The following is a 265,661-nucleotide window of genomic DNA, read 5'->3' as shown; positions in this document are numbered from 1 at the left end:
GTATTTTGGAAGATAAAAAATCTGTACACAGAATTAAACTGTGAGAATGGATTCCTTCTTGACTTATGAATAGATTAACCTGCCAGACTCCAAGTACAAATGGAAAGTATTTATTAATATACCTACTTTTAAAGAGATGACAGACAGCATTGCCACTGAATACTAAAATGACATCCTGTAACAGATTGTTCTAACAATGAGGATGAGTAAATTTAGACAGGAAGAATCCAATTCCGCCTCACTGTCAGATAATACAGTAATCGGCTATGTGCCATAAGATAAGTATACCTTTAAAAATTATGCATATTCTTCTGCATTAGAATGCTAATGGAATAGAGGAGACTATTTAAATATGCCATCACTGAATAGATCCCCAGGGATAAATATTATGTTACTGATCTACCTAGGCCATACAAAACTATTAGGTTTTCACCTTTTCTTAGGGACTATATTGATTCTTGCAGGGGCTTGAGAGAACCAATGAAGATGTATCTTCAGGACCTGAGATGTCTTTTTTCCCCAAAGCAACAAGCTATTCTACATTAATGGTTGTCCATTCTCTAGTGAAGTAGTCAGTATAGACGCTGAAGGCACAGGTGCTGCCTCACTAGTTTCCATACTTATCTAACCAGTTATCACGAACAAGAGATGTTGCATTTACTGTTTATAACTAAGCTGAACTTAAAACAACTAGAAATGCCTTACTACCTCTTTCCACAGCCAGATGACAACTTACTGGAGCCCAGTCCTGTAAACACTTAGGGCCAGATCCACAAAGGTATTATGTGTCTAACTGCTCCTTTAGGTGCCTAAATCAATCATTTATGCAATACTGACATTCTCAAAATCACTGCTCAGCTGCCACCTAACCCCAGAGATGCCCAAGTCCCATAGGTGTAAAAGTTTCGGCCAGTGGGCATGTGCAAAGCCATCTAAGTGCTGATACTGCCCCACATGTAACAAGGGCTTAGAAAGATGAAGATGAAGCCCCTGCCGTTCAAAGAGGGATTCTTAAACGAGGTGTTCCCTTGCCTCTCTCTCCAGTGGGGCCCAATCCGATAGGCATTCTCAAAGCCTACCTAAAATATTATATTTGTCACAAAACCGAGGTGGGGGCAATTGTGCGCATCTGGTGGCCTACTGGGTAAGGCACTCACCTGGGACGTATATATAGGTAACTACATGGAGAACAAATATTTAATAATGTGCTCTTCAATCTACCAGAGAAAGGTATAGCACGATCCACTGGCTGGAAGTTGAAGCTAGACAAATTCAGACTGGAAATAAGGTGTAAATTTTTAACCATGAGGATACTTAACGATTAGAACAATTTACCAAGGGTTGTGGTGGATTCTCCATCACTGACCATTTTAAAATCAAGACTGGACATTTTTCTAAAACATCTGCTCTAGTTCAAACAAGAATTATTTTGGGGAAGTCCTATGGCCTGTCTTATACAGGAGGTCAGAGCAGGAGATGACAATGGGCCCTTCTGTCCTTGTAATCTATGAATGTAGGTGGCCCAAATTCAAATCCCTGCTCTGCCTGATTTGGAGCAGGGACTTTTATTCACATCTTCGACCTCCCAGTCAGTGCCCTAGCCCACTAGACTATTGAGTGTTTTGGGGGTAGGTCTCTCTGTCTCTCCCACATCCCACCTGAATGCCCTAACCACTGGACTAGAGTCATTTTCTCTCTCTCTGGCCTAATGAATATTTAATTATTTATACGAAGTAGAACAGCTCCAACAGGAGAGAGTGACCGCCCACCCTACAATACCCAGTAGCCTGGTGGCTTGGACACTTACCTGGGTGGTGGTAGATGTGAATTCAAGTCTCTGCTCCAAAGCAGGCAGATCAAGGATTTGAAACCACATCTCCCACCCTTCAGGGGAGTGCCCTGGCCACCAGGGCCAGATTAACTTTTTGTGGGCCCGGCGCCAAACATATTTGTGGGCCCCCTGGGGAATGATTGTAAAAGGGGCTGGGGTCAAAAGCACAGTGGGGTGGCAGCTAGGGTTGATCCCTGGAGCAAGGGAGGGGCCAGGGGTAAACTGCAAGCACAGCAGGGCTGGGGAGGGGATAAACAGAATCCCCCCCCGCTTCTGCCCACATAGAGCAGGTACCTACCTGGTTCTAGCCCATTCTCTTTGTGTCTCTCTGCACTGAGCTGCCCCTCCTCCCACAGGGCCATATCTGCTGTACTGCCCAGGTAGGCTGGAGACTGTGGGGATCAGTCGACACAGTATCCCCAGCCCAGGTGATGTGACAGCCAGTGGTGGATTTAGAGTTAGTGGGGGCCCCCCATCCCTGTGCTCAGCTTCATTTTTGGGGCCTCTCCTTGGGACCCAGCCAAGAAAAAGAACATTTTCTCTTATCTCCCCCCGCCCCCGTTTTTCATTCTTTTTTTTTTTTCATTCTCCTCCTATAAGTAATAGCAAGTAAATGAAAATAAAATGAGGTACCTTGATTGTTTTTGTAATCTAACTTATTTTTCCACAGACTACTTGAAAATCGCAGATGGTCTCGACGGACCACGTAACGATCTTTCCAAATATTGTAAAAAAAACATTGCGGTGCAGGGTCTGGCCAGGAGCTAGGGTGAGGGAGGGGTCTCAGGAGGTTGGGGTGTGGATTGCTTACCTGGGGCAGCTCCTGTTTGGTGCGAGGGGTACAGGTGAGATGGGGGGGTGCAGGAGCTCCCGTTTGGTGCTCAGGATGGGGGTGGGGATGTGCGGGGGTGCAGGAGTCAGGACATAGGGAGGGCTGGTTATGTGTGGGGGGTTGCAGGAGTCAGGGCAGGGGGCTGGGGAGGTGTGAGGAGGTGCAAGGGTCAGGGTGGGCAGAGGGCTGGGGGTGTGGGCTGGGGTCATGGGGGTGCTCATGGAAGGGGGCTGGAGGGGGTATGCCCTGATTCCAGTCCCTTCCCCAAGGCCCCACCCCTGCCTCTTCTCCACCTCCTCCCTGGAGCAGCGAGCATGTTGAGGCTCCGCTCTTCCCCCTCGGCAAACAGCTGATCGGCAGCAGGGAGAGGAGGAGGGGAGGGAAGGTAGCACGCTGTGGGAAGAGGCAGAGGAGGAGCTTGGCTGCTGGCGGAGCCTGCCCTGCTCTGGCAAGCTTCTGCCCCCACAGGAGAGAGCGGGGGGCGGAGAAGAGTGGGCCATGCCCCCTTTGGACCTTGGACCTGGCACCATGGTAAATCCAGTACTGCTGACCACTGGATTATTGGCTATAATTGGGGCTTTCTCTAGCTTTTCATGAGAGCCCATGCCCTAGCAGGCCTCTATCTCAGCAGCTGACCTGGCTTTGGTGCCTAACTCTCAGCCATGAACCTTCTCCTGGAATTCTGAGCAGAGGGAAGTGCCTCCCTCTGGCATGTCAGTCAGGCGCCTAGAGGACCAGACCAGTGGGAGCTAGATGCCTAAATACATCCTGCCCCTTTTCTCTGTATTTCACTCCTGGCGAGGTTAGGCAGCTCCCTGCTCAGCTAACTGGCTTCTGAGGACCCTTCCTTAGGTGCCTAACTCCCCCCAAGCATCCTGGGTGCCTAATTCAGGGCTGTGGATTCTTCTTGGTGGCAGGGTGCCTGGGAGTTAGGTGTTACCTAAATAAATCTTTGTGCATCTAGCCCTTTCTGCTGAGTGCAGAATACACTATCATCTGACTGATATTCACTGCAGGCCTGCACAAGTCTTATGCTCCATTTAAATCCCAAACTGCATTCTAAGGCCTTAAGTGGAACTTAATTGGCTCATAAGCTTTGATGCTGATCCTCTGTTTAACGGCGATTTTTACCCTGTTGTAAGTAATTTCACTGAGTTCATGGTAACAAGAACTGTGTCCTGTATTAAGTATTTGTGAAAAGTGGTAGGAAATAATTCTATTTTGTGCCTTCATTTCTGTTACCAGATTTGCCCGTTACTTTCGGACACACATTTATTAGGGTTACTTTTTTGAGGGGGAGGAGGGTGTTCTGTAATTCTATCAATGTACTTCTTGTGTCACTTGTGTTCTCATACAACACTCTGCTTCTCCCAGTTCCCTCCCAATGGAGCTATCCTGCAAGACCTAGGTTCCCCAGGGCAGGGTTCTTCCAGCCTCAGAATCTCTCTCTGTCTCACTCACTCACTCACACAAAACCGGGTTAATCCGCACTCCCAAGCTGATCCGTATATGTCCTTGGACTCAGTAGGCTGGGTCGAGCAGCATTTCCAAGCTGCCACCCTCCTATGTCCCAGGTTCACCATGTCCCTATCCCCAATTTCACATTACAATTGTTCTGGTAGTAACCCACTTGATGAGCAAACCCTACAGGATTTTTGGGCACTGCAGGAATCTTTCACTTAGGTATGAGGAGCGTTGCTGCAGAGCGAATGAGGAAGCCAGAAAAGCCACTCACAAGGGAGAGAGAGAGAAGCAACCAGCTTAACCATAAAAGTTATTTATTGCCAGGTAATAACCATAGGGGAACCAACCAAACAAAACACTTATAATATTAAATCTAACTTAAATTTGATTATAAAAGTCAGGTTTAGAAAACTATAACTGATCAAACACGTCAGGGTCAGAAGGCTATATCTAGAGAGAGAGAGAGAGAGAGAGAGAGAGATGGGTTCTCACCACTCCGTGAAGCTTGAATCGATCTGGGTTCCCTTCTGGTGGTGGTAGCTGTGGGTCCGGAGTGCTGGAGACAGGCAGAACCCCCAGCACGATCAGTCAGGAGAAGATGAAGTCCCAATGGAACTGATACAGATTTTGGATCCAGCCATCAGAGCAGCACTTACTTGAGCATTGGTAGGGGTTTTTGTAGGGAAACAACAATGGTTCAAAGGAGAACACTAGACTTGTTTATGGGTAAACTGATGGCTCAAGGGAGTATACCAAAGTTGTTTGTTCAGGCTAGACAATAGGAACTGATCATTCCTGCCTATGGGTAGTGTTCCTTGGAGGGAGCCCACAATGCAATTAGGGAGCTCCACTATTTAGGATACTAATAAAGGATTTATTAGTAGAATTGGTCTGATAACTACTGAGCTGGGTGTGTGCAGGTGTGGGTTCATTAACATCTGAAGCAGAGATCCCCCATCATGCAGTGCTTCCCTGCTTTTCTGGTCCCAGAGTTCCATGCGGTTCTTGCCTTGGAATCTCTATTCTCCATTCTGTACGTTAATGGAGATGCCTCCCTGTCCCATCTTCGATGCAGATGAGGCTAGGGGAGTTTCCTTAATCCTGTCACCCTTATTCTAGGGGTTTAAGTGTGTCTCCCGCTGCCTTTTCATTGCTTTTTGTAAGTCTTTCTTCTGATCAGCTTTGGTTCGAGCAGAGGCAGGGAAGAAGGGGGAGGTCTTTTGCGAGTCAGACAGGCTGGGTACTGCACCCTGGTTCCCCAAGAACACAGAACTGATAGGTAACATTTCTGAAGTTAAGCTCTGAGGAAAAAGTTAATCAGTTATTTAAGAAGTTCAAGGCAGAATTAAAAATTAATCTGTTAACATCTTGGAAAATGCTGATGTTTGTCTTCTTTGTAACTGAACAGACATAACTGTTGGAAGAGAATTTTGTCCTGATAGCTTGCTGAATTTCCAAACGAAAAGGGAAGGAAACATCAGAGCATAGATCCTGATCTGTATTACACTATTGATCTAAAACTTCAAATAGACAAATCATTAATCACATGAAATATGTAATCCTGTGGAACTTAATTGAAAATCATGCGAACAACATGAAATACTGCTATTGCTACGGGCGTGCTCTTATAAAAGCATACCAATGCCAATTCCTAAAATATAGTTGGCAACTGCAATTGTTTCGCAGAAAGCTATTAAAGTTTATGTGGGCAAGTAATAGTCTGACTTTTATATTTTCTATATTTATATAAATTAATCTCTTTAACCTAAAATGAAGAGTTCAATAAAAACATACTATTGACTCTAAAATTTTTGCTGTAGTAATGTTTGCCAGGGTGGATTAAAACAATTTTCATGCAAAAATTCAGATAAAACTGACTACTCTGGTGATCATGTGTATACATGATCAAATCAACTTAACTATATTAGGATTGTTAAATGAGTATATTAAAAAAAACCCTATATAAACAGTTACTATTCCCTGGAGTATTACATTTTATCACATTATTCAAAGATATGTTTTATAAAAACTAAAAACAACCCACGTGCATTTTCCCACCATTTATTGGATACCAACGCTTTTATTGTTACTATCATATCTTTTTTGTTTGTGAAGTGCTCTGTAAATTTGTGGCACCAGATAAGAAGCAGCGTGCACAAGGTGGGGTAAGCAGGGGCATGACCCTCCACAAACGTTGGGGGCACAGAACTCCTCCCAGCCCCGGGAGCTGTGGGGCAGGGGAAGGACAAGCAACTTCCTGCTGGGCCAAGGTGGGGGGAAGGAAGAGCGACCTCCTGCCAGGATGGTGGGTGGGGGGAGCATGCTCTTCCACAAGGAGTCAAAATTAAATTACTGCACACACCCCTAATGATTATTAGTACCATACAATGTTCTGTGTGGCACAGATAATCAGACTGGTAAAGAACAAGCAAGTAATTTTATCTTGAGGGTTATCTTTAGGTTTATTTTTAACTATGCTTGTTCACATTAGTAAAAAAAGAACTTAAGAAATATCACCAGGCACACATGAAATGGGTCTAAGAACATACTGATTAAATCAACTCATTGTGCAAAAAAGGTGTCCATTGACTGGGCCAATCATGGAAACCATAAGTTATGATCACTTTTTAAATGCATACATATCTTCATTCTGCTTTGAATTTCTCTTTAGCTTGCATTCATACTCACATTCTTTTAAACACACAAATACAATAATCAAGGACCAAAGCAATCTCTCAGATAAGAGTGTTTAAATCAGGGATCGGCAACCTTTGGCCAGAGGCCCACCAGGGTAAGCCTCCTGGTGGGCTGGGCTGGTTTGTTTACCTGCCGCATCCGCAGGTTCGGCTGATCGCAGCTTCCACTGGCCACGGTTCACTGTTCCAGGCCAATGGGGGCTGTGGGAAGCGGCGGCCAGCACATCCCTAGGCCCGCGTCGCTCCCTGGTTTAAATACACTTGATGTCATGTGTAGCTGGACATACATGTTTCTTGACAGAATTTAACTTAATTTTTTATATCTATATAGGGTTTTTAAATACACCCAAATCATGCTCTGGGCACAAGCACACAAAAGTGCAACGTTATACAACCCATGTCTAAATAACTGAGACCTCTCAGATCTTCTGGAGGTCTCCAAAACCAGAACTCTCCTACCGATGCCCCTCCTCTTCTTTCCCCCACTTTTAGGAAAAGCCTGGGAAGACAATAACTGGACCTTGCAGCATAACATGAAATTCAACAAAATCAGGGTTGGACAAGGGAAAGCAGAAAATGTATTCCACTGAGAACCCCTCACTGAAAATGCTCTGTGTCCAGCTCCCTCAAGACCAGGAGTTGTTAGATCAAGGACTTCAGGTCCTCTTAATGGCTGTGGTTATGGTGCAGTGAGAAATGACTCTGAGGTGACCCAGGACTCAAACCATTTAAGTTTATAGTGTAGGATATAACCAACACCCTTAAATTGCCCCTGGAAATGAATCAGAAACCATTGCAGATTACAAAGTATAGGATTCATATGCTGTTTATGCAAAACACCCTGTAACAAATGGGCTGGCACATTCTGCATAAGAAAAGGTTGTGAGTAGAGGCAACAGCCCCATGCACAATGCATTGAAACAGCCTCATCTCAAAGTGACAAAGGCCAGGAGCACTGGGGCAAGGTCTGTATACAAAAGAAAAATCTGAAACTTTCTCAACGTGCAAATCGTGGCCACTGCTCCTATCTGAGCATACTGAAGCAGCTGTGGCTCCAACAGGATCTCCAGGTTGCAAAACCTTATAAACAGAAGGTGGTCAGACTCCCTCAATAGAAGGAGCTGACAACTCTGACTTTTCTTCCATTTGGTTCCCACAACCTACTAGCCTAATATGTCTCTTCTGGATTGAGTTGCAGCCAGTGCAGTTTTACCCAAATCCCAGTCCCTGCTCTTGATGACATTGAGCAGCTTAGCCATCCCATGGATGTAGTGTAATAGACACAGAGGCATAAGCAGTAACAATAGTGGGTATGGTGCAGCCCATGCCCCCTTACTATACCCAGTTGTGTCTCACACACTGATTGCCCTAAGGTCTCTGTAATATTGGTTTCTTTATTTACAATTAAGAAAGAAAAGGAGTACTTGTGGCACCTTAGAGACTAACCAATTTATTTGAGCATAAGCTTTCGTGAGCTACAGCGAAAGCTTATGCTCAAATAAATTGGTTAGTCTCTAAGGTGCCACAAGTACTCCTTTTCTTTTTGCGAATACAGACTAACATGGCTGTTACTCTGAAACCTGTAATTAAGAAAGAGTTACACCTCATGGATTTTCACTTCGCTAAACGGTTCTTTTTAGATGTAAGGCAGCAGCAAAACAGTGAGCATAACTCATCATTCTTCTGAACAGATTAAAGAGCTTATTTCTTTCTGTTCTTGCTACCAGGAATGATCCTTCCTTCAGTTCTGTATCCTCCTGGCACTGTCAGATCTGTGAGCCATCATTTGCTTTCTGGCATTGCCTGAACACTGTTAACAATCCTGATCTTCTGCTCCCTTGCATACAGTGCGGGCACCAAATCAGAGAGATCAGAAAGTGACTAAGTAAAAATATTTTCCAGATAGATTATTGTACAACCCTCTGGATAATGCTGCACTAAAGCCGTTATTATTTCGCACACACATTCCGGTATTCCTCTAATGTGGCTTTAAACTGATGTAGAGTGCGCACAGAAGGAAGAGGACTTTTAATTTACATAGCTATAACCAGATGTCACTATAATCTCCTTTTTCATATCCATAGAAGGTACAGTTCAAAAAAATCACAAATACGTAAGATATGCTCTTTGCAAAGAAGTAGTGTTTGGTCTGAACATCCTTTCTGGTACTTGTAATTGTTCCCATATACTTCAAGTCAATTAGTTCATTCTTAAAAGAAAATATTCTTCCCTGGCATATTCCCAGCTATTTGATTCATACTTCATGACTTATAATCTTCTTCAATTCCTAGTATATCTTAGATGCAATGGAAGTAGGACATGCATGTTTACAATGAAGGGTAGCTAGTGTGATAAATTAGTAACAATATTGAATTCTCACCTGCTCAGCTAAGTGCAATCTCCATCAGGAAAGGAGGAGGAACACATTGTTTGAAGTGTGGATTTGCTTTTCTTTCTTTCAGCCAAGTTACACATGTGCTCTGGGAATCTCTCTGTACATAGATCCAGATACATAAAATAATGTAGGTGTTGCAGCGCCAACCCCGCCATGTGCCCTGCTGCCTAGTGGAATTCTCAGTCCTGAGTTAGGTGCCCTGCTTCCCCATCCAATGCATGGGAAGAGTTAGATGCCTAAAAAAAGGATTCTCAGAAGCCAGCAAGCTGAGCAGAGAGATACCCAAGCTAGCCAGGAATAAAGTACAGATGAAAGGGATGGGGTTTAGGGCTCAAATCCTCAAAGTCATTTAGGTGCCTAACTTTCATTGGTTTGGAGCTTCGGAAGCTAACTGATGGGTCAGACATGCACACATTCCCAGCTATAAACCCCTCCTCTCAAGTTAGGCACCTAAGCCAGGTCAGCCCCTTCTTGTGAAAAATCCTGCTCTGCTTGTTTTGGAGCAGGGACTTGAACCCACATCCCAGCTGAGTGCCCTAACTACCAGGCTACTGGCTCTTCTGGGACACACTCCTGTCCCACCTTTGTATTTTGTGCAGGGCCCAATCCTTATGTGTGCTGTGAGAATGCCTACAGGATTGGGCCCCACTCGTGAGATAGGTGGGGGATATATAGTTTAAGAATCCTTCGTTGAGACTTTGGCTTGTGCTAGGGCTCCAAGCAGGTCATTAGCTCTGGGGTAACATCAGGACTTAGACAGCTTTGCGCATGCCCACCGCTGGGGACTTAGGTACCTGCTAGGTTGGGTGGCAGCTGAGGTTTTGAGAATGCAGTAGTGCCTAAATGGTGGACTTAAGTGCCTAAGTACTTTTGTGAATCTGGCTGATAGTCTATATTCTAACTTTGGGGATAGATCCTCGGCTAGTGTTGTCAGCTCCATTTAAGTCTTTGAAGCTATCTGGCTTTACTTTTCTCAAAGCTGCCATTTTTTAATTTTTTTCTTCTTCTTTGGGTTGTCTAGCGCAATATTACCTCCAGCTGATTGATGCTAGTGCTGTTTCTTTAGCACAGGTAGACAGATAAGAAATGCTCGAAAATTGTGCACATAAGAAACCACAGATGTAGTTTGACTTCTATATTTGGGGGAGCAGCTCCAGTCAGGCCAACAGGGCCAGACAAATTCCGTGCCTGCCCATGGGGGAACCATTTCAGATCTGGGGGAGAGGGGACTTTAACCATGATTCCAGTGGTTACTTAGGCAACTGAAAACTCTAGCGTTTTTGCAGATAACTTAGAAATATCTGACAGGAGCACTGCATCTAATTCCCATATCAAGAAAGAAAATGAAATAAATATTAGACGCACTCAGCTCTAATACTAACATGTTCTGACATCTTGTGGCAAGTCACTTGTGGGACACTGGTTAGCTTTAAAATTGTAATGTATATTCTTACTCAGACACTCTTACTACAGTCAGAAGTGATCATCGTGATCATCTAGTCTGACCTCCTGCACATTGCAGGCCACAGAACCTCACCCACTCACTCCTGTAATAGACCCATAACATCTGGCTGAGTTACTGAAGTCCTCATATCATGGTTTAAAGACTTCAGGTGACACAGAATTCACCACTAGTTTTAACCTGCAAGGGTTCCATGCTGCAGAAGAAGGTGAAAAATGTGGGAAAGAATTCTCTGTAGTAACTCAGAGCACTCCCCATCTAATGTCCCGTCTCCAGCCGTTGTGGATTTTTGCTGCAGGCAGTCGCTGATGGGCCACATGCCACTGAAGGCAGTCCTGTCATACCATCCCCTCCATAGAATGATCAAGCTCAGTCTTGAAGCCAGTTAGGTTTTTTTGCCCCCACTGCTCCCCTTGGGAGGCTGCTCTAGAACTTCATTCCTCTGATGGTTAGAAATCTTTGCCTAATTTCAAGCCTAAACTTGTTGATGGCCAGTTTATATGTGTTTGTTCTGGGGTCCACATTGATGCTTAACTTAAATAACCCCTCTCCCTCCATGGTATTTATCCCTCTGATGTATTTATACAGAGCACTCATATCTCCCCTCAGCCTTCTATTGGTTAGACTAAACAAGCCAAGGTCGTTGAGTCTCTTCTCATAAGACAGGTTTTCCATTCCTTGGATCATCCTAGTAGCCCTTCTCTGCACCTTTTCCAGTTTTAATTCATCTTTCTTAAACATGGGAGACCAGAACTGTACACAGTATTCCAGAAGAGGTCTCATCAGAGCCTTGTATAATGGTACTAGCACATCCCTGTCTCTTCTGGAAATATCTCGCCTGATGCACCCCAGGACCACATAAGCCTTTTCATGGCCACATCACATTGATGGCTCATAGTCATCCTGTGATCAACCAAAACCCCCAGCTCTTTCTCCTCCACTGTCACTTCTAACTGCTAAGTCCCCAGCTTATAGCAAAAATTCTTTTTGTTAGTCCCTAAATATATGACCTTGTACTTCGCACTATTAAATATCATCCCATTTCTATTACTCCAGTTTACAAGGTCATCCAGATCTTCTTGTATGATATTCCAGTCCTCCTCGGTATTGGCAATACCTCCCAGCTTTGTGTCCTCTGCATATTTTATTAGCACACTCCCACTTTTTGTGCCATGGTCAGTAATAAAAATGTTAAATAAGGTTGTCCCAAGACTGATTCATGAGGAATTCCACTAGTAACCTTCCTCTAGTCTAGCCTGAGAGATCACCTTTCAGTATGACCTTTTGTAGTCTTCCCTTTAACCAGTTCCTTATTCACCTTTCAGTTCTTGGATTAAATTCTTTTTTATTAAAACTAATGTTAAAAATTATATAATACACAGATTTAAAAAAGTGTCTGTACATCTGGGTGTAGTGCTTACCTTATCCAAAAGTGCAAAATCTGGTTAAAAAGTCATGAGATACTTACAGTACATAATCTGCAATAACCCAAATTGAGGTGAATAAATTTAATGGTACAGTTTAGATATTAAAATCTGAAAACTCGGGTACATCACTCATGAAAAACTATACCGATAGTTGGTTGTAAAAAGCAAATATGGGAATGAGTGTAGATTGTCCCTCAGTAATTGAGCATTTAGGATAAATTGTCCCTTAGTACATATAATCCATCAGAGAAATATTTCAGTTACTTTCTGATTTTGCTTCTCATCGGCACTCTGGCTCATCCCTCCTGGTATTGCCAATGCCCAGTGATGTGTTCTAGATAGATGTCCGTCGATCACCTGATGGCGTCCAACAATCCCCATCTTTTCCTATTTAACTAATAATTTCTCATGTGGATCTGTATCAAATGTCTTACTGACATCCAGGTAGATTAGCTCTATTGCATTTCGTTTGTCTGAAAAATCAGTTATCTTCTCAAAGAAAGATATTAGTAACTTTGTTAAAAGCTCTTGAATACAACAACTGAAACAACTGTAGAAAAATCTACAATTATTTTCTGTCATTTAGGCTACTTACTTTTTGCAGCTCACCAAGTTTGGAACAGATCATTGAACTTAAGTCTTCTTATCTTAATCAACTGTTAATCACTCTGTTTATAAACAAGATTCTGACTCCTTGCCTCAAGGGCACAAACTGGGAGCGGCACATCTTGTTTCCTCTGCGGAACTCATTGCATTGCACATTCAGGCTGCCTGCCCCTGAGGCTTGGAGTTTGGTGGAGGGAGGGACACCCTCCTTTGCCCCCCAAACCTCCGGACTCCACCTGTGTAAGAAAAGGTCTTTTAAAAAAGCTCTGGAATTCTTACCTTTGCTATGGAACACTATCTCCTGGGAATATTAAGATTAGGGTGTGATTATAAACAAGGATTTCCAAAAGTTTATCCTGATCCCATAACGTGCTGTGTACATTGAAGTCCTGCAAGAGCTGAGAGTGCTCAACATCTTTCATGATGAAATCCAATGTGAGAAAGAACTGCACAAGGTCTGATCCTGCAGTCAATTAAGTGGGAGTTCTGCAACTGACTGACTTCAGAGGGAGTCAAGCTCTGTCCATTGTGAGCTATTTCAAAGATTTTTGTCACCTGGGTGCCAGGTTTACTTCTGGGTATTTCCTATGGGATTAGATGGTGGACACTTATGTATTTTAACACAGAATAGTGTAGGGGCCTGTTAAAGTATGTTGAAAGGTTTTGCTATTTTTAGGTGAATTGAGTATGGATAGATAGGTCGCACATGAAAGAAGGAGACAGTCTAGAACAGTTTTAGTGGCTGGTGAGTGTTTTCGATATCTACATACAGGAAAAAAGTAAGTAAAAGGTTGAGATTGGTATGTTGGGATTTGAGGTGATTTTGTTAAATCTGACCTAATCTGGAGAAAATTGGCCTTGAAAAGGAATATTTGTCTATGTGCAATTTCAGAAGACTAAAGCAGAATTTATCTGAAGGTTTGGGACAATCAGAACTATTAGATAAAGGAATGGAGAAGAGACGAGTGCTCTGGCTTGAATTTGCATGGAAATTATTTTGTCTTGTAAAATTTTGTTTTGGCAGTGATCCTGGCTGAGCCACTGAAAGTTGTTCATTGAAATTCAGGCAATGCTGACAATCAATGTCCTGTAAATCTAACAGCTATTCCTAGTAAAATTATGGAAGAAATATTAAGAGAAATTTTTTTTAGGTCTGATCCTGAACAAATGGATGTGCTGATGCACTTGCAAGCATGTAGATAATCCCACTGACTGCTTAAAGGTCAGTGTATAAATCTTTGCAGGATCCAAGCTCCATGCAGAATTAAGTAGTGAAGGTTTATAAAGAATAAATCTTTCCCAACCAACAAGATTCCTTACTTTGCTAGAATCATAAAATGAGTGGATAAAAGAGAATAAAGTAAATGAAATACATTGACCTAGTGAAACATATTATAGTGTGTCCTATTAAATCCCACATCAAAAATAATTCATATTGTTTTGGACAGGAATACAGTCATGTGGAATAACAACTAGATAAAAAAAGGTCTAGTTCTACCTGACAGGTTTCAGAGTAACAGCCGTGTTAGTCTGTATTCGTAAAAAGAAAAAAGAAAAGGAGTACTTGTGGCACCTTAGAGACTAACCAGTTTATTTGAGCATGAGCTTTCGTGAGCTACAGCTCACTTCATCGGATGCATAGCATATCGTGGCCATTTCCGGCGCGGATCCGGGTTTTCTCGCCCTTCCCCCCCCCCACAGACACACTATTGCCAGCAGGAGAGTGAGTTTGTGTGTGTGGTTTTTGGAGGGGGGTGTGTGTGTGTGTGTGGGGGGGTGAGAACACCTGGATTAGTGCTGGAAATGACCCACCTTGATTATCATGCGCATTATAAAGAGAGGTTTCAAAGAGGGATGGGCTATTACCAGCAGGAGAGTGAGTTTGTATGTGTGTCTGGGGGGGGGGGGGGGAAGGGTGAGAAAACCTGGATTTGTGCTGGAAATGGCCCTACTTGAAGATCACTTTACCAGCAAGAGAGTGGGGTGGGAGGAAGTTTTGTTTCATGGTCTCTGTGTGTATATAATGTCTTCTGTAGTTTCCACGATATGCTATGCATCCGATGAAGTGAGCTGTAGCTCACGAAAGCTCATGCTCAAATAAACTGGTTAGTCTCTAAGGTGCCACAAGTACTCCTTTTCTTTTTTCTTTTTAGTTCTACCTGAGATCTTCATTAACTCTTCAAACCATTAAAGCAGAAAGCACATCACATCTGGTGAACTTCACATCTGGTTTGCCCTCCAGTTATAATCAACATCAGCTGCGGGGGGTCATCCTTTTTACACTCTATAATACTTGTTAGGATCTTTAGGACAATTTTTAGGACAAAGCGATAGTACATCTTTATAATTTTCACAAGACTGAAGCAATATCTCCTGCCACATGGTGCAGAGGCAACCTGTGCAGAGTTCAATTTCTGGATGCAGATTTGGGCTCTTTGTATTGTGGTAATGCTTCAATAACTTTGTACTCTTTATATTCCAAAAGGTGAGTATAGTGTGATCACATTGCTGGAACCACTTTTTCTCCTTAGGTCTTAGGAGAGTCATTGTCACTAGGCCAGTTTTACAAATTAAAAATTCCTGCATTGCTAAAGATGGGATCATCTGCAAAGCCTTTGGAACAGTTATTAATTAGATTCAAAGTCACAGCAGCTGCTTTCTTTGCTTCCAAAGAACAGCAGGTCTACCAGTTTCTTGAAAAGTTTGAATAGAATCCGAGCTTTAACCTTTCTCTGGAGAGAAGCTTAATTCTTTTGTACTTCAGTGTGCCATCCACCTCAGTTATATCAGTCTCCAGAAAGATCAAAAGCTCAAATCTTTTAAAACAGGGGTAGGCAACCTTTGGTACGCGTGCCGATTTTCAGTGGCACTCACACTGCCTGGGTCCTGGCCACGGGTCCGGAGGGCTCTGCATTGTAATTTCATTTTAAATGAAGCTTCTTAAACATTTTAAAAACCTTATTTACGTTACATACAACAATAGTTTAGTTATATATTATGGACTTATAGAAAGAGACCTTCTAAAAATGTTAATGTATTACTGACACGCAAAACCTTAAATTACAGTGAATACATAAAGACTCGGCACACCACTTCTGAAAGGTTGCCGACCCCTGTTCTAAAATGTTTAACTTCACCAAAATTGGAATATTACACTTGGAGCAGACTCGAACGTAATGTCTGGTTTTTGAAATGCCCCCCCTTGCAGTTTCGGTTGATACAATGTTAAATGCCTCTCCTAAACGGTTATGTAGTAGTACTGCCACCTATTTAAACAAACAAACAAACAGTAGTTTTTACCTCCCAGCAGGGGTGAAAGTAATTTAAAGGATTTACCGGTACACCGGAGTCCTGAGTGGGGGCGTGGCCTCAACAGGAAGAGGCGTGGCCTCAACTGGAAGAGGCAATTTAAAGGCTCCGGGGCTCTCGCTGGGAGCCCTGGGGCCTTTAAATCACCCTGCTGCAGAGGCGGCTGGGAGCCCCGGGGCTCAGGGGTGAATTAAAGGACCCAGGGCTCTGGCCGCCGCAGAGCTCCAAGCATTTTAAATCCCTGCTGGAGCCCGGCTGCCGGAGCCCTGGGGCTCCGGCAGCCGGGCTCAGGCGGGGATTTAAAGGGCTCGGTGCTCCAGCCACTGCAGGGAGCCCCCGCCCGAGCCCCGCTGCCAGAGCTCCGGTGGCGCTTCAAAGGGTCCGAGGCTCCCCGCAGTGGCAGGGGAGCCCCAGGCCCTTTAAAGCGCCACCCAAGCCCCGCTGCTGGAGCTCCGGAGGTGATTTAAAGGGCCTGGGGCTCCCCGCAGTGGCAGGAGCACTGGGTCCTTTAAATCACTGCCGGGGAAGCTGGTCCGGTCCGGTCTGGCACGGCGTACTGGCTCTTGCCGGTATGCTGGACCGGACCGGACCAGCTTACTTTCACTTTTGCCTCCCAGGTAGCATTTCAAATGAGAGATGAAGTGATCCTTAAGTATAACTTATATTTTTCACTGAAAAACTGTGGGTGTCATCAGTATTATCTTCTGGAGTAGTTGAAAACTCCTTCCAAAAACAGTATGTTGCAGTGACGTTATTGGAAAATGCATTAAAAGTGAAAGTGTAAAACAACAACAACTAGTAACGGCTAGTAGATATGAAATAAATATGCTACACTTAAGGGTGGGGAGAGTAACTTAATAGTACCTCAGTTCAGTGTATGGAGAAAATTATCTTGCAGTCACCTAAGATGGATGACAGCTAAGGTTCTGACCCTGCAAGCAATTACATGTGTGAATAGTGTTGGCAAGCATGGCCAGCTGCAATAGACATGACCCGGGGTGTCTGTAGCGAGGCGCACGCTGGGCCCCTCTGGTTTCAGGCCCTATTGCCCTCTCCAATCCGTCAGGAACGCCTCAGCTTGATGCAACACCAGTGTTCTTTATTTACAGTTGCCTTCCAGCCACCACTTTCCACCTATGTACAGGTTTCACAGCCAACTTTGCCAAGTGCAGGCCTAGCCAGCAACAGACCAGAAGACTCCCAGCTCCCTATGTGCCTGGCTTTTGTCTTCCTCCCTTCTTTCTGGCTTCCTCCTAGCTTTTATAGGCCTGGCTAATGACGCTGGGAGGTACTGCCCATTACCAGACAGACACAGGGTTATCCAACCAGCCCCAATCCATTCCCCTTGATTGGGGCTGGAGTGGCAGAGGCTGATTAAGTGCTTCTCATTCAGCACCCTGTCACAGTATCCAACATGGAGCCCCAGGGAACCAGGATCCCCAGAAAGGTTCCATGAGCATCACCGAAGCCTCAGTGAGGCAGGCTGGGTTGTGGCCACTAGTGGAGGTGCGCTAGATGAGCAGAAACGGGGCTACCGCAGATATGTTGGTATCAGGCCATTAGTCCTGGGGGACCAGATCCTACTCAGGCAGCAAAGGTGCTTCAAACTGGATGCAGCCTGGGGCCCTGAACTGCACATTGTCTGTGGGATCCTGTACCCCAGATGGCCATAATACAAGATACGAGCAGTGTTGGCAGATAGAACAGAGACGGTGGTCCACTGGAGCATGCTGTGGCCTTGCCACTTTGAGCCCAAGCCACGAAATGGGGAGGATCATGAGCCTAGTTCTAGAAGCCAGGAGACAGGCCAGAATGAGTCACTGGGCCCCCACTAGTGGGGTGGCTCACTGGAAGCAACTGACCCTAGTCCTGGCTCCAGGGGAGGCGAGGAGCAGAGAGGTAGGAGCAAGGAGGGAGGAAGCACTTAAGCCTGGCCCTACAGTAAGGGAACCACAGAGCAATGAGGCAGGAGCAGCCTGACAGTCTCAAAGCCCAAATAGAGGGGTTCCCCCTACCTGGCTCATACAGCTGTGCTGAGGATGGCCTAGATACCGGGCTTGAGCGCTACCTGGGGACAGGTATATTTAAGTGGTGAGGTGTGTGGGATTGGGTAGAGCCTCTCCCACCCTCCCCCTGATACTCTGTAATCCCATTTTGCAAAGATTGCAGACTTGCCCACAATAGAATCAAACCTGATTGGCTCGGGGTGGGGTGTGCTGAAACAAAATTGGCTACAGAGCTCCTGGGCGGGTTTGAGCCAATGAGCAGATTGGGGGAGAGAGAGAACAAAGCAGTAGCAATCCCACTGCTAGTGGCAGTGAGCAAGGGGCAGACTGACACCAAAGCACAGGGGTGTGGAGTTTGAAGGAGTAGTTGCTAGTGGGAAAGCCACCTGCTGCACTGGTGATTGCAAAGGGGACCCCTGCAGACACACAGCCTGGAGTCACCAGGACAGCTGAAATCATACAGCAACACACACCTTTCTGAGCTCACAGTGCATACCACTCATACATATCAGAATGTGCATACAGCTTAGACTGACCAAAAGGGGGTTGTGGGGCATACAGTCTGTGTCTGCCTAGCTAGCGTTGAGGGACTTGTGCTGTACAAGGGGCAAGGGAGTCTGTGTAAATCCTGCTAGATATCCTTCTCTGGGTTTACTCCTGGCTTTGCCTGAGTTAGATCAAGGTGTTGTTCCAATGTTAAATAAGGTACTTTTTCCAGGGTGTTAATGGTGACCTCCCTAGGAGTGAGGGCTGGTGTTTGTGAAGAGACATAGGGCTAGGACCTGGGAGTTGTCCCTTCCCAACCCTGGGAGTTGTCCACCTGCCAGTAACTTTTTGCCTGAGGTGGCCTATTGATTTCAGTGGGACTAACTGTATGCATAGTGGCCCAAATCCACGACAGGAAAGTTAGGCATTGTAACACCTAACTTTTAGTTGAGTAGAAAATCACTGGAACAACACAAAGCCTGAGTTAGGCATTTAGGTTCCCTATACAATGAATGGGAGGGACAGGCACTTTAGAATGCGATTCACAAAAGCCAGTACGCTAGGCAGCTTAAACCAGCCAATGGGAGATGCCGCCCAGAGGGGTGTGACTTAAGCCCCATCCCCTCACACAGATAAGTGCTTAAGTCTAGACTGCAGAGAGACACCTATGTCTAGTAGGGATCCATAGCCAGGAACCCCTCTCCTGGAGCCAGGCAGCTTAGGCACCTGAGTTGTTTCTTGTGAGAAAGATTGGGGCACCTGCCTCACTCCACACAAAATAGTGTAGGAGGAGGCACTGCCCACCTTTTAAGTTTTACCCCAGTGGTTAGAGCACTCACCTGGGATGTGGGAGACCCAGGTTCAATTCCCTTCTCTACATGATTGAAAGAAAGGATTTGAACAGAGTCTGCCATGCATGAGAAAACCTTTGCCAATCCAGAAGTAGGATGCTATGACCTTCTGGAAGCTGGCTACCCAGACTGCTGCAGATCCACTGCAAACCTGTTTGGTGTTAGAAAGTCAGCTGTGGTTAAAATGGTGGCAGAGGTTTCTGAGACAATCAGGCATGTGGTTTACCCCAAGGGGGTGGGCATAAAAGATATTCCTGAAGTAACTGCTGGCTTTGAGACAATGGGTCTTCCAGACTGCACTGGGGCCATTGATGGGACTCATGTGCCCATAGTTTCCCCTCCTCAAGGAACACAAGCCCATAAACTGCAAAGAGTGCTACTCCATTGCTATGCAGGCCCCCATGGACCACAGAGGGTGATTTTTTGGAATGTCAGCATGGATTGCACTGGGAAAGTTCATGATGCCAGGATTTTTCACTGATCAGGATTCTACAGTAATGGATAGTCTGGGACACTATTCCTACCAAGTAGTATTGTCATAAATGGAGTTGCTGTCCCCACCATTATTCTGGGGGACCCTCTAGACCCCCTTTTGCCTTGGCTTATAAAACCATACCCTGATTTCAGAAGCCCTGGCAAAAGACGGTTTAATTTCGCTGTCAGCAGGTGTGGAATGGTTGTTGAATGTGCTTTTGGCAGATGGAAATCCTGTTGCAGATGTCTACAGACCCAATGGATTCCAATGTCATCAATGCTGTCCACATTACTGTGGAGTGCTGTGCTCTTCACAATCTTTGTGAAGCCTGGGGTGAGCCATTTCCCCCTGAATGGACCTGTGACAGGGAGGGGCTGCTGAATCAGTACACTCAGCCAGAAAGTGCAGCTAACACATACAGCTGGAGCTGGATTCACCTGGGCAACAGAAATCAGGGATACTTTGTGCTCCCACACTATGTGCTTGCATGAAAGAAGGGGCCTGATGGAAGAAGGGGAAGAATGTCTTTATGAATATGCTTGTGGGGGTTGGGCTCATTGATTGTGGAGGGATTCAGTGCATGGGAGCAGTGGGGAGTTGATTGCCATGCAACATACTTATGAATGACATGACCACTTATGAAATGGGGCAGGGTGGGATACACAGTATGGCTTGATGTAGGAAATGACTGGAGTATGGATTTATGTAGCTAACTGTATGGAGGAATAGTGTTTACTTACTAATTCCTAATTGCCCCTGATCATGTGTTTATTATTTTGGGTACACATTGTATGATGTGATGCAGTGATAGTAATAAATGTTCTTGAAGAAATAAAAAGCTTTATTTATAAAAGTGTATTAGAAAAGTACAACATTCATCCGATGCTAGGCAGGCCAGCTGCCATTACCATGCCAACATACCAGTAACAACGGTACCTTGTGTAACCCACACACCTCCTAGGTGTGGTGTTCTGTCCCATCTAGTGGCACCAACACCATTTAGAGAGAGAAAAAAATGAGTCTGCTCTACAGCCTTCGCTAACACTCAGTCAGCTTTTAGCTCATGCGGTAGAGGCTCATGCACTAAGCTCAAGAGGTCCTAGGTTTGATCCTGCCTGCCTGCGACCAGTGTCTGTTGGCGTTACACTAGCAGAAAAAAAAATAGTGCATGAACAAGTACAATTAGTGAAACCATGTACAAGACAAACTCCTCATAAAACAGGCATGATATTAGCAAGTTGTGCAAGGTGAGGTTTTAGTCCCTGGTTTTTCAGTCTTGACCCACTTAATCCACTCGCTGCACTCCTCACTGTGCTGATAAATTTGCAACACTGCCAGCTTCTTTGCTAGTATGTGTGAACATTCCACAGCTGCCACCTTTCACCCTGTAAATAAGTACCCTGACTTTTACAACTGCCAAAAAATCAAGCTAATCCCATTTCAAAACAAGGCCAAAACAAGCCAATCCCTAAAAACCTCAACATTCTATGTGACTAGATCCTCCTGGCATGCAGTTTGGGACTGTGGTGGGCCTTCTGTTCACCCCGACTCTCTCTCCCCCCTTGCCCCTGCTTGTCCCTTGCCCCCCCCTTGGCCCTGCTTGCTGGGAGCTGATCAAAAAAAAAAAAAAAAGGGAAGAAGAAGCAACAAGCTACAAGCCAAAAACGAGCTAACCAACTCACAAGCCAATTAAGCCAAAAACAAGCCCAATTTCTGTGCTTTTTTCGTGGGTTTGGCATGTCTGGATCATTCCTGTTATTTTTACTAAAATCCACTGTTTTGATGGCCTTGCACTAGAGGTTTACCAAAACCTGGATGTGCTCCCATGACCACGAAGCAGAACGCTTTGCAAAAGACTTCTTCTGTTCCGTCTTCATTGCAAACACAGAAGGCTCTCTGCTGGTGTGTTTGCAGCTCGGCTGTCAGAAAACAATGGAAGAGTTAAACGCTGACTTGCTGAGCTGCTGCATTAAACAAAGGGGGGTTGCTTCTGTTTCCCTCAAGTTGATTAGAGATTGTTGGGATAAAGAGGACAAAAGAAGTTGGCCCATGGTATTGTGGGACACTTTTGGTGTACTCCCAGGACCTGAGTCAGTGTGTGTGTGTTCTGTGTCTACGCTGCAAAGCAACAGGGCTTGAACCCTGGGTCCTGGCTTGAGTTGAGCTTGACCCCTCCACCTCTCTAGAGTCTGACCTAGGGTACTAGGCCTGAGCCCAAAGTCTGAGAGATTTGTGTAGACAGAAGGGGGTTGGGCTCAAGTCAGAGTCTGAGATCGGGCTTACATTGCAATGCTTAGGGAACATTTACTCTGAATACCTAGGCATCTACAGGATTAGGTGGAAGCTGATCAGGGGTTTTGTGGATCGGATTCGCAGTGGTGACTAAAAAGGGGATTTAGGTGCCTAAATACCTTTGTGGATCTGGGCCAAAGTTCTCACACACGTGTTTGCAGATTCAAGGCCTAAATAATGTAAATAGCTAGGTTTCATAATCTAAATCAATATAATAATCTTAATTGCACTGCAACAAAACTAAATAAGAAGAGATGGGTTTGTTATGGACATATTTGTATCACAGATGCATAGTAAAAGAATGTACACTCAAATTCTGCAGTCCATACTCACGAGGGTCACTGAAGTAGATCTGAATGGACTATTTGCAGCAAACTATTTCATAAATTTATCAGCTTTTTCTGTTCAGGAATTATTTGCTAACAGACTTCAGTTTTACATATTTATCTGTGGCATGACCACATCTTAAGTGGTTTGTACAGAGAGCAGAATGTGGCCTCAATTCTCCTTTATACCTCTGGGAACTCCTGCAATATAATAATAGTAATGAAAAGTCAAAATTCTTTAACAAATGATTTGAGAATATTTTTTTCAGCCTATGGATTACTAGCAAACTATTTGCTGTAACAGTTGCTTTGAGTTATCACTAATTTGCATTTAGCTATTTGGACTCAGTGATTAGTCACATAATATTGATTCTACTTCCTGACTGGATTAGTCAAGCCCATAAAGAGCTTTCAAGATGGCTGTGGGAACACTTTTAGCAAGAGTATTGTGAATACATAGATCATATATATGTCTGTAGACACTGGTGAAATCCTAACCCTGTTGAAGTCAGGGGGAGATCTGCAATTGACTTCAGTGAGGCCAGAGTTTTATTACTGTGATGTTTGATTCAGACCACTGTACTGCCCATATGGCAGAACCTAGAACTATAGATTCTGGCATATGGAATGCAAAGAACTTTTCCAAGCCCATCCAGTCAGAGAGAGAGCCTACATCACTCTACAGTTTGCAGATGGCCCTGGTATGCTTGGACATCCATTGAAATGTTTATATTTTTTCACATGCCGTGTTGTTGTAGCCGTGTTGGTCCCAGGATATTAGAGAGACAAGGTGGGGAGGTAATTTATCTTTTATTACAGAAGCTGTTCCAATAAAAAATTATTACCTCACCTCCGTGGTCTCTATATTTTGTCACACTGAGGTACAGATTTTTGCTGATAGCAAGTTTAAGGCTATGCAAAATAGTATAAATTTACAACCAGTTTTCTTTAAACAAAAGACTTTTTCTTGATAAGAAAATGCCATATCATATAAAGAGACATGCAAGCAATTATTAATTAATTTGAATCAAAGTAAACACCTGATGTAAGAACACTCCCTACATTGACCTGAAATAGCCAATGTTGTATTGCCATCAAGTTCTTTTTTAAAACAAAACAAAAAGCTTACATAGCACAAAACTTACCAAACAGAAGTAAAAAAGCTATAAATCAAGGAGAAATTTTATATCCAATTAGATAACTAACAATTCTTACTCATTCATGATTGGGAGTTCAGCCTATACAAGGCAGGGAGGATATTATTGATCCTCTCTGGCCACTTACTTTATTTCCTCAGGTAGCATGTACATAATGGTCACCACTTGAAAAAAAATCCATATGTATTTATGGTTCCCACTTACTCATATCTGCAAAACCATCACTTATTTTCCTCTTCTATCTCAGTTGCCAACATGTAGATAAATGATTATTTTAACTGTTAGCACTGTTGTGCTCTGTCCTAAGTCCTCCTATACTTATCTAGACAATACCTACTTCATTTGCTTGTCTACCTCTAAAGTCCCTTCCTTTTCAGATCTCTCTGTCCTTTACCCTAGCTCCTTTTCCCTAAGGGTTACTCCCAATTTCCTTATACAAGAGTGGAGTCTAATGAGCCATACCTACCCTAAAAAGTTGGCCACAATTAACACTTGCGTGTAGGGTGAGGTAGTGAAAAAATCCTGCCATTCTGCTGCAGACTTCAGTAAGACCTAAATGACAGGTAACTTCTACAGTCCAGTATTAGTCCCTCAAGGTCAAGTCTGAAGCTCTTTGATAGAATAGTTTGGCAGAAAATTCACACTGCCAATCCTTCTTAAAACAGAAGATGTTGTGCTTAGAATTAGTCAAACCAATGTACCAAATTTGTATGCATTTAAAAAAAATGTGTTTATGTATTTAGTATTGTGACAAAGTTCCTCCTCTACCTTGGTGAGTCCTGTACTTATTGGTAGATTTTGCTCTCCTCAGAGATTCACAGTAGCTCTCCGTTTGGCCATTTTCATGGCTCAAATCTGCCATTCACTCAGATAACCTCATCACTGGCCAGCATAGGGAAAAGGAAGGAGAACAATCCCCACAATCTCTGCTGGTCCACCTAGTGGGTCGGAGGACAGGCCAGGGACTTTCCCCTCTGGTGGGACCCACAGGCCAAGTCAACTCCTACACTTGTGGAAGGATTCTTCTGTCAGTGTAGCCACCAGTGACAGTAGTTTTGTCAACAGAAATACTCTTTCGTCAATATCACTGCATCTAGGCATAGGTTAAGATACCTATGTCAATCTGGGGTGTGTTTTTTTCATATCCTAGACTGATGTAGCTATCTCAACCTAACTTTTAAGTGCAGACCAAGCCTTAGACTATGAGCTCTTCAAGGCAGTGACTATATCTACATATATATTTGTACAGTGCATAGCACTGATCCTAATGGGTGCCTCTGGGAACAACTGCTCTGTAGATATTAAATAATAAATCTTCAATGAATAGACCACTTTAGTTCTAAGAGTTGTAAATCCAGCTCCTTCCATGATCACTGTTGCAATAAAAAAGAAAAAAAATATTTTGATAACTGTGCTGATGTTATTGATGATGCCTTTTATACAAAGAAGGAAATGAACAAAGCAGAGCTCTGGTACCTGGTGCTTCATGAGAAACAGAGACACAAGAACTACACTGTGCCAAATGGAAAAAAGACAAACCCTTCAGGAAAAGAAAAGTTAAAAGTCTGGTGGTATTAGATGCTTCAGAGTAAAATATAAACATTAAAAAACTATGGAACAGTTCTTCACACGATCATCTTCGTTAAAAAAAATTCCTTTAAAGTACTCTAACATAAAAATCAAAGCTTTATGTTCTAGCAGTCGATCAGCAATGCAAATGAAATCATCAGCTGCTTAAGTGTACTGTGTAACAGAATGGTCTGCCTGTTTAAGGAGCAGCAGGGCTGGGGAACAGACAGCGCTCTTCTGGAGAGGAGCCCAGCAAGCAGGTGCTGGGAATCATCTGACCCAGCAGGACAGAATCTAGTGATTCGGTCTGATAATTCCCAGGTGGGCGATATACAGGACAGCCCCAGCTCCCTGATGGCTATTGTCTCATTTTCAATACAAATGTACAGAACAGCATTTGTCATCTATTTTGAAAACTGATTAGGCCAGATTTGCTCCTGTGAGCATAGAAGGGTTGTTTTTACAAATGCCACTCCCTGAATTTGTGAAAGAGCACTAATGGTGGGATTCATTGACTGAGGGAGAGTGAGTGGAACTACCATTCCCATTCTTCCAGGATTTCTGCTGGGGAAGCCAGCCAGGTTTCACTATAAGCCTCTTTGGCAAAGACTGCCTGGGAAATGGGTTGCATGAGGGCATCTCCTAGCTGGTTAGGCACATGTCATGGGCTGCACCAGCTGGCTGTGCGTCCCCAATGACAGCAAAGTTTGTGTGTGGCTTGAGATGCTGTGTTTTATTATTTTTGCAGACTTTCCACTTTTTGATGTTCTCTGTTGGGATATGGCTGTCCCACAAGGACTTTTTTGTTTTCCTTTTTTTCAAATTAATAAACTCTGAAATAAAAACCACAATGAGCAATACATTTACGTTAATATGACAATCAATATTAGCAGCATCAGGACAAGGGCCTGAAAACACATAATTGTATAGCTGTGTGCATCTAGCTATTCTTTTCCTTTTATATTTTGACACAAGCGAGGGCTAGTCATGATCATCATATCAGTGCATACAAATATAATATAAATATTTTAATAATGAGTTATATCACAATGGCATTAATGCATCCATGGCTATTTTTTCACTTAAGGCAGTGACAGGGTAGGGTATGTAAACTTCTATGACTTTGTAATAATATTGCCCCTTTTATATAGCATGACTAGTTATTTAAAGTATTAGCTAGTTCTCATGGAGGTAGAAACCTGCAGCACTTTGTGCCAGACCTGAACTCTCAGCAATCTGATCCATTCTCAATAATGCTAAGAGCTGTAGGGATGCCATAGTGTCCTATTCTACCTTTAGACTAACCTGGAGAGGTGGTATAACAAACAGAGAGGGTGACTTCTCTGATTACTATGAGCCTGGTAAGTTTTTGGGGGGGAGATACACAAAGAAGTTGTAGAAGGGGCGGCACATCAACTGTGTAGAAGTTTTGAAGCCAGGTGTGGTTCAAAATTCCAGTTTAGACACAGTGGCTCCAATACTAATCGACATGGAGGCAAACTGAACAAAGCAAGTGGGTGTAACAAGAAGTCAGTCTTGCTGAGTAAGAAATGGTTTAAACTGGCTTCCTGTATGATTGAGAGAGTCTACACAGCATTGTCCAGTTCACCCCCCCACAAGAGTTCCGACACAAAAGCTATTAAGGCTACAGGCTGCCTTCTCTGGGTGGGTCTTAAATCAGAGAATGACCTTCCTCTAAGGAAACATTAGGCTCTCAAGATTACTAAAGGAAAATCTCTTCAGAGAATTGAAAGACTGAATGACTCATTCAAAAGCCCATTGCTTGACATGCACAACAAAAGTCTGCAAGATGAAAATGTTCTTCCATATTTAGAAGTTTAATGCTCTTGAATATGAAAAAAAACTTATTTATAATGTTTGTTTACTAGCAAAAGAGGTAGTTAGGGTGATATTAAGCCTTGTCTTATAACCCACCATTTTCACATTCCCATAACTGTCAGAAAATTTCTTTTCAGCTGAAATATTCTATGCTTAGTCTCAGCTCAAAAGTGAAATTGTCTTTTGTTTGCTGTTTTTTGCAAAGTTTGAAATAAATACATTCATTGTTGATATGTGAAAGTGTGAGAACCTCCAGGCTGATGACACATGTTTTTCACACACAAATCTCAAAAATGGTTGTGCATTAACAAGCTGAAACCATCCAGACAGCTAGCTTCACTGTGTAAGGCCTTGATCCTGCAAACACATATGCACACATTCAACTGAAGGGTAGAGCTGGTAAAGGCACCTCTGCCCCTAAACCCTCACCTGCGGAATCCTCCAAGGATCAATTCTATCTCTAGTTTTATTCAACATTTACATGCAGCCAGTAGGTGAACCAGCACAATGACGTAAACCCAAGCACTAGCAATATGGAGATGACACATAGCTCTATCTATCCTTCACCACATATAACTATACCATTACCACCAAGACAGCCTTATAGTTGGACAAGGTCAGTTCATGGATGAAGAACAGCTGGTTGAAGCTGAACCCAAGCAAGACAGAAGTTATGCTAGTGGAGAGATGAAAGCAGTTTGAATAATGTAGCCATGATGTAGTCTCCTATGGTTGAAGGTACACACCCTCAATTAGTCTTTTCAGTCCTCAGTTTAGAAGTTCTCCTGGTTGCCTCATGCAGCAGCATCTGTGAATCTATTGGAAAGGGGTAGGATGGAGGACAAGGAGTTGAGCATGGGGTGGATAGGGAGACTGAGATTGGATGAGGAACCTAGGGAGGGATCCTGGGAGCTAATGGGGAGAGAGGGAAGAGACAGATTGGACGATGAGCCAGGAAGTGGGGGGAAGTGGGATTGGCTGGACAAGGAGACTGGGTGTGGGGAGAGATTGGGACTCAAATAATAAACTTGGAGGGTGAGACTAGGGTAATGAGATTGAGACTGGGATGAGAAGGAGTGGAGACTGGGACTGGATGGATAAGGAGAACTGACTGGGACAAGGAACTAGGAATGGGAAGAGACATGACTGGGATAGTTACAGATTGGAGGGGACAGGGAAGAAGAAGTCAAGTTGATACTGACTCTGAAACTTGTTCCTCCCCCGATCCAAAATAGCATGAATCTGGTGACCTTCTGGGCACTCTGCAAAAGGTGCCTGTTCAAAAGGGCTTTTTGAGAGGGCCAATGGTATGCTTCTCAAAATGATGGAAGGATGGTAAAGAACTTTCTGTAGGTGGCAAAGTTCCTTTCTGAATAATATTTTAATGCTGCTTGAGTTTTTTTGTAGTATTAATTATGTTAGGGCACTGAGAGCCTTGTATAAACATCTTTTTATTATATTTTAAAACAAAAGAAATAAAAGGCACTAGAGTTAGGAGAGAGAGCAAAACCTTGTGGTGCGGAACAAAACCTCGAGAGACTGAAAACAAAGAAGAAAGAGGGAGGAGGCATATGGATGAGTAATTTGTTGTGCTCACAGGAGCATGGGGTCAGAAAAGAGGTTGATATTATATGTTTTGCATCTTGGAATCTGGGTCTATGAGGGCTTTCCTTTTAGTTACTCAATGATCTCTGAGTATGGCGTGGGAAGGAAGAACAAATACTAGCTAAAGGATAGAAAAGAAACTTCTAAAGTTCTTTCAATGAGCATGAGATTCCCATAAGCAATGTGTCACACTGATGGTAAATAGAAGATTTCCCTTTGTGGCACCTTCTAAAAGAGCTAGGAGCTAGGATATATATATAAAGGAAACTTGACATCCTGCAGAGCCCCCAGGGCTGTGAGTCAGAAGAGGGAATTTATGCCTTCATATGCTATTGGACTAATTTATATTTGCAAAACCCCCAAACTTTTCTAAAACTATTTCAGTTCTAAATAATACAGGAAAAGCAAGCTCTGGATTTCTTAGTGAATAGTATGAAAACTTAAAACCTACTAAATCTCAAAAGAGGACGGATATGCCATCCACTTGGACTAACAGTTACTATTTACTGAGCATGGTGTGAAAAGTATGTCACCGATCCATCTCTCCCAAACAGGGCTCACATTCTGTGCCTATTGCCTATTTAAGAAAATGGCAGAATGTTGTAGCAGGGCCTTGGTGAATACTTACATACATAGTCTTCTGTCATTACCCAAAGATGCCTTTTCAAACACATCTTTAAACTGTCTCTGGATCACCCAGATATTCCTGGTCTGAAGTCCTAAACATGGTAGACAATCTGTCCAAAACTCTGCAAGAGCAACAGACAACCAATCTCTTATGAAATGACACTTAATTCGTTTCAGTCTATCCAATCAGATAAAGCTACAACTTATTCTAGAAGCAAATACACTGGGAAAGTTGGATATAGTCAGAATGCCTGAGTTTCCAGAAGAGAAAAGCTCCCAAGAAAATTAAAATACGGACAGGTGAACCCATCTATCCACATTCAGCAAAATAATTTTATAAGTAGATATACTTCACAGTAACTGATTTCACAGTGTCCAGTATTCAGTCAAGATTTGAATAGAGACTACAAAATTGTTTGAAATCTGGAAACTCTCAAACACTCCACATATAAGAGAAAAGCAAGTTCAAGATGTGATTTAGGTGTAAGGTTCTGATTTCAACCCTGACCGACGGATTACTCAGCTTCCTTTGTAAGCCATCTGCCAACCTATGGAAAGACTATTACTCAGTGGAATGACAATAAACTACTTCATGTGGTTTTTTTTTACAAATAAAAAAATGAAAGTCACTTTCTGATATTGCATTGTTGCAAAAGACTTCTGAATGACTGAAATTAATCAGAGAATTTTTTTTAATACCATACCCACAATAAGAAAAATGGTGTGACAACTGTAATTCACAAGCAACTAGATTTTTGCTATTTTGCCCCAGGAAAAGGATGGTTATGAATACAGGTTAAGATTAAAATTTACATATCACTTTTGGTGATCCCACTCTTTTCTTAGCCACATGAGCCTAATTCAAATAGCATTGAAGTCCATGGGAGTTATATTGGCCCCTATTATAGCATTAACTGTTCTATTAGTACATAGTTGGACAAATTTGATCCTCTGAAAGCAGTGGGTTGACCAATTTAATTGAGGGGCAGAATTTGCTTTGTATGTTTTGGGAGATGATCTAAATACTTCAGATCCTATAATATACATTTTTCTAAAAAGAAAAAAGAAAAGGAGTACTTGTGGCACCTTAGAGACTAACCAGTTTATTTGAGCATGAGCTTTCGTGAGCTACAGCTCACTTCATCGGATGCATAGCATATCGTGGAAACTGCAGAAGACATTATATACACACAGAGACCATGAAACAAAACTTCCTCCCACCCCACTCTCCTGCTGGTAACAGCTTATCTAAAGTGATCATCAAGGAGGGCCATTTCCAGCACAAATCCAGGTTTTCTCACCCTTCCCCCCCCTTCCCCCCCCCCCCCAGACACACATACAAACTCACTCTCCTGCTGGTAATAGCCCATCCCTCTTTGAAACCTCTCTTTATAATGCGCATGATAATCAAGGTGGGTCTCTAAGGTGCCACAAGTACTCCTTTTCTTTTTTCTTTTTACGAATACAGACTAACACGGCTGTTACTCTGAAACCATACATTTTTCTGAAATCTAAAATTAAAGTCCTTTCATTATTTCAGCCCTCCATAACCAACAAGTAAGAAGTATACTATTCCTCCCAAGATCCCAGGGGACAGACTGAGCTGGGACACAGCAGGACACTAAACTAGACCAGCACTTTGCTGGCAGTTCCATCAGTTTCTACTGAATGTGAGCTTATGTTTGGGGAAATGGGATTTATTAGCTTTACGGTTCTAAACCTTTCAAATGTGAATTTACGTAGTGTCTTCAATCTCCATAAAGACAGCCTGAACTGTCCTCTTTCATCTCAACAGTGTGGTATCTGGAAGCTATAATGATAGTTTAAATGGCAGCCCTACTAACTATTTCATTGCTGATCATCTAGCAGAAAAAGTCAGACATCATGGAATTGGAGGGCAGAACTTGCAGAGACTTCCATCTCAGTCTCCTTCCTCCTTCCCTGCAACAATCTAACTCCAGCTGAGCACTACAAAAATGTAGCGTAGGAAACAATCTCTGACTACTGAGGGGTGCACTATATGACCTAGCAAAGATAAGATCTGGGAAAAGCCCTATGCTTTATTTAGATTTATTTTTAAATCGATAAGTATTCTTATGATTCTTTTCAGACTCCTCTCCCATATTTGTATCAATTTAAAAAATGTAGTTTTCTAACAACTTCTCTCTTTGTATCTGTTAGTGTATCATACCTACTTTTCTCAGCAGCACCCATTCATGGCCGGCCACAATAACTCTCAAAGCATTAGATATACCTAAGCCCCTTCATTTTCAGTTTCAGCTGATTCTTACTGAAAAATTCCTGGGTATTTTAAAAAGTATTATTCAGTTTTTTTGGTTCACCATACTTTTGTATCATTCAAATATATAAAAAATAACTTGTTTTATTAGGAAAATACAATACATCGTATGAGATATATGTATTATGATAATACGTTAGTCTGAGTGTATATGCAAAGCTGCCTGTTGAAGTAAGGCTATGCATTAGTTTAGAAGATACACACAATAAACAAACAAGCACACATGCTCTGAAGTGCGTGCACATCTGAACGTACTGGTGAATCTCATGCCCACCACATACACATTTCAAACTGTTAGCAGATGACAGTTTAAAGATTTGACACACTAAAATGGGAAGAAAATGAAAATCTGTATTAGAATACATTTCAGAACACAAGAAAGTATTCAAAAGTTTTATTAAAACAAAAACAGGAGAAAAGGATGAAGTTGAATGTGTGTCTGCAAATGGTGTGGGGCAACTATTAAATATAAATACTTATAAGCTAATAGTCCTAAGTCTGCAACAATAAACTGTTTATTCAAATGAAAAGCTTTATTTGCGGATTAGAGATTTATTGTTTTCTTAAACTCAGAGGTGGCATTGTGTTTTGAGTTCTGTTTTAGTTCCACAGCAAACCACATTGATGAATACAATTCAGAGCATTAATCTACTAAAAACTTTTTTCCCCTTTCTGTCCACCAACGTTTACCCAGATGTTTACCCAGAAAATAGTTTTTTGCACGGATTTGCACCTGTTTTTGTTGTTGTGGCAATAAACACTGATAAATTCCTGGGAAAAATTAAATAAAATAAAAACTGAAAATGAAGGGCCCTAGAAATACCATATGTAAGTTATAAAAGCCACAATGAGGATGAGCTTAACTCATTCTTTACAGTTGTTTCAAGAAGTTCTGTTTGGCACAAGCTATTATTCTTCTTGATATATTGAACTAGACATTTTTGTTCTACCACCATGAAATCATTTACAAGGATTTGGAGCACTTTCACTTGCGGGACAATCAATTTTATTAATATCTAAGAACTCAAGACCGTGTTTTACTCATGCACATTCAGACTATAAAGTCTTCATTCATGTAGCAACCAAACCATGCAAAGTTTATCACAGCAATTAACTTGGGACTTGGAACTGAGATTTGGAAATAAAATGTTCTGATAATATCTTGAGGAAAGCTTGGATAAAATGTTTCAGAAGCATTAAGCAGTTATATTTGTCTTATTTCAAATTTTTAAAGTCTTGTGGATACTGTTAAGTTTAGGAGTGATGGTGCTTTCCTCCTGCAGCTGTCAACTGCAATCTAATTAGTGCTTATTTGTATTTCAGTAGTGCAAAAAGGGGTAAGCGCTGTACAAACATGTAGGAAAACTGCCTCTCTCCTAAAGAGCTGCCAATCTAAGGAAGTGGTTTCCAACCTGTGGTCCAGCAACCCCTGGGGGTCTGCAGACTATGTCTTAAGATTTCCAAAGGGGTCCACAGCTTCATTCAATATTTTTTAGGAGTTTGTAAATGAAAAAAGGTTGAAAAGCACTAATTTATGGTCTTGTTCCTGCAAGTTGCCCCATGGAGCTGGCCTCCTGCAGATTCCCACTGACTTTGCTAAGGCCCAAACCCTGAAAACAGTTAGGCGTCTCAGAAACCTTGTGTACCTGAGCAAACCAGCTGAAGCCAGTGCCAGGACTGGTGTGCATATGTGTTTGAAGGATGGGGGCTTAAACATCTATGGTGAAATCCTGCCCCCAGTGAAGGCCATGTCACAACTCCCCCCACGATCTCCAGGCTGACCGGCCATGGGACTCCTCATTTCTTGCAAAAAGAACAGGAGGACTTGTGGCACCTTAGAGACCAACAAATTTACTTGAGCACAAGCTTTCGTGCGCTAGAGCTCACTTCATTGGATGCATCCTTGAACAGGGGCAGCGAGGAGCACTTGTGCTGTGCGTGGGGACCCAGCCCGGGCGCTCACTAGCCCCGCGGGGCGGGCTCTGCCGCGGCGCCCGGCCGGGTGTCAGGTTTCCCGGAAGCGGCTCCGGCGCCAGCACGGTGCTGCTGAGCCGGGGAAGCCGCTGCTGCCCGGCAGCCCCACGCCTGTTGCACGCCGGCCACAGAGCGGCCGAGCTAGCGGCAGCAGCTGGTGACAGAGCAGCGGCTGGCGCGGCCGGGGCAGGGGGATGGAGGCGCCGCGGCGGGAGGAGAAGCCCAACCCCCTGCGGGCTGCCAACTTCTGCTCCCGTCTCTTCTTCTGGTGAGTCCCCGCCGCGCCGGCTCCGGCCGGGCTGGCGCCGGCGCCCCGCGGCGGGGCGGCCCCGTGCGGCAGGGCTGCTCCGGCCGCTGGCGCCCGGAGCCGGGCTGTGCAGAAAGGGGGTCGGAGCGAGCCGCGCGCAGGGAGCCTGGGGAGGAGAGCGCCCGCCCCGCCGCCAGGTTCAGCCCGGCGGCGCCTGCCCCGTCCCGCGCTTTCCCGCGGGGCTGAGGCTGGGTGTCAGTGCGCCCGGGAATGGCGCTAGCGGCCCCGGTCAGGGCCGGGCCCCCGCGAGCAGCAGCTGCCCCCCTCCCGAGGTGGCCGTGGGCCAAGTGTCATCGCTGACAGATCATGGAGGCGGCGACGGCGCTTTGCTCGCGGGGCGGGGCGGGGGGGTCTTTCGGTGCGAGCAGCCGGCTTCTCAAAGACTAGGTCTGGTCAGGGCAGATGAGACCCAGTCTCCTGAGGTGAAATAGTTCCGCCTGGCGCTGCCTGCCAGCCTGCTGCACCAGCTGGGCTGCTACGGCGGGTTCTTCAGCCAACCCTCTACTAACCTCTCGTAGTGAGCAGCTGGTTTGAGAAGACCCCCCTCCCCCCCGGAGCACACAGCCAGGGGCAGGCTGTAAAGTGGAGCTGCGGCGGAGTCAACCTCCCTTGCCTGCTTCTGTTACCCACAGGTAGTCAGGGGCCTTAGAGTAGTGCCCATTTTTAAGTATCCCCTGTGGCTTGCTACTGTGGAGAATATCCTTGTTTACCGCTGCTTCAAGCCCCGTTACACTGTTCCGTGTGTCATTTTGTTTTATGTAGCAATTGGGGAAAGGGGAACCTTCTTTTCTACTTGTGTCAACACTTACCATTGTCTGAGCCACCTGTGCTGAGACCAGTTCTGACGCAAGCTGACTGAAATCATGCTGTTTCTTACCTAATGGATCAGAGGCAAGCCATTCATTATTCATTCTAAAGAAATCTGCCCTATCTCTAGCAAACTCCTGTTTTCTTAAATGAGATCCCTCAAGCAGCAGGTGGCTCTCTGGGGAATCTCCCAAGGCAACAGCCATCCAGATTATTAGCTGACTGCTTCCTGCAGTATCATTCCTGACCATTGGTTGTATCCTTTTTGGGGTGGTAGAGTTTTTCACAGTGGGGTGGGATGGGGAGAAGAGCCCATACAAATTACTATGTACTTGGGACCAGATTCTCCACTGCATTTGCTCCTTTGCAAAGCTAATGTAAAATTTGACCATTCTGATTTGGTAGCATTTTACAGTTATTTCACACAGGTGTACATGATTACTCAAGGTGCAAGACAATGGAGAATCAGTCTATTGTTTGCTGCACACTTTTTTTTTTTTTTTTTTGAAAAGGGTGTCAGTCTATCCTCCCATCTGTCTTCTCTCACTTTGTGGATCAAGATTCCAGCAGAGCCGATATGGAAAGTTTCCCGCTAGGGTGACTAAAGGAGAAGGGAAGAGCAGCATTTCCCCCAATGCAGGCTTCACTTGCAGAGAAGGAGGGAGTGGTGAGGGGAGAAGTGCTGTATTCTTTGTTTGGAGCTCTTGGGAACGCAGGAAGAGTTTGAGTAATCAAACTTTGGCCTGATCATGCAAACAGTTCTGAGCAGGTACAGAAATCTTTTTTTGAGGATGGAGGGATGAGCAAACAAAAATGTACAAACCTGGTGTTACCAGATTTGCCTGTTACTTTGGGGTATGCTCATTTATTAGGGTTACTCTTCCCGCAGCCCCCATTGGCCTGGAGCAGCAAACCACAGCCAGTGGGAGCTGCAGTCGGCCGAACCTGCGGACGCGGCAGGTAAACAAACCATCCCAGCCTGCCAGAGGCTTTCCCTCAACAAGCGGCAGCCCTAGTTTGAGGATCACTGGTCTAGATGACATTACTATAAGGTAGATACATAACTGGCTGAAAGACCATACTTGAGGAGTAGTTATCAGTGGTTTACTCTCAAACTGGGAGTACATATCAAGTCAGGTCCTGCAGGTATTATTCATTATTTTCCATTAATGCCTTGGATGATGGAGTGGAGAGTACGTTTATAAAATTTGCAGATGACACCAAGCTGGGAGGGGTTGCTATCTTGTGGGAAGACAAATAAATTGGAGAATTAGTCTGGAACTAAAAAGACAAAATTCAGAAAAGACAAGTGCAAAGTGCTGCACTTAGGAAAGAAAAAGCAACTGCGCAGATACAACAGGGGGTTTAACTGGGTAGGCAGTGGTACTGCAGAAAAGGATCTGGGGCATGACTCAACAGTGTAATGCTGTTTGAAAAAGGCACATGTCACTCTGGGCTGTATTAACAGGACAGTCATATGTAAGACATGGGAGGTAATAGTCCTGCTCTACTCCACACTGGTGAGACCTCAGCTAGAATACTGTGTCCAGTTGTAGGCATCTCCTTTTAAGAAAGAGAGTCAAAAGGAGAGTAACAACAATGATGAGATACTTTGACAACATGACCCATGAGGGAAGGATGTAAGAATTAGGCATGTTTTAGTCTAGAGAATAGAAGCCTGAGGGTGAACATAAGTCTTCAAAGATGTAAAAGGTTGTCATAAAGGGTATGGCGATCATTGTTTGTCACGTCCACCGAGGGTAGGACAAGATGTAATGGGATTAGTTTGCAGCAATGGAGATTTAGATTAGATGTTAGGAAGAAAATCTATCTATGAGGGTAGTTAAGCTTTGGAATAGATTCCTAAGGGAGGCTGTGGAATCCTCATCAGGTATTTAAGAACAGGTTAGACAAACACAATCAGGGATGGTCTAGGTATACTTGGTCCCATCTTAGCATGAGAGGATGGATAGATTACTTCTTGAGGTCCCTTCTGGTTGTGATTGGTAAAGATTAAGGCTGAAAGTCTTTCAGGGAGGTCACAGAAGTCATGGATTCCATGATCTTCCAGGACCTCTGTGACTTCGGCAACTGCAGCGGCTGGTGCAGCTGGCCCCAGGGCCACCCCAGCTGCTCGGGCAGCCCTGGGGCCAGCTGCACCGGCCGCTGCTTTGGCGGCTCCAGGCAACTGGTCCCGGGTGCTGACCTAGCGCAGCGGTCCGGGAGCAGCAGCAGTGCCCCAGGCCACCCCTGCCTAGAGGAGCAGCAGCAGTGGTGGGGCCCCGGGCCGCTCCTTGCCCGGAGCAGCGACGATGGAGCCCTGGGCTGCCCCCCACCCAGAGCAGTGGCAGCGGGGCTCTGGACTGCTCCTCACCTGGAGCAGTGGTGGTGTGGCCCCCGGCCACCACCCCCTGGGCCCAGAGGAGCGGTGTCGGCGGGGACCCTGGTTGCCTCCCGGCCTGGAGGAGTGGCAGCGGTGGGGCCCTGGGTTGCCCTCTGGCCCGGAGTTGTGGTGGCAGGGTCCCAGGCCGTCCCCCCAAGGAGCAGCAGTGGCAGGAGGGCCCTGGGCCTCCCCCCCATGCCCAGAAGCAGCAGCGTCTGCTGGAGCACCCTTCCTCCCCTCCCACCCCCACCCCCCAGCACCTAAGATTTAGGGGTATTTTTAGTAAAAGTCATGGCCAGGTCATTGGCCGTGACTTTTTGGTTATTGCCTGTGACCTGTTTGTGACTTTTACTAAAAAATACCCACAATTAAATCGTAGCCTTAGTAATGATAGGTATTCAGCTCTTGTACAGCACTTTTCGATCTGATGATAGTGCTATTGGCTTACCAAGGAAGTCATTTAAGGTGAGCGATTATCCACTTCTAGATTTTAGTAATTCTCTTCAGTAGTCTTAGTCAAGATGTCAGTGGAGAAGACTCACTACTAGATTAGGGGCAGACAGGCATTTTGGGTCTGGTTTTTTTTTTTTCCAGTGACTTGCACCTTGTGTAGTCGTTTGCACCTGTGGAAATAAGGGTTGTAGTGTTTTACACCTATTTTGCACAGGTTTAGATAACTACATGCTATTTTTTCATAGATTTTAAGGCCAGACTGGATCATTAGACCATCTAATCTGACCTCCTGTATATAAGAGACCATTACATTTCACCCAATTACCTGCCAGCTGAGCCCAGTAACTTGTGTTTGACTAAAGCATGTACTGTATTCCAGAAAGGCATGTAGTCTTGATTTGAAGCTATCAACAGGTGGAGAATCTACCATGTCTCTTGGTAGTTTGTTCCACTTGTTAGTTACCCTGACTGCTAAAATTTTTTGTAATTTCTCATTTGAATTTGTGTAAAAGTCAAATGCCTTACAGAAGTTTTTTTGCCTCTACACAACCAAACTTGTAATCTATTCAAAGAATTAAATCAGGTTTACTTGACAAGGCCTATTTTGCATAAAACAATATTGACTGGCATTAATTATATTCCTATCCTTTAATTGTTTATCAGTTGAATCCCCTATCAGCTTTTCCATTATTTTGCGTGGGTTAAATGTCAGACTAACTGGCCATTATGAGGCAATGGAGAACCAGGGTCCTTTGTGCATGTATTGCCTATAGTCTCTAAATATTTACCATCACCCATGAGCATTTATTAGGTTTAGAGGTTCAAGTTGAAATATCTGCGGAACTCTTCAAAGAGGGGCTCTGCATAAAGTAATGCAACTTGGGTATGAGCTATCAAAGTCAAGCTGTGATTTAGAATGTCAGATTAAAATATTAGCCATTGTTGGGCTGTCTATCAAGTTTGCAATGAAGAAAGGATTCTGTTTTTAAAAAAAATGCATTTAAGCACCAAATATGGAGAGACAGTGATGAGGATAGTTGCTCAAATAATTGAGGTCCCAGTCACTTACTTCAATAGGGGTGAGGTGGTCTGCATAGAGCCTATATCAGGACTGGGGCTTTTGTACATCATAAACAGAAGCAGTTTTTTCTAAGATCAAAAGGAGGCTGAGCTAATAGGCATTTTGTAATAGATAAAAAGGCAACCTCCTGTCTCTTTGTTAACAGAAATATAACACTGTGCTGTATTCAAAGTTTATTCATTCAACAATCACATGACAAACTGTGCTCATTTTAATGTAAGTTTTTTTTTCTGAATCTATTTATTACAAGGTACTTAGTAAACAAGAATAGTTCTTTTATAATAACTTAGTTCTTTCGTGATACAGTTTTGTGTGGTAGAGGGTTGCCAAATAAACATTACAGTCTACAAGCACACACTTTTGTCACTAGGTCTGCTGGCATTTTCCCCATTTTCTGTGTATGGGAAAAACCTTTGTGGGGATATGGCTTATATGCATTTGCAGTTTAGAACCAATCAAATAACCGAATGATTTTTTGCCTCTGAAATGTCCCAGGTAGTTCAGACTAACCAAAAATTTCTCAGAGATTGCATCCTTCACCCCACCCCACCCCAAATCTCTGCAAAAATTGAAAATTAGGGCTATAGTGTGCTGCCTGTTCCTGTCATTCTGCTCATAAATAATACCTCTGCCCCTTTGCTTCCTCCACTTTGAGAAATTCCCACTGCACATCTGGAAAGAAAGAGGGGAGAGAACAAAGTCAAATATGGGTGGGTGGCAGAGGGAATGTTCTCCTAATTCTGTCCACATCCTACACTCCAGCCACTTGTTAAGACAAAGTGCGATGCAAAGTGAAAAGTTAAGACAAAGTGCGATGCCATTTGCAGTAGATTGTACAGATCTCCATATTATGGTTGGCCGTCTCTTTTCTGCATGCTTTAATTATCAACAAAATAATTAATATTTAAATTACCACTGATAGGCTTCAAAATCAACAGCTCTGTTAACAGATTAAGACCAGATGGCATCATTATGATCATCTAGTCTGACCTCCAGCATAACACAGGAAATAGAATTTCATCCAGTATTACCTGTATCAAGCCCATTACTTCTGTTTGAGCTATAGCATATCTTTTAGAAAGACTTCCAGTCCTGATTCAGGTGCTAAAGAATTCACCATTTCCCTATGTTAAGTTGTTCCAATGGTTAATTACCCTCGCTGTTAAAATTTTGCATCTTATTTCTAGTCTGACTTTGGTTGTAGCTTGCAACCACTCAATCTTGTTATGCCTTTTTCTGCTAGATTCTGTCTCTTCCTTGTGTAGGTACTTGTAGACTGTGATGAAATCACATCTTAACATTCTCTTGGATAAACTAAATATATTGCACTTAAGTATCTCATTGTAAGGTATATTTTTCCAGACTGCAAATCATTCTTGTAGCTCTTTTCTGAACCCTTTCATATTGTTCAACATCCTTTTGGAAGTGTGGATCCTGGAATGTGACACAATGTTCCAGTTAATGGTCTCAATAACATCACATATAGAGGTAATACTCCATCCCTACTTAATATTCCCGTGTTCTAAGGGTTGTGTTGTCTCTCTTAACTGCAGCATTGCACTTGGAGCTCATGCTCAGTTGGTTATTTGCTGTTACTGCCAAGTCCTTTTCAGTGTCACCCCATTCCAGGATACTTCATCTGTGTAACCCAGGGATCAGCAACTTTTGGCATGTGGCCTGCCAGGGTAAGCCCCATGGTGGGCTGGGCCGGTTTGTTTACCTGCCGCGTCCACAGGCTTGGCTGACTGTGGTGCCCACTGGCTGTGGTTCGCTGCTCCAGGCCAACGGGGGCTGCGGGAAGTGGCAGCCAGCACATCCCTCGGCCCGCGCCACTTCCCTCAGCTCACATTGGCCTGGAGTGGCGAGCCGCGGTCTGTGGGCGCCGCGATTTGCCGAACCTCCAGACTGCGGACTCCAGAGGTAAACAAACTGGCCTGGCCTGCCAGGGGGCTTACCCTGGCGGGCTGCGTGCCAAAGGTTGACGATCCCTGGTGTAACCTATATTCTTTGTTCCTAGATGTCTGACCTTGCATTTTGCTGAATTAAAACTCATGTTGTTCAAATAAGACCACTTTACAGACCAATCTAGATTGCTTGGGATAACTGACCTATCTCCATAATTATTTACCACTCCACCAATTTTTGTGCCATGTACAAACTTTACTAGCAGTGATTTTATATTTTCTTCCAGATCACTGATAAAGATCTAAAACAGCATACCCTGAAATGAATAGTGGCGGTTATGATTTCAGGCAGTTTGTAGATTCATGCAAATAACACCGCATTGTTTTACCTCTTGTTCACTTTCTGAAGATTTTCTTAGCAACGATGGGGGCTAGAGAACCTCCACCCCACCCCTAAATGAAAGCTGTGATTCAGGAACACAAACTAAGGTCACCAAGCTGCTGCAAGTAGGCATAATTTGACCCATGGAAAAGGGACAGAATGTTATGAGAGGTTGAAGGTTTTGGATTTCTGAGTGGAGGGTAAGGCAGTTGAAATGGCTTCTTGTAACATTTCACTCGGCACTTTGATATTATGGAGCATCGGGGGTGGGGGGGTTGCCAGGGTAATGGTACCTCACAATTGGGGGGTAACATGGAAATCACTGGCTGTGTTACTTCTGCTCAACACCACTAAGTGATAGTGCTCCGCAGATTGGAGGATCAGGCCCTATTGTGGAAAAGCTATGGACAAAATAATTTTTTCTGAGGCTTCAGGGGTATTTCAACCTGGCAGTGTAACTGCAAGTCCAGAGGGCATTGCTGAGTCTCAAAGGCTTTAAAATACAAAGTTTTACACTGAATGTAATAACCTCTTTTGTAGTGCAAGCAAAAAGCAAATCCACTTTTTCAACACCCAAGGGATTGTTTAAACAGAGTGCCAGTAAACAGGAACAAGTGGCAGCCAATCTTCAAATCACAAGAGTTTTTATAACAAATGGCATAGCTCAGTCCACTTACTGTGTTAATTGTCGATAGTTTCTGTGATGGGGGATAAATTTTTTTATAAAAAATTATGAAAGAGAAGAGGTGAGCCTATTAAAGAAAACTTAAAGGGAATAACAAAAAAATAATAGGAATGTTACAGGTTACTTACTGAGAATTCACACATTCTGTTGTATGTAAGAACACTGAAGTTGTAGTTTCTATCAATACTTCTGGGGATAAAAACAACCAAATGGTAAATAACACTAGATTTTTTCCAAACTGGGCCAGACCATTGATTCAATACATGAATAAGGGAATAGTCAGTAAGAGAAAGCATGCAGGAACTTAAAGTCGAAGCTAATAGAACCATGCAAAGAACAAATAATGCCAGAAAACTTTATTGCTTTTTGTAATCAAATTACAAAGCTGATAATTAAAGGGCACACAATACATGTTGTATATTTAGCTCAGTACTTAAGGCAGTGCCTAATGAAACTACTTGAAAATAAAATCTGAGTGCAAGGGAAAAATTTGGGTAAACAAAATGGTTCCTGTCCAACTCCTGAAAAACAGCTGGAGGCTGAGTATAAACAGATGATTCCTGTAAAGTAATTTACAAATAGGCTTAAAGAGAATTGGAAAAATGCAGTTTCCAAACCCATCTTCATAAGGAATTAAAGTTTGTGGAAATGTACAGGATGTGGCTTTTGTTAGGTATTGTAGCCCCACAGGCAGTAACATCTCTATGTAATTTGAAAATAAAGAGCATGGAAACAGAAGAATTGCCATATTGGATCAGAAGAGTGATCAGATTTGTTCGGTATCAGGGGCTGCACTAGCTTTAGGCAAACTGAGCAGTTGCATAGGATGGCAGATTTGGCCTAGCCACTTCTTCGTCATGACTGAGGGGCAGCCAGGCCAAATCTGCCACCCTAGGCCTGTGAGGAAGGGGGCAGCATGCTGAAGTTTTGCCTAGGCGTCAGAATGTCTTGAGCAGCCTCTGTCTAGTATCTGTCTTCATGACAATGTCCAGGGGTGAAATCCTGGCCCTACTGAAATCAGCGGGAGCAGGATTTCACCTCAGATGTTTCAGAGAAAGGTGCAAGAATCCTTGTGGACAGTTGTGAAATAATCTGCTAAGGGGGATTTCTTCTTAAACACAGGCGTTAGTAGTTTACATCCCTCTTTTTTTATACTATCTAGTGTAACTATTGATGTCCTTATTATTCATATAAATATCTGTTGGATCATATTAAAGAAGTTCTGTATTAAAATCACAAATGAGTTTGATTCCCCATAGTTTAAATTCCAGGGTATTACTAATTAAGAGGTCTCTTGGTTTTTGGTACTGTTTCTCTCCCTCTGTGTGTGAAACTTGCAAGCTGCTAATTGTGTTAGTACATTCTAAGACAGAGTCTGTTCTCAAAGCAATTCACAGAGAGAGAGACTCAAAGCAATACTCTAACAACAGAAACAGCACTCAGAGACTCCCCGCCCTTTTGTTGTATTAACAATTGTGATTAAAATAGAGATAGGGGATGTATGTGGATGGATGCTTGGTGTGGATAATAACTGAATGATCAGGGAGGTGCCAGCCTAAGAATCCAGTGTCCATCGGCTGAAGAAGGCGTCAAGTGGAAATAACCAGAGGACCCCCAGAGGGCAGACTGGAATCCACCCAACAGCCTCAAGAATGGGAGAACCAAAGAACAAGATAACATCTAGCAGCAGGGAGCCGTCAGGAATGTGCTATCTGCTGATTGATTCAGCAACAGCATGATGAAGCAATTCCCATAGACTGGCATAGGAAGAAATTCCTATAAAAATAGACTCTAAAAAGTGAGAACTGGGGGTCTGATTCTGCAAACCAACTTCCAGGAGCATCAGATGAGCATCTGACAAGGCCCTGCTCCCTCATGTCCAGGCCACCCGGCCAGTGGCTTGGCATGAGCAACTCTAAGGCTGGTAACTATGATAACAACCTTGCAGAACCTGTGTGTGTGTGTGTGTGAATGTGTGAATAAATATGAGATTGAATGGAATGTTATAGCTATAACTAACTGCTTACTATGATAACAACCTTGCAGAACCTGTGTGTGTGTGTGTATGAATGAATGTGTGAATAAAGATGAGATTGAATGGAATGTTTTAGCTGTAACTAACTGCTTACTATGATTCTTTCTGTATTCACAATAAATGTGGTATTTTGCCTTTTTCCCTTTAATAAGATCCTGCTGGTTTTTAATTTATTGGTATAACATATCTACTATTCTTTTGAATCCTGCTAAATGCTTGGTCTCAGTGATAATTTTGTGGCAGTGAATTCCAAAGGCTAATTGTGCATGTAATAACATAAATCCTTTAGGCAATTTCTGGAAAACTCTGCAGACTTCTCCTACAAAGTGAAAACCGTTTTTAAATACTTGCTGTTGTTGAGCACAATATAACAGATACTCACTGTCCAAGTGGTGTATTGATCCACCATCCCTAGACTTAGGGACCATGCAAGTGATTCACTGCCAATCAGTTCAGTCTCTCTGTAATAAATTCTTTCCAGTCAGGGAAGAAATGCCTTTTGGAACACTGTCAGATCTCAGAATAGCAGGGCTTTGTGATTTAGGAGATAGGATCCTATTCTTCTGTGTAGAAAATACCTGGCTTGACAGTGTTGATTCCAAAAACCATAGGAGGGACCTAATTCTCTTCTCGCTTACACTTGTGTAATAGAGAATTAACTCAACTGAGGTCAATAGACCCACATCTGTCCTCACACAGGTGCAAGTCCCATTCAGGTTAATATGAGTTGCACCCACGTGCAGGCAGAATTCGGCCCATGAGTTACATTGATGTGAAACTGCTGTGTGAGGAAAATAAGACCCCAGAACATTCAGGGCCTACTCCCGCCCCCCCATGACTTATGTATAGTTACTGTTTCTTCAGAGACTAATCACCTACATAGAGGTTCTGCCACCCATCTAAATGTCAGTGTAGTCACTGTAATTGGAGCTGGAAGAAGTCAAACATTTCCCTGGACAGCCTTGAAGCTATTAAGCCACAGATCATCTGTATGTGATCTTAGAGTCCCAGAGAAGCCTTTTTATATGGGACTCAGGATTGATCAAGATACGTCATGTGATAACATACCAAGGGGAGTATGAATGCAGTTATGTCCATCAAGTCCATGTTTGTAGGATAGTCTCTTTTTATAACTGTTGGTCCAGATAATGAGTACCTCTTCCAGTCACAATGTTCTGGATGGTGTCTTAGAGGGGTAAGTGTTTCTGAGGAGGAGTACATCTTGTGTGCTTGTGTCAGGTTGCTAAGTGACTCTGTCTTGACTCACTAAGGACACAGATTACTTCTTGGATTATTTCCAGAGTGGTGTCCTTGATCCTTGTAAAAAAGTTTTTCTCCCAGATGGGCGGAGACTCTGGCCATGCCCAGTTATCTACCGTGGGTGGCCTATACATAGACCCCGGTTTCCTAGTCCTTGCAAACTGGGGACCATGCCCATTGTGGGTCTTCTTCAGTATCTTCAGATGGGGGATCAAAAAAAAAAAAAAAAAAAAAGAAATGTCTGTGTCCTGAGGATAATGTCTTCCTAGAGCCAACTCAAAAGGAAAAAGGCCAACGGTACTTTCTTGTTTCGGTGCTGCTTGCATAGCAGTTTTTGAAGAGTCATCTGGCTGGGCTCACTCTGTGAGGCTTACATTGGGAATACTGCACTCTGCATAGGGATAGAGGTGGAGATCTTTTGGATGGGAGTTCCCCTTGTGGCTTTAGGGGTCGCTCCAGCAGTTTCCTGCTCAGGGTGATCTCTTCTCTCATCTTCCTGCAGTTTCCTCCTTTTTAAAGGCCTCCTCCCTCGTATACATGATTGACAGAGCTGGAGGGGCGAGTGCTCGGCCTGCTCACAGCGCCTCTCTGGTGACTTCCACATCAGTGTGGTACCTTTGCACTCATTCACGATCCTCTAATCCCCTATATTGGGGAAGAGATGTTCTCTTAGCTTGAACAGAGAATGCTCAGGGCCTCTTCCAATAACATCCCCCCTTTTAATATATGCAAATTACTCTCGAGGAACACTTTTAAAGGTTTTGCACAAGTAGTGTATTTTTGAAGGAGATGATAGTTGGCCAATGCACAAGAACTGGAAGATCATTCCAAGCAGTAGAGGTAGCATGACAAAAAGCACAAAGGTGAAGAAAGGAAAAAATATGAGGAGCCTACTCTTTTTAAGACTTGAGTTCCTGATGAATTGCCTGACTTACCATCTGGATGACTGAGTCTTGCTAATAGGAGTACAGAAACCTAACCTCTAGGTTATCAAGTCAAGCCCAATCCAGGTTGGCAGTGACTGCAATTAATTATTCTTTGATGGTTGTGAAGTAGCATGTGGGAAATAAGATGGTCTCAGTTCAGTTCTAAATTGATAGATGTCTATGCCACACAATTCACATTCACAAGTGGTATCCCTATTGTTATTCTTAGTAAATAGTCTAGGGATTGAGTAAGAATAACAACTGAACTCTTACCCCCCAAAGTGGTCACTCAAGTTGAGACACACTAAAGGTAGTGAAACTTGCACTGCTGTTGCTTGTGCTGATCCTGTTCTGTGGACAAATAAGGAACTTCAGTCTTGGGATGTCTCAAACCAAAACCTTTCTGAAGGAATAAATTCACTTAAAACGAAAAAACACCCACCTAACCTTTCTTTATCTGTAAAGCTTCACTTTTTTAAAAAAAGTCTTAAAACATGAGTTCCCTTATCTAGAGTTATGATAAAAGTTTACAAGGACAATCTAGACTATCAGAGATTTTCTGGTCTCTTAACTGATTTTTAATTCTTAAATTCTCTGTAGCAACAGCTTTTAAAGATCCTTATTGGTGGATAGAGCTCTGATCTAATCAAATGTAAGGCACATAATGCTGGTATCTAAGAATCTTAAATGAGGTTGTACCATGTGTCTGTGATACTGTGAACATTTGACTTCTGGTAGATGTTCAGCTTCATATAATCCTATTTTGTACATTTGAATCTGTTTCACTTGAGTCTGTCAGTAGTGATAATCAGTTTGGTTTAAGCCTTTTTTTTTTTGTCCTTTATCTGTATTCCAAGATCTATAAACTGTGAGAACAAGATTTGTAATCCCTGTGAATTATGTGACTTTGGGGTGGTGATGAAGTTTTAATTGAAATTGACACAAAAAATTGAAGAACCAAAAACCACAATATTGGCTATGATTTATCTTGTGTAGAATTCTGCGTTTCTCTTAGATCCAAAACTGCTTATTAGTGTTTAAGTGTTGGCAGTATACTCAGTAGTGTTCAAAATGTAAAATATGGGTACTTCTTCCTTTGAGTGCTCTCTGCATATTTCTTCTCATGGGAGGCAGCAATAGATGCAGCCAGAACAATAAAATTCTACTAGCAGTAGCTGTTGGAGCAGCCACACACCTCCCCCCCCCCCCCCCCCCCGGGCCTCATTACTGAACTCTGGATGTTCTAGGACAATCATCACCAAGGATGGTTACATTGTTGCTATGTGGATCCATAGTAGAGGTTACATTAGTACACAGGGTTACCTAGTTTTATTTAGAGATAGTTAAAGGATAACATGGTGTTTCAGAAGGCAAAGAAGCCTGAATTCAAAAGATGTGTTTCTCATGCCTGGTGGTTTCCCAGCATCAGATGCACATGCCAGATAATTGGCATGTTTGGGGGAAGAGCATTCTCCCTCTAAATGTCCGATCTGCTCAACGTTTACCACGAGGGCAAGGAAAGAGGCAAAACAGGCTCCAGGAAGCACTGACAGTGGCAGGCGATTCTCATAATTGGATTTTTGGAGTTTTGATACAAAACTACTTAAGATAGTTAAATCCCAGGCAGACTGCGAAGAGCTACAAAAGGATCTCTCAAAACTGGGTGACTGGGCAACAAAATGGCAGATGAAATTCAATGTTGTTAGATGCAAAGTAATGCACATTGGAAAATGTAATCCCAACTATACATATAAAATGATGGGGTCTAAATTAGCTGTTACCGCTCAAGAAAGAGATCTTTGAGTCATTGTGGATAGTTATCTGAAAACATCCATTCAGTGTGCAGTGGCAGTCAAAAAAGTGAACAGAATGTTGGGAATCATTAAGAAAGGGATAGATAATAAGACAGAAAATACCATATTGCATCTGTATAAATCAATGGAATGCTCACATCTGGAATACAGCATGCAGATGTGGTCACCCAATTTCAAAAAGATATACTGGAATTGGAAAAGGTTCAGAAAAGGGCAACAAAAATGATTAGGGGTATGGAACGGCTGCCATATGAGGAGAGATTAATAAGACTGGGACTTTTCAGCTTAGAAAAGAGGCGACTAAGGGAGGATATGACAGAGGTTTATAAAATCATAACTTGTGAGGAGAAAGTAAAGAAGAAAGTGTTATTTACTCCTTCTCATAACACAAGAACTAGGGGTCATCAAGTGAAATTAATAGGCAGCTGATTTAAAACAAACAAAAGGAAGTATTTTTTCCACACAACGCTCTCAAAGTCAACCTGTGGAAATCCTTGCCAGAGGATGTTGTGAAGGCCAAGACTATAAGAGGGTTCAAAAAAGAACTAGATAAGCTCATGGAGGATAGGTCCATCAATGGCTATTAGCCAGGATAGACAGGGATGGTGTTCCTAGCCTCTGTTTGCCAGAAGCTGGGAATGGGCGATGGGATGGATCACTTGATGATTACCTGTTCTGTTCATTCCCTGTGGGCACCTGGCATTGGCCACTGCTTGGCCACTACTGGAAGACAGGATACTGGGCTAGATGGACCTTTGGTCTGACTCAGTATGGCTGTTCTTATGTTCTCAGGGACTGGCTTTGGCTCTGACCCCATCCAATTCAGCAGGGAAGTAGTGAGATTCAGCTTCTATGTCAGATGCAGGATCCTAAAAAGCTAATGATATGGGGGGGGGGGGGGGGAAGAAAGGAAAGAAAAGTGACATGACTGAATGAGTGACAGACTCTTTCCAGAGCTGTCTCATTTCAAAGGCTCAATTGTGGTACCGAGAAAAAAAAAGTGCACCGTCCTTGATGTCGGATCCATTACAAAGAGCCAATCTGGAAGAGAAGGACTTACAGGGACAGAATCTCATTATGGAGCCAGGCTCTGATTCAAGTTATCAGAGCAGAGTTAGGAGCCACTCCTCTACGGAGACTCTCCTGAGGGTGAGATCTAAAGATCCAATTAAGAGAACTGATGAGGGTTTGTCAGCTCCATACAGTATTACTGTGATAGCAGTAGTTCATCGGGCAGATTTGTCTCCGGCTCTGTTGACAGTTGACCCAGATACTGCATCTCAGGACACACCAGGCATGTTACTACAACCAGTCAGGCTGACTACTTCTCTGAGAGTCAGCAAAGAAGAGGAAAGGGCCAGGAGCTCTCTGCTGCTGCCTCTTCCACTGACCCCTTTGGGATCCCCGGAGAAGAACATCTCTCTGCTCTCTTTTTTCAAGGAGGTTGTCGTCTCCGGTCCCATCTGAGCTACAAATGGATTGGAGCCAGAATAGAGATGCGGATCACAGATTAGAACCAGAAAAAATTTATTATAATCAGTTCAATGCAGCCTCAGTAAATCCATGGGCACAGAGATATTTTCAGAGGGATCCATCAGTGGGGTTTGGCTGGAGTGCCATGTACCTCTTTGGGTAAAGTGGTCTCACGGGCCATTTCTGGCACCTTATCAGGACAGACTGATGTATGGGGACAGACTTTCAGCAAGAGAGTATCAGGAGGACATTCAGTTGTCAGATCCAACAGATAAGGACCAGCCAATGCAGCTTACTCAGAACAAGCCATCTATAGAAATAGGTGAAATATTATCTGAACTGGAGCTGTTAGTCTGACTCAGAAGTAATGTATGAAAATGTGGGGGACATCTCAGTATCATCACCATCGGAAGATGCTATAGTCTTTCATGAGTTAGTATCTTGAATGTCAAAGATATTAGATATTCCTTCTGTTTTTGTGGAGGAATCATCACATCCTATCTTCAATATTTTGGGACAGCGTCTAGTCAATGAGCCTCACTTTCCTTGTTAGAGGGATTGCTTCAGCCAGCAAAGACAGCCTGTAAAACACTCTCAACCATTCAGTCTCTATGTAAAAAGGCAGACAAAATATATAAGTTCCTTCAAGAAGGACTTGCTATGTTTCATACTCATCCATCTCCTAATTTGTTGGTGTTTGAAGTGGGACTTCACAGATCAAAAGGAGCTCAAGCTCACTCTACTCCGTTGGACAAGAAAGGGAAAAGGCTGGACGTGTTAGGAAGAAAAATACTTTCTTTAGCTACATTAAACATATGCCTATCTGACTCTGAAGCTGTCATGGCTAGGTACCAATACCATCTCTAGAGCAAAATATTTTCTTTTCTTCGTGCACTTCCAAGGGAACACAAACAGTGTCATTCAGTCAAAATGGCATTTGATAAATGTTGCGAAGCAACAGTTGAGAGTGGCTTTTGACTCCTCAGATACTTCAGCAAGATCAGTAGCTTCGGCTGTCTCACTAAGGAGACACACATGGTTAAGATCAGTGGGACTTCCTCGTGAGACAAAAATGGGGCTAGAGGACCTTCTATTTAAAGGAGAAGGACTGTTTAAACCGATGAACCACTAGAGAAAATGAAGGAAGGGTACATTTTTCAATCCCCCTACAATGTCAATATTACTGACCTATTCTGGGATGGGGGGCCCACCTGACCAACCAGTTGTTGGTCAGAGATCACTGGTCAGCAAAGGAAAAGAACTTACACATCAATATTTTAGAATTGACAGCAATCAGCCTAACTCTAAGGTTTTTTCTGCCTCAACTCAAAAACAAAGCAGTTCAGGTAGTAAGAGACAATATGACAGCATTATATTATTGAAACAATACTCCAGGGGGAGTAATAGCCATTAATGGACTTAACCTCCATGCATTTATCCAGTTCTCTTTTAAACCCTGTTATAGTCCTAGCCTTCACAACCTCCTCAGGCAAGGAGTTCCACAGGTTGACTGTGCACTGTGTGAAGAAGAACTTCCTTTTATTTGTTTTAAACCTGCTGCCATTAATTTCATTTGGTGGCCACTAGTTCTTATATTATGGGAACAAGTAAATAACATTTCCTTATTCACTTTCTCCACACCACTCATGATTTTATATATCTCTATCATATCCCCCCCTTAATCTCCTCTTTTCCAAGCTGAAAAGTCCTAGCCTCTTTAATCTCTCCTCATATGGGACCCGTTCCAAACCATTCTGGAACAGCCTTCTCAGGGGAGTGGCGGAAGTGGACACAAAAAACCTCACTTACTTCAAGACTGAGCTTGATAAGTTTGTGGAAGGGGTGGTATGGTGAGACTGCCTTCAATGGCATGTAGGTAATCTGCAACTGCTAGTAGCAAATATCCCCAATGGCCAGTGATGGGACACTAGATGGAGAGGGCTCAGAGTTGGAGAATTCTTTCCTGGTGTCTGGCTGATGGGTCTTGCTGAAATGCTCAGGATCCAACTGACTACCATATGTGGGGATGGGCAGGAATTTTCCCCTGTTTCAGATTGGCAGAGACCCTGGGAGTGTTTTGTCTTTCTTTGCAGCATGGGGCACGCAGGTCACTTGCAGGTTTCAACTAGTTTAAATGATGGATTCTCTGTAATTTGAAGTCTTTAAATCATGATTTAAGGACTTCAGTAATTCAGCCAGAGGTCATGGGTCTATTACAGGAGTGGGTGGGTGAGGTTCCATGGCCTGCAATGTGCAGGAGGTCAGAGCAGATGATCATGATGGTCCCTTCTGGCCTTAACGTCTATAAGCCCATCAGAACGCAGGTCCTGATTCAGCTTAAACTGTCTTGGGGACCTGATGAACCTGAAGAAGTGGGAACTGGGTTTGGTATTTTGTACTCTTCCTTATGGTAATAGTAGGGATATATGCCATATTTGATCCTTTACCCTGATTATAAGGTCAATAGCTGCCCTTATCCATATGTGGTCTTTGGGATGTCCATAATTAAGCATCAAGCATTCATAGTAATGATTTGTATCACTTATTTCTTAATTCCTAAATGTAGAATCATAGGATCATAGAGCTGTAGCCCTGGAAGGGACCTCAGGAGGTCATCTAGTGCAGTCCCCTGCACTCATGGCAGGACTAAGTATTATCTCGAGCATTCTGGACAGGTGTTTGTCTAACCTGCATTACAAATCTCCGATGACAAAGATTCCACAACCTCTCTAGGCAATTTGTTCTTGTACTTAACCACCCTGACAGGAAGTTTTTCCTAAACCGTCCTTGCTGCAATTTAAGCCCATTGGTTCTTGTCCTATCCTCAGAGGTGAAGGAGAACAATTTTTCTCCCTCTTCCATGTAACAACCTTTTATGTGCTTGAAAACTGTTATCATGTCCCCTCTCAGTCTTCTCTTCTCCAGACTAAATAAACTCAATTTTTTCAATCTTCCCTCATAGGTTGTGTTTTCTAGATCTTTAATAATTTTTATAGCTCTTCTCTGGATTTTCTCCAATTTGTCCACATCTTTCCTGAAACGTGGCACCCAGAACTGGACACAGCACTGCAGTTGAGGCCTAATCAGCACAGAGTAGAGTCAGAGAATTACTTCTCGTGTCTTGCTTGCAAAACTCCTGCTAATACATCCCAGAATGATGTTTGCTTTTTTTGCAACAGTGTTACAGTGTTGACTCATATTAGCTTGTGATGCACTATGACTCACAGATCCCTTTCTGCAGGACTCCTTCCTAGACACTCATTTCCGATTTTGTATGTGTGCAACTGATTGTTTCTTCCTAAGTGGAGTACTTTGCATTTGTCCTTATTGAATTTCATCTTATTTGATCATCAGACCATTTTCTCCAGTTTATCCAGATCATTTTGAATTTTAATCCTATCTTCCAAAGCACTTGCAACCCCTCCTAGCTTGATATTGTCTGCGAACTTTATAAGTGTACTCTCTATGTAGACCATTATCTAAATCAAAGGTCCCCAAATTGTGGGGTCCCCCCCAGGGGGATGTGGAGGAATGTTTCAGGGGGGCACGGCTGGGGCCTGGGCCAGCCCCCATGGGGGCTAGGTATGGAGTGCCATCCAGTTCCTCTCCATGCTGACTGTTACTTATCACTTTATTATCTTCTAGGTGATTGTTAATTATGTGCTCCATTATCTTTCCAGGTCCTGAAATTAATCTGGCTGGTCTGTAATTACCCAGATTGTCCTTATTTCCCTTTTTATAGATGGGCACTATATTTGTCCTTTTCCAGTCCTCTGGAATCTCTTTTCCATGACTTTTCGAAGATAATAATGGCTCAGATACCTCCTCAGTCAGCTCCTTGAGTATTCTAGGACGTATTTAATCAGGCCCTGGTGACTTGAAGACATCTAACTTGTCTAAGTAATTTTTAACTTGTTCTTTCCCTATTTTAGCCTCTGCCAATGAAAATGAGGTAGGATCATTCAGTCTAACTGCTTAGGTACTGCATAGCAACCTAATTGCTAAAGGCTCCCCTCCCCCAACTTCTTTCTTGCAGAATCCTGTGGTGTAGTATATCCATTTGTGGTTACTCATTTGTCTCTGAGAATGACCGTGCAAAATAACTGTAGATCAGATATCTCCTTAGTCCTACACTAGTCAGCTAAATCACAGCCTCTAGTGTACAACAGGCCTAATAACTCATTTGCTTATGTTTATATATTTTTCCTCCATGCATGTTCCTAATACGCTAATAAGAAATACACTCCATCTTATACTTTTATAATGTCATTTTACCTCTAGCAAGCATAAAATCACCCTTGAGTCAGTGTCATAGGTCATAAAGTCAGGTCAGGGGTCAACTGGTGAGATATGCTCAGATGATCCTACCTGGTTATCCATGCCTTGTGGTCCAGAAGAAGGCAAAACCTCCTCAAGGTCCCTTTCAATCTGACTTGGGAGAAAATTCTTTCATGACCCCAAATCTGTTTGACCCTGAGCACGTGAACAAGACAAACCAGCCAGGCACCTGAGAAAGAAGAGTGTCTGTCTGTACCACCTCAGAGCTCTGGTTAGTGTCCTGTATCCAGTTATGGCCATCTCTGATGCTTCAGAGGAAGATGACCTCCCCTGAATACATCTGGACAGTTGTGTATCGGGGGGGAAAAATCCTTCCTGACCCCTCTGGCCGACTGGCTGAAGCTCTGACGTATGAGATTTTATTATAGTCATTGTCATAATGTAGAGCTGCTGGTGTTATGAGTATACTGAAGGCAATGCAGAATTTACTGTTCTCTCTATGGCCCATGAAGGAAGGAAATGAACAGGGGGATTAGTAGATTCAGACTCTAAGCTCAGAAGGGACCACCACAACCATCTAGCCTGACCCCCGGCACACATGTAGCATTTCTCCCAGCAGCTGGATTAAAGCACATCTTTCAGAAAGATATCTAATCTCCTTTTAAAAACTCCAGGTGATGGTGAGTCCACCACCTCCCCTGCTATGCTGTTAAATTGTTTAATTACTGTCACTAGTAGGAAATTGCATCTTATTTTAAGGTTGAATTTGTCTAACTTCAGCTTCCACTTTTAACAGAATGATAATGCCATATCTGATCTCTCAGTCCTCTTCCTCAAAGGAAACCTGCACAACACCTTCAAAAGACAAGCTTGGGAACTTAAATTCATAACTCTGCTAGACACCAAAAATTATGGACTTAATAAGGACCAGGGCTGGCCCTAGACCAAATTGCGCCCCAGGCGAGGAGCATCTTTGGTCCCCCCCTCCATTTGTTAAACTTTTGAATACTTTATTTTTTTTATTGCATTTGTAGCCCATTTCACGACTTTGATGCATGATTTATCCCTGTCATATAAGACTATAAATTTTCACGCTAGGATCTGTAAATCTGTATTTATTTATGCCACATTTCAGTAAATAAAAAAATCCATTTCCACTAAGCTTATAGAAACTTTTTAATTTTAAGAATAACTGAAATGTACTAATACCAAGAAATTTAGGGAGGAATCATAGAATCTCAGGGTTGGAAGGGACCTCAGGAGGTCATCTAGTCCAACCCCCTGCTCAAAGCAGGACCAATCCCCAATTTTTGCCCCAGATCCCTAAATGGCCCCCTCAAGGATTGAACTTGCAACCCTGGGTTTAGCAGACCAGTGCTCAAACCACTGAGCTATCTCTCCCCCACCCAACTGTGCACCAACATTGGTTGGGCCAGTATTAAAATGCGTTACAGTAGGTGACAGCCTTAGAATGTTAACCCTAGTCCGTTAGTTCAAAAGGTCGCATTTCTTGCCTTTGCCCTCCCGAACTTAAGCACGGCGTCAGAGAGATCAAAAGACTAGTCAATAACATTTTCAAGCTATAAAATAGCAAGTGATGTCAGTCTCTGGTCGGCCATTGTCAATCGAAGATACGTTTTAATTAGCCTGAGCTTTGAAAAGCTGTGCTCACCACTTGTGACTGTGTCTAGCAGCGTGAGTAGAATCCTCAAAGTGTCCTTCAGCTCTGCATCATGAATGAATTGGAGAACTTGGAGGGGAAAGTGCTTCCCATGTGGCAAAATGTGACACATGTCCAATTTGATATAGAGGTCTTTATCAAACATTCAAACATTCCCCATGTGTCAGCGTCCAGTGAAGGTCCGTACAATTGTTCAAGAGTGTTTTCCTGTCTGCCTGCAGCTTATAAAGCCCCCCCCCCCCGCCCCGGTGTTTTCGTGGTGTTTCATTTGTTCAAACCTTTCTTCGATGGACACTCAAGCAGTGTGAATGAGCGACCAAAAAAACTCCTTCTTGAATTTTTCTTCCAAGATTCCCATCACCTCATCTCTGCCCTTGTAACCAAACTGTCTCTTCTTCCGATTAATACAAATTTCCTTGAAGACAGGCCCAACTCCTAAGTTTTTCAGCCCTGGTGATCCACCAGTGCCTGCAAGATCATGGAGAAGTATCCCTTTCGGTTGATGTACTCTGTTGCAAGGTGGTTGGGGGCCAAAATTGGGATATACGTTCCATCTATTGCCCTGCTGCAGTTAGGGAATCCCATTGCCTCAAAGCCATCAACTATTTTCTGCACATTATTGTGAGTCACAGTCCTTCATGGTAGGAGGCGATTAATGGCCCTGCACACTTGCGTCACGGCAACCCCCAAGATGGACTGTGATTTGTGACTGATCGGTAGCAGTCTGGAGTTGCCAGTTTCCATACAGAGATCGCCACTTGCTTTTCCTCAGTGAGAGCAGCTCTCATTCTGGTGTCCTTGCACCACAGTTCCGGGGGAGAGCTCCACACACAGTTCCAGGAAGGTAGATTGGCACATCCGACAGTTCTATAGCCACTGCTCGTCATCCCATACATGCATCACGATACGATCTCACCACTCGGTGCTTGTTTCCTGAGCCCAGTACCGTCAGTCTACTGTGGCAAGCTAGTTCCTGAATGCCAGCAGCAATCTTGAATTATTTGTTTCTATGGCAAACAGCGGGGCAGGCATCACCGATTCACTCTCTGTTTTGAATCTCTGCTCATGAAATACTGCAGGACCAGCTGTGTTGTGTTCATAATGCTCATCATCAGACTGGTTAGCAGATCAGGATCCATGCTGCCAGGCAGAGATGGTGGGCACACAGTTTACAAGGATGGTTGGCAAACGGCACAAAATGAAGTAGGAAGCCCATGGAATGGTGGGATGGAAAAACCTACATCACGGGATGGCGAGCACGTCCCCATGATGTGCCATGATCTGTTCCCAGAGATTTCAGTGGCAGAGGATGGCGAGTTGCACAGTGGGATAGCTACCTACGATGCAACGCTATCTCTGTCGTTGTAAGAGCAACGACTGTGGACATGTTCCACCAACACAAGGAGCATTGTGTGGACGTGCACAACCGATGGCATTAAATGACTTATGATTATCGATATTATTTAAGTCCACTTAACTCTGTAGAGTAGACATGGCCCCACTCTCTCTGCTATCACTTAAATATTGTGGACCACGTTATCAATACTCAGTGCCCATAATTGGGGCCATATTTTACAGTGCTCAGTACTCAACAGCTCCCACTGTGACACTTCTGGCAAGATTTTCAGAAGAGCTTTTTTAATATACTGAACTTTTTGAAAATCTGGCCACTTATTTTGCTGTCTAAATGGGAGCTGAGCTCTTCGTTAATAGAAATACGTCCCTTTGTTAATCTGTCCATTTCTTCCTAATTGTATTTTTACTATGTCTTTTATTACTATTAATGCAGATAGAACACTTTGTAATGTATTTGCAAAACACTTTCCATAATAATCACTCTATATTTAGAACTTTACAATGTGAACATTTTAATTATCAAGTTTTATATTTGTGAGTGAGCTAGCCAACTGGCAGTTTTCTCTGACATTTTTAAACTTGAAAAGCCTTGTCAGGTCAGACAGAGTAAATCTTTTGGCTAGTATTGCATCCATATTCTGCTTAGTTGAGGTTAGCATCTTTCTTTCCATATATTTAATGAATGGATATCAAGCCGTGAAATGTGTCCCCATATAATTTCTCGTAACATATTTATAACTCCATGAGACATTGCAAAGATTTCTCTTGACTCTTTGATGAAGATTCAGCAGCTTTCAAAAGTCTGGTTACATGTTTTTTTTTACCCAGCTTAACATAATTAAAATAAGGTTTCTGTGTTCACTCACAACCAGATGTGTCTCCTGAGTTACCCACAACTGGCAGAGCTTAGAATTAAAGGTTATTTCTTTTCCTTGGATTTCTGACAGAGGAAATATTTTATACAGCTCTAGAAATAATTCAGGATGGGACATCAACAGAATTTGAGCAGGGCAGTGCCTTTGGCGATATGGGAGTGCCAGAAAATATTTTCTTTATATCTGGAGCTGGGTGAAATTTTTGGAATGAAAAAACAACAACAACCACCAGTTTTGAGTTGACCAAAACTATTTGTGAATTTGGGTCAAATCTGGCAAATAGTTTTGGCCAAAAAAATGAAGAAAATTTTTGAAAAAGTCAAAATGTTTTATTTTTTTTTTACATTTTCAAAATAAAATGTTTATAGTTCTAAATCAACCCTACCCTCAAAAAAATTAAATTAATTTCAGGTTGAGCAGAATGTTTTGACTCAAATTGAACTTTTTCAGGTTTTTTTCTTCATTTCTGTGAGAAACTGAAAACATTTCTGGTTTGGGGTTCAACCCGAAGTGAGGACTTTTTTTTTCTGTTTCTGCATTTTTCAGTTCTGCCACTGAATGGAAAATCAGTTATTCCCTCAGTTCTATTTCTATCCCAAGCCTTTTAGTTAACTACCCAAAGAATTCATGAAGACTGTGTTGGAGACGATAATGAAGTATATGGTTCTTTTGTTTTTTGAGATTTAGATGTTTTGTCTGATAGTGGACAGTTCCTTCCTATTTGTGTGGGATTCCAATCTCTAGCTTAGTGTTTTACGTTTTGGTTTGTCTAGTTTACATGCTATAGTTTGCAGAGTTTGGTACATTTGGAAGAGAAATATTATGAAAGAGATTCCAGTTTAAAGAAAATTCTCTAACGGGTAATTCTGGACCATATCCGCAATTTAATGATTTATTTGGACATATCACTAGAATTGTTGTATAAAACTGTTAAAGGATTTTAAGAATTGTTATTACTCCTATCTCTTTTTAGTCCCAAAATATTACTATAATAGTGTGTCCATAGTGACACAAATTTACCTTATTTTCTGACTTATTTTCGTAAGTGTCATTTCTAACATATATTTCCTTGCTATACATTTTGTGACTCATTTTTTATTGATGGGAAATTTTAAGCTCTTCTACTTACCCAGAATTCCACTCCTTTTAAAAGGGACTGATTGTCAAAATATTCTTTATTTCCTGCTTTCTATGCTGGTAAGAGTATACAATACCCAGGGTCTGGACAGTGGAGAGGAAGGAAGCTGGTGGGGGTGCTAACTTGGGACTTAAGAGACCAGGGTTCAATTCACTGCTCTGCCACAGACTTCTTGTGTAGCCTTGGACAAGTCACCTTGGGTACATCTAAGCTTCAGTTAGACACCCATGGCTGGCCTGTGCCAGCTGATTTGGGCTCATGGGGCTCAAGCTAAGGGGCTGTTTAGCTGCGGTGTAAATGTTTGGGCTCAGGCTGGAGCCCAGGTTCTAGGACCCTGTGAGGTGGGAGGGTCCCAGAGCTCAGGCCGCAGTTCGAGCCCCAACTTCTACATTGACACAGGCCATACACGGGTGTCTAATTGCAGTGTAGACATACCCTGAGTCTCTCTGTGCCTCAGTTCCTTATCTGTAATATCAGGGCGACTTCTTACCTCTCAGGGGTTGTGAGGATAAATATGGTAAAGACTGTGAAGTGCTCAGTTACCACAGTAATAGGGCGGTGGAGGCTTGTGAGTACCTGAGAAATCAAATTAATACATAAATAAGTTACTATTTCTGCTCCATTGACTGAATATAACAATTTTTATTGTATATTCAAATAGGTGGTTGAATCCTTTATTTGTTACTGGTCACAAACGAAAGCTTGAAGAAGATGATATGTATAAAGTGCTGGCTGAAGATTCGTCAGAGAGGGTTGGACAGGAGTTGCAATGGTAAGGAAAAAATCAACACTTCATGTAGTCACGTCTTCACAGAGGAGTGCTCTGGGATGAAAACATATACAGTAACTCCTCACTTAACAACATCCTCCCAGTTAATATTGTTTCACTATTAGGTAGCTGATCTATTCGAGAACATACTCCCTTAAAGCCTTTCAATATTCCCTTATAACGTCGTTTGGCTCCCCCCATTCTGCCCGCCTGGCGCTCCTGCCGGGGAGTGGAGTCGGGGTGCGGGGACTTGCCCTGCTCTGCCCATCCAGCATTCCAGCCAGGGTTCAGGCAAGCCCCCACGCCCCGACCACGCTCCCTGGCTGGAGCGCCAGGCGGGCGGAATGTGGCAAGCCCCTGCACTCCGACCCCGCTATGCCCTTGCCTCAACCAAGCTTCACAATCATCATTGGTCAGTACAGTATTAAATTGTTTGTTAAAAATTATTTAAAACTTATACTGTGTATGTATATAATGTCTTTTGTTTGGTGAAAAAAATTTCCCTGGAACCTAACCCCTATTTACATTAGTTCTTATGTGGAAATTGGATTCGCTTAACATCGTTTCGCTTAAAGTTGCATTTTTCAAGAACGTAACTAGGACAATAAGTGAGGAGTTACTGTAAAAGAATTTGCATTATTATCTTTTCTTCAGAGATACTTCATCTGAATGGCACTCTACAAAATGCCTGGAATCGAAGATTCTGTACTCTGACATTCCAGTAATTATATCTTAATAAAGCAATCCTATGCTGTGGTAAAGATATATTATCCAACTTTCTCTCCTTACAGAGACAGGGGAACAAGTCTGTGCTTTCTACCTTTTTGCTTGAAAAACAGAACAAACTGAATTAGTAGGGGCAAAAACATTCCCTTAGTAAAGGTGAAATATGCCACTGATTGATAGAGAGGGTTTAGCTGCACAGGACATCTAAGGGCTTATCTTCACTAGGATTTTTTGTACTGGTATAGGTCCAGTGGTATGAGTAGGGTTGGCAGAACTTGATTTTTTTATAACTTGACAGTTAATGTTAATGTTTGTTTTTAAACACTTCGAAAATTTAAATTGATAAAAATAAAAGTCATGCAAAATTATGGGTTTTAAACTTTTTCCGTTTTTATTGATTGTAATTTTTCACAGCTGTGGGAAGTTATGGGAGGATCAGACAATAGGAGGGGTCAGACAAGAATTATTTAATGACAGACTGAGATTTTAAAAGTTTAAGCTTTATAGTTGTTAAAACACAAATTATCAACATCACATGTGTAAGTTTACAAAGTAACTATGCCTAAATCAAACTTCTAAGTTTTCAAACAGCATTTTTCTTACTCTGCCTATCTGTAAATTTCTGTTATCAATGGAAATGTTGTTTTGTTGGCTTGTGTGTGTAGGGTGAAATCGATTGTCTACTGACATTTACTGATAAAAATCTAATCCTTCCAAGCGTAGGTATAAATATCCTTTTTCAAGGCAGGCTTAAATGTTAAGCGAGTCCATTCCAGATATGTGCCAGGATCATGTACCAAGAGTGTATCTTTATTATAACATGTTTTAAGAGAATAACTGTTTATGCAAGTAATTTTCTTTCTTGACTCCTACAGGAACCTCATCAGTACCTCTGTTATAGGAGAGAGGTTTTTATTACATAGTAACTTGAAACAAGTAGTGTTTCAATATATCTGCAGAGGGCTTTCCTACTGAAAGATACTCTCCTCTCTACCAGAGGAGTGGTGGCATGGCCTCTTAACTTCGTGCTGTTACATGAGGTGAGGCAGCTATGGAGGAGGTGGACAGAACCTTCTGAAAGGTCTAATTGTCACTCTTAACTAGATTGGGAGCAGGAACTTCTCTGTAGAGGAGAAGGAGCAAGGAGTAGCAACAACTTCTTTGATCCTGAGTTAGCTAGAGCAGAAGTAGTAGGTTAAATTGATAATTCCTGTGGAATGCAGCATTTAAGATCTATTCAGCAGATCATTGCAGAATTCCAAGAATATTAGCATAGTAGAACCTAATTATGGTGGAGGTGAATATCAATTTGAGCGTGTTCTCATTATAATCAAAGTGAAAATCCACTGACGTGCCTTGAAGAGTTCAGGGCTTACACTGTAAAGGAGGGTGAAGTCTTTCCAGTGACTCTTGCAATAATTGCACTTCCTTCCCATGTGTTCAGGAAAAATGCTTGCATAGACATAATAGCATATTTAGCAGAATCTATGGGTCTATGTGTGCATTTTCACTTTCTATTCTACTTGACAACACACAAGGAGAATCATTCGTAAATCACAGAATCACAGAATCGTTGGACTGGAAGGGACCTCGAGAGGTCATCTAGTTCAGTGCCCTGCACTCATGGCAGGACTAAGTATTATCTTGAGCATTCTGGACAGGTGTTTGTCTAACCTGCATTACAAATCTCCAGTGATGGAGATTCCACAACCTCCCTAGCCAATTTATTCCAGTGCTTAACCACCCTGACAGGAAGTTTCTGCTAATGTCCAATCTAAACCGCACTTGCTACAATTTAAGCCCATTGCTTTTTGTTCTATTCTCAGAGGTGAAGGAGAACAATTTTTCTCCTTCCTCCTTGTAACAGCCTTTTATGTGCTTGAAAACGGTTGTCATGTCCCTCCTTAGTCTTCTCTTCTCCAGACTAAACAAACCCAATTTTTTCAGTCTTCCCTGATAAATCATGTTTTCTAGTTTTTAAATCATTTTTGTTGCTCTTCTCTGGACTTTCTCCCATTTCTCCACATTTTTCATGAAATGTGGCACCCAGAACTGGACACAATACTCCATTTGAGGCCTAATCAGCCCAGAATAGAGTGAAAGAATTACTTGTGTTTTGCTTACAACATTCCTGCTAATACATCCCAGAATGGTGTTTGCTTTTTTTGAAACAGTGTTAAGCTGTTGACTCATATTTAGCTTGTGATCCACTATGACTCCCAGATCCCTTTCTGCAGGACTCTTTCCGAGGCAATCGTTTCCCATATATGTGTGCAACTGATTGTTCCTTATTGAATTTCATCCTATTTACTTCAGACCATTTCTCCAGTTTGTCCAGATTATTTTGAATTTTAAACCTATCCTCCAAAGCACTTGCAACCCCTACTCGCTTGGTATCATCCGCAGACTTTATAAGTGTACTCTCTTTGCCATTATCTAAATCATTGATGAAGATATTGAACAGAACCAGACCCAGAACTGATCCCTGCGGGACCCCACTTAATATGCCCTTCCAGCTTGACTGTGAACCATGATAACTACTCTCTGGAAGAGGTTTTCCAGCCAGTTATGCACCCACCTTATAGTAGCTCCATCTAGGTTGTATTTCCTTAGTTTGTTTATGAGAAGGTCATGTAAAACCATCTGAAAAGCCTTACTAAAGTCAAAATATACCCATCTACCTCTTCCCACCATCCACAGGGCTTGTTACCCTGTCAGAGAAAGCTATTGAGTTGGTTTGACATGATTTATTCTTGACAAATCCATGCTGACTGTTACTTATCTCTTTATTATCTTGTAGGTGATTGCTTAATTATTTGCTCTATTATCTTTCCGGGTACTGAAATTAATCTGACTGGTCTGTAATTCCCCAGGTTGTCCTTATTTCCCTTTTCATAGATGGGCACTATATTCACCCTTTTCCAGTCTTCTAGAATCTCTCTTCCATGACATTTCGAAGATAATCGCTAGTGGCACAGATATCTCCTCAATCAGCTTCTTGCGTATTCTAGGATGTATTTCATCAGGCCCTAGTGACTTGAAGATACCTAACTTGTCTAAGTAATTTTTAACTTGTTCTTTCCCTATTTTAACCTCTGATTCTACTTTACTTAAGCAAGCAGCCTTCAGTACTGCAAGACTAAGGCTTATAGAAACTTCACAAAATCCAACAAACTGCACTGTGGAGTCTGTCATTTTACCCTATTTCCACTCCCCCCCCCCCCCCCCCCCGACGATAAGAGAAAATATCTCAGTAATCAAGATAATATCTTTCTGGTGGCTATTCCGCATGCCCAAAGTTAGCATGCCATCTTTTAACAGGTTTGAGACATTGGTGTATTCGCAGTTCTTGGACCAACAAGGTCTTGGTGCACAGCAGAATGCACTTGACCTCCAGAAATGAGGGAGGCACTTTATGTGAAAATCCTGTGCTTTAACAATTGTAGAGTGGCGCTTTTGTATTCTTGAACACATTATATGAACAGAATGATCACTTGTGTTCCTACTGTCTTTTGATTCGGATTTGAACAGATTGTGCCTTGCTCATGTGCAGGTGCCCAGCCCTGCCACAATGCAAAGGTCAAGCACAGTCATAGTCCCTGCCTAAGGAAGGAGCACTTGCTGGGAAGCCTGGGCACCACAGGTGGTGCAGTCCACACCATGATGTTTGCCACCATCACATTGTTCTCTCTGCTTGTGTGTTGTCCTCCTTCCTCCACCTTGAGTCTGTCTTGTCTATTTAGATTGTAGTCCCTGAACTGACGAGCTTGTCTTTTTGTTCTGTGTTGTACAGCACCTAGCACAATCGCGTCATGGTTCATGATTGGGGCTCCGAGGCAATATGATAATGGAAATAATAATAATAAAAAAATTTCACTTCCCCTTCACCTAAGTACATAACCAGGTGAAGATAAGAGAGCGTGCTTCACAACCTAATGAACTGTGGATGTGCACACTCCTCTGTTCTTCTTGGAGCTCCAAGAGGGATTTTGCTGAGGTGGAGCATCTCCACACTGCCTCAGTGCAGGCCAGTGCCAGGAAGGCTTATTGTGACTTGGCCCTTAACTTCGGTAGCTGGCTCAGTCTGATCCAGGCTAAGAACAAACCAAGGACTGTGACTAGCTAGTTCTACCTTTGTTGTATGTCTCTATAAATCAGCAGCTAGTCCAAGGTTTGTTGATATTATCAGTGTGTTCTTGAGCACAGAGGAACAAAATGAGCCTGTAATGCTAACCACAGGCTTTCATGAGCCAGCAGAAATAAATAAATAAAATAAAATTTTAAAAAAAGATTATTTTGGTGTCAGGTTCTTAAAGAGAAAGTATATGGTTGTGCCAGAAGTGGAGTGACTGACCAGATAATTTGGCAATCCTACTATAGACCAAACTCTCTGTTTTACAACTTTAGCAAATTATGTTCTGTTTCTGTTGATTTTTAAGTTAGACTTTTCTTGTCTGCCAGTCTCATTTTACTTTATTTTCTAGGTACTGGGATAAAGAGGTGCAAAAAGCTAAAGAAGAAGCAAGAACGCCACATTTAACAAAAGCAATCATACTTTGTTATTGGAAATCCTATTTAGCTTTAGGATTGTTCACATTGATCGAGGTGAGAGATGGAAAATACAATACAATGTATCTTTGAATATCCTTTTACCCAATAGCAATGTAAATCTTGTCCAATAGGCATTTGTGATGAATACTGGTGATTTAATTCTGGGACCCAACTCTTTCCCCATTTATAATTTCTTTCTGCCAGATAGTAGCAGCTACAAACTCTGTACTTTTTGTTTTTCAGAGACTAGAATGTCTCTCCTTAACCATCTCTCTCTCTCTCTCTCTCTTGCTCTCAGAAAAATACAATAGGGCCACACTCTGACTACTAGAAGTTGAAAACACTGGGTTGGATTCTCCGTTCAGTTACAATTGCATAACAGTGGGATTACACTGGTATAACTGAAAGCACATTTTCTCTGTGATAGTGCCAGCCCCACCTGTTCAGGAGTTGTTTCTGAACTCATATCTGCTGCTGGTCTGTACATTACAGTATCCATAGGTTCATGGGATGAAGCATAAAAAAATCTTTTTGCTAAATGTAACTATGTCACAAAAAAGTACCATGTGATCTTCAGAAATTAAAGGAGATCTGTATTTATGTAACTCATTATGATAACATGAAAGATTTTATTGGTGGCTTAAACAACTTTTGAAAAGTTTAAAATATTTTAATTTTAATACTATTAAAATACATGTGTTAATATAGAAGTCCATTTCTTCTGGGTTATATGGCAATAAAAACTGGCCTGGGTTTTATTATAATAATAATAGGAAGAAGGGTGTGCCAGAAAGTTCTTACTTGCCTTGGAAGAAACCTGGATAAAAAACTACAGAATACATTATTTCTATTTGTCTCCCTCCCCCCGCCCTTCTTTCTTTTAGGAAACACTCAAAGTAATTCAACCAGTCTTTTTGGGAAAAATTATTAATTATTTTGAAAGTTTTGATCCCCTTGATACTGCTGCTTTGAATTTTGCCTACGGCTATGCAGCTGCTTTGTCTGTATGTACATTGATTTTAGCCATAACACACCACTTATACTTTTATCATGTACAACGGGCTGGCATGAAGTTGAGAGTAGCGGTGTGTCACATGATTTATCGGAAGGTAAGCAACCTTTCATTTTTCAAATGTATGTGTATATAAGTTAACTCTTCTAATAATTAGTTTAAAATTAAGTATTTGAATTATTTTTCACTCTTGTAATAGTTCTGAAGTCATGGCATTTGAAGGAACAGGGTATAAGTCTATATTAATGAAAATCAGGGCTAGCATATATATATGTATTGATTTTTTTATACTGAACTCAACAGTACATGGATGCCTATATAATGTTGTAGGTTATTTTCTGAGGTCCAGAGGATGTGGGGGAAAGGGAGCTGTTGACTGTTGTGTGATCATTCTCCTCCACTCTAGAGATGCATTGGAAGAGAATGCCCCGCCGCCGCCCGCTGCCTTCCTGTCTCAGCAGGGAGGAAGTTTGGTCAAACAAGTAGGGGAATAGCCAACTCCTGGAACAGGAGAGCTCATGTCCAGACAGGCTGGAGCCAAGCCCCTCCTTATGTCTCAAAGTGCATGTGGGATTGTGCTTGGGGGAGGGGCTTCTCTGCCTCCCTTTGACCAACCAGGAAGGGCTTTAGGGGAGCTGATTGGCTCTCACAGCTCCCTCCTCTCAAATTAAAGCCTCCCTAGGTGCAGTATTGCTGCCCCACCTTCCCTCCCTGCAGTTGAGGTATTTTGAGCAGTCTTTCCAGGATGCTGTGGGGCTGACTGATGACCAGTTCCTGGGATCCGGAAGGATTTTTTTTCTTGGCAGGCCCAGAGGGTTTTTCACACATTTCAGGTTAAAAGGAGTAAGAATAGGATGGGAATTTAACTAGGACGAATACAGAAATATTAGTCCATTGCAACATGAGCCTGGTGTCCAGTGTGAATAAAGGCTCAAAGGGCCAGGTCCTAGAGGTAAATGAGACCTGGGATGTGGCTAGTGAACCTGTTGCTGTAAGAAGGGGAGACCTGAAGTCTTTGCAGACTGAATTCACCCTTAGTACCCTTTATCTCCCATGTGGAGGGGAGGGTGAGAGGAGTCAGGAATGAGTTGAGTCCTAGGGTTTAGGCTGAAGAGGGTTTGCCCTGAGTTATTGATTATAGTGAGAGTCCTGTGATTCTCTACTGGACCCAATTAAGTGCTTGGTATGTGAGCGGGGTAGGCAGATAGCACTCCTCTCCATCGTTAAGTTACTAAAGTTGTGGCCTGTCAGTTAATTCTACCCCTGTGTCTGCATTTTTTTCACCTACATGTGCTGATCAACATGTGGCAATCACCATCTAGGGAGAGGAGTCAGGTGATCAGTGGAACAGAAGCAGAAGTAGCGACTACCAGGCCAGAGCAGGCAGGGAAAGTAGCTGGGCAGCTCACAGGATGAAAAGCTGCTTTCGTCCATTGCCAGTGTGGCTCTTGAGAAGCCATAGCCTTACTAGCTGTCGGTAGCTTCTTTGTGGTTGGTGGTAGCCTTCAAGCCGCCATGCTTCTCTCTACTTTTACCTCCCATGTCGAGAAATTTTGGGGCCCCAGTGCATCATGTTCACTGCCTTCCCTCCCATTTCACTTTGTTTACACAAAACACTTTGAGGGGCCCCCTGACCTCAGGGTCCCAGTACAACAGTCCCTTCTTTTCTCCACCTCTTATCAGCCCTGCATGTAGGAACCATAGAGGAGGTGGCAGAGGGGAGAATGTACTATCTATATAGTTAGGGGCTCTGATGGACTTAAATTACCTGCCTTCCAAATTTTTGGAGCAGTGCCCTCCTCACCCTTGCCTCAGAAATGAAGTTTAGGCAGGGATTAGATATTTAGATTACATTCAGATTGAATTTTAATCAATCTTTCTTTTTAAGAGGGGGAAAAACCCAACCCGTCCTCTGTTCTAAAACATGTAATTCCCCCACTTAAAGTTAACATTTAGATTACTCCTCTCTCCATCCTCATCTTTGGACTCCATAATTTATAGTAAAGTAAGAGAGAAAAAAGTAGGGAATAATGTCTCAGGCCATTGGACTGGTGAATTGTTTTTTATGCACATATTTATCCTCCTCCCTCTTCTGATACCTTGGAAATTATCCTCTGGGAACTCAGTTCTAACATGGCACACTACTTTCTTGTACATAAACATATCTCTAAGGAATTAATTTACTATACTGATTATCATAACACACGTTGCTTGAAATTCATGAAATATTTGTATAGCAAGTGTTGTTTGTTTCAGTGTGGATAATTCACTTCGAGGGCTGAAAGCTTGGAAAGGCAAAATGTTCACATTGTGTACTTTACTTCTAGGCATGATTAAATTGAATATTAATCTTCTTTCATCTCATAAATCTTTGCTCCCCAGGGTAAAGGTTGAGGTAATGGTAGAACACCAATAAACTTGGCAATCAGTTATCCTCATTTGAGGTGTGTGGATAGGTCATACCTTTTATAAATCCTTGATATACAGTTTTAAAAGAAAAGCTGAATGCTAATTTCCCCTATACTTTTTTTTGGCATTCATTAATATCTGTCATAAATATACACCTGTTATGCTAAGTTTCTGTCAGTGGTGGCTGTGTGTCATTATGTGTGCTGGTTTTGTTAACCATAGTAAATGACAGATTCCTAGTACTGAAGTTCAAATGCTAGTTACTTAAATTTTTGTACTCCCTTTCCCTTCATCTGAAGTGATAGAAAACTAATTTTATCTGTAGAACAAATCATTGTCTATTTGTGTTGTTAAAACTCCAAAAAGATGTTTTGTGTATACTAAAAAGTATTAGTAATAAGATGCTGCACTCAGGAAGTCGGTTGTAAAGATGGGACGAGAATGTGTCTCATGACTAATTCTCAGTCCGATACTGTAACCCAAAGATCATCGATGCATTGCTTCTCTTAAAAATAATTGGCTTCATTTTCTAAGGATTCTCTTCAGTTTGGCAGAAATAAAAAGAACAAAACAGCTAAAGTTGTGTGACCAGTGATTTGTTGGTTGGGACAGGGTGGGCTAATTACTCTAAAACATGACAACGGTCCCTTCAGTGGAAACAAACTGGTCCTTTCCTCCGTGATATCTCTCTATCTTTCTATACTTGCAACCAACAGTTTGGAACAGGGAGAGAACAAAGATCTAAGAAGGGAGACCAGAATTAGTTAACCTGATTCTAAAACAAATCCTAATCCAGGGATTGATGTCAGTATTATTTAGATGGTATTTCTGGTTGGGAGGAGAGTAGAACTGCCTGTAACAGGGGGAAGGAAATGGACAAAGGACCAATGAGCTCATATCTGAAAGAAGGCAGCATTTCAGAAGAAGACAGCAGTGGGAATAGGATTCACCTTAACTTCTCCATAACAATCATTAATGATTTTATGTAATTCCAACCTAATTCCCGCCACCCCAGCCCAAATATAGCCCAACCACGTGTTTACAAGGATCTGTAACTATATGGAAAATTCAAAGGGACATTAACCAATCTGTTTTTTGTGCTAGAAAGAGATAAACATTTGACAAATAGAAAAATTTCAAATCAGAGTTTCTTTTAATGATGAGTTTAATAATCTGTAACTCAAAAAAAACCAAACCAAAAAACAAAAAAAACCCCACCTTGGTAAATTTTCTTCAATCCCTCGAGAAATTCTCTTTTGCCTTTAGAGTAAATTTGGCAATTTTCATGCCAAACCAACATTCCCAGTCAGTATTTTAGTGGATTGGGAGAGAGCTAAAATAGGGTTTTTTGATGGAACCTGGTTACAAGCTTAAGGCCATTGCTTGGTGTTTGACATTGCTACTTCTCTAGACTTAGGTCTAGGCTGGTTCTTTTTGTCGGGAAAATGTAAAAGTTTCTCTGAGATTTCTTTTATGACAAACATGCTAATTTGAGAGCAGTTAAGCTGCAAGAGCTGCCAGTGACTACAGGGAGGGTTCTCCCCCACCCATACCAGTGGCAGAGAATGATAGAGTGAGCAGCAGGTGTGCTGTAGGTGTGCTCTTGTGTACACCTTCTCCAAGCCCTAGGTAGCCTTTAGAAACTAACCTATTAATATGGGAAATGTCTGGCTGATTGCTTTCTCAGAGGATATCAGCCTGCATCTTTCTAGGGTGGGCAAGTTGGGGCTGCACTAGTGAAGCAGGTTAGCTGGGGTGCCTAGAAAAAGGAGGGAGAGTTGGTGGAACGTAACAGACAAACATAACTAATAAGACTTGTACCTAAGACCACTTCAGACATTTTACTGGTTGAATGGTGGTTTGTCTGTCTTTCCTATTTAGGCCCAGATCCTGAAATCAGTGAGACTACTTTGCTGGAAGTTGAGCACATGCTTATGTCTTTGCAGGATCAGGAGGGCTTTCAGTTGCAAGCTCTTTGGAGAAGAGACTATTTGGAAAGCACCGGCAATATTTTCAGTAGTGATGCAATATAAATAACAACTCCAATAACTATTTGATCTGCCTCTTAAAGATATATTTCAAGTATACAGTGGGCATCATTAAAAGTCTTGGCATTTTTCCCCCTGCATCTTCATATTTACAGTACCCGTATTTTGGTATTTGCAGTGTTCTCTATTCTTATCATTGGAAGATTGGGGCAAAGCGTCAGCTGGTCAAATTGAGTCTTCAGGATAGAGATTTCCAGTCTAGTTTTGCTCAAGTGTTCTTGACGGAGGGATGCATGTGGGGGGTTTTGGTTCAGGTTTAATATTTTGCCATATTAGTTTCATGTTTTGAGTTTCTTCTGGAAATGCAGAGGGAAATAGATTTTTAATATCAATTCTGCTTCCTCCCCCCAATATATTATTCTATATGTGTTTTCTACTTCAGAGCCAAATCTTAATCACCAGCCCATGTTTTAACTAAGGCCTTTAAACTGCAGTTCCAAGAATTCTCATGTGTCTTCATCTTAAAAATACCTCATAATTCATAGCTCTGATGCCAGATTTGTCAGTAGTACATCTAGGCTTTAGAAGAGACGATGCATCTATTCTGATATCATACAATGTGGTAGTTAATTTAAAATAATTTAAGAATGCTTGATTTTTTTTTTTCTATTTCAGGCACTTCGTCTCAGTAACACAGCTTTGAGAAAAACTACCATAGGTCAAATAGTAAATCTTTTATCAAACGATGTGAACAAATTTGATCAGGTAAGACTTATTATTGGTCTTCTTAGACAATTCTGGTAAGGAGATGAGCGATGGGTCCAAGCTGCAATATTTGAGGGGTGAGGCATATGAAGTTTTACTTTACAATCATTGTTAAAGTGACAACTTAGGCTCATAATTTAGTATTGATTTTTAAAGGTGGTTTTACCAAACATATTAATAGCAATAGCTTCTTGAAATTGGGAAAAGATCTGTTTTCTTTTTGTGTATAGATATTTTTGCTGTGTTTATAAACCCGGCGTAGTGCTGGTGTATGTAAGTGTATTAAAGGCAACTCTGCAATTGACTGAATTATTTGAGATGCTTTTGGTTTTAGTTTTTAAAAGGTTGTGCTGAGTGAACTGAAACACATTTAAAACTCTTCATTTTAGCTTTTAAGCTGCAATTCAACCAGGATTACTGTAAAAACTGGGAAACACTTCCATGCTTTATAATAAGGTATCCTGGGCTGAACTGATATCCGAAGGCAGTGTTGCTGTTGAATTAATAGGCAGCACCCTAATGTTGTGTGTGTTTTACTAGAATATTTTAAATTTAAACAAAATGTTTAAAAAATACCCCCACAAAAAACTACATTAAAAGAACATTATTAAAGTTGCAAAGTCAAGCATTCAAAAGTTAGGAAATGCCTTACAATCTCTGATTATATTAGCACATACTATATTTTCCACAACCCCTATCAGTTTCAGTGCATAGGAAGGATGGAACTCACTGAATGAACAGGCAGTCAGTATTTTGTTTTATCCTCATCATTCAGCTGTGGCCCTAGGCCTTATTTTGTGTTTACTATTCAAACTTTGCCCTGAATACAGATTATTGATTTCCTTATAGGCTCTGTGGTGATGGCCCGTTTGCAATATGTTCAGCACTAGGACCCGTGGGAGGCTGGAGCATGTTCAGTGAGGATAGACTCTTCAGAGATTTAGACCTTAAACTCTAACAAGTCTCTGTTCAGCGTGTGTGAACTGTGATTTTTTTTCAAGGGTTTATTACTTGAGCAAATTTGGGTGGATTTTCCTGGAGATGGCAAAAGGCACATTTCTGATACAATGGCCACTCCTTGCCACATTTCAAGTCCTTGCTCCAAAAGAAAAGGAATGCTAGATCTTCTCAAAGAAAAGGCTGGTGGAATTTTTAACATGGGCAAAACATATTTTTCCCGAACCTTGTTCTCAGAAATAGCTGAACTGTTTTGGCAGACAATTATAAGTTTTGTAAATGAAGCAAGAAAATGACAGGACACATGTTATACTCATGGAATTGTCCTGGAATACAGGATACTCTAAAGTTACTGATGCATAATTGTACAGTTTTCCCATTTATGCAAATGCCTGCACTCTAACTATCTGAGGATACTGATTTTTAAAACCATTATTTAGTTCTCTCTCAATAACTGTGCTGTGAATCAATCTCTCTCCCCCCCCTCCCCCCGCCCCCGCCTGCATACCATAATCTTTCTACAGGCTTATTTTTCAGACTGTCTACCAGAAGCACAAAGCATGCAAAAATTTATATTTTAAAATTTAATATTATATATATTTATATATAAAATTTCCCTGCTGATAAGGGTTTTATTGTTTGTATTTTTGTCTTTTCAATTAATGCTAAAAGCTGTTTTTATATCTTAACTAATTGTGCAGGTAACAATTTTCTTACACTTTTTATGGGCTGGACCACTTCAAGCTATAGCAGTAACTGTTCTTCTCTGGATTGAAATAGGCCCATCATGCCTTGCAGGAATGGCAATTCTGATTATTCTACTTCCTTTACAAACCTGTATTGGGAGGTTGTTTTCTTCACTAAGGTAAGGTAAACTTTTGTGGTGCACATTATCTGTGCAGGTTTTGAAAGTACATGTGCTTGGTTAGCCTGATGTCAAAACTGCCATGGGCAAGGCCCTTCATTCAATTTCCAATTGTTTGCCAATATTTTCAAAAAGTAGCACCTAAAATAAGAGATGTGATTTGCAAAAGTGCTGAGCATCCAGCAAATCCCGTTAAAGTCACTGGGACCTGCTTAGGTGCCAAATCCTTTTGAAAATCAGGTTGCTTATTTGCTTGCCTACATATGGACTTGGAAGTCTAATATTTTGAAAAATCTTGACCTTGATATCTTGCTGCATGGACATTTAGGGACTGGGATTGTTGTGGACAATACTGTTATTCCTTGCAACATGAAAAAGAGAGTGCCTTGGTTTTTCACAAGGTTTGACCTCTGAGGATGATGAAGATGTTGCAGTCAGAAGCTCTAAAAAGATTCCTATGCAAGGCTCCTCATTTGTAAGAATGGTACCTGTGATTCAGGGTCTTGAAAGTGGGGAGAGGGTGTGAGGAAACAATGGGGTGGGGGTGGGATGGCAATGGGCTCCTGAGGACTTCAGTAGTGGTGCAAGATTTGTAACAGGAAGAGTTTTTATGTATAGTGGCTCTGCAGTAGCTTTCTAACCAGGATTCAGACCTTATGGCTCTCCCCACCCCACCAGCTCCCCCCCTCCCCCCCCCCAAAATCACATATTGTGAAAAGTCTGATAGTTTTTTTTAAACTACAGTAGTCTGATTTCCTAACTTTCAAACTTTTATAATGGCAAAGTTCTAGTAATGTGTTAAATTAATAACTTATTTTACAAACATATTCTGTTTTAATGAAGCATTTGGTAGCTTTGTCTGAGAATGTTATTAAAGCTCTTTAATTTGAGTAAAGAGTGGATGTCTGTGAGCTTGGCCTGGCTCTTCTTTGTGCCATAACCTGTTATAGTGTGAATAGTTTCCTACTTTGTCTTTATATAATAAAAACTATATGGCTAGGTACTGACGTTTTAATTTGTTTTAAGATTGGTTGAAGGTAGAATATTGTGAAAATAGTCAAACTGGCATTGCTATTGCATGGCTGAGCACTCAAAAGTCTGGAAATTACCAAATTTGAGTTACCCATAGAACGCTGTTCCTTGTGCATGTTCACTATGATACAGTCTTCAATTACATGGTCGCTTACTATTTCTCAAATAATAAAATAATAGGTGAGAGGTTTTTCGCAGGAGTGGGTGGGTGAAATTCTGTGGCCTGCGTTGTGCAGGAGGTCAGACTAGATGATCATAATGGTGCCTTCTGACCTTAGTATCTATGAATCTATGAATACAGTTTTTTCCCCACAACTTTAGTTATACATACATGTACCATGTTTTAATAACTTTTTCAGTCTATACACTTGCACTGTTTTCATTCTTGTAATGATCCAGTTTAGCTTTATTGACTTAGGCTTTTTTATATTAACAGTCATTATAATACTTAGCACTTGCATAGTGCATTTCATCCATAGAGCTCAATGTGCTTTTTCAAGGTGGTAAGCATTATTATCCCCATTTTACAGATGGGAAAACTGAGGCACAGAGAGATTAAGTGACTTGCCCAAGGTCACACAACGAGGTGAGAAATTATCTTCTCTAAGTTATGTATTGTAATAATTAGTCAGTGGCCATGTAATATTCAATGTTTTTCAACCAGCAGCAGATCCTTGCTTAGGCTCAGCACAGGGGAAGGAATATGTTGATGAGGAAGATACTTATCTGCACACATATGCGTAAGTCTTTCTTTATTTGCAGTTCAGGGAATGAAGCTGAAGTAGATTTCAATCCTGCAATGAGCTATATGTGGGCATTGAAGTGACTGGGGCTCTACCTGGGCAGAGGGGTCCACCTGCATGGAGCTAATTGCAGGATTGGAGCCACTGCTACAAGTTTAGGTGGGCTCTGCATGAGAAGCTAACTTTCATTATTATGCAGCATTTTATACTTCTGCCCCAGTCTTGCAAATATCTATGCATGTTAGTAACTTGGCTCATGCAAATAGTACCATTGACTTCAATGCCTATTTTTCAGAATGGGACCCTTATTCTGTAATGTCTTGAATAAGACTAACTGGTGTACTTGTCATATAAATGACCTTTGTGGTCTCTGGGACACTGTATTATATGGTACTACTGTTAGCCGCACATAAACATTTATACAAAATGTATGTATTATACCGCATTATTTGAGAAACAGTTTGTGATCATGAAATTGAAGACTGTATTGTAAATATACGCTTCGGAGCAACCTTCAGATTGTGTGAGCAATCTTTAGCATTATAATTTCCAGACTTTTTCAGGACTTAACTATGTAATGGTAGCATTCTCTTTAAATGTACTTAAAAAATGTAATATTTTATGTGATTTAAAAGAGAAAAAGTTAGAAAAGATTAATTCCACTATTGGGCTAGGCACGACTCTTGTGCGCTATCTCATGCACTGTGGCCGCTACCATTAAAGCCAGTGGGAGTTTTGCCATTGACTTTGAGTGTAAGCACTTTATGAGGACTATACGAGGGACCCTCTCATGCATAGTTTAGGAAGTCTATAGGAAACCTTTGGTATATTTCCTTTTCACACCTAAATTTGGTGTGAGTGCATGCGTAGCACAACTAACATGTGCATCTGTTCTGTTTAAAATCTGAGGCCAGGTCTTCTGTTGGTATAAATTGTCATAGCTCCATGGAAGTCCATGAGCTACTCTGATTTACACTAGTGAGAATCTGGCCTCCAGTGTGCATGTGCAAATATGACTTTGCAAGGGGTAATAACTCATCCAAATAAAAACCAATTTTCACTGGAACAGTTGAAGACGCACCCATTGAGGACTATTACCATAGGAAACTTAACTTTGTGTCCTCTGAGCCTCTGAGCCCAGGTTAACAATCTCAGGCTCACTGGGCTCATGCTACCACACTAAAAATAGCTGTTTGGACAGAGCTTTTAAGTTGTGTGTAGGTCTGGAACTCAGGTTCTGAAGCTTACCCTCCTCCCTAGACTTCAGAGTCTGAGCTGCAATGTCTACACATCTGTGTTTAGTGCGGTAGTGCAAGCCCCGCGAGCCCGAGTCTCTTGACCCAGGCTCTGAGACTCACTACTTTGGCTGTGTATATGTACCCTCACTGGGAGAGTTTAAAAACCATAAAAAGGATTATTTTTTATTATTAATCTTCCTGACATGAAACAAGAGTAACTGATACTATATTGTCTTCCTGTGTTCTACTAGCAAACCTTGTTTACATTTGGAAAACATAGTAAACATAAAATATTGATAAATGCTTCTAAAAGTTATAGTAGGGTTTATTTTGATACATCATGTGCTGTATTCCTAAGTGACATGGTTTTACAGATATCCTGTCATCTCTAAACACAACTTTTATATGAAAGAAAAATGCTTTGTAGGACGGCTTCTTTGGCTATGCATACACAAACCTATTTTCTCTGAAATTTCTCTCCAATTCCAACAGTAGTAGCAATGGTTGGAGAACCGATATAGAATGTGCTGTCTAGCCCTGATGTGCTAGTGCCTTGTCTACACGAGTGCTCCAAACGTTCCTGCTGTTAGTGGAGCTGTGCTGGTAGTAGCAACAGTGGAAAATTTTAGCACATGATGTGTCAAAATAAACCCTACTATAAATAAGAATTTATTAATATTTTATGTTTACTGTGTTTTCTTTTCTACATGAATGAATTCAATATGGTTTTAGAATACTTTAAAAATAAGGAACCATTTCATACATATGCAAAAATGTGTTAATTTTTCCCCAGTTGAAATGGTGACTTTTTACCATTTAAGAAGCTGTGTTTTTTTTAAGTTTGTTTGCCATGATAAACTCGGACCTTAGTTATAAGAAGAGATCCTAATTTTCCGTGATAACAAGAAAAACGAAACCAAAATTCTCTGATTAAAAAAAAAAAGTCTGTGTTTTTCCACAATTAAAATAAAACACTGTACCATAGTTTCCCTAGCCACAATATATATAGGTATCAGTTGAACACAATATTTTATTGATACAGAGGAACCCCTTTTATCTAGTCTAATTGGGACTGGGGCTAGATCAGATAATCAATAATTTGGATAATCCGGAGAGCCTCAGCCCTGGGTAGCAGGGCTGCAACTTCAGCTGAAGCCTGAGCCACGCTGCCTGGGACTGACAGCGGGAGTCCCATCGCCTGGGGCTCGGGCTGTCAGTCCTGGTTCGGTTAATCCGGAGAGCTGGATAATGGAGGCTCGGATAAATGGGGTTCTACTACATAGGTTTTTATTCACAAAATGTAAAAACTAAAGGTTCTCTGTAAAAATGCAAATTCCATGTTTTTCCATGGCAAATGGATGTCTAGAATCCCTGGTTATAAGCAACAGGAAATATGGGGTTAGAATAGATATGCTTAATGCAACCTAAACAACAAATCCTGCTGTCATATTTTATACAGTTATCAACAAATAGTGACTGTTTCTCATTGTTTCCTGTTATCACTTCCTTTCACTTTTGTACCAATTTTTTATGTTATTTTTGGAAATATCCCTGGTGATTTTAAGTTGTAAAGTCTGGAAATATATGTATTTACAAGAAAATTTCTTCCTTACAATTCTTGCTTTCAGTATAATAGATACCCACTGTCCTTTCCTGTAGTATTAGAGGTGGTCTGCTTTCCCTCTCATATTGTCCTACTGCTTCTCGAAGAAACTGCTGGTTTTGGTAGTTGTTAACTGAGTTTATACGACCTGCGTGTGAGGTATCAATAGCTCTGGATACAGACTATTATTATATTTTAAGCTGGTCAGAAAACAAGAGTTCACATTTTTTTCCCCTTCATTTGTCAAAAGAATTTAATCTTGATGAAAATTTTCTCACCAGGCCTAATTATAACTAATTACTTTTAATGCTCCATATCGTGAGTTATGCTGTGCTTCAGGCAGAATTAGCCACAGAAGTAACCAAGATCAGGTCAATCCCATTCATTGACCTCTTCAGAAGAGCCTCTTTCCCCACTTTGTGTTGGCAGAAAAAGCAGTTGCTGTCTTGGAGAAATGTTTATATTTTGGCATTTTCAACTCAGATTATTTACTTCTTGAATGTCCAGTATTTTTCCTTCCCTTTTTTTTTATCTTGTCTTTTAAATATGTTTGGAAAATCTCTATTATATTGTATATTACACTTGATGAGAGGCATTTTATTTATCAGGTTGTCATTTTTATTGGCAAATATTCTTACTCTGGCCAAAATATATTTCAGTTATTCTTAACCATGCAAAAATACATTTTCTTTTTTAAAAATAGGGCATATAATCACAGTGTCTGTATATATGGGTACATGCAGTGCTCTGTACTCCTGGTGTAGACAAATGCTAGGCTATTCATTGGAAATTGCATAGATGAGAACACAAAACCCAGGTTTTTACTGCATGTCAAAGTTTACTGTATAAGTGTAACAGTACAGATTGAACAGTCACTTTTGTTGTGAATCTGAGAACTTTTCTTTTAATTACAGGAGCAGAACTGCAGCCTTTACAGATGTCAGGATTAGGACAATGAATGAAGTCATAGCTGGTATGAGGATAATAAAGATGTATGCCTGGGAAAAATCATTTTCAGAATTAGTTAGCAGTATAAGAAGGTAATCCGTGTTTCACTGAAATTTATGCCATGGTATTTGATCTAAATTCATTTAAGTTTTTGGATTTGAAATCCAGAAATTTCCTAGAATCCCTGTATAGCTTTGTAGTTTTTTTCTTCACCTCTGCATAAGGGGTGACAATATGAGTTTGTCTTGAGGGCAGAAAAAAATTCTTTGATATTTATTAGTTTGGTTTCTTGTAAGTGTGAATACAGAATCACCATTTTTCTTGTTTTCACATTTGGTTTATTGCCTATTAATCAGACGTCCTCTATTGATAAAGAGTTTCATCCTTGCAATCCGGCTTACTGGCTCTCCTGACTTTAACCTGCAAAATATTTTTCTCTGGGGAATAGCATGGGATTTCGTTTCTCACCTTAGCTATAAATCTAGAATCCTACAGAGGTTATAGTTAGACTCCTTTTGTGTCCATCTGAAGTGTAGCCATCAGGTGGCAGGCCTGTTGCTGCACCAAGCCATTAGCCTTTGATCCCACTGAGGGTTACCAAAAGAAACTACACCATTTGCTCAAGAAACTCCCTGAAAAAGCACAAGAACAAATCCGCACGGACACACCCCTGGAACCCCGACCAGGGGTATTCTATCTGCTACCCAAGATCCATAAACCTGGAAATCCTGGGCGCCCCATCATCTCAGGCATTGGCACCCTGACAGCAGGATTGTCTGGCTGTGTAGACTCCCTCCTCAGGCCCTACGCTACCAGCACTCCCAGCTATCTTTGAGACACCACTGACTTCCTGAGGAAACTACAATCTATCAGTGATCTTCCTGAAAACACCATCCTAGCCACTATGGATGTAGAAGCCCTCTCCACCAACATTCCACACAAAGATGGACTACAAGCCGTCAGGAACAGTATCCCCAATAATGTCACGGCAAACCTGGTGGCTGAACTTTGTCACTTTGTCCTCACCCATAACTATGTCAGATTTGGGGACAATGTATACCTTCAAATCAGCGGCACTGCTATGGGTACCCGCATGGCCCCACAGTATGCCAACATTTTTATGGCTGACTTAGAACAACGCTTCCTCAGCTCTCATCCCCTAATGCCCCTATTCTACTTGCACTACACTGACGACATCTTCATCATCTGGACCCATGGAAAAGACGCCCTTGAGGAATTCCACCAGGATTTCAACAATTTCCACCATCAACCTCTGCCTGGACCAGTCCACACAAGAGATCCACTTCCTGGACACTACGGTGCTAATAAGCGATGGTCACATAAACACCACCCTATACCGGAAATCTACTGACCACTATGCCTACCTACATGCCTCCAGCTTTCATCCAGGACACACCACACGATCCATTGTCTATTACCAAGCTCTACGATACAACCGCATTTGCTCCAACCTCTCAGACAGAGACAAACACCTACAAGCTCTCTATCAAGCGTTCTTACAACTACAATACCCACCTGCTGAAGTGAAGAAACAGATTGACAGAGCCAGAAGAGTACCCAGAAGTCACCTACTACAGGACAGGCCTAACAAAGAAAATAACAGAACGCCACTAGCCGTCACCTTCAGCCCCCAACTAAAACCTCTACAACGCATCATCAAGGATCTACAACCTATCCTGAAGGACGACCCAACACTCTCACACATCTTGGGAGACAGGCCAGTCCCTGCTTACAGACAGCCCCCCAACCTGAAGCAAATACTCACCAGCAACCACACACCACACAACAGAACCACTAACCCAGGAACCTAACCTTGCAACAAAGCCCGTTGCCAACTGTGTCCACATATCTATTCAGGGGACACCATCATAGGGCCTAATCAATTCAGCCACACTATCAGAGGCTCTTTCATCTGTACATCTACCAATGTGATGTATGCCATCATGTGCCATCAATGCCCCTCTGCCATGTACATTGGCTAAACTGGACAGTCTCTACGTAAAAGAATAAATGGACGCAAATCAGACATCAAGAATTATAACATTCAAAAACCAGTCGGAGAACACTTCAATCTCTTTGATCACTCGATTACAGACCTAAAAGTGGCAATTCTTCAACAAAAAAACTTCAAAAACAGACTCCAATGAGAGACTGCTGAATTGGAATTAATTTGCAAACTGGATACAATTAATTTAGGCTTGAATAAAGACTGGGAGTGGATGGGTCATTACAGAAAGTAAAACTATTTCCCCATGTTTATTCCCCCCCCCCCGGCCCCCCGCTGTTCCTCAGACCTTCTTGTCAACTGCTGGAAATGGCCCACCTTAATTATCACTACAAAAGGTTCCTCCCCCCACCCCGCCCCCCGCTCTCCTGCTGGTAATAGCTCACCTTACCTGATCACTCTCTTTACAATGTGTATGGTAACACCCATTGTTTCATGTTCTCTATGTATATAAATCTCCCCACTGTATTTTCCACTGAATGAATCCGATGAAGTGAGCTGTAGCTCACAAAAGCTTATGCTCAAATAAATTTGTTAGTCTCTAAGGTGCCACAAGTCCTCCTTTTCTTTTTGCGGATACAGACTAACACGGCTGCTACTCTGAAACCTTTCTCAAGGGTGGCATTCTGTAGTTTAACCAGTCTGGGGCTGGATCTCTGGGCTGCGATCCCACTGTTTCCCTAACTGTTTGGTATCTGTAAACCTTTTCATTCAGGAGCCTCTGCCTGTTGCTGTTTGAGGTGGGAGAAGCAGACTTCCTGCTTGCTGCAGCTTCTGTGTCTCTCCCTGCATTTCTGTCAGTGCTCTCTCAACCTCCATATTGAATGACTAATTTATAAGTGGAAATTGAAGATTTTGAATATAAATTTTAGTTTGGAAAACATATGCTCCAGCAACCCTCAGATCACTGTGGGGAGATGAATTAGGTGAACAGCCTTGTATTCCTGTGAACGGAATCAGTCCACCCAGCACCGGGTTGGTAGTGTAATGGTTGGGAGAATAGCTGGCACAGAGGTCACAGCTGTGGATCACAGCTGTCAGGAACTAGATCAGCAGTTTTAGGAATAGGGCCCAAATCCAGTGAAGGATCTGGAACAAGAACAGGGAACATTGCAGGGCCTGTGATTCAGCCAGAGGAAATGGCAACCAACTAGCTACACAAATTCATTTGGACCAGCATTCCATAGCTGAACTCGTATATTTTTTTCAGAATTACATCAGTTTCTCAAAGTGATGCTTTGTATCCTGATTAAATTAGATACAAGAAAGCACTTCATTTTGCTCTTCCTCCTTTGGAAAAAAAAGTAGTCTTATTTAGAGCTTTCCTTTCCTATAGCTGTTGGTGAAGAACCTTGCATTTAAATATTATTCTAGGCCCTATTTAGAAGCTCCTGTGTTATTGTTTTATTTTATTACTATTTGCCAAATGCAATACTGTTTTAGCAATCATTCTTGAGTACATTATTTTTAACAACATGTATCCTTGCATAAAAGCAATTAAAACATCCCAACAGTTAACAACAAAATGCTGAAACTGGGTGTTTTCCTATTATTAAAAGAAGTCCATGATGAGAGTGAGCCTGTGTGTATGGTCTAATATAGTCATAGCTTTGAAACTATTTTGTGTTATGTTTTTAGGAAGGAGATTTCCATGGTTCTTAAAAGCTCCTATCTTCGAGGATTGAACTTGGCATCGTTCTTTGTTGCAAGCAAAATAACAGTTTTTCTAACTTTCATGACATATGTCCTACTTGGCAATGTTATTTCTGCAAGTCGGGTGTTTGTGGCGGTGTCACTATATGGTGCAGTGAGACTGACTGTCACTCTCTTCTTCCCTGCGGCTGTTGAGAGAGCATCTGAGGCAATGATCAGCATACGACGAATCAAGGTACACTGAGAAACTGAGAAATTTTTGGATTTAATGTTTGATGGATATATATACTGTTCCATCAATATTTTAGTGTCGCCAAAACAAATTTTTGGATTTAATGTTTGATTTTATGTTGTAATTTGTAGCGTTTTGGATTCCTATGGCATGACCTTGTTCCAAAATAGACTATCCCATTTATTTGTATACAGTACTTTGGAAAATATCTGAATTACACTACAGTACAGTACAACAGACCTATGTTTCTGGGGGTTGCGGGGAGGTGCTACAGCTTCCTTTCTGTTATATTTCAGGAGAGAATTCATACTAGAGAAGTACTTGCTTTAAAATTCAACAGCGAGGTCTCTTGAGTTTGCTTTGAGTAATATTGTAGTATATCACACTGCATCAAATACTTATATATTAATTTTCTCTGGAGATATGATGAGGAGTTACACAATGTTATTTTATTTAAATATTTACTGCTAACTGCAAATTTCTTATTTTTCTTAAAGCTGCAACTATATTTTTGTGGCTAAATTCTTCCCTTCAATGTGGAGGCACCAGTTGCAGCAGGGACTCAGTGCCAGCAGAGCCTCCTCAAAATTACAGCACTTAATTTTTGAAGTGCAGAATTAATTTTTTTGAGAATTTAGAATGCTATTAATTAGTTTGTGTTAAAATGTAATTAAATACTGGGTCCTTTAAGGAAATTTTAGAATCCTGTCTCAGATCTTTTTTGGTCCCAAATGGCCTTCGTAATGGAATAACAAAGAGTGTTCAAACTTCCCATGTAGTGATAATTCATTGAAAATTTGGGCATTGGCTAAACTTGAAGAAAAATTTTAGGATTAAGGGTCTTTTTTTGCCAATATTCTTCATAACTGAAAGTTTCTTCCTCAGCAGAGGGGAGAACGTTCTATTGCTCAGAATTCCACAACATGCTTTTTCAAAATGGCTGCCATCTCTTATTTTTCTCAGTGGGACTGAGGCAACAGGTTGCCTTTGGTGAAGATGGCCTACCGCCTCCGTGACTGCTCCTGTGCTCCTCACAGGCTCCTCTCTACTTCCTGATGACAGAGTGGGCCACCATCTTCTCTTGGGACAGCTTGGCTTCACTCCTGTTGGGAACAATGCAAGACAGTGGCCACTTTGAAAAAAGGCATCTTAGCTGTGCAGCTTTTGGCCTCAGTCCCATTGAAAACAATAGGAAAGGAACTCTTTGAAAGAGGTCAATTATCTTTGAATTTCTCCAGAGGAGGAGATTTCATTCTGCAGTCTCTGCTTACAGATAAACTTCTAGTTTCCATACTTAACCTAAGTTAATCCTAGGTGATACTACTCTTTCCTTTGATAATGGTACACCACTGCACAATAGTGTGAAGTTGAATTAGTATACTGTGTTTGCAAACATAAGCTCAGAAAATTATTAGCAACTCAGTTTCTTCTACATACTTGCGTGGCCAGATCTTCTAAAAGTTAGCAACCTGTGTATTCTCATGGGTGTTAAGGGCTGATTGGTTGATGCTGCAGAATGTACTGACATGGAGATGACCTGCAATGAGTCCTCTGTTCCCTTCCTATTATTGAGTCTCATAAAACTATAATAATTAAAAGTAAATTTTTCAGAAGTGCCCAAATCTTATTTTCAAAAATGATGAGCACTTAGTCTAAATCTCATTGACTTTCAGTGAGAGTTAGGAACCTAAGTGCCAAAATCAGTTTTGAAAATAGTGAAATGTCATCCCATATACAGAAGATAGTCGCATCCACTCTCAAGGACAATATCAAAAGCCCTGTTCTAAAGCAATGTCTGCTTCTCAAACTCCTATGGATGGCTTTTGGCAGCTTAACTCCTTTCAGCAGGGTAGATTCTTGAGGACAGAAGGTGCTAAGGAATATTTTGAGATCCCCGAGTTCTTTAAACCAAAAGTCAGTGAGACACTTTTGAAAATTTTACCATTGTGTTTTTCCTATAAATTCCTCAGAATTAATCAAACAGCTTGTCCCCTTTGTTTCCATGATTTTTATTCAAAAAATCTTTTTCACATACCCCTATCTGATTTTTGTTTCCCTTGTTGTCTTTGTCTCTTTCTCTCTAGGTACTCTCTCTCATTGCTGGAGTGAATCCCCAGTGTGCCTTTCATCTTCAGCCCCACCCAGCCAACTCTTCTGTTCCAACTCTTTTTTTTTTCTCCCTGTCCGCTATTCTATGTCTTGGAATTCTGGGGACTATTGCTGTAGTGCTCCCTATTGGACTGTCTGCAAAAATCCTCCTCCTCCTATACTAATCCTATCTGCATATTTTGAAGGACTATTGGTTAAAATATAAGGAAAGCCCTTAACGTATAAATATTAAATTGTGCAATTGCTTAAACAAGCATCCACTTTCTGCAGTCTACCTATGGATGCCTAACTATGAATTCAACATCTGCTTACCAATCTTGGCTTCATAATCAACTATTCCAAGAGCTGCCTGATACCCGTTCAGAATATTTTCCATCCAAGAGCAGCTATTCTGGGGTTTCCTGGTTTACTGTGTCTCAGTAACTGCAGATCAAATATGTTTGTTTTATAAATAAAAAAGATACTTTTGGTAACTGTTAACCCTGAAAATTACCTCTGGGATCTGAAAGTCTACTTCTGTTCTTTCTGAATTGCACATCAGCCATTGTTGCCTGGTGTCTTAAGTGTGTTGCAGGCTACAATACAATTGAGGTGTATGCTTGTGTACAATATGTAGTAGAGATTCTGCGACTGGAACTTAACAATTCCGTTGAGGAAACATGAGCCAAGAAGGAATGGTGTTCATTTCCTTGTATCCCAAGGACCATAGTGGCTGAGGGATTTAGCAACAGAAATAATGTAATCGTAAGCCTTGTCTTTTTTTGCTTAAATTTCTCTAGGCTGGAAGGGAGATAATGTGCAATCCCTAGCCTGCCCTGTCTCCAGACAGTCCTATAAAAATCCACACAATCCTGGACCCCACGCTGAGGCCTTCATACATCACACAGGAGGGGAGTAGTTTTAACTCTATAATTTTACTTGTCATATAATTTTTGACAGGTTTCCGTGCTCCCTTTCTATGTTAATGTGCCAATGAGAACCTGTTTCACACACTGTGCTGCTCTTTTTGTCTTGCCCCCTTTTTGTCCAGTCAGCAGGCCGTATGATTTTGGAAGTCCATCCTACTCTTTTCTTCTTTTCTGTGGCCTTTAGATATCATGTTTAGATACATGTACATTTTGCCACCATCAGCTACTTTGGAAAAAAAGTTTTTTTAAAAAATTGATTTAATTTATGCTTACTGGAAACATTAAAAATAAATGAATAGCTATAGCTTTCATGCCTTTTCCTCCTTTTAAGAGGAAAATATGTTTTATGCATTTAGTGCAATACTAAATAAAGTCTAGTAAACAGGTCCACAAATTCTGAATGACAGAAGGATAAAGAACTGTTAACATGCAATTTTAGATAATTTTTTATCTAGTTAGTCGTTTTCCAAATAAAGGCATTAAATAATTGTGCAAAGGCTTACTGACCGAAAAAGAAGTGTTAATACATAATATATATACATATACATGGATTTTTCTCATTTTTAGAGGAAAATAATATTAACACAGTACATTTCTAAAGAAAGTCATTAAATAATTTACAAGAATCTTAGTAATGATAGAATACAGTATTAATGCATAAATATGTTAACTGCATTTTTCACTTTTTTTAGAGAAAGATATCTTTATATGTAGTTAGTCTATTTTTAAATGAAAGATTTAATGTCAGAGGAATAAAGGAGAAGTGTTAATACATATATAAATACACACCCACACACACATTTCTTATTTTTAGAGGAAAATATTTTTATGCATTTAGTACATTTCTAAATAGCCATCAAAGCCTTAATGTTAGAGAAATAAAGGATTATTATATAAAATCATGCATTTTTAGCAGAAAATATTGTTTCATCCAGGTAATACAATTCTAAAGTAAGTCTTGTAATAAACGGGTATACAAAGTCTAAATGATGGATGAATAAAGAAGAGTTAATACATTTTTACCTAAAAGTATTTTATCGATTGAGTACGTTCTAAATAAAATCTACTAAGTAGTTGTAGAAACACTTACTACCAGAGGAACAAAGTAGGCGTGTGTGTGTGTCTAAAATCATTTTTTAGAGGAATATATTCTTATTTGCAGTTAGTACATTTCTAAAAAAATAAAATTGCACAAAGATTTCAAAGTATTAGTGACAAAGAGACAAAATATAACTGTAGAGTTAGTTATGTTGTGCAGTGTAGAGTTGTTCTACAGCCTCTTTTCAGAGGTGACCAAGAAAGTTTTTTTTAAAAGTACAGCTGAAAAAAGGCAGAGAGAAGTGAAACTTCCCTCACCCCTGCCCACCGACAAGTCATGTGGCAGAAACCCCTGTTCTGAGAGCTTGCAACAAACCCTACCTCATTGGCCTAGCCTAACAGAAGGTATTCTTTAATGAGTGGGCTTTTTGCAGACTCTCATTGTTGGGATTCCCCTGAGACATCTTCCACTCAGTTCCCCAAGAATCCAGTCCGACTCCAGTTCGTCACTCATGTTCCTGTATCTGGCATACAGAAAAGCTACATGGAATTGAACAGACACAGGCATAGGAGATACGTATAGGGCATATCATACATCTAAAGTTACACAGTAAACCTCTTCCTTTATATATGTTTACACATTACATCACATGTTCTGGGATTGGCTTGGTAACTTTGTAGAGCCAATCCCTGTACAGCATATTCTGTCCATGCACAACTTACTATTTACATCATCCTATGTTCCAGGCTTATCTTGTCCATGGTAAATGATTCCCTGGGTGTTTCCCCTTATTTTAACTAGTATAGACATTCTGTGTCCAGCCTGCTTATCCGTTTTCCTCCCTATTCCTGTCTCCAAGAAATGAGGCCTCATCCATAATTGCTAATGTCAAGCCAAGCCTACACATACATCATAGAATATCAAGTTGCATTGCATTTTCCTGATCTAGTCTGGAGGTTTTTATAACCCCACAGCTTTTTATGGGATTATTCACTGTATCATATTAATATATAAATTAAAGGGGATAAAACAAAAAAACAACCAAACAAAAAATAAGCAAAATGAGTATGCAGAAAGACTTCTATCAGACTCTTTACAAAACCTGTGTAAATTTATCAATTAGCCTTATTTGCTTTTTTAATTCTGGAACAGGAATAAAACTTCTTTTTTCTTTCACACAATTCCTTTAGCATTTCTTTTTAAACAGACTGATAGAGAGACCATAATGGGAATACATGTCTAACCTGCACTCCAATTTCTCTTATTCCATTTACTCAAATTAAGGTATTTCTTCATAACCTGTAATATATTTGTTGGAAATTAGCACCTATTGTCTTCAGCTGTATTGGAGGGCTCTTCATTTTAGTGAAGTTTTTGAAGGACGGATAAATGTTAAAAAAAAAAAAAAAAAAATGTTTAGCAAAACATACAACATGCAAACACAGAACACCACTCACAAGCACCCTCCCCTGCCCTACTTCCTAAAAGAGTTAAGTATACATTCAAGCCCACTTCTGTATTATTTTATAGATACACCACTCTAAGCATACATTCAGTTAGAACAAGATTTCTCACTCTGTAGGTCAGAACCCAAAATTGGGTCTCCAAAATGTTTCAAAGGGGTCATGTGGCAGCTCCAATGGCTTCTGTCCCATGGGGCTGGCTGGGCTTGCCTCCCTGGTCCAGGCACTGCAACCTCTGGGTCCCAGCACCACTCAGGTTTGGCCCAGCTGTCATGATGACGGGCGTGCGGGTAGGCCAAATTTGAGTGAGTTGTATTGCAATTCCACTTCTCACAAATTTATTTCAGTCAGCAGGGAGGGAGGGGGGGCAAACCTGAGCAGTGTTGCAACCCCAGAGAGAGCCAAGCCCAGTCAGCTCCACAGCACAGGAGCTGCAGAACCTGCCACTGTGGGGTGCGTGCTGGGCAGACCCCAATCACCCCCCCCAGGGGAAAGGACATGACCAAAATCACCCTGGGGCCTCCACTCCCGGACTATTTACTGGGTTGTGACAGGCCATAAACATTTACAAATGGGTCCTGAGCCCAAAAAAGTTGAGAACCACTGAATTAGAAAGCCTGGGCTAGTGACAAAAGGGGGAGAGGGGTGATGTGTAAAAGGGGTGCTCATTAGTGCAATATCCCAGAAAGGGGTGTGGAAACCTGTCAAATTATGTGATGAGTAAAGATATAGAGTCAAAACTACTGACAGGTGGGTAAAGGTGCTATAGATGGGGCAGAAAGAGTGGGGAGACCCATATAGTTTTATAGTCAAAATTTCAAAGCAAAAATTCAGCTGATTTTGAAGTTCAGATTATGGTACCAACTTTCTCATAAGAGTTCTTAACAAAAAAAATCCTGAAACCTCATTGGAAGTATTTTTATTCTATGAAATGCACACTTCTGAATAGTATTGCTGGTGGAACAATAGGTAAATGCACAGTTATGGTTAGTTAATAATGGGATACCGTTTGAAGTCTTTGTACGTTGCTTTGGAAACATAATTCCTAGGTCAGAGTAGTTTGTCACATATCGTTTCCATTTTTGTACTGTATACCCAGAAGCACTTTTATTTTTAATTCACTTTTCTGGGTCCTGTTAAGCAATCCCTGTTTTTTTCTTTTACTACAGAACTTTCTAATACTTGATGAGGTTTCACAGTTCAATCTGCAATTGGAGAATAGCAACGAAAATATCCTACTTCATGTTCAAGACTTGACTTGTTATTGGGATAAGGTAAATCTCCCTCCGCAAAACCCAATGGATATAGGTTTTTTTTTTAAAACCATATTGAATTTGGTGCTGCAAGTATTTTGAGTCTAAATAAGGTAGTGGGTATATTGTACGATACATTCAATTCACGAACTTCATATATAACCTCTTACGGATATGTGAAACCATTTAGCGGGTGAAGTCAAAACTAAAGAATAGCTATGAAAACACTATCAAATTAGATTAATTATAAAATACAGCGATCTCTAAATGTTAAAACTAGTTATAAAAGAAGCTACTGTTCTATGTGACAATTTCTCTCAGCTTGGTTGACTAGCACTCTGCTGTCACCCTGATACTCTGAACCCTAACTCTGATTTGGTGCTAGTCAAGGACACAAAACGTAAAATGGAGTATAATGCTCCTTTCTGGTGACCTTTTTGTAGTACATTATCAGGTTTTACAAAAAGAAAAGGAGTACTTGTGGCACCTTAGAGACTAACCAATTTATTTGAGCGTAAGCTTTCGTGAGCTACAGCTCACTTCATCGGATGCATACTGTGGAAAGTATAGAAGATCTTATTATATACACACAAAAAGCATGAAAAAATACTTCCTCCCACCCCACTCTCCTGCTGGTAATAGCATATCTAAAGTGATCACTCTCCTTACAATGTGTATGATAATCAAGTTGGGCCATTTCCAGCACAAATCCAGGTTTTCTCACCCCCCCCCCCCCACAAACTCACTCTCCTGCTGGTAATAGCTCATCTAAAGTGACCACTCTCCTTACAATGTGTATGATAATCAAGGTGGGCCATTTCCAGCACAAATCCAGGTTTTCTCACCCCCCCCCCCTTCCCCACACACACACACACAAACTCACTCTCCTGCTGGTAATAGCTTATCCAAAGTGACCACTCTCCTTACATTGTGTATGATAATCAAGGTGGGCCATTTCCAGCACAAATCCAGGGTTTAACTTGATTATCATACACATTGTAAGGAGAGTGATCACTTTAGATAAGCTATTACCAGCAGGAGAGTGGGGTGGGAGGAGGTATTTTTTCATGCTTTTTGTGTGTATATAATATCTTCTATACTTTCCACAGTATGCATCCGATGAAGTGAGCTGTAGCTCACGAAAGCTTACGCTCAAATAAATTGGTTAGTCTCTAAGGTGCCACAAGTACTCCTTTTCTTTTTGCAAATACAGACTAACACGGCTGTTACTCTGAAACCTATCAGGTTTTAGTCTTTCATGTGATTCAGAACAACTGACTGCAGATCAGCCATTGGTCTAGAAACAGCATGATGCACTGCCACGCACATTGGGGTCGAGAGCAGGAGCTCACCGTGGGGAACCTGAAGCATTTTGTTCTTTTAATTACAATGGCAGCCGCAGAGTTCATTTACAGATTACTCATTATGTAAAAAGGGCTAAAAACGCTTCATAAACTCAAAGTGGTGTTTAAAAAAGGTATTACATAGGTGATAAATCTATTACATGGACTATTTGGGTTTTTTAAAAAAAAGATGGTAAGGTACCTTTTTCATTTTAAAACTAGTAATGCTGTGTCAAACAGCAGTCTATTGTGCATTTTGAAACCTTCATAGTTTCTCTTATGGAAAGCATCCGGCAGTGCACAGTGACTTCTATCTGTAGTTATAAGGAATCTTGAAGTTCTAAGAATTATATTGTATATAAATTTAATGTTATCCATAAGATATGCCGCATGGCTCTCCCAGTCTGACTTCAAACCCCCAGCCCCCAAAGAAGTTATATTATTATATATAAAAACAAAGTATTTCAGTTGTGCAGTTCAACGTTAGTCCCTAGTTGATGGCTTTATTCAGTAAAATCAATTTAATAACAGTATTTTTGATGTGAGAGGGCATACAAGCTTTTGTTACTGTGGGCTTTAAAGAAATAGATGGAACTTTCAAATCTATGTCAGAAAATGTTTTGCTTGAACATGGTTTCACAGTGTGATTTAGCATTTTGTCTTGTATCTTTTTGTCAATATACTGGCCATTTGTGATTTGATGACAGATTACAACATATCATGATGCTGTCTCTGCCATCTCCTTCTGCGCTCCCACAGACATTTTCAGCTTTTTTTGGTTGTTTTTTGATTAAAAGTCTTCACATTTCTTATAATGGGCCTGATCCAAACCCCGCTGATGTCAAAAGAAGAATTATCACCCCCTTACATACAGAGCCTGCCACTTAATTCTGTGGGCTTTGGATTCGACCCAGTGTAAAGAAATACCATTCCCATATGTCTTCTCCTAGTTTGTCTTGAAAGAGGTCCAGGATTCTGATGGGGGTCAAGATTGAGGTGCATTGCCAGAACTCTAAGGGGCGAATCTTACATACTAACATTTGCCTGAACTCTGCATGGTTCTGATCAGTGCTATCTGTGTCACATACTCGGGCCAAATTCAAAATATATTAAGAAAACTCCTCTATTTGGTTTACTGTGAGTTGTGTATACGTCTGTAAGTTTTGTCACTGACTTCTGATTTTTCACATAATTTCTGTGGGGGAAAAAAAAAGGGACCTCTAGGGTTTTACATAGTCATGGGCTGTTTCACCCTGATCTGATGACTGCTGAGCAAGACTCTTCCATGGATGTATACACATTTTGCTCTTTTTGTGCGTGTGACTGGCTATCTTTATAGCCTTTAAACTATTAATAATAATGAGTTTACATTTTTTATAATGAACAAGGTTTATTAAAAAGAATGTATGGCTTGAACTTTCCTTTTTATTAGAACTAAAATTAACTTCTGCATTTTTGCTGTAACTTTTCCCATATCGTACAATGATGAATCACCAGTTTTGGACAATGTACACACAAGGAAAGATTTTATTCTTTTTTTTTTTAGCCAGTTAAATTAACCATCTAATGATAGGAAATAGCTTTCATGTGTGTCTTTTTAATTTGTGTCCTGTACAGTGCCAAGCACACTGTTGGCACTTACAAGTAATACATATTGTTTTTGTTAGTGGAAACTCTTTTTTAAATAAATGTTTCAGTAAGTAGAGTATTTCAACAAACCATCTGTTGAAATCATGTTGATTATTTAATGACACTAATAACATGTTACAAATATTGTAAGTATTGTGTGCATATTTGTGTGAAATAATCTAGGGAAGATCAAAATATCCCTTGGTACAATTGTTATACATTCTTAAGCACTGTACCCTCAGGCAAGTTGCACAGCATTCAAGCCCAACCAGTATGATGACTAGAATTAGTCTTAATATGCTGGCTAAAATTAATCTCAAGTTGCAGTTTTTATTTTAATTTTTAATTAGAATAAGGAGGTGAAAGTACTCATTTGGAATGAAGTTGTCTTAAGTTTTTAGTAATGTTACAAAATAGTTTATTAGGGGAGTTTTGCTGAAAAGATCATGGAGAAAGATAAGTTATAAAACACTTGTAATTTCATCAAAATATCAAGTTTGATAAAGGTAGCAGTATTAATGTAATATGCTTTGACTGCTGAAAGGCATTTGACTTTGTACCACGTGACATTTTGATTAAAAAGCCTAGAACAATATAGAATGAACATGGTACACATTAAATGGATTAATAGGCTGGCTAACTGATATATTGTCTCAAAATATATTTGTAAAAAGGGAATCATCATTGAATGGGTATGTTTCTGGTGGCATCCCACAGGGATCTGTTCTTGGCCTATGCTATTTAATATTTTTATTAATGATCTGGAAGAAAACATAAAATCATCACTGATAAAGTTTGCAGATGACACAAAATTTGGGGGAGTTACTGGTAAATAATGGGGAGGACAGGTCACTGATACAGAGCGATCTGAATCTCTTGGTAAGCTGTGGTCAAGCAAACAATGTGTGTTTTAATATGCCTAAATATAAAGCTATACATCTAGGAACAAAGAATGTAGGCCATACTTATAAACTGGGGGTTTCTATCCTGGGAAGCAGTGACTCTGCAGAAGATTTGGAAGTCATAGGAGACTGTCAGCTGAACATGAGCTCCCTGTGCCATGCTGTGGCCAAAAGAGCTAATGCAATGCTTCGATCATAAACAGGGGAAACTGGGTTTGGAGTAGAGAGTTTATTTTACCTCTGTATTTGGCACTGGTGTGACTGCTTCTGGAATACTGTGTCCAGTTCTGGTAAACACTGACAAATGGGTCATTATAGCTGCTATAATGTATTTTACGGAATCACTTCCTAAATAAATAAACATATGTGTTCCAGGTCCCTAGCTGGTGTAAACTGGCATCGCTCTATTGAACTAAACACCAGCAGAGATCCTAGACTGTTTATGCTGGATTGAGAAATCAATTTATAAAAATGCCCTGTTGCTGCCACCTTGTGGGGATTAATTATTATCGTTAAAACGATGGATTGTGGCCGTAAGGAGTTTACAATTTAGAAAAGGAATGAATCTCCATTTTGCTAGAAACTGAAATGTTACAATTAAAGGTTGGAAGGAGAGATGCAAAGCACGTGGACAAATGCTCTATGAACTGAAGAAGATTTAGACTAGAAATAAATATCTATGTTAACAGTTTCATGTTTATTAAGTGTGTGGATTTATCTGCTAGTTTATGTATACTATTCTACTTTTTAAAAGACATTTTTGATATATTTTTCAGTACTGAGAAAAATTAACTTATTTTTCCCTTCATAAATTCATAGAGTTTGGAAATCCCAACCCTTCAGCAACTTTCTTTTACTGTCAGACCAGGAGAATTATTGGCTGTGATTGGCCCTGTAGGAGCTGGGAAAGTAAGTCATAATGTATTGGCCTGTTTTACATTGTTTTTGCTACAGTTCTGTTGGACATATGCATTCAAGTTTTATGAATTTCTTATGTTGTGTTGTATAATACATTTAGGTGCGCATACTGGAATACAGAGTAGTTAGGGTAATGCCACTTACTGTGAAGAATATGGTTTGAGGTTCAAAATTAAGACATCCCTCCTCCCCCAATGCTTCACTTTCAGTATAAATGTGACGGTTACCAGTACATGTATTCCTGTTTGGGTAAATGGATGACATGTCTTACTTCATAGTGTGTTGGTTTTAGAATTCTTTTAAGTTTTGTCCCATTATGTTACAATTTACAAAATGAAGCTTTTAATGCAATAAAAATGGCAAAGTATTTTAAAAATGATATAACCAACTAAGTTAAAGGATGAAATTTTCAAAAGTACCTAGGTGACTTCAAATTTCAGTCCCATTGAGAATTAGGTAACTTTGGAGCTTACATCTCATTGACTCTCAATGGGACTGAAGTTCTGAAGTCACTTAAGTGCGTTAGAAAATTTTATCCAAAGTTTTTTTACACATTAAAATGAAAAATTAGTTTCTGAATCTGCAGTGGGGGCATGTATCATTTCTTTTCTGCATGTTCTTTATGGTGTTCAAAAACTGAGTTTAACAACTTTTTTTTTAAACTACCAACCAAACAATAAACTCTCTTGCAGTCATCTCTCTTAAGTGCTGTACTCGGCGAACTGCCTAAAGACAAAGGTTTGATGGATGTTAGAGGAAGAATAGCCTATGTTTCTCAGCAGCCATGGGTATTTCCTGGCACCGTGAGAAGTAATATACTATTTGGCAGAGAATATGAGAAAGAAAAGTATGAAAAAGTTCTAAAAGTTTGTGCTCTTAAAAAAGTAAGTGATTTTCTTTTGAATGTTGATTCTGTTTTAGCAACAGCCAACTTTGTTTTTCACTTTAATGTTATTGCTATGATAGCTAGTATCTGTTGTGATATGTAATTTATAGAATTAGTTACCAATTTACTTGTGAGATAGATGAATCCTATAATTTAACACCGTACATAGTTGTTTTGTGAGATTTAGGCATAAAAGTAAATTCTTGTAATTCATAATAAATTCACTAGAGGGAGATTGATTTTCTGAGAAGCTAGGACAAATTTGACAGGAAAAAGCTAGTTCCAAATATTTTGTATGATAATGAGTTTTAGCCATGTTAATTGCTTTTATAATAGATGCTTAGAGGAGCTAACTGCCTAAATGAGCTAACAAGGTAGAAACAAACATTCATAACTGATGCCACTTGCCACTTTTGTTTTGCAAATAACCTTTACAGAATGCAATACTCCCTTTAAGATGTACAATGTGCATATTGCAAAGTGATATTCATAGCTCCTTAACACTATAGACTGGAGAACCTGCTGAGCCCTTGTAGCCTTGTGGAAAAAATGTTTTTGAAAGGGGTGTGTGTGTGTGTGTGTATGTATGTATGTATAGAAGGCATTTGTCACGTGTGATACAGAAGAGGGTTAAACCTATTTATCAAGAAATAGACATTTTGCTTGATAGCTAAAAGGTATTATTATGCTGCATATCCTGCAGCATGTTATGATATTCCTATCAGCAGTAATGCAGGTGAAAAGTAGACTCTTACTGTGATGGAAAATCTTTTTTGCAAGGTTGTTTTTACACACTGTAGATAGAACTTCTTTAATCTCTCCTGCTGTTGTGTAACTTAGATCGATTCCCCCCCCCCCCCCAGAGTAGACCAGGGCTTAGTAACTACTAAATACTTTGGGAAAGTAATTTTGATTCAGATGTGGGAGATAATCCTTTTGTAAAGAATTTTTACCACTGTATGTTCTCTATATTCACAGGACATGGGATTGTTAGAAGATGGTGACCTAACCATGATAGGAGATCGTGGAGCTACATTGAGTGGTGGACAGAAAGCCCGTGTAAATCTTGCTAGGTAAAAATTGTTATTTCTTGTAATATCTGTTGGTACCTATCATAGACACTAGTGACTAATATAAGCAAGTTAACTGTAAGAATGTATTTGGCACTGACTTGACTAACATTTCTTTAAATGTTGTAGAGCAGTGTATCAGGATGCAGACATCTACCTCTTGGATGATCCACTGAGTGCAGTAGATGCAGAAGTTAGCAGACACTTATTTGAAAAGTATGTTACTATTTTGTTTTTCTTTGAATTTTAATTTAGATACACTGATTCCAAACAGGGAAATTTAGAAAAATATTGTTATTAGAGACAATTCTCCTTCTGTAGCTTATATTATCAGTATTTTCTTCCTGAACTTATTCTTTAAGATATATGTATGAAAGCAGTTAATCTGTTCATGCTGTTTCATTCCTCACTTGAATCTATAATCTGTTTTTGAGGCCATGATAAATAGGACTATATGTTTTTTAAGGAAAAACATGCCATTTTTCTTGGAGCAAAATATTACATTTGGAATATTACATTTGCAATATTACATTTGGTAAGCTAGTTTTAGTCCCTAGTACCAACCAAACATTAGTTTATAATGTTTCACTCTATACCTGAAGAAAGAAACAAAGAATTGTCATTCATTTTTTACATCATTAGAGCTTTATGTTGTTAAACTGCAACTGTTTGTTCTAAGTGGCTAGGAAAAGCATCTCCCTTCTCTTTTAAATTCTTGAATGATTTTCCTCTTCCCTCATTCTTTATAGTTTAAGCCATCTCAGGCAGATGAAATAAGGAGTCATGTCCTGTTGACTAGACACTTGAGAGCAGTATGAGGAGAAAGGAAAGAGAAAACACATTTACCATAGAAGAAAGGGGAATCTAGCCCTTCCCTCATCCTCAAGGAAAATAGAACTGTTCTTTGTGAGAATCATGTTCCCTTTCTCATAAATTACTGTGGGTTTTTTTCTTTTCTCCCATTTCTGCTTTCAGAGGTTTGCTCTGCAAGCCCAGATAGATAACTCAAGAACAGTCGAGTAGGCCAATGTACCTGGTATGCTCCTATCTCTATTGACAGGTCTCATCCAAGGCCTGTTGCAAGTCTGAAGAAAGATTCCCGTTGACTTCAGTGGGCTTTGGATGAGGCCCTAAACAAGATTGTTTTCTTGATCAAGATTTTCTTTAGTGGATGCAAATTCAATCTGGCACACACTTTCATAGCCATGCAGAAAAGTAACATAGGTTAGATAATTATACATCTGAATACCTATTGGTGTAGGCGGTTCTCTGCTTTGCAGCTGCATTTTCAGACCAGTTGAAAATTGGGTGCAAAAATATGTATTTTTTCACCTTCTCATTCCATCAGGCTTATTTTGTTGTTTCTTTCAGTAGCCAAAATACACTTCTGTGAGCCAGCACTACCTGCTTTGTAGGGCTTAAATAAGACTTTAGTGGTGTATAGGCTTTGTGCTAGCCTTGTGTGCTGGGGAGAATTTTGCCTTCTATGATTGGTGTGCATCCATGATCACTTATAAAGCTCATGTATTCTGATGCACTGCATTCCCATGTACTCTGTCTGAGCTACACTGTTTCCTTTTCTGCTTCTTGTGGGAGGGCTATAACAGCTGTTAAATGTGTGTGTGTCCACTGTCACTTACAATTTTAATGTCTTAAATTTTCATTATATAGCGTGCAAATTAAAAGGAAAGGGCATAAGTACCTTTTAGGGCTTAATCTTCCAGCCTGATATTTCCAGATCCATTAATTCTGAGTTCATACAGTGCCTAGCACAGTGAGGTCCATGACTGGGGCTACTAGCTGTTATCGCAGTACAAATAATAATGTTTTCCTACTAATAAACACCATAAAGAGGCTAGATGAATTGTTTCAATGACACGTGATCTCCCTTTGCTGCTAAATGGCATGGAGAATGAGATATTTAGAAACTCAGAAAAGAAGTAAAAGTTCTTTTCAGTCTTCTTTTCCAAACTCTAGAGTAAAACCAAGATATATTATGGGGGAGGAAGACTTGGAGAACAACTCTTTCTGTGATTGCACATGTCCATTCCAATGACGCAGACTTCGGCGGCATCGGTGGGAACTGCTGGCTGTGGTCGCCAGCTGTGGACTCCTCGTCGTCAGAGTCAGAAGGGGGTTGTACTCCTTCCAACCAAGGAGTTGGCCCTGGCATTCCTCAAGTTGTCCCTACCTGGCTGTGCACCTGGGCCAGGGAATACCATCGAGTACTTGGCCTCCTGGTCACTAGCCTGTGACCATGCAGTGGCCTTTTTGGAACTTGTGGGCATTTCCACCGATGCAGGAACCCCAGTCAAGGCGTTCCTATTCGCTGACCTCTGAAGGAAGGGCACCCCTACACCTTTGGGGAGCAACCAGTTCAGACTCCGGTACCAGGGCCAGTGCTGTGTACCAGGAGCAGGTGCCTTGAGATCCGATCAGTGCAGAAGGTGACTAGGAGTGCCCTCAGCCAGTGCGAGGCTCCTCTTCCTCCTCTCCCAACGTTACCATGTCGGGAGCAGGTGCGTCACGTCCCCATAACAACTAGAAGGCCCACCAGGACTTGTTGAAAAGGGTGGTCCAAAATTTGGGCATACAGGTGGAGGAAGTCAGAGAGTCCTTCTGTAGTTTGATTGACATCCTGACCACAGTGGGCCTGTCATGAGTAGCCCTACCTCTCAGTGAGGCCATAGTGGATTCCACCTCATTTAGTCGACTTTCCAGGCCTTAGGCATGCTAATAAATGCACAGAAGTCTACCCTTAGCCCGGTACAGAGGATAGCATTTATTGGAGTGGTGCTCGATTCCACCCAGGCCAGAGCCTTCCTCCCAGAAGGTTGGTTTCAGATAATCACATCCCTGATAGTACTCCTCAGGGACCATCCCTTTATAACAGCCTGTTCTTGTCTGAGGCTGTTGGGTCACATGCCCTCATGAACGTATGTGATGCAGAATGCATGACTACACATCAGGCCCCTCCAGCTATGGCTGGCCTCAGCGTATGCACCTAACCGCCATTATCTGGATTTGGTCCTTACTATACCTTCTCTGGTCCTCACCTCCCTCAACTGGTGGGTGATTTGCGTGGGCATGCCCTTCTCATGGTCCCATCTGCCGATTTCCCTTGTCTTGGACCCATCAGCACTAGGCTGGGGAGCACACCTAGGACCACTCGGGACTCAAAGCCTATGGTCTCCATAAGAGCTCTCGCTACACATCAGTGTCAGAGATCTCTGGGCAGTTCGCCTGGCCTGTCAAGCAGTCTTGCCTCACATTTCAGGAAGGTGCTTATAGACAACACTGCAGCTATGTTCTACCTCAACAGGCAGGGAGGTAGAACACGCTCTTCCCCCATGTGTCAGAACCATACCATTCTGTAGATCCATCCAACTCTTCACAGTGATTGCTGAAAGGGTAAAAGTCTCTGCTCAGAGACTTTCGTCATGGATCACATCATGCATTCTCACGTGTTATGATCAGGTCAGTGTTCCACCACCAGTTATCCTGACTGCCCGCTCCACAAGAGTGCAAGCATCATCATCAGCATTCCTGGCTCAGGTGCCTATTCAGGACATTTGCAGAATGGCTACTTGGTCGTCTGTGCATTTGTTTTCTACTCATTATGCCATTACGCAACAGGCTAGGATTATGCCAGTTTCAGTCAAGCTGTTTTACAGTCACCATGTCCATGAACTCCAACCCCACCTCCTATACAACTGCTTGGGAGTCACCTACAGTGGAATAGACATGTGCAATCACTCAAAGAAAAAAAAAATGTTTACTAACCTTTCTGTAACTGTTGTTCTTCAAGATGTGTTGTACATGTCCATTCCAAGACCCGTCCTCCTACCTCTCTACACCAGAGTTGGCTGGAAAGAAGGAACTGAGGGGGCGCAGGGTTGGCCAGGCCCTTTATACTGGCGCTAAGAGTGTGCTGCACCAGAGGGCACCAGAGCCGACCCAACGGGTACACTGAGGGAAAAATTTGTGGTGACTGTGTTTGGGGCATGCACACAGCTACATTGGAATGGACATGTGCAACACATCTCGAAGAACTACAGTTACAAAAAGGTTAGTAACCATTTTTTTCCATCCACGGTCTTCAGGGATATCTCTTTGAAAGTAGAAGTTTTCTTCTGATACCTCCATAATAGCTGTAGAATTGGGAAAGGTCTAAATTTTATTGATGTTCAGCAGCTAGCTGGAATGAGTAACAAATTTTGGTATATGCTTTAAAGTCTCCTGGTTCTCAATCATGCTAGATAGACCTGAACTCTGAGCACGATCTTTTGTATTTGTAGAATATCAGGCTGTGGTTTCAAAGATAGCACTTTTGAGTCCTGTTAGCAATTGTATGAACGGCAGAGCAAAGAGCAATGGATGGGACGGGAGAAGTGAAGTACTTTTTAATGAAAACTTTAAACGAACACATTATCTCACCCACTCTAACCTGCTCTTCCTTTAGATTTTACCAGTTCAGATATCAGTTTCAATATATTAATGCTAAATAAAAAAACATAGCATGTATCTGGCCAACCCAAACCCAAGTACAACTCTACAAAATTCTCTGTTAAAGTTGTGATTTGTGGAGAGCTTGCTGGTAACATTATGCTAGTTCTCTTCCTTGTAGTTCAACTACACCACTAGTACAGCGCATGCTGAAGCATCTCATGAAATGGGAATATATGTAGCAAAATAAGTGTGAAAGGAGAAATGGCATCATAGAAGTTTATGTGCATTCAGCATCTCCTTGCTGTATACCACATATTTTGTTCTTTAGTAAGCTGTAGAGAATTTTAACCTGCATTTGTAAAAGCCTTTGTTACTTAGTTTCTGAAAATGTGCAGAAATACTTTGAGCATGAGACAAAGCTCCTGCTCCTAGCTTGGCGAGTTTGTGAAATATTGGACCTTAAACACATCAGTTGTGCAAAACCTGACTATTGCCAAATCTGCACTTCAGAATAGTGTAATTTTGGAGGGAGGTTCCACGTTTTAGACTTGGTTCTGACTAATGTGGAGGAATTCATTGTGCATCTGAAGGTAGAAGGCAATTTGGATTAAAGTGAACATGAAATGATACATGATTTTAAGGAAAGGAATGAGTGAGAGCAGCAGAACAATGGATTTCAAAAAAGCAGACTTTGACAAAGAACTGGTAAGTAAGGTCCCATGGGAAGAAAATCTAAAGGCTGTTATAAAGAGGACAGCGATCAATTGTTCTTCATGTCCACTAAAGATAGGACAAGAAGTAATCAGTTTACAGCTTGTCTACACGAACAATTAGATTGAGGGAAGGTGGGGTGTGAATCTACCCCTTGCGAGCCTGCCACAGTCTAACTGTCCAGGTGTGTTCTTCTGATGCACATTAACTGTTTGATAATGCGCTTTGAGCTAGTTCCATTTCAAAGAGGGCTCAATCAAAGCACTCTGACTAACTGTTAATGTGCATCTGCAGGGTGCACATGGACAGGTAGACCACAGCAGGCCAGTGCATGGTAAATTCACATCCCATCTTGCTGCAATCTAGTTGTTTGTGTAGACAAGCCCTAAATCTGCAACAAGAGAGAGATAGATTAGATATTAGGAGAAACTTTCTAACTGTAAGGATAGTTAACAAATGAAATAGGATTCCAAAGGACCTAACTAGACTTCCTGTTATTGGAGGTTTTTAAGAACAGGTTATACCATGGTTCTTAACCTTTTTTTGAATCATGCTCCCCCCTTACCTTTTTTTTAACTTGGAGCACTCCCATCCCTTTACAAAATGAGTCTTTCTAATGTAATCTAGATGGAACTGGAGCCATTAATACATTGATTTCAGTAAAGGCAATTTTACTTTAAATAAATCAGACCTTTGATCCTGCTGTCTGTGCGTAGGCTAGGAAACCTTTTAAAAACACATACCTTACTGTTCACAAAATTTTCAGGGCAATATTTCTCAGTTTCAACATCTAAGAATGCTAGTGAGCATTGTGCCCTTTTGAGGTCGCAGTGCTACTCACTGAAATGTGGCCTGGTCACCCCTCCATCTGGGGCAAAAGAGAGGGATGATACCACAGAGACAGGTGAGCCCCCTTTCTGTGAAGGTGGGATGGAAGAGGGTGAGCTATGCTTGAGGGATCCACCACCATACGCATATTGGAGTCAATATGGTCCAGGCCAATAATAATAATAATAATGTTTACTCCTCCGGTTGGTATTAATTACATACTCCACAAACTTTTGGAAATTTAGCTCACAGAAGTTGAATGTTGCCCTTGGTTTTGGATAATTGTCTATGCTACAATATGTTGCCTAACTTCATTCACTTCTGTGAATTTCATTTTGATTAAATAGGTCTGTTCTGTTCATAGCCCTGTTTACTTTAAGACATGTATATGTCTTAATAATAGGCTGAATGCACAATTATAAGATTTCCTTTGTAATCTCTTTTCTCTAGAATCAGAAATTTTAATTCACAATTTGGTTTATTTCACCTACTTTGTAAGCATACAGTATTTAAATAAGAGATTCCCATAGTGTGCTCTTCAGTGTATTAGAGACATGCCAAGTTAACATAATTTTGACAAGTACATTATTTTGGGTGTCTGCTTGTCCTGTGGTGGTATTTTTCTTCCTTGACGACAAAGTAATTAATATATGTGGGTTTATAAATATTTCTGTAATATACAAAAATGTTTTAGAACATTAATGTGCAGCCCATTTCTTTCCTTCTGTTTGCAGGTGTATTTATCAGGCCTTGCACCAAAAGATCTCTGTTTTAGTGACTCATCAGTTGCAGTACCTCCATGCTGTAAACCAGATTTTGATTTTAAAAGAGGTAAGTCATATCACTGGCTCGCTTTTAAAACTCAGTTGTTGCTGCTACTCATTCATACTCTGAAGATAAAAATGTGAAGAGTTAGGAAAAGTGATTTTCTATAAAATATAATTACAGTTTATAAATGTATTTTATGTCTCCTAAAGACATTCGTTAAGTGTATCTGTTATTAACAACAGAAGCTGAGAAGAGTTTTCTTAGAATAACTTGCCTGAAAAATTTGAACTGGCATATTATCATGTTATATATTCTGCTTGTAGGGAAGTGATTTTTACTGAGTATTTAAAACTTTGTTTTTTGTTAAGATTTATTTTAGTGCCTTAATAAATAGGTGGGGCAGGGGGAAGAGCAGGAGAAGCTGTATTTATTAGACTCTGCAGCTCAGTTCCATTTTAATTAAAGACTGAGAAAAGGCCATATGTATCTGAGACAAACTAGTCTTCCAGCAAAAGCAGAGAGCCCCAGACTTGATGATCCTAAATACTTAAGATAAAAAAAAAATTACAGGACTGTTCCCCTACTTTTTAAGGTTGGGAGAAGCAGGACCCTTTAGGCCTTCTTTATACTTCATAAAGTTGCAAAAAAAAAAAGGCCACAACACCTATCTTTTTCCTTGTCAGATCACCTTAAAGATACAATAATCTCTGGCATAGGTGCAAAAGAATGGATTGTGTTGGGGTTTTTTAGGCTGGAACACATGGGGTGAAATTCTGTGTGGCTCCTCTAAGAGCCCCATGGGGAGCAGAGGGCTAAGGTGGCTTTAAGACCTCCCAATTCTGCGTGGCTCCACAGCCCCTGGCATATCACATAAGCTAAGAGACCTGTTTATGATATGGAAGCCTGCCTCTAAGCTGTAAGGCTACCTTGTGCAGGTCCTGCAATGAGGGAATCCTCCCCTATCCAGATTCGGGTCCCTTTATACCACTCTGACCCGTTTACCTGGCATGAAGGGGCTGGTTTGGGGGAGGTAAGGATCTTGCCTGTAATGCCTTGCTACAGAAAAAGAATGGATAATTGGAAGGATTTAACCTTTCAGTGTTATGAAGTAAGGGTTTGTAAGAAATCTCTTGAGCTTTTATTTTCAGACAGTACCTGTGTCAAAAGCCATGGGGCTCCAGTAATGAAGATTTATGCAACAAGATTGTTAAATTCACCCTGTACAGAATGCGCACACAGCATGTGAACAAAATTTTAAAAAATATTTTGCTGTAGGGTAAAATGGTGGGGAAAGGGACCTATTCAGAGTTCCTGAGTTCTGGAATCGATTTTGCTTCCCTTCTGAAAAAAAATGAAGAGGTTGAACAGTCACCAATTCCTGGAATCTCCACTATGAAGTTAGCAAGGAACCGTACCTTTTCACAGTCCTCTGTCTGGTCACAAGATTCCTTGGTGCAGTCACAGAAAGATGGAGCAATAGAACAGCCACCTGTGAGTACATCAAATATGAATTAAACATCATATTACTTGTTAATTTTGTTCAAACTATGATATTCTTATGGTAAGGTAGGCTAACGTTGAGGAGAGATGAGCCACTGAGGCAGGGAGACAAGCCACCAGTGAGGAGGTTCTGAATCCGAGATAGCTGCCCTGGAATTGAACGTGGAATTGAACCTGTGACCCTTGCATTCCCAGGCCACTGCACTAACCCCCTGAGCCACAGAGGCAGGTTGTAAATATGTATATACATAAGGGCTATGTGTTCTCCATCCCTGTGCCTATAAATACCATTATTTAGTCTTCTGTAAAAAAGAGCATATGTACATACATATAAAAATAAATAAAAAGGAGGGGCAAGGGTTCTCTGCAGTTTTCTGTATTTTAAGACTTTTCAGAACAATCATTTTATTTCAACAAAACTTGATATTTTACTGTAATTTGTCAGTGATTAGTTATATTTGTTTAAACTCTCTCCCTGCCAGCTGGTACTAAAGCCAGTGGGCTCAATATTTTCATTTCCCATCAAATGTGCCCATGTCATGCGACCGTGAGTGCCAACCTCGGGGCAGACTGTCAAGAAGCAGGGCAAAGACCCCAAACTGGTTGTGAGTTCTATAATTAGATTTCACCAACCCAGTAACAAATATGAGCTCCTAACTCACTGTAACAACTTACCATGGAGTCACAGACATCCTTGGGCATTCGCAGCTGTCTGGCCACCCAGGCAAGCTGGACTTAGTGATAGTTGGTTGCAGTACACCAAAGATCACAGCATATGCAGGTTGCTTCCAGTTCCAAGAGACCAGTTACTTACCCCAGGTCAATTTATACCTTAGATCTCACACCAAAGACAATGCTTGTAGCCAATCCTATAGTAAACTAACTAAGGATTTATTAACTAGGAAAAATAAATGAGAGAAGTATTACAAGGTTAAAGCAGGTTTCCGAAAGGTGATAGAACTGTAGTAATCTATCAGCTATGACTGTCTTTTAGGGCTAACCCAGTTTGACCCTGGGGGTATCTGCTTCTCTTTTGTAGCTCTGGCCCTGTAAAAGTCCAAAAGGTAAAAGAGAGATGAAAAATTTTCTTGTTGGCTATTTTTATTTCCTTCTACCAGAATTCAAGCTGATGGGATGAGCCCTTTTGCAAGTAGCCTCTTCATGGTTATGAAGGGACAATTAACAAAGTCTTTGTATTGTGATGTCCCACAGTGACTCATTTAGTTCTGATATCCCTTCTTGATGGGCAGGAGATGATCCCCCCCGACAGGTTCACAGTTTTATAGCAAACAGTTTTTACAGTTACAAAGCAAAAACTTAAATATTACCTTATAGCATTTAATAAAGATATTGTAAGTTGCTGCATGCATTAATCTCACTTACAAGCATTCCATAAAGTCTAAGCACTAAACATATTTTTATAAGTCCAGTACCCATCTTAACCATACTAACACGCAGGTGAAACAGACTGGTTTCCAGCAATGAATTTGTCAGTTCTCAGCTGAGGCCTAAAGCTTTGGCAAGAGTTGGCACCTGGTTGCCAGCATCACAGCCCAAACCATGCAAAGTGCCAGCAGTGACATACAAACCCAGAACAGATTATTGTTCTCTTCTATGTGTGTATACTGAGTTCCTCTGCTCCTCTCCCATCCACAATGGAGGTCTGTCATTCCCCCTGTTCCTACACAATCATATCCCTGGACAGCTAAATGAAACATTGTGTATTTCACTGTATTATGTTAGCACCAGTCTTTCTGTATATTGATAATACAATTACTAAAAGTTACTTATAGTCTCAGCAAATTTTCTCGTTTCTTCCTTTTTTGTTCATTTACTGTTTTTTTCATCTGTCTCTCTTCCTCCTTCTGTTTGCTTTTTCGTGTGCTCTATAATTAACTTTTCTTTTTCCCCTTTCCTCAATCTAATTTTCTCCATTTGTCATCCTCTCCTTCTGTTTTCCCCATTAAAAGCTCTCTTGTGGGCACTTTCTCTTCGGAGAATTTGGAGAATTGGCTGGAATCTGAACTGTTTCAAGGGAGTTGCTCCTGTTGAGTTTGATCCATTAAAGCAGGGGTTCTCAAACTGGGGATCAGGGCACCTCAGGGTTATTACATGGGGGCGTCGCGAGCTGGCAGCCTCCACCCCAAACCCCACTTTCCTTCCAGTATTTATAATGGTGTTAAATATATAAAAAAGTGTTTTTAACGTGTAAGGGGGGTCGCACTCAGAGGTTTGCTGTGTGAAAAGGGTCACCAGTACAAAAGTCTGAGAACCCCTAGGGTGCACAGCTTTTGGCTATAGTCTTTCTCTTTTTGTTTTTTAATGCCTTGATTCAGAAACACACATGTTTTAAACTGTTCCTATTCAGGGAAGTATTTAAACACATGCTTAAGTGCTCTTTCTGAATATAGATGCTTTCCCACATTGTGATCTTGGTCTGTGGAACCTTTATTACTGATGTTGATACATGAGAGAGAAAAAAAACTCAGTTTGGCTCTCAGTTGAGGTTTAGTTTGCAGCACTGGCAGTTAGAACAAGCATCTTGTTACTTGTAAACTGAGTACTTATAACATGGAGTCACTGAGAGACAAAGATAGAACCCCCCAGAATCCCGTTTTACAGAGTCAAATTCTTGGAGTAGTACTGCGCTGTAAGAGTGAATTTCCTGTTTTCTGTTGTTTTTGTGTCACAATGCTAACATTTTAAAAATATTTTAATAAGTATAATTTTATCTCCTTATTTAGTATATTGCTGATTCATAACTATGATCTATCCGTAACTTTTTCTGGAACCATGACTTTAATATGAATTTTAGCATTAGTTTTCTTATCCATTTTATTTTTTATAGACTGAACCTTTGGTGACTGCACTGCCAGAAGAGAGCCGGTCTGAGGGAAAAATAAACTTCAAGATTTACAGGAAATATTTTGCTGCTGGAGCAAACTACTTTGTAATTTTTATACTTTTACTTCTAAATATTTTGGCACAGGTAAGATATCTGATGGGTGCCAAAAATAATAAAGAATAGATTTTTGTTTTGTGTTTACATTAACACTGTGTACTTAACAGCTGTTCTGATGTTTATGTGAAAAGCTTTTGATACATGATACTCTTATGTATAATCATTTTAATACTTGGCAGTATACCTGATCAAATCTGATAATATCTGAATGTGGTTTCTATCATTTAAATTTGTATTCCAGTGGGACATTAGGGTAATAATCCTCAGTTCAATAGTCCTGCTGATCAATTTAAAGCACTTTTGTGTTGTATAATTTATTTTATATTGCCATTCATACAAATTGTATTCCACTACCCTTCTCAGAGATACATAATGTAATTACTAAATTAAATAAAAATAATGGCAGCCATAGATTGCATTTGAGGTAGAGCTATGGGAGAAAATGTGTTTTCAATTCAGAATCGAAATGTGTTGTATGGCTAATGAGACAGATTGATAGAGGCTGTTCCTGACATAAGAGCTACAGAGGAAAAGACTCTCCTGCCAACAGACAGGAGATTATGGAGATAGGTCAGAGGCTGTTGTTTACCAAGTAGAAGGAGTAGGGAATGGGAAATAGAGGAAGACTGTATGTGTGAGGCAAGCTGGAGCAAGTTTATGAAGGAATTTTTACCAAGGAGAACAATTTTGAACTGTATCCTGAAATGAATGGGGAACCAGTGAAGTTATTTTGAGGATGGTATGATGTGGGCTTGTTACTGTGTTGTGGTGAGAAGGTTCAAAGGAATTTTGTAGAAATGATTGGTCTTGGCTTCAAAGATAAGTTTGAAGAAATAAGAGAATTTGCACAAGGTCCTTGAATTGAGACCATCTGTGTTTGGGAAGATGATGAATATGATCTGGTCTCTCTGGGATAGCCCTACAGTATTTTAATTGAATTGAACAGAGGTAGATTTTGATACAAATTAAGCTCTGTTACAGAGCTAGTAATATCATAGTCATCTCTGGTTGGAGAGTGAGGGCAGAAATTATTTTCAGTTTTTCCTTCCTTTTAACATTGTGTTCCTAATTATCTCCTATAAAAATAAAGTTCTGAACTGATAACATGAGGAGTTGGCTCTTATGCCTGTGAGCATATGTACTAAGCAAGAAGCAGTTTGCGATGTCTACAATAGGGAGTTTAGGAACAGAAAGACCCAACCCTTTGCTATATGAATTAACATCTGTTAGAGAGAGTTGTTATGGCTGTTTTTTGTTGAATGTCTTGCTTTCCCCTTGTTTCACCATCACGCAGTTCTCATAAGCAGGTAACTTCTTGCCTTCTGGAGGCTGAGGGTTCTAGCTCTCCTAATATGCTCTGCAAATCACTATTGGTCTTAGAAAAATCAGCTCATGCACTTTCATATGGATGCCAAGTATTTGATTTTACGAAATATGCAGTGAGGTGTACTACTAACTGAAGAATGAGATTGGGCCCTAAATATATATGCACCAGCTCAGTATAGTATATGAGGGGGGGAAAGGGGAGGGGAGGGGAGGGAAGGGTTTGGGATGGGCAGCATATTTTTTTAATGACAGATTTTACCAGGGGACATAGAAGAATGGCTGAGGAAATTTAGTTCTCTAGTACTATATACTTTTTGTAAATTAATCCAAATATTTGCCTTTATTTATTCAAGGTTGCTTATGTGCTTCAGGATTGGTGGCTTTCATACTGGTAGGTTATTTGACTTCTTGCAGAGAAGTGCTGTATAATTAATAGAAAACAGAAATATATATATGGGGGGGAAGCCTGTTCAAAGAAAATTTAGAGTTTGTTCAACCTTCCTTCCAATCCCCTCTTACTTTATTTGTGGGACAAAATAAAGTTCTTGCAGTAAAGTGTGACTCATAATAGTCTGTACCCATGTATAATCCATGACAGCATGAGCCCAGATAATATTTAGAATTGGAGATCTTGATTGAAGTTCAATTTAAAAGTAGTAGAAGGTACATGTGAATAATATGATAAATGTACAGGTATATGGCAAACTTCAGGTATGTTTTTCCAGTTTCAGAATGATTAGATAATGCCTTGCTTAAGTGATCTTCCTGTTGTATTGATTATTATTTATCTTTTGCATACATTTCTGTAGGTCAAACCAGCAAGAAAAGCTGAATGTCACATCACATGGAAATAATGGAATAAATGAGACTAGACATCTAGATCTCAGCTTGTATTTAGGAATTTATGCAGGTAAAAATATTTTAATCATTTGCTCCAATATAATAGAGGGTTTTGAAAGGAACACTCTAAGTAGCAGTGTGGGAAAATAGAATTTCTAACAGTGATTCAGTAATGTCTGAGCAGATTAGCAGACTGAGCCTTGTTTCCTGACTAAATTAATAGGAATAATTAAAAAAAAAAACTCTAGTAGAAGCAATAGATTGAATGCAGACTCTTAATTTGCTCTGTACTGGATTTTGAAAGGTAAACCAGGAATTGAGTATTCAAAAAGGCAGTCACTGTAAACTTGTGGCTATTGTCTATACTAATAGGTTGTTTCAGCTAAATCATCAGTCATTACATGTGTGGGCAAGAGGGATTAGAAATTGATCCTCATTCTGCAACTCTCTGTTCCAGTTTTTGTTTATATACAGTGATGGCTTTTTAAAAGTCAGGATGGGTATGTTCCTTCTGAAGTTCCATAGCAAAATAAAGCATCTTTGATAGGTACATAGGGCCAGATTTTTAAAGATATTTAGATACCTAAAGATGCAGATAGGAGCCTAATGGCATTTTCAAAAGTGCTTAGGTGCTTAACTCCTATCAATGGGAGTTACATGCCTACATGCTTTTAAAAATTCAACTAGGTGCCTATCTACACCTTTAGGCATCTAAAATACCTTTCAAAATATGGCCAAAAGTACTTAATTTTTACATACCATCCTGAAAAAAAATCAATTATATATTAAGAAGCTTCCACCAAATCTTAACTAGTTATCATTCTTTTCAGTTTGTTTAATGTAGTTGTTTAAACTTTTATGAACCATAATAATTTCATACACTCATTTATGTGTGGTGGTCCTGAGGGACATCAGGGAAACAAACACACACTGCATATGTTCTGATACAGATTTATTGTTTTCATAGCTCCTCCGTGTATATTAGTCTTTTCACAGAGGGCACAGGGAAGTCAAATCCATGCCCTGATAACCTTATAGTTTAAGGCCCAGATGATACCACCCTTTCTCACAGAGCATAGAGCAGACTCATTAATTGCTCTCTAAGTGGTCTCAGTGTCACTAGACGGGACAGAACACCACACCCAGGACGTGTGTGGGTTACATACTTCCCCTCGCTGAGGAAGTGCATCCCGAGCTTCAGACACTTCCCAGCTGAAATCCCAGGCGAGCCCCCACTTGTAACACCAACAGACCTTGGTCGTCAGTGGGTGGGCTCGAACCTGTGTCCTCTGGAGCTTAGTGCATGAGCCTCTAGTGCATGAGCTAAAAGCCAGCTAAAATATTAGCTCATGAGGTAGAAGCTCATGCACTAAGCTCCAGAGGCCCCAGGTTCAATCCCACCTGACAATCAGGATCTCTCGGTGTTACACAGTTCCACGGAGCTACACAATATGAGTAAGGGTGGCAGAATCTGGCATTTTATGATTGTACAATTAAATCATTTTACAAATAATAAAGTAATTATACAGATTTAAGGCAAGATTTGTGTATGCTAACAAAATAAAGATAAATTTGATATTGTAATTTTAAGATCTCTCAAGGATAGAATTGTTTGTTTTTTGTTTGTAATTGAAAGCAATAGGTTGGTACAATGTTCATTTTACAGAAACCAAGTTTAAACCTCACCCCAAAAAAATCTTAAAAACCAAAGGCAAAAGGATATATCTAATAGTTTGATGTGATCTATGTCTATTGTTACCATTTCTGAATTTGGCAAAAGGCTATGTTTTGTTTCAGATCCTGGGTGATGTGGGGGTGTAATAAATGCTACCGTATTTCCTTCTGAACCTTTGTGTAAAACAGAGATTCAGAAAAGTAAAGTATCAGGGGGTAGCCGTGTTAGTCTGTATCCCCAAAAAAACAAGGAGTCTGGTGGCACCTTAAAGATTGACAGATTTATTTGGGCATAAGCTTTCGTGGGTAAAAACCCACTTCTTCAGATGCATGCATGTTAGTCTTTAAGGTGCCACCGGACAGAAAAGTAAAGGATATTTTACTGAGGTAAAACTCTAAGCCAGCAGAAACTACTGCAAATAACATGGTACAATTGATAGACCTGACTATATAAAGTGATTGACATTTAAAAACTCACCGTGTCCCACAGTTGCCATACAGTGGGATCTGAAATATAGCCAATTTCCCCTATCCTTAGAATAGGAAATAACTGGTCAGTATGTGCTTAGTATCTGTTGGAAAATGCTGACTTTTCAATAGTGACCAACATAAGCCACAATTATGTGTAATACTGTATAAAGAATTACGTGACAGAATGGATGTGCAAAGGATATTGTACAGACTATCAGATAGTTAATGAAATTCCCTGTGGTTGTATAAAGTTATGCCTCTGTAAATGGTATAAAAAAGAAACTGTTTAAATTGTCAGTTAATTTTAGGATAAATTAAGCTATTAACAAGTTTATAGTACTGCTTCATACTGGAGAGAGCATTCATCCTGAGTCTTAAGCTTTAAGATGATGATTTGCTTCATGTGAACTGTCTGAACACAACTCTGAACAAAAGGGATGTAGTTTTAACCAAAATGCTCTCACTCTGTATCATTAAAGAGATAGATCTGTGTATATACTGTGACCGTATTTATTTGTTTAATTTTAGGTTTGACTGTGGCAACAGTACTTTTTGGCATAGTGAGAAGTCTGTTGGTATTCACAGTTCTTGTGAATGCTGGTCAAACTTTGCACAACAAAATGTTTCAGTCACTTTTGAAAGCTCCAGTGTTGTTCTTTGACAGAAACCCTATAGGTAAGAGGAATGTTTAAAAAAATTACATACTATCTCCATCATGACGTATGATAAGAAAAATGAAACAAATGTGTGGTAATCCAAATTAAGTCTTCTGATACTCACACATTTTTGCTTTTTAAAAAATAAAATCTTCATATTTACTACTACATCATATCAGTTAGAAAGCTAGAGTTACATTTTTTTAAAGCATATTAGTAACTGACTGATCTTATTCTGGATGTTTACCTAATCCTGCACTTGCACATGCAGACAGAAGCTGTTGTTGGTATTGCACACTTATCTACCAGTTGCATTACTAATTACTTGATTTGTGAACATAAGTTTAAGTTTTTCTGCGTGTAACAAGTATATGTGCATTTTTGTGAGGTAATTTGTAGTGTCTTTCATTGAAAAATTGACCCTAAATGTTGTTTGTGGAATTGACCCTAGATGTTATTTGTGGATGACAAAGATGTGTACAGAGATGATTTTAAACAATCTATTTAAACTATGCTATAGCGGTTCAAAAATGTGTAGAAACAACAGTTTGGACAATGACTGTAAAAATAACTCACTCACACACCCAGAATGGATAGAAAACAAAACTATGCAATTTAAGATATAATCTGGGTCAGGTTTCAGAGTGGTAGCCGTGTTAGTCTGTATCAGCAAAAAGAACGAGGAGTACTTGTGGCACCTTAAAGACTAACAAATTTATTTGAGCATAAAGGGAAAGGTGTTTGGATGCAAAGTACACCTGATAAATTTGTGATGTGATTATATTTGAGGAGGGGGAGAAGTGAAAGGAAGTGAAAGTGAAGCTGAGTGAGGAGGAGTGGGGAAAGAAAATACCAAGAGGAGAATCACTGGTCTTTGAGAAATGGAAGGATGATGTGATGTGTTCCTATAGAGGTTTTTCTCCTATAAAACATCTTCCAGGATTGTGAGAATAAGTCTAGGGTGCTTTTCATTGAGAGAATTATTATTTTTTCCTTTGCATAAATGTTCATATGAAGTAAAAAGCAGTGGATGTGAGATTATAAGTGCAGTAGATAGCCATGGTACCATTTTTTGAACATAACATGCATTTAGACATGCATAGAGATATGTCTGTGGGCCAACATTATGGGTATGTGGCAGTCTAGGCGGGAGGGCTCAAAGAGAAACTGTATGCTCAGCTAGGGGGCTGGTGAGTGGAGAGCTGGTGCTCAGTGGAGCAGGATATATCTGTTTGTGTGATGCCTGTTGGAGCTGGTCAAAAGGAATGGCAGGACCAACCAAGGGGGATATCACCAGATATGCAGCATTTCCCCCTTTGAAGAGTTTAACAAGGTACAGTAACCCCATCTGAGGGGAGATGTAATCATCTTGTAGTAAGCTCAATGAACATAATTTATTATAAAATCTCTAGGTCATATCTATGGGATAGAATTAAATAGCTGCATTCAGTCTGCATTACTTACCAGTCTGCTTTGTAATGTACTTTGAAACCTATAGATGAAAAGTGTGATGTAAAAGATCATTATTTGTTTTTTAACAACAGCTATGCATAGAACAAATACACTAGTATTACCCAGATCTCTCTATGGTTTTTACATGGATGTTTCCATTATTAGTAGTTATTCTATGATTTAGGAATAATTTCTGTGTACACATGTTCCTTCTCCTACATCATTTGCTAACAGTAGCATATAAAGATATTCTTGTATAGGTATTTTTGCACGTCTTCTTTCTCTCATAAAGAAGGCATATGAAACTCTGGTTGTTCTTATTCAAAGTTGCAGCAGTCAGCAGTTCTGCAATTTAGTGCTGAGCACGATATGTGCACCATCTTTCAGTCATCTGGAAAATCTTGTACTGTGTATGCATCTTATTTTAGATCTTCAACCTAGGGATTCCATTTTGCTATCAATTCCTGTGCAGGTAGCTTTTGAACTGGAGCAAGATTTGCCTGGGCTAAAGATGTCTCCATTTATTAAAAGAAGTGCCTTGATTGATTGATTGAATGAATGAATGAACTACAACTTTATTTTGAAAGTATTGTGTTGCTCTTTTAATATTATATTTACACTGTTATATGCACCAGTAAGGATGAGATTGTAGTAATGCAGAAGTTAAGGAATTCGTTGTTAACATCCCCACAGCAATCTTAGCTATCTCTTTACTTCTCTGTAGTTCAGGAGGATCATTCTTTATAAGCAGCAATACTAAATACAAGAGCCTAGATTTTAAAAATGGTGGACTAAATTAGGCTACTAAATCCAATTAGGCAACTAATAAGTGGTTTGATTTTGCAAAAGCGTTGAGCACCTAATAGTTCCTGTTGGGGAAAGAGGCTAGTAAGTAGGGCTAGGGAAGTGACATTGAAAAAGGGAAATAGGTGATGAATTCATGACATGTTCATCAGCTCCCAGTGGTGTATCTCAAATCAGTAAAGATGATTAATGGGAATAACTTTTTAAAAATAATATTTTACTGATTAACTTATGACTCAGATATGGGGACTGATTCTCCTTTACATGCAAACCCCTTTATGCTGTTCTGACAGTTCCAGAAGTGTGTAAAGGTGTCGTGGTATAAATGAGAATTAGGAACGATTGAGGTAATCTGGAATAATTTTGGAAATCTAGATGTCATGATGTTTTAGGAAATAAAAGAAACAATAGAAAAACGTGTTAAGTATTTTAAAAAATATTATATTTAATAATGAAAATAAAGGTTTTTAAGTAGGCAGATTCTACCATTATGTAATATGACACATATGTAAAAATGCAATTAGTATTGATTGTTTAAGTGTGTTACTGGTAACACTATTTGGTAACATTATTAGAAAGCACCTACATCCTATATTCAGAAGTGACTTACGGTCTATCTACACTACAAATAGACATCCGCGGCTGGCCCATGCCAGCTGACTCATGTTCATGGGGTGTGGTTCTAAGGGGATGTTTAATTGTGGTGTAGACGTTTGGGCTCAGGCTGGAGCCTGGAGTGTCCCAGCATCCAGGCTGGTTTTTAATTGCAGTGTAGACATATCCTTAGGAGCCTAAGTCTCATTGCAAATGGGACTGAAGTGCCTAAGTGACTTGAACATTTTTGAAAATTTTACTCTATGTGCAGAAGTGGTGATTGGAAATTGGGGCACTGAAATTCAGTTTTAGCTGTGGATCTCGACAGACCCCTAATTATGGAGTCATAATAATGTTTGATTTATATGTGATATCACATTGTTGGGTTTCAGACTTTATTATTTATTGCTTGTCTATATTGGTTAATAAAACTTACTTGCATTCTTTTAAAGGAATATACAAGTTATCCTTTGCTCTTCAAACTTTCCTCTGCTCCTCCATCCAGATACCAGTATGGGAGTCTGAACATGCATTCCAGGTTAGCTCTTAGGAGGGAACTGTGGACATTTTCCAGTTCATAGTGAATGCTTCATATGTTCCACTTCATCTGTTCTCCAGCATGAATAAAGGCTTGCTCTCTTTTGCAAGTCTAGCACAAGAGGGCAGCATGATCCATTTTATCCTGGTCTAGTATTACAACAGTTTATTAGAAAAATAACAAAGATTCATCTGGTCTATTTTTAGAAGCAATCTTTCAGCATTGGACTTTCAATTTTTCAATCTATACATTGGGCAATAATATGGTTCTGTGGTATTATCTCGATTACATACAAATATAATATTTTCCCTTAATTATTCTCACTGTAAGTTCGAAGCCTGTCTTCTAAGAGATTAGAGTCCACAAACTGTGTAGTCTTGTCACCAAAGGAGGCAGGTAACATTATGGATTTTACCTATTTGGCTCATATAAGGAGGACTCTAGCAACACTTAGTTTCTTTTTCTACTTGTTTGTAAGAAAATTTGTCATCAAATTTGACAGAACTCTGCGTTAGACACCAAGATCCCACAAGGAGTGATTGTTTAATTGAGAGCTCCTACTTTGAAATATAGTTCCATAGCTTTTAAATAATTGTGTTTATTTTTTCTGTTTCTTGGATCTTGTGGGCTGATCTTTCTTTCTCTCCTTAGAGAAGGGATGCTAGTCCTTGCAATAATTTTAGTTTTTGTGGATGGTCTACATAATTTTTCTGTTTAAATTTCGTAAACTGAAACCCGCTGCTGCCATGCTATAAGTGCCATAGGAATGAATAAAATAAATGATTCATATGTATGAATTTGTTCAGATAAAATAGAAACCTGTTTTCCCCCCAAAGCTCTGTCTAGAACCAGAAGCACTACTGAGATGTACACAAAATTTTCTCAGTCTTTATAAACAAAACAAACAGACGCTTAGTACTCTTAGCACTCTGGGTTTCGGGCTGGGACTAGAACAAGAGGAGCCGCAATACTGTGGACTGCGGCCCTAACAGCATTTCTGGCCTGCTCAGCAGCAGAAAGTACTGAAAGTCTTGCAAGAAATGTCCTATTTCTGGTGAAATTTTCAGCCCATTTGTGCCAGAGGCTGGACAAGCTGTGAATAAGCGTTCAGTCTTTTGGGTGCTTCCATGCCAAACTTTTTGAGATTCAGGCATCATTATCATAGAAAGAAATAGTCCCTTACCTTTACAGCCAAAAATGATATATTAAACTGAAAGCTACTAGCCATGAGGCAAAAGCAAATCCCAACTATAAATGTGGTAGATAAAAATATAAAAGAAAAGTGGTTTTATAATGCAGTTTATTTTTTTCTACGGCATAGATTATTTAATTGTGGTGTTCATAAATCAACTGATTAAACACCTATAATTTGACACAGAAAGTTCCTTTGTTGGGTGAAAAGCATGTTCATCAATACACAAATGCCTGTCTGTTTTATTTGCAAGTTGAAAGTAGCTTCAAATGGGCAATGCTGTTAAGGTATTTAAATGTATAATATTTTCAACAAGCACATTATTTCAGCACTCTGAAAGTTAGAACACTGATAATGAGTTTAAATTATAGCTCTATCAGTTGGATGGCAAAGCTGCTTAAGTTTGTGTACTTTAATCTATGCTTGTTCACACAAGTGATTCTGCTGAATAAGTAGCATGTTTAAACAAGAAATACTGGTCTTAAATTCTATGATTTATGGTAGGTGATGTTTTGACGTATGGGACAGGCAGTTTACAAGGCAAGGCTTCATGTTAAAATATTTCGCTAGTGTTATAATTCGTTGCTGATAAAATATTCAGTAGCAATGTCAGAAAATTGGTTATATGCCTATATGAGTGAAATTACTTAACTGGTTTCCTTTTATAACAAAATATATTATATACTGGGTTTTTAAAATAGTTTTTTGATGTTTCCTTGTGATCAAGATGAACTTCAAGGAATGGTGAGTAAGGATAATAGCTATTTGATAGCTCCCTTAAGTAGAATATTTTTCATATTAGCTCAAGTTCCACAGGCTTTGTTTTTTTCCCTCTGTGAGCCAACTTTTAAAACATATTCACGTGTACACAGGTTTGTTAGTTTATGTTCAAAGGAAGGAGTTAGTCACTGTAAGACAACCTGTATTATAAAATAAAAACACACCCTCCTTTTCCTTGTTAGTAACAACAAATGTGAGTGATTATAAAGATGACAACACAATAGATTCCATCAATCATAAAGATCCTGAACAGCCACATAACACTCTAAATATTGTTTTTGTGTGTTTGAATGGAACTGTTTGTAGTTTAAAGTAGGTGTGGTAATTAAAACCTGTTTGATTGCTACATGTTTTGGTTTTTTTTAAAAAGGTTTAATGTTTTTTCATATAACAATGGTTATATGTGCTTAGTCTTATCAGGGTGTGATATTAAATGATATTATATGGGAGTTGTTCACTTACTGATAGTCTCATAGCTTTTGTTACGAATTTAAATAGACTTACACTTACGTATATTTGATTCCTGTTGTGATTCTGCCAATAACCTTTATAAAGTTGATTACTGTAGGAGTAGTCTAAGGTTAGTAAATATTACACCAGTATTTTGGTTACATTTATTATCTATTATCATAACCTATTTCATCTTTATTCTTATTTTTCTTTGTAATAATCATTGGCTGAAGCTCAGTCAGAAGCTGATAATGAGACAAGCCCACTACCTTTGCAGTTCGTCAGGTTGCCATTCACTCTATTTACCCTTAATGTGTGAAATAAAATTAAAATATTATAAAAGCTGTTTAGAAGAATACTGCACATATTTGAAACAGATATAGAGTGACACTTGTGCTTGCAGCCACTTCCAAGTGGCAGTGTCCTGCTTCACTGGCACAAGATTTCAAGTCCCTTCACAGAGATTTTCCATCTTCCTCACAGTAAGACCCCCTGCAAAAGAATGGCCTGCTGTGAATCTCATTTCTGACCATATGCTGACCTGCCCAGATACTGCAATTCTATGCTGCCACTTGCTAAAGCCGTCAGAAAGGCAGCCGTTCCATCTGAACCAGATGTAAAGGGGTAGGGAGAGAAGCTGACAAAGGGAAAGGAACCTAATTAAAAGTATTGAATTTAGAAGACTGAATTAAAGTCATTCATGAATGTGGCATGCAGAAAAGTAGAAGAGGAGTTATGCGATGGTTATAAACAGATTCAGGACATTTTAACAACTCACCACAGGTGGGAAGGAAACATTGATGGTTCAAGGCACTTTCAAAAGGAAACAAATGGAGAGTGATAATATTAGTGAAACAATGTGTGAGCGATTTAAAACTGTAACACTGAAGAATAGCCCAGTTAGTGTGACCCCACCATAAAATAAGGATTTGGAAATAGACAGATTGGTAGACAAGTATGGTTTAAAAGCTAGTAATAAGTGATCTGAGGGATAGAGAAAGTAATAATCTAGTTGTTTAAAAATTGTAGGAGGCTTCTAGGTTTGTTGTGAATTGGAAACAAAACAAAGAGTGTGAAAAAGTCATTCTGTCTTGCTGTTTATGGACAGAGCCCTTGGTCACGGCTATATAAGTCTTTGAAATATGAAACCAAAAGGCTTCCAGGAAACTGCACCTTGTGTTTAAAGTCATATGTTGGGATAATCAAATTACTAAAAACCTTCTGTTAGTGTTTAATGTCATTTCTAATTGATAAAATGGATACAATTTAAAGCACAACATTGCCTGCAGAGACGTCAACCTGCTGGGTGCTGTGAACTGAGCTGCTGCAAGTTGGAATGAACTGAAGAGCATTACAATTAAAAAAGTGTTTCATTAACAGTGCTTTTCTGTTTTGTACTGCACGGAACTCTGTCTCCCAGATGATCCTGGGTAATCTGCACTGCAGCATCTGGATGAGTTAATTAGTCTCATACCAGACTGTAAGCATCTAGCAGATTATGCAACAGTTGAAGATTGTTTCTCTGCATGTGAGGCTCTTGAAGAAGACTGGGATGAAAAGACACTTCTCAGATTTACAATCCAAAATAAAAATTTCAGTAGAAGATATGAATGAAAATTGGGATGATGCTATATCTAAAAGTCTACCTACTCCAGAAATCCAGATTAAAACCTGAACTATAGCAATCAGTAGCTGCGGGAGTGGCGAGATTTCTGCACTTGATAGTGATAGTGTTTAAGTGATCACTACTCTGATGTTGTTTAATTAGAAAAGGTAACAGCTAGAATTAATTGCCAAACCATTAGAAACAATCCAGAATAAATTAGCATGTTGGTTCCCCCCCCCCTCTTTTTTTTCCAGAAAAAGATGTATGTTGGTGTTTTGTCAGCTACTTTCAATCACAGCGTATCATGCATTAATATGGGTAGAAATTCAGGAAGTCTAAAGAGAATCAAGATTTGGGTATTTGTGACATTATCTTCCACTGTATGAATATATCCTAAATAAGAACATGATTTCCTATTTAGGTATGTAGGTGAAGGAACAGCTTGATGGGGTAGGTGTGTTGACAGATATCAGTATTTTAAATAGCTTTTGCATTAGTAAGTTATTGCCCTTGTATGGTGTCAAAGCTGATTGCCCACTCTGGAACTTTGAGTGCAGAAGGTGGGGGTCTGCAAGGATTCTAAAAATTAATACCGGTCACTCCAGGCTTGTATTAAACTCCCAAGATTGTAGCTTCTCTCTGACCTTGAATGGGTAGATGCTGCCACCACTCAAGTGCAAAAAAATGCCTTCTGAGAACCCAGAAAAGCACACCTGGGAATTCCTTCCTGTGGGGTACTCGCAAGCCCTTTCACTCCCGCTCCGGGGAAGAAGTGAGAAAGAAAAACGAAGGAAATCAGCTGTTGCCACCAACTAATTAAACAACATATGCACAAACCTCTTAGGGCACAAAAATTCAATCCTGTTCTTAAAAAGGGTAAATTTTATTAAAAACAAAAAAGAAGAAAATTTGGAACTTAGTCTTTTTGCTAGATTTAAAAAGAACCACTTATAAGGATTAAGCATCAAAATAATATTTTTGAGGTCCAGCTTAAAGGTTACAAGCAAAACAAAAGCATTTGGGGGTTAGCACAGAGGAGTCCACAAGCCAATAAGAAATAACCCTAATCGTGTCTTCTTCCTAAACATTCCCTCCTATACTTACATATCTGGGGTTTCAGATACGTAGTCTCTAGGTATGATCTGATGGTTTTTCATACCTGGCTTAAAGCTTTCTACAGCATAGTTTAGCCCTATTCCTGCTCTGCATCTCCTTTCTCTGGAGAACAACAACAGACAGCCAAAGGGGAGTCTTGTTTCAATTTTAAAAAGTTCTAGCCTTCCCACTGGCTCTTTTGGCAGGTGCCCACTCACTTCCTTTTACTTATGCATGCAGTCAGACTTTTTAACCCTTTACAGATAAAGCAAGTAGAGAACAGCTACCAAGAGGGATTTTAAAGCTGGCTGGCTGGCTGGGTGTCCATAAAAGGAAGCGACCCCTCCCCCCCTTCATTTATCACATATGGCTTTGTTTAATTCATTATTTTTTAAGAGTAAAAAACATAAAAAGTAGACATATGTTGTGTGTCCACTACAGAGGCTCTGGGAAGTGACTCCATAGCTAGGGTAGTATTCTAAAATGGGTGTGTGTGTGGAAATTTCCCTCTAAATGTTAGGTGTCCATTTGGGGTGAAATTTTACACTAGTTTAATTTTTATCCCCTTTTGAATGTTCTATGCATTTTGATTTGGTTTATCATATTTTTAATAGGAAGCATTTGAATTTGGTCTCCTGCTGAATTATTTTCCTTGGCAGTCCTGTTTTATATTGTTGATCAATATCTTTTTAAAAACATTGTCTATCTATGCAAAACTTGGCAGGGGGGTGTCTTTTGAGAACAACTCGTGGAATCGGAGTTTTTAAGAAATGAAATGGTGAACTGAGGATCATATTTAACCATTATAACAAAGCTTATGCACTGTGCACACTTGGTGGGGCAGGGCGCTTGGATGCCCACAGGGCTAATGGGTTTATCCATGGGGGAGTGTGTCAGGGTGTGCATACAACCCTATTTGGTTGGTTGATGGGTCTGGGTGTGCACAATATCTTCTCAATGATGAACTACAATTTTTTCTGTGAGATTTTATTCTATAACTAGGAAGGACTCATGAATACCTGATGATTAAGTCTACAATTTAGTCATGGGTATTTTTAGTAAAAGTCATGGACAGGTCATGGGAAGTAAACAATAATTGTACTCTTCCATCCACAACTACATGCCTTACCAGTGCCCGGGGCCAATGGCACCAGCTGCCGGCGTCTGCGGACTATTGCCAGTGCCAGCGGAATACCACAGCTGCTCCAGCTGACTGGCCAGCAGGGGACCACTGCCCGGGGCCAGCAGACCTCGGCAGCTCTGACCAGTCATGGACAATGAGCCAGAGAATGCCAAGAATAACTGATGAATGCAGTGCATGAATTAGCCCAAACCAGAGGATTTATTGATGGCCTAGAAGAGTGGTTACCTCTAAGGGAGCCATTTGGTCCCTACGAAAGGAATGACACATGTATGGACTCCACTAATTTGGGGAAGTCCTTGTGCTGGTGGGGATCTTGTGTGCTCAAGATCCATGAAATTACTTGAGGCACTTGAGTCCAGCAGCACCTCTACTTTGGTGTCAGGCATGGCAGGGTGCCAGAGTTGAAGATGTTTTGGATGCTGATTGGCCATCACCAGGATACCATGAGACAAATGTTGGCCTGCAAGGAGAGGAGAAAGGCTCTATTGGAGCTGGAACTTGGTGTTTCCCAAGTGACCGCAGCTCAGACCATGGTAGGGCTGCTTGATGGAAGTGTCCTGGTTCCCATACAGTATACAGTGTCTTGGTTGATGGAAGTGTCCTGGTTCCCATACAGTGCCTGGCATCCATGTTAGAATCATAGAATATCAGGGTTGGAAGGGACCTCAGGAGGTCATCTAGTCCAACCCCCTGGCTCAAAGCAGGACCAATCCCCAATTTTTGCTGCAGATCCCAAATGGCCCCCTCAAGGATTGAACTCACAACCCTGGGTTTAGCAGGCCAATGCTCAAACCACTGAGCTATCCTTCCCCCAGGAGAGGTGGGGCTGATCCAACTGCATTTGTTAGGTTACTTGGAGTCTGTCTTTGCTTCAAGCCCTGAATCCTGACAAACACTAACCCATAAAAGTAAGGAAATGAAAAGTTAAGCCACCGAGCGATTTGTACTATCTACTCTTCCATTCATAACTACATGTCTTACCAGTGCCACAGCTACTGTACCTCAGACAATATACCTCCATCTCTACTTTGCCTATCTAGGAATGCCATCCTTCCATCACCTTCTTTAAACTTCCCCCTGCACGTACTTTTTTACCACTCTAACTTCTCTCAACACAACCCTACACTAAACGACTCCTGGTGTTGAGGGAAAAAAGAATATGATGAAGGGGTGCATGCAGAAAGGTAAATAAAGGCCACAGTTAAGATTGTGGTGCATGGTCTTTTGTGTATGGCAGTTGTGGTAATGATAGTGTGTTGGTCGGTGGAGAAGATGGTATATGTACAGTTTGGTGGCTTAACTTTTCATTTCCTTGCATTTTTCAGGCACTTTGTCAGGCACAGTACTTCACAGTTTTGTCAGGCACACTATTTCATGGTGAAATTTTAATACATATAAGATACAATATAGACCCCTGCTAATTAGTAAATAGCACACATAAAGCCTCATATTGTGGTGAATCTTTTTCCATCAAAGAGATCTGGTCACGGCTTCCTCGATAGCTCATCAACATTGTTCCTTAGTTGACTGGAAAGGTCACAAGAAAACAAACACAAAGTACTTTCTTCTCCTTGGCCACAGCATTCTCACTCCATAAATTAAGGACAACATTTAGATCCCAAAGCTGGGTTCCCCACATGTAAGCGTATTGTACCAGCATTGAGATTAGACCAAGATGGTTTCAAAATCTATTTTTAATATTATATATTGATCCTGCAATGTGCATTTATTGCTATTTAAAAGGCCAAGAAGTATGCAACTAAATACATATGGCATCATCCTAACAAACATTGGTATGTTCTTTCTGATAACTCATTACACTTACTCAGCAAAACAGACCATGGCATAAAACTTCTGTCTTTGAGTCAAGAGATTTAAAATGTATGGTTAAATTATGACTCCTTCTGTTAAAGCTAGGTATGGGTGGGGTGGAAAAAGGGTAGGAAGTGTGGTGATAATGGGAGGCATTATGCATACAGAACAGGAGCAAATATGATGCCTCTGGTGGTGCTGGAGAAGCACACTCCATAGTACTCCTTTGCATAACCACTGAAAAGATGTAGCATGGATTGCCCCCAACAGACCTCTCCAAAGCCTTCTAATATAAAGGAAGCATGGCTACAACATATCTGGATTGTTCAGAGCTGGTGGCAGCATCTCTCCCTCTCTCTCACTCTCCCTGCTCCAAGAAGGGCAGGCAGGTACATTATCACTACTTTCTTTGCATGGGAGCACTGGCTGGCTGGCAGGGCAAGGCTAACAACCTCTCTCTAGCTCCCACAGTGCCTACACTGGAGCAGCCATTATTTGGCTCATAGCTTCATTACTAAAACTGATTTCCCTAATTAAAATGAAGTTAGGACACTTTTAATTAAAATATATTTATTGCAAACTAGTAAACTTCTACATGTCAAGCTGCTAGATGATGATATAGGGACACTTTTTCCTCCACAGGAACATCTCAGGTACAAGATGAGGAAACTCCAGATTCACTCACTATCCAAATCCAAATCAGTCTGTGTGGGAGGAGGTTTGCCCCACTCCACAGAGTGGAAAGGGGATCTGTCCTCCAAAATTCACACGTCACAAGATATTATTGAATCCCAGACATCTGGTGTAGGCCCAGGCTATCTGCATACAGACATATATTGTGGTTCACAAATCTTACTCTTTCTCCAAGTGGCAGCATGAATAGGTTGGTTTTGGCTGCCGTTGAACCAGTATCCCTTTTGGGTAATGTGGAAAGGTTTTTATTATGGGAAGAACAATCCACTTAGGGAGATCTGCAAATAATTTTTTTTAAAATTTGGGCTTGTGGCCTTTTCTGCTTCTTTATTACTCCTGGGGGAATTCTGTGCCAAAATATTAAAAATTCTGCATATTTTATTTGTCAAAATAACACAGTATAATCATGCCAGTTTCCATTATTTTGATCATTTATTTCAAAATACCTGTCAGCAAGTATGTCTGTAATAACACAGACAAAAATGAAAAGGTTCACGAAATATATTTTTTAACAAATAGATTCGTTACTAGGCAAATTAATGTATTAATTACGAGTAATTCATTTAAACTACAGTGTGTGCAAAATCTTTGCCAAATGTGTCTTTGCCCAAAATGTTAGTCATTGAAGTCCAATTTGCGTTAAGAAAAAAACAGTCTGACTAAAAAACATTCCATTGTTAATTGCTCAACTTTCATTCTTTTGCTGTTGTCATTTCTCAGTCTCCAATCACCTTTAGCCTTGTCTATAGGAAAAAACAGTTTCCTTCTGCTATTGCTAGTCGCCAGCGAATGCAGTTGAACATCATGGTGAACAATGGTGAACACAGTTTGTCCTTGGTTGCACTTGGTAGCACAAGTTCAGCTGCATCTCTTTGAACACCCATTGTCAATAATGGATACTTTTCCGAGTGTAGGCAAGGTTATCTAGTCTTCCAGGACAATTGACCTGAATTTCTCATGTAGGAAAACAGCTACAGCTTCTTTTTTTAGGACCTTCCCTATACATCAGACCTTCGCAATACATCTTTTCCTTTGCACATCAGCTGTAACCCCCCCAAAACCCAGTCACCCCCACCCCCAAAATTCGAACATCCATTCCATTTCTATGCTAGTGCAGTTATTTTATGTGTGTGATCCCTGTGGTCTTCCTCAGATACAATATCCTGGAGTGGCTGTCACCTCTTCAATTAGTCTAGCCCTTCTGAATGGATGGAGTCCTGACCATGAGGTTTTTGTATGCAGGACTTCTTGCAGTATGAGAGTCAGTGTGGAGCATGACAGAGAAGCATTGCCCTCATTTATGGGTCAGTGGGCTTGTTTGCTCTTTCTTGCTCTACATGACAGAAACGAACATGTGACCTATAGTGCTGACTATTTGCAATATATACTGTAGCACATATATATATAAATTGCCTTTTATTTTCATTATGATCTATAAACAATGATCAATCATTGCAGCACCCAGTGAGCTAGGTACTTACATATTTCCAATTTACAAATGGAGAAATCGAGGTTAATTTAGGTGCTAAGGTTCCCAGGCCTATGTTTAAACATTTATACAAAATCCTGTTGAAGTGACACTGCATATAATCTTAGTACTTCTCATAACGGATCTGCAGAAGCGTTTATTTCCCAAACAGGAAAAACATCTCAGTTTGAGGGTGACTATATGTGTTGTGAAATGTCCAGACAATAGAGCCCTGTCAAGGTTCCTCCCCCACTCTGAACTCTAGGGTACAGATGTGGGGACCTGCATGAAAAACCTCCTAAGCTTATCTTTACCAGCTTAGGTCAAAACTTCCCCAAGGTACAAAATATTCCACCCTTTGTCCTTGGATTGGCCGCTACCACCACCAAACAAATACTGGTTACTGGGGAAGAGCTGTTTGGACACATCTTTCCCCCCAAAATACTTCCCAAAACCTTGCACCCCACTTCCTGGACAAGGTTTGGTAAAAAAGCCTCACCAATTTGCCTAGGTGACTACAGACCCAGACCCTTGGATCTTAAGAACAATGAACAATCCTCCCAACACTTGCACCCCCTCTTTCCTGGGAAATGTTGGATAAAAAGCCTCACCAATTTGCATAGGTGACCACAGACCCAAACCCTTGGATCTGAGAACAATGAAAAAGCATTCAGTTTTCTTACAAGAAGACTTTTAATAAAAATAGAAGTAATTAGAAATAAAGAAATCCCCCCTGTAAAATCAGGATGGTAGCTACCTTACAGGGTAATTAGATTCAAAACATAGAGAACCCCTCTAGGCAAAAACCTTAAGTTACAAAAAAGATACACAGACAGAAATAGTTATTCTATTCAGCACAATTCTTTTCTCAGCCATTTAAAGAAATCATAATCTAACACGTACCTAGCTAGATTACTTACTAAAAGTTCTAAGGCTTCATTCCTGGTCTATCCCCGGCAAAGACAGAATATAGACAGACTATAGACAGACACACATACCCTTTGTTTCTCTCCCTCCTCCCAGCTTTTGAAAGTATCTTGTCTCCTCATTGGTCATTTTGGTCAGGTGCCAGCGAGGTTACCTTTAGCTTCTTAACCCTTTACAGGTGAGAGGAGATTTCCTCTGGCCAGGAGGGATTTTAAAGGGGTTTACCCTTCCCTTTATATTTATGACAAGCCCAATGTTCTAAAATTGCTAGTAGTTTTTTTTTTTTTAATTTGGGGAGGGGAAAAAAGATGCATACAAAATTTGTCTTACTTTGAGTAAAAGCTACTATTATTAGTTCTTCAAAAGTAATTCTGGTATTCCTTGACTAAAAGAGAGTGTAATTCTGGAAGATGCCTTAGATGATAGTAGACCTCTTTATTCATCTTGCACATCTTTGCTATTCAGAAGGAACTTCTTGGTACTTGGATAGGATGGAAGGTAATAATATAGGACATTTCAAGTCGAAAGTTATTCATTATGTAATCAAGTTCTTGTTAGTTTTTCAAAAATGTTTCTCTTTTCTGTCGCAATTCTATTGATCATAGAAAAATTGTAATAATCTTACTAACATTTTCAACAAAAAACATTTTAGACTTGTTCTAATCGTCAGAAATTTATTCAAAGGAATAATTTCAAAAGAGAACCAATTCATCCTGTGAGAGAATATTGACTTGAGGTTTCTTTCTGAAGCATTGACAGGTATATTGAAGACCTTTGTTTTTGAACTATGTTACTAATGACGGCAGTACATATTTTTTGGTAATAAAGTAAGCTAGTTACCAGCATTGACACATACAATGAAATTTAGCATCGTCTTCAAAGTCATTTACCAAACACTGTTTATATGTATGTGTAAAAAACAACAACAACAAAATACAAAACCCACAATTCCCCCCCCCCCCCCATCTTAATGATTAATCCAGTGATGCTCAGTCTGTAGTAGACACTCAGGGGAATTGTTCTGCAGGTGATCATTCTAAAACAGGTGTCAGACACATGAATGGGGCAGAAGGCAGAAAGCTTGCATTGATGCTGTATTCTATGTGTGGGATGGACTTGAGTGTGACCCGGTCTGTTATCTGTCACCTTTCACCAGTACTAAATTCACTTATAATATTAGAAATATAGTTGGAAAAAGGATTGTTTCCTTTTTTCTTTTTATAATGCTGTCAAAATAATTTTAGTGAAATAGCTATGGCTGCACTGTGTTGATATTTTTAGCCAATTGATTTTGACTACACCTGTGGTTGGATATTAAAAATGTTTGAGAGATCCAAATAACCAAGCACAGCCAATTTATTGTCTATAGACAAAGAAATATGGTCCACAAAAGAAAGAGTTAATACATCAGCAATGCATCTAGGGAAGCAGTGTGTTCAGTTCATATTACACAGAAGGTGTGCTTTGGAAATATGTATTTAAATTGGCTATATTTATGGCATGGTTTCACAAGTTACAAAACATTCTTTTCAGAGTAGCAGCTGTGTTAGTCTGTATTCGCAAAAAGAAAAGGAGTACTTGTGGCACCTTACAGACTAACAAATTTATTTGAGCATAAGCTTTCATGAGCTACAGCTCACTTCATCGGATGCATTCAGTGGAAAATACATTCTTTATGTCTCTAAAATTCAACTCACCAGTTTCTGCCAGTTCCTTAACTTATTGTTTTGTACCTTGCTTATCTTTGTTTGCAAAATAGCATTTCAGTTACTGGTCCATGAAGGTACTTCCCAAGCTTGTATTGGGGCAGAACAGTAATGTACTTTGTTTCTGACAGTTTTCCTATCCCCTTATGCCAAATGCTGAGTTGTTCTGTATCCAGGTATTGTGGGATATGCCAGTGAACAAGAGTGAACAGCATTGTGGGAAAAAACAGTACAATTCAGTTGGAGTAACTGCCAAAATTTATACATACAATATCCATATTGTGCATTTAATCCATATGAATGTAAGAAGTAATACATACATATGTTGACCAACACCTTTAATCTATTGCTAGCAGGGACAAAAATTATTTGTAAAAAGAACAATTGTGTTATCAAACTAATCTCAGTCATGTTTTCAGCCACAGATACAACCCTATGAGATCAATTTCCATGGTAATAGCCATAGAGTCTGCTTTTGTTGTGTGGACTTGCCATGAGCTCTTGCCATTAGTTTATCACTTTGACAATGGCACTGCTCTCTTTGCACCCCTCCATTGGATCCCAATTCTCTGTGGCATCAAATATCAGTTCCTTCTCTTCATTTTCAAGGCCCTTCATAGTCAATCCCCACCCTACCTATCGTCTCTCATTTCTTTTTCATCGACACTCGCTTCTGATTGGTCCATGGTGCCAATCTCCATCTTCATTTGTTAAGTTTTCAAATAAGCACCTTCATGTCTTTTTCCATGCTGTCCCTGAAGACTCCCCATAAACATCTGCAAGCCTCCTCATTACCCACTTTCAAATCCCTCCTCAAAAGCCCTTTGTGCTGTGTTGCCTACAAAAGACTTGACATGGGGAGTAGTGGGGGCAAAATACCCAACTGGCTTCAAGACTCGGCTTGATAAGTTTATGCGGGGGATGGTATGATGAGACTGCCTACAATGGGATGTAACCGATCTGCCACTCCTAGTTGCAAATATCTCCAAGGCCAGTGATGGGACACTAGATGGGGAGGGCTCTAAGTTACTACAGAGAATTCTTTCCCAGGTGTCTGGCTGGTGGGTCTTGCCCACATGCTCAGGATCTAACTGATTGTCATATTTGGCTTCAGGAAGGAATTTTTCCCTGGGTCAGATTGGCAGAGACCCTGGGGGGTTTTCACCATTCTCTGCAGCATGGTTCAAACTAGTGTAAATGGTGGCTTCTCTGTAACTTGAAGTCTTTAAATCATGATGAGAGGACTTCAGTAACTCAGCCAGCGGTTATGGGTCTATTACAGGAGTGCAGGAGGTCCGACTAGATCAGGGGTTCCCAAACTTGGTTCGCGGCTTGTTCAGGGTAAGCCCCTGGTGGACCACGAGACAATTTGTTTACCTGAGCGTCCACAGGTATGGCTGCTTGCAGCTCCCAGTGGCCATGGTTCGCCGTCCCTGGCCAATGGGAGCTGTGGGAAGCGGTGGTCCGGCCCGCATTGCTGCCCACAGCTTTTGGGTATCCAAAATACTGTGTGAGGTAAACATGAGGGCTTTCTACAACATTGTAGATACATGAAAAAGAGATTGGTGGACTGCTTAAAAAGCACTTGAGCTTGGTGTACAGAAGTGAATCATACATCTTTGGCTCTAGTTTTAATGGGAATAGAGGTTCTGTTGCAATAGACTTGAAACAATAAAGAAGACACCAAAATATGCCACTCCTTTAAGAAAGGAAACCTGACTGGTATAATGCTTGTTCTGAAAACTGTTTGCATCTTGAAGTATGTCTTTCTATTTCTGCTGTAATTCCAAACACAATTCTGGAAGGAAACAGAGCAGAGCAAAGAAGCACTTATTTTAATTACTGAACTCTAGACAATCCTCAAAGAGTATCTAATACTTCCATCTAATTCAGTGTGCAACAGAATTTCTGTTGAGTCTTCCAAGTACTCCAGACTTAGTAAAATAAAGCCCCTTTCTTCACAATTGTCCAATTTCATTGAATCTCAAATCCTGGTGATAGATTTAATTGTCATCAAAATAAGTCTTGGTTTCTGTAAATTGTTTGATCTCAGTTGCTTTAGAAGTGACAATATATTTTCTTTTACAGAGTTTAGATATTGTTTTCATGTGGTATGCGGAGTGAAGTTTGGACCTACTAAAGATATTACTTCAATTGTTTGATTTCTGTCAGGAAGGCTTACACAAAAAGCTTAGTCTCAGATCCTTTAAAGTTCAAGCATCTGCCACTAGGGACAAAAATTTATTTTCCTGTAGGCAGTCACCCTTCATTATAGATTGTAGTGCTTCTTCTTTTAGCAGATAATCTAATTTAAACCTGAGAGATGACTCATGCATCCTCAATAGGATTCAAATTTAGTTTAAATTCTCAGATGTCAGAACCTTTCAGTTCTTCCTGTGTCTCTTTTCTAAACATAAAAGTGATCCTTTGGTTGTCTGTTTCTGCTGAGGAGAATAGAGGAATTGAGTATGTGTAGAAGCAACTAATTAACATTATTTTCAAAATATTTCTGTAGTACTTGAAAACACCTAGAGTTTGTTACTAATGTTCATTTGGATTTCCACACTAAGGACCCTGTTCTTCAGTCACTTTTAAAGCACATAATTTAAGCTCTCATCCTGCAAGATGATCCATGTGAGCAGATGCCCATCTTTAAAAAAGGGAAGAAGGAGAATCCGGGGTTCTACAGACTTGTCAGCCTCACCTCAGTCCCTGGAAAAATCATGAAGCAGATCCTCAAGGAATCCATTTTGAAGCACTTGGAGGAGAGGAAGGTGATCAGGAACAGTCAACATGGATTCACCAAGGGCAAGTCATGCCTGACCAACCTGATTGCCTTCTATGATGAGATAACTGGCTCTGTGGATATGGGGAAAGCAGTCGACATGTTGTTCCTTGACTTTAGCAAAGCATTTGACACAGTCTCCCACAGTATTCTTGCCAGCAAGTTAAAGAAGTATAGGCTGGATGAATGGACTATAAGGTGGATCGAAAGCTGGCTAGATTGTTGGGCTCAACTGGTAGTGATCAATGGCTCCATGTCTAGCTGGCAGCTGGTATCAAGTGGAGTGCCCCAGGCACTGGTCCGCAAGTTCACAGATGACACTAAGCTGGGGGGAGAGGCAGATACACTGGAAGGTAGGGATAATGGAAGATTGGACAAATGACCAGGGAAGAGTATAAAAATATTGCTTGGGCATGCAGGAGTGAAATCAGGAAGGCCAAATCACACCTGGAGGTGCAGCTAGCAAGAGATGTTAAGAGTAACAAGAAGGGTTTCTTCAAGTATGTTAGCAACAAGAAGAAAGTCAAGGAAAGTGTGGGCCTCTTACTGAATGAGGGAGGCAACCTAGTGACAGAGGATGTGGAAAAAGCGAATGTACTCAATGCTTTTTTTGCCTCTGTCTTCACGAACAAGGTCAGCTCCCAGACTGCTGCACTGGGCAGCACAGCATGGGGAGGAAGTGACCAGCCCTCTGAGGAGAAAGAAGTGGTTCGGGACTATTTAGAAAAGCTGGACGAGTACAAGTCCATGGGGCCAGATGTGCTGCATCCGAGAGTGCTAAAGGAGTTGGCGGATGTGATTGCAGAGCCATTGGCCATTATCTTTGAAAACTCATGGCAATCGGGGGAGGTCCCAGACAACTGGAAAAAGGCTAATGTAGTGCCCATCTTTAAAAAAGGAAAGAAGGAGGATCCTGGGAACTACAGGCCAGTCAGCCTCACCTCAGTCCCTGGAAAAATCATGGAGCAGGTCCTCAAGGAATCGATTCTGAAGCACTTAGACGAGAGGAAAGTGATTCATGGATTCACCAAGGGCAAGTCATGCCTGACTAATCTAATTGCCTTCTATGATGAGGTAACTGGCTCTGTGGATGAGGGGAAAGCGGTGGACATGTTGTTCGTTGACTTTAGCAAAGCATTTGACACAGTCTCCCACAGTATTCTTGCCAGCAAGTTAAAGTAGTATGGGCTGGATGAATGGACTATAAGGTGGATAGAAAGCTGGCCAAATTGTCAGGCTCAACGGGTAGTGATCAATGGCTCCATGTCTAGTTGGCAGCCGATATCAAGTGGAGTGCCCCAAGGGTCGGTCCTGGGGCTGGTTTTGTTCAGTATCTTCATTAATGATCTGGAGGATGGCGTGGATTGCACCCTCAGCAAGTTTTCAGATGACACTAAACTGGGAGGAGTGGTAGGTATGCTGGAGGATAGGGATAGGATACAGAGGGTCCTAGACAAATTAGGGGATTGGGCCAAAAGAAATCTGATGAGGTTCAACAAGGACAAGAGCAGAGTCCTGCACTTAGGATGGAAGAATGCCATGCACTGCTACAGATTAGGGACCGAGTGGCTAGGCAGAAGTTCTGCAGAAAAGGACCTAGGGGTTTCAGTGGACGAGAAGCTGGATATGAGTCAACAGTGTGCCCTTGTTGCCAAGAAGGCCAATGGCATTTTGGGATGTATAAGTAGGGGCATTGCCAGCAGATTGAGGGACGTGATCATTCCCCTCTTATTCGACATTGGTGGGGCCTCATCTGGAGTACTGAGTCCAGTTTTGGGCCCCACACTACAAGAAGGATGTGGAAAAATTGGAAAACATCCAGCGGAGAGCAAAAAAAATGACTGGGGACTGGAACACATGACTTATGAGGACAGTCTGTGGGAACTGGGATTGTTTAGTCTGCAGAAGAGAAGAATGAGGGGAGATTTGATAGCTGCTTTCAACTACCTGAAAGGGGGTTCCAAAGAGATGGATCTAGACTGTTCTCAGTGGTAGCAGATGACCGAACGTGGAGTAATGGTCTCAAGTTGCAGTGGGGGAGGTTTAGATTGGATATTAGGAAAAACTTTTTCACTAAGAGGGTGGCGAAGCACTGGAATGTGTTACCTAGGGAGGTGGTGGAATCTCCTTCCTTAGAAGTTTTTAAGGTCAGGCTTGACAAAGCCCTGGCTGGGATGATTTAGTTGGGGATTGGTCCTGCTTTGAGCAGGGGGTTGGACTAGATGACCTCCTGAGGTCCCTTCCAAACCTGATATTCTATGATTCTATAGGGTCCAGAGTGACCTAGACAAATTGGAGGATTAGGCTAAAAGAAATTTGATGAGGTTCAACAAGAACAAGAGCCCAGTCCTGCACTTAGGACGGAAGAATCCCATGCGCTGCTACAGGCTGGGGACTAACTGGCTAAGTGGCAGTTGTGACGTTCCCCTGGTGTTATCTGGACCGGTGATCTGCTAGGTCAGTCCAATCGTTGACTCTGGGAGCCAGTCTTACCCTGCTCTGCTGTGAGAACCCCCACTCCCGGGATGTTCACGCACAGCCTCTGGCATCTAAGCTGCTCCCAGCTATGTGAGAGAGCACTTTTGGCCAGCCGCTGCTTGGATTGTGCAAACGAATGACACTAACCAATAGCTCCGGTCCCAGACACAACCCTAGGAACCTCCATCTTGCAGTGTCCAGTGATGCCTGCTGGACGCTGCAAGCTTATATGAGTTCGTCAATTTAACAAAGGAATTGGTATGCACCAGGCTTGTTATCCCAAGGGGACTCTCTGACACGCTTTAAACCAAACGTACTGCTTCAGGTGAATAAACAAATGTATTAACTACAAAAGATAGATTTTAAGTGATTATAAGTCAAAGAACAAGAAGTCATGAAATAAAAGTAAAATGCATTCTAAGTTGATCTTAACACTTTCAATGCCCTTACAAACTTAGATGCTTCTCACCACAGGCTGGCTGGTCGCCCTTCAGGCAGGCTCTCCCCTTTGATCAACGCTTCAGTCACTTGGTGGTGGTGTCTGTAGATGGAAGTGGAAGAGAGAGCACATGGCAAACGTCTCTCCCTTTTATCATGTTCTTTCTTCCCTCTTGGCTTTTCCGCACCCCTTCAGAGTCAGGTGAGCATTACCTCATTGTAGTCCCAAACTGACCAAGGGAAGGGGGGCGACTCACTCGAGAGATCAACAGATCCTTTGTTGCTGCCTAGGCCAGCGTCCTTTGTTCTTGTGAGGCTGGGCTGAGTTTGTCCCATACATGCCCTAATGAGGTGAGAGCTGCCCCTCTGCTCCTGGAGAGTTTTGCCTGGGCTTGTTTTAACCCATGAGGACACATTTTCAGCCTCACAACTATATACATGAAATTACAACCTATAACATTACTGTAACAACAATGCTCAGTGCATCATGAGTCTTCCAAAGACACCCAACATGACAAACTTTGCATTGGATACCACACAATCATATTATAAGGATGAACATGGGATTGCAGGGTGTTCCCCAAAGGTACAGAGTGTCACAGCAGTTCTGCAGAAAAGGACCTGGTGATTATAGTGGATGAGAAGCTGGATATGAATCAACAGTGTGCCCCTGTTGCCAAGAAGGCTAACGGCATACTGGGCTGCATTAGTAGGAGCATTGCCAGTAGATCGAAGGAAGTGATTATTCCCCTCTATTCAGCACTGGTGAGGACACCATCTGGAGTATTGTGTCCAGTTTTAGGCCCTCCACTACAGAAAGGATGTGGACAAATAGGAGAGAGTCCAGCAGAGGACAACAAAAATGATTAGGGGGCTGGGGCACATGACTTATGATGAGAGGCTGGAGGAACTGGGCTTATTTAGTTAGCAGAAGAGAAGAGTGAGGGAGCATTGAGTAGCAGCCTTCAACTACCTGAAGGGGGGTTCCAAAGAGGATGGAGCTTGGCTGTTCTCAGTGGTGGCAGATGACAGAACAAGGAGCAGTGGTTTCAAGTTGCAGTGAGGGAAATCTTGGTTGGATATTAGGAAAAACTATTTCACTAGGAGAGTGGTGAAGCACTGGAATGGGTTACCTAGGGAGGTGGTGAAGACCCTTTATCACTTGGCCCCTTCACTTGGCCCCTTCTGTCTTACCTTATCAGGACCCATCTTTTTGGCTCAGCCAGTGATGGCAACCTATTATTATTATTTATTAATAATCATAAGCATACTAGAGAAATGTGGTCTAGGCAAAATTACTATAAGGTGGATGCACAACTGTTTGAATGACCATATTCAAAGAGTAGTTATCAATGGTTTGCTGTCAAATTGGGAGGGTATATCTAGTGGGATCCCATAGGGGTCAGTCCTGGGTCTGGTATTATTCAATATTTTCATTAATGACTTGGATAATGGAGGGTGGGGGAAGGTCTGTAACACACAAGCCAAGTGAACAATGTGACAGCAGCAAACAGTATATTAGTTCCACAATATTTTGGGGTTGGAGTTACTAAATGAAAAGAAAAGTGAAGGGGGAGTGGGGACATTGTAGAGAATGAGACTGAAGGGACAGGATGGGGAGATGAGGGTAGGAGGGACAGATGTGGAGTGAAGCTCAGGTGAAGAGCCTGTGAAGGAACAAGGAAAGTGGAGGAGGGGGAGATAGAGCTATTCAGCACAGGCAGAGAACGTCCAAGAAGAACTGTAGAACATTCTCTGAATGTCCAAAGGTCCCAGATTTGACCTACTTCTGCAGCTGCTCCTACCAGCTGGAGTTTGATTCCTTTCTGCAATTTCCTCCCAAAGCTACATGGCAGAGGGGAGATCCTAGTGCCCCCATATTAGAGCGTCTCCCTTGCACAATTCTGGCTCCAGGGGGATACGTCGGGGGGGGGGTGTAGCCCTGGCTGGACCCCATTTTAAGTCCTGCCCCACAGTGCTGAGGCTGCTTCTCCTCCTACCCACTGGAGTCTCTGTAGCTGGTTCCTCCCTGCAGTTTTTCTCCTGTCCGTCACCACTTTGTCTGCTTCTCTCACAAGGTCGTATATGTGTTCTTCATGCCCTCTGTGCATGAAAGACTGTCCTGAACTTATTCACAAAGTAGATCTACTACTTTATTGTTCTTGAAGTCCTTTGTCAAGAGCCATCTCTGCCATGATTCCCATAGTTAAACTACCAATGGATAATGGCTTGTAGAAATTTATTAACCTCTTTCTCTTTTTTAATTTTATTTATTTTTTCCTTAAAAGTAGGTCTTGTGACCCCATTACTGTTACCCTCTTCTCCCTTTTCCTGTCCATTTCCCTTGTTATCTGCTGCAATCCTTTGTGTCTGTGTTTTGTCTTAATCTAAATTGTGAGCCCTTCAGGGCAGGGACTTTCTCTTACTGCATTCGTGTCCAGCACCCAGCACAATGGGGTTTTGAGTCTCACTGTGCCTTTGGGTGCTACCATAATGCAAATAACTAACAATAGCACCACCATGTGGCAGTCCTAAACACTACACTTTTGTTTAATTTGTTTCTATTTTGTAATCCCTTGTTGACTTGTTGGTCCAGTATAAATCAAAGCTTAAAATATACTTTTTAAGTCTATTTGTAATTGCGTAACGTATTTCCAGAGACATGAAAAAAGTTAGATTTATAGGATCATGAGATTTTTTTCCCCTTTAGAGTGATTTGCTTTTAACATACATGCATGTCTCAAATGTAACCTACTTATTAATGTAAACAATCTATCTTTCCGCTCTCAAAGAATGGAGATGATACAATTAAATTATGCTTGTGTATGATAAGGAATGATCACTGTGGTGAACGCTGAAGAATATTCATAAGGTATAAAGTTTGCTTTCATAGGTTTAGTTTCATGTATCACTGCCCTTGTATTTATCACTAGAACCCACTGGGATAAATCATGACATTGTATTCTAATATTAACTACTTTGTGTAACTGTAATGACTGGTACGGTTTACATCTTTAAGAAATGTAAATTTCTAATAGCTGACCAGTAGAGGGGGTATATTACCGTTGTCAAGTATTATTACTTAAAATAATGTGGATTTTTCTCTTTTTGTTTCATATATCTAATCTTATATGCCATTATGGATTGCTTAAGGAGAAATTGTTAACTTTGTTTGTCTAATTAGAAATATAGGGTATAAGATTTCCTATACATTCAAACAGCTTTGCTGTTAGTGAAAGCTATAGATAAGGCTGTATAATTATTTTTATGATAACCCCTTTTTTCAGAAGCTGATTGCTCAAAGGAAGTTTTACCAAAAAAAAAAAAAATTCCTATGCATAATCTCTGTCCATCAGTTTGGGTTATCATTGTGGAAGGAGGGAGGAAAATTGAAGGAAAATTTATTCAGCCATATCTTAGTTTTAGTCAGAGAGAAATTTTTTTCCCCTCATTCTAAAAAACTCTCTGTTACAATTCCAAGATTGGGAATAAAGGACGAAAGACTAGCTGCAGATTGCCTCCAGCTGGATAGAGGCCAAACTCAACATCCTGCAAAATTTAAGTTGCTCTTTGAACCTGATGGTGGGGTAAGCACACTTACACTGTTGTTGTGCCACTCCTAACACAGTGGGTAGAATGATGGCCCCATTAAAGTCAGTAGCAAAACTCCCACTGGTTTCAGTGGGGCCAAGATTTCAATTATATTCTATATAGATTTGTATACCACGCTCATCACTGTAGTAACTGTGTGCCTTCTAGTACTACATCAGGCAGTGTGACTACATCTATGCCATGTGTTTGTTCTCTTGTCCTGTCCTTAGAGGGTGAAGGGCATGGAGTGGAGTGTCTACTTTTGGTAAGGTTTTTTTGTTTGTTTTTTGTTAAATATTCCTGTTGTTATGTATTTATATTAGAGAAGGGAAGGTCAAAGAAATGTGCCTTGCACTTGGAGTGGAAGGTGGTGAGGTTTGTGATAGTCTTTACTTCTTGGGGGAGTTTATTCCATAGTCTTGGACCAGCCCTGGAGAAAGTTCTGCCTCCCACGCACAGACAAGCTTTACTCTTATTGTTGAGAGTTCCGTTGTTCCAGAGGAGCGAAGTTGTCGACCATGATGTTCATCCTGGAGCTTTAAGTGGTCTTTTAGGTACAGTGGGCCAAAGTCATGAAGCTCTTTGAAGATGAGGACCAAGATCTTGAACTTGATTCAAAATTCTGTGGGCAACCAATGTAAAGAACAGGGGATAGATCGGATGCAGTCATGGTAGCCTGTGTTGCTGAGAAGATGCATTGTAGCATTTTATATTAGTTGGAGTTTCCTAAATGCTGAAGAGTTCATACCCAGGTATATCACATTGCTGTAATCCATCCAAGAGGTGACAAAGGCACGAATAACTGAGGTCAACTCTTCATCCATTAGGATGGGATGGAGCTTCCTAGCCAACCAGTGGTGGTAGAAAGCATTACTCACAGCCATTCCATGTGTTTCATAAATGATGGGCAAAAGACATGGAAAATCAGATAGTGCTAACTTTTCCAAACTTTGGGTAGCAAAAACACCACTAGTATGATATCTTCTTTGACAGTACAAGCTGATGGAGAAGAAAAGGCGCCTTAGGAATCATATGAGATGTGGCACTGCTAAATTGTATGGTAGAATAGGCCTTTTATTAATATCCGTTTTGTAGCTATCCTCGCTAGGCACTGTCATAAATATAAAGGGAAGGGTAAACTCCTTTAAATCCCTCCTGGCCAGAAGAAAAACCGTTTCACCTGTAAAGGGTTAAGAAGCTAAGATAACCTCACTGGCACCTGACCAAAATGACAAATGAGGAGACAAGATACTTTCAAAGCTGGAGGGGAGGAAAAACAAAGGGTTCTTTCTGTCGGCGTGTTGCTTTTGCCGGGACCAGAGCAGGAATGCAGGTCAGAACTCCTGTAAAGAGTTAATAAGCAATCTAGTTCGATATGCGTTAGATTCTGTTTTGTTTAAATGGCTGATAAAATAAGTTGTGCTGAATGGAATGTATATTCCTGTTTTTATGTCTTTTTGTAACTTAAGGTTTTTCCTAGAGGGATTCTCTATGTTTTGAATATGATTACCCTGTAAGGTATTTACCATCCTGATTTTACAGAGGTGATTCTTTTACTTTTTCTTTAATTAAAATTCTTCTTTTAAGAACCTCATTGCTTTTTCATTGTTCTTAAGATCCAAGGGTTTTTGGGTCTGTGTTCACTTATGCAAATTGATGAGGATTTTTATCAAGCCTTCCCCAGGAAAGGGGGTGTAGGGCTTGGGGGGATTTTTGGGGGAAAGATGTTTCCAAGTGGGCTCTTTCCCTGTTATTTTTGTCAGACGCTTGGTGGTGGCAGCAATAAGGTCCAGGGACAAAAGGTAAAATAGTTTGTACCTTGGGGAAGTTTTAACCTAAGCTGGTAAAAATAAGCCTAGGGGGTTTTTCATGCAGGTCCCCACATCTGTACCCTAGAGTTCAGAGTGGGGAAAGAACCTTGACAGGTACTTCACTGGTTAAAGCCAGAGGTCAGTTTGGACAAGACTAAAATAGATTTAAAGATTAGCAAAGAAAACGTTGATGTAAAAATCTTCACAGAGGCTTGGGTCAAAAAATAATAACTTAACAAAGGGAAGATGAGGCTCTAGAAAATCAGATGAGGGTGTGAAATGTCACATTTACTGTATTTTTTAGATGGAGCACAGTCCTAATTATCTTCTCCAATATGAGAGAGGATATTATAAAAAAGCTGCTAAAAGTTCTGGAAGTCTTATACAGGATGGTAATAACATATGCTTTCCTGACCATAGCCACAGGCAGGTGGAAGGCCTTTTAAATGAGCATTTCAAAAGGAAAGAGTTGTGTATTCAGTGATGTTCTATATTGTCATCATACCAATCTGACTCTGAATGATATATCATTGCAATCTGCATTGCCATTCACCTGGACCCTCTCTGACTCAAATCTCTCCAAAGTTGTGGGGATTTTGCCACACCAGTCCTAATGGCATGCATACCAAAATTTGGTGGTTTGAGCACCAAGTGGTTAACATGTCACTCAACATTGTGGCAAAAGAATATCTGGTCAGGTCGCTACCATCCCTGTGTACAAATGGAGGTTCTAACTTCTGTGTGTGCAATGCTAGAAATGCTCTCATGTCTTTCTCTGGACACAGCAGTTCATCTGAGCATTCTTTTAGTTCTGTTGTGGACACACATCCCTGTTTGATTAGTCTTTGACTCTTTATAGACCACTGTTCCAATAGACCACTTTTTTTTTTTTTTGCCATGCTAGCCTCTGGAAAATATCCTGCATTGTAAATTTTATCCATGCATGCTAGTGGGGATTATATTGTTTTGTAATAAATTATATGTTTTTATAGTATTGCCAAGTCCAAGCACAAAGACATGAATCAGATCTGCAAAATCATGAGATTGTCTTTAAAGTCACGAGATTTTTAAAATAACTTTAGGTTATCTTTTTATTTGCCTTTTGAGCCTTTAGACTGCAATAGGGTCATACTGTCAGTCTTTTCTCTGCCACCATGAATGCTAAAAACTGTCTTTTTTTTTTTTCTTCAATGAAAGTTATGATTCTCAGGTAATCATCTGACTCCAAGAACTGGGACTTTAAGAAAATCACCAAAGATTGTGAGACTTTCAAATAAAATCTTGAGAGTTGGCAACGCTCTCTTTATATTGTTTAAGAAGTTCACTGTTAATGTTTAATGGTGCATTGTGTCCAAAGCCTGTTTTGAATTCTAGCTTCTGGCATTATACCACATTAGCAAGCAATTGTTTTTTAATATTCTTGGAGAGCAGACTTACCAAAAAATGTCACATATTTCTATATTCTTCTCTGTTTCCTAAAAACAAACTAAAAATGGCTTTGAAAGGAAACATAAATATATCTTTAGCTATTTCAGTCCATTGTTCTAGCCTCATAGGAAGAAAAACAAGATACAGTGGATGTGGTTTAATTCGGCTACAACTTTATTAACTTATCTGGGAATACTGGGCAATAAATCATACCGTGCAGGTCATCGTTCTTCCCTTAATCATCTCCACCTATTGGGACTAACAGCCCCCGCCCCCATTCCCAACCTGGAAGTAGCCCATTGTTGAGAAGCCCCATGTGAGGGTTGAGAGGAGCTGGAAAGAAAGGGGGTGCCAGATGTTACGGGCACCAGTCCCCTTCTCAAGCTTGTTTAGGAGATGACTTCCCTAAATCCCCTTCCATCTCTTGTTTATCAGGGAACTAGAACCCTTTTGGAATGATTACCTGCACTGCAGACCTACCACATCTGGCACCTACTGAGCTGTGACATCTTGAACTAACCTTACCTACCCCCACTGGATCTCGGATCTGCTATGAGGAGGGTGAAAAAACCCACCCCGGCTTGGCCAGTCTGGCAGAGGGAAAAATTCCTTTCGAGCCCCAAAGAACAAGTCAGCTAGCAAAATGCCCACAGCAGATCAGAAGAGACCCAGTTCTACTCTGATCCCATGAGTGGGAGGGTGAGTGCTGCTGGTCGGTGCAGGATTCCACATGGAGGGCATGGAGTATAAATCCCCCCCACCCCACCTCACCCCTGTGTGCCTGATAGGTCGATGCTGCCACTGAGCTGGACTTCTGGCTTACCTCTTGCTCAGTGGAGACCCTCAAAGCCGCCACAACCCCTTTTCTTTCTCGTGCTCAGACAAAGACCCACTGCATTCAACAGCAGTAAGCACATTGTTTAAATTACTTCCTGGAAAGAGATCCAAAAGAGAACAAAATGAAATAAGAAATAATCTGAATACAATCAGGATTTATACATCATCATACAGTTATATCACACATGCTCTTTCAGAAATTAATGTCTTCATGGTACACAGAAATCCAAGTGAGAGTCCAGTAAATGATCTGACTGGTAAAGAGCCAGCAAGTCATACATTTTTATATGGCCTATTCCAAGTTTCTGCTACATTGGTGCTTCGTAAAAATGTGAGTAGATGAAGCATTTGTGCATAATAAGTGTGAATGGTTGATATATATATTTTTTTTTACTTCAGACAATGTTAGCGATGCATGATGCCATGTCCTCTTATTACTGGGACCTGTTCATTCATAAAAAAACTGCTTATTTTATAGGTTGTTAGACTACTGGAATTACAATGCTCTCGCTCCTCATACTGTCATATAAAAGTAGACGTATACAAGAAAAATAAATTAATATTGAAATGTTTTCACAATGCATTTAAAGAGGTGGGATATTTTATTTCTTGCTTTTGTATTCATCCTGTTTGCATGACATCCAGCACTTAATTTTTCTCAAATGCAGGGAAATTTGATAATTAAAATACCCTCCTCCCCAACAAAGCTAGTTAAAAAAACAAGTCAAGAATCTTGAGTGCAGTCAGTGTTTTTGGTTGTCTTTTTTTAGATGTTAGTATAAGAGGGACAAGATTTAAAGCTATTTCTGAAAGGGAAAGGAGAGAATAAATAAGCTGTATTATTATGAGTAAAGATCTCATTATAACCTGAAAAAAAAGATGTGGTTTTGTATTTGGTGGATAAAACTATGGTTTTTAGCTAGAGGCTATTCAAAATTGTTAAATGATTCTGATCTCTTTATTTACTGTGAAGGAACACAGTGGTTTAGGAAAATATTAATATATGAAGTGAGAAGCAGTAAGTGAGCTCAATGATCAATAATTTGAAAATTGCTTGTGAACATGCCATGAAAAAAGGTAAAATCTTTTGTAAAACAGATTATTTAGGAGCTTATTTTATTGCAGCTAGTAAATCTTATTCTGTATGGAGAATCCTGGTAAGACTGAAATTGTAGAGAAAGTGGTTATCTGGTAATGCTGTATTATAATAATAGAGTGTTTTGACACTTAAGGTGAAGGTAGTTTGAGAGCGAAAAAGTAGTATAGTAGTGGGAATCAAGATACTTTTAAATGTAGTTATTGGTAATGAGGAATTTGCATACATTCTGTGCTGAAATTTTAACCTCGGGAGATCAAATTTTAACCTCGGGAGAATGTTAATAACATATGTGTTTTCCTGACCACAGCCACGTGAATACGGTTGCCAACTTTCTAGTTGCACAAAACCAAACACCCTTGCGCTGCCCCTTCCCCGAGGCCCCACCCTTCTCTGAGGCCCCACCCTCACTCCAGCCACCCTTCCTCTGTCGCTCGCTCTCCCCCACCCTCACTCACTCTCACTGGGCTGGGGCAGGCGGTTGGAGTGTGGGAGGAGGCTAGGGCTCCAGCTGGGGATGCGGGAGGGGGTCTGGGCTGGGGCAGGGGGTTGGGGTATGAGAGCGGGTGAGGGCTCTGGCTGTGGTATGGGCTCTGGGGTGGGGCTGGAGAGGAGGGGTTTGGGGTACAGGAGGGGGCTCCGGGCTGGGGCTGAGGGGTTTGGAGTGTGGGAGGGGGCTCAGGGCTGGGGCTGAGGGGTTTGGAGTGCGGGAGGGGGTTCCGGGCCGGGGTATGAGAGGGGTGAGGGCTCCAGCAGGAGGTATGGGCCCTGGGGTGGAGCCAGGGAAGAGGGGGTTGCGGTACAGGAGGGGGCTCAAGGCTGGGGCCAAGGGGTTTGGAATGTGGGAGGGGGCTCAGGGCTGGGGCTGGGGTGCAGGACGAGGTTCTGACCTGGGGCAGGGGGTCAGGTTGAGGGAGGGGATGAGGGGTGTGGGAGAGTGTTTGGTTGCCGGGCGTGGGGAGGGTTCTGACCTGGGGCAGAGGGTTGGGGTGTGCAGGCTCCAGCCGGCAAGGGCTTACCTCAGGTGGCTCTCAGTCGGCAGCATAGTGGGGCTAAGGCAGGCTCCCTGCCTGCCCTGGCTCTGCACTGCTCCTGGAAGCGGCCTGCCTTAGCCCCGCTGCGCCGCCGACCAGAGCCACCAGGGTCCCTTTTCGACCGGACATTCTGGTCCAAAACTGGATGCCTGGCAACACTACACGTGAAACAGGCAAGTGGAAAACCTTTAGATGAACCACTTAAGACCTCAAAATAGAGTTTAAGTGCGACGTGAGTGGTGCATGGGCCTTGTGCTTGTCTTCTGCACAGAGGTGGATTTAATCAAAATTTCTTGAAAATAATGATACTAGTTGGAATAAGCAGCTCAGGAACAACAGCAGTAAAGTTTGGGAACAATAAATCACACCAAATAGTGTATTCATCTGTTGTCATCCAATAAGAGAGATAAGACTATCAAAATAGAGCCCATATATAGTAACAGGACAACACTTGCATAAAAACTATCAGCCAGTTTTGTAAAGTGTATATCTCTTTGTAGCTAATTTCCTCTCATTTTCTTCTTCTTCTTTTTAATCTTATACTTGAAAATTAGACAAACAGAAACTGTGCTCAGATTTTCTTGAAATTTCTTAACTCTTTTCCTCTTTTCTTTTTGACAGTCTTTAGACAGTCAAGTCTTTTTCAAGTAGTAAATTAATTTGGGTAGCAAGCACCCCATCTGAATTTGTTACATGCTGGCAGTTCAGATAAATGGATATTATGATCTCAGCACATTTCTGCCAGCACCACTGTGCCCATTTGCAAGAATCTGAGAAAGTGATAATATTCCTGTCAGTTTCAGGCCTCTGAGAAAATATGGGGCAGAATTCGTTTGTATTTATGGGATGCCTGTAGGGAAGCCAGCAATGCTGTGTGGCAGTTTACATGGGCATGTGGTGCTAACTCCATAAAAAAAAAGATAAGAGGCCTATAGACATTTATTTGTGGGAACATGGAAGAAAAGCCAGAATGGATCAGTAACTGTCACTTACATAGGAGATGTATTTTCAGATTTCTCGTTGGAGAAATCTGTTAAATTTATGTTACCTTTCAGAGTCTGTCCATTTTTAATTATTTTGTTGATTGAATGATTACATTAAGTTGTATTTTACTAGGCTGATGCAATGTGTACTTCCTGCCAGCATTTGATATGGACAAATCCACTTTTTTTTCCTGCTTTGATAAACTGGAAGACTTCTTATAGTTGCAGTAAAATTTGTTTTATTAAACTATGTGTATACACTCAGTGTAGGTGGAAAAAAAAAAGTGTGTATGTCATAGTTTAACAGACCAAGACACACATGATGTTGTTACCAACTTATACCATGAGCAGAGCAGAACAGAAAAACACATTTAATGTGGGTAAATTTGGGTATGTTTGTACCACAGAATATACAGCTCTGTGTGTAAAAGTTCAGTTCTGCATAGTTATTGCCTTTCACTCCCATCTTGTGTATATTGTTCTTGAACTACATATAAAATCATTTAAAAATTATTTATGATTTGGGATGGTTAATGCATGTGTGATTTTTTTGTATAGTTAGTAATATCCTATCCTTATAGCCAATCTGGTGTAAATTCATTTGTTATTTATATGCAGCTGTAATGCACCCTGTTATGGAAAAACCCTTAGAAGCATACCAACACTGACTCCTCTTCTTTGCTTGCACCTTACATCCCTGCTTCAAACAGCTTCTGTAGCACATATTGTCAGCGTTTAACACTTCACTGGGAATTTCTCCCCTAATCTTGCTGATGTAAGCAGGGGAATAGTCCGCTATTGTGGGGAATTTTCCTGGCTTCTGCACTACCCTGGTGAAGTGGGCTAGTGAAAGAATCTGAGTCCTCACTCCCAATTCCTTTACCCAGCGGCCTCCCTGCCCTTGAGGACTCCCCTCCCACTCTCCTGTCTGGGAGAGTCCTCGTAACCCCAGCAAGGCTGGGCCCAGGATTTCTGGGGGGCTTGACCCCCAACACTGCTGTGGTCACCTAGGACAGGGGCTAGGGTGTCCCCACTCCGGGATACTCTCTCTGCACTGGGCACTTCTCTGACCCACTGATCATTACATACAATTTAAAGCAAATGCAAGTTATTTAATCAACAATTAATTTGAAAAAGAATAAGGGAAAATGGGAAAGGTTAAAGGAAACACATCAACTCGCTCTGTGGCAGGGGAACATCACAAACAGTGTCTCTGGAATGTCAGGGCAGTTCACAGTCTGTTCCTTGTAAGTCCCAGCCTCCTTCTCAGGCCCTGGCTGTGCTGCAGGGATGCCGTGGGTTGGACACTCGCTCTGGTGGTGGCCACATGCTCTCAGGCTCTAGGTGGCAGGGCCCTTCTTCCCAGTGTTGCCCCTGCCCTGGCAGGGTTACCAATCCCCCTCCGAGTCTGGCCTGCAGAGCCGCCTGGCTGAGGCGTCTCCCTGTGCTGGGCCTGCTGCCCAGGGTCCCCCCTCGCTCTCCCCAGCTGCTCACCGCACCCGGCTCTGGACTGGTCCAACCCCAGCTCCAACTCCACTCTGTCTTAGCTCCAGCTCCACTCTGTCTCTGCACGGCTGCTGCTCTGCCTCCAGCTCCCTGGGCTGCTTCTTTGGCCCCTCTGCCTCTGGTTGCTACAGCTCTGCTCCCAGCACAGGTCTGCTCTGCAGGCTGTCTCTGTGACTCTGCTCCCTGCACTGACCTGCTTCGTGGGCTGCTTTTCTGGCCCCTCTGGATCTGGCCCAGCTCTGCTCTCCAGCTCAGCGTGGGCCCCCGTTTTCTCCTTAGCTCAGCCCCACTCTGTCTGACCCAGGCAAATCCAGCTCACACGGAGAACGGGACCTCCCTGGCCTCCTGACTCTCTGATTAGCCTGCCCGCCCCCTCATTCAGGCTGACCTGGAGCATTGGCCTCTCCCCATTGTTCCTGGGGGCTGTCAGTCTCAGGGTCCTGATTTCCCATCGGCCCTTCCCCCCTTTTAGCACTGGGAGCTAGCAACTAAGACACCCCCACTGAATGTTAGTAAGGGGGCAACAGTCCCCTTACACTGAGTAGAAAAGATGTTGGCCAATCGCACACTTTCTACTGTGTAGCTGCCCCCATTGAAATCCTGTCTAAAGCAGGTGAGAAACTGTTTTCCTCTCTTGCACAAATTTGCAAGATTTTGAAAAGTGTGTGTGTGTGTGTGTGTGTGTGTGTGTACGTATACGCCTCATGAGCCTGTTGTCCAGCCGTTGGGGCACTAACCTGGGATGTGGGAGACCCAAGTTTAAATCCCTGCTCTGTCGGATTCACCTCCAAGAAGTGACTCACTGCTCCAACTGCTGAGATATAGTCAGTCTCTGTCTTTCCATTTTGTCAAAAAATTCCCAACCATATCTAGACCTGGCTCAGCTAAGTACTTCAGCACATGCATAACTTTAAGCATACAGTAAGCCTGAAGAAGTAAATGGGACTACTTGATCTTATGTGTATGTGTGTAAGTACCTTGCTGAGGCAGTTCCTAAATGTACAGATCCCCAAGCACTCTATGTGTTGCTTCCACGGGGTTTGTGAGGGCTTGGAGGCAGTGAGGGATGATGCTGTTTGGCTCTGTTACCCTTCCTTCAACCTGTTTGTGGCCACTGGAGCAACATTTTTGGAGTGGGTGGTAATGGCCCCTAACGTAGTTTGTAGAAAAGCAGATGTCCTTGAGCATTAAACCTGGTGTTTAAGCCCATTCCCATGTAATTGTTCAGGTTACAAAGGAAACCAACATTTTATTAATAAAGTGTACATTGAATAAAAGTGTAGAATGTTCAAAATGCTTCATACTAAGGATTAGCCTAATCTCTACAGGGAAAACGTTCTAGGAAAAAAACAAGCATCTCTAAGGCTGTATCCCCAGCAGTCTTACTCTAAAACCTTTTCTCGTTCGAAATAAGGGAGTCAGCAGACCAGCAACAACAGAGTAGGTCTGAAATGTATGATGACCCAAGTGAGTATAGGGCTTTCTAAATTATTTGCAAGACTTTAAAATCAATCCATCTATTTTATTCTGTTGTAAAGGAATGTTTTGATTAATACATTGGCCAGAAAGTAAAGCAGGATAGTAAAATTCATTAAACAAAGATTACTAATCACTTGATTTTGGGAATTTGGATTGTGTAATACTAAATGCTAATAGTAGCACATGAAGGTTAATGTGATGGATAATAATGTGAAACTGGTAGAAGAAAATTCTTTCATTTTCTGGTGTTTAGATCATAAATGTTGATTCAGTTTGGATTATATTCCTTTAATCGTTTAGTATGAATAAACATTTTAAATAGGTGTGGTAAATTGTCAAGTATTTTCATTGTTTGGATGAAAAGATTTGAACATCTACTCCAAAGTACCAACAAACACCTGCCGAAGCAAAGTGGCTATAGAGCACCTGAACACATTCTGATTCATGAAATTAAAGCAGTTTACAGAGTTAGTAAGAAAAGAATATCACACTCTGAGGTTTGATGTCCTTTTCATGCAGAAGAAAAGAGTTTCGATTCTTTCACTTCAAGTTTAGCCTAACTATTGTATTGTAAGGGAGGTTTAATGAATCATTGTTTAACTTAGATACTGCCAAGTATTTGACAGTTAAATAGTCTCAAATGTGTACATAGCACTTTGCTGACAGACCCTTATTTAACTGTGATTAATTGGCATTGAATAGTTATTTAATTACTTCAGAATAAATCTAAGAACAGAGTGTGGTTTGATTAAGTTATTTAATGTAGTAACATACATGGAACTGCTGGAGTGAGCACGTTCTCCACTGCAGCTTGCTACTGAAATTACACAAAGCATTTGGAAGTTTCATAATACTAAAAATAGCAGGTTCTTTTGGCAGATTCAAGTACTCTTGCAACACTGACACTTTAAAATATTTCTGAATTGATTTATGGGAAGACTTTTTTTGGTCAGTGGAGGTTATCCATCCATTACTATACAATGTCTATATTTTTAGTAATTTTGGTTCTTTTAAAATGTTGTGTGAAGAAGATGTGATTCGTATTTGAATAATTCAAGTTGCATGCAGTAGTTGAGTTTGAAAATGTGGGTTAATTCTAAGGCAGGATTTTTGTGGGGACTTACCTACTACGTGTTCAGTGTCCTGAAAATACCACAGTCCAAATGATCCATAGAACACTCACAGCTTATTTAAGGGACTTGGGGAAGCGTAAAGGAGCCCATAGAAATGGTGATAGGCTATAAGGGCCCCAGAGGGCTTAAAGAAAATATTTTCTGTAGGCCAGCTTAATGGGTCCCAGATATCAGGTACAACAATCCTTTGAATCTGGGGAGCAGCCCTGGGCAAATTGAGTGTGTGAATGCTGGCAGAAAATGTGTAATCATGTTCTTGGGAAAGGTTTGAGAATTTTTGCAAGAATGATTAATTTTGCTTTCACATCTAGAATCTCTTCTCTTGCACAGTTAATAGTGTATACCTAAGCAACTAAACCATGTGCTATTTAAAAAGGAAAAGTAGAATTATGTTTCTTCATATCTTGTGAAACAGTCTTCAGTTTGAATTAGAAACTTAGGGTAATGTCTACACTGCAATTAGAAACCCATGGTAGGTTTGTGACAGCTGTCTCAAGCTTGCGGGGCTTGGGCTAAGGGGCTGTTCAACTGCAGCGTAGATGTTCAGGCTCAGGCTGCAGCCTGACATCTAGGACCCTCTCACCTCACAAGATCCCAGGGCTCAGGCTGGAACTATGGCTCTAGGACCCTGCAAGGTGGGAGGTCCGTGTTCTCGGGCTCCAGCCTGAGCCTGAATGTCTACACTGCAACTGAACAGTTCTTTAGTCCAAGTCCCACAAGCCCAAGTCAGCTGCACAGGCCAGCCATGGGTGTCTAATTGCAGTGTAGACATATCCATACTATGAATATGCAATCTCTACCTATGCCACATCAGAATGGCAAATCCCTGAATGGGGCACTGAGATTTGGATGCAGGCTATTCTCTGTGACTGGTCCCTAATGTTGGAATTTGCTCTGTCTGGTAAGCTGTCGTTGCCGGAGTTTATTACTGTTGAGAGAAGTTATACCTTCTGTGAACTGGGTCCCCTGGGCTTGATTCTGATCTCATATAGTCAATGGAGTAACACTGGGGTAAAATCAGCTTTTGTGAAAGTGGGATTAAGGCCCATTGCTTTGTTTGTTTCTTTCTTCTGTGCTAGAAATTTTTTGTTTTTATTTGTGATGCACCCGGATACAACAGTAATGGGCACTAGAATAACTAATTAGCAATAGGAGAAGGAAACATGAGCCTTTAGGAGGCAAACACTTCCATGAGCTTAATGATCAGTCATGCTTTACGAAAAGGAGTGTGCATAAATACCGAATAGACAATAAACAACTTTGTGCAATAACTATTGAAGATTCCAAAATATTAAAATCTTGCAATTGTAGATAGACCTGAATTTCCTATTTAGGAATTGGTTGATCCAACTCCAGGATATTTACATTTCTTTTCATAGGGTGGATTGTATGCGGGCCCATTCCTTTCAAGTTCAGTCATGTTCATACACCAACTGTTTTTCTTACTCATATTTTAGTCCTTGTCATTCTACAGAATTACTATATTTACATTTGAATGTGGATTAGGCAGATTAAAAGATTTTTTCCCATTTTATTGATAATGTCAGATTAATTTCTACTTTCCTACTACCTGCTGTATCAAAAACATTCTCTAAAAACATACAATAATTTTATAAGACAATCACCAAAATTACCATTTTTGGTATTAATTAGCAACTTGATTACCCATGAGAACTAAGTAGGAGTTTGATTATGATGTGGATATGAGGAGGAGATAGTCACGCCAGAGGAATCTTTCTTATGGTTCACCCAGCTTGGTTTTAGCGTGGGTCTGTATGCATCAAAGAACTTTAGCCAAATGAGATGTTATTGTAAATGAGAATATTCTGGAACTTGTTCTTGGCAGTCATAATGAGTTTTGGTATTATTTTATAAAATGTTTGTGTTGTGTATGTTTTATTTTGTTTTAAAGAGCCAGAACAGAACTTTATTACTGTTGCAACTTAAAACTTTCTCCATCTGTCTATGGGGGCTGTCGCAGAGCTTTGAAACTTTTTGAGGTAGTGCAAAGGGGTAGTCACAAACCTCTACAGTAACAAACCTCTAACTTTCACTTGTAAGTTGCAATAAAAACCTGCCAGAAAATGGACAACAAAACTTCAGATAGTGTTGGGATTGAAACTTCAAAGTGATAAACTGCTTTGTGATAGTTTGTGAGCATTTCACTACTAATTTGTCTCAGCCTTCTACCCTTTATGGCCCTGTCTACAAAAAGTACAAAGTTAAACTATTTTCACAGCTGTGTTAGAGTAACTGTAATGCTGCTCCAGGAAGGAATTTGCATGTGCTATCTACTCATTGAATCATGGGACATGGTGAAGGTATTCCAGGTTTCCTGACATTGTTAATAGTGACCTGCACGGTACTACTGGTGTTGAAGTAGCCAGTCTGAAAGAACTTGCTTTGTTGGTGCAGTTCTGTGTATTATGGAATTTCCTCTGAGGAATAACCAAGATAATTCTGCTGCAATCTCTTATCACTATTACAAATAAACCAGATTAAAGGTGAATGCCAAAGCAAAATTTAAAACAGAGAGAAGCTCAGGCTTCTGTGCTGTATGTCCCTGTGCTAAGCAGGACACGGGGGCAGTCTGAAGAGAAGTTAGCACTAAACTTTTTTAAATGATCTTTTACTTTGTGAAATCCTCTTGGTACTATTTGGTTCCCTTGAAGATATCCCAGAATGTGATGTTAGAGCTACCAGGAGTCTCACTGCAGCACATGCATTTCATGGGCTGAGTCACCCCTCCTGTGTCAAAACCCCCATGAGGGGATCAAAGGGAAAGAAACCTCCAAGCGGCATCCCTTGATGGAGTTTTCCCTGATCTTTCTGTTCCAACATGAAACAACTGGCAGGGCTCATTTGCAAATCTGGAGGATACCCAAAAACTGCAGGATCTCTGCGCCGTCTGCACAGAGGCCCTGTGTCTCAGAGCTATCTCCATGCCCGTATGTGCCCTTCCTCTCCCACTACAATGGCTCTGCATGGACAGGGATGCCTCCGGGTGACCACCCTTAAAAGGTGATTCCCCATGATTCAAGGGCACCTGAGAACAGGTTACTGTGCCAGGATCAGTTAATTTTCCTGAGTACTCGTTACAAGGTTGAAAGAGGGATTATGTGTTTCTCACTTCACCCCACTCCCACCCAATGTGGGGTTTACCAGTCCCTGTCCAGCCCACAGCACATCAATCCCGACCCTGTGAACAGTCTTCTGTGAGCTACTAGGTAAGTGGGGATCGTGCTGTAGAAGTAGCTGTCCTTTCCCACTGTGTGGTGAGATCTGCATGGAGATTTTAGGGGTACAGCCTGGACACATAGTGTTTGTGATATCACAGAATAATGCACTTTCAGATATCTTCAGTAAACCTAGACATACCAAGAGGTTATATCAGAGAGAGAGGAGAGACTGTTGAGAAAGCTGGTTTAAAAAAACATTTGTGAACTGAATAATCCTCTCCCACCTGATCCTGGCTAATGAGACAGATGTTCATCACAAAAATCTCAGTTTAACTCTGTTTTCATTTTTTAATCTGCAGTTCATCTTTATGCCAAACTTTTAAACTCAACAGAATTTTCAGCAGAGGACCCGCTCTTGCCCCTCTACCAGAGGAGGATTTGGAAATCACTGATTTTTATCACTTTTCTTAAAAAAAAAATACATTCTTCAATCCCCTCTCCTTATGATCCATGATTCCAAAAGAGAGAAAAACTAAATTTCATCACAAAATTCATTAAAATAATTGAGGTAGATAGAAAGAAAGAAAGAAAGAAAGAAAGAAACTTGAATGTGTCCACATACATAAACCCCTTAAGAAAGGTAAGATTCTCATCCCTAGGTTAAATGGTACCTTACTTCCTGAGTAGAAGCATCAGTTCGTGGAGTAAAGTACTAATCTACCTAATGGTGGCAGAATGGTGACGTTTATAATTAAAGCTCTCTTGCTATGACTGAATTTTTTTCACTCAAGTAGACCTTAAGAAAATAGAAGAGAATAAATGCTTCAGTGATAATAGATTAAAAACTGTTATTAGTTTTAATAAAGATCAGCATTGTCAAGGTTTTGAATAAATATAAAAAACATGCTGCATCAACATAAAAACATGCCACATCAACACAAACCTAACTAAAATTTGATTCCAGAATAGCTGCAACGTGAATTTAAATATGCTAAGAGTTCTTTACTTTTGTGAAATCTAAGCTGGTTAAAAATCACAGAACTACTAAAAAGGACAATATTAGGCCTTGCAGTAAATGCATACAACTCAGGTAAATATCAGTGGAACTTGCAAGCAAGGACCAGAGTCAGACAGGTTATGGCCCATATTGATTGATGTATATAAGTATTAAGAATCTAGTCCTATAACTGTTTACTTATGTGGATAATGTCATGCATGTATGTAAGGATTTGCAGGATTGAGGTCTTAGGTTCTATCTAAATGACTAGTTTCAGACTGTTATGAAACATTTGAAATGGTGGTGACCACACACTATCACTGTTAAATAAACAATTTGTCTGTATTAAAGAAGCATTCATTAAAAAATAATATTTTTATTCTTTTTTAGCAAAATATATTGCACTAGCTGTAAAAAATCTCCTTTTGTGTTCTGTTTTCAGAAGATCTCCTTTTTTGTTTATTTTCAGATGTCAGCCATTTTCTTCTTGCTTTTCTTAAATTGCCTGTAAAACTAAAGCATATTGTATTTTAAAAAATATTATTTTGATTTTTTGTGAATTTTTAAAAATTGTCTTTGAAAAAAACTACAATTTCTTTTGAATCCTGTTTTTATAGGGAGAATCTTAAATCGTTTCTCCAAAGATATTGGCCATCTGGATGATTTGCTTCCACTGACAATTTTAGACTTCATACAGGTAATGTAGTTGCTACTGTTTGAGAATTTTACCTTGTGCTATGAATTTCAAGTCCTCTATACTCAGATGACATACAAAACCCAATCACTTATCTGCCAAAGTTTTAGTTGAGTGAATTTAATGAAAGTGCTTGTTTGTGAAAGAAGGGTGTGGTCAAAATTTAATGTGCAAGTGAAAAGCTATCATGAGCAATAAGTGGCAGGTAGGTGTGGCTATACAGCTTGCTATCATATCAAGATTTCAGTTCATAGTACCTACATGCTTCGTAAATCACTCAGGATTTGCCTCCAAGCACTCTGGCAAGCTTAGTGTGTTATGAAATATATTTACAGTAAAGAAACAATCAATTCACATGGCAAGATAGCACAGATTAACCTAATTATGTGTGTACTTCCACAAAGAAGCAAATGCTTACCACACCATTTTGGATTAAAATAGGTGTGGCTTTTTACAAAGAAAGGATTAGTAATAACAGGGTGAAAATAATAGTCTTAATAGGAACAAGAGAAAGAAGTTACTGCAAATAGAAAAATGTCTATAAGCACAAACAATGTTAGTGACAATAAAAGGATTAAATTTATGATATTCCAGTGATTTTGATTGGCATCCCAATTCGTCCTTTTTATCAATACTTCAAAAGCAAAATGTTTACAAAAACAACCGCTGTATGCTAAAATATTCTTAATGCCTGTAGACTTAAAATTCAGAATTGCAGAAATTAGAGATGGAAAAGACTGATTAGACAGTCTGTAGAGTCATCATTCTACCTATTCAGAAATGTTTCCTACAGTAATATTACTTAGTGCTTTATCCAGTCTTACGGATGACTCCATGGAGATTTAACTTGTTTTTTTCATATTGAAATTAAATGTACTTTGGGTTTGTAAAAGTTACTTTCATCACATTGATAATACTTAACTCTTGAAGTGTGCTGAAAAATTAATTTAAGACATTTTTAGTTAAAACACATTTTTTAGAAAACACCTCTTTTCTTGCCTAAGCAAGGCCTTAAGGTTGAAGAGCTTTTTGCCCTGCTTTTCAAAGCTGTTCAGTGCAGTAGACCCCTTTGAGAGGGAGATGGGATGGCTTTTTTTTTTTAATCTGCTTGCAGGAACTCCCTTAGAAATTGTAAACACTTTTTACCATTATCTGCTGTTTTCCTAACTCTTAATGTTAAGTTTTTGAATTTGCCTAGTTTCCAAAGTATACAAGAGATCTGTCCTATGCGCAGAAGGTAAACAATCTGCTAGAGCAGGGGTGGGCAAACTTTTTGGCCCAAGGGCCACGTCACGGTTGCAAAACTGTATGGAGGTCCTGGTAGGGAAGGCTGTGCCTCCCCAAACAGCCTGGCCCCTGCCCCCATCTGCCCCATCCCACTTCCCGCCCCTGACAGCCCCCGTCAGAACTCCCAACCCATCCAACCCTCCCCCGCTCCTTGTCCCTTGAACGCCCCCTCCCGGGACCCCCCATCCCTAACCGCCCCCCCCCCCAGGACCCTAGCCCCTATCCAACCCCCCCGTTCCCTGTCCCCTGACTGCCCTGATGCCTACCCACACCCCTGTCCCCTGACTGTCCCCCGGGACCCCCTGCCCCTTATTCCCCCCCCCCCGCCCCGCTCCCTTACCATGCTGCTTAGAGCAGCAGGAGCTTGCCGCCCGGCCGGAGCCAGTAGGCCAAAGCACCGGCGGCACAGCGAGCTGAGGCTGCAGCGGAGGAGGGACAGCAGGGGAGGGGCCAGGGGCTAGCCTCCCCTGCCAGGAGCTCAGGGGCTGGGCATGATGGTCCTGCGGGCTGGATGTGGCCTGCAGGCCGTAGTTTGCCCATCTCTGTGCTAGAGTGTATGTGTATTGGCCATTTATTTCTATCAGTTATATGGAATCAAAACTTTGTCTTTAGACTTTTCAGCTATCTTTTATTAGGACATCTTGCTTTGTTTCAATTAGTTTAGGCAATGTATTTTTGTCCTGCTATCCTGCTGCGTGCCCAGACTACTCTGCATACTGCCCTTTTGCTAGCTTCCTCTCCTGCGTATAGTATGCTTCTGCTCTCCCCACTGTGTACAGGACTGGGTAAGTCCAGGCTGCGGACAGTGAAATGACATGGCTTTGCTGCTGCTTCTGGTACTTGATTGTCTGCCCCTGTAATCAGCATGAAACTCCTCTCCTCCACAAAGCCTGGTGGCTGCTGCCAAAGCTGGAGAGAGTTGGAAAGAATTTAGGGGACAAAAGGAAAGGGGAGGTGTTGAGAAACTGAGGCGGGAAAAGGGAACAGAGGTAAACAGATAATTGCAGTGGAAATGATGTTCCGCATGGTATTCCTCAATTTAGGGTTAACATGTCCCATGTTGTCACTCATTTGAGAGTAGGGAGGGGGTCTGTCTCCCATTGTGGAGTGTCTGGAGGTAGAGAGGTACAAATATGTCTTTCCAACTAGTGCAGATAATTTATATTATTACATGCATCTTTCAAGTGCCTGCCACTGTAGTTAGTAAGTGCTCAGATATTACAGGCAAATGGGGGTAAAGTCAGTGTATTGTATGTTTACCCAAACAAAACTGATCTGGGATGAGAGAATAAAGTATTTCATTGTAAATGTGAATTTCTTGTTCTTTTGACTGTTATCAAGCCTCTTATCCGTATTGTGAAAACTGCAATTTGCAAAAGTTTCCCATCCAAAATCTCATGTGCTTAGCTACTTAGTTCATCTCTTGTAAATAGGGCATTTAAATATTTGAAAGACAGGTGTTCTAAAGTTTGCACTGTAAGTGAAAACACACAAGCTTTGGGAACAGATGTATGGTATAGTTAAGTGGGGGTAAAAGGATTTTTTTTAAATACACTAGTTGTAGACGTCCAGAATCTTTACTGAAATTATTTAAATGATTTTTGTTGTACATAAATTTCAGTGCTTCCCTGTTCTGTTGGGCATAAGAAAAGAAGCCTTAGTTAGTTAAATCCTATTGTAGGTTTGTTACATTTAGCTATTAAACTTCTGAGCATGAGAGGAAAAACATTCCCTCTCTTGGTTAAAATGTACTACTGCTGAACGTCGGTGGTGCATATTAGTTAATACATCTTGAATTTAACAGCAAAGTTATATTACATTATTTATCTCTAAGGAAGCATAGATTTCTAGAGAGGATAACTGTTATCATTTATGATAAAGATCTTTTGTCACTTGTTTTGTTTGCAGGTGTCTTTTATAAGACTTTCTATAATCCCTTCAGGAAGAAATATTTTCTTCTTTTTAAGAACAGTATTAGCGAAGTATAAAAGCTCTGATCCCTACTATTGTTGTTGATTCTTTGAGGGACATTTCCCAAAATTCATTGTTTTAAATGGTTGTCAGGAGGAATCAAGTGAAATTTAATAAACAATGCAGTAACTGGTTCATCTTACTTTATGTGTAGAAGCTTTTCTTGTGAAGATTTGCATTGAAGAAGTGGTCCTTGTTGTGAGTTATCGTTACTATATTAGCAAGTGTATATTTCATTTCTGAACAAATAAACTTAACTTGGCTGGGCCCAGATACTACAATGAGGAGTGCTGTAGAAGTACCTATAAATAAATAAAAATTTACTAGTTTCAGGAATTTCATAGTTAAAAAGAATATAGATTTTAAGAGAATACCAAAAATTCCCAGTATTACCATAGACCCCTAATAAAATTTACACACTGCACCACAGTTCTAATGAACATGATTAGTCTAGATAGCTATCCTGGATGAAAAATAATTCCTAAAATGGAAATAATTACATTTATTTTGTCTGTCATTGGATAAACCAGAAAGAAACAGTTTGTTTATTTTTAAAAGAGACTAGAAATGTTCTGGACATGTAATAAAGAGTTGTTAGAGAAAAAAAAATTAAATGGGGGGCATGCAACAAGCACAAAAATGCTTAAATAAAGCCTTACTATATTTGGGTTCCAGAGCTGACCATGTTTTTCAGAACTGTGGATCTGAAAGGGCACCTAAAGTCAGCTCCTCATAGTCCAATATGTGAGGATTAAAGAGCAGGAGACTATAAATTCTGCTTCCCTTGTTTTGTGAAAAGATCTGCTCAACTTCAGCATGAAGGTATTAAAAAGAGAAGATTTTGGCCTTACAGAATGAGGAAATCATTTTTTGCCTGCTACTTTGTAAAGATCATGTTCGCTTGATAACTGTCTGTTAGAATAATTGCTTCCATCATTTTATAAATAAAAATTAGAATGATCTGTCAGAGCACACATTTAAGGATGTATGCTGCTACACTGATATCAAATGGAGCTGTATGTGCAGACAGAGGGTTATTATCAGATATTAGGTTATTATACTTAGCTGAGTTTCTTTGAATTTTACATTTACGGTCTGATTCAAAACTCATAGAAGTAAATAGGAATCTTTTCATTAACTTCAGTAGGCTCTGTATCAGGCTGCTAGCGTTCAAGGCCTGTATCCAGAAATTGGTGCACTGGTTTGGGCCCTTATGCCTCTGATGGACTCTGTGTGGGCGTAAGTTTCCATGACAGCTCATCTCTTTGAAAATTTGTGCCATATGTATTAAATTCATAACTGATCATTTTCATTTACTGCCATGTTTGTTATAGTCCAAACTGATTTTTAGAAAGTTAGTGACTTAAACTAGTGGAAATAACTTGAAAAGCAAAATGAAGGTAACAATGTTTGGTTGATGTAAGCCCATATACTTTGTTAGTCAGTTACCTTATAACTCTTACCCTCATTCTTCCTTCCCCTTCCTTTCCTGCTGTTGGTTACATTCATTTGGGACATCTCGTTTTCAACTAAGTTGTAAGCTCTTCGAGGCAGGAACCATGGATAAAATGTTCAAAAGTGCATTGATGACTTAGGTGACTGATTCTCATTGACTTTCAATGGATTTAGACACCTAAAATTACTTAGGGTACATCTACACTGTAAATACAATAAAGGGTTAGTTCTTAACTCAGGTTAGCTAACAGGTTAAAAAAGCAGTATGGACAGGAAAACTCCGCTATTATCTTGAGTTTGAAGCTCAAGGTAAAGCCTGTAGCGGAGTCTGGTGTTGCATTCAAATGCTAACTTGATTAAAAGCTGGGTTGCGATGTCTTCACTACTATTTTATTCTGAGTTAGCAAACACCTTTTTTTGCACTGAAAGACATCTCCTTAGATGCTTCCGAATATTTTATTCTATACCTGCTTATATGTTTGTACTGTATCTGGCACAATAGGACTTTCATCCTGAGTGGGGTCTAGAGGTGCTACCAGAATATAAATAATAGTCACAAATATCCTTTGTTTAGTGAACAATAAAACTGATCAGATTTAATTAAATAGATAAATGGGCTTAAGGATGTTCAATGCCCAACTTCTGTTAAAAGTGAATAGGACTTGGGCACTCAGCTCCTTTAGGCTCTTTTGAAAACCCCTTCTAAGCTCACTTAGTATCTTAGCCAAAATTTCCTGACTCTATCTCTAGCATGGCAGGGACGCAAGGTTCCAGCCATGTGGAGCTCATTGACAGACTGTGGCTTATCATTTAAATACGCTGTGGTTAAAATATTACAGCTGTATACAACTTAACATAATACATTTGTATATTGGCTTTTTTTAATTGGAGAAAGAATACAAGGGTGGAATATTATAGTACTCATAGCTTAATAGGAAATGTAAGGTATAACATTATATTAAATAACATTTTATATACAATAGCCCAAAAGTGGCCACTGTTTATGATGCCTTGATTTCTGCATGCTCAACTGGAGATACTTTGGGGCTTATTTACAGAGATGCTGAGAGTCCATATCTCATTAAGTTCAAATGGACTTGTGGGTGCTTAGCATCCTTGAAAAATCAGCATTTTAAGTGTCTCAAGTTGGGCTCCCAAAATTAGTAGCCACTTGAAAATGTTGGCCAGTATGATCATCTTCGTAAAGTTCTACGGATTCTTCCATTTCTAATAGCTTCACCATTTCATGCTCTTTTTTTAAATATTCCCTTTCTTCTACAATAGTCACTAGTTGGTATTTAAAGTCAACATAATATAGATGTCTTAGTTTATTGTCTTTTTGATAACAAAATGTAAATCCTCTATGATTTCATTATTCATATCTAGATAAATGAATTGCTGGTTTAGTTTCCCTCGTATTTAAAGAAGATACTGCTTTTAAATTATCTCCCACTCATTTTGATTTTACCCTGTGCTGGATTTTAAAAAACTCAAGATTTGTTTTGTTTCTGGGGAACATTGTGAACATGTGAACTATCAGCAGCTGCTCTTGGTAAAGGGCAGTGATTTATTGAGGAAAACTGAATTGCAAAACCTTTTTCCTCCCAAAATCAACAGCTTGACTGAGCTTAAATAACTGACTTTTCATATCCTTTCATCACATACAAAGACCTAATCTTGAGACTACTTGAGCCACCAATGTAGGCTTTGGCTAAGACCACCGCTGAATGTGTCATTCCCTTCTCACCACACACAAAACACATTGACTGCAGCTTTATGAAGTGAAAATACTGAAGAAAAGGAAAATGTGAAGAAGGTGTCCACAGTCATTCCTTTTAAAAAATAGCTGCTGCATCTGGATATTAAGAACAAAAAGTGCCTAAGACTGGAATAATAAGCTAGGGTCACTTGCTTTCATAGGTGCAAAAGAGTGGAACTGCCTTTACTTGTTTCAGTACCACTGACCCTTGCATTTTATTGTTTGGCAATGTCAGGGAAAGTGTGTAGAAGGAATTCCAGCATCTTTTAGCTTTACAATGACTTTGTCATTTTGTGATTCTTACAGTTCATTTTTTCCCCCGAAGTTAGTCAGCTTTTGTATGTGTAAGATAATTTTAAGATGTGTGCATTGGATAATTACATAAAAGTTCTTTGGCCGCTAAAAGATTATGTAACTTGGTTCAATTTTTATGATATTTTAAAACATTAAAATAATGAGGGTATCAAAAAATACCCAAGGACTGGGATCTTTGTTAAATGTCTCTCTGTTCTGTTTGGTGAAGCAGGTCATGCAAACATGTATCTTTTGTGTGTGTGTTGTTACATTCTGATTTTTTGAGTGGTATTAGTTGCAAAGATTCTGTGATTTTGCCATTATAGGAAGTTTAGCTAAAAGAGAAGAGTAAATAGCAGCATGGTGACAGTTAATCATGGGGGGACTCTCTGAACCTTTTTCTGCTTGCATCTATATGTTCCAGTTTCTCTTGTCCAGCATCCAGGCCACAATGGATCAGTTAGTATTTACCATAGGGCTAATTAAGTCTTATTGGGACAGGCGAAAATAAGAATGTGATTTTTACCAGGTCTATTAGAAGAAGGCACAGGCATTTAGATAGAAATATGGTGAGGTGGAAATGTTCATTTAAAAAAAAAAAAAAAGGTGATTCTGTAACTTTTTCTGAAGTTCCTTGATTTATTTATTTATTTATTTTTGTATTTTCATGGTTGCCATTAACTCAGAATAAAAATATACTATTTACACTGATGTGAAAAAAGGAGGGGAGGATTTCTGCCTTGAAGATCAAAAATGCTGTAGGTGTGAGGGTAACATGGTGTGTTGGCTTAATAAAGCAGCCCTTTATTTGCTCTCTCACTCCTCTTTTGAATGCCCCAACTATTAAATCTCAGGAACCAGATGGAGTAATCTTGATGATAACCAGTATTAACCAGTATATACGCTAAAGCCATTGCTGTGTCTTTACACTGTAACTGTCATCCATTTTTCTTTAATGTTTTAAAAAATTATTTCTTGTACTTCAACCAAATATCTGGGTAGGCTAGTCATCCAGATTTAGGCCAGAGCCATGCAGAGCTCAGAGATGTCTCCAGTTTCCAGTTTTTATTTCTACTCTACAACTATTTTCAGCATTATTAGTGACAGGTAAAGTTTCATTCTCTCTCTCTCTCTATATATATATGCATGCAATAAGGTTTATTACTATAGCAAAACAGAAATTTAATATAAAATATCAAATATCCAGATAACTATTTCAGTGTTTTCTGCATTTTGTTCTTGTTTCATCTCTGTTCTATTTTTGAATAAAATAAATTCTTAATGAGATGCCCCCTAACCTTTATTCATATGTGGAAGAAGACAGTACACAAACATTCCTCTTAATTATTTTGCATTTATCTTTTTCCCTTGATGACTCTGTTTCTCTCTTTCCTGACCTTTTTCTTCTTCATTTTCTTTTCACTTTCTTGTCTTTTTCTTTGTGTACTTCTCAGCTTACAACAACATATTGTACCTAAGTTATTTCTCTGATTTTTCTCAATGAATTGGGGGAAAGCAGTGTTTTAAATATAGTATCTCTCAGTTCCTTGAAAAATAAAACTAGCTTTCATTTAGTGATATGAACTCTTTTCGCTGTAGCTCCTGGTCTAGAGTACTGGAAGTCTCGTGTGATGCAGTCTTTTTGCAAGATTTCTAGTTCATGGTTTTGACTGGTTGCAAGCAGCAGGAATATAGCAAGGACAGCTTTTCTCAAAGTATTTTGGTGCCTCTGGATGAAACCAAAAGGTGCTGAGGTGCACAAAACTACTTCAAAGTTAAATGAACAACCAAACAAAGGTTCAGTTCTACTTTTGGATAAAAATTTAGGTCAGACCTTACCTTTGGCATTCATATCCCTATTTTCCTTCCCAAGTTTCTTTGGGACAGATCTTTAGCTGGTGCAAATCAGCTTAGCTGCATTGAAGTGTACCAGCCTTTACACCAGCTGAGGATTTGGCCACCCAGAGGCCAAGTGAGGAGTTGAGTTCACCCAAAATTCCTAAATGTCTTTCAAGAGATCCTGCTGATCCTAGACTCTTCAAGTCTATTAGAAGTGGGGTTTGGTATATTTTAGTATGGAAAGGCCACAAAGAGGTATTCATAAGGCTAAGCAAATATATTTTCTACAGTTTGTTTGTATTTTTTCTCTATCTTTTTTGTAATACTAAATTTGCTTTTGGCACAGGGGTGGAGCATTTGATTATTTATTTAAATGGCTTGTCAAGCATTTTTATAACCCTCCACATTTGTAGCACAACCTGATTATTAAAAAAAAGACATATCAAGGTCATTAATATTTCTAACACTTCACAGCAGCTAGAAATCTTTTAATTCTACTGTCAGTCATAGAATGTAACAATCCTGTTCCAAATGGCGATAAGTACAAATCTTCTAGATTGCCTTAAACTATTGATATACTATAGATATGACTTATGTGCTTACAAACAAAGTAGGATTTCACTGTTTGGCAAAAAGACTGTAGATTTTACTTTTGATTTGTGAAAAAAAAAACTGAGCATAATTTGAATTACTAAGTTATGTTTACTAGTGTGGGTGTTGGATCATTATACATATTTATTCTGAAAACAAACATGAGGACAAGAAATTATCTGTAACAAAAAAAATCTCATAGAAATGTGCTTCTAGGGTTACATGTGCATATCATGCAGTACTTCAGAACTTTTATCCTGCTTTTCACAAGATCGGAAATTGATATAGTTGTTGATCAGTGAATCCTCCAGCAGATTAAGGAGTTGCATTGATGAATCCACAGACAGTACGTCGTCTATGGATTGATTTAAAGAAAGGCAATTTAAATCACTGATTTATATCACCAAGTGGAAATCCTTGATATAAATCATCAGTTCTAATCAAGTTTTTCATTTGTACTTCAGTTATTTTCTAACTACATTCTTATCGGTTGATAGAACCATAAAAACATGTTGATTTACAACTAAATAAAGCCTTTACACTAGAATTGCTACCTAGGAGGGTCCATTATAACTATATACATTTATTTAACATGGAATAGTTTATTTTTTCAGATTATTATTAATTGTATCTTTTTATTATGTTAGAATATGGTAAATGATATATTGCTTGTTTGCTGGATAATTAAGATTCGTTTTCTCATGATTTGTGTCAAGCTGCATTAGGGTGGGAACTGGAATTTAACTGAACACAAAGCAGCATATACAATTTTTTTAATGCTTTAAATATTTTAGATACATAAATTTCAATTATCAAAATGTTTCACATTTACAACTAAACGATTTCTTAAACAGAGGGGTTAACTGTAGTCAGTAAACTGAACTATTATTTCAGCCCAACATGGTAAATTTTTTTAAATATGTACAAGTGAAAATGACTGGAGCTTAAGTTTCTACTTGCCTAAGGGCAGGTCTACACTTAAAACACGGCAGCGGTGCCACTGTAGTGCTTCAGTGAAGACTCTCTGTGCCAACGGGAGAGCTTCTCCCGTCAGCGTAATTAATACACCTCCCTCAGAGTGGTGCCTGTGTTGAAGGAAGAAGCTCTCCCACTGACAGAGAGCTGTCTACACTAGGGGTTAGGTCGGTATAATTGTGGATTATTTTTCAACCCCCTGAGCGATGTAGTTATACCAAAGTAAGTTTATAATGTAGACTTGGCCTAAATCTCTTGAAAATGAGACCGTCTATTCTGTTACTTAGACTGTCCTTCAAACTTTTAAAACTAGGGGATCTTATTCCCTCCCTCCTTGTTTTTATTCATAGACAAGTTTTCCTTCTTTTTCAACTCCTAATTGACTTCTCAGCTTTGAATGTATTAGTCCAAACGAAGAAAATATTCTTTCTGTGCCTGCAGAAGAGGCTAGTATTGTCAAAAGCAGTTGTAGCACTTCAACAGGCTCTGGTTCCAGGTGCTTAGCTAGTGACTTCCACCAGCTCAGTGGTGTGACTTTCTTTAAAAGATCATCAGCAAACATGTACTGCTTGAATGGTTCACCTCCAACCCTGAAAGTCATGATGGTTGGCATGATTGATGGGTGATTATTAGAAGCTCATGTCATAGTAGCATCATCTCCTTCAGCAGTTTAGACATCTACCCTGGTACTTTGGGCTGGGAATATTGGCAAGAAAATGAGGTGGAGTAAGTGCTTGATCCATCTGCTTCTTTAGTGCCTGCAATTTAACTTTGTTGTTGGGTATTTCTTTCTTCAATGTTTGACATTCTTTCCACATTTTAACAGCATCAACAATAGAGCAGCAGTCTTTGTGCAGGTTGTCCAAGGCTATGGAAATAGGTTTCAGTTAAGTTGGCCATAAAATAATGTCTGACGCTTGGGTCATCTAGTACATTGAAAGAGGAGGGCACTTTTCAGGGACTGAAAAGGGATGTAACATTTCTTGCTTTGGGAAGCATTGCTGTCTTTTGGTATTAATTTAATAGCACTTTTTACTTCCTCAGTACATTTGGATTATTTTCTCTAGTTCTGAAAATAGGAGAAAATTAGAGGGAAAAAAGAACTTTCACTTTCTAGACAACAGCTATTCCTGCATTATTGTGGAAAGCTACTATTCTAAACCACTGTGTTTACTTCCATCCTCTTTTCCCCAACTCTTGTTTTTCAGTGGGCTTTGAAATACAGCACAGTCCTTTATTTGCAAGTCATTTGTGTCCTGTTAAATGGATTATTTTAGGTCCTCATTGCTGAGAAAAAAATGTTAGGCTATCAATAGGTAATACACTGGCTTAGTAACGGTATCCCTTATGTCTGCGTCCATAACTAACAGCCTATAACTTACTCATAGCTAAAAGACAGGTTTCAGAGTAGCAGCCGTGTTAGTCTGTATCTGCAAAAAGAAAAGGAGGACTTGTGGCACCTTAGAGACTAACCAATTTATTTGAGCATAAGCTTTCATGAGCTACAGCTCACTTCATCGGATGCATTCAGTGGAAAATACAGTGGGGAGATTTATATACACAGAGAACATGAAACAATGGGTGTTACCATACACATTGTAACAAGTGAGTGAGCTATTGCCAGCGGGGGGGGGGAACTTTCATAGTGATAATCAAGGTGGGCCATTTCCAGCAGTTGACAAGAAGGTCTGAGGAACGGTGGGGGAGCGGGGAGAATAAACATGGGGAAATAGTTTTATTTTGTGTAATGACCCATCCACTCCCAGTCTTTATTCAAGCCTAAGTTAGTTGTATCCAGTTTGCAAATTAATTCCAATTCAGCAGTCTCTCGTTGGAGTCCGTTTTCGAATTTTTTTGTTGAAGAATTGCCACTTTTAGGTCTGTAATCGAGTGACCAAAGAGATTTGAAGTGTTCTCTGACTGGTTTTTGAATATTATAATTCTAAACATCTGATTTGTGTCCATTGATTCTTTTACGTAGAGACTGTCCAGTTTGACCAATGTACATGGCAGAGGGGCATTGCTGGCACATGATGGTATATATCACATTGGTAGATGTGCAGGTGAACGAGCCTCTGATAGTGTGACTGAATTGATTAGGCCCTATGATGGTGTCCCCTGAATAGATATGTGGACACAGTTGGCAACGGGCTTTGTTGCAAGGATAGGTTCCTGGGTTAGTGGTTCTGTTGTGTGGTTGCTGGTGAGTATTTGCTTCAGGTTGTCTGTAAGCGTGGACTGGCCTGTCTCCCAAGATGTGTGAGAGTGAGGGGTCATCCTTCAGGATAGGTTGTAGATCCTTGATGATGCGTTGGAGAGGTTTTAGTTGGGGGCTGAAGGTGGCGTTCTGTTATTTTCTTTGTTGGGCCTGTCTTGTAGTAGGTGACTTCTGGGTACTCTTCTGACTCTGTCAATCTGCTTCTTCACTTCAACAGATGGGTATTGTAGTTGTAAGAACGCTTGATAGAGGTCTTGTAGGTGTTTGTCTCTGTCTGAGGGTTTGGAGCAAATGTGGTTGTATCATAGAGCTTGACTGTAGACAATGGCTCTTGTGGTGTGTCCTGGATGAAAGCTGGAGGCATGTAGGTAGACATAGTGGTCAGTAGGTTTCCGGTATAAGGTGGTGTTTATCTGACCATCGCTTATTAGCATTGTAGTGTCCAGGAAATGGATCTCTTGTGTGGACTGGTCCAGGCAGAGGTTGATGGTGGGATGGAAATTGTTGAAATCCTGGTGGAATTCCTCAAGGGCTTCTTTTCCATGGGTCCAGATGATGAAGATGTCACCAATGTAGCACGAGTAGGGGCATTAGGGGACGAGAGCTGAGGAAGCGTTGTTCTAAGTCAGCCATAAAAATGTTGGCATACTGTGGGGCCATGCGGGTACCCATAGCAGTGCCTCTGATTTGAAGGTATACATTGTCCCCAAATGTGAAATAGTTATGGGTGAGGACAAAGTCACAAAGTTCAGCCACCAGGTTTGCCGTGACATTATCAGGGATACTGTTCCTGATGGCTTGTAGTCCATCTTTGTGTGGAATGTTGGTGTAGAGGGCTTCTACATCCATAGTGACCAGGATGGTGTTTTCAGGAAGATCACCGATGGATTGTAGTTTCCTCAGGAAGTCAGTGGTGTCTCGAAGGTAGCTGGGTGTGTTGGTAGCGTAGGGCCAGAGGAGGGAGTCTACATAGCCAGACACTCCTGCTGTCAGGGTGCCAATGCCTGAGATGATGGGGTGTCCAGGATTTCCAGGTTTATGGGTCTTGGGTAGCAGATAGAAAACTCCAGGTCGGTTTCCCCCCCCCCCCCCCCCCCGCTCTCCTGCTTAATAGCTCACCTTAAGTGATCACTCTTGTTTCAGTGTGTATGGTAACACTCATTGTTTCATGTTCTCTATGTATATAAATTTCCCTGCTGTATTTTCCACTGAATGCGTCCGATGAAGTGAGCTGTAGCTCACGAAAGCTTATGCTCAAATAAATTTGTTAGTCTCTAAGGTGCCAAAAGTACTCCTTTTCTTATAGCTAAAAGAGTTCTTCATAGCTCAAGAGGTAGAGGGTTGGGTTTTTGGTTCCAGTTTTGATATCTGCCAACAACTGTGGAAAGTGCATATATATAGTTTGTCAAAAATACACTCTAAAAGTTTTATATTTTATCTACAGTGTTGTTAAGGTAGTTTATTTATTACCCATTCAGATATTATCTGTAATTCTCAAAGGCAAGAATACTGCAATAGATCCCCACTCTGGAGATGGTGTTCCCTGTGCATGCTTGAAGTTAGAACCTACTAGGGTGACCGTATTTCCCTATGCTGAATAAGGGACACCTGGTAAAATTACTCATATTCAAATAAGTTCAACGGCAATCAGAACTATGCAGTATAACCATTCAAAAAAATACAAACCTGTTAAAAAGAAATACTGTGTAGTTGGATTCTTTTCATTTACTTTCTTATCTTTAAGACTTTAGGGAGGAGTGACACACAAGGGGAGGGGTGACACACACGTGGAGGGGTGACACACACGGGTACAACTCTCCCAAACGGGGGGAAAAATTAGTGGGTACAGAGCATCTACCGGCACCATGCTTCCCTCTCTGCTCCCCTCCCCCGCAGCTCTTGCACTCCGGCAGCCCCGTGCTTACCAACTCCTCCTCCACCCTCCCAGTGCTTCCGGAGTGCCGCAAACAGCTGATTTGTGGCTTTCAAGCTCCAGGAGGGAGGCGGAGGACCTGGGGCTGGCCACAGGGACCCTAGGTGGCAACGGGGCCCCCAGGCGGGGGGCCACACTGGGTGCAAAGCCTGGGGGTGCTGCAGCACCCCCCGCACCTTTACTTCCCACGCCTATGGAGACCTGCTGGCACTCTGCATTGACCTCCCATGGTTTGGCAAATTCTGTGGTTCAGAACTGGGTCAGAACTGGGTCAGGTCCCGAGGGTGCCGGACTAGAGAGGTTCAACCTGTGCTGCTTGAACTGCCTCAGGAGAGACCAAGATTCAGAGGTCTTTTCTGTTACTGGAGTCATACAAAAAATTATTTCTAACAAATCCTTGTGATATCTTCTTCTCATAAGATGATAAATCCCTAAGTTACATGCACGAGACCTCAAATGCTTGTGGTGGTGGTGGTCATGATGATGATATTAATTATAGGAGCCCTAGTCATGGATCAGGACTCCATTGTATTAGGTTCTGTACACACACACAGGACAAAAAAATGGTCTCTGCCCCAAAGCAATAAATATAAGACAAGAGAGGGACACAGACGTGGGTGTACAAGGAAACAGTGAGACAGTATTGATCAGCATGATGGGCAGTGGTCTCAGCATGCCAGTGGCCTAATTAGTAGCCTAACTTTTCCTGCCTAATAAGGTATTGTTACATGAGCTAGATCGCAGCAGCGCTCCCCCACCCACAACAGTATTTGGCAAAATGTTGTGGGTTATCATCACTAAAGCTCAAATTTAGATTTTTTTTTTAAAGTTAATTTACCTTGTACTGTATATCAACACTGGCCTCAAAACTGACTCCTGGAGAGTTACCCTACTAACTTATTTTAACTCTGATGAATAGTAGGCTATAACAACTGTTTCCTATTGTTGAATCTGTGTATAATTCGCAGCAGGACGTTACCTCTTATCCCATAGTTATTTTCCTTAATAATCTTTTATGAGGTACTGTAACAGGGTGGCAAAGTGCATAATCTTGCATAGGGATGCAGGGTTCTTTTGTTGATCCATCCTGTTATCAGGAGTTAGAATCTTGCATAAAGCTGATGAGTAAATTCTGTTGATTCATTGTGCCACCAAGATATTACAGAAATGTGTGTGTAGGACCCTTACATGTGTGTAGGGGAAATTAATGTTCAGACAGGAAGATCCTGTAAGAAACCCTAAGAACACTTAGGCGTAAGGAGAGAGGTTCCTCTGAGGTTTGTGCTGATTGACTCTATTGGTAACTCAAAAATAACACAGCCATCAAGAGGGGGCAAGTTTGACTTTATTAAATATGTGTGGACTTTATTAGAAGTAAGATGGGAATGCTTCCTGCTTCATAGGCAACTTAATGGAAAATATTATGAAAATCCAGGTAATTCAGTTTATCCATTAGGTCAGTCATATCTGATATTTCATTAAACTTTTCCAAATACCTTTAAAAAGATAAGGATTGATGCTTTCCTGCCCAAGTCTTGCTTTCTCAAGGCCAAAGGGAGTCCCACATTTCCACTGACATCTGGAGATCAAGCAGCAGCAGTAGAATTCAGCTGGAATTTAGTTACACACAAAAATTCATAAACTAGAAGGGATTCCACATCTAGGAGCTAGTATGGACTATGGAGAACAGTTCTCCAACAGTGTACCTTCCAAGAAGTAATAATTAACACTGAGCAGGAATTTGACATAAACCTGGAATTTCAGCTAGCTGCATGTCATAAAGGCTTATGTTACCTACCATTGGGTACATATGTACCATTGGGTACATATACTAAACAACCAGTGGGGCCCCTGGATGATCCAGATACAAAAGGAGCACTTAAAGACGATAAAGTCATCACAGAGAAACTAAATTAATTCTTTGCTTCAGTCTTCACTGCTGAGGATGTTAGGGAGATTCCCAAACCTGAGCTGTCTTTTGTAGGTGACAAATCTGAGGAATTGTCACAGATGGAAGTGTCACTAGAGGAGGTTTGGGAATTAATTGAGAAACTTAACAGGAACAAGTCACTGGGACCAGGTGGCATTCACCCAGGAGTTCTGAAAGAACACAAATGTGAAATTGCAGAACTATTAACTATGGTTTGTAACCTGTCCTTTAAATCAGCTACTGTACCCAATGACTGGAAGATAGCTAATGTAACACCACTATTTAAGAAGGGCTATAGAGGTGATTCTGGCAATTACAGACCAGTAAGTCTAACGTCAATACAGGGCAAATTAGTTGAGACAGTAGTAAAGAATAAAATTGTCAGACACATAGAACATAAATTGTTGTGCAAAAGTCAACATGGTTTCTGTAAATGGAGATTGTGTCTTTCTAATGTATTACAGTTCTTTGAGGGGGGTCAACAAACATGTGGACAAGGGGGGATCCAGGGATATAGTGTACTTACATTTCCAGAAAGCCTTTGACAAGGTCCCTGTAAAGGAGCAGACTCACCCCTGCGGTGCCTCCTGCTGGTCGTCCTTGGGAATTAGCTCTTTTCCAGCCTGGAGCGCCCTCTGCAAGCCAGTGATCCACACAGCTCTGGTCCCCGGATCCCAGTGCCCCTTTCTCTGGGGTTCTGCCCCTGGCAGTACCCCCACACTCTGCCTCTCCCCTTCCTGTGGAACCCCCAACCCACTATCTCCACCTTGCCTCAGTCTGGACTACTGCCAGTCATCACCAACCCCCGCTCCCTGGGGCAGACTTCAGTGTAAAGGCCACTCATCATAGGCAAGGGGGTTCAGACCTGTTGCCTTTCTCTGCCTCCCAGTACCTCTATGGGCCTTGGACCAGGCCTTACAGCCTGGGGAGTTGCCAGCCTGGAGCGCCCCTGCTCAGCCTGCTCCTTCCCCAGCACTGCACCACACTCTCTCTCTCTCTCTCTCTCTCTCTCTCTCTCTCTCTCTCTCTCTCTCTCTCTCTCTCTCTCTCTCTCTCTCTCTCTCTGTCAAGAGACTCCTTGGGCCTCTGGCTCACAGCCTTTTTATACAGGCCAGCTGGGGCCTGATTGGGGCGTGGCCCAACTGCGGCTGCTTCCCCAATCAGCAGTCCCCAGCCACAGCCCTCTCCAGGGCTGCTTTTAACCCTTTCTATTTTAGGAGTGGGGATAGCCACCCCTCTACAGTCCCTCACCAAAGGCTCTTACGTAAATTAAGTTGTCATGGGATAAGAGGGAAGATCCTTTCGTGGATTGAGAACTGGTTAAAAGACAGGGAACAAAGGTTAGGAATAAATAGTAAATTTCCAGAATAAAGAGGGGTAACTAGTGGTGTTCCCCAAGGGTCAATCCTAGGACCAATCCTTTTCAACTTATTCATAAATGATCTGGAGAAAGGGGTAAACAGTGAGGTGGCAAAGTTTGCAGATGATACTAAACTGCTCAAGACAGTTAAGACCAAAGCAGACTGTGAAGAGCTTCAAAAAGATCTCAGAAAACTAAGTGATTGGGCAACAAAATGGCAAATGAAATGTAATGTGGATAAATGTAAAGTAATGCACATTGGAAAAAATAACCCAAACTATACATACAATATGATGGGGGCTAATTTAGCTACAGCTAATCAGGAGAAAGATCTTGGAGTCATCGTGGATAGTTCTCTGAAGACGTCCATGCAGTGTGCAGCGGCAGTCAAAAAAACAAACGGGATGTTAGGAATCATCAAAAAAGGGACAGAGAATAAGACGGAGAATATCTTATTGCCCTTATATAAATCCATGGTACGCCCACATCTTGAATACAGCGTACAGATGTGAACCCTCATCTCAAAAAAGATATACAGCATTAGAAAAGGTTCAGAAAAGGGCAACTAAAATGATTAGGGATTTGGAACAGGTCCCATATGAGGAGAGATTAAAGAGGCTAGGACTTTTCAGCTTGGAAAAGAGGAGACTAAGGGGGTATAAGATAGAGGTCTATAAAATCATGAGTGGTGTGGAGAAAGTGAATAAGGAAAAGTTATTTACTTGTTCCCATAATATAAGAACTAGGGGCCACCAAATAAAATTAATGGGCAGCAGGTTTAAAACAAATAAAAGGAAGTTCTTCTTCACTCAGCACACAGTCAACCTGTGGAACTCCTTGCCTGAGGAGGTTGTGAAGGCTAGGACTATAACAGGGTTTAAAAGAGAACTAGATAAATTCATGGAGGTTAAGTCCATTAATGGCTATTAGCCAGGATGGGTAAGGAATGGTGTCCCTAGCCTCTGTTTGTCAGAGGGTGGAGATGGAGAGAGATCACTAGATTATTACCTGTTAGGTTCACTCCCTCTGGGGCACCTGGCATTGTCCATTGTCAGTAGACAGGATACTGCACTGGATGGACCTTTGGTCTGACCCAGTATGGCCGTTCTTATGGGAGCACTCGCTGCCCTGAGGATTTCCACACCCTAGACAATTAACCTTCTCACTCTAGTATCTCCAGATTTCTATAGGTAAGCTTCAGGTTTAGCCTAGCTGTTCAGTCTCCTGTTTCTTGTTGGATTCTTAACCTGGTACACTGGTCTCTTTGGAAACCTCTCTTGGCAGTGTTCCATGTTGTTCTTCACTGTAGAAGTTACCTTTCCTATTATCAGATTAATCACACAGGCATAGAAAGTTCAAACTTTAAAAATACTGTCAGGCAGTTGGATCTTCAGTTTATGCTGGGCAAGGTGGTTCAAAGAACACTTAAGTTTCTGTCAAAGCTCAATTCAACCTTTCACCTGAGCTAGAAAATATATCTATATGGTTCTCTGAATGGCTGCAGAGCAATTAACTATTACCTATCTTGAACGTGTCCATTTCAACCATTTGTAAATCAGGTACACTGTTAGTTATTTGCAGGATCACAGGAAATGGACCAATGCCATGAAAGCAAGCTTTTCATGTTGGGTCAAGTTGATTGTAGCAGCTCCCATTAGACTCTGGCAGAACAAATCATGGAGAAAATAGAGTAAATTCTACAATTAATCTGAAATACTAAAAATATTAAATCTTATAATTGTGAAAATAATTGTGATCTAGCTATTATATGAGAGTTGTTGTTTGTCCTTTTAATTGGAGTGTCATCTTTATGTCTGAATATTTAACCTTTTAATGATGTGAAATAGTTTTTGAACTTGTTTTAAACGGAATCCTTCTGGGTAAGGAAGTAACGTTTTCTCTTGCCTATGTTGTTGCAGACTCTCCTTCAGATTTTTGGCGTAGTAGCTGTGGCTGTGGCAGTGATTCCTTGGATACTCATCCCTTTAGTTCCACTTTGTATTCTTTTCATTTTTCTTCGACGGTATTTCTTAGACACAGCGAGAGATATTAAACGTCTGGAGTCCACAAGTACGTTGCTTGGATAGAGCTGATTTTAAGTCTGAGCAACAATTATATGAGATGCTAAAATTCTGCAAACAATCAATTAATCAGGAATTTTTGCTGTAGTTTTGCAAATTACTTGCTTGTTGTCTTGAGTCTTAACCCAGCAAAATCCTTCAAAACTTGCTTAACCCCAGGCTTAAGCCCACAATTAATGTCTTTGAAGTCAAATGGACTACTCATATATTTAAAGTTAAGGACAACTTAAACTTAAAGTTAAGTTTAAGTGATTTGCTGAATCTTGGCCTTAGTGGGCTAATTGCACATAATAATGTAGGTTTTGACCCAGTATGACCTTCATAGATTCATGATTATCTCAGTATTTCAAATTGATTATTAAATAGCAGAGTCTGAGTCTTAAGCATCATGAATAAAAAAAAATGGGTGCATTATCTGATTAGTGAAAGAAACAAAGGAAGAAGTCATGGATGATAACAACTGTTGAAAACTTTTTTTGTGTCAATTAGATTAATCCATTTTGCCATCCAAGTGGGTATAATTGAGTAACAGGAAAATAGGTTTATCCTATGTTTATCCTAAAAGATGTGATTCAGTGGCTTGTGTCAGTAAACAGAGAAGTAGGATTAAAGGTTAACATAGTGCAAAAAATTACCAACACTGCCCTTCAGCTACAATAAATTAGTCTTTTTTACTTTGCAGCTCGAAGTCCAGTGTTCTCCCACTTGTCAACATCTCTCCAGGGACTTTGGACAATTCGTGCTTTCAAAGCAGAGCAAAGATTCCAAGAATTATTTGATGCTCACCAAGATCTTCACTCAGGTTTGTCACCAATAGACATGGACAGCTAAGTATGTAGCTCTTTCAGAGGGAAATATTTTCTCCCCTCAGGGACACATGTGCAGCGTACATGCACAGCTCACACTGATTCTAATACATCTCTCTTCTGTTTTTCTGGATTTGTAGAATACACTTTGGACTCTAGTATAGTTTGAGAGAGCCAAGCATGCATAATAACAATATTTATGATAAACATTTTAAAGTATACCCAATAAGTATATTTAAAATTCATTTTTCACCAAGTTCTTGTATTGCATAATATTTTAAGGCAAAACAAGTTATACTTAGCAATATTTAATATTATTCAGGTGGAACACTAAGGATGCATCTACACTAAAAAATTAAGTCACCCTGTATTAGGTCGGCTTACAGCCACTGCAGTAATTACTGCCATGGTGCATGTCCACATGACTCTCCTTGGGTTTGTGGTGCGTATCTCAACAGGAGCGCTTCCACTGACCTAAGAGGGGCAATGTGGGGAGCTGAGAGCCCAGTCTCTCAGCTCTGCTGGCAGATCCCTGCCAGGAACCCAGCTGGCTGCCCGCCCCATTGGCTCCCTGTTCCCTGCCAGGAGCAGGAGAAAGCCTCCCAGGGCTTTTCGCCTCTCCATTCTCCTCCAGGAGCAGGCGGGGAAGCCCGCTGGGGCTTCTCGCCTGCTCGTTCCCTGCTGGGAGTGGGGTCCAGATTCCCAGCTCTCCTAAGGAGTAGGGGTAGCTGGGCTCTAGCTGCCTGGCTTTCTTGTCAATTTCACAGCAAGCAGTGAAATTGACAAGAGAGCTAATAGCCGATGTAATTAACACAGTGTTTACACAGGCTCTGTGTCACCCTAACTTCACCGACATAAGCCCTGCACCTCTTGTGGAGGTGGAGTTATTATGTTGGTGTAGTAGGGCAGTTACATTGGCGGAACAAGGCTGTAGTGTGTACACTGACATAATTAGGTCAATGTAAGCTGCCTTACATTGACCTGATTGTGTAGTGTAGACCAATCCTAAAACTGTACAAAAATATTTAATGTAAATTATCATAGAATCATAGAATATCAGGGTAGGAAGGGACCTCAGGAGGTCATCTAGTCCAACCCCCTGCTCAAAGCAGGACCAATCCCCAATCAAATCATCCCAGCCAAGGCTTTGTCAAGCCTGACCTTAAAAACTTCCAAGGAAGGAGATTCTACCACCTCCCTAGGTAACGCATTCCAGTGTTTCACCACCCTCCTAGTGAAAAAGTTTTTCCTAATATCCAACCTAAACCTCCCCCACTGCAACTTGAGACCATTACTCCTTGTCCTGTCCTCTTCTACCACTGAGAATAGTCTAGAACCATCCTCTCTGGAACCACCTCTCAGGTAGTTGAAAGCAGCTATCAAATCCCCCCTCATTCTTCTCTTCTGCAGACTAAACAATCCCAGTTCCCTCAGCCTCTCCTCATAAGTCATGTGTTCCAGACCCCTAATCATTTTTGTTGCCCTTCGCTGGACTCTCTCCAATTTATCCACATCCTTCTTGTAGTGTGGGGCCCAAAACTGGACACAGTACTCCAGATGAGGCCTCACCAATGTCGAATAGAGGGGAACGATCACGTCCCTCGATCTGCTCGCTATGCCCCTACTTATACATCCCAAAATGCCATTGGCCTTCTTGGCAACAAGGGCACACTGCTGACTCATATCCAGCTTCTCGTCCACTGTAACCCCTAGGTCCTTTTCCGCAGAACTGTTGCCTAGCCATTCGGTCCCTAGTCTGTAACTGTGTATTGGGTTCTTCCGTCCTAAGTGCAGGACCCTGCACTTATCCTTATTGAACCTCATCAGGTTTCTTTTGGCCCAATCCTCCAATTTGTCTAGGTCCCTCTGTATCCTATCTCTGCCCTCCAGCGTATTTACCACTCCTCCCAGTTTAGTATCATCCGCAAATTTGCTGAGAGTGCAATCCATACCATCCTCCAGATCATTTATGAAGATATTGAACAAAACCGGCCCCAGGACCGACCCCTGGGGCACTCCACTTGACACCGGCTGCCAACTAGACATGGAGCCATTGATCACTACCCGTTGAGCCCGACAATCTAGCCAACTTTCTACCCACCTTATAGTCCATTCATCCAGCCCATACTTCTTTAACTTGCTGACAAGAATACTGTGGGAGACCGTGTCAAAAGCTTTGCTAAAGTCAAGAAACAATACATCCACTGCTTTCCCTTCATCCACAGAATCAGTAATCTCATCATAGAAGGCGATTAGATTAGTCAGGCATGACCTTCCCTTGGTGAATCCATGCTGACTGTTCCTGATCACTTTCCTCTCGTGTAAGTGCTTCAGGATTGATTCCTTGAGGACCTGCTCCATGATTTTTCCAGGGACTGAGGTGAGGCTGACTGGCCTGTAGTTCCCAGGATCCTCCTTCTTCCCTTTTTTAAAGATTGGCACTACATTAGCCTTTTTCCAGTCATCTGGGACTTCCCCCGTTCGCCACGAGTTTTCAAAGATAATGGCCAATGGCTCTGCAATCACATCCGCCAATTCCTTTAGCACTCTCGGATGCAAGTCGTCCGGCCCCATGGACTTGTGCACGTCCAGCTTTTCTAAATAGTCCCTAACCACCTCTTTCTCCACAGAGGGCTGGCCATCTACTCCCCATGTTGCGATGCCCAGCGCAGCAGTCTGGGAGCTGTCCTTGTTAGTGAAGACACAGGCAAAAAAAGCATTGAGCACATTAGCTTTTTCCACATCCTCTGTCACTAGGTTGCCTCCCTCATTCAGTAAGGGGCCCACACTTTCCTTGGCTTTCTTCTTGTTGCCAACATACCTGAAGAAACCCTTCTTGTTACTCTTGACATCTCTTGCTAGCTGCAGCTCCAGGTGTGATTTGGCCCTCCTGATTTCATTCCTACATGCCCGAGCAATATTTTTATACTCTTCCCTGGTCATATGTCCAACCTTCCACTTCTTGTAAGCTTCTTTTTTATGTTTAAGATCCGCTAGGATTTCACCATTAAGCCAAGCTGGTCGCCTGCCATATTTACTATTCTTTCGACTCATCGGGATGGTTTGTCCCTGTAACCTCAACAGGGATTCCTTGAAATACAGCCAGCTCTCCTGGACTCCTTTCCCCTTCATGTTAGTCCGCCAGGGGATCCTACCCATCCGCTCCCTGAGGGAGTCGAAGTCTGCTTTCCTGAAGTCCAGGGTCCGTATCCTGCTGCTTACCTTTCTTCCCTGTGTCAGGATCTTGAACTCGACCATCTCATGGTCACTGCCTCCCAGATTCCCATCCACTTTTGCTTCCCCCACTAATTCTTCCCTGTTTGTGAGCAGCAGGTCAAGAAAAGCTCCCCCCCTAGTTGGCTCGTCTAGCCCTTGCACCAGGAAATTGTCCCCTACGCTTTCCAAAAACTTCCTGGATTGTCTATGCACCGCTGTATTGCTCTCCCAGCAAATATCAGGAAAATTAAAGTCACCCATGAGAACCAGGGCATGCGAAAAATATAAAAAATATAAAAATCTGTTTGGAAAAATATAAAAATCTGTTAATCTCTTATCTTTTTTGTCTGAGCAACTTTAAGAGCTCCTGTCCGTGTTAATACTGTAGGTTAGTTTTTATTAAAGTCTACTTGGCTGCAATATGAATATTCTGTATGCAAAAGTAATCTGAATTATGTTTGTACTAAGTATTCTATATTAGTTTGCCTTCTTTTTTTTTTTTTTAAATTGATAGATTCATAGAGTTTCAGGCAAGAAGAGACCATTTTATCATCTAACCTGACCTCCTGTATTTTACAGACCATTACATTTCACCTAGCTACCCCTGTACTGAGTCCAGAGGCTTGTGTTTGGCTAAAGTATATCCCCAGAAAGTCATCCAGTCTTGACCTGAAGTATTTGTCTCACTTCGGCTTTCAACCATTGGTTCTTGTTATGTCTTTCTCTACTAGAATAAAGAGCCATGTAGTATGTGATATTTTCTGCCCATGCAGGTACTTATACAGTATAATCAAGTCACTTCTCAATCTTCTTTTTGATAAACTAAACAGATTGACCTCTCTAAGTCTCTTGCTGCAAGGCATTTTCTTCAGAACTCCAAATAATTTGTGACTTTTTTCTGCACCTCCAGTTTTTTAATATATTTTGAAAATGTGGCCACCTGAACTGTACATAGTATTCAGTATCAGTCTCGCCAGTGCCTTATACACAAAAGTAAAATTGCCTCCCTATTTCTACTTACTACTGCCCTGCTTATACATCCAAGGAGCGCAATAGCCCTTTGTGCCACAGCATCGCACTGAAAGTTCATGATAAGTTGCTTGACCACTATGACACCTAAATCCTTTTCAGAGTCACTGTTTTCCAGAACACAGGTCCCCAGTCTGTAGATATGGCCTTTTTCCAAGACATGTAACTTTGAATTTGGCTATATGAAAATATATTTTATATGAACAGGCCCAGATTACAAAGCGATATAGAATTCTATCTGATGCCTATTTGACTTCTGTTATTGGCCCTAACTTTGAGTACTTGAATTTTCATCATACAGATTATGCTGCTTTCTTCTGTGATTTATATCATATAACCTCCACTGTCCAGTAATACTCAATTCTCTGAAGCATATTGGGATATACTTTATCTAAATGTTATATGAAAGAAAATTGCAATGGTATTTTACATAGCATACTAGGCATCTGATCCAAAGTCCATTGAAGTCAATGAGAGTCTTTTTGTTGGCTTCAGTGGGCTGTGAATCAGGCCCTAGCATCTTTTATTTCTATTCCGACTCCTATTTGATATACTAGTCTCAGCTGTGTTAAACGGTGTGAAAACCTGAAAACTGGCCAGCACTAGCTAGGAAAATAGGACATCATCATCAACACATGCAAACACTCTCCAGGACAATGGTATTTTTGCAGCTTATGGAATTAGTCCACGCTAATGTTATATTACTGTCTTATGGGAGTCCTTATAGAACTTATTTTTTCCCCAATAACTTATTATTCTTATTATGACTTTTAAAAAACTCTTTAGAGGCTTGGTTTCTGTTTTTGACTACCTCCCGATGGTTTGCTGTGCGGCTGGATGCCATCTGTGCCATCTTTGTTATAGTGGTTGCCTTTGGTTCCCTGCTTCTCACAAAGAGTAAGTACAGATGCTAGGAATGTTAATGCTATAATTACAATATATAGCAATACCTCATTCTTTTTCAGAATTTACTTTCTCTAATTGTTTACGGATTGCAGTTAAGTAAAATGTTTCTTTCTAGATCCTGGTCTGTCCCTCAGTCCAAGACATTCCTGTAAGTACTGGAGACCGTTCAGACTTCTCTGGACTCAAGGGATTGGCCATGAACCTAACAACCTTTCTCCAAATTATCTCCCCACAGTGTTGCAGGCAAGCTTGCAATTCTACAATCTTGCCTTTACTGTTGAAATACTAGCTTTTAAAGCTGTCTTTGGGACAACAACATTTGTTTCCCTTCTTGTCACGGCAGACTAGGCAAAACAAAGCAGGCTGAACATTCAAGGATTCAGCTCAAATGTCTTGGATTCAGGGAGAGCCCAATCCCAGAAAGGGAGATTGCATTATGAGAAATTTTATATTCATTGTCGTTCTGATGCTGTTGTTTTATATGATCATCCTAGGATGTAATTACGGTAGATGTTCTAAAACTAGATAGTCTTCTAAAATACAAAGGAAGTAATTATCTTGGACATGAAATTTGGGTGCTAGTTTGCTGTTCTTTGTTTCCTTTATTTTTCCTTTAGATAAATTATATATAGACCTATATATATGGTATTATAGAGGAGATTTCCAACTAGGTTTCAAGTTACTAGACTTGAAGACAAATCAAAACACTGGGTTTGATTTGTCTCTCCAATCAGTATAAGGAGCAGCTTTTGTGAAGTCAATGGAATTATGCTGATATAAAATGGCTATAGTGAGAGGAGAATCGGGTCCCATATTAGGACCAAATCCTGTTTAGTTTATTCACAAGAGCTGACTCGCTGAGTGTAATGAGTCTGTCCATATGAGTAGGGTGAGCAGAAGTTTGCCCTTCAAAAGCATCTTGTCTGCTCTTACAGTGCTTTGCACCCATTTATACCAGTACATAGTTTGTGTAAATGCTAGCAATGTGTTTTAGTAGCATTTTATGCTCACCATGCACAGGTTTAGGGGCCTGATCCAACTCCCTTTGAAATTAATTGAAAGATTCTCAATTGCTTAACTGAATAGCGATAACCCTAAGCTTGTGCTTAAGAGATTAGTTGATTCTGGGCTTTTTTTTTTTTTTTTTTTTTAAGACAAGGTGCCTTGCAGTGGAGAGCCAGGACCTTATTGTCAAACACAAATATAGTTTTAGAAAGCTTACAAAAGCAATGTGACAAGATAGACTTTTTCCACAGAGCTACTATTTAAACTGGTGTGACCGAGAGCCAGCTACCACTTCAGTGGCATATTAGATTGAAGGAGGAGTTAAGCAGAGTTTTGTGTAATTATATAGATGTGATTTTTCTCCTCCTCGCCCTACAGCTCTGGATGCAGGACAGGTTGGCTTGGCATTGTCCTATGCAATCACGCTCATGGGAATGTTCCAGTGGGGAGTTAGGCAAAGTGCTGAAGTTGAAAATCTGGTAATATTAATTTCTCAACTTCGTATTTTTCACATCTCTTTGCTGTTCAGTGACATGAAATACATTAGAAGTGTTATCTTTGCATTAATGGAATTTTAAAGACCCTGTTATTTCTATCTAAAGCCTTAGACCCAGTTAATTTGTGTAAAGGTAACAAATATTTAAGATGTATTAAATCTTTATTCAAGTCATACTACATAAGGTCGGCATAAATTTCCAAATACATTTTTGCATATGGTAGAACATCAATTTACACTATTTACTAAGATGCTGTTTGTTGCATATTAATTTTTTTAAATTAATGAGTAAGCAACCACAATAAAAAAATACAACATCAAAAATCTACTTATTCATTTGTGTTGACAATTTTGGTTTACTTGTAATTATTTATGATGAGTCACCGTAACATTCTGGTAAATACACCTTGTACACTACATAAAGAATAACAAAGGCTTATTTAGTGTTAAAGTGTACTACAACACTCCTGCTAATAATAATTTTGTATTTAGCATTTAGGCTGTATAGCTTATTGCATTTTCAAAGCATGTTGCAGGCAAGAATTAACCAATACTTATAAATCTTTTTGGAGGAGTGGGGAGAGACTGCTAAGCTTTTTGTCTGAATTATCAGGTTGTGGATTAATGAAGTTCAAATGTATGAGGCTCTCCTTTGGGGGTGAATTACTCTGTGGGAGGTGAAGATTCAGAGGTATCATAGAACAAGACATACCATTTACTAGGCTGACACTAGTGTAGAATGTGGAGTACTTCGTGGAGCTATTGTAAGTGACTTCCTTTTTCCATGACTCACAAGAATCCGAGGTTTTGTGGTTTTATCCTACTTAGCTCTCCTTCACTAGTAATTTTTTCTTACTGCTTTCTGTCTCTCATGTGTTTCCAGCTGAGGAGGAGAGGTCCAGAATGGAGAACTTGCTACTGCATTGTTCACTTTCTGGGACTGACTCCCTCCCCAGATCCACTGCTGTCAAGATAAGTCTTTGGGTATTGTTACGATGGTCTCTTCATGGTTCATATATGAAGTTAACAAAGCTGAGTAAGGTGAAATATAATCTATTAAGAAAAGTTTAGTTTTTTCTTACAGTTTTTGATATAATAATCTGTTGCGGGGATGGAAGGGGTGGGGGGAAACGGTACCCCATGGCCAAAACTGAACTGCTTCCCATATTTGCAAGAAGAGAGAGGCAGCCCAAATGTCTCAAATTTGGGGAGAGGTTAGTTCCTTTAGTTAGTTAGTCTTTTCCATTTAGAATCCCATAAAATCTCAGTTAACAATAGATCTTGCTGCCTCTTTCATATTTGTGTGTCCATGGATATGAAAAAAAATTCTACTAGCTATCTAGCCAATACTGTAGTAACCAGTATACTGATTTGGCTCTACCGCTGAATTATAGATATTCATTCCAAGCACATAGTAACCTTAGCCAGAGCTGCAAGGGACAAGCTCATTGGTGAAACCCCAGAGATCGTGGTGGCTCAGAACACACAAAAATGATAAACTTATCAGTGATATTATTAATAGGCTGGATCTTCCTGTAGCTCAGATATAAGTCAGATCTTTAGTATTACTCCCATAGAGGCCCAGCAGAAAGACAACCTATCATGTAGAAAATAAGGCTCCAGTCCTGCAAAGCACTTAAGCATGTGAGTAATCCCATTGACCTCAAATTAATGCTTACATTGACTCAATTAACATGCTTTAAAATTAAGTACATACTTAAATGTTATGCTGGATCAGGACCTATATTAGGAGGTAAGACTTGCATTTCTGTCTAATAAAAATAGGACAGTACCACGCTTCATCCTCTCTCTCTCTCTCTCTCTCTCTCTCATATGATTGAAAGAAAATTTCTCCTGTCATTTTGTAGCTTTTTTTATAATCAGAATGTTACCCAAAATATAAAAGAGTTTCATGGCTTGTGTGACTTTTTTCTAGATGATCTCAGTAGAAAGAGTAATGGAATACACAGAACTTGAAAAGGAAGCTCCTTGGGAGTCCAACAAACGTCCACCAGCTGAATGGCCAAGCCAAGGAGTGATAGCCTTTGAAAATGTTAACTTCACTTACAGCTTAGATGGACCCTTGGTGTTGAGGCACTTGTCTGTTCTAATTAAATCAAAAGAAAAGGTATGCATTGCATGCTTATTTCAGATATACACAACATTTTCATTAAGGAGGTAATACCTTATGGTCTTTTTTTCCAACTCTATACAGTGCTATAAAATATACCGGGGTGGCCAAACTGTGGCTTGTGAGAGGTATGCATCTCTTTTATAGTTAAAGTGCAGCTTGTGGAGTCTCCTATACCCCCCCATTCTCCACCTATCAGACTGAGGCAGAAAGCTCAGGGCTTCTGCCCTGCAGTGGGGTGGTGGGGTTAGGGGCTTCTGCCAGAGATGACTGGTGCCTGCTGAGAGTGGGGGGTACAATTTAAACAGTTTGAGTCACACCTCCAGGTATGCCTCCTCCCCCCTTACCCTCAGCGGCCCCTCCCTGCATCTCCCTGGTGTTAGCTCCACATGAAGAGCCAGCAGCAAGCAGCTGGGAGCTTCAGGGAAGGGCTGCTGCTTTAGCTCTGCAGGAAGCAGCAAAAGCAGCAGCTCTCCCTGCTGCTCCCAGTTGCTTGCCACTGCCTCTCCACATGGCCTCAACTTCCAGCTTGCCAGCTCCAGGAACTGACTGAGTGAGGGCCAGCAAACCCTAGCAAAAATCGGGGGGGGGGGGGGGGGCACGTGATCCCGTGAGACCCTCCATGCATCGCTTCTGACTTCTGCCCAGCAAGAAGGGGGCCCCAAGCCCCAGCAGGCACTTCCCACAGGGCTGAAGCCCCGAGACCCCCGTCCCTGCCAGGTTGAAGCCCTGAGTTCCAGCAGGCGCACCCCAGCTCTCGAACTTCTGAAGATTCTTGTATGCAGCTCAGAGGGTCAGTAAGTTTGGCCACCCCTGAAATATACTGTCTTTAGAAAATGGGGCCTATATTTAAAAAAATAAAAATAAAGTAATTATATTACTTATATTTACTAAAGGATAAAGCATGTTTACTTACAATAAGTTATGCAGTAATGTTTGGTAATATGCACGGTTATGAGTAAATAACCTACTTAAGAACCTATGAAACTAGAGACTTTGTGATTGCCTATTGCATAAACTCCAAAAACAAAACGCACTTAGACTGTATGCTCTTCAGGGCAGGGACTTTTTCTTGGTTATATATTTGTAAAGTGCCTATCCCAGTAGGGCTTGGGCCTTTATGTGCTACATAATGCAAATAATTATAATAAAACAAATGCAGGCCTTGATCCTGTGACTGGATCCATGTGGGCAGATCAGAATCCTTGTGCATGTGCAGAGCCTTGGTGACTTCAGTGGGACTCAGCCCAGGCATATGGATCCTCTTGCACGATCATGACTTTTATTTCAAAATGCAACTAAAGTCACTAAGAGAAAACAACATGCATGCCAGATGTTGTTTACAAAGTCCAGAATTTAAAAGCAAGGAAATGAATAATTAAGGGTATGCTAAACTGTTAGCCACCTTATGAACACATTACTCTTATTAACTACAAAGAAATGCTTATTTTGGGACAATCACACTTTGCTTGAGAGCATCTTCTGTCTCCGCCACTGAGAAGACAAAGCTGCTCTGATGATTCCAATGGTTTGTATCCATTAGGGAAAAAAAGGGTCAAGGACGGATTGAGTTTAACTAACTTGTGTTAGCTAACTGCATGTAACCTTTTCCCTAGTTTAGATGCAGGTTTATTACCTTTTCCATCAGCATGGGTCTTGAGAAAGAAAACTATTAGGAAGCTAAGTATGGATGAGAAAGAGGGGAGACAAGTAGAGCCGTACAAAGGGACACTGAGGATCCACTAAAGGAAACACAAAAGGGGCAGGGAGGGGCAACACAAAAGGTGGACAGTGACCATAAAAAATAAAGGAGGGTGCATGCACACACACATAATCTCAGGATAGGGGAGAAGGAAAGAAAAAGGGGGGGGGGAGTCGATTTGGCACATGATTTTATTTCAGATATCCCCTGGGGGATTGGCTCAGTTCTGTACAATCATTGTCCTTGTTTAATTTGTGACACACACTTTCATTCAGCCCCCACCTCCATTCCATTCCTCAAGTGAATCATTTTAATAACAAGCATGTTTCAAGAATTCAGCCCTTCTGTCTGGTACAAAGATGATTTCACAGAGAAAGGTAAGTGGGAGTTGAGGGCAAGGAGTTTACAAAGTGTAGCAAAACCGCTGTTTTTCTTCTCTGTACTTTTCTTGCCTTTGGGCCAGCTCTGTAGCAGTTATAATAAGCCACTCTAGTGTAATAGTGAATAAGAAGATGTAAATTTCATGGTGAGAAACAGACATAAAATAAAAGAACTGAAATAAGAGAGGTACCCAGACAGTGGCTAAATGCTTGTTGTTTTTTTTGACCTGAGTGATTGTGCTGTGGGTTTGTCATCCTAAAGTAAGTTTGTCCAGTCTGAAGCTCTTGCAGCTCTGAAGAGAGATTGGTTTCCTTTTTAGAAGCTACTGTTTTTGATAATGTATCACATGGTGTGACAGTAGGCCATCATCAATATAATGTGTAAAATAATAGGTTTCCAAGTATCTGCCCCTGTTCACTGGATTTTAGTAAGAGGGAAGCATTTCTTGAAAACCTGGAAGTTGCTAACCGTTCAGGCCATGTCTGTGCTACAGGAGTTACCGTGGTACAGCTATGGCACTAAAGCTATGCTGCTGTAATCCCATAGTGTAGACGCAGGTGACCGTGATGGAAGGGGTTTTTCCGTCACTGTAGGAATCCCATCTCCCTGAGCGATGGTAGCTAGGTCAATGAAAGCATTCTTCTGTCAACCTAGCTGCCTCTACAATGGGGGTTAGGTTGACATAGCTATGATGCACAGGATTTTTCAGTCCACCTGGCTTAAGGTTTAAATATAGACTAGGCCAAAGTATTTTCTCACTGTCCTCTAAGGCCTCAAACAACACTTAGCACCTAACGTAGATGAAGACTATGTCTACACTATGGAAGCTTCTTGGAGCAGCTAGTCCTGGCACCCACAAGAGGAGAGGCAATTCTGGTCCAAGAGGTGAATATAGCTGAACTGCTTGGTAATACTGACCATAACATAATAAAATTTAACATCCCTGTGGTGGGGAAAACACCAAAGCAGCCCATCACTGTAGCATTTAATTTCAGAAAGGGGAACTAGACAAAAGTGAGGAAGTTAGTTAAACAGAAATTAAAACGTACAGTGCCAAAAGTGAAATCCCTGCAAGCTTCAGCAGGAACGGGACTGAAGCCCCGAGCCCTGGCAGGTGCCTCCCACGGGGCTGAAGCCCTGAGACCCCCATCCCTGCAGGGCAGAAGCCCCTAGCCCCATGGTTCTTAACCTATTTACCATTGTGGGCCTCATTTACAGCTCTCTATGTGTTATGTGGGCCTCATCCACACAATATATATACTATTTGTATGGCACTGAGAATGTCACATGGTCTGTAGCTGTGTGCTGATTGGGCTGCAAGCAGCTCATGGGCCACAGGTTGAGAACCACTGCTCTAGCCCCACCACCACCCTGCTGCGGGGCTGAAGGCCCAAGCCCTGGCAAGTTCCCTGAGCCCTGGCAGGCATGCCCCATAGGGCAGCAGGTAAGCCCCACCACCCTGCTGTGAGGCTGATGCCCCGAGCCCTGACAGGTGCACCTGGCTCTTGAACTTCTGAAGATTATCATATGCGTCTCAGAGTGTCAGTAAGTTTGGCCATAGAGGATAGATCCATCAGTGGCTGTTATCCAAGATGGTCAGGGACACAATCCCATGCTCTGGATGTCTCTAAATCTCTGACTTCCAGAATCTGGGACTGGATGATAGGGGATGGATGCCCTGTTCTGTTAATTCCTCTGAAGCACCTGGTATTAGCCACTTTCAGAAGACAGGATACTGGGCTCGATGGACCATTGGTCTGACCCAGTATGGCCATTCTTATGTTTTTATGGTATAAGTTTTAAAGGTAGATCAGGCCAAAAATAGTGGTGGCTTTTAAACACAAGTCAACTGTCTTTGTCAAAACTAGATGGTAAGTGGTGTTTAAAAACACATTAACACATGTCAGTTCATACAGTTGCTAAACGTAAGTTATTTTCTTTGTCTGGATGACCTAAATTTGAGTTATGTGTTTAGTAATCAGGAACCCAATTCTGCTGACAGACCCTTTTGTGTATGCAGGTAGCCATTGGCTTCAGTGGGGCTGCACAAGGGCCTGCCTGCCTGGTTTTGCAGGACAGATTTGATTATGATCTATATATGGAAAAATAATGTGCCTTTTGAATAACATGATTTATAAAAGGGAATAAAATTCTGATTACTGAGAGCCAGTTCAAATTCGTGTTGATTTTAGCAGCGTGTAGTCAATTTAGAGAAATCCATTTGTATTTTTGGTCAAACACTGAAAAATGCAATGTTTTCATTTGATGCCTGCCTGAAAGAGAGATATTTACAATATACAACCAGCTGCATTTTTATTTTAAGAGTTACTTTATTTTTGATAATGTTTTCCTTCATGTTGCTAATATAATAGTGTATATCACTAAGGTTTTCAAAAGAAATGCTTTTGAACTCTTTCTTCTTTAAAACACTTTATGTGTGTTCTCCATTTAGCTTTTTCTTTCTGATTTATCTTTTTGAAGGAAGAGGAGCTTTAGTAGAGGTTCTTCAGAAATATTTCTCATTTCAATTTTTTTTCCTTTTACTTTTATACCATTCCTTTAAACATATTTGCTAAAACTATGCTGTGTTTTAGGTAACAGTAATATAATGATTAGCACTTACATAGTACTTCGTGATTGTACACACCTACTTGAATCAGTTATTCAATAAAATCATATAATTGGAAAATTTAGAGGTAGAAAAGACCTTTTAGGTTATCCAGTCCATCTTCCAAGTTGCTTCTTCCAGTATATTTTCTTGTGCTTAGTCTAGGGTGTTTTGTTTCTTTTAAATGCAGGTTCTGCCATTTTGCTTGGGAGCCTGTTCCATAGCTTAATTTCTCTGTTACAATTTTTTTCCTGATATTCACCTTAAGTTTTCCTTTCCTTAATATCATTTCAGTATCTCTGTGTATCACACTACATAATTACCCTCTTTTGTTTGGTGTTTGTACTTTTCAAATATTTTTCTGTTGTCATGTGCCCTCTTAATTACTTAGCTATGCTACACTGTACATCAGTGATTCTTAACCTTTTCAGACTACTGTACCCCTTTTACAAGTCTGATTTGTCTTGCGTGTACCCCAAGTTTCACCTCACTTAAAAATGACGTGCTTACAAAATCAGACATAAAAATACAAAAGTGTCACAACACACTATTACTGAAAAATTGCTTACTTTTTCATTTTTACCATATAATTATAAAATAAATCAATTGGGATACAAATATTGTACTTACATTTCAGTGTATAGTGTATATAGAGCAGTATAAACAAGTCGTATGAAATTTTAGTTTGTACGGACTTCGCTAGTGCTTTTTATGTAGCCTTTTGTAAAACTAGGCAAATATCTAGATGAGCTGATGTACCCCGTGGAAGACCTCTCCCTACCCCTGGTTGAGAACCACTGCTGTGCATATTTAACTCTTTTATCTTTCCTCATAAATCAGTATCTCCAAACCATGATAATTTTTCTTGCTCATCTCTGAAATCCCTCCAGTGTTTGCCAGTATCTCTCTGGAAATGTGGTGCCTTGAACTGAATGCAATATATACATAGAACCTCAGAGTTACGAACACTTTGAGAATGGAGGTTGTTCATAACTCTGACTTGTTCGTAACTCTGAACAAAATGTTATGGTTGTTCTTTCAAAAGTTTACAACTGAACGTTGACTTAATATAGCTTTGAAACTTTACTATGCAGAAGAAAAATGGTGCTTTTAACCATCTTAATTTAAATGAAACAAGCACAGAAACTGTTTCCTTGCTTTGTCAAATCTTTTTTTTAAAACTTTCCCTTTATTTTTTTTAGTAGTTTATGTTTAACACAGTACTGTACTGTACGGTATTTGCTTTTTTATTTTTTGGCTCCGCTGCCTCATTGTGTACTTCTGATTCCAATTGAGGTGTGTGTTGACTGGTCAGTTTGTAACTCTGGTGATCATAACTCTGAGGTTCTACTGTAAGAGGTTCTGGCAGAGCAGCTCTGTATAGAGAGTTATCCTAAGCAGTGCTCTGTGAGACAGTTGATTGGGTGTACATTGCATTTTTCTAAGTAATCCCTTAGCTGCTTCTTCTGAAGACAGGTTTTTTGCAGAAAGGAGTTCACTAGCTGAGTCATATTTAGTCAGCATTAATTTTGCCCCTTTCTTCATTTATTAATAGACCTACTATCTCCCTACGTATTTTTTTCATTTGATATATTTGTAAAAGATTTTTTAGTTCCATACCATTAGGCTTCTTAGCATTTCCTTATTTTGCATTTTTCCTGCATTTTCTGTGAAAGCCTTACTGACTGAATGTGTTAGTTGGGTTGCTTCTCCATTTTTTTTTTCTGTTGTCAGTATGGTTTTTTTAATCCTCTGGTTTTTCAATGGCTCCTTGTGGAGTCATATTGGCAGATTTTCTTTTTGTGAATTCCTCTTTTCTGAGAGGATTTTTAGACTGTGTTGTGCCTTATAGTGTCTTCTAGGATTGGTCGGCCTTCTTCCACTTATTGTACTTAACTAGATTTCTTAATTCCCTCAAATGTCCTTCTTTGAGATCCCTGGTTATGAGCTTTGTGGCTCTGGTATTCAGAGCTTTGAGAAAAGCAGCATATCTGTCCCCTGCAGTGATCTGAACTTTGAAAGCTAGGCTATCAAAGGAATCCACTGCCCCAGCCAGCATGAGTTTCTTCTTTACTGCAGCTCCTTATGGCAAACATTAGGACCATCTCTCCATGCCCTTTGCTCAGATACTTTTTGTAGTTCTGTTGTTAGTTTTGACTTTGTTATGGCTCCTCACTGAGTTACATACTATTCAGCTTGAGTGAGGTCATCAGAATCTGACTCAGAATTATCTCAAGTGCAGTTAGTAATGCTTGTTTAATACTAATAATGTCCATAGGCAGATCTCAAAGTGCTTTACGAAGGAGTGTTAGTGTCATTGTTCCCTTTTTACAGATAGAGAAATTGAGGCACAGGGAAGTGACATGATTAGTGCAAGGTCACCCAATAGGCTAATGGCAGAGCTGGAAATGGAACGCAGGACTCCTAAGTACCAGTTCAGTGCTCCATCCACTGGCCACATTGCCTCTCATTTAGGCATTCCGCAACTCAGATTAAGGGAGGCATTTTGTTAAGAAAACATTCATTTCACTTTTGAATGAGATGATCTAGAAAATTCTTAAAGCTTCAAATCCCATCCAACTCCAGGGTGTTGTTCTTCTTAGCGTTTACCTTAAAAAAAAAGAAAAAAAAAAAAGAAAGAAAGAAACAATTTTAATCATACTGGTGTGGTTGGTTTTGCAGGTTGGAATTGTGGGAAGAACAGGAGCTGGAAAGAGCTCTTTGATAGCAGCTCTCTTTCGGTTGGCTGAACCCAAAGGACGAATTTGGATTGATAAGTACTTAACATCAGAACTAGGACTTCATGACTTGCGAAAGAAAATCTCAATCATACCTCAGGTATGAAGCTGACTTTGTCCGCCACATCTATTTTCATTTTAGGGCTGTAACATTTCAAAAACTCTGTCAAGATCATTTTTATAATAATTTCTTTCTTTTTCTGCTTTCTGTTTGCAGTACTCTTAGGTCCCAGAATTTCATCCTTGTCTGTTTTGCAAATATTAGTTCCCCTGTTCCCCCACTGTAACCTGAGAATGGAGCTGAAATAATCACGGCTTTTTTTAACAACTTCATTATCTATATGGATTCCTGTCATGTCAACCAATTATTTTGTGTGTGCATCAGTGATATCAATATCAGCACAATTCTAGAAACAGTTTGAATTAAGTTTCTGGCTAACTGCTGCTGAAGAGCCAGCACAGAGCATAAAACATTTGCTAAAAATACTAGTGACTATTGTTTTCCATAATATCTCTGGAATGGACTACTAAATTGAAAACAAGAGCCTATATATTTAGTATCCAAATGATTCAGTCTGAAAGTAGGGCAAATTTTGAGGCCATATGTCTTAATCATTTAAATCAGTCCATTCTTGTGGACAAGTTCTTCAACAACTGCTAAGAGACAATAACTGAGATTGTGCTTCTGTGTAATCTGATGTATTTGAAAGAATTTGAATAAGATCACATTATTTCCTACAGACTGCCTCTTCCATAACGTATAGGATCAGCCCTTTGGGTCTGACTCTTTCCTCTTCTCTGTCCTCTTTGTGCTGCTCTGACAGGAGTGTAGGGGAGTGCAAGCAGAATGCCACCCTCCTCACCAGGAGAAAGTTGCAGAGAAGGCATGTCAGGGTATGCTGCACTCCAGCAACATCTGGCATATGATCCCTTAGGGACTGTTGCCAGCTGTGCAACCTGCACCAGGGCAGGAGCTGGGGAGAGAATCACAGACCTCCACTGGCTTCCCTGATACCCATCTCCCACCCCTCAGCTGGACTACATGGAAAGTGGTGCAGCAGAGAATATGTGTGTGTGTGTAGGATTTTATTATTATTCTCTTTTTTTTTAAAGAAAAAAAGCAAAGAAAGAAACCCTGCTCTCCCCTCTCAAACACATACATGCTCCTGAAAGCTAGATTTATTTAGCAGTATGTGATTTTTGGTTTTTCATGTATTTGAATTAAATTCTGAGTGAAAATTAAACACTTTTTTTTGCATTGATACTTTCGGCACCTAATTGACGTGAATGTTTGGAATGTTTTCTTATTTTACTGGCTATATCCGTATCATAATATGATTTGGGTGTAAGCACAAAAATTAATAATAAACAATATCAATGGCTAAACAAGACTTCACAACTAAACATCTGTTTGCCCCTCAGCTCCTCTCTTCAACAACAGAGCCTTTCTAATTTTTAAGTCACTTTCCTCCTTCCCCCAGAAATGACCATACATTTCCTGCCAGCTAAAATGCCAGTCTGAAGAGATGCTATTTGCACTGCATCTTAAATATTACCAGGTTCTGGCTTTGGACTATTGAAGGGATCAAACTCCAAAGCTGAAAACCTTCTCCCAGAAATGTCTTGCCTCTTCTCCCCGAAAAAATGAGTCTTGTTGCTGACCTCTAGAGCATTCTGCGTGTGGTATTGCATGGAAGTTTTCTTTTGAACCTCATCTGCAAAAGAGGTATAAAAAGGGGGAGTAATGGAAGAGATCACAAACTGGAAGATGGACAGTAGCAGCAAAACCAATTGTAGCCCAACAACAGCAGTTCTCACTGTAAATCACAAAGGAGAAACAAGCCAAAGCAATGATCCACTAGCTGTGTTTCCTATGTTCAGTAATCCAAGGACACCAGTTAAGCAACCAGTGAGTACCAGCCCTTCTCTGTCCAAGATTGGACTGGATGATGACCCTGATGCCTACCTCTGAGTAGTGACCAATGTTGTTCAGTGAGGGCAGTTGTTCTAGGCCTTCAATTTATTAACAGAAGAGGCATAAGCCATGTGTTAGGTCCTGGCTGAGGATGATGCTACCAGCTACAAAGCCATAAAGTTGCCATCCTATACCTGATGACGGGCATTGGAAGAAAAGTACTTGTGGTGGTTCTGGAAGTACACCTTTTCCTCTTCAGAGCAGCCACACACCTTTACCCTACAGCTGACTGAAACAGCAAGCTAGACATTGTTGCAGCAGAAGAGTTTGGTACGATCCACATGCCTTTGGATAGCTGGGCCTGTGCAGGTCACCAGATTCCATGGGGACTCTGACCTATCCACTGGCCATAATTCCCCTTTGCGGGGGAACATGGCTCTAGCAGCCATGACTATATGGTGCTCCCTCTGCAGTGCCCTATTCCTTTCCTGAAGGCATGTGCTTTGCAGGTAGCTCATCCTGTTTGTTTGGGTGATGGGAGGAAACACTTGTTTAGACACCAGTGGAATTTGCTTGGTAGGTAGCATTTTAACTGTTAATTTCCAGCTTTCGTTCTGTTTTGTTTAATAACATTGGATCCAGAGGCCTTTGACCATATTGGTGTCTGAATGTTTGTTGGTCTATCAGCTGGATGAAGAAATCAAGGTAGCACTCACTTAATGTACTGTTTTATATGTTTATATTTTATTATCTCTCTTTTTAAAAACAACTGTGAATGTGATAAGAAGGTTAACAAACAATGGCTCTTTAATGCCTCTCCATCACCTGGCTTTCTTTTTTCTTTCTTGAGAATAGAAGCCAAACAGAAAGAGGTAGGTATGCTGTTACTAGCAAAGACATACAATTGGATTGCAGCCTCATGTGGGCCGTCTTTTGTTTCTGCATACTGGAGGCTTCATTAATGCACAGTGGTGCTACTCAGTGGAGTTAGTGACCTTTTTCTATCTAAAGAGGACTTTACATAGACTTAAATTCTTTCTCTTTTGTTTGTGCACAATGTTCTTTTCTCCTGAAAATGGATGATGATCAGTTCATTCAAGGGCTACAGGGTTTTGAGAACTTTAACCACAAGTATTTCAGGTGATTTCCACGTTTGGATATCTGATCCCAGGTGAACAAAATATAACTCCAGAGATGGAAAACTGCTGATCTAATGCTGTTCCACACCTTGAGCACTCATAATTAATTGTATATTTTATTCATGCAGAAGTTTCCTGACCTGGGCATAAAATTATTGTAATGAAGTAAAATGTTATTATTTTTATCTTGCTAGTTATATAGAAGGTTTTTGTCATGGTCCCCAGGGGTTTTCAGTATCTGAAGGTTAGCAGGTAGGGTTTCTCTTCCAGATAAAGAGAGGTTTGTTTTCTACTAAGTATATGCAAAGGTCTAAGACCAAGGAATGACTTTAACCATTTTGGAGAGTGGGGGAATAATTATACTACAATAGACATTTTGTACTATATTACTAATATTTGTATGAGTAATAAAAATAGCTACATAACATGGGGCAACAGTTTGTAGCTGCAATCCTCAGCATTTTCTTGGAAAACTATGTAGTCTAGCTGTAGGCGTTTGTAAAATATATCGGGTAGCATGCTAACTGAGTCACTCTCCAGAGAGTGAAGTTTTCTTAAATCTGAGTTTAAATATCTACTCACAGAAATAAAAATGTCCTTAGGTTTCTAATTGTTTGCTTGGATGGAGCTGTATGAAGGTTGTGTCTGTCTGTAAATATTATCTGTTACCCTGACTGCAAGCATTTCTACAACAATTATTTACAGGTTTGGCTTATTAACTTCCTCTCATAAAACAGGCTATTTTAAATACTAATCTGTGTCAGAAATGATAATTAAAAATTATCCTTATCTACTGTTGCAATACATGTTTGCTTTTAGGACCTCTTATAATAGTTATGAACATTTTATAAATTCAATTTCTAATTTTGCCAACCTATAAAAATAGATTGAAACGGAAAATTATCTTAACAATACCTTCAGAACATCTCAAATAACTTATTAAAATGTGTATTGTTAAACAAATTACTTGCAGTGTTGTTTTTTTCAAGAAAAATGTTCCCTCAACCCTTCTATTAAACCCCTTTGCTCATTCAACAGGTTTTTATTGGTCCTGGTGCAACAAATACTTTCAAATACTTGGCACATAACAAGAAAATAAAAAGAAAACACATTATCTTCTTACATTTTTATTGTACCACATTCTGCCATCATCAATACCTTCATAATACTCCAGGAATGGCTTAAAAATTAACACATAATCATAAAAGGTTTAGGTCCAAATTCTACATGGGCTTTCTACACCCACATGCAGGTCCATGGACAGCAGTAGGGTTACATGGGGTCTTACTCAGGGCAGGATTTAACCTTTAAGATGTGTGATTTTTAAAAAAAATCATATCATATATAAATAAATGTTTACTCTTTTTTTAAAAAAAATATATAGAGAGATTTAAGAAACTCTGATAACAAGTCAGATATTTCACAGTCCTCAACAGCATTATGATGGTTTTTTGGGCTCAGATATCTTGTGTATAACACCAACAATTACTGACATCCTAACATTTCCTACAGTTCATGATTCTCAGACTGTGCCGTCTCTGCTTGAATATCAGTGGCATTCAGGGCTGTTAGTAGGGAATTCTGGGGCAAAATCATGTCCCTCTTGCTTTTTTTTGACTTGAAGATCAGTTTGTGGCATTGGGCTAAAGCTTAGTGGTTCAGTGCTCTCCCACTTTTGTTGCCTTAACCTTTTGATTTCCTTCAGGGCCTTTGGGTAGGAACAAACTTATTTCCTGGTCTTTTCACTCTCTCACGCCTCTTCTCCCCTTCAGAGCAGCATGGAGATCTTTGTCTTCTGGGTCTTCCAGTGTAGTACCCCCCTGACAGGTCCCTCTACCTCTTCTCTTCATGGTAGAACTGTCCAGAAGACAACAACCAGAGACCAAGCAGTGTTCATCTAATGAGGCAGTTCTGTTTAGCAGCTCAGGAGAGCTTTGCCATGCCTGTCCACAGTTTGTGGACCCTTGCTCTGCCTAGGGGAGAGGCTCTGAGTTGGACTAGTTTGAGAGGGTCTGCCTCCCATCAAGCCACAATATATTCCACACTAAGAGAGAGAACACAAAAAGGAAGGAATAACGTGATTGGCTCACAGGAGGAAGAGTCCAGGCACCCAATGCCTGCTCCAGGAGTAAATCTATCAAACCCAACCCCTCTCCAACCAGTAATAGTTCCACCTAGATGAGTCCTGCCACAAGTCTTTAAATAGGACACTTCTCATTAGGCAAGGGGCAGGCATCCCTTCCAGCTTCCCTTCCTCTCAAGATGAGGGCAGGGAATTTTAGAGGGATACCCTAGGCATTTCTTCTCTTGGATGAGGATCCAGAGGGTGACTACTTCTTTGCAAAAGCTGTCTCTATCCCAAGGAGCAAAAAGAGCACAGCTATCCCACCAGAGCCTTAACAGTGATTTTACACACCCACACAGTAAAAAAAGGAAGAATGAAAATCTAGCAGGTATGGGTTCCCGTCACAGGATTCCAGTCCCAGCTCATCAACTGATGAGGGCTGCTAGAACATGACAATCAAAACAAGATGGGGGAGGGGTATTGAACCCCATTTGCTCAGTAACTCCATAGGCAGAAAAGTGGGGTGGCCACAACTGAAACCCAAGAGCAGAAAGGTGATCAGTCCTCAGACTGCAGATCAGAGGCTGCCTTTCCCCTATGTAATGAATGAAGGAATAGGGACACTTTTACAAGGGAAAAATGTTTTAGAAAACAAGCTACAACATTTTAGTAAATTCAGGAACCAAAGATGTCATCACATTCCTGCCTGAGGTCTGTGCAGTGGTAGCGGCCCTAACCCAGGGTATGTTTAGTCCCTCCATAGAATGGACTAATAGTATATCCTGGCTGTCTTCAGAGGGAGCATTAGGATGCCAGCAGCAGATCTGAGGGATTCCTATTGCCCCAGCTGGGAGAATAGGCCATAATCCTCCTCCTTCTCACTCTTTGATTCCCTCCACTGGCTCATTGTATTTCACTGTATCAAATTCAAGCTTCTTAACCTCCCCCAAGACTCTTTACAACTCTTCCTTCCTTAGTCATTTGCTCATTCTTATCACCCCCATACCCTGTGCTCTGCCAATTATGTCGTCCTTTAATGCCCATTTGTCTGCTTCTCCTACAAATATCTCCAGACTTTTTTCCACATTGTCTGTAACATGGAATTCCCTCCCTGAACTAATCCATACTTCTGCTCCTTTTCTGCTGTGACACGTACAAGAAATCAGTCAGCCATGACTAGGTTAAAAAGAAAATTCAGATGATTTGGAACCATCATCTCGGGCATGTATCTAGCCAGTGTAACTGCATGTTGTTTTCTTTGCCACCCTTGTCTCGCTATCCTGTTCTCTCCCTTGGTTTGTCACACTCAATGGGTTGAGTCTTGTTCGAAATTAGAGTGTAAACTCTCTGGGGCAGTGATTATGCCTTGCCGTGTGTTTGCCTAGAGGTGCCCAAATTCTCTCTTGGTGCTACTGAAGTACAAATATTAGTATTAACCATCATTAACAGAAACAGGTGTAGACGTAAATGTTGCAGAAAAGTTGTGAAATCTATTTATCTTTCAGATTCTTTAATGTTAAACTTGGAGGGTTTCTCCAAACTGAAATAAAACAAAAATCCCAACACCTTGTATTCTACCTCTTGAGCCACTTGAGTCTTCTCCTCTGTCTGTGCCTTATATAGTTAGGGGGCACAGTTTCAAAAGCACCCAAGTATCCTAGGAACGTTAGTGCGTTGAGTTGATCTTCTTGTTGTTGCTTGTTTCTGCTAACAGTGTCAGTGGATTTAATTGCCTAGCTTACAAATATAAATGTGGTGTCAAGAGTAGCACAGATAAGCCAGTTCAAGTACAGACAGAAGAAATTGTTGGATATATATTGATTTTGTCAAAATACCTGTATTTGTTTCATCTGTTTTATTAAAATATCTTGATGCAGGCTTGTTATGCATTTATCTTATTTTTTTTCTTCCACATGCTCCTAATACACCTCTGAGTTTTCTTTTCTTTTATTACTTCTCTGATATAAAAAGAATCGCAGCAGTTTTTCCCCTTGCCTTGTACTGGGGATCATTTGTTGTTGTACTACCTGTATGTACCATGCATGCTTCAACCCAACTTTACCGTGTTTAAATTCTGTATTGCAGAACGAAAACTAAGCGTATATGAAAAGTAAAATGTAATGTTTCATTGGTTTGTAGGAGCCCATTCTGTTCACTGGAACAATGAGAAAAAACTTGGATCCTTTCAATGAATACACTGATGAAGAGCTGTGGAATGTCTTGGAAGAGGTAATTCCAAATATCTGATCATTTGTATCTAGTGTTTACATATAAAATAACATTATTCATAGTGTTTATACATATTAGGTTTGAGCTAGTTTGTTGGATTACGTAAGGATATGGCCGACAGAAGAAAGGAAAACAATTGTGGGGTGTATAAATGTATATAAATGTCTCTGTATATAACATTGACCTGCTGGATCTTGCATTAATATTTTTTTATCATTCGGGATGCAGGTTTGATATATTTTGATTAATTAAAAATAGATTTTTTAAACAGTTTTAGACTTAACTCTAGAATTGAATTACATAGTGTATGTATATGAGTCTGAAAGGTAAATCTTACATGCTTATTGTTGTGTAAAGCATAACAAAAAACAGGCAACCTAATCACAACAACAATATTTTGTTTAGAAGTGAGTTACTCATCTTACAGTACGTTGGCATACCTACAGGTTCAACTGAAGGAGGCTGTGGAAGAACTTCCTGATAAAATGGAGACACAGTTGGCAGAATCTGGATCTAATTTTAGCGTCGGTCAGAGACAGCTCGTGTGCCTTGCGAGGGCAGTTCTCAAAAAAAATCAAATTCTGATTATTGACGAAGCAACAGCAAATGTGGACCCAAGGTAAAACACCAAAGGCCATAGTAAAATGAATTATCCTGTTTGTACATGGTTGGCGTACACAGAGGTGAACTGACAAGCTTCATATCTTGTGCAGCCCGTGCGGGGGTTTGTGTTCTCATGAACGCTGACGGCATCACTAATGCCTAATCAGAGCAGGCAAACCAAACACGGTACATAGCTTAAGGGGTTCGATCATGGAAGCTCCCCTGAATGCATCCTAAGAGGGGATAGATACAGGTTCTGTCTTTGGAAGGAGAAAAATATCCTTGATTTCTGTGCATAAATTAACATTCAAAGCTATTTACCCTACAGCAGCCATGGATAAAAGACTCCTTTTGGAAATGCAGATCACAACTGTCAGGATAACCTCTCAGAGAGACAGAATGGATGAGGCAATATCTTTTATTGGACTAACTTCTGTTGGTGTCTCTCTAGTATCTTAGGACCGACACAGCTACACTGCAAACAAAAGATAAACTCTTGAAAGACTTCACAGAATGGAAAGATTCTAAGGCCACCACGATCCCACAAAGATGAGGGACCTCATGATGAAAAAGTTAGGCATAGTGTGGAGGTCTGTTGATCCAGGAAGGGTATCCTGTGCACATAGTGACAAAGACGAGCAGGGAAAAATGACTGTGACAAATAACAAATAATATTTATTAGTTTTCATTCCTTCCAAATGCTCAGGATGCTATTCAGTACACACAGTGGGTTACAGATAAAACCCATTAAATAGAGATCAAAATCCTAAGAGATCTTCAAGCATCATAGGAACTACAAAATAAAGTAGTCTTTAAAGCTCTTTTGAACACTGGTGGGAATCACTAAAAGAGACCGTATTTTTTGAAAACTCTGCAAATATGCTGCATCAGTTTGAGCTGAACAGATAGTTCCACCAAACTATGGTTTGAGAAAATCCAAGGACAATAAAACAGCAAGTCCTTCAAATAGGTGCATTTACTATTTTATACATCATCAAAGCAAATTGTAGTTCACTCATTGGTCAAAGAATTGATGCTATTTGTTCATGACTGGTCATTCAGTCACTTTTTTGCACTAGCTGCAATCAGTAGAGTTGCTTTGATATTCCAGGATAAAAGGAGTTATAATAATCAGTTCTGGATGTAGAAAGGATCTGAACAGCATTAGTGAGAAATCTAGCCTGTAGTATTCCAGCGTGCTATACTTAATATTATTATTTATTTGAATTACCACAGCATGTAGGAGGTCTAGTTATGGAACAGGACTCCATTGAGCTAAGCAGTGTACAAATACAGAACAAAGAGACGGTCCCCGTTCCAAGCGGCTCACAATCTGTGTATAAGATTAGAGAACAGATGGAGATAGACGGCAGAGTACAAAGAAACAATGAGACAGTATTGGTCAGCAAGATGGGCAGAGTTCTCTGCACATCAGCAGCCTGATTGTTGTCAAGCTTTTTGTAGGCATCATGGCAAAGGAGAGTAATGCTTTAATCATGCAAGATGATCAGTGCAGGTGGACCTCCTGTGAGGATCAGCTTGCGGGATTGGGGCCTGTTTGGTTTTTGATTTGCTCACTGTAGGTCACTTTCGAGTGGCAAGGATTGTAGTTTTCCTGAGGAAAGCTAAATTTGGGTGCTAGCAGAGAGAGAAAAGCTGACTGAGGAGTTGTGAACATATTGCCACATGCAAAATCAACAGATTTTGTGGCCGTTTCTGAGGAGGTAGTACAAATCTTTGATTTCCCCAAAGAAGTCAGTCATCCTATACATAATACACAGTTACTTCCATCACTGCAGTGCTGCATATTGCCAAAATGTTTTAGTACTGTGTGAGAGATTGGTAAGATGTGTAATGGTCCAGTGCTGGGGGAAGTTACCCTTCTGTATCAGAATGCCAAACTTCAAAAATGTAAGGGCTGTGTCCAGTGAAACCCTCCCAACTGCAGTTAACTGTACCTGGTTTACCTATAGTAAGTCTATAATTCTGGAAGCAAAGTATCATTGTCAGTTCTTATACTGCCGATAGCAAGGTGGCATTCCTCTTTCCACAGAGGAAACAGGCTATTTTATTTTCACTTGTATTTAAAAAAAATAAAACACCTAGCATTAGCAATTAATAGACTTCTTCCTGATTTCCGTGGAGTCCAGAACCGTAAATTCATCCTTCCACTGTGGTATCTGCCCATGACTCATTTTTGTAACCTCTTCCTGGGAGAGAAGTGGTGCCAGCAGAGAAGTTTTGCAGTGAAGCATGCATTTCATTTCTAAAATCTTTAGAGAAAGTGCCTTTCCTTCTCCATAGATTTTGGGCTTCTAGCTTATTTTTGGCTAAAAAGTGATAATATCTGTGATTTAATCAGACCAATGGAAATTTCATATCCTCTTATTCATCCTCCCCATTTTGACATCTTTATTTTTTTTATTTGCACTATCCATTTAAATTATCTTACTTGACATGTGCTGCAGATATATTGCAATAAAGTAAATGTTTACTAACAGCAACTGTAAGCATTACAATACAAATGATTGAAGAGGTATCAACTTTAACTTGGAGTTTCTTCTTTGAGTTGGTTTACACTGCAGTCTTTACTACCTTTTTCTTAACCTCTTGGGCGTAGCTATGGTGGTGGACTTTTAAGCAGTACAACCTAATAGGATGCCCATCAGGAAATACTGCAATCTATTGTCAAATAGGAAAGGGTCTAAATATTGTGACTCTGTCATTGTCTCCGTGGGTCTTGCACTTTCTGGCAGATTTTGCTAGCCTCAGAGGCTCACTGTGAGCCCTTCTTTCTCTAGGGGCAAGGGTCACAGCCTACTGAGCCATTTTCATCATAAGCCAGCAAGGAAGGTGAGGGGAAGCAACCCTCCCAAGCACAGTCTCTGTTGTCTCCCAGTCTCAGTGATTAATCAGGGAGTTGTGGGGGAGGGAACCTGGGCCCACCCTCTACTCCAGGCTCCAGCCCAGGGACCCTAATGGTAGCAGCTAGGGTAGCTGACTTTTTGAAAATAGGACTCGTACAATTCCCTGGGACAATTCCCCACAGTAGCCCCCACTTCCTCAATATCTATGTCACCCTTACCTCAGGGCCTCCTTCCTTGCGCCTGAAATGATTTGTACTGGTCAGTTCCTCCAACAGCGCGGCTTCCTCCTATAGCTCCTGACACGCATGCCCAACTGACTAACTGGGAGGCTTTTAACTAGTTTCAGCCAGCCCCTAATTGGCTTCAGGTGACCCAATCAACCTAGCTATCTTCCCTGCCTTCTGGAAAGATCTTAATTGGCCCCAGATGTCTTAATTGACCTGGAGCAGCTGCCATTTACTTATCCTGGTAACAGGGATTTGTTTAGCCTGGGGCTAATATATCTGTCTCCCACTACTTTTCTATAGCCGTCACAATATGAAAGTTTACCTAAGCCTGGTGGTCTAAGTATTTCACTTGATGATTGATGGAAATTTAGCACAATTTTAGCTTTTCTTCGTGGTCATGAAGTTGGAATTTTTATCCCCATGAATAAAATAATTCTGTAGTAGTTAAATGATTCTTAAAAAGTTGCACATGAAACCCTCGGCATTAGAAGTGGAAATGATATGAATCACTTTATTTCCAGCGTTATGTCTTGGAAAATCTCCATTAATTGAGACTTGTGAAACTTTCTGGAGAGTTTACATCCCTTTTTCACCCCCAGATAAATCTGTCTGCATGAAGTTTAATTAAAATAGGGTTGGGTTTCTTTGTCAGCTACCATTATTTGATTAACATTCAGATCAGGTTTTTGTTTTCAGACATATGTGAAGGATCAGGGCTATAGTGAAGCTGGCCCACAGAGGTGCCTGCTCCCAGTGTGAATTCTCCCTGCAGAATGGCAGAGCCACTGCTACTTTGCCTCAGTTTTCCACTGGGTGGGTAGTTGTAATTCACATTGGAAATGGCATTTGCACTCAGTCAGCCCAGGCTCTCTGGCTATACCCATTTTCCAGTTAAATCTAGGAGGGGCATTTTTTGAGGCTGTGCTTGCTTTCTTCCCTCCATTGTTGAAGGTGAAGTTGCAGCTGCTTTCAATCACCACAACCTCCTTTTTCCCCTTCCCTCCAGCAGACTCTCCTCCAGAATCTGAATAACCTTGGGGTGAATCTGTCTCAGTACCTATCAGTGATAGGTTCTATATTATTTTGTAACCTGTGCTGTTTTAAGTATGGGCCCCCACTTTTTTCTAATTAATATAGTTAACTCTTCTTTTGGCAGCCTCACTTTCAGAACTTTTTGAAACTGCACATACATGCAACCATTGGTTTATTATTAGGGATCAAGGCCCCATTGTCTTAGATTCTGTCCAAAATATAAGCAAACATGGCATCTGCCCTGAAGAACTTACTAATAAAAGATTCAACAAGAGAGTGCAACAAACAATAGGAAGAAAGGGAGGACAAGGATGATGGTAAGATCGTGTGGCTACAAAGGCTGACAGTGGGCACAACTTGAAAGTTTCAAATCGTTTAAACTTTATTTTTAATTGTTTTCAGAATTTCTTATTAAGCTATAACTCCTTGTGCTCCCCTAGTGCCCCCTCAGTAAAAATGGTTCTGAGCTTAATGACTGTCCTTTTAAAAAAAAAAAATGTTTCTCCCTCTCTTCTATATAGACCATCCCCAACCACCCCTCTATCTAGAATTATTGGAGAGGAGGGGTGTACATAACCTATCCTCACAACTGCTTCAGAGAGCGGGACCCTTTGTCTCCCCTGGGCTTCTGTCTCCCAAGTGACTAAGAGATTGTCAGGGCCCTCTTGAATAGCAGCAGAGAGAATAGCAAGGATTGGTCTCTGAGAAGAGGGCAGAAAACCTGTTGGTTATGGATTGAATGATATTACAGTTACCTACAGTACAATCATAGAACTTCTCTGCAGTCAGATCGTTGTTCATGTAGATCTCTCACTTCCATTTCCACTGCTCTTCCTGTGTTTCAGAACAGATGAGTTGATTCAAAAGACAATTCGTGAAAAGTTTGCCCAGTGCACTGTGCTGACCATTGCACACAGGTTGAACACCATTATCGACAGTGACAAGATTATGGTAAGAAAGTTAACAGCATTGGTTCAAGTTCCCTCTAAATACTACTGTCATAACCATACAGCTAAGGGTAGCCTAGAATTCCTCTTTACCTGTGAGGTGTTAAGAAGCTCAAATAACCTGGTTGGCACCTGACCAAAAGGACCAATGGGGAAAGAAAATACTTTCAAATCTTGAAGGGGGTTGGGGGGGGAAGGCTTTGATGTGAGTGTTCTCTTGGAAAGCAGAGAAGCATCAGGTCAGAAAACTCCTTCGCCTCCTTTAAACTATCCTAAAAGTCTCTCATATTACAAAAATTTTAAGTAAAAGCCAGGCAAGGCGTGTTAGATTATCTTTTGTTCTGCTTGTGAATTTTTCCTTTGCTGGAGGGAGGTTTATTCCTGTTTTTTGTAACTTTGAAACTAAGCCTAATGGAAGTTCTGCTGTGTTTTTCAATCTTTTGTTACCCTGTAAAGTTATTTTCCATCCTGATTTTATAGAGGTGATTTTTACCTTTTTTTTAAATAATATCCTTCTTTTAAGAACCTGACTGATTTCTCTATGGTCCTAAGACCCAGGGCTTTGGGTCTGTGATCATTTTGTAACCAATTGGTTACGATATTATTCTCAAGCCTCCCCAGGAAAGGGGGTATAAGGGTTTGGGGGGATATTTGGGGGGAATAAGAACTCCAAGTGGTCCTTTCCCTGATTCTTTGTTAAGTCACTTGGTGGTGGCAGTGTACCCTCCTAGGGCAAAGAGTTTGTGCCTTGGGGAAGTTTTACCCTAAGCTGGTAGAAATAAGCTTAGGGGGTTTTTCATGCGGGTCCCCACATCTGTACCCTAGAGTTCAGAGTGGGGAGGGAACCCAGACAACTACCATGACTAGCAGCTCATAGAAGTTAGGGATGGGAAAAGACCTACTAGATCACCCAGTCCCTCTCTCTGCTGATTCAGCATTGTACTCTAAAGTCAGGGTCCCATGTACTCTGCAGACATACACATTTATTAAATACCTTTCATTGCCATCTTCTGCTCCCCCTCAGCTCATAGCTGAAAAAGACTCAGTGAAGTGCAATCGGTTGATTATTTTTCAAGAGGGGATATTTTTGATGTGCTCTCCCGGCAACCTGGCTGCAGTCCCTGGGCCGTGGCTCCTACAATGTTGTTTAGCCTGGCTCAGAAAATTCTTCCTCCTCTGTGTTCCAGGGGAAAGAGGGAGCTTGTCGATAGCTTTAGCAGCTCCTTTCCTCAGCTTCCCAGTGCTCAGTTGCTTTGCTGTTCTCCAAACAACCCCGCTTCCCAGCCTGTACTTCTGGTACCTGGTCTCCCTCCATCACCCTTATGTCTGCCCCAAGCCCCCACAATCTTGCTTCCTGGGTGCAAACTGGACATTTTAGGCTCCCAGGCTCGAAGTTTACAGGAAGGGCTTCAAAGGCCTGGGAGACATAAAACAAAATGTCAGACACCTGGCTTTAGTAAAATGCTGACTTATACAGCAAAAATGCTGAATATTTGGAATATGCCAAATTCTGTGTCTTATAGAATTGTGGACCCTGATTGAGATGAATTAAACAATTCCCAGCTCTTGGGGTTATTGTTTCAAGTTGTCTGCAGGGTCAGGCTGGTATTACTGCATTGGTTTATGCTCAGTTAACTTCTTCAAGGTTATCTTCACGAACATAAGGGATAATAACATAATGTGTCTTATACAGGAACAGATTCTGGAGATTAATTTTGTAACAAGAATTTAATTCCACAGCCATTGCATGCAAGTGGCCCTGCCTACAGTACATGAATTAGTATTTCCGCAAATAAATGTCCCATGTGGTGGTGGGGTTTCCACCACTTCCCTTGAGAGATTATTCAACAGCAATATGAGAAGAGTTGTATTGATATTTTATATATTTTCTTAATTTCATCACATTATAGTATGAATACTGCCTTGTACCATCCTGATATAACTTTTCCTCCTTGGAGTCTTCTGCAGCATTCAGATATTTGTATCTCCTCTTTTATAGTCACCAAACCAAACTATGAATATTCAAGTGAGACATTTAAGTCTTTCCTTGTAAGTAAGTCCCTCCAAATTCCTAATTATTAATCACTGGTGTTTCTGTTCTCTGAACTTCCTCCAATTTGTAAGGATCTTTCTGGCATTGATTTGTATGGAGCTGCAAACAATATTTCATGTGCAGTTGTCTCAGAGCTATATAAAGAAGGACCGTTGCTTCCCTGCTCCGTCATTGTGTCTGAGCAGCCTAAATTTGTATTGGCCTATTTTGCTCCCATATTGTATTGCAAACTTGTGTCTAATTTGGTCCCTTGTTCCGCTCTGAGTCTTCTAGCCCTCTATCAGGAGTACTGCTTTCCAGATTATTTCCTCCCATTAAATATCTATGTAAATTGTATCTCGGTTTGTTATTTGCTCCCCATGTTTCTTCAGTCATTTGCGCTATCTTACTATAAGAAACTTGAAAACTGGATATAGATACATCTGGATACATCAAGATGGAGGTCAGCACGATGTTAAGAGAATGGAATGGATCATCATCATTATCATCATCATGTTCCCTTTACGCCTCTGGAAGCAACGAAGCTCCTCACTCCTGTCTGTTTCTGGCAAGTCTTTCGATGGTTCCCCAGCTGTGCCCCAGGTTTTTCAGCTCGGCTTCCACTGCTTTTTGCCATGTTGTTTTGGGGCGGCCTCATTTTTGCTTGCTGTCAGGTGTCCATTTTATTGCTACTCTGGTGATGGAATCAGTTTCCATCCGAAGCACATGGCCAATCCAATCCATCTCCCACGCCTCCTGGCAAAGATGGTGCTCATGTCCTCTTGGCTGCACTGTGTCAATAGTTCTTGGTTTGAGATTGATCTGGGCCAAAAGATATGGAGCCTTTAATCTCTTATTGATTGGTTTGAAACTAGCTTGATAGTAGTCAATGAAAGCTACCAGTTTCTGCCAGTTATTTAATGGTTTACAAGGTGTGGATCTGTCATCTCAACTCATTTCTTAGGTTCTGATTATGCTACTCTTGTACAGAGCTTCAGTCAAGTTAATGCAACTCTGCATGGGCACAGCTGTCCACCCATGTGCTATTCACTGTAAGATGAGGGCCTTTGTGGGCACTTACATCACAAAAACCAACAATAGAAATGACACAAGAGGTCACACTTACGGTTGAACAGAAGGGTCTTCATATCAATCAATATCTACCAATTCAACTTCAAAAAAGAGCTTTGCATTTGGAGGAATCTTGGCATCAGGCTGCCCTTTCTTCCCATAAGCCCATTCAAGTTCAATTTCCAGATGAGCCTTCTCCCCTTTAGTCATTGTCAACAGAGCTTCATCCCAGCCTCTGATAACTTTTCCTACACCAACTTTGAAGCTTAAAGATTTGGCTCCTTTACAGAGCTGAAGACTGACATACACTGTCCTGCCAGATGAGGATGATATTAATAAAACCATCTTTATTAAACTTTTTCTCTCATAAAAGCTGAAATAGGGAGTGTTTTTATTCTCACTACGTATTTTTTCCTTTTGGACACCATAAACACATTTTAAACCAATAGTCAAGGATTGTAATGGTTGTGTGGTGTGTACAGAAATGAAGCATCTGTGCCTATTGGTGTTCTGGAGCATCATAAACATTAAGCTATGAATTGAGAGATTATAGTTTATTGCTTGCTAGTCACTTCATAAACTTCGTCATAATAAGTCATGTAACTGCAAGTGCTTAAGGTGTAATCATTAAGTATTCCTTCACTGGTGAATACTTCCCCACAAAGACTGATGGATCTGGTTTTGTTTACTGCCACTATGTTGAATAAAAGGCTTGTTCGGAAACAACTGCAACCTAATTAATAACTTTGTTTATATGTTGGCTATCCAAAGGGATTTCCACTGGTTTTGGTTCATTAGGCACCATTAACATGTTAGGTTCAGAATGCTGTTTTATAAAGATGTTTTCATGTTATTTAGCATGGTACAGTCATAATGATAGCTACTTAATTCTTTATTTACTCATTTGCTGTAAAATACTGGAGCAAGGTAGACAAATTAAAAATAGTCTTTCTTCCCATACTGCTCGCTCTCTTACGACTAAAGATAGTTCCTTTGTTGTAGCTCTAGAGTTAGCGTGCCATTTCTGGAGTTTTATTGTTTCCTTTTAGCTTACATTACAGACCCCTGTCCTTTAAAAACCCTTTATGTCCACATACAATCCAATCTGACTTCTCTTGGAATGGTTTTGCTGTCCTTTCTAGATTGTATTAAGGAGAGGATTTACAAAGTGTCCCATAGGCTCAGCAAGCTTTACTAGTCCACATTGGTGGCTTGAGAATTCTGCGAGAATTTGCAGGGGGGAGAAACATAATACCGAAAGAATGAGAAATTTTAATACCTATTGTGAGCCATTAAGAAACCTCTTTTCTTCATCACTACACAGAGCTTTTCCTGGCTTGGAGCCACTTACAGCTGGTTTCCAGTAGCTATGAGTGAGACTTAATCTTCTCTCACTACACTAGCAGCAAGAAGGATACCAACATGAAACTATTGGCTCTGACTCCAAAAGATCAGAAGCATTGTACACCATTGAAAATAACAACATAAGAATGACTGTACTGGGTCAAACCAATGGTGCATCTAGCTCAGAACTGTGTCTTCCAACAGTGGCCAATGCCAGGTGCTTCAGAGAGACAGAACAGGCAATTATCGAGTAATCCACTCCCAGCTTTGGGCAGTCAGAGGCTAAATGGCAGTGTCTATGGAAGGGATACTTTTAAATAAAAGTATACTTTAAAAAAAATCTGCATTCATATATACATGTACCTTATGGGAAGTGACCTATTAAAGAGGCTAGAAGGATCCTGGAATTGTAAAAAAAAAAAAAAAAAAAAAAGAAAACCAAAACAGTGTTCAGTATTCTTACAACAGCAAGAGACTGTTCTTCCTTGTGGAAATAGCACATCTGGTACCCCTAAATACATATATTCTGTACATGCAAACTAGCCTTAATGGATGATTCAGGTTAATAAACAAATTACTCAAAAGTCAGAGAATTTCAAAAGTTAAGGCTAAATAATTAACCTTAACTGTATTCCCTTTGTGCATATATTTTCAGATATGGACTCTCAATATCACAGTGTGTTATTTCTTAAATACAAATGTGTAACTGTGACAAGGTATGTAAAGCCCACACCAGAGAGGAAGGGGTTAAGGAGATGCTCTGCTTTGGAGTGGTCCACACTTGTGAGTCACGTCAAGAATGGAGGAGGAGGAGGAGCAGCTCTGGGAGGAGAATTGAATGCTCAACTTGCTAGCTCCCAGGGCAGAGAGCAGAGCCTGGCAGAGAGCAGAGCCTACACCCTTGCTGAAAAGAAGGCCCAAGTCACCTGAGGCAAAGGAGGCTGTATCTTATTCCTTCCACTGTAGGTGAACCAGTGGACCTGGAGCTGGATTGTACGCCATCCAAGGCCCCTCTGAAGGAGGAGAGGCCAATGGCCTGGCTGGGACTGTCTGTATAGTCCCTTTTCCTTCATTTATGTTGCTACTCCTAAGTTGTTTATTCCCTGGGACCTCGAAAGGGGTAAACATCCTAAGGAACTTGGCTGGAGGGCTGAGAATCCAGCCCCTTCGGAATGCTATTGAGTGCCCCCACTTAAGTGACCGGACCCAGAATAAGCATACAACTCTGTCAACACTCCAACGAGGTGTTGTTGAAGGGCCATAACCCTGAAAATAACATGATACAAATGGCGGGGCGGGGGAGGGGTTAAGAGTATAAATACAAAAACGGAAATGAACTATTTATCTTCCAGGACTTGTAATTTTCTAAGCCTTTTATATTTTTCTGCTCCTTAAGAAAACTGCCTCCAATTCTAGGCCATCCCAAATTTATGCTGTCTCAAATTGTAGGCTTTCAATAACTTATCAGGATTCAAGTGCAGACTTCAAACATAACTTTAGACTTGCTGAATTGACTTTCTTCAAGTTGGGCTTGTTTTATAAATCTCACCAAAATCTAATAACTAGAGCAGGCAGGAAACTGTTTTCTTGCCTTGTGAAAATTTCAAATATTTTCCCATTATATACCAGACAAAACCGTGACCTTTTTGAAATTTTGGTGAGAGAGAGTAACACCAACCCAGAATAGCCCACTGGGGTTCCACTTTGTATTAAATATTCATTAGTACAGAGCGCGAGAGAAAGTGCGTGAGACTGACTTTATATCCCACTGGTTAGGGCACTGCTCTAGGATGTGGGAGACCTAGGTTCAAATCCCATCTTCAGATACACAAAATGGAACAGCTCTGACAGAAGACAGTGAGAGAGAGTCACCCAGAATACCCAATAGTCTCATCGACTTTAAGGCCAGAAGACACCATCATGATCATTTGTTCAGACCTCTTGCGCAATGCAGGCCATAGAACCTCATCCATCCACTCCTGTAATATACCCCAACCTCTGGCTCAGTTACTGAAGTCCTCATATCATGATTTAAAGACTTCAAGTTACAGAGAATCCACCATTTACTTCAGGTTCATCAGGTCCCCAAGACAGTGTAAGCTGAATCAGGACCTGCCTTCTGATGGGCTGATAGACTTTAAGGCCAGAAGGGACCATCATGATCATCTGCTCTGACCTCCTGAACATTGCAGGCCATGGAACCTCACCCACCCACTCCTGTAATAGACCCATGACCTCTGGCTGAATTACTAAAGTCCTTAAATCATGATTTAAAGACTTCAAATTACAGAGAATCCACCATTTACATTAGTTGAAACCTGCAAGTGATCTGCGTGCCCCATGCTGCAAAGAAAGACTTTTTTTCATTAGGCTAAACAAGCCAAGCTCTTTGAGTCTCCTCTCATAAGGTAGGTTTTCCATTCCTCAGATCATCCTAGTGTCCCTTCTCCGCACCTGTTCCAATTTGAATTAATCTTTCTTAAACATGGGAGACCAGAATTTCACATAGTGTTCCAGATGAGGTCTCACCAGTGCCTTGTATAATCTCTACTGATGCATCCTAGGACTGCATTAGCTTTTTTCACAGCTGCATCACATTAGCAGCTCATCCTGTGATCAACCAATACACCCAGGTCTGTCTTCTCCTCTGTTGCTTCCAACTGATAAATCCCCAGCTTACAGCAAAAATTCTTGTTATTTGTAAGTGCATGACCTTGCACTAATAAATTTCTTCTAATTTGTATTACTCCAGCTTTCAAGGTCATCCCCATCTTCTTGTGTAATATTCTGATCCTCTTCCGTACTGGCAATACCTCCCAACTTTGTGTCATCTGCAGATTTTATTAGCACACTCCCACTTTTCGTGCTAAGGTCATTAATAAAAATGTTAAATAAGATTGGTCCCATGGCCAATCCCTGAGGAACTCCACTAGTAACCTCCCTCCAGCCTGAGAGATCACCTGTCAGTACGATCCATTGTAGTCTCCCCTTTATCCAGTTCCTTATCCATCTTTCAATTCTCATATTAATCCCATTCTTCTCCAATTTAACTAATAATTTCCCATGGAACTGTATTAAATACCTTACTGAAATATAGGTAGATTAGATCTACTGCATTTCCTTTGTCTAAAAAATCTGTTATCTTCTCAAAGAAAAAGATCAATTTGGTCTGTCACCATCTACTTTTTGTAAAAACATGTTGTATTTTATCCCTGTTAATGTTTATCTCTATGTCCTTAACTACTTTCTCTTTCAAAATTTGTTTTATGACCTTGCATGCAATGGAGGTTAAACTAACAGGCTTGTAGTTTCCTGGATCACATTTTTTCCCTTTCATAAAAATAGGTGCTACATTAGCAATTCTCAGTCATAGGGTATGACCCCCGAGTTTACAGATTCATTAAAAATCCTTGCTATTGGGCTTGCAATTTCATGTGCCAGTTCCTTTAATATTCTTGGATGAGATTATCTGGGCCCTCTGATTTAGTCCCATTAAGCTGTTTGAGTTTGACCTCCATCTTGGATGTGGTAATTTCTACTTCCATATCCCCATTTCCATTAGCCCCCCTGCCACTACCCTCAAATTCCTCATTACCTTTATTAAAACTGAGGCAAAGTATTTGTTTAGGTGTTGGGCCATGCCTAGATTATCTTTAATCTCCACCACATGCTCAGTGCTTCTTTCCTCCTTTTCTTTTTATATGGCTATAGAACCTTTTACTATTGGTTTTAATTTCCTTTGCAAGGTCCAACTCTGCTTGGCTTTTTCCCCTACACTTTCTGACCTCCAAGAGGTAGCTTTCCTTGCCGGTCGATCCCATCTTCCATTCCTTGTAGGCTTTCTGCTTTCTCTTAGTCACCTGTTTGAGATGCTTGTTCATCCAGCTTGGTCTAGAATCCTTCTCTGTGAATTTTTTCCCCTTCTTGGGATGCAGGCTTCAGATAGTTTCTGCATCTTTGACTTGAAGTAATTCAAAGCCTCTTCCACATTCAGGTCCTTCAGTTCTTCAGTCCAGTTCCCTTCCCTAACTAATTCCCTTAATTTTTTTAAGTTTGCCCTTTTGAAATCAAGGGTCCTTGTTGCAGATCTATTTTTGTTTATCTTTCCATTTAGTTTAAAATGGATTAGCTCATGATCACTTGAACCAAAGTTTTCCCCTTTTTCTGTGAGGTCCTCGCTACTCACCAATAAAAATTCTAAAATGGCATCACATCTTGTAGATTTGGTAACTGTTTGGTGAAGAAATCTGTCAGCTATCACATCCAGGAAAATATGGGTCCTACTATTATTAGTATCACTTGTCCTCCAATCTGTATCTGAGAAATTAGTCTCTCTAAATCACACAATTCCCAGTAGTATTTATTTAATTAAAATCATTAAAGAGGTCTCTATCCATATCCAAACTGGATCCTGGGGGTCTGTACCAAACACTAACCCAGGGGAGCCTCTGATAGCTTTCTTCCCCAAAGTGATGTTGGGCCCAAACAGACTCTGTTTTATCCATTCCATGACTTCTAATTTCTTTGCAGTCTATCTCATCATTAATATACTGTACTACTCTACCACCTTTACCTTTATTTCTGTCTTTCCTGAATAGCACATACCCTTCAATACCCTGAATAGCACATACCCTCCAACCTTTACTATTCCAACATGTTTCTATTATCCCTATAATATCTGGTTTCACTTCCTGCACCAGTAGTCCTAGTTCCTCCATTTTGTTATCCAGGGTCCTTGCATTGGTGTATAAACATCTTATTTTTTTCTGCTTGGCTTCACCCAGATTCTCACCCAATTGGGTACAGTCATTTTATTGCCAGTATCACCTACCTGTTAGCTTCATTGGTATTGGCACTATCTTTTCTCTTGTTGTCCATTCTCCTACTCTCTATTATTCCTTTGTCTGTTGCTGTGTTCTCTCTTACTTGATTTTCCTCCAGCTCGATGTTAGAATTAGGCATGGACATTACATGAGCATCTCCCAGCCATCTCCCCTGAGTTCTTTGTTTAAAGCTCTTTTAATCACTTGTGCCAACCTCCGTCCCAGAAGTCTATATCCCTCCCTATTCAGGTGGACTCCATCCCATGAGAACAGACCTCTGTCCATGAATGCCTCCCAGTGGTCAAACATCCCAAAGCCCTCCTTATACCACCACTGCCTGAGCCATCTGTTGATCATCATAATTTTGTCTTGCCTTTGTTCTCCTTCTTTAGTCTGGTAGTTAGGGCACTCAGCTGGGAAGTGGGAGAACAGCAGAACAGAGACTTGAATGTAGGTTCCCCCACCCCAGGTGAGTGGCATAACCAATGGGCTATACAGAATGGGGCTGGGGGGGGGAGGGGGGAGGGTCTGTCAGGCCAGAAATTCCATCCTGGACCTGAGAAACCTTTTGCGATTAACATTTCATCAAAACCGGTACATTTTTGCAAAATGTTTGGATTTCAGTGAACCAACATTATCTGATGAAAAACTGTTCTGTTGAAAGTAATCAGACCACATTTCTAATTGGAATAGGGGGACAAGTTGTTGCTGGTTTTTGTTTAATGCTCAAATATTTAAATGGCTAGATTGAGTTGGCTAAAACTTTCAACAATATTCATGTTTAGGTTGAGTCCAAGCATGGAAAATTTTAGATCAAGGAAATTTTTGAGAAAGTCATGAGCAAATATAAAAGTTAGGTTAGTGTAAAAATGGTAAATCTTCTATTCATACCCACTATAAAATCTGTTCAATTTTGGGAAAGGAAAGTAGCTTAACTGAAAGAGAAAAAGGAAGAACAGAATGCTTTTTACCCAACTACAGACAGAGTTGGCCTTAGGAATTGTTTTAATTCTAGTTTGTTCCATCCCTAAAGCCATATTTCTGGTTTCATAATCCAGGTCACACCTTAAGATTATCTCCACTATATCGTTCTTAATTACAAATATGTTTATCAAAACTTCAAACACTTGAAATCATTGAGAGAAGAGTTGTATTGTGTAAGATGATACTTTTCCAACACAATCACATCAAGGAGTAATAATATTTTGCATTTATACAGAACCTTTCATCTGGAAATTTCAAAGCTCAGTACAAACATTAATTAATTAAACCTCAACAGCCCCGCGAGGTACGGAAGTATTCAGAGTTATTGAAACTAGAATTGGAAAAGACTTGTTAGGTCAGGTCATCTAAACCATCTCCTGTAATAATAATACCATAATAATAATCTTCCCATGTTACAGATGGGTAAATTGAGGGACACAGAGATTAAGGGACATGCCCGAAGTCACAGTGAGGCATCAGCAGAACTAAAAATACTCGAGTTCTGATGCTTTTCTCTGCTCTGAACCCTGCATCATGGTGCTTTTCTATGAGGAAAGCCTTATAGGAATCTTTGAAGTGCTAAGAAATATTTGCCAAATTTCTGAATTATAGTGATGTTTCCCTCCTGGAGACTTTATTATCACTGGAATGTTTCTTTGATATGGAAACTCTGTGTGCAAACAATACTTCATCTTCTAATTTAAAAAAATGTAGTTCACCATTCTGGTAAAAGGGAACTTCAAACTGATGGGGAGTGTTACTTTGTTGTACAGAAAACATGCTTTGATTACATCCTGAAATGACTAATATCCAGGCAGAAAATGTGAAAGTACTGTAATGTACTTCACAGCCAGGGCTCAAGAGTTCAGGCAGCAATAAGCCAATATCCATTGTTCTGTTGGGAAATGCTTAGACTCAGTCTGATCCACTCTATTTTATAAGAAGCTGTTATACCAATCTGGCCTCATGTCTGTTTGTAAGTACCAAGCAGAGGTAACAAAATATAACATCACTTATCCTACAAAGGCCATGGAGTTTGTAGAAGCATGAGAATCAAGAAATGATACTGTTGAAGGAGAAACGAAGAGTGACACACGTTATGTATTGTTGGTGTATTCTCTTTAAAGTGGTGGATCCATGTGTAGAGTTGTTCTTTGTTTTTTAAATTGAAAGCATTTGCCAGTTTATATTGAGAAACCATTGAAATTTCTCATTACTCAAGCAATTTACAACTGATTTTTTAATCTATCGTTCGTGTGAACTAGAGTTGTGTTCTCTGTCAAAAGTTATTTCTTAAGCTCTCCAGTGAATCTCATTCTACTTGTCCCCATGTTTTTTTGTTGTTTTTAATGTATTGTGCCCCTGGTAAAGTTTATTCCAGGTTCCTATATATTGTTGTGCTTATCTTGCAGCTATGGCTGAGCGTACTAGTTTGAATGGGGGAAGCTGGTAGATAGGATAAATGCTGTATTAGCACCACTCTGAATACAATGGTTTACAGGCTCATCTTTTGCTTTTTGTGTTAATGGAAATCATTGGATGTCGTTATTATAGATAATCTTACAAGTTCTTTTAGTTGACCGTATAGGCAGTTTGATCTTGTAGAAAAGTGTGCACTTAGTTGCAATGCAGTTTCTTGTAGAAGCTGAGCATATCCCCAAGAAAGCTATTCTCTCTGCCGAAGTGTTTCTGTCTAGAATCATTTTTTGGTGGAGAGCTATTGCCTAAAGGACATACTCACTCCTGCAAGCATTACATGAGACAGAAGCCCTGCATGTGCAAAAGCTGGCTGACGTAGATGGTAGATTTGCTGGAGCCCAGCGTGAACTGGGAAACCATGAAACATCCTGAGGAGCAGAAGTTATTCAATTTGCATGCACAGCTTGAAATTCAGAAGTGGAGAGAACTGCAATGAGGGTATAAAATGTGTACAATATTATATAGTAAAGCACAGAAACCCAAGAAGCATCTGATCTTATAGTGATCCTGGATCATGAACTGATCAACTGGGTAATGTCAGTGGGAAACATCACAGTTCTAGTGCCATCGACACCAATCAAAACAGATGACGGACTGAAAGAATGCAAAGATGTTTTAAGGGTTACAGCAGTTATTTGGGGGCAACATTTTCAAAACTCCAGGCTAAAGTCAGGCTCCTAAATCCATATTTAGGCATCTGAATAAATAACCCTGTCATTCAAAAGTACTAAGCATCAGCAGCTTCTATAGAAGTTAGATTTCTAGTTTTGAAGATATTGGCCAGGGAACACCAGATTAAGGTCTAGATTCCAATAGGTCTCAGAGTACGTACCACGGTCCAAGAAAAATCCCACTTGTACTGCAACACAAAAATCAGTCAGTCAGCTAATGAAATATTGAAACTGGAACGTGTAGGGGTAATTGTCAAAGTAGGTGATCCTACAGAGAAGGCGCTTGAACTCTGCAGTGGTAGAGGAGAAGCTGCACACAGGGGAGCTACAGCTGTGCTGAGTCTGTGACACCTGAACAAGGGAATCAAATTGGACAATTACCAGATGCATACGTCTGATGAAGTGACAAGTACATTCTTGGGATACCCAGTTTTCCAGTGTCTGAAAGGCAAGGTTGAAAAAACGGGAAAAGAAATTCAATACTTATCACTAGAGCTGGTCAGAAAAATTCTGACAAAATGTTCTGTCATCAGAATTTGCCAATACATCAAAATCAAAACATTTTGCAGAAACTGTTCAGTTCTGACAAAATACTGCTGGAAACCAGGCAGAATTCCAGTCAGGTTGCCTCCTCGTAAGTCTTCCTGGCATGCTTCTGAGGAGCCTGAGCTTCCAGGTTCCGAGCTACTTGGCAACCCACCAGACTCATGAGTCCTTGGCAGCCCAGGATTTCTGGGTTCCCTGCTCCTCGGCAGCCCACCAGGTGGGCTATCCTGGAGCAGGAACTTCCAGTACAGCTGGGCTGAAAATTGGAACAAAACCAAATTTGGAAATCTTGAAATTCTCCACAAAATGGAATTACCATTCTCTAGCCAGGTTTACTAACCATGTTTACTATCCCACAAGAAACTTATTTACCTGCTTACTCTTTGGTATTCATTCAGCTCAAGAAGTATTTCAAAAACCCCTGGATTAAAGCTCTGCAGGGCTTTGTGGGGTTCCAGTCATTGAGGAAGACATCTTGATGTTTGTGCTTTGTGTTGAGGAAAACAATGCCGAGCCATGTGCTATGCTCCAGATATCTGGACAAATGTATTATCAAAACAACTGAAATAAAGTATGTCAGTCACATTCCCTCAGCTGAAGGTATCAGGCCTGGCCCAGCAAACTCAGCAGCAATCTCTAAAACAAGACAGTCAGAATCCCGCTGAGCTTAAAAAGAAAATTGTTGTTTTGCCTTGCCAAGTTCAAACCACACCTCTCAGATGAGTTGGCACCACTGAGAGATCTCCTAAAGAAAGAGTCAGACGGAGTTTCAATAGGACGCCCAGCAAGGTTCTGCCGTCACCTAAATGAAACAATTAATTGTTAATGCAAGCACATTTGACTAAAGCAGCATCTTCACATGGAAGCATCGAAGTGAAAACTTGGATTTGAGTTACTGCAAGAAGCGAATACTGATTCATGCATTCAAGTCTTTCATCTCCACAGAAATAATCTATGCCCAGATCGAAAAAGAAATTCATGTAGTTGTGATCGTTGTGAGCACTTCCATCAATACAATTTGCTGGGGGGGAGGACAATGGAGTCAGATCCTTTGAAGGCAATCATGAGCAATAAAACCCACATAGCAGCAGCACCAGACTAAAAATAATGCTTTTGTTTTTTGCTCCTGAAGACACCCAACATTATTGTTAAACACCGACCAGAAAAGGACACACCAGTTACTGAAACCTTAAGCATCCGACGAAGTGGGTATTCACCCATGAAAGCTTATGCTTCAATATGTCTGTTAGTCTATAAGGTGCCACAGGACTCTTTGCCGCTTAAGCAGATAGTTTCTGGCATAACATGGCAATTTGCAAGAGTCATTTGAGCCACAAGTTCATTGTCAAGCATGAAAATGGCTGAACTAAGGGTCGCAACCAAACCAGGTCTCCATTTATCTACACCGAAGAAAGCTATCATTGCTGGCTGGTCATAAGAAAATGTTTGTCACAGTTGTTGGAGTTCTGGACATTCTGTGAGTAGCTAGTAGTTATGTATGAAATATTTGTGGTTTCATGGTCACTGAGCTTGGAAAGGACACACTGTGATGAAGTAGTGCATGGCCCAAGCTTTGCTGTTTGGTCTCTTAAGAATGGACAAATAGAAGAAGTGCTAAAGCTTGTGCTGCTGTGAGGAACCTTCAAGTGAGACTCTTGGAAGCATGTAATCCCTTAACATACTTCTTGCCCATGGCAGGAGGTGGTACCAGACCTTTGCACGCTGTATAGTGAAAACTACATGAATCTAGTAGTATATTATAGATGTTGTTTTGAGTTGCAGAGACTGAAGAATGCAAAAACTTCCACAGTGGCTGGTACACATAGACGTCTTTGCCCAGCACAGAATACATGAGGTGTTGGTATCAGACGATGGTTACCAGTGTAGGGATTTCAGCAGTTTGCACATGGCTATGATTTTTGTTATGCCATAATAGCTAGCCACAGATGTCTGCAATCAAATGGGCAAACAGAAAAAGAGTAGACTGTTAAGCACCTACTAGTAAAGGTTGACAAGAGTTGACTCATGCCTTAATTTTGGGGGGTAGAGCAATTTGCTAATTGATGGTAGCATGGTCAACTTCCAGTGAGCTATAATTTAAGACTAAGCAGACCCACCAGTCCAGATGCTAGAACAAGACTACTTAACCATTACTTCTCCCCCAGAAAGTGGGGAGAGCGTGTATTCAGAATCCTAATGGTCAGCAGCATTGTCACACCACAGTGGAGAAATGGTCAGGGGCATGAAAAGACAACAGTTCAAATCAAATGAAGTTAAAGGTGCCATTGTGCTCAGTACTGTACGGGTGTGTGTGTGTGTGGGGGTGGGGGGGATACAGCAAGTGGTATGTGAAATCAGTGCCAAATTTGAGCTGCCTTTAACAGTGGAGTAGTTGTACCAAATCTCAGGAAGGGTGTGGGGAACATTTATATTACATGTGGAGAGTAAAACCTTTGAAAATTATTCCTGAACTACATTTGCAGTTTTCTTTGTATCCTCAGGTCACAACCGTGTACCAGGGAGGATAAGATCTACAAAATGATTCTTATGAGAAATGTGTATAAGTTTCTGAGCCGGCTAGGCAAACCATGATGAGGAGGAAAAGGCTTAAAACTTAAATCTGAGTTTATTCAAACTGGGACACAAGCTGCTGAATTCTTTCCCACAAAGCTATGCATTATCTAGAGTCTTGGATAAAATATATTTTTTTATAATTATGATGCAATTAAAAGTGTCTCCTAAGTACTCCTCTCTTGCCAGCATTTTGTTGAAGATCGGCTTGATGTGTCCTCTGAGGATAACACTGTTTAAAGTATTTTTCCCTAGTAGGATTTTGAACTTTATAATAATTTTGTTGTTTAGTTATGTTCTCCCTAAATCCAAATTAATTCAGATATATTCCCCTGGAGAAAATTTGATTGAATTAGTTTCCTTTTTAATAGGAAATAAAAACATTTATGGTCAACTCTTGAATGTCCATTTTTCCTTGTGGCTATACAGTGAATACTGTTCATAACTGAAATACACCACCACTCCCTTGTAATCTATTTTTCTCAGAATGTTTTATAACTGCAGTGATTCTATTTGTTTGGCTGCTTTCATTGTTGAAAGTTAGAAAATAATATATACAAAGTTTTAAAAAGCAGTTTACCTTTTGTCTCTCTGGATAGCCAGTTACACAATATTTATTACACCACTTTCAAAGGCTGTATGCTTTACCTTAATCTGTTGCTTGTGATACGTTAGCTTGATGAGGTAATGCAGAGAACACAGATCGTGTAAGAAGAAAAGTATTATTCACTTTCAAAATTAGTATTTATATAGAGTATAGTGAATGTATGTTATTTGAATTCACCAAGTCCTGCATAACTCAGTAATGTGGGACAGATACAGGGATATACAAAGAAACATAAATAGTGCACATTCATGGCTTTGTCACTTATGTTTTGATGCATTTGTTGAATCTTGTTTTATATAGTATGTACTTTCTTTGTTTTCAAAGTCTTTTAAAACCCCTTTTCTCTTTGCCAAAAAGACCTTTAGATTTAACATAACTTTTTTTTATCCTGTATTTTATACTTTGGCTTATATTTTTCTGCATTTGTTAAGTGAGCTGCAAAAGTAAGCATGAATACAGAGCGAGCAACCAAAATGTGCTCAATGTCCAAAATAAGAAAAGGAGTACTTGTGGCACCTTAGAGACTAACCAATTTATTTGAGCATAAGCTTTCGTGAGCTACAGCTCACTTCATCGGATGCATACTGTGGAAAGTGTAGAAGATCTTTTTATACACACAAAGCATGAAAAAATACCTCCCCCCACCCCACTCTCCTGCTGGTAATAGCTTATCTAAAGTGATCACTCTCCTTACAATGTGTATGATAATCAAGTTGGGCCATTTCCAGCACAAATCCAGGTTTTCTCTCCCCCCCCCCCACAAACCCACTCTCCTGTTGGTAATAGCTTATCTAAAGTGACCACTCTCCTTACCATTGTGTATGATAATCAAGGTGGGCCATTTCCAGCACAAATCCAGGGTTTAACAAGAACGTCTTGGGGGGGGGGGTAGGAAAAAACAAGGGGAAATAGGTTACCTTGCATAATGACTTAGCCACTCCCAGTCTCTATTCAAGCCTAAGTTAATTGTATCCAATTTGCAAATGAATTCCAATTCAGCAGTCTCTCGCTGGAGTCTGGATTTGAAGTGAAGAAACGGATTGACAGAGCCAGAAGAGTACCCAGAAGTCACCTACTATAGGACAGGCCCAACAAAGAAAATAACAGAACACCACTAGCCATCCCCTTCAGCCCCCAACTAAAACCTTTACAACACATCATCAAGGATCTATAACCTATGGTCCTGAAGGATGACCCATCACTCTCACAGATCTTGGGAGAGCCCAGTCTTTGCTTACAGACAGCCCCCCAACCTGAAGCAAATACTCACCAGCAACCACACACCACACAACAGAACCACTAACCCAGGAACCTATCCTTGCAACAAAGCCCGTTGCCAACTGTGTCCACATATCTATCTATTCAGGGGACACCATCATAGGGACTAATCAATTCAGCCACACTATCAGAGGCTCGTTCATCTGCACATCTACCAATGTGATATATGCCATCATGTGCCAGCAATGCCCCTCTGCCATGTACATTGGCCAAACTGGACAGTCTCTTTGGAAAAGAATCAATGGACACAGATCAGACGTCAAGAATTATAACATTCAAAAACCAGTCGGAGAACACTTCAATCTCTTTGGTCACTCGATTACAGACCTAAAAATGGCAATTCTTCAACAAAAAAACTTCAAAAACAGACTCCAGTGAGAGACTGCTGAATTGGAATTAATTTGCAAACTGGATACAATTAACTTAGGCATGAATAAAGACTGGGAGTGGATGGGTAATTACACAAAGTAAATCTATTTCCCCATGTTTCCCCCCTCCCCCACTGTTCCTCAGACGTTCTTGTCAACTGCTGGAAATGGCCCACCTTGATTATCACTACAAAAGGTCCGCCCCCCGCTCTTCTGCTGGTAATAGCTCACCTTACCTGATCACTCTTGTTACAGTGTGTATGGTAACACCCATTGTTTCATGTTCTCTATGTATATAAATCTCCCCATTGTATTTTCCACTGAATGCATCTGATGAAGTGAGCTGTAGCTCATGAAAGCTTATGCTCAAATAAATTTGTTAGTCTCTAAGGTGCCACAAGTACTCCTTTTCTTTTTGCTAGTACTTACTAATTCTAATGGAGCTGGATTACTTGCTTTCTTGATCTCTCTCCAGGAAGCACACAGACCAGACAGACAAAAGCCTTCCCTCTCCCCCGCACCCTAGATTTGAAAGTATCTTGTGCCCTTATTGGTCCTTTTGGTCAGGTGCCAGCCAGGTTACCTGAGCTTCTTAACCCTTTATATGTAAAAGGATATTGTGCCTCTGGCCAGGAGGGATTTTATAGTACTGTATACAGGAAGGTTGTTACCCTTCTCTTTATATTTATGTCAGGCTACAAATAGTGAAACTGAGGCACTGAGAAATTAAGTGATTTCTCTTAGGTGTCAGATAAAATCTGTGTTGGCACTTACACTGAAATCAAGATCTGACTTCAGTCAAACACCAATACCTGCCTCCATGCTTATTTTACTCCTGTCTGATCTTGCTAACTGAGAGTCTGTCTGGCTTTTCTGGACCAAATTCAACAGGTACAACTACCTGGGAAGGTGTCTGGGCTGAGTTTAGTCATATTGTATGGTGGTATGAGTTACACTTTGGATGTAATTTCATCAGAAGATAAGCGTCAGTGGTTAAGGGCCAGATTTTACCTCTCTTACACTGACTAGCAGCTTACTTTGCAAATAGTGATATTGGTTTTAATAGGTCTAACTCCTGGAGTTAAGTACTACACATTCTGAGTCTGACATTTGGCCAAAGTATTTTATTTATTTTGATTTTTATATTTGGCCACTTAAAGAAGAGTGCCTATCTTTTACTCAAGGCATTCACGGACTATTCTTAAATATATAAAGGCCCAAATAGACCATACCTATAGCCCCCCATTCCTTTAACCATTAATCAGTATTCATATCTACTAATGATAATCCAGCAGTGAAAAACATATTTAAAATCATTAAGAACTCCCACTGCAGCCTTCCTGTTTCCTCACAGCTAGCAAAAGCATATGGGCCTTTCATGCTACTCCAAAGATTGATAAACTAGAGCTGTTTTAAACTGAAGTGGAGAGTGAGTTCCAAAGCTGAGGAGTGTGCATGGATAATGCCACATCAGCTGCTTCCGTCTGATCCTGGGACTCGATCTCATCTGTCCCCTGTGAATGCAGCTGTGGCAATAGTATGGCACTGGAGAGATGCAGTCTTTCAATAAGTAGATCCCAGGACATTTAGGGCTTTTATAGGTCAAAAACTTTAAATTTTATCCAGTAGTTTGTTTTTTGTAATGTTCACAAAATTCTTTGTAGCTTCAGGACAATCTGTATTCCATAATAGTATAAAACAGTATTTTACATAGGGTATGTCTACACTACGAAATTAGGTCGAATTTATAGAAGTCGATTTTTTAGAAATTGATTTTATACAGTCAATTGTGTGTGTTCCCACTTAAGACCATTAAGTTGGCAGAGTGTGTCCACAGTACCAAGGCTAGCGTCGACTTCCAGAGCCTTGCTCTGTGGGTAGCTATCCCACAGTTCCCGCAGTCTCCACCACCCATTGGAATTCTGGGTTGAGATCCCAATGCCTGATAGGGCAAAAACATTGTTGCGGGTGGTTCTGGGTACATGTCATCAGGCCCCCCTCCCTCCATGTAAGCAATGGCAGACAATCATTTTGTGCCTTTTTTCCTGGGTTACCCGTGCAGACGCCATACCACGGCAAGCATGGAGCCCGCTCAGCTCACTGTCACCGTATGTGTCCTGGCAGACGCGGTACTGCATTGCTACACAACAGCAGCTCATTGCCTTGTGGCAGCAGACGGTTCAGTACGACTGGCAGCCGTCATCGTCGTCGTCTCCTGGGTGCTCTTGGCCGACCTCAGTGAGGTCGGTCGGGGCGCCTGGGCAGACATGGGAGTGACTCAAGGTCATTCTCTTCTGAAGTTTCATCTCATGGAGATTGTCTGCTTGGAAACGATGACGGCTACAGTCGTACTGCACCGTCAGCTGGCAAGCACCCAGGAGATGACGACGGCTAGCAGTCGTACTGCACCGTCTGCTGCCAGCCTACCCCTTACCCCCCCCTTCCATGAAAGTAACGGCCGACAATAGTTTCACGCCTTTTTCCGTGCGGGCGCCATATTGCTGTCAGCATCGTCATCCACCCGCCGCTTCCGCTGCCACTCTGCTTTCCTGCTCTCCTGCAGATGCCATACCACGGCAAGCATGGAGCCCGCTCAGATCACCATGGCAGTTGTGAGCATTGTAAACACCATGCGTGTTATCCAGCAGTATATGCAGAACCAGAACCTGCAAAAGCAGGCGAGGAGGCAATGGCAGCTCAGTGACGAGAGTGATGAGGACATGGACACCCTCATAACATGTGGGAATGGTTTCAAACAGCAGCGCAATTTAAAAGGAAGGGCTGCAGTTTTCGAGTTAACGTGCAGCACAAACCCAACTAACCCCCCCACACACACACACCCAATTCTCTGGGATGATTGCTTCACCCCTGCTCCCACAGCATGGGGGACAGTGGGGAAGATTTCTGTTCAGTCACAGGCACACAGCCCAGCAGGAACGGCCACCCCCACACACACCCAATTCTCTGGGATGATCGCTTCACCCCTCCCCACACTGTGTGGATAACAGCGGGAAATATTTCTTTTCAGCCACAGGCACACAGCCCAGCAGGAACAGCCATGTCTGAATGTCCCCTTAATAAAATTACCCTATTTCAACCAGGTGACCATGAGGAGTGACCATCCAGGAGAGCTTTATGGAGATGTCCCTGGAGGATTTCCATTCCATCCCCAGACACATTAACAGACTTTTCCAGTAGCTGTACTGGCCGCGAATGCATCCCAAGTCTTCGGGGCAAATTAATCATTAAACGCGCTTGCTTTTAAACTGTGCATTATATTTACAAAGGTACACTTACCAGAGGTCCCTTCTCCGTCTGGCGGGTCCGGGAGCCCACCTTGGGTGGGTTCAGGGGGTACTGGCTCCAGGTCCAGGGTGAGAAACAGTTCCTGGCTCTCGGGGAAAACGGTTTCTCCGCTTGCTTGCTGTGCGCTATCCTCAACGTCCTCCTCCTCATCATCATCTTCCTCATCCCCAAAATGTGCATCCCTGTTGTGTGATAATCTGTTGATGGAGTCAAAGCACAGGGGTGGGGTAGTGGTGGCTCTACCCCCTAGAATGACATGCAGCTCATCATAGAAGCGGCATGTCTGGGTCTCTGACCCTGAGTGGCTATTTGCCTCTCTGGTTTTTTGGTAGGCTTGCCAGAGCTCCTTAAGTTTCACGCGGCACTGCTGCGGGTCCCTGTTATAGCCTCTGTCCTTCATGCCCTTGGAGATTTTTTCAAATGTTTGGGCATTTCATCTTTTGGAACAGAGTTCTGATAGCACGGATTCGTCTCCCCATACAGCGATCAGATCCCGTACCTCCCATTCGGTCCATGCTGGAGCTCTTTTGTGATTCTGGGACTCCATCATGGTCACCTCTGCTGATGAGATCTGCACTCACCTGCAGCTTGCCACGCTGGCCAAACAGGAAATGAGATTCAAAAGTTCGCAGGCCTTTTCCTGTCTACCTGGCCAATGCATCTGAGTCGAGAGCGCTGTCCAGAACGGTCACAATGGAGCACTCTGGGATAGCTCCCAGAGGCCAATACCGTCGAATTGCGACCACACTACCCCAAATTCGACCCGGCAAGGTCGATTTCAGCGCTAATCCCCTCGTCGGGGGAGGAGTACAGAAATCGATTTTAAGAGCCCTTTAAGTCGAAAAAAATGGCTTCGTTGTGTGGATGGGTGAAGGGTTAAATCGATCTAATGCTACTAAATTCGACCTAAACTTGTAGTGTAGACCAGGGCATAGGAAATAGCTTCATTTTATCTACATACTTCTTCACATGAGAGAGAGAGAAAGTGTCCTATATTTAGAGAACGTGCTTTGTCTTTGATTTCATAAGGAGAGGTTACATAATAAAGTGCTGTACTTTAAAAAAATTGTACATTCAAGGCACCTAACTTGGAATGCCATATGTCATCTTAATTATTATGTATGTACTGTATATAAGATAGATTCAATTATCCTTAAATGCTTAAGAAAGCTGCATTTAACTATGATTTACTGTAGTAAATAAAAGATTGCAATGAAAATTACATCTGTAATTTATCCTTAAATATGCAAATTAATAATGATAGGTGTAAGAATATTGAAATATCTGCATGTATAATTAATACCTGCCCAGGTGACATACTTTATTTATTATAGAGTAAGAGTGATTTATGTGCTGTGTAATATAACTTGAGCTTGCAAAAGTTTTCCATTAACACTTTGTACATCCATACACACAACAGTACTGTGTATATATTGTTCTCTAGAGGAATTCATTGCATATACTTTGCATTTTTCTTTACTATAGAAGCTTTTTTAAATGGAAAAAAGTCTATGGGCTACTTCTCTGCAAACTTTTTTTGTAATAATTGCTGCATATGATCTTGATTATCATATGTTCAAATATAATGTATCATATTATACTTCTAAATGTGTAATAACTGGTACATTACTGGTATAACCACGATTTGAGGACTTCAATAGCTCAGACATAGGTAAGAGGTTTTTCGCAGGAGTGGGTGTGTGAGATTCTGTGGCCTGCGTTGTGCAGGAGGTCAGACTAGATGATCATAATGGTCCCTTCTGACCTTAATATCTATGAATCTATTATAATTTAACTGGTAGCTTAGAGCTGGGAGTTTGAATTTCCCAATGCTAGGTCCAGATGTTTAAAACACATTAGCAGAAAGCATCAACAATGCCTAATTCTTACATGGGACTGCCACATGGATCACTCCATTGGTCCAGTTAGTCCTGTTTTCTGTCACTGACAGTCAGCAGTACTAGCAGCTTTAGAGAAAACGATGAGAAATCCAAAAGTTCTGGAATTACCTGTTTCATGGGCAGTTTCCTCCTAACCCCTAAGAGTAAGAGTTTGACTTACAATCTGAAATATGAGAGTTTATATTGCTTCCTACCTTTTTTTAGTATTTACTATTATAATTCTGTATATTCTTGTTATCCATATAAACATCCAATCCATTCTTGAATCCTCCTAACCTCTTGGCCTCAATGATATCTTGTCACAATGAGCGCTATAGGCAGGTTAGGCATTTTATGAAGCAGTTTTCTCTTCCTCATTTTGAATTTGCCACCATTCAATTTCATTGAGTGTCCGCTGGTCTTGTGTTATGAGACAGGGAGAACAGGTCTTTGAGCTACCTTCTCCATGCTACTTACTATTTTGAATACTTTTATTATGTTCCCTCTTATTCATCTCTTCTTTAAAGTAAATAATCCCAACTTCTTTAACATCTCGCTATATGAGTTTTTGTCTCTCTAATCGTTCTCATCATCTGTCCCTGGCTTTCTGCTTTATCCTTTTTGAAAGCTGAGTAGAGTATTCCAGGTGAGTGCATATCATTGATTTATATAATAGAAAAATATTTTCTATATTATTTTCTATTCAATTCCCTTCTGTATCCTAACATTTTGTTTGCTATCTTGACTGCTACTAAACTTAGAATATAGTTTGTACACCATGATATCCAAGTCTTTTTCCTGAGTCATATAGTTAATTTAGAATCCAGTAGAGTATATGAGTCGTTAAAAGAAAAGGAGGACTTGTGGCACCTTAGAGACTAACAAATTTATTTGAGCATAAGCTTTCATGAGCTACAGCTCACTTCATCGGATGCATGAGTCGTTAAGTGTTCCCTCCAATATGCATTACTTTGTATTTGTCAGAATTTATTTTCATCTGCCATTGTGGTGCTCGTTCATTTAGTTTGGTTAGGGTCCTTTGAAGTTATTGACAGTCTTCTCTGGTCTAGACTTACCTGAATAATTTTGTACCATCTGCAAGTTTTGACACCTCACTACTCACCTCTTTTCCACACAACAAATAAATATATTGAACATCAGTCTTTGTATGGAACTTCGTGGTATCCTGCTTTTGCCATGTTAAAAATTGACCATTTATTTCTACTCTTTGTTTTCTATCTCTTAGTGCGTTCCTTCCTGAGCAATAAACATTTTGTCTCTACCGTGCATACTTAGTTCCTTCAGTAGCCTTTTGAAAGTCCAAATAAATTGTCAACCAGTTCTCCTTTATCTACTGTGTTATTGATGCATTTTAGAATAGTTTGCATATGACACTAAACTGGGAGGAGAGGTAGATACGCTGGAGGGTAGGGATAGGATACAGAGGGCCCTAGACAAATTAGAGGATTGGGCCAAAAGAAATCTGATGAGGTTCAACAAGGACAAGTGCAGAGTCCTGCACTTAGGATGGAAGAATCCCATGCACCACTACAGACTAGGGACCGAATGGCTAGGCAGCAGTTCTGCAGAAAAGGACCTAGGGGTTACAGTGGACGAGAAGCTGGATATGAGTCAACAGTGTGCCATTGTTGCCAAGAAGGCCAATAGCATTTTGGGATGTATAAGTAGGGCCATTGCCAGCAGATCGAGGGACGTGATCGTTCCCCTCTATTCGACATTGGGGAGGACTCATCTGGAGTTCTGTGTCCAGTTTTGGGCCCCACACTACAAGAAGGATGTGGAAAAATTGGAAAGAGTCCAGCGGAGGGCAACAAAAATGATTAGGGGACTGGAACACATGACTTACGAGGAGATGCTGAGGGAACTGGGATTGTTTAGTCTGCAGAAGAGAAGAATGAGGGAGGATTTGATAGCTGCTTTCAACTACCTGAAAGGGGGTTCCCAAGAGGATGGATCTAGACTGTTCTCAGTGGTAGCAGATGACAGAACGAGGAGTAATGGTCTCAAGTTGCAGTGGGGGAGGTTTAGGTTGGATATTAGGAAAAACTTTTTCACTAGGAGGGTGGTGAAACACTGGAATGCATTACTTAGGGAGGTGGTGGAATCTCCTTCCTTAGAAGTTTTTAAGGTCAGGCTTGGCAAAGCCCTGGCTGGGATGATTTAGTTGGGGATTGGTCCTGCTTTGAGCAGGGGGTTGGACTAGATGACCTCCTGAGGTCCCTTCCAACCCTGATATTCTATGATTCTATGAATTCTAATAAATTTGTGAGGCATAATTTTCCTTTGCAAAAGCCAAGGTGGTTAGATCCTAATTTATCATGATTTACTAAGTGCTTTATAATTCTATTTTTAATTATCATTTTGATCAAATTACCAAGGAAAGTAGTAAGACTTCACAGTCTGTAATTTCTGAGATCACCCAGTCAGTATCTTTCAAATATATATATGTACAATATTTGCTACCTTCTAGTTCTTTAGCAGAGTGGCTGATTGTAACGAGAGCCTGCACATTTTTCCTAGCAGCTCACCGACTTTACTCTTAATTTTTTTTCAAAATTCTTGAGCGTGTACTGCTGGCCTAACGACTTATTGCTTTTTAATTTATGAATTTGTTCTAGCACTTCTTCTTTTGACACCTCTATCTCTGATAGTACCTCATCTTTATTACGAGTAAAGAATAGAGTCAGGGGAGGTATCTTCCCTGGTCTAGAAACAGAAAATATACCATGTGCCCACTGAAAGGATATTAGAATATCCAACCTTCAATCCATATAATGCATTTTAACATTTAATCAAAGAATACAGTCTAAAAAAACCCACCTACCAGCCCTACTATTGTAGTGAATTACCTATAATATGTTGTTTCAGAATTTCATGTGTTAATAGGTGTGTTGCTGCTCATTAACAGGTTTTAGATGCAGGAAGACTGAAAGAATATAATGAGCCATACATTTTGCTACAAGAAAAAGAGAGCCTGTTCTACAAGATGGTGCAACAAGTGGGCAAGGCTGAAGCTTCTGCTCTGATTGAAACAGCAAAACAGGTAGTTTTAAAAGAAGTTGTAATTAAGTTTGTCTCTATAGTCTTATTTTTCACATGTTAGCATATTCAGTGTTAGAGCAGGCCCCATCCACTCCTGTAGTTAATGGTCTATCAGCTTTTCAATTCTAAACCCTTATATTCAGTGCTTTATTACTGGGATATAAAATAATATACATCCAGAGCTCAAAATGATATATATCCTGAGTTGAAAGATTATGCTTGGGATTGTTTGCATCTGTATGTGTTTGTACACATATGCATGTATAAATAATATAGTGTGTGTTATAGATATACATCATTCACAAAAAAATGAACGTGAAAGAACGTTAAGGTTGTGAGGTCAAGCACTCAGAAGTTAGAAAATGACAAAATTAAGGTTGCCCAGGCGACCTACATTTGACCCCCTTATGACACAAATGTTAGTTATATGATCCCATATTATCTTTTCCTTGGTCAGTGCACAAGATGAATGGTGCTCATTGAATGAGTGGGTATTCAATATTTTGCTTTCTCTTCATTGTTCATTGTATGGTCCCAGGCCTTATTTATTGCACACTATTCAAACCAGCTCTGAATAAAGAATTATTAATTTCCTCATGAGCTTTTTTATGACTCTTAACATTACAGCATCTGAGTGTTTCACAAACATTAAGTGATTTATTTTCACAACACCCTTCTGAGATGAGAGGGTAGTATTATCCCTACTATACAGATGGGGAGCTGAGACACAGAGACATTAAGATCAAGTATGTACTAATTTGGGGTGCCCAATTTGATATACCTGTGTCCTGATTTTTTAGATAATTTAGCATTTTATAACACTTTTTGTTCTGAATACAGCTCCCACTGATTTCTCTTGCAGCTGTGAATGCTTAGCCTGACTACAAATCAAACTCTAGTTCTCTCAAGTTTGGTTTAAGTGATTTGCTCAGCATCACATAGGACAGGGATGGGCAAACTTTTTGACCCGAGGGCCACATCTGGGGATGGAAATTGTATATCGGGCCATGAATGCTCACGAAATTGGGGGTTGGGGTGTGGGAGGGGGTAAGGGCTTTGGCTGGGGGTGTGGGCTCTGGGCTGGGGCCAGAAATGAGGAGTTCAGGGTGCAGGAGGAGGCTCCGGTCTGGAGCAGGAGATTGGGGTGCAGGGGGAGGGGGCTACAGTTCCAGCTGGGGTTTCAGGCTCTGGGTGGGGCTTGGGATGAGGGGTTGGGATTGCAGGAGGGTGCTCCAGGCTGGGACCGAGGGGTTTGGATGGTGGGAGGGGGATCGGGGCTGGGGCAGAGGTTTAGGGGTGAGGGAGGGGGTCAGGGGTGCAGGCTCTGGGTGGCACTTACCTCAAGCAGCTCCTGGAAGCAGTGGCATGTCCCACTCTGGCTTTCTACATGGAGGGGTGGCCAGGCAGCTCTGCGCACTGCCCCGTCCACAGGTTCCACCCCTGCAGCTCCCATTGGCCATGGTTCCCAGCCAATAGGAGCTGCAGAGGCAGCGTGTGGGGCGGGGGCAGTGTGCAGAGCCGCCTGGCTGCCCCTACGTGTAGGAACTGGGGGCAGGGGGCACATATGCCACTGCTTCCAGGAGCCGCGCGGAGCCATGCACGGAGCGGGGCAAGCCCATGACTCCGCTCCCTGGCCGGAGCACCAGAGAGGGGAAAGCCCTGGACCGTGCTCCCCAGCGGGAGCTTGAGGGCCAGATTAAAACGTTTGATGGGCCGGATGTGGCTCCCAGGCCGTAGTTTGCCCACCCCTGACATAGGATCTCTGTGGTAGAGGAAGGGATAGAATCCCATTCTCCAGATTGGTAGTCAACTGTCTTAACCATGAGACTCTCCTCTTTTTCTGCAATACCTGCCTTATTCATTATACACCTTCCAACTTCTGCAACAAACAAGGCAGGAGTCCTCAGACAACAGCCTCCTTCAGTACTCAGCCCTGCTTTATTCTCAGAACAGGCCCATCTTGTGCACTGAATGATGCAAGGGTCCTATGAACAAACAGTAGGTGATCATGTAATTAAAGAGCGTACTATAATGCATATGACCAAGGGAGAGAAATAAGATTGCACAGGCAACTTTATTGTGATATTTCCTAATTTCTGACTGCTTGACTTTGCAATCTTAATAGTAAAGTAGTTTTTTGTATGTAACTTCCTGGATTTTTAAAAAAGCAACCTGAAAAACCAAATTCCATCACATGAAATTGTATGGTCTCCTACATAGTGGTTCAACTGTTCCAGAATCATAGAATGATAGAAGATTAGGGTTGGAAGAGACCTCAGGAGGTCATCTAATCCAACCCCCTGCTCAGTCTGAATCTTTAGATCCACCACTCAGACCTCTGCTACTTGAGCTAAAGGAGTAGCCGATCTCAGTAGTAGGTTGTCATCTGCGTGGGCCAGCCACGGGAGGTAAATGTAGTAAAAATTTTGCCAGTTGGTTATACAGCTATTTGCTGAGTAGAGAGGAATATTGATTCTGGAATCCTGGTTTCTATTCTAGATTCTGAGGGGACTTTAGTGGCTACAGACACTTCTGCCCCTGACCCCACCAGCCTATCCTTGTCCCAATCCCCCACCCCTTCAGCTCCACATTCCAGTATTCTTTCTTGTCCTTTATCACAGTCTCTTTGCTATGTTTCAGAGTAGCAGCCATGTTAGTCTGTATTCGCAAAAAGAAAAGGAGTCCTTGTGGCACCTTAGAGGCTAACCAATTTATTTGAGCATAAACTTTCGTGAGCTACAGCTCACTTCATCGGATGCATAAAGTGGAAAGTACAGTGAGGAGATTTTATATACACACAGACCATGAAAAAATACACGTTGTAAGGAGAGTGATCACTTAAGATGAGCTATTACCAGCAGGAGAGTGAGGTGGGGGGAGAGAAAACCTTTTGAAGTGATAATCAAGGTGGGCCATTTCCAGCACATTTCCAGGAGTTAACAAGAACTTCTGAGGAACAGTGGGGGGGGGAGGAGGGAGGAATAAACAAGGGGAAATAGTTTTACTTAGTATAATGACTCAACCACTCCCAGTCTCTATTCAAGCCTAAGTTAATTGTATCCAATTTGCAAATTAATTCCAATTCAGCAGTCTCTCATTGGAGTCTGTTTTTGAAGTTTTTTTGTTGAAGGATAGTCACTTTGAGATCAGAAATTGAGTGAGCAGAGAGATTAAAGTGTTCTCCAACTGGTTTATGAATGTTATAATTCTTGACATCTGATTTGTGTCCATTTATTCTTTTACGTAGAGACTGTCCAGTTTGACCAATGGCAGAGGGGCATTGCTGGCACATGATGGCATATATCACATTGGTGGATGTGCAGGTGAATGAGCCTCTGATAGTGTGGCTGATGTTATTAGGCCCTATGATGGTGTCCCCTGAATAGATATGTGGGCACAGTTGGCAACGGGCTTTGTTACAAGATAGGTTCCTGGGTTAGTGGTTCTGTTGTGTGGTATGTGGTTGCTGGTGAGTATTTGCTTCAGGTTGGGATCTGTCTGTAGGCAAGGACTGGCCTGTCTCCCAAGATTTGTGAGAGTGATGGGTCGTCCTTCAGGATAGGTTGTAGATCCTTAATAATGCGTTGGAGAGGTTTTAGCTGGGGGCTGAAGGGGATGGCTAGTGGCGTTCTGTTACTTTCTTTGTTGGGCCTGTCCTGTAGTAGGTGACTTCTGGGTACTCTTCTGGCTCTTTCAATCTGTTTCTTCACTTCAGCGGTGGGTATTGTAGTTGTAAGAAGGCTTGATAGAGATCTTGTAGGTGTTTGTCTCTGTCTGAGGGGTTGGAGCAAATACGGTTGTATCGTAGAGCTTGGCTGTAGACAATGGATCGTGTGGTGTGGTCTGGGTGAAAGCTGGAGGCATGGGTAGGAATAGCGGTCAGCAGGTTTCCGGTATAGGGTGGTATTTATGTGACCATCGTTTATTAGCACCGTAGTGTCCAGGAAGTGGATCTCTTGTGTGGACTGGTCCAGGCAGAGGTTGATGATGGGATGGAAATTGTTGAAATCATGGTGGAATTCCTCAAGGGCTTCTTTTCCATGGGTCCAGATGATGAAGATGTCATCAATATAGCGCAAGTAGAGTTGGGGCATTAGGGGACGAGAGCTGAGGAAGCGTTGTTCTAAGTCAGCCATAAAAATGTTGGCATACTGTGGAGCCATGCGGGTACCCATAGCAGTGCCGCTGATTTGAAGGTATACATTGTCCCCAAATGTGAAATAGTTATGGACAAATAGTTAAGTGACAAAGTTCAGCCACCAGGTTTGCCGTGACATTATCGGGGATACTGTTCCTGATGGCTTGTAGTCCATCTTTGTGTGGAATGTTGGTGTAGAGGGCTTCTACATCCATAGTGGCCAGGATGGTGTTTTCAGGAAGATCTCCGATGGATTGTGGTTTCCTCAGGAAGTCAGTGGTGTCTCGAAGATAGCTGGGAGTGCTGGTAGCGTAGGGCCTGAGGAGGGAGTCTACATAGCCAGACAATCCTGCTGTCAGGGTGCCAATGCCTGAGATGATGGGGCACCCAGGATTTCCAGGTTTATGGATCTTGGGTAGCAGATAGAATACCCCAAGTCGGGGCTCCAGGGGTGCGCCTGTGCGGATTTGTTCTTGTGTTTTTTCAGGGAGTTTCTTGAGCAAATACTGTAGTTTCTTTTGGTAACCCTCAGTGGGATCAGAGGGTAATGGCTTGTAGAAAGTGGTGTTGGAGAGCTGCCGAGCAGCCTCTTGTTCATATTCCGAACTATTCTTGATGACAACAGCGCCTCCTTTGTCAGCCTTTTTGATTATGATGTCAGAGTTGTTTCTGAGGCTGTGGATGGCATTGTGTTCTGCACGGCTGAGGTTATGGGGCAAGTGATGCTGCTTTTCCACAATTTCAGCCCGTGCACGTCGGCGGAAGCACTCTATGTAGAAGTTCAGTCTGCTGTTTCGACCTTCAGGAGGAGTCCACCTAGAATCCTTCTTTTTGTAGTGTTGGTAGGAAGGTCTCTGTGGATTACTGTGTTGTTCAGAGGTGTGTTGGAAATATTCCTTGAGTCGGAGACGTCGAAAATAGGATTCTAGGTCACCACAGAACTGTATCATGTTCGTGGGGGTGGAGGGGCAGAAGGAGAGGCCCCGAGATGGGACAGATTCTTCTGCTGGGTTAAGAGTATAGTTGGATAGATTAACAATATTGCTGGGTGGGTTAAGGGAACCATTGCTGTGGCCCCTTGTGGCAAGTAGTAGTTTAGATAATTTAGTGTCCTTTTTCTTTTGTAGAGAAGCAAAGTGTGTGTTGTAAATGGCTTGTCTAGTTTTAGTAAAGTCCAGCCATGAGGAAGTTTGTGTGGAAGATTGTTTTTTTTATGAGAGTATCCAGTTTTGAGAGCTCATTCTTAATCTTTCCCTGTTGGCTGTAGAGGATGTTGATCAGGTGGTTCCGCAGTTTCTTTGAGAGCGTGTGACACAAGCTGTCAGCATAGTCTGTGTGGTATGTAGATTGTAATGGAGTTTTTACCTTCAGTCCTTTTGGTATGATGTCCATCTGTTTGCATTTGGAAAGGAAGATGATGTCTGTCTGTATCTGTATGAGTTTTTTCATGAAGTTGATAGATTTCCACTCCATACAGCTAAATGCAGTGCCTTGCATAATGACAGGTTTCAGAGTAGCAGCCGTGTTAGTCTGAACTCGCAAAAAGAAAAGGAGTCAATCAGGGGACACCATCATAGGGCCTAATCACATCAGCCACACTATCAGAGGCTCGTTCACCTGCACATCTACCAATGTGATATATGCCATCATGTGCCAGCAATGCCCCTCTGCCATGTACGTTGGGCAAACTGGACAGTCTCTACGTAAAAGAATAAATGGACACAAATCAGATGTCAAGAATTATAACATTCATAAACCAGTCAGAGAATTCTGCCCATTTCAGCCACTTAGCATTTCTTATTATTTTTCTGCAAATGTAAAAGGTAGCAACCCTGGCTTAGTATGATGCAGCTCAAAGTCCATCCTGCTGAGCATGCTCAGAATTGCTTATGAGTCTGAATGCTGTGTGACACTGCTCAGCCACCTCAAAGCCACTCTGCAAGATTGAGCCCTAAGTGAACATTGTTGTTATCTATGTTCAATTTAAAAGGAGCTGTTAGGAGATCATTATAAGAAAAAGAGAAATACTTGTTGGACAGAACAACATGTTCATTGAGTTTAGCTTATTTTACCCCACTGCTGCACACTCAACAATGATTTATTCAGATAAACAAAATTTACCATTTGGACTCCAATCCTGATGTCAAGGGAAGCTTTGCTCTTGACTTCAGTGGCACCAGGAGTGGGCAGTTATTGTATTAACAGCCTTTGGATACATTGATAAAAGATTTTTGCTTACAAATATATATTTAAATATCAGCTATTATGCATGCACAGTCATTACTGTATAGACGTTTTAATGTCATTACTGTCCTGTTAATGTTAGTGGAAGACCTGCCTTATGTGAGGCTCTAAGCACCTTACACACTTGAACTGTGGGCATTCCGCATCTTGTGATATCAGGCCCCGGGTGAAGGATTCCCGTACACGTACAGTGAGATGGTTGAAAAAACTACTGCCATTTCATTGTATCCCCGGTAATGTGCTGAGGTTTTCTATTACTTTTTCTTAAGAAAATTCACTGTCAAAAGCTCCAGTAAAAATATGTTAAAATTATGTCTTAAATCGGTAAAAAGATGGAAGTGAACTACCAAGGCTTCAACCTCCAATATTTAGATGCAGCCAGGCACTAGATTACTTTTCCTCTTGTGTACCCCATTATGGCTGGTTACTGGAGAATACTTGACTTCCAGTCCTTTTGTTGATTCAAATCATAACCTTAATATTCTTTGGAAATTGTACAAATACACTGCATTAGTGTGTGTGTGTACACAAAGGGAGACATTCATACATATAGGAGGTTTTGTATAATATAGCTATTTCTTTTTTATATCCTATGTCCTATACATTTATTCAGATATGAAAAGAACATAATTATCAGGCAAAGCTAACTTTGTTGACAGTGCCCCCAAAATATAAATAGGAGAAATGTTTCACAAGCCATATTCAGGACAGCATGAATATGAGACCTAACTTGTGACACATGTCAGCCTCAGAAAGATCGCGTATTTTCTGTTTTTTAAAGACTCAAACAAAACTTTTCACATTCTTCTTTGAAAAAATTACATTTGAAGTCCTTTTTCACCCAAACACATTTTCAGATAAGAGCACACAAGTCTTGACATTATTTCATTTTGTAATGCGCATCTGTCAAGGAACAGAGATATGATACAGCTACTAAAAACTGATGATTGTGGAACAGTGAAACTTGACAGCATTTCATTTCCTTTATGTTCTGATTATACATTTATCAGGAAACCTGTATCTCTTCTAGTTCAGCTAGAAATTGGTAGAATTCAAGAACTCAAAGGCTTGGCAAAGAACTGTCCTATTATTTGGTATCATCTTACATTTTAGAGAAGTTGCTTGGTTGAGTCATTGTTAAGGCTTTTGCTTCTCCTTTCATTGTTGTGGTACACTATCCAGAGATCACATTTCTATAGGCCCTATAACTGCCCTGCAGCACAAATTAAACGCTGGGATATTTCATACATATACTGTGAAGTTTCAATGGTTGTCAATCATAGTTTGTAAAATATAAGGATTACAACCTGATATTAACATCCAGATCCATTGTGTTCATTTTATGTGTGAAAATGAGAAACCCTTGTGCGGACTCTAGATTTCCCAGCCTCTTTGTCATCCTGTTTTTAATTTATCTCCATGTTTTGAGCCAGTAAAATAATTTTACTTATCTGTTTAATGCAAAGTGATAAACTATATCTATTGATCTGAATTATCAGAACTTGAATGGATCTACAGGTCATGTGAGGATTCAGTTACACTTTATTCTGATCAGAGAGAAAGATCGGAGAGTAATTTTACTAATTCCTCAGTGAATAAGGAGCTATGTCTTGAATTTTGTTAAACTAAAGTTCCTGTTCAGTTTCCTGATGGAAATTAATTTCTGTGCTTACACTGCATTAATCTGGAGAACTATGTCTTTTGAAACTAAAAAATGTTTAACAGTGATGGGTAAAATTAATCAGTATATGTATGTTTTCTTTTTCTAGGTCTACTTCAGTAAAAATTACCCAGAAGTTATTCAGAATGGTCAAATTGTCACAGATTCTTCAAAAGATGCTGCCTCAGGATTAATCATTTATGAAACTGCACTGTGATCCAGCGTAGACATGATTGCTTTCTGTAGAATGCAAACCTGAAACCATCTAAACTGGATGAGTGACAGTGTTTAGAGGGGAGCTTTTTGCACTAGACAACAATCATATTTAATGTTAAGAAAAATGTTTCATCTGTCTAGCTCTTTAATTTCAGTGCAATACATTTATCATTTCCATCTAAATAAATTTCCATTACTAAAGGAATTAGGCAGACCTAGGTTGTTGTTTGTTTTTTAAAGTTACGTTGTGGAGACTTTCATTTTTAAATCACAGGTGCAAGGCATCTAACAATTCTGGGGTGCAGTTTTAGAGATTATTACAAAACCTGCAGTTTCTCTGTTTTCCCATTTGAAAAGCATGTAAAATCAATTTGTTTAGTGTCACTTTAAAATGACAACTTTGTCTTACCGCAGTTTTGATAATATAACACACCATCTTCTAATGCAGTACTTTTTATATAAGCCATCTTTTTAAAGCAGTTTTACAAACTGGCAGAAACAAGAACTGAACCAACCAAAAATACATTTTTATAGAAATAAGTGAACATACTGTTATAAATATTATTTTTTAAATTAAAATGTAATACAGGTATGGTGTGTAGAAATTAATGTAAAAATTTCAGTTTTCCTTTGCTGAGATCCAAATGCTGAAAATCAGCATCAATCTACTGTATTTTAGAAGACAATGGTCGCATTTTGCTTATATTTTGCACTGCCCCAATATTTAAATAATTGAATATACATTCCTCTTTTTATCCAGGTAATCAAAGAAAAAAGGATTAAAATAACTAGAGGAAATACTTATTGAAAGACTTGTCATCAGTAAACACTATGTAGCAGAAAGTTATCTTCTGCAAAACACATTGTGAAAATGTGTACATTATTTGCATTTATTGTGCCTTAATACAATTCAAGCCAAATCTCCACCTGCAGGGTTCACAGCAAATTCATTAAATATACTTTATTTTACTGTTTTAAATTAATGCATTTAAAAATTTTGCATCAGGAATTCTGTTTAATTGAACCTTTGTGAAGTTGCCATTTCAGCTCTTATGGGTAGAAAAGTATCCCTTGTAATTTTGAATGCCCTTACTGATATTGAGAAGAATTTAAGGAAAGATCTGTATTCTGTGTTCATAAGTTAGGTCCTGATCCAGTAAAGAACTTAAGCATGTAGCACTATTCACATGCTTCAAAAATTAAGCAAGTGCTTTGCTACTTCCAGTTCTTTGCTTTTGATAGAGATATTTACAATTTGAGGTTCAGTGCAGTCTAAGGTTATTCACCTTACATTTTAAATGGTGTTTTCCCTTTCGTCGACTGAAGAGCAGCAAATAATGAAGAAAAATGGAAAAGAAAGTTGTGATTTTTAAAATCCTGTAGAATATAATTGTTATATTATATGATAGATATTATTTTCCCAGTGAAGGAAGTGACTAAATTAAGGGAAATTCAAACTGTTAATCTTATTTCAAGCAGCAATACCAGCAAAAATCTGATTTAAATGCAAAATTCCGCTCTATCCACAAGTAAGATAATTATGGTCACACCCTTTGCCACAGAAGAAAGGCTGAGTAGAAGGGCTTTCCCTATGCAGAAACCCAGTCCAATACTGGCAAGGCTGAAGAACAGAGTCTTCACTCCCAACCTGTAGTAGCTTTCATGCAACAGGGTTTGCTGAAGGAGAAGAGGAGATTGTGGATGAGTCCTGCCAGCCATCCCTCCACACCCACTTATGCCAAGGTTCAAAGTAGAGACCAGCTGCTACAGAACTCTGCTCTGTGACATTCAAAGGGTTGTGGCATCCCTGTATGTGGGTTCTTTGTGGTATGGGCCACCTGACAGCAGAAATGATCCGTTTCCGCTGCATTTCGTTCTCATTTGCCCATCTACACAGGTGTGGCATCTGGCTCCTAGTAACACTCTTTTATTGTTATCATGAAGTTCCAAAATGAAATACTGCTTGGGCAGATTCTGACATCCTTTCTCTTGATGAGTAGCACCTTACTCCACAATTACTCCCATTAAATTCAATAGGACGACATTTGATATGGTGCTATTTAACATAAGGGTCTCACATTCGGGCCCTTTTATTGGGCTGCGTCTAATCTCACCTAACCCTGATTTATAGTGGTGCAATTCTATGGCCTTGCATGGATGTATGTCTTTGGTTTACAACAAGATAAGAGGAGAATCATGCGTACTGTGTGTGATATGCTGGAGTTTTTAAACATACTACAAAAGTGCAGGCATCTGGCCATATTGTACTGTGAATCTATGCCCATAATTTCCATCAATATTCAAGAGAATCATGTGCATGGATCAAGGGTATAATGTGGCTCTAGACCATTTCAGCCAAAAATGCTTCTGTGGTATATTTGAGAGAAGAATCCAAAGTTTTTGGCTTCTGCAGGCTCACTGGCATGAAAGCTAGACAGATCTTGCTTTATCAGACCCTCAACTAGTATACTTTGCTTACCAGAATTAATTTGATACTGTAGCTTTTTGAATGCACACACAAATGCTTGGCATCTAGGAGAATGCGGATTATACTGTATGACGTGTTTTGACAGGACAATACCAGCTATATGTCTCAAATGTCAATGTCAGAGATCAAAATGAAAAGCTGTGCAAGTTGCTGAACAGGACAATTGGTACTGGTATGTTCATGTTGTAGTAACTTCGCTCAATGCCATTAAATCCATAGTGTACTCTTTTAAAAAACAGTGAAGCTAAATAATACAGGTTGGATTTAACCAATAAATCATTGTTCCATTTTTTTCTTACCATCTGTTGCTGTTTTGTTTTAACAATTATGTAACATTGGCTGGTCCATTTACTTTCAGATGAGTAAAAATGTGTCAGTGCACCTTATTGTTAGCCATCAGATTTATGACTTAGTGTTTAAGTAAAGTGTGGGAGGGAATTAGCCTTCCATTTGCTGGGCCTCTTGACTGTTAAATGTACATAGTTCTGTTCCAGGGAAGCCTTTTACATATCTATTTCAGGTAGAATTCAAACTGTTCTCACATCTACATTTGAAAATATTCTTAATTTACCTACAAGCAACAAAGCTGGGTTGTTATGATCTACATTCCTTAATTGGAATCTCTTGGAAATGAATTCCACCTTCTGAATTATTGAAGCCTTTTAAAACAATTTCTTCACCATCAGCTGCCTTAAAATTCTCTAGAATCTTAATTCTACTATAGACTATTTAAAATACAACAACTTCTGAAAGTCATCAGTGCATAGGTGTATTTGTTGGGAAAGAGACTAAGAGCAGCCCCTGATTCTGATCTAAATCATTGTAATTTAGACAAATGACAGTCATGGCATATCTGATATCTGTTTGTACAAAATAGACAAATTGTGGAAGAATAAACACCATCAGGAGGAAGATTGCAGAAAATTCTTTTAAATAGTGTTTATCTCTGGGTCCGGTGGGCCTTGTGGCAATGTTCTGTTGAATTCCCTGCACCAAGGTCTCAATCTTAGGGTACATCTAGGCTACATTGCAGCAACACCAGCATGCCCAGTCCTTGAAAGAGACCATCACTTTCTTTGATCCGGATCAGTTTATCTGGTTGTCTGAGTGATTGTGGACTGGTTCCAGCCTATGGTTAGAAAAATAGTGGTATGATGCGTTTGGATAAAATTGTGGGGAAATGGAAGATCCTTAGGACTCCCAAGAAAGGTGTAGAGACCTCCCTGAAAAGTGTTGCTTTTCAGATTGCCTGATCTCTCTCCCCCACAAAAATCTGACCTTTTCCTCTCTGCATTCACTCTTCTTTTTTTAAAAGGACTAATTATTTCCTGTGATGAGGGTGAACTTCTGACATTTTAACAGAAGAATGGATTTCTACACACACTTTAGTTTCGGTAACGTGGCATTGTTTGAGAACTTTCACTGTTTTCCTTGGAATTTGTAGAATGACTTTTGATTGTTATTGTCATAGAAGGGTTTTTAGTTGACTATATGGTATGACGTATTGCTGTGTGAAGAAAGTGTGATGATGAAATCCTCAAAAGTATGTGTAACCCTGTTATAATGAGCACACACATTACCATGTAAAGACACAAATGCAGTATTGCACTTGAAATAATTTGTATTATGGCACTGTCCCGAGACCTCAATCAGGTCCCCTTACAGTTGTGTTTGATGCTGTAAAAACACATGGTAAGAAACGGTCCCTCCCCCAGAGGGTTTACAGCCTAAACAGCCAGATGGACAAAGAGTAGGAGGAGAAACAGATATTTGCAATATCTGTCACAGCCCTGACTCCAGAAGAGTGTTCTGAGTCAAGAGGGCCTTGCTGGTAAGGAGCCTGGATGGAAGGGGGATGGTGGACTGAGGTTAATTCTGCTCCCTTCCCCTGCCAGCGAGGATGCTGGTGTGGAGGCTTATTTGTGCAACATGTTCCCTTTTGGAATGAGTAAACTAGACCCCTGAAGGGGCATTGTTCAATATGTATCAGCCTCACTGAACTTATTGAAAGCACGCTAAGGGAAACCAAAGCAGAGACACAACCTGGTTCCTCCACAGGCTGCCAGAGATTGCTCCAGCTGTGAGTGCCCACCATTACACCTGTTTGTTGTTGGGATGTTTACTATATTAATATATTGATTTAGTTTAATAGCAGGCTTTAAGCAAACAAGCAGGAAGAATGAATTCAAAATGACCTTGACAAATTGGTGAATTGGTCTGAAATCAGCAAGATGAAATTCATTAAAGACAAGTGCAAAGTACTATACTTATGAAGGAAAAAAATATCAAAAGCACATATACACCATGGAGAATAACTGGGTAGGCAGTAGTGCTGCTGAAAAGCATCTGGAGGTTTTAGTAGATCACAAGTTGATTATGAGTCAGCGATGTGATGCAGTTGCAAAAAAGGCTGTTGTGACAATAAAGGTCCAGACACCCGAAGGAGAGAATGAGGGAGTCTGAACCCCCCAAAATAAGCAATTGAATCAACTGGTTGTCGACAGTGTTATTATGTATATAAAATATGCCAACTAAGTTCTTTTGTGAAAACATGTAATGTCCTGAACTTGATGGCCATTAGGAGATACGTATACAGGTTATGATTATGAATTGATGCATGTATTTATGTGTAGAAAATTGTAATCGTACCCATAGTGCAACTGCAGCATCACCTCACAGCAGTGCAGTGAGACAATCAGGCAGGGAGGGCACCTCCCAGGCAGGTGTTCACACTGTGAGCACCTAGCATTGTCGAGGTAGGAAGAGACAATGGTGGACCATTAAAATTAATGGAAAAAACACTGAAACAACTTGAAACTGAAAAGAAAATCCCATTCTGGGAAACCCCACCCATTTGTGTTACTAATATATAGTATTATATTAATGTATAGTATACATTATACTAATGTATAAATTACCATAGTCTGGGGGGAAAGGAATAAAACCCTGCAAACTCTGTTGAAAGGGATTTGAAATGAAGGCTATCCACAAATGAAGGGCCAGCATCTAAGTGGGGTGCTTTTCATGAAGCACTGGATCCCCTCTAGGACAGAGGGCCTGCTGGGAAACTGTTCAGAGGCGATAGATAACTTGTATTAACCGAGGGAATTTAGCTCATATAGAAACGTAAAGCCTCAAATTGTGTCTCTGTTCTGTGTGACTTGTATGTATTTTGCTTTTCCTTACTATTGCAGCTTTGAATCTGTGATTTTCTTTTCTATTAAACAAACTTTTTCTTTGTTTCTGCCTCAAGCAGGCCTCTGTTGTGCAGACGGTGGGGAGCATGAGCACCAAAGTGAACTGATAACTGGGGGCAGGTTTCACACCCTTAGGGGTGATGAACTGGAGGGGAAAAGTCCAAGTGGCTGGTAGTTAAGACCTCCGGGAGAAAGATTTGGGGGGACTCGGGACCAGAAGGGATTGTTGTGGTAACCCTGTAAGAAGTAACTAGGCTGGTGGAAACCAGGATGGGACCCTACACTGGTAGGCTGGCTACTGGGGGCAGAGCCATGAAGAACAACAGCATAGCACTAAGACACCCAAGTTACGTGGCAGTCAGTGACAGAATTCCTTATTGATCCCCGAAAAGGTCTGGCTGTACAGCAGTAAAACCCTTTATTGTAGAAGGCAAAAGCAACAGAAATAGTGTCCTTTGTTGGGAAAGAGTAAAGAGACAGACAGGAAAAGGGAACCACTCGAGAAAGATCAGCAAATGGAGTTATGCAAAGAAAGGAAGCTAAAATCTTAAAGCTTAAGAAGTCAGAGCTGGGGTCTTTGCTGTGTGAAGATAACCGGGGGCTTAAAGGGTACCTACCAGACCAGGACCTAGGAACTGCCCAAGTTCTCTTGTAGGGTGTGCAGGAGCCCAAAGAGACAAAGGCCAGAACAGACCAGCAGGATGAGGAAACTGCAGGACCAATTCCCAAGAAGAGGCATGGAGGAGGAAATCTCTCTCCTTCATCCTCACTCAGAGCTGGTGTGAAGCTACAAACCACAATATCTACACTATCTCGAATGGGACAACTGTCGTGTTAGAAAACTGGTAATTATTCTTTCATTACATATCTTCTAAATTAAAATATGTAACTGATTCTGGGTGGTAGGGGTTTATTCTGCCAGACATTTCCATCTTTTCACTTTTTCATTCTGCATGTACATTGTTCAAAGGCAGGGCAGGCTTGTTATAAAACGTAGCTGTGAGGCTAGCTCTTGAAGGTCAGTGTCTAACTTCCAGTTGCACTGAAACATACTGTATATCTAGTACAGCCTTTTTCTCCTGTCAGATTTTTTTAGTATAGCAGACAAATTGAGCAATCCCCATCTTTTACAAATGGCACAATGTATATGTGTGTAGTCACTATCAGTCTGTAGTATCAGTTACCTCCATGAGGATTTCAGTGTACTTTACAGGGGACATTATTGTTTTTGAAGAACTGGAGTCCATGTTTTCCTCCATTCTCTGAATGGCATTTTCACCTTTTTTTAAAAAAATTGTATATAAATAAATATATATATATAAATATATATATATAAATAAAATAACTCAGAAGTCTTTCCTCTTAAACTTAAGCCTTAGTTTTCTCAATTTATTCATGACCTTATGAAATCTAGGTGGGGGAAAATAAGAAATAGGATTTCAAATGTGCAGACTTATTTGAAAAATTTATATTGTTGCTTTAGGACACAGTATTTTGGAGATGAAAAAAGACTTTTTAATGCTGCTTCTGAAAAAGGAGAAAAGGCTGCTATCTTATATTTTCTGTTTCATCTTTGACTGAAATCCTAGACTCTGGGATGAGATTGTCTGTCCTTGCTGCCATACATCTTATGAGAGAGACAAGGTGGGTGAAATAGTATTTTTTCTTGGGCCAACTTCTGTTGATGAGCTACATAGAGCCCTTCAGGTCTGGGCACTCTACAGTCAGAATAGTCATACAAAGAATTTATGCAAAATATTTCTTAGCAATTAGGTATTCCTTCTCATCAGGGCTTCTCACTTTAAGTGTTTATGGGAAAGTTTCTTTGTCAAAGACACATGTCTACAATAGCCTACTACAGGACAGGCCTAACAAAGAAAATAACAGAACGCCACTAGCCGTCACCTTCAGCCCCCAACTAAAACCCCTCCAACGCATTATTAAGGATCTACAACCTATCCTGAAGGATGACCCAACACTCTCACAAATCTTGGGAGACAGGCCAGTCCTTGCCTACAGACAGCCCCCCAAACTGAAGCAAATACTCACCAACAACCACATACCACACAACAGAACCACTAACCCAGGAACCTATCCTTGCAACAAAGCCCGTTGCCAACTGTGCCCACATATCTATTCAGGGGAGACCATCACAGGGCCTAATAACAATAGCCACACTATCAGAGGCTCGTTCACCTGCACATCCACCAATGTGATATATGCCATCATGTGCCAGCAATGCCCTCTGCCATGTACATTGGTCAAACTGGACAGTCCCTACGTAAAAGAATAAATGTACACAAATCAGATGTCAAGAATTATAACATTCATAAACCAGTCGGAGAACACTTCAATCTCTCTGGTCACGCAATTACAGACATGAAGGTCGCTATCTTACAACAAAAAAACTTCAAATCCAGACTCCAGCGAGAAACTGCTGAATTGGAATTCATTTGCAAATTGGATACTATTAATTTAGGCTTAAATAGAGACTGGGAGTGGCTAAGTCATTATGCAAGGTAGCCTATTTCCCCTTGTTTTTTCCTCCCCCCCCCCCCCCCCGACGTTCTGGTTAAACTTGGATTTATGCTGGAAATGGCCCACCTTGATTATCATACACATTGTAAGGAGAGTGGTCAGTTTGGATGAGCTATTACCAGCAGGAGAGTGAGTTTGTGTGTGTATGGGGGTGGGGGGGGGGGTGAGAAAACCTGGATTTGTGCTGGAAATGGCCCACCTTGATTATCATGCACATTGTAGGGAGAGTGGTCACTTTGGATGAGCTGTTACCAGCAGGAGATGGGGTGGGAGGAGGTATTGTTTCATGGTCTCTGTGTATATAATGTCTTCTGCAGTTTCCACAGTATGCATCCGATGAAGTGAGCTGTAGCTCACGAAAGCTTATGCTCAAATAAATTGGTTAGTCTCTAAGGTGCCACAAGTACTCCTTTTCTTTTTGCGAATAGTGACTAAGTTTCCTGTAATTTGGGCTATTATAGATCTTTGTAAGACTCTGAAGGCCAGATCCTTAGCTGGTATAAATCAGCATAGCCCCATTTAATTCAGTGGATCAATGCCAATTTATACCTGCTGAGATCTGGGCCCAAAAATTGCTATTATGATTATATGAATGATATTATTTGTTGTAGCCATACTTGAGCTTAGTGGTCTGCACTGAGGGTAGGAATTGGCCCTCAGCCATGTTTCCATATCATCAAAGAGTGCAGTATCAGCTAAAGAGAAAAAATGACATATAGGACCAGACCAAATTCAGTTCTCCATAAATGGGCACAAACCCCACTGAAGTAATTTGCTCTAGCAGCTAAAACCAAGGATAGATGTGGTCTAAAAATTTGTGTGGCACTTAAAAAAACAAAACAAAACAAAAACACACTAACAGAAGGACTTGTGGCATCTTAGAGACTAATAAATTTGTTCGAGCACAAGCTTTCGTGGGCTACAGCTCACTTCATTGGATGCACAGAATGGAACATATAGTAAGATATTTATATATACATACAGATAAGTTGGAAGTTACCATACAAACTGTGAGAGGCTAATTAGTTAAGATGAGCTATTATCAGCAGGAGAAAAAAAACTTTTGTAGTGATAATCAAGATGGCCCATTTAGACAGTTGACAAGAAGGTGTGAGGATACTTAACTTAAGGAAATAGATTCAATATGTGTAATGACCCAGCCACTCCCAGTCTCTATTCAAACCCAAGTTAATGGTATCTAGTTTGCATATTAATTCAAGCTCAGCAGTTTCTCGTGTGTGTGTGTGTGTGTGTGTGTGTGTGTATATATATACACATATACATATCTTACTATATGTTCCATTCTATGCATCCGATGAAGTGGGGTGTAGCCCACGAAAGCTTATGCTCTAATAAATTGGTTAATCTCTAAGGTGCCACAAGTACTTCTGTTCTTTTTGCGGATACAGACTAACACGGCTGCTACTCTGAAAAAAAATTAAGTTCAACTTGTTTTGAAGGCTCAGAAAATACACTAGCTGAGTGGGTCAGATCTAGTGTAAGTGGCCATAGCTCTGGGGTCAGATTTCTATAGAAATGTACCTTTTCTTAGATGTCTCAAAATAGCACGAAAGTATTTTATGCAGCTCTAAACTGCATGGTTGTCACATAAGATTTTCAATAGTGGCTACTTAACAGCCAAGAAATTTTCCCATGATGGACCCAGAATGCTGGACTGATGGCCCAAGGATTGTACTGTATTTTTTGGTCTCTGATCTATAATTCATACTGTCTTGTAGCAAAGCCACAACTCACCGGTGCAGTGCCTCCTGCTGGTCGTCTTGGGAATTAGCTCTTTCCAGCCTTTGGAGCGCCCTCTGCAGGCCGGTGTCTCACCTGCCACTGGCCCCCGTGTCCCTCCCGGACTCTGGTACCCCTTTACCTTTAACACATCAGTGGAACTGGAAACAAAGGGCCAATGTTCCCTGGAGGGGCTGTTATTGATAGGACACTAATAGAACAGGGAATAAGGCTGGAAGCAACTCAGCCCATGGACAGAGCCATGCACAGGGTTTTTAATGAAACTTCACTTGTGGAACCTAAATTGTGTTCAGCTTCACACTCCATAAATGAAACAGACATGAATTTCTTGGATTATCTAAAGTAGAAAGTTTGTGAGCTTTATTTGAAGTTAAAATATATATTTATTTTACCTCGTTTATATTTTGCAGTCTCTGTGCATAGGACTCCAAGAGGCATTGATTCATTTATTGGATAAATGTACATGATTCAAAAGAAAGGACTAGAGATGAAACGCTGAGCTTCAGCCTCTCCTTGAATGATCTAGCTCATGGTAAAGGTTTGTTCACTGAAATTAGAATTAGCTAAAATAAAGAGAGTGTAAAGTTGAATTTTTTAAAGTTAGGCATTTTCATTATGACAACCATGTTTATGGTCCCAGTCTGCAGACACTTAGGCAGGGAGTGGGACTGCTTCCATGAGTAAAGATACATCCAGTTAACTGTACTAGTTATGAACCAGGGACTTCTAATCCCAGTGATGTAAATGTGTTTATGAAAATGTGCTCATGCCTTAGAAAAGAAAAGGGAACAGAACAGGAATCAAGATTACTAAGAACATGGAAGAATAGTATACTAGAACTATATCTTAGAGTGTTTAACACAATTGGTTATGGTATTATTCTATTCCTATTTGCCACACAAAGCAGAAAATACAATAAAATAACAGTTAGATGCTCTACCAAGAGAATGCAAAGCAGAGCACACAGACAAGTTCTATGACTGACAAAATACACTGTACCCACTTAGCACCTTTCAGTGAGTGGCCCAAACACTCTACAAACATAAAGAAGAACAAAAATAAAGAAGAAAAGAAACAGAGAATAAAAGGGAGACAAAGGCTGCCCGCCTGCTAACTGTGACGCCCAATGAATGTATTAACCCATAGAACAAATGATAGGGGAGATGGTTCCCCTTACAGAATCAATCCAAAAATGGATTCCAGCTGAGGTCATGGTCATCCACTTTACAGATTTGTAAAGGGAATCCTGTCAAACTCACTCTTGTCCTCCAGCTCAATACACAGTCTCTTATTTTGGTTTTCCAGTTCACCAAAATTATCTTTTTTTTTTTGTAGCCCTCATTATTATCAGAACACCAAAGTATTCTTTCAGTGCTTCAGCATTTTCAGAGAGTTACGGCGGGCTAGAAGAAAGGCTGCTTTGTCTTTTTCCTGGACCTATCAAGAGAAAGGCCAGTACTTCTCAGAGCTGTGTTCCAAAAGTAGGCTGCTATTTACAAGGTAAACCCATGAAGGACCGTATCCAGTTGTGCTACACTGCCACCAGAAGGTGCCATAAGGCACAATTGGGTGGCAGTCCAGAAAACCTGACTTGGTCTAGATGGGTCTAGTTCTCTGCTCCATATAAAACTTTTGGCTCACCTAGATAATAATAATCCAGTCAATGATACTCACTTCTGTAGTCTTTTGTTTAATAGCTTTAAGCCAAAAATTAGCTCCTGCTGTGGTTAAAAATAAAATCAACTTGTATATACACAATAATGGAATCAATACCATGACTAAGCAGGTGAAATCTAGTATGTGGCTCAACAGTGACTATTCCTTCCTGAACAGTTTCCCAATCTAATTCCAGGAATCTTAAGTAAAAGCTGATTTTATTGGCAAAGGACAGAAAATACAAATAAAAGCCCAGAAATAAGAGTTGAGCAGAATGCAAATACCATTAGTCTAATCACTAGGAAAAGTGGATCTTGCTAAGCCCTAAGATTTATTAGGCTTTTATAATCATATTTAGGCATCTGATTTCAGAGGTGAACTCTCAGTTCCAGCAGAAGTCAACAGGTGCCTAAATATAGGTTTAGTGCTCCCCTTACACACCCAATTTAAACACTATGGCAGAGTTCGGCAACCTTTGGCACGCGGCCCATCAGAGTAATCCACCAGCGGGCCACGAGACTTTTGCTGACATTGAGCATCTGTAGGCATGGCCCCCCGCAGCTCCTCTCGCAGCTCCCCGCTGTGGAATGCAGCAGCCAGCATGTCCCTGCGGCCCACCTCTTCCCCCAGCTTCTATTGGCTGGGAATGGTGAACTGCTGCCAGTGGGAGCTGCGGGGGGGGTGTGCCTGCGGTCGGTCAATGTAAACAAAATGTCTCATGGCCCGCCAGTGGATTACCCTGATGGGTCGTGTGCTGAAGGTTGCCGACCCCTGCACTATGGCCTAAGTTTTTAACAATAGTAATTATGCCAGCTGAAAACCTCCCAACGTAGAAAGTTCTAGGCCTGTGTGATGTTCCCTTCTGGTGTTATCCGGACCGGTGATCTGCTAGGCCTCTCCAATCCTTGATTCTGGGAGCCAGCCTTACCCTGCTCTGCTGTGAGAACCCCCAGTCCTGGGCTGTTCATGCACAGCCTCTGGCATGTAAGCTGCTCCCAGCTACTTGCAAGCGAATGACATGAGCCAATATCTCTGGTCCCAGACACAACCCTAGGAACCTCTGTCTTGAAGCATCCAGTTATGCCCCTGGACGCTGCAATCTTATATGAGTTTGTCAATTTAACAAAGAATTGGTATGTACCAGGCTTGTTATCCCAAGGGGAGCCTCTGACACATTTCAAACCAAACACACTGCTTCAGGTAGAATAAACAAATGTATTAACTATAAAGATATATTTTAAGAGATTATAAATCAAAGCATAGCAAGTCAGATTTGATCAAATGAAATAAAAGCAAAATGCATTCTAAGCTGATCTTACTTTCAATCTCCTTAAAAACTTAGATGCTTCTCACTACAGGCTGACTGGTTACTTTTCAGTCAGGCTCTCCCCTTTGACCAGCGTTTCAGTCGCTTGGTGGTGGTGATGTCTGTAGATGTAGGTGGAAGAGAGAGAGCATGGCAAAATGTCTCTCCTTTTTATCATGTCCTTTCTTTCCTCTTGGCTTCCCCCCTCTTCAGAGTCAGGTGAGCATTACCTCATCACAGTCCAAAACTGACCAAAGGAAGGGGGTGACTCCCTTGAGGGTCTAACAGCTTCTTTTATTGCTGCCTAAGCCAGTGTCCTTTGTTTCTGTGAGGCTGGGCTGGGTTTGTCCCATCCATGCCCTGATGAGGTGTGAACTGCCTCTCTGTTCTTGGAGAGTTTTTGCATGGGCTTGCTTTAAGCCATGAGGATACATTTTCAGCCTCATAACTATATACATGAAATTATAACCTACAACCTTACTATAACATTACTGTAACAATTACTATAACACCACTATAACAACCACGCTCAGTGCATTATGAGCCTTCTGAAGACACCCACATGACAAACTTTGCATTGGATACCACACAATCATTTTATAAAGATGAACATGGGGGTGTAGGGTGTCCGCCCGAGGTAGAGAGCATCACAGCCTGATGCAGCAGCAGTGTCACATGTCTCCCAACTGTATATCTCAGGCTGCAATTCTGGGCTTTACAGTAAACATGTTTCCCTTCTCTTCATCAAAAGCCCGGCCAAGGGGATAGGTTAACCATAATAAGTTACTTCCACCAAAATGAATTTGGCTTGACAGATGTGTCTTGTCCAGCACAATAGGCCAAAATAATAGGCATATAATATCCTCTTGGAGTATACATTTCCAATGCCACATGCGAGACTATTAATCAGACCAGTTCTCCAATAACTCTTTCAAGGTAACATGTTTCAGAGTGGTAGCCGTGTTAGTCTGTATCAGCAAAAACAACAAGGAGTCCTTGTGGCACCTTAAAGACAACCAAATTTATCTGGGCATAAGCTTTTGTGGGCTAAAACCCACTTCATCAGATGCATAGAGTGCAACATACAGTAGGGACGTATAAAAACACAGCATATGAAAAGATGGGAGTTGCCTCACCAAGTGGGGGGGTTAGTGCTAACGAGCCAATTCAATTAAGGTGGAAGTGGGCTTGTCAAGGTTCCTTCCCCACTCTGAATGCTAGAGTACAGATGGGGGGACCTGCATGAAAACCTCCTGAGCTTACTTTTACCAGCTTAGGTTAAAACTTCCCCAAGGTACAAACTATTTTACCTTTTGCCCTTTGACTTTTGCTGCCACCACCAAACGTCTAACCGGTTTTATTTTATTAGGAAAGAGCCCTTTTGGAAATGTCTTTCCCTGCAGTATGCTCACCAAAACCTTGCACCCTGCTTCCTGGGGAAGGTTTGATAAAAATCCTCACAAATTTGCATAGGTCACCACAGACCCAACCCCTTGGATCTTAAGAACAATGAAAACGGTATTCAGTTTCTTAAAAGAAGAATTTTAATAGAAGAAAAAGTAAAAAAGAATCACCTCTGTAAAATCAGGATGGTAAATACCTTACAGGGTAATTAGATTCAAAACATAGAGAATTCCCCTAGGCAAAACCTTAAGTTACAAAAAGACACAAAGATAGGAATATCCATTCCATTCAGCACAGCTTATTTTCTCAGCCATTTAAAGAAATCATAATCTAACGCATATCTAGCTAGATTATTTACTAAGTTCTAAGACTCCATTCCTGTTCTGTCCCCGGCAAAAGCATCACACAGACAGACCCAGACCCTTTGTTTCTCCCCCCTCCCCCCCAGCTTTGAAAGTATCTTGTCTCCTCATTGGTCATTTTGGTCAGGTGCCAGGGAGGTTACCTTTAGCTTCTTAACCCTTTACAGGTGAAAGGGTTTTTCCTCTGGCAAGGAGGGATTTTAAAGGTTTTACCCTTCCCTTTATATTTATGACAGGCTATTCTCAACAGTTGACAAGAAGGGGTGGAAATCACTTTTGTAATGCTCATGAGGCCAATGTAAACAAAGTGGCCCATTTCAAACAGTTTACAAGGTGTGAGTATCAGTACAAGGCAGAAGGGCATTGCTGGCACATGATGGCATATATCACATTGGTAAGATATGCAGGTGAACGAGCCCCTGATGATGTGGCTGATGTGGTTAGGTCCTATGATGGTGTCCCTTGAATAGATATGCGGACAGAGTTGGCACCGGGGTTTGTTGCAGGGTTTGGTTCCTGGGTTAGTGTTTTTGTTGTCTGGTGAGTATTTGCTTCAGGTTGGGGGGCTGTCTGTAAGCAAGGACTGGCCTGTCTCCCAAGGTCTGTGAGAGTGAGGGATCGTCCTTCAGGAGAGGTTGTAGATCCTTGATGATGCGCTGGAGAGGCTTTAGTTGGGGGCTGTAGGTGACAGCTAGTGGCGTTCTGTTACTTTCTTTTTTGGGCCTGTCCTGTAGTAGGTGACTTCTGGGTACCCTTCTGGCTCTGTCAGTCTGTTTCTTCACTGTAGCAGGTGGGTATTGTAGTTGTAAGGACGCTTGATAGAGATCCTGTAGGTGTTTGTCTCTATCTGAGCGACTGGAGCAAATGTGGTTGTATCTTAGAGCTTGGCTGTAGACAATGGATCATGTGATGTGGTCTGGATGAAAGCTGGAGGCATGTAGGTAGGCATAGTGGTCAGTAGGTTTCCGGTATAGGGTGGTGTTTATGTGACCATCGCTTATTAGCACTTTATTGTCTAGGAAGTGGATCTCTTGTGTGGACTGGTCCAGGCTGAGGTTGATGGTGGGGTGGAAATTGTTGAAATCCTGGTGGAATTCCTCAAGGGCCTCTTTCCCATGGGTCCAGATGATGAAGATGTCATCAATGTAGTGTAAGTAGAGTAGGGGTGTTACAGGACGAGAGCTGAGGAAGCGTTGTTCTAAGTCATCCATAAAAATGTTGGCATAGTGTGGGGCCATGCGAGTACCCACAGCAGTCCCGCTGACTTGAAGGTATAGATTGCCCCCAAATCTGACATAGTTGTGGTAGAGGACAAAGTCACAAAGTTCAGCCACCAAGTTTGCTGTGACATTATCGGGGATACTGTTCCTGACTTTGGGAGACAGGCCAGTCCTTGCTTACAGACAGCCCCCCAACCTGAAGCAAATACTCACCAGCAACTACACACCACACAGCAACCAATCCCTGCAACAAACCCTGGTGCCAACTCTGTCCGCATATCTATTCAAGGGACACCATCATAGGACCTAATCACATCAGCCACAACATCAGGGGCTCATTCACCTGCACATCTACCAATGTGATATATGCCATCATGTGCCAGCAATGCCCTTCTGCCATGTACATTGGCCAAACCAAACAGTCTCTACACAAAAGAATAAATGGACACAAATCTGACATCAGGAATTATAACATTCAGAAACCAGTAGGAGAACACTTCAATCTCCCTGGACACTCAATAACAGACTTAAAAGTGGCAATTCTTCAAAAAAAAAATTCAGAAACAGACTCCAATGAGAAACTGCAGAACTGGAATTAATTTGCAAACTGGACACCATCAAATTAGGCCTGAATAAAGACTTGGAGTGGATGGGTCACTACAAAAACTAATTTCCCCCTGCTGATACTCACACCTTCTTATCAACTGTTTGAAATGGGCCACCTTGTTTACATTGGCCTCATTAGCACTACAAAAGTGATTTCCACCCCTTCTTGTCAACTGTTGAGAATAGCCCACTTCCACCGTAATTGAATTGGCTTGTTAGCACTGCCCCCCCAACTTGGTAAGGCAACTCCCATCTTTTCATATGCTATGTTTTTATACCTCCCTACTGTATGTTCCACTCCATGCATCTGATGAAGTGGGTTTTAGCCCACAAAAGCTTATGCCCAGATAAATTTGGTAGTCTCTAAGGTGCCACAAGGACTCCTCTTTCAAGGTAGACCTTTGCTTGCTTTCTGTAACAGACCATCTGATAAGAAGCAAACCCAAGAGTGTATTCCATAATCTGTCCCACAGACAGAATATTTTTTTCCATATCTGCCAGGAAGGAAATTGAAGTCCTTGATGAAGACAGTGAACAATTATTTTTTTTTGTTTGTGGAATTTCAGTAAGAGTTATGTATATCACAGATCGATCATCGATGGCAGAGAAGGGAGCTATGCCAATTTGGGAGGAGATGATTTAGCCAAAGGAAAGCGTGATGTTCATTCTGACAGTAGTCAATGTTCATAGAATTCTATATTTGGTATAAAAGAATCATGGTTCTTTTTTATTGTTTGGTACTACATTAAAATATAGCCTCTGAATTCTCTGTCAAAATCAAGTGTCAGCAAATACTAAGAGCTTGGTCCTATACAGCACAGGTTGAGGGTATTTCGTAGACAGACACCAGATATGAACAGGACAAGGAACCTGGTCTTGAGAACACTTGTGTGTATTTACCAGGTTATAGTACAGGCAAGGTCCAAGAGGGGAAACGTGTATCTAAGCAACTCATTACCATGATGAGGATTGCACTTAAACCACTGTCTTTTGGGGCATGTCCATTCTCCATCCATGCTCCACCCCTTTATCCTGTGAAATTGTAAGTGAGCAGGCAGGTAGGTGACTGTTCAGTGTGGAGGACTTACTCAAAAACACACACAGCCTGCACTAACCCTTACACTGAAACACTACAACTTTACACGCATACCAGAACTTGCAGGAACAAGGCTTAAGACAAATGTTGGTTTATTGACATTATTTCAAAATCCATATCAGAAATTCTGGATTGTTCTAGCTGCCTGTGTTCTCTGAAGCTGCTTGCAATGACCTATAGAAGCTGCTGGAGAGGAAGGATACTTATGCCAATATAAGTTATTTGCCTATAGCAAGTGTACATTTAGGAACACAGGAGGGGCTTTTGCAGGGGAAGATTGTGGGTTTCCTAGATCACAAAAGCAGACCAGTGAGAGCTGTTGCTGAGGATTTCCCAAGGAAGATGTGTTTGCTTGAGGATCCTGTCCCAAGATGAGAAAGATCACTTTTTCACTGGAGCTACTGCTGTGGTGATGTCTCATCGCTCATTTTGTCTTAATTTGCTTACACATCTGTGGAATTTCTGCAAGGTTTGTTCTCAGTTTATCATTGTGGATAGGAGCTCTTTGGCCAGATGTAATAATGTGTTGCTTTGCACCATTCTTGATGCTGCTGCTTGTTATTTATTAGTTGTATTTTCATAGTGCCTAGGAGCCCTAGTCATGGACCAGGATCCCATTGTGCTAGGTGCTGTACAAACACATGTACATCTTTAAATGATTTATCTTGCACCTGGGGTTTTGTAAATAAAACCAATGCCTCTTGTTAAACCAGTCACACTTGCCCCTGCTAGGTCTTCTTGGTTGAAGAAACCCCTGTGTGATTTAAAGTAACAGTAGCAAGGATAGAGTGTTTTCTTCTCCAACAATACATTTTATTTTTTTTAAAAAGGAAGGAAAGGGAATTGCATTTGTTGGGTGCAGGCAAAGGGATTAGGCTGGTGCGAGCTCTCTTCTGTTGTTGCACTTTGCTTTGCCACGGTGCTGCATTTGGCATCGTGTGTATCATCTTCTGGCAGAGATGTGGGCCCAGACCCTGGGCTGCAGCCAAGGAGTGCACACGGTGCACCACAGGAGGGCTGTTTGGAAACATGGTTGTAAGATGCCTTTGGGCTCTTCTCATCCTCAGCTGGCTCTGCTGGTCCTATTTCATGAGTTAGAGTTGCCTGAACTTTGCTCTAAAGTTACAACGACTGTCAACAGTCTCAAGGGGCCATTATAGCAGCTGAGGATTATCAAGTTCCAAGCAGGTTCATGTCTCACCTCTTTTTCCTTGGTAATGCTCCATACACTGCCAACCAAAAAGATAGCTGGCATAAGTGAGGCTTTGCTGGCTTGACATCCGTGGAGAATCCTCCTTCAGTGGGGTGATTCTGCCACATTGGCTTAGCAGTAACAGCAGTGTTAGCTCCATGATCACTTTGCGCTTGCAGCTCATTGCAAAAAGGCCAGACCACACCCCAAGACATGGGCTCTGATGTGGTTTGGTTGATTTAACACCTGCGAGCTTTTGGAGGAGAAATGATTTCTGTAAATGGAGCTGAGTAAGTATTCACAGAGTCACTTATCCAGCTACACTCCACACTTACCCTCTAACCCTCTGCTCCTCTGCCCTGTCCTCACCCATCTTCCCCTTTCTTTCTTTCCATTTAGCTGATCCCCTCCTAAGTAACCCCCAACCTTAAATCATCATCCTCATTATAGGACTAACACGCTGTTAGCTGCCATCACATGGCTTACTCCGCTTGCGTGTTCTACCCTGTCCCCCACCCGGTGTCTGTCTTGTCTATTTAGATTGTAAACTGTTTGGGGCAGGGACTATCTGCTACTCTGTGCCGAGCACAATGAGATCCAATTCTTGGTTGGCCCTCAGGCCCTACTGTAATAAACATGAATAAACATGTAATAAACAACAATGAATTTGGTTCCCCTTTGCACAATCAGATGGTGATTTCCTCACATTCATTTATTTGAAATTCCTCAGTCTTTGTATTGATTGCAAACATCTGTATGTGAGTATTTGCTTAATGTCTCCTGATGTTTGAGCTGTGATGGTCATTTATGACTGATCAGAGAAGTCACATGGTATTGTTTCTGGTCCCTGATTGGTGTGAATACTCATACTTGTGAAGTTAAAATTCAGTTTCTGTGAATACTTGGACATGTGAATTTGAATGTCAGTTTCTATGAGCCTACAGTGGATTGCATTGTTAGTGGTCTGTTGTGGACAGTCTCTTGTGGTAGGTGATTTATTCTGAATGCACTGAATTTGGGGTGATTATGCTACACCATTTTCTCTCATTGGGCAGATTGTAAATGTATTTGTAGGTTTGCAAGAGGCTGTAACAAAAGACTAAGGCTTTGCAGAACGAGTTACAATTGTTGAAAGCAAAAAAATGAAAGACTAAATGCTCCCTGGAGAGAGATCACAGGTTCATCCTCTTGAAGCCCAGGGGAAGGGAAGGGATTCAAGTGCATTCCCGGAACATTAGTCTCATCCTCATGAGAACTGTGGGTAGAGCAAGGGCTCCGTCTGCTCCCTGCAGAGAGATCTCAGAATCATTTCTTCAAGGCCTTGGGAGAGGGGCCCTTTGAGAGGAGGTCACTGGGCCATTCTCACGACCCCTCTAGAAGTTAGAACCCCTCCCCAGGGAGAGTTTGCTTGTTTATAGAGGGCGTGACAGCAGGAACAGCATGAAGATTCTCCTTCAGGTGCCCCTGGGGCATAAACCAAGTGTTCAGTTTTTCCTACTTGAAGAGAGGGATGGGACACTTCAGCAGAGGGTATGGGGTGACCAGCTGTTGTGAAGCTTCAGCCTCTCTGTGAGGGACATTTGACAACAGACAATGATTAAAAAGACTTCCTAATGGTTTGGTTAATTGACTGATAGGGAAACCTTTGCTATCTCACATCCCCTCATTCCTCCACCCGCAATGAATATGAATGCTTATTGGCTGGAATCCACTGACTATTTAAGAGAGAAACTTGTGGGCGCCTGGGAGGGGCCTTCTCTGGGTTGCCAACAATATGACTGATAAGAAACTGGTCAGAATTGCTGCTGCTGCCAAGGATCCACTGGAAAGGTTGCTTTTCCCTCCAGCTTCTTGTTCCAAGTGGGAAAGTATCAGTCACCCTTTCCCTGGAGCTGTTATAAGGCAAACTTCTATCACTGCCTGTTAATGTTTATGATCTGGAATGAATGTTTCACACTCAGCAGGAGCTGTTTGCCCAAGTGATATTAAATGTTTGCTTTGGACGACTTAGCTACTTGTTGGCTTTGCGTATGTCTGCTAATGCTTCATCTTGCCCCCGTGGCTTTGGAATAAAGACCACTCTCTGTTGTCCCAGTTGCAATACTCCTTGTTTCCTTCTTGGCTGAAGAAGCTGCTCTTTAGATTTGAAGGAACATGAGTTGTGCTAGAGGTCTCCCACCTAACAAATACAGTGATAAAGACAAGGAAATGAGACAGCTAGTTACAGGCTGTGTGTGTTACTCTTCCCTGTTCCCATTCCATCTACATTTAGGAGAGCCTGATTTTCTCTTTGTAATTAAGAGTTATCGGGGGTTACTTTAATACCTGTTTTCACTAAGGTTATGAGAGGTTTGTTGGTTTAATAACTGATACCAGGTAAACTGTAGTTATTCCCTGAATGCCACCCAGCCCTGCCACACAAAAAGGTAAAAAAAACCCTTGCTTTGTATGCACTATAGACAAACTTTCTTAACAAATTCAAACTGGCAGATCCAGGCAAAAATACTGGAAAGCCTCATTGGAAAGATAATTGAGGGTTTAATCATGGAGACCACATTGCACAAGGAGACTTAGACTGAGAGAAGATTAAATAAAAGTAACACAAACCTCCCACCAGTGCACTCTGTGCAAAGTCACTTGAAATAAAGTTAGCCTGGCTAATCAATGTTGCTTTGCTATTTAACATAGGCAGCTCTGCACCATTGTCGCTATTTTTTCTGTATGTAGTAGAACCCAAATGGTCAGTCTCCAAAGTCTGTAATGCTGCATGAAGCACCACACAGAGGCCCAAGCAGCTGAATTCCCAGTTGCTGTGGTCAGTGACATTTGGGCAGGCAAAACATACTCAGCCCCTGACCAAGGGAAAAGAGGCCATTGCCTCCTAAAGTGTGGATATCCTGTCGCTGCTACAGACACTGTGCCTACAAATCAACTAATTAATGAATTAATATAAATGTATGTTTACATTTATTCCTTGGCTGGATAAGTTAAATGCAAATGCAGTTTTTGGTTTTATTTTTTCCCATAAAGATTTTATTTAACCTGTTTGAAAAGGTCCATCTATTGAAATTTACTATTTTCTCTTCCTATTTTAGGCAGAAGCTGTGACCCCTTCCAGATGATGTCAGGGCTGTAGAAGGAGCAGCTTAGCAAATGGTAAAATATTCTGCAGATGCTATAAATCAAAGGAGATCAAACAACCAGGATGAACCCACCTTTCTCTAGCAATACACTCTTGCCAACAGATCTGATTCAATCCTAGGAGTCTGAGAAGGATCCACTGGAATCAAATCCCTTCCCACACCTCTGCATTGCCACCGATCATTAGAGCAGCTACTGTTGCCTACAAGTATCAGGATAAATGGGGCTCATGTCTCAACCCCATTCATTTCATCACATTTCCTCCTTAAGCAATTTCCCATCACTGCCATGTCTCCTTTCAGGGAGTGGAGACAGTACCACCACCACCAGTGACCTCTTTCAGGGAGAGAGGAACCATCAGTGTCTGCCTTTCCCTCTCTAAGATGTGGAGGTAGGATGAAAATTACTGTTGGTGGCACTAAGTGGGGTGTACTAACAGAAGTGTCATTTTTAAGACGTGGGAGTTAATTGTCCTGCTCTGCTTGGCACTGGTGAGGCCTCAGCTGGAGGACTGTGTCCAGTTCTGGTCACCACGCTTTAGGAAAGATGTGGACAAATTGGAGGGAGTCCAAAGAAGAGGAACTAGGTTTAAAGAACATGACCTATGAGGAAAGGTTGAAAGACTTGAAGACGTTTAGTCTTGAGAAGAGAGAGCTGAGTGGGGACACGACAGCCTTCAGCTTATGTAAAAGTTTATTATAGAGAGGATGGTGAGCAACTGTTCTCCACGTCCACTGAGGATGGGACAAGAAGTAATGGGCTTAGTTTCCAGCAAAGAAGATTCAGGTTAGATATTGGGGGAAACTAACGATAAGGATAGTTAAGCACTGGAACAGGTTGTGGAATCCCTGTCATTGGTAGTTTTTAAGAACAGGTTAGATAAAAACCTGTTGGGTTTGGTCTAGGTATGCTTAATCCTGTCTCAGCATGGAGGGATGGATTAGGTGACCTCTCTAGGTTTCTTCCAGCTCTACATTTCTATCATGGAACTGAAATATAAATCCCTCCTACCCAGGTACTTACAAGGAGAGGAGGCTCTCCTGATAGCAAGTAGTATGTGAGAGAACTGGTAGCAAAATTCCAGGCCACCCCCAGGTCGAGAGATGGTGGTCCATGGAGTAAGATGAGTGGTGAGATCCTCCTTAATATTCAGCACCTGCCACAAGAAGCAGTTCTTGTCATTCACTGTGTTGTGGCATCTGCAGCTAGATGCAGCCCTGGTGTCCCAAGGAGATGCTGAGGAGAGGGGGGAAAAAGGAAGAGGACATTGCAGTCAGTCATTTAGATATACAACACTCTTAAAACTGGTTAATGGTATTTGTTTATTTAAGATAAGGATCAATCCCATCGGGCTTTTCCTGCAGTTCAATTGGCCTTCAAGTACGTTTTCGTTTGCAAAGAAGAGAGGTACTTCAATATGATGTAGAAAAAGAGACCTACCTTACATTCGTCATGGCTTCTTTGTTAACCTCACTTAAAAACATCATAAACTGCAAATAGTATCCACCATCAATACACAATTATGCTTATGTTTACCCCCCTCACCTGCACACCCACCCACCCACATACCCAAAGTCATCTCCCTAATAATATACACAGAATACTGGGTTTCACATCATCTTTACTTCTGTCATTCCTCTTGAACACACCCTTTGTCTAAATCTAAGAAAATTCAGTCATACTCACTCATCTGAGCAAATGGTCTGCCTCACTGGCCTAAAGAGAGAGTGCTCTAATGGTGTGTTCTTACAGATACCCTTATTCTGTCTGATGTTCACAACAAGATAACACTGATATTGAAGATTTTGTTCAATATCTTCATAAATGATCTGGAGGATGGTGTGGATTGCACTCTCAGCAAATTTGCGGATGATACTAAACTGGGAGGAGTGGTAGATACGCTGGAGGGGAGGGATAGGATACAGAAGGACCTAGACAAATTGGAGGATTGGGCCAAAAGAAATCTGATGAGGTTCAATAAGGATAAGTGCAGGGTCCTACACTTAGGATGGAAGAATCCAATGCACCGCTACAGACTAGGGACCAAATGGCTAGGCAGCAGTTCTGCGGAAAAGGACCTAGGGGTGGCAGTAGACGAGAAGCTGGATATGAGTCAGCAGTGTGCCCTTGTTGCCAAGAAGGCCAATGGCATTTTGGGATGTATAAGTAGGGGCATAGCGAGCAGATCGAGGGACGTGATCGTTCCCCTCTATTCGACACTGGTGAGGCCTCATCTGGAGTACTGTGTCCAGTTTTGGGCCCCACACTACAAGAAGGATGTGGATAAATTGGAGAGAGTCCAGCGAAGGGCAACAAAAATGATTAGGGGTCTAGAGCACATGACTTATGAGGAGAGGCTGAGGGAGCTGGGATTGTTTAGTCTGCAGAAGAGAAGAATGAGGGGGGATTTGATAGCTGCTTTCAACTACCTGAAAGGGGGTTCCAAAGAGGATGACTCTAGACTGTTCTCAATGGTAGCAGATGACAGAACGAGGAGTAATGGTCTCAAGTTGCAATGGAGGAGGTTTAGATTGGATATTAGGAAAAACTTTTTCACTAAGAGGGTGGTGAAACACTGGAATGCGTTACCTAGGGAGGTGGTAGAATCTCCTTCCTTAGAGGTTTTTAAGGTCAGGCTTGACAAAGCCCTGGCTGGGATGATTTAACTGGGAATTGGTCCTGCTTCGAGCAGGGGGTTGGACTAGATGACCTTCTGGGGTCCCTTCCAACCCTGATATTCTATGATTCTATGATTCTATGATACTTGGTTCTACTGTAAGCAATACTGATATGTAAATGTCAACCTATGGTGCATAGACCCACAGACGTTAAGGTAAAACTACTCAAAGGTGGGTGAGTATTTTTGACACTCAACTCAAAATCCACTCTTCCCACTGACCCCATGACTTTTCTTGTAGATGCTAAAGACAGGTGTGCCTAACTCTTGTAGCAACTATGAGATAGAGTGTTTAGCCATGAAGTGGGCTTGAGCATGACATCGTCTTGGGATAAATACTAATGCCCTTCTGTTTTTAAATGAAGGATTATATTGATTTAGGGGCTGGAATGAAGTGTAAAAGACATAGATATTAATTTTAAGGGGAGATCAGCTAGTGTTAACCATCTTTGAACTTGTTGGTAAATGAATATTCCCACAAATAATAGTTTTGTTGGATCATATTAAAGAAGTTCTGTATTAAAATCACAAATGAGTTTGATTCCCCATAGTTTAAATTCCAGGGTATTACTAATTAAGAGGTCTCTTGGTTTTTGGTGCTGTTTCTCTCCCTCTATCTGTGAAACTTGCAAGCTGCTAATTGCGTTAGGACATTCTAAGACAGAGTCTGTTCTCAAAGCAATTCACAGAGACTCAAAGCAATACTCTAACAACAGAAACAGCACCCAGAGACTCCCCGCCCTTTTGTTGTATTAACAATTGTGATTAAAATAGAGATAGAGGATGTATGTGGATGGATGCTTGGTGTGGATAATAACTGAATGATCAGGGAGGTGCCAGCCTAAGAATCCAGTGTCCATCGGCTGAAGAAGGCGTCAAGTGGAAATAACCAGAGGACCCCCGGAGGGCAGACTGGAATCCACCCAACAGCCTCAAGAATGGGAGAACCAAAGAACAAGATAACATCTAGCAGCATGGAGCCGTCAGGAATGTGCCATCTGCTGATTGATTCAGCAACAGCATGATGAAGCAATTCCCACAGACTGGCCTAGGAAGAAATTCCTATAAAAAGAGACTCTAAAAAGTGAGAACTTTGGGGTCTGATTCTGCAAACCAACTTCCAGGAGCATCAGATGAGCATCTGACAAGGCCCTGCTCCCTCCTCATGTCCAGGCCACCTGGCCAGTGGCTTGGCATGAGCAACTCTAAGGCTGGTAACTATGATAACAACCTTGCAGAACCTGTGTGTGTGTGTGTGTGTGTGTATATGAATGAATGTGTGAAGAAATATGAGATTGAATGGAATGTTATAGCTATAACTAACTGCTTACTATGATTCTTTCTGTATTCACAATAAATGTGGTATTTTGCCTTTTTCCCTTTAATAAGATCCTGCTGGTTTTTAATTTATTGGTACAACATTTTGGTGGAGAATTGCGAAAGGGGGAATATTGGTAAAAAAACCTCAGTTATTGTAAATATTGGTGTGCACACCGCCAGCTCTAGTGAGCTAGGCATTTCTATTAGGTTAACCAGACCTGCTGGCCTCCGAGAAGGTAGCAGGGGACCTGCTGGCCTCCGAGAAGGTAGCAGGAAAAACAGATTAAACCAGACCTGCTGGCCTCCGAGAAGGTAGCAGGGGACCTGTTGGCCTCCGAGAAGGTAACAGGAAAAACAGATTAAACCAGACCTGCTGGCCTCCGAGAAGGTAGCAGGGGACCTGCTGGCCTCCGAGAAGGTAGCAGGAAAAACAGATTAAACCAGACCTGCTGGCCTCCGAGAAGGTAGCAGGGAGAAACAGGTTAACCGGACCTGCTGGCCTCCGAGAAGGTAGCAGGGAGAAACAGGTTAACCAGACCTGCTGGCCTCCGAGAAGGTAGCAGGGAAGAAAAAGCATAGATTAAGCACTGAATAAAATCAGGAGTGATAGAAAAATTAAAAATTTGTTAGAATGTTAAAGAAAAAACAGGGTAAAGCAGGTATGGAGGGAGGAATGAAACCGGAGGGAGCTCCAGCCTCCGCTTTCATTAGAGAAATTACACCTTTCAAACAAGTCCTCCAAAGATATGGACATAATCCATGGACTGAACAAGTCCTTGTAGATGTCTGTACTATATCAGACCTAGAGGATAGATTGGCTCAATACATCCTCATATACAAACCCTTCTAGTGCTGCCAAAAGAGATGCAGCAGCAATTTGGTTGTTGTGGGAGGCATGTAAGGATTCTTCCCTCCACTTGTCTTCATGTAAAGAAGAAAAGGCACAAACGGAAAAGGGAGCAGACAATTGGAAGGTGCTGGCTACAAATACCCAAAGCCAGCTGAAAATAGTGAAAGAGGCACTCCAGGAATACAAAAAGAGTGAAAAAGTTAACTCTGCAGAGGCTGGAGGGAATTAAGCAGCTAAACTTTGTGAAAATGTTAAAAAGGAAAAGTGTTAGAGAAAGAGCATTCTTGGTTTCTTTGCAGCCATTCTGAAAGAAAAATGGGCCCTTTTCCAAAGGAATGTCTGTAAATTAGCCAGGCAAAAATAAACTATCTGATTAAAATCATTTGACTGGACAATTTAGTCAAATTTGCTAAAAGAACATAAGAGGATTCTATTGGAACTTAGCTGCCTCAAATGTATAAAGGGAATGTAAGATGTAAAAAAACCAGAGCAGTGTGGAAGGGATGTTAAAGAAAATGTGTATGTATCTATCTCTGTGTGTGTAAATATGTAAAGTTCTAAGGACCAGTTGGTTTTGTTTTTGTTTTAAATAATGCCACTAAAAATCCATTTGACTCTTTAATTCAAAGTTGCAAAACTGACAGACCTTTTTGCTAGACACAGGTAATTAGTGCTGTTTGGCTTTGGGATTTGGCATTCAACCCTTAAAAGGTAACTCAATGCTTTACAAAATTTAAAATGTTTTTAAGTTGTGGCTGCAGCTGGGCAGTCAAAATCAGGAGAATATAAAAAAAAAAAATTCTCGATTCTTTTTGTTTGTTTGTTTTTGTAACAAAATAACAGATGAGAGTTGTAGAAAAAAAATTAAAAAAACAGTGCCTCTCTGAAGCAACAGCAGGGGTGAGGTGCACAAAACAAAAAGAAGCAATGTGAGAAACACTGAGTCTTAAAATGGCTCTGAGTAATCAGACTGTCACTTTGATAAAGGTACATGAAACCTCTGCAAGCAAAAAAAAGGAATAGTTACACCTTATGTAAAAATTGATATGGATAATGTTATAGAAGTTAAACTATGGAAGGAATGTGCATTTGCCCCAGAACATGCGCAGGGTATATTGTAGAAGGGGCAAAAGAAATGCAAACGTACCATGCTACTTAATTAAAATGCTATTAGGGCTCCAAAGGGAGCCACAATAGGTTGGGTTTTCTTTTTCAGATTGCTGTGTGTTTTGGAAGCAGAAGTTAAAAGTAATCAAAACTCTGGTGAAAGTTGATTGTGTCCCTTTTAAGATAGAGTCTCTGAGCTGCTGATGGCTTTAAATCCAAAAGCAGGAAGTGTCTGTGAAAATGCAAATTACCTAAATGATAAAGGAAGGAAAGAACTAGCAGCACAAAGGAGCTGCAGATAAAGGACACACCTGGTCAGCAAACAAATTGTCTAAATAAAAGACATGGGATAACAAGATAATTTTAATAAATTTAATGATAATAAGTATCCCTGTAACAACATATA

At 40.9% G+C, this 265,661-nt stretch overlaps 1 protein-coding gene across 1 annotated transcript; it reads left to right on the top strand.

Moving 5' to 3' along the window:
* Positions 1 to 33,531: 33,531 nt before the first annotated feature.
* ABCC4 (ATP binding cassette subfamily C member 4 (PEL blood group)) lies at positions 33,532 to 240,099 on the top strand. The gene is made up of 31 exons (XM_074962631.1): positions 33,532 to 33,796; positions 59,028 to 59,138; positions 64,346 to 64,466; positions 65,297 to 65,521; positions 70,497 to 70,586; positions 72,245 to 72,408; positions 77,939 to 78,064; positions 81,637 to 81,886; positions 88,572 to 88,676; positions 93,349 to 93,438; positions 94,140 to 94,331; positions 95,312 to 95,406; positions 95,533 to 95,619; positions 102,126 to 102,222; positions 103,435 to 103,650; positions 106,508 to 106,648; positions 108,301 to 108,338; positions 108,757 to 108,857; positions 111,461 to 111,607; positions 153,242 to 153,321; positions 172,850 to 173,000; positions 173,694 to 173,813; positions 178,849 to 178,959; positions 180,352 to 180,452; positions 182,406 to 182,597; positions 189,974 to 190,129; positions 197,288 to 197,377; positions 197,824 to 197,996; positions 202,952 to 203,057; positions 228,943 to 229,077; positions 237,228 to 240,099. The coding sequence occupies exons 1-31, from the start codon at positions 33,723 to 33,725 to the stop codon at positions 237,333 to 237,335; spliced, it is 3,993 nt and encodes a 1,330-aa protein (XP_074818732.1). The 5' UTR covers positions 33,532 to 33,722; the 3' UTR covers positions 237,336 to 240,099.
* Positions 240,100 to 265,661: the final 25,562 nt, after the last annotated feature.

Source organism: Natator depressus, chromosome 1 (genome assembly GCF_965152275.1).
Source record: "Natator depressus isolate rNatDep1 chromosome 1, rNatDep2.hap1, whole genome shotgun sequence".
Classification (NCBI taxonomy): domain Eukaryota; kingdom Metazoa; phylum Chordata; order Testudines; family Cheloniidae; genus Natator; species Natator depressus.
Note: the sequence above shows the minus strand (reverse complement) of the source record. Positions and strands in the feature narration are given on the sequence as shown.

What these genes read in the sequence shown, in the direction of transcription:
- ABCC4 (XM_074962631.1), top strand. Translation starts at nt 33,723, where the DNA reads ATGGAGGCGCCGCGGCGGGAGGAGAAGCCCAACCCCCTGCGGGCTGCC. An exon ending in TCAGCATACGACGAATCAAG is followed by an intron (nt 81,887 to 88,571) that starts GTACACTGAGAA and finishes CTTTTACTACAG; the next exon opens with AACTTTCTAATACTTGATGA. An exon ending in GTGCTGAAGTTGAAAATCTG is followed by an intron (nt 180,453 to 182,405) that starts GTAATATTAATT and finishes ACTTTTTTCTAG; the next exon opens with ATGATCTCAGTAGAAAGAGT.